Below are 288,358 nucleotides of genomic sequence, written 5' to 3'. Positions count from 1 at the left end.
GAAGCCCTGGCTGGCCATACATGGCTGCACCAAACACCGCAGCATTGCTCTAAACACCGCGGCAGCAAGGGAGAAGGGAAAGCAATGGTGGCAGAAGGTCTCCCGATACGAAGTGCCCGACCAATGCCGAGGTCAATATCCAAGCTGTCACTGCCTGCCCACCCAAGGTTGCAAGGGGGGGGAATTAAGTCACCCCTGAAAAGGGGTCAAAAAAAATTAAGGCCCGGCCTTATTTTGTGAGAAACACGGTATAATTCTTATATGTTCAGTAACTAAACTTATGAAGATAAATAAAATTCAGGTGATGAATTTTTGCCCTTGGAAATCAAAGAATTACATTTGGATGACTAGTTTTGCAAACTATGAGAGTGAATCACATCAAAAACAGCCCTTAGCTAAAGTGATTTGCTCCTATTCAAATTCGGAGCTTTCAAAGAGAATTAGATCAGCAACATCTGATAGTCAAATCTGCCTCCAGCATGTTCAGGTGTGCACATGTATTATTTCCTTCTTTCAGAGATGCTAAAATCTGTTTATATTGGTATATTTCCTCTCAAACATCTTTTGGCTAAATGAAAAAGTTTTAGGCAAAAGTCAAGAGGTTGTTCCAATCTATGCTGAGCTGCATGGTTTTAACTTTCTTCTGGCTAAAATTAACACATCCACATCTAGCAGTTGGCAATTAATAACACTTGCTTGAATTTCTAAGATCCTGCAGGACTTTTAGTTCAACTTTAACAAAACAAAGGGCACTATGATACATAATTAAGATGCTACTTGCCCTTCAGGTACTCAGCTACTGTTCTGTCTTTTAAATTCTCAGCTAAATTTTAGAGAGCCAAACAGAATTTGGAAGGCTGAAGTTAAAGGTCAAATCATGCAATAGCAAAATCACTGTTGTAGAGTGAGATTGTTCCAAAGCTATATCAAAAGTTAAGTGTATATAAGCTTGTAGAGCAAAAAAAGAAAAAAAAAGAACATAAAAATGTAGCTCACCATTCTGTGCACCAGTGACTTGGTGCTATGAGCTATGGCCACTTTTCACTAATCATCTTCCACTATTTCTACTTTTGTATGGATGTATTATTTTGGTGAATAATTAATTACAGATATGATGACTCATTAGTTAAAGACACTGAGCTTGCCAGCTGGATAGTTTACAGCCGGGTTTGAGACCTGAGTGCCATGCAACAGGATGAGCCCACATTCCTTGCCTCAGCTCCTGTCCACCTCTAGCAGAATGAAAGCATACAAATATGAATAGGTTATAGGTAACACTTTGATGGGAAGGTAACAGCATTCCATGTAAAGCCATGTTGGCCACGTGACCACGGAAAATGTCTTCAGACAATGCGGGCTCCTTTGGCCAAGAAATGAAGATGAGCACCATGCCCTAGAGCAAGGGTCTTCAAACGTGATAGCTTAAAGACTTGTGGACTTCAACTCCCAGAATTCCTCCTCCAGTCATGTTAGCTCAGGAATTCTGGGAGTTGAAGTCCACAAGTCTTAAACTTGCCAAGTTTGAAGATTCTTGCCTTAGAGTCAGACGTGACTGGTCAGGAAACCTTTACCTTTTTACAATGGAAGACTGCATGGTACAAAACACAATTATTTGCCTTGTGGTACAGTGGTGTTATTCAGCCGGTTCGCACTGGATCAGGAGAACCGGTAGCCATAATTTGGCATGGGTTGCCAAACTGGTAGCTGTTGAGGTAATTCCCCATTAGGAGAATGAGCGCACACAGGGAGACGTAGTGAGAGTAGTGAAGAATAACACACAACTAGCACACAGATACACTGTATAGTAAAATGTAGGTTTTTACTTCTAATAAATGTTTAAGCAAAGTCCAAACAAGCAGTCCAAGTCATTCACAGTTAAAGCAGTCAGTTTTCCAGTCCAGGGATAATCCAATAACAAAGTCCAGTATATCAAAAAACAGTTCTGTAACAGGCTTACATCAAATCCAAGAATAACAGTCAATAGAGAAAAATGGAGGAACGGCAACATTCTCCAGAAACATCAGAACAGGAACTAAACAACCTAGGTTTCTGGCTCCATTTTATGGCCGTTTGAGGAACCACACCCAATTACACTTTTAGCATTCCTTTAAAGAGACAGTATTAAAATGTCTATCCTAGTTTATATATTTTCCAACCCAACTAACTGTTAGGTGACTTCCATTCCTAACAGTAGCAACTTCTGGCTGGCCATGCCTCTGAAACAAGCACCAGTCTCAGCTCGCTCACTTGCCCCACCTATCTGATTATCGCTCACCCCGCCCAGTCACTCCTCACTCCACATTGGGTCCTTGTGGCTTAATCTGCCTTCCTACATGGTGCCTGGCCCAGTGCGCCAACTGAGCAGTTCTGATCTTCCTGCTCACAGGTAAGCCTGCAAGTCGCGCTAGCCCCCCCTCGTATCCCCAGAGCTTGACTTCCCCTCCCCCACCATCCCCCAAGCTTGCCAAGGACTCCCCCATTGTTTCCGGGCTCGCTTGGCTAGCTTCGTTGCTGGCATGGCCCCATCCCAGGCGGGAGCGCTGGATGCAGCCTAGCTAGTTGTTCCCCCCATCCCCAGGTTCACCTGGTGGGAACGAGAGGGCAGATGTCCTGGGCTGCACATGTTGTGCGCAATTTGCTGCAGTCACGCCTTTCTTCCTTTCACCCCCAGGAGAAGGAGGACATAGGCGACAGAGGCCAGAGCAGCAGTGCCGTTTGTTTTCTTTCTTCTCCCAGGGGACACAGCCCTTGGAGGGCATCTCTACTGCACTGGAGGTGCCCATATGCAGCAGCTCCGGTACTTACACCCACCCCACCCTCCCAGAATACCATCACTGCAGACGTTCACTTTCTTCCTTTTGTCTCCTGGGACCACCGCCACCCACATCCTCCTTCTCCTGGGGGAAAGGAAGAAAGGCAAGGCCGCAACATGATCCGGCCTCTGTTGCCTGCATCCTCCTTTTCCTGGGGATGAAAGGAAGAAAGGCACGGCTGCAGCATGCTCTGCCCTCCACCACCACCCACCGCAACCCTACTGCCTGCTTTCTGCTTTCTCGCACTGCCCGCTGCTCTGGAGCTCACCAGATCATTTTGTCCCAGTCAGGCCAGGTGTGTGTGTGTGTGTGTGTGTGTGTGTGTGTGTGAGAGAGAGAGAGAGAGAGAGAGAGAGAGAGAGAGGGGGGGAGAGAAACCCTTGGGGAGGGCGGGGAAGACTGGCCACTGAACTAAGTGCCGAGACATGATTTGTGTCTTTGTAGCAGTGCAAAGTGACCATCCTTGAGCAAATGGTGGTGTGTCCCCCCGCTTGCTTTTCTGGGCTTTCTCACACCACTTTTCCTCCTTTCCCCATCCTGCATCTTCAGCGCTGGTCCCAGAGGTGGAAAGAGCCAGGACACCAGGTAAGTCACCTAGAGACTATCCTTCCCATTCCCCCAGCACTGTTTCTATCTTGCCGCCAAGGGCCAGACCCGATGCAAAGCACACATAGCCTCGGCACCCTGAGTCCGGATTGTCTGGGGGAGTTTGCATGATCCTTGTGGCATCTGCTGTGATGGGCATGCATGAGGTTTTAGCTCCTTGGAGGTTACCGGCTTTCCCGGCTTCCTATGCCGGATCGGAATGCCATGTTTTCTGGGAGTCAGTGGGGCTGCAGACAATGGAAGGCTCTCCTCTCGATCGGGGAAGGGAACTGGGCTATGGGGTCCCACTGTGGCTGAAGGAGAAAGTGGCATCGGGCTTTTCGTGAAGGGAGGAAACATGAAACATTTTATCTCCCGGGAGAAGCTACCAGCAGCGGAGTGCTCTGACCAGGAAAGTGGGATTCTGGCTGCTTCCTGTAGCAGTACCTCCACCGCCCTCCTGACCAGGTGTGTGTGTGTGTGTGTGTGTGTGCGAGAGAGAGAGAGAGAGAGAGACAGAGACAGAAAGAGAGAGAGAGAGCGCACGCAAGAAAGAAAGAAGGGAGAGAAAGAAAGAGCAAAAAAGAAAGAGAGAAAAAGAGAGAAGAAAGAAAGAAAGAAAGAAAGAAAGAAAGAAAGAGAGAGAGAGAGAGAGAGAGAAGAGAGAAAGAAAGAAAGAAAGAAAGAAAGAAAGAAAGAAAGAAAGAAAGAAAGAAAGAAAGAAAGAAAGAAAGAAAGAAAGAAAGAAAGAAAGAAATAGGAAGGAAGGGGGGGGAGAGAGAGAGAAAACTTTGTGCTATTATTTTTAATTGACAAGGAATGGCTGGGAGGGGAGGGTCAAGGCGAGGCACCCCTTGACATGAGCGGCATTGAGTTGGCCACACCCACCCAGTCACATGACCACCAAGCATGCCCACCCAGTCACATGACCACCAAGTCACTCCCACCCCAGTAACATGACCACCAAGCCACACCCACCAAATAAGCCATGTCCGCAGAACCAGTAGTAAAAAAATTTGAATCCCACTAGTGCAATGGTACTTTGGAAGATATCTGTGAGACTTCCTTGCTTGGTTTGTACATTGTTTTATGTAATAAGATAGTTCTATAAAGATTAAAAAATATGCCAACATATTCTGATAATACTTTCAACATGATTATTTTATGTAAAAAATTTTTGCCTTAATCATAATTAGGTTGATTAGATAGGATTAAAAGAACTATGAGAAAAGCAAAACTGATTTTTAGCTAATTTGTTTTCTGAAAGGTCACACAATAGTTTTAACTTTGAATTAATTGAATGTTGATTGACTGACTTGAACTAACCATTCTACATAAATCTGATAATGGCAGGGATGGTAACACCATAAGCAAATGGGATGGGAGAATTCCATTTGAAAAGGTAACCCCCTGAGATACATGAAAACCAATATACCCAGGTATTAAGAATGTTTAATTGTATCCCGAAGCCTATAAAAGCAATGCCCACAGGACTTGCATTATGAGGCAGTGGCAGTTCATAATTGCCAGTAGGTGGGATGCTGCATTTTTATTAAGTAATTGAGTTACCTTCCTAAAGCAGCCTCATGAAAACTGTATTTCAGTAGTCTAATTTTAAGGTAACAAGGGCAGGATTTCTTGAATTTGAAGGAAAACTTTTAAATACTTTAAAGACGTCATCTAATTTCCTTCTCTTCCAAACTGAAATTATACTGGAATATTTTAAATATTGCTACAGTCAGAAATAGCATTTGGCACAATCCTGCAGCAATCACAATTTTCCTTCTCATTTTCAGAATATGATCTCTTATTATTTTAATATATGGTTCAGAAGTTAATCGCTGTAACTTTGTTTTGACAGAATAATATTGTTGGAAATGAATGGACGACAAGCAAAAGAAACCTCTCAATACCAAAAAAATTCCTTTTGATATCCACATTTTCAACAACTTTACAAATTACATCTAGGAATATGCTGACATTAAGGAGTTAATGTTTAACAGTAATCTTTATTTGATTTGTAAGGGACAGAAACCAGAACCTGGAAAGATCAAGATGACTGAGCACCAGCTTAGAAAGCAAGCAATCATGAGTTCAAGTTGTGTCTTGGCCATGAAACCCAGCTGGATGACCTTCGAGCAGTCACTTTCTCTCAGCCCAATTCACCTGACAGGGTTGTTGTGGGGAAGGAAGGAGGAGGAAGAACTTTTGGGTATAGTCACCATCTTATTTGTGAAAATAAGGGAATAGTAACAAAGTAAAGTATAGTAAAGTTGTCGATGATCACATTAGATGGCTTTAAAGGGGAACTGGACAAATTCTTTGAATGTATGGCTTTATAACTAATGTGGTTGGCTGTATATTTCCAAAATCAGAAACAGAAGATAGTGGTTGACAAACAACAGTGGTCAACTGAGGCTGACATTCTGCTTCTGGCCTGGTCTTAAACATCTCCTACTCATCTGGAATTTATATTAGATTAGATTTATATTAGCCCTTAGCAGGGCTAAGTTTTAAATTCTTATAGTAGTCTGTTTACCATAAGAACCAGAATGGTATAGGTTCTCCTGCTTGGGCAGGGGGTTGGATTAGATTACCTAAAGGTCCCTTCCAACTCTGATTATCTGTTATCTGTTATCTACTGACATACTCAAATCCAGTGCAAATTTCACTATTTGCTGGATACGTTGGATCCAGTTTTGTGGGGGCGGGGGTGGAATTCTGAATTTCTTTCTGCTAGTTCTTCTTCAGTTTGTTGAAACAAATTTTTTTTAAAAAAAAGAGGGCAAGGAACTTTGGTGGATTTGCTGCATTTAATTAAAAGCTAGCCAAGGGTAAGTATGAATGTTCTGCCTGTATTATATAAACATCAAGACCAGCAGTTTGCATCCTATTTGCTTTCTATTATTCCATGAAAAAGAGAAGCTATCATTAGTGAAGTTTGCAACATGATTCTTTTCAGAGAAGATGTGCCGACTTTAATAATCGCTCTGCTTCTTAAGCCACTTAAAATGGCTGCTAAAGTACTTATGCGGGTGTGTAAAAGTTTTCCGAGTCCTATGTGGGAATGGGACATTAAATTTATTTGGAAGGTTAACTGTTTCTGAAATAGAATATGTAAGGAAAAGTTTAGAGTCAAGGGAATTCTAAAGTCTAGGTTAAAGGAAATTGAAGCACTGATGAGAATTTCAGAAGAAATTAAATAACCACAGCTGTTTTTGCAGCCATACTGTCAGGATTATTATGTATGGTGAAATGAAATATTTTATATTTCCACTATATACCAGACAGAACACCTGTTTTTTTACTTGCTTTATAATGTTACATTGTTCTCCATTTGGCCTGGAATAACTGCAGATATAATATAGAATACAACTTATTATTTCCTAATTATGTTTAGTAAAACTTATTTTTTATGTTGAGACAAGTCTTATACCATGCCAGGTAACAAAAAGTCATAGCATGGTTATCTAGGACAATATCCATCCGGAGTAATAGTTATGTGTCATATGTTTTAGTAGCATATTTTGAATTATGATGGGAAACAAAAGGGAAGAAAAAGAAAGGAGAGGAATTATTGTAATAGGGATTTTTCCTTTATGGTCTAAAAAGATTCTCTTTGCTTTTTATGCTTTTCATGCCTTGCTGAAAAGAATTCTTTCTTGTTAGTCCAACTAATCAAGTTGTGATTTATTTTACCTCATGAATACCTTTCCCCCTCTCAACAAGTTCTCTTCAATGTGACCTTGACAGAATCTTCATGCTCGATCAGTCCACAAAATCTCTGTGAAAATTATCCACAACAATTGCCAATTAGGGATAGGTGCTGCAGTGGTTTTAATGTGGACTTCTGTACACCAACTTCTCAAATGAGGCTCCCCAAATGCATTTCTTTTTTTTGACCACAGAGAAGCTATTACATACTAACGCTCTCTGAATTGACTGAGTTGAAATGACCGTTGAAGTGAGGAGGTGGTGACATATTGGAAGACAATTCTCTTGTATGAGCTGGAATTTTAAAAAAAAACATACAAAGAAAAAGATTAAAAACTAAAACGTACAGAGAGATAAAAAGAGAAAGGAAAATACACACATACATACACATACACACACACCTCTAAACTTTCAACCAAAAATCTCTTCATCATATATGTTATCTTTTATCTAATTAGAAAATAATAAAATCTCATCATTCAGTATGATTAAATTAATCATTAAAAATCTATTAAAAGCTACCAGAAATACTTACTTATTTAACTTATAACTTATAATTTTCTTTCAAAATAAAACAAATCTCTTCTTCCCATATCATAAATATATACAGATCTTTAAACCCTATTCATTTAAACTTAATCAAGAAAAATTCTGATTAAATTCTGTTATCAGAAAAAATATACTGAAAGTTTTAACTTGATTCCTTTTAAAAATTAATTTCCTATCATTTTTTCTTTGTCACCTCATGGCACTATCTTCTGTTCACCATGTCTTCTGCAGATGAAATCCGTAGTATAACAGTTGTCAACCAGATTTAATTAAAATGCATTTTGAAGTTTGAGATTAAAAAAAAAAAGATACTGTCAGATTTGAATGTTTTTTGATTACACACAAATTATTTCTGTTTCTTTATCCATCATGTCCTCACATTGGTTTGTCCATTCATACAATACAGTGGTTTTCTGTTCATATACATTTATATATTCTCTAAAAGACTGATATTATTTTTTGCATAATAGTTCTTATATCTGGAATAGTTAGCCTAATTATATTTATATTGTAGAGAAACATGTAATAAGTAGTTTGACAACACCTTAAGTTACAATATGGCATTAATTTTCATACCACTGAATACTAGTATTTTATCATGTCATCTCATAAAAGGGAAAAGCAAAATCACTATGGCAGCATTAATATTCATTACATGAAAATGGTAGCAACTATAGATAAAATGCCTCAAGTACATAATGCAATTGTACTCTAAACTTACATTTATGCACAACTACATGAGAAAATAAATCTCAATTATTTGCTAAGTGGTTCCCATAAATGAACATATGCATAAATGCAACATGTTTGTCTCACTTAGATCAATAGGGTTTTTATACACCCATCCTGGTTCTGTATTGAATCAGGCCATTATCTTGATGTTATGACAAGGTATATAGTAGTCTTTTTCTGTACATTCAAGTCTTCTGACCACATATTGTTGCCTTATTCAATCATTTGAAGTACTATTGAAGTCTTAATACAAAACTCTGCCAAAAACTATAATTAGACTGTATTTAATCAGAAATACCATTGTATAATGTTCTATGTCAACTGGACTGGCTAAACAAAGGCATTATTTTAATTATAACCAAATAATATAGTAAATAGCTTTTGGTGGCACAAATAATAACAACATTAAAAGACTTCTTTATAACTTCTGTAAACTATAGTGGAAGTAGAAATAATATACTATGCTATCCATTTGGCGTAAGATTAAAACTGATTTCCCAGAGCCTTTGAGTAGAATTATTTCATTAATGCTAATGAGGCAGTTGTTTGGCATTATTTTCATTGAGGTACAGATTGCAGATTACAGCAATGAGGTAATAATAATATTTTGACAGATTAATATTAAACAATCTAGTGAGAAATACAATTTCACAGAAATGAATAAAAAAAGTTATTTGATTTGAAGTACTGAGGAGTCATACATCAGACTCAGATCAACCTTTAGTGAATTAAGTCCTTACGTGCCTTTGTGTCGGGCTTAGCCATTTTATGGACAAATGCCAATCATCTTGATTTGATGTCAGTGATGAATATTAATTTTTCCAAGGGCATTTTAAAGACTTTCTTGGTTCTAGCCATGCATCTTACTTGTTGCTTTTTCCTTCTACTGCCTTTACCAAGCATGGTAATTTTACTTGTTCACCATTCACCTGCATTACATATAAAAAAACATAAGGGTTTACTTGTAGATTATCACTATATATAAAGTGTGTATAGTATATAGGAAATATATATTATAAACACGTACAAACACAATATATATTATAATGAATGCTAGTATCAAAGCATAACTGAGTTGACTGTTTATAGGATTTTTTAAAAGGATTAAAAAACACTGTTAGAGATTCTCAAGTGATTCCAGAAATTCCATGGCTGTTGGGGAGGAAATTGTCATGGCAGAAAAGGAAAGACATAAATAATACCAAGTGACATAAAATAGATAATTAACAGCCCAGAATATAAAAAAAAAAAAATTCAAAATCATTTGGGAAAACGAACTACAAAATAACAAAGTTAAATGTAAGTACTGTATATCTAGCACCACTAAGAACACTGAAGCAAAAACACCAGATCTTACTAGAGGAATGGCTTTTCTATGGCCCAAATAAACCAGTTTAAAGTTTAAGACAAGACCTCATCTGCTCTTCCACAGGGAGGCTGGAAATTCTGCCTAAATTAGCTTGATGTTCCTCATCCATAACACCTTATTTGATAGTTCACTCTTGGCTAATTATAACCATTCTTAGCAGTTCCTGAATGGAAAAACCTTATCTCTATAATTTGTTTTCAAGAGAGGACATCCAAAAAGATACATTGCTATATGAAAGTATAACTGGGAGCAAAGTCCTCAGGCAGGAAGATATGTTCCGGCCCATAGATAACTATCTGGCCTTTATCTTCATCAAACCTAATTCAAAGAAGGTTAGAAGTGCAACGGGCCCTGAAATATCTCTCTAGGTAATTTGGATTGAACAAAGGAATTATTAAATCTATCATCTGCACCTCTATAACTGTCTGGTTTGGTTCTGCAACCCAACAGGACAGACACAGACTTCAGAGGATAATTAGTACTGCAGAAAAAAAAAATTGTACCAACCTGCCTTCCATCAAAGACCTGTATACTGCACCAGTCAAAAAGAGGGCTGTGAAAATATTTACAGACCCCTCACATCCCGAACATAAACTGTTTCAACTCCTTCCCTCAAAATGATGCTAGAGAGCACTGCACATCAAAACAACTAGACACAAGAACAGTTTTTTCCTGAAAGCCATCACTCTGCTAAACAAATAATTCCCTTAACACTGTTCAACTATTACAAAGTCTGCACTACTATTACTGTTTATTTTCTCATCATTCCTTATCACCCATCCCCTCCCACTTGTGACTGTATGACTGTAACTTTGTCGCTTGTATCCTTACGATCTATATTGACTGTTTCCTAGTATGATTTGATTGCTTATTGTACCCTATGACATGAGCTGAGCTAAAGATTTAGCTTGAAATAGTTTAAGGGAAGCTGAGAGGTAGTCCCCCCTACCTTGTCTTCCAAAATAGCAAGAAACCACTAAGTTCTTTTGACCAATTAAGATAATATAACTGACACATGCCCTACCTGAGGAATAAAGTAGATATTTAAAACAACACATCAATGAAAACCTTTTTGATATTCCAGGAATAGTTTTGGGCTTTCTAGCAAACACCATGATGTTAGCTTTATCATTATTTGCAAGGGTGTTCTCTGGAATGTTGAACTAGAAATTGCAATTATCTGATACAGCCACTCAAAATCCACCAGTGCAATATATCCAGAATTACTTAATACAAATTGTTAATGCTTCAAAAATTAAATAAAAAAGCAACTGTGAAAGTGGATAACACTGACAGGTGCTACACAATAACAAAGATTTACCAATTTGTTATTTCTCTTGTTGGTTGCAAATAATAAATTGCAGCCCACCCAATAAAAGTCTCCCAGAGTTGTCCTGTGGTAAGATGACGGCCAATGAAGTTAATAATTAAATTAATTATATAAAAGAATGAAATATTTCATTTCTATCTATAATTCACTTTATAAACTTGATCTGAACCACATCAAAAATATTTAGCATGTAAAGATATTAATACAGCAGAATCCCATCTATCTTGAAGTACATACAAAATATCTATTAATAAACATAAATTATCCTAAGCTTATCTATTTTTAATAAATCCAGACTGAGATAGATGAATTATGTATAACATCACTCTGCAACTGTCTATTCAACAAAGCAGTTAATAACTTAGTGTCTATATTAATTAATGAAACAGATTTATAACTTATACAGAATGTTAAATCTTTATCCTTTTTTGAAATCAATTTTATAGAAGCCTCATAAAAAGATAAAAACAGTTTACCAGGTTTAAACTATATATTATAGACTCCTAATAATATAGGGACCAACAAATCTACAAATCTACAAATTTATATGGTAATATAAAGTATGTCTTTGAGATGGAAATCCATACATATTGGTTAAATTTCAATAAATTTTTAAATACATGTACTTTTACATCAGAAAGTTGTCTAGGCTGGGAGCTTTCTCAGTTTTTATCAATTGAATTGTTTCTAGTATCTCTTGAAGCTTCAGAGATGGTGCCAAGATGGTTCCCCACACAGTGCTGAAATAGTAGTTGAATTTCAAATAAAATATTAGCAATTTGCTGCTGATTTATAAATAGTATAGATATAAGAATTATAAAAATAGATATACTATCAGTGAATCTCATCCTACTTTTTTTAAAGTTTCAGAGGTAATATCTCATTTCACTTGTTTTAAATGATTACCAGTTTTTCACCAGATTCCCAATATTTTAATTTCAAACTCTTTAAAGTAAATTCAATTTAGTGATCATAAAATTTACTAATCTTTAACTTTCCTGGCATAAATATATTTATTTGCATATGCCAGAAAATATTAATTAACCAAAATTCCATGTTTCTATCTGAAATTTCTTTTTTTTTTTTAAAAAAACAAGTTTTATTAAAAGTTTCAACAACAAACAAATCATTACATATTAAATCTTTCCGTCTTTCTACAATAATTTCCCCCAATATTCTCATAAAACACAAACAAACACAAACAAACATAAAAAAATCTTTTAGTAAAGTACCTTGGCCCCAGTTACCTCTCTTTGCATGGGCTAAAATAATAGCTCATATCACTCTTCACAATTCTATCTTATTTAATCCATCTTAATTAAATCATTAAATTTGTATCTTTTGCCCATTCATTATCCCTCTATCTCTTCTTATAATAAAAAGAATTTCTCCTGAAATCACTAATCAGAGTATGATGCCTTTCTATCCTCCCCTAAGTTAGTAAAATTAAAATTCAACATAACAAATACCCAATTTGGTTCTGCTTGGTACATTCTAATTTCTATTACATTAATGCAAAGGCATAAGCAATAGCAATAGCACTTAGACTTATATACTGCTTTATAGTGCTTTACAGCCCTCTCAAAGCAGTTTACAAAGTCAGCATATCGCCCCCAACAATTTGGGTCCTCATTTTACCCTACATGTACAAAATTTATATGGATTTTATAACATTTACAATAACCTGCAAATTAGTAGTTAATATAATTAAATATATGTGTGTGTGTGTTCAAATAAGCCCACTGAACATATTTGAAATGAAATGTTAATGTAATGGAAGCATGATGTGAAATCATGGTAGACTTAATTGTTTAATCTAAATAATTAAATAAAGATCAGGAAATCAATTGATTGATCAGAATGGAGCTGGAAGGGACCTTAGGAGTCTTCTAGTCCAACTCCCTGCTTAAAGCAAGAGACCCTGTACCATTTCTGACAAGTGTCTATCCAGTCTCTTCCGAAAAAACTCCAGTGATGAAACACCCACAACTTCTGAAGGCAAGCTGTTCCATTGGTTATTGTTCTCACTGTTGGGTAGTTTTCCTTAATGCCAGGTTGCTTCTGTCCTTGATTAGTTCCCATTCATTGTTTCTTGTTTTGTCTTCTGGTGCTTTGGAAAATAAGTTGAACTCTTTTTGTGGTAGTCCCTCAAATACTGGAATACTGCTATCATGTCACCCTTAGTCCTTCTTTTCTCGAGACTAACCATACCCAGTTCCTGCAACTGTTCTTCATATGTTTTACTTTCCAGGCCTATAATCATCCTAGCTCTCTTTTCTGCAATTTTTCCAAAGTCTCAATATGCTTTTTGTATTTTCTAATTTATTAAAATTAGAAAATAGGTTCTGCAGACATAAAAGTATACTCCTTTTTTCAATTCATTGGACAGAAAAGTGGTAGCAACTTGGGAAGATGAGGGAGAATGTTTGAAGCCAGAAAAAGGCCAACTAGTATCTATAGTATGTATGATGTCATCTCAAAATCATTGTACCATATCTTTCAAAAATCATAGAACACCATGAAACCACCAGATGACTGAAAAAGAGCTGATGTGATCTTTAAAAAAAGAAAAATCCCAAAGGTGCTTTTTTTAAGAGGCAACTGGACTTTCTTGTTTTTCTTCTCATCCAAGAAGCTTCTTCAGCAAAATGAAGCAAAAGAAGCAAAATGTCTTCAAAGAAAAACAAAAAAAATCCAGTTGTCTCTTGAAAAAGCACTTTGGGGACAACTATGACCGGATGACTGAAAATCTCCCATAGACATTTGTCTGAAATGGTTTAGGGTTTCTGCTTGAGCCAGGGGTATGGAGTAGAACAGGGGTGTCAAATTCACATCGACACGGCAGTGTCAGTTTTCCCCTTCACTAAACTGGGCATGGGCATGGCCAGCACATGACACATCCAGCCCATGGGCCGGGAGTTTGACAGCCCTGGGCTAAAATATCTCTAAGAAAGATGAAATGAAAGTGGGCTGCACTTTCATTGGCAAGGGGTTTGCTGGTTGTGAGCGTGCATGCGCCGCTTTGGGCAGCTTCAAACAGGCAGCTAATTGACTCAGGCAGCTCCGGTGAGTATAGCAGGGCGGCACAGAACTCACATGGACAGGCTGGAGGGGGGAAAGTTAGTTATTTAGGGAAAGCATAGCACAAGGGCGGGTGGGCAGGCCCAGTAAGAGATCACAGCTAGGGGTTTGCCTGAATCTCACCAACCACCCAGCAGCCCACCACTGTCTAAGATCCCTTCCAACTCTATATTCTGTTATTCTGTTCTGTTAAGATAATATTTGGAAGAGACTCGGGTAGGCCCACTGAGATATAAGAAAAAGATAAAGTGAAGCACAGTCAGTTCTGATTCTGATGTTACAGCTTATCTCCAAAACTGTAATAGTAGTCTTTCTCTGAAGTCTGTTCCTGATCTGGTCTGAAAGGTATTTTTTATTGGAAAATGATCCTATATAAATGATTCCAATCTAGAATAGATAATGTTCATTCATCTCTTTGAATGATTGGAAATTTTCCTTTAAATCAGTTCAATGTCTTCTTTCTTTCTCTCTCTTTCTCCCCTTCCTTCTTTCTCTCTTTCTTTTTCTTTTTCTCTCCCACATAAACACAAACCAAACCTACAAAGAAAATTTCTGAGTTGTTATTTGTAATCCACCTTTAATAGCAAACATATTTAATGGAGGTGCCAGTGTTTTCCATATCTTTATTAAGCTGCAAATCAAAAGCTGTGCAATAAGATTTTAAACATATATTGCATTAACTAAAAAAGTAAGCATGATTGTGTCTGACATTTTCTTATGGAGATGTAAAATTCAAAATTCTTAAGCCATCATTGTTGAGACACAGAGGAGTTTACATCAACATTGCCACCGGCAGAATCTCACATATAACTACATAAACCACACTGAGTTTATTTTAAAGAGTTTTTCCAATGGGATAACATCACAAGACGTAAACAACTACAGGAGGTTTTGTGAAGATCCCGGGGGGAAAGTTGTCATACAATGTTACTCGAATGTTCTCTATTATTAAATATGCAGTACAGAATAGTGCATATCTTCTAAAGTGACAGATTCTGAAAATAATCTTTCCAGTTTTCCTATTTTTAACAACACCTTCAAATTCTGAAAAACTTGCCATATTGTAAAAATATACAAAATATAGAAGGATAAGATTTTTTTTCATGTTGTTGAAAAGGACATAAATAAGATACTTACACTAATTTATTTTTTTCTGTTGCAAAGATAGGAAAGCAGTAGCCCTCCAGCTATTTTTTCACCACAAGTTACAGAAGTCCCAGTCAGAATAACAGAATAACAGAGTTGGAAGTTACCTTAGAAGCCTTCTACTCCAACCCCTTGCTCAATCAGGAAAGCCTGTACCATTTCAGGCAAATGGTTGTCCAATCTCTTCTTAAAAACTTCGGAAGGCAAGTCATTTCACTGATCAATTGTTCTAACTGACAGGAAATTTCTCCTTAGTTTGGGATTGCTTCTCTCCTTCATTAGTTTCCATTCATTGCTTCTTGTCCTGCCTTCAGGACAATAGGTTGATTGCCCTCTTCTTTATAGCAGCCCCTTAGATATTGAACATTGCTATCATGTCATTCCTAGTCAGCATGGTCAATCATGAGGAATACAATATTTAGAAAGCTACAAGTACCCTACTCTAGTAGAATAGAATAGAATAGAATAGAATAGAATAGAATAGAATAGAATAGAATAGAATAGAATAGAATAGAATAGAATAGAATAGAATAACTTTATCACTTTGAATGTATACTAATCGGTATACATTAAAATTAAATTTTGTTGCATATAGTTATCAAAAAGTCACCACCTCCAGTATACACTACATAAACATGACTAAATAAATAAATAAATACAAAATTATGCATATGCCCACATGTACATTATTAAGTATATTATGTATGCATAAATAAGAATCTTATGACATCATAGAAAAAGAGCATTTTCTATAGAAACTTTTTTAAAAATAAGGAGATTCATAGACGATACTCTATATTGTTTGTCTTATAATTTCTCATTTGAGTGGCCTGTTTTAACCGTTACAATTATCAGGATGCTATAATGACTTCTATGCTATTAATATATTGTATTTGAAAAGTACAGATATTCAGCATGCTTTGTATCTGAACAATAGATGAACAAAGATGTGTCAGTCAATCAGAGCTTTGATATTGTAGTAACTGTGATGGAAACAAAACACATTTAATTTGCAGTGATATTTACTGCTTGCCTGTTAGATTTTCCTGTTTACAAAAACCCTTGCCACAATTTGGTGTTACTACCCTAAAGTGGGGGTGCAGAACAGTTCATTCTACAAGTAGATCTGACTCTTCATCTGAAACACCATATGGGACAAATACCTTACATTTTCCAACTCAGTAAATCACAGTATTTGAGCAACTAGGGAGTTTTGTTGCATTTTCTAGCCATGTTTTTCTGTTGGATATACTATTAACTCTCTAATTTAATCAACCCCACCACCCATGCCTAACACATCAACAAATTTATAGGACCTACGAGTCCCTTTGCTTCATTTTTACAACTATAAAATGTCTTTACCTCTTCACTTCTATCTTGGGAGCTGTTGTAGTGAAACAGCGTCCACATTAAAATTGGTAAATTATTGCATCAGAAGCCATACTAAAATCAAATTTTAAAAGAAGAAGAAAATAAATCAGGAAGCTGTTCAATCTTTTAACAAATATAATAATGCAATTTGGTCTTGTGATAAAACATCTAAGGTAGGACATGGCTTTTGGAAAAGGACCTATTTCAGGTTCTCTCTTCCACTTCTCCCCATGACCCTGAGCTGAAATAACTTGCCATTCACACAGCCAAAGAAGAAGAGACTGAGGAAATCTGGTATTTTGTGCAAGTACATCCATCTCTTTAGTGACACTTGAAGCTGTTTCTGTAGATACCCAAATGCTCTATGCCTTACCTTGTGTCCTTTCATGCAATTATCTTTCATATAAACATGCAACTATAACTTTTATGAAAATTGTGTAGTCCTCCCCAGCTGAGCTGAGTGATCAAGCAGAGATTGAGATCTGAGAATTCCAAGGAAGATCAAAGGAAAGACAATGGAGCCTTGCCAAAGGCAGAGATTAATTTTTAATTTCAGGATCTCACTGGTTCAATGGTTGAAGAAGACCCTGCTGAATGAGGCAGTTATAAAATATACAAGAAAACCCATTGCTATACCTTGTTTTGTGAAAAACTATGGGAGAAGAATGGCCATTTTCCAAGGAAACAAATAATGGGGGGAAAAAGACATCTAGCATGTGGAAACATAACTTTAAACATAGATGTGGCTTTGGGAAGTAAACTGCAGCAGTCTTATCATAACGATAATGATCACCATGCTTCAGTACCAGTGTTGGGATTCAAAATTTTTTACTACTAGTTCTGTGGGCATGGCTTGATGGGCGTGGCAGGGGAAGGATACTGTAAAATCTCCAGTCAGAGGTGGTATTTGCCAGTTCTCTGAACTACTCAAAATTTCCGCTACTGGTTTTCCAGAACTGGTCAGAACCTGCTGAATGCCACCTCTGCTTAGTACTGACTTGATAACACATAATCAATCAATCAATCAGTTTATCATGGAATATTACATCAAATATTTTTAAACTCAAACTAAAGTTATGATATATTAGGCATAAATTGTTCTCGTGATGTAATGAGGTTGTCTAATTAAATAAAATGAAATGAAGTTAGTTTGGCAATGTTTATTTTTAAGAAATATATGCTTACTTATCATAATTACCACATTGTTTCCAACAAGATGAGCTGTGAATGTGAAGACATTTAATATGTTGTTACGAACTAAGTTAATGCGTTCATTAACAACCCTAATTGTTTTACTTCAACAGCAGGCTCGTAATCCTGCACTTCTGATTGGCCCGCGAATAGCGAGTCGTGATTGGTCGTTTCTGGCTGATCTGATTGGCTGACTGTGGGTCGACTCTTACTGGACATTTCTTAGAGCGGTAAACTCAAATCATTGGTTGTTTTGACAGCAGCCAGCTCTATAAAAGAGTTGCTGCTGCCCAAGTATTTTGCTCTGTTCTGAGGTCACTAATAAATAGTTGTAGTCACTGATCGATGCCTCGTCTCCGTTCCTTGCGCCCATGCTCAGGACATAACACTGGCGATGAGGATGGGATGCGGAGACGATAGAGCTGACTGAGCACGCATCGAACATTACAGAGCACGTGGCTGAGAGCGCAAGCAACAAACGGCAGGATGGCCAGCGGCGCCATACCACCCGCTCCATTTGACCCGGCAAACGAAGACTGGGACTCATATATAGACCGGTTCCAGATGTTCCTGGAGACCAACAATCTGAAAGATGCTACGCCTGGCAAGAAACGAGCGGTATTCCTGACCCATTGCGGGCCCGCCGTTTTTAAAATGGCTAAGGCGCTTGCAAAACCTGCGGAGGTGAAGACAATGGATTGGGATACCCTCGTGCCACTCCTCCGGGCCCATTATGCACCTGCGGTGCCAACACTTATCCGAAGACACGAATTTTACCAGAGGGACCAACGGAAAAACGAGAGCGTTGGAGACTTCATCGCGGACCTCCGGAACCTGGGAGGCCTCTGTGGTTTTGCAAACCTCGAGGAAGCCATGAGAGACCGAATAGTTCTGGGATTAGATGACCACACGGCGCAGAGCAAGATCATGGCAAAAGGAGACATCAGCCTCACAGATGTCATCGCCAACGCTACTGCAGCAGAAGCAACCAGGAAGTCAGCCGCTCGAATGCGCCAAGCGAACGCACCGCATCGCCAACTCGCCAGGGACAGTATGCCTTCCTCTGAGAGGCACACTACTACCGCCCATCCTCATCAGACAGCGAGGAGGAAGAGGTCAACCGACTCCGGTCCGAACGCGACCAATGAGACCAACGGAACCAAAGACCGCCGTGCCAATGCGCTGGTTGCGGGGCAAACCACCCACGATCAGACTGTAAATTCCTCGACGCACTCTGCCGTTCCTGTGGGAAGAGAGGCCACATCGCAAAGGTCTGCAGAAGTAAGCGAGGGTTCAGTCCAATCAGGAGGGAGAATAATCTCCGCCAAGCTACAGGCAATCCACCGGCAAATCGGGACCACCTGAACCACCAATGGGACAACCACTACTACAGAAATCGAGCACCTGCCACTTCAACTAGACGAGAAGAGGCACACCAAACCATCATTATCGGCCATGCTTCGTCCATTGATGCAAGGAAGATCCGAGTAAGGGTCGCTATTGAGAATCGACCTTGCATGATGGAAGTCGACTCGGGGTCATCCCTATCGATGGTTTCCTGGAAAACCCTCAAACAGCTGATCCCTGCCATCCGTCATCAGGACCTCAGCACTCAAAAAATCATACTAAAGGACTACCAAGGAAACAGAATTCCAGTTGTCGGCTCCAGCCACGTCCGAGTATCCTTCAAAGACCGCACCGCATCGCTACCTCTGACCGTCGTCGATCGTGACCGGCCCAGTTTGCTAGGGTTACAGTGGTTCGCCCCACTCGAATTGAACTAGCTGGCATCCACCAAACCGGAAGCAATGACTGGGAGGAGGCCCGCGTCCAGGAATTCCAGGACGTTTTCACAGAGAAGCTAGGCAAGTACAAGGGGACCCCTATATCATTTAATCTCAGCCCGATATAGCTCCCATTCGCCTTAAGCCTCGTCGGGTACCCTTTGCACTCAAGCCAAAGATTGACGAGCAACTGGACAAATTAATAGCCCAGGGTGTGTTGGAACCAATTGACCACGCCCGATGGGAGACCCCAATAGTAACACCCATAAAGCCAGATGGATCGTTAAGAATTTGTGGGGATTACCGGGCCACCCTAAATCACGCGCTTCAGCAGAGCGCTTACCCGGTACCTGTGGTTCAACACCTTCTTCACTCCCTGGGTGGTGGAAAAATATTTGCGAAATTGGACTTAGCTCAGGCATACCAACAGCTACCCGTAGATGCAAAGACTGCAGAAGCCCAGACTATAGTCACTCACAGGGGTGCCTTTATGCAATAGACTCCAATTCGGAGTAAGTGTGGCACCGGGCATCTTTCAAAGTCTGATGGAGAGACTATTAGAAGGCATAAAAGGGGTCATGCCCTATTTTGATGACGTCTTAATAGCTGCCCCTACTAGAGAAGTATTAGAAAAACGACTCAGAATGGTTCTCCAAAAATTTAAAGACGTTGGCCTGAAGGTAAAAAAAGACAAGTGTCAACTTTGTATGGAGAGGGTGGAGTTCCTTGGATACCTTCTTGACAGACAGGGAATCCACCCCACCGAAAAAAAACTAACTGCAATCAAAAACGCCCCAAGACCTAGAAATAAGACAGACCTCCAAGCCTTCCTGGGACTCATTAACTTTTATAACATCTTCTTGCCCCAGAAGGTAACTGTAGCTGAGCCCCTACACAGGCTACTCGACAAGAAGGCTTCCTGGGTCTGGGGACATCGGGAAGAACGAGCATTCCAACAAGTGAAAGACCTCTTAACCTCAGATGCTGTATTAATACAGTATAACGAGACTTTGCCTTTAACTGTCACCTGCGACGCCTCACCATTTGGAGTGGGAGCCATCTTGAGCCACGTCTTGCCAAACGGCAATGAGGCACCTATTGCGTTTTTCTCAAGGACCTTATCAAAGACTGAAAGAAACTATAGCCAACTCGATAAAGAGGCTCTCGCTATTGTGGCTGCCATTAAGCGTTTCCATGAGTATGTCTATGGAAGACCATTTATTATAATTACCGATCACAAACCATTGCTTGGCATTTTAGCGGGAGACAAACCAACTCCCCACATTTTATCGCCAAGAATGACACATTGGTCAAAGTTTCTAGCCGCATATGATTATCAACTGCGACACCGCCCGGGGAAAGCCATTCCCCACACTGACGCTTTGAGTCGTTCCCCGCTACCTGAAGCCATCAACGATCCAGCTCCAACCCTAACTACACTCCAAATTGAGACTCTTCCCTCACCACCACTGACTGCACGAGACATCGCCACAGAAACAAAACGAGATCCGGTATTGGCATGAGTCCTCAGCTGGGTAGAACGGGGTTGGCCTGACAACGAATTCAACGACACCTTTGCGCCTTTCAAACATCGGCAAACAGAACTATTCTCTCAAAAGAGCTGCATTTTGTGGGGAGACAGAGTCGTCATCCCAGAGAAGCTACAACATAAAGTTTTAAAACTATTGCACAATGGTCATCCAGGCATCGTGCGAATGAAGGCACTGGCAAGAAGCTATGCGTGGTTGCCGGGTATAGATAAGCAGATAGAAGCCTGGGTGGCCACATGTAGCAAGTGCCAGGAAATTGCGCTGCCCCACCAAAAGCAACTCCAACTGAGTGGGAAGCTCCTCGCGGTCCCTGGTCCCGCATCCACATCGATTTTGCAGGACCCACAAAAGGGCACACTTTTCTCATAACAGTGGATGCCTATTCCAATTAGCTCGAGGTCCACAAAATGAAGAGCACCACTACAGAAGCAGTCATTAAAAAATTGAATAAATTATTTGCTACACACGGATTGCCGGATGTTTTCGTCTCAGATAACGGCCCCCAGTTCACTGCCCTGGCATTTGAACAGTATCTAGCAGACAGGGGTATCTGCCACGCTTTAACATCGCCGGCTCACCCTGCGACCAACAGTAGGGCTGAGCGAATGGTTCAATTCGTGAAAAAGACCTTACACAAAATGAAACATGGGGACATTGACGACAAGATAACCAGAATGCTTCTCCTCCAGCACCCCACACAGCACCACAAACAGAACTCCGGCCGAACTCCTGATGGGCCGGAAACTTCGCTCACACCTTGATCGCCTACACCCTACCTACACGCCAGAAAAGCCTTTGGGATCCAGCAGCAAGTGTCATGCGTTCAAGGTAGGCAACTTAGTATTTGCGAAAAACTTCTCAGGCGACCCACTATGGGTCCCTGCTACCATAACTCAACTCAACGGGCCCAGATCCTACCGATTGCAAACCGAGGATGGAAAGTTATGGAAGCGCCACATAGACCAGCTTCGCTCCAGACTGGCACCTACGTCCATCTCATCCCCTGAATCTCAAACCGGGGGGGGAAGGGACACCGAGGAGGCCGAAGAAGAAATAGCAGATGACCTAACAATTGGAACTCAGCAGCCTACACAAAAAACCATGGGATACTCACCTCCAGAAGAAGAACCGAACCGGGTGATTGCCTCACCAAGTAGCAGCACCGCGTTGCAAGCGAATCCAAGGAACCCTGATGACAGCATTGGCAAGAGCCCCGAGCCACACAACAGAGCAGCGGGACTGTCTTCGCCATCCAGCCCAGCAAGCAGCCCACCGGAACCAGAGAAACCGGTGGAACAGCGCAGGTCAAACAGACAGGTGAAGCGACCTGCTTACTTGCGAGAATACGTCACCCCACCCCTAAGACGGAACCTAGGGGGGAGGGTGTTACGAACTAAGTTAATGCGTTCATTAACAACCCTAATAGTTTTACTTCAACAGCAGGCTCGTAATCCTGCACTTCTGATTGGCCCGTGAATAGCGAGTCGTGATTGGTCATTTCTGGCTGATCTGATTGGCTGACTGCAGGTCGACTCTGATTGGACGTTTCTTAGAGCGGTAAACTCAAATCATTGGTTGTAAAAGAGCTGCTGCTGCCCAAGTATTTTGCTCTGTTCTGAGGTCACTAATAAAGAGTTGTAGTCACTGATCGATGCCTTGTCTCCGTTCCTTGCACCTATGCTCAGGACATAACATATGTAGTGCTAGGTATGCCCCCAATTGTGTGGCAGTTTGATGTACCATTCAAAAGGGTACTGAGTAAAACTGTTTGGATTTATGTTATTTCCAGGCATCAGAACTATTGGTTAATGTCCCCGTGTTTTTCTAAGTGATGATTAATATGCACTACCTTGTCCAAAAATTAATAGTAGTTTTAAATACCTCCCTCTACTTACTGCGTAGAGATTGCCATGTGTTTTATTTTACACAGTATAGTACTTTACTGAAAAAATCATTTGTTTGAATAATCTTTCCATTTCATGCCAGAAAAATATATTAAACGTAAAAAAGAATAACAAGTTTCTTGAAGTTGTTGGTAACAGCTAGCAATTTATAAGATATATACTGGATCATAGCTTGCTTGGTCTTCATATTATGAACTGGCAAATACTTTTTCTACTCTTCTTCTCAAAGTCCAACCTTCATTTCCATAGAGTGACCATTTTATAGTTGCTATCAGTAGTTCGGTTGCCTTTACATTTAATTTTAGTCCCCTTTTTCACTGTGCTCCCTTCTTCTGTTAGCAGAGCTTATGGATTGTTTTCATTTTCATCTATGAGAGTAGTCATACACAGGTTACTGAGGGTTCTTTCTTTAATTTTAAAACCCCGTTCATATTTTTCTAATCCATCTCCCCTCTCCTGTCTTTATCTATCTATCTATATACATATACATGCATGCACACATACATACATCCACAATAAAAGCTGAATAAATAAATAAAGTGTATGTAGCTTGGTTTCACTTCTTTGCCAACTAAGAAATTGTTATTTCGGCATGTTCTGTTCTGTCCTGTATGGCTTTCAGATTTAAGTATAGGTTATAGGTCTATAAGGACAATAAAATGTTCTGAGATATCAATTTATCAGAATATATTCACCAGGTTGACATGATCAATGAAATTAAACCATTTCCTATAATTAATTAAAATATATATTTACCTTTTTTGTTTCTTTTTCCTCATTTCTCTCTTAGCTAACGTACATCAGTAATAATGCCTCTTGTTCCTCAGCCTTTTCTAAAGTCAGCTTGAACATCTCCCTTTCCATGTAAGGATTTGATCTGTGCTGGATGGTCTTAAGCATTATTTTGTCAATATCTGAAACTGATAATGTTGCACAATAGTTTGCACACTCATAAAAACTCCTTTCTTTGGTATTATTATGTATACTGCCCTTTTCCAATCCCTCCAATTAATAGTCAAATAGTCACTTTTTAGCAGTTCCAATCAAACAGAAAATTTTCAGGTGGGATGCACAAGGATCATGCTTGTATCCTCTACTGTACAATATTTTCATTAATTGTTATTGTTTTAACCATTTAGCCATGTCTGACTCTTGGCAACCTTATAGTGCTCTTCATGTTAATTTGTCAAGCTCAGTTTCTTTCAATTGTTGGATGTTCAATTTTGTATCAGATTTGATGTTATCAAGCCATTGTATACTTATTGTTCCACTAACCATTCCTAGCATCTTTGCCTTCTCCAATGAATTTTCACAAACCAGATGCAGTCTTATGATTTTAGTTTCTAGTGATTTGTCTGCTTTATACAATTTAACACCTTACTATTAGTTACTCTGGCTGTCCATAGTATACACAATAGTATATACAAACACAAGCATCAGAGTTCAAAGGCATCAATTCTTCTTCAATCAGCCATTCTTAGTATCCAACTTTCACACCCATTTTCATTAATTACTTGAAGATTAGAGATAAAAATTTTATTATATTTCCAAAACAAGACTTTCAATATGATGGTTAATATCTTAAATCATGTAGCACTGTTAGACAGGCGCACTGAAAGTAACAGATTGAAACGTTCATTCTTCAATTAGGAAAGAAAATTAAAATGCAGGGTATGAATACCAATTTGATAATAGTATTTATGAAAAAGATCTGTGAATAGTAATTTAGTAAAATTAAATACAACTAAAGAGTAGAATTTAGCAAACTAAATACAAGCAAGTAGTTTGATGTGGTTGCAAGAAAAAAAATCAGATGTATTTTAACATATATGTATAGAGCTATAATTTCCAAAATGGGAATAAATAATTTCACTTTATTCTACTTTGATTATACCCACCTGAAGTATTACATACTATAAGGCATTCAAAAAGAATTCAGAGAAATTGGATCAAGTTCAGAGAAATGAAGCTTTTATAATACCGCCACAATCTGCCCAGGCATCCACAAAGGGTGTCCTGCATAATTCTGGGCATACACCTGGTCATTTTCAGTGAACTCCCTTGCCTGGCTATTTGATCCTAGGGGCGTGACTGGGGCATAATATGGATGGAGTCTGTCTAAAGTAGTCCTCAGACTTCTACCCATGAGAAGTTCAGCCGGGGACCTATTAGTGGTGGCACAGGGAGTCGTGTGCTGGGTTAGAAGATACTTAGCAAGCCTAGAGTGCCAATCTATGGGCCCAAGCCTTTCCAGGACCTCCTTAGCAGATCTTATTGCTCTTTCAGCCAGGCCATTACTGGCAGGATGGAAAGGAGCTGTAAGTGCGTGCCTGATTCCCAGGTTAGGTAGGAAGACTTCAAACTCACAGGAAGTAAACTGGGGGCCGTTATCAGACACGATAGTGTCAGGGAGGCCATGGGTAGCGAATATCCTTGATAGAGCCTTAGTGACGGCTTCTGAAGTTGTGGTGGTCATTAAGGTCAGTTCTACCCATTTAGAAAAAGAATCAACCATCACCAGGAATGTATGCCCATGAAAGGGCCCAGCCAGATCAATATGCACCCGGGACCAAGGGGTCCCAGAATCTTCCCACCTGCCTGGAGTGGATGTGGGTGGAGCAGGTCTGGTAACTTGGCATGGCTGACAAGCATTCACCCACCTTGTAATCTGAGCATCCATGCCCAGCCACCATACATAACTGCGAGCTAGGACTTTCATTCTGACAATGCCGGGATGCCCTTCATGCAGGACCTTTAAAACTGAGGCTTGCAACTTGGAAGGGATAAGTACCCTAGTTCCCCAAAGTAAACAGCCTTGCAAAGAAGACAGTTCTTGCTGGCGAGTTTTGAAAGGCACGAATTCGGGGGCATAAGGAATTGCAGGCCACCCCCTTCCCACCCAGTCAAGGACTTGGGTGATTACTTTGTCCCTGGCAGAGTGGGCAGCGATATCAAGGGCGGTGATGGGAAGTTTGAGATTGTTGATCAGGAACACAGCATTAGTTGGTGCAGGATCCTCCACAGGAACAGGCAGGGGGCAGCGACTAAGAGCATCAGCGTGGCAGAGACTCTTGCCAGCTCGATGAACCAGCTTATAGGAATAGGCAGCCAGAAATAAAGTCCACCTGGTCATCCTTGGAGACAAAATCTGAGGAGTTTGTCTATCGCCTGACAGAAGGCCTAACAGAGGCTTGTGATCCATAACCAACTAAAAATAGCGTCCATATAGAAACTCATGGAATTTTTTGACAGAAGCAACTGCAGCCAAAGCCTCCTTGTCAATTTGGCTGTAGTTGAGCTCAGCTGGGGAAAAAGTTCTGGAGAAAAAGGCAATGGGTGCCTCAGAACCATTAGGCAGTCTATGACTTATGCCAAAAGATATTGGGGTTCCTGAATAACAGCCCAGCCAATAGACTAGCCAATAGATGCCTTTGTAGCCTTAAATCCCTGACTCCACAAACTAGTTGGTCTAATAACATGTCTTCCAGATAGTCTCTAAACCCACAATGCAAGGCAGCTGTTCATAGGGCAGCCATGTACCCACTAATAGTATCTCCCTCAGCCTGAATCCATCTCCTAAAAGCATGACGCCTGGCAATTTGGGATGGCTTAGGGGAATAGTGGTTGGAACAGTCAATTCCATGGAACAGTCTTAATTGAACGTGGAGCCAATAATGTAGCAGTGTCAAACACTGTGGCTCCGCAAAAACTTAAAAAGTAGGACTTTTTCTATGGTCGGAAATGTCAGCGAGGTCTATGGCATCTAGGAAACAGTCAAATCGGTTTCTGTAGGATTCCCATGTTTCTGCTGTCGGTCTGAAAGGCGGGAATGCAGGGTTCGAAGTCATCTCGACTCAGCGGTGCCGGATCTTCCAAGGAAAGTTGAAATTCGCGCTCGCGAATAGTGACAGCAAGCTCTTAAAGTGACATACAGCTCGGTAGTGACTTCGGCTCTTTTTTGTAGTGACTTCGCTTAGCAATTCTTCGCCCGGTTGCCTCTTATATGTATCCCGCCCTCATCGTCAGTGTTGTGGAGCGGCGGAATAACCTGAGGCGAACACAGAGAGAACTTCAGCTTTTACTTTATTGTAACAATAAAGGGTTGCCACAGCTGCCGCGCTAACAAGGCAGCCAGCTGGCGAACAACAGCTGATGCCGTTTGACAGCTCCCTTTTATAGCTGGCTGTCAAACGGCATCAGCCAATAGGAACAGTCCGTGTTCCCACTGGAAACACGGACAGGAGTGAAGACTTCAGCTCAGTCTTTTCCGAACGCCAGTTTCAAGTCTTATGCTACTGTACCTCCTACTACTATTTAAACTTTCAATGAATTAAGGAAGTGTTGCCTGTGTAAATTCCAAATATTCTTAATGGACTTAAATAATGTTTCAATGATTTTTGTTTACTTCCTGTATATTACCATCAGGGTAATCTTCCTTATTCTCTCTACATGGGAACTGGTAGGTGAAAGTGAAAAAAAAAAAAAAAAACCTACACAGATAGTTATGCACTTGGCATTTAAAAGATAAGAGGTCAACAAATCAGTGTCATCCCAACTCTTGTGTAAATATTTAAGCATCAAGACACAAGACTCAATCAAAATCAGCATGCCCAACCATCTTTTTTTTATTCATAAATATACTAAAGGACATAGCTTTATACCATAACAAAGCTATTAACAAAACATGTTTGCCACTTTGCATAAAATCTTATTGTCTGTTGCAGGCTTAAAGTTAAAAAAATTGCAGTAATAATAATATCCAAACTTACCTTAATGCCATTGTGAAATCACTTGAAGAAAGACAAAATACTTTGGGAATACTTCATAAACCTATGTTAGGCTTCCCCAAACTTACATCTTGTGTGGATCCTAACCTTTCCATCAGTGATGGGATTCAAAAATCTCAATAACCAAATATTTGCTCGGTTGCTGAGTGGGCGTGGCCATGATGGGTGTGGCCTACCGGAACTTCCTGGAGGACCGTTTTTCACCTTCCCCAAAGTGCAGAGGCCTACCTTGGGCCTCTGGGAGGGTGAAAATGGCATCCCTGGGCTCCAGAGGCCCTCCAGAAGTCGGAATCAGGCACATTTCTGGACTTCTGGGAGGGCCATTTTTCACCCTCCCAGAGCCTCTGCACGGACCTTGCACTTACCTGCATCCAAAACATGGAGACTCCTGGGAGGGGAGGGGTGGGGTGGGCGGTTCAACTACCAGTTCGGTGAACCAGATGTAAATTTAACATCCGGTTTGGCCGAACCAGCCCGAACAGGCTGAATCCCACTCCAGCTTTCTACACTCTTTGCTCATCAGTCTTAGAATTGACCAGACTTTCCCAACAGGAAAGTGCCCTACTAGGACAAGGCTGCTGTTCTGAACATCTCACTGTGGCTTAGATAGGTTGTTTCAAGAAGACCAGTTACAATCAGAATACTGAATTGTTATCCTTTTTGGAAATATTGCTCCAAAAAGATTGATACTGTACATTTATTATCCTATTAATTATGTGGTGCATTAGGAGCTGAGATAACTTAGTTTTTTTCTTTGTCCTTGTCAGACTATATTTTTAGATTGTTTTCTTTAACTTTAACTAGCTTCCTACAGGAAATTCTTCCACAATTCTTTTCCTTCCCTGCACTAATGACAAAAAATTCAGAGATGCATACTTTCTACTAAAACATGTAGCTTGTGTAATAAACTTTTACTTATCCCTTTCAACCTTAAACATCTGTCTTTAGATATCCTTAGTGAGTTTTATTGTATCCACATGTGTATGCCCTGCTAAATTCAAATTCTAGTAATGAACAATAAGATTTCAAGAGTTACTTTAAAATAAGATTGAATGAAGTGTGCCTATCCTTTGATCCAAAAATTCTGTCTGAGACCTAAAATTCTCTATAACATACCCTTCTATTTTGGAATGGTTGATCTACAACATCTGCAAAATATAAACAACAAAATAACCTAGACTGGGAAATATTTTTGATCTAAGAACATCCTGCTGTTAATTGCTCACATAAGAAGAATAAACTAGTAGTGCAGTAATTGAATTTTTATGGAAATAAACAGGTGGCAGATTTACTATAATTGTGGGAGATAGCAGGGGGCAAACGGCTGTGGCTATATTAACCTGTTTAATTGAATCATCTGCATTTCCAACATAAATAAATAAATAGGCATCATGACACTACATCGTGGTAGCTGTCTGCCAAATCAAAATAGTTACAATTATCCATGTATGCCAATGTGCCAAATAAGATAAAGCACTGTGCCAGTTTCCACCATGTTGATGTGTTTTTTAATTATACTGCAGCAATCTGAAGAAACAAAAGTTGAAGTCCAACAAAAGAGACACGAAACATGGTTTTACTTAGATATAGGAGGCAAATGGCAAGCCTCCGTGCAAATTCGAGGTTTTGCTAATGGAAAATCTCACTGAAACCGTGGAATGTATATTTTTGTATCATGCTACCCCCGAGTGGAGCAATGTAGTCAAGACACCTGCAATGAAAGTTTTGCAGTACAAAGTTTTCGATAATATAGTAACCAATCGGTTTTTATATTGTAGCTAATCACATACCTATTAGATTATAAGAATGTCTCTTATTAAATAAGTCATTTGTCACCTGATACTGCGACAAAAATAAAGGATGCTTTTTTGTGAGAATAATATGCAGTTAGATTATATTTCTACCGCCAATCATAGGTTTTCCCATATTAAATACATGGATAAAAAAGGTTAAAGGTCCACTTTGCCAAACCCAGTAAAAAGTATATTTTTGTGCATGAGAAAGCCAAGATGTGCTAACTATTCTTCATGACACTTTCTAAACAAATTGGAATCCTGATTAGGCAAATTTCTATCTCAAGTGAAAAAACCACCTTTGCTTGGAGATACTTTCATGGATCACAATCATTGAATAACAAGTCCTTAGCTTACATGTGTATTCATGGGTTCTTCAACAATATTGTTGCTACGCATCCAGACAAAGCTACCCAGTATTTTGTCCATTGTTTCATTTATTTATTCATCCATTTGGAGGTCTATAATACATAGAGAACCTCTGAAACTAAGACGATGAAGAAAAGTCAGCAACAGACTCTTCACCCTGACTTTATGTGCAGATAAAAAAAGAATATTTGGTTATTGGGGAAAGCAGGAGGTGTCTGAATGTTGTTTCATCAATAATGTTGGAGATAGTAGCAGAGGTAGTGTTGGAAGCATACACGGACAAACATTGGAAGCTGGGTAGATGAATAAAGCTGATGGAAGTGTAGAAAGTTAGCACCCACCCCTATCCTAGAAGAATGAAATGTTTTGGGAAATATTTAAAAAGGCAAAGCATTATATTTCCGCAAAGGGAGAAATGGAGAAACATGCTCTTGGAGACAAAAAGCAGTTCCCAAATCTTTCTTAATAGCCCTAGCAGACATTTAGGTGCCCATTAAGAAAAATTGGGCCAGCCTATTCTGAAATGAAACTGAAGAGACAGACAGGATAGTTTGAAACAAAGGCAGAATGGCAAGATGCAACATAAGACAAGGCTAATAAGCCACAATAGGAATTATTGCATCACTCTCAGAGAAGTCCAAACTTCAACCAAACTTAGCTCAGAGAAGCACCTAGGATTTGTACTATGCCTATAGAACCATCTGTGACCCCTACATAACTCCTACATGGCTTTATGGGAGTCAATAGAATACATGTTCTTGCACAGGAACAGGAAGCTCAAGTACAAAGCTCAAAGAAGGTATAAAAGCCATCCACTCTCAACTCTATTTTGTCAGCTGCACCAGAACCATGTGCTTGGTGGTTCTGTTCATCATTAAACCTTCTTTCCAATCAGCCTCTATGTTTCCAGTGTCCTTCTCCCAGCTTGGAACTGAACTAGATGGATATTATTATGAGCCTCGGTGGCGCAGTGGTTAGATTGCAGTACTGCAGGCTCCAGATTGACTCGGCCTTCTATCCTTCTGAGGTGGGTAAAATGAGGACCCAAAATTGTTGGTGACAATATGCTGACTCTGTAAACCACTTAGAGAGAGCTGTAAAGCACTATGAAGCAGCAAATAATTCAATTCAATTCAATTCAAGCCTTTATTGCCAGTGTTCAACATGTGTACAATGAGATTGGCTGAGCCTCTCTTAGTGCACCTCCCCAACCCAACGCAACTCACAGTGAAAGATTAAAAAAATCCCTAACCCAGTGAATCTTACTAACAAACACATAGTCCTATTTCACCAATGCAAGCATATTGCACATCGTGCCAGCCCTGCAAGTCAATCATACTATGTTGTTGTCAGATTATATAAGTCTAAATGCTATTGCTATTGCTATTTCTTCCCAGAGAAGTGAAATCTCAAAGACTATCACATGAGCCACTAACTCCATCATCCTTTACAAATCCCAATTTCCCTGATGGAACTAGTAAGTGCCATACCTGGCAACCACTGTCTCATGCCCACTATCAGATTATAAATTGCCTAAAGACAACTGATCAATATATTAAATGAATTAATTACATTAAAATACCCATAAACCCTGATGAAACCATAAAATAGATTCATATTCATAAATGAATTCTAGAACTGCCGGTTCTGTTGCCAGGCATATTTTAGCTTTTATTTATCAAGGCTGGAAAAGGAAAAGGTAGGGCTCTACAATCCCCAAAGCAGTTGCTGTCAACCAGCTATATATGGGCTGAGTTAAAAGAGATTTTTATCAGTCTTCTGATTTGTTACCTGCTTGGCACTTAATAGATAGTCAGGGAGGTCTGTTTTGGAGTGTAAATAAGTAAATAAGTTTTTTCAGACTACTTCTAATTAGGTTAAGCTGATCCTCTGAAGATTTCTGAAGTGCTGTTGTGCTGCCTGAATTACATTCATGCATATCCTTATTTGGGAACTGTTCTATTTGACCAAGACAATATATCATATTAATTATATATATAAATGGACAAATGATATTGTGAAACTATAACCAATAGTATCAGAACTGATTAATTTGAACATAGGTCACTGTGTAAGTCAAGAAATCTAAAAAATAAAGATATGCAAGAATGAAAATTTACAAAAATGCTTTTATCTGAGTCAGGGCCAAATCTATGGCACTTTAGGCAGTGGTAGGTTTCCATATTTTTTCCTAACGGTTCTGTGAGAGCGTGCTTCGCACAGCGCTCAAAAATCGCCCTCTGTGTCAGCGCTGGTGAGCGGAGCTGTTTTTTTAGCTCAGCTGAGGTGTGGCAATCTGCTTTGCCATGGGAATCAGCTGAGCTAAAAGACAAGGGAATATAGGAGAGAAAACGGGGGGTGGGGGAGCAAGCCAGAGGTGGTATTTGCCAGTTCTCCAAACTACTTTTTGAATGATAGGTAAAGTGGTGGATCAATAATTCAGTAAAGTGGTACATCAGAGGTATATATGAATAATAGCTAGGGTGTAAGTTAGTGTTCATACCTGGTCCTGGATAGAAACAATATTTATCACTTCTAAAAGATTCTTTTCATTGGATCTGGTTAGAAAGAGTGAGTTCTTTCATTCTTACTAGATCTTTTGGAGATATTCAGTACTATTGATTATATCATTCATCTAAAAGGACTAGGAACTGGAATTTCAGGAATCCACCCAAGAGAGACCATAGATAAGCAGGGTAGGCCTGACAAATTGGACTCATGATTTTGAGAAATTATGGACATGCTATGATCAAAAGTCAAAAAGCCATAACAGGCAATGCCCAGAAATACCCTAAGTATAATAAATGGTGCACTCACCCCCATATTAATAATAATAATAACAATAGAAAGCATAGTCACACAAAATAAAAGACATAGTTAACAGAAGCAGTGGAAAACTGCTTTATCTTGGAACAAAATTAGCAATATGAGCTAATAAAGCTCAGCTCTTTTTCCTGTGTTAAATAATCTACTATGAAGACTACTCAGCTTGTTTTCTTCTTAAATAGGATTACACCTTTTTTGGAAGCTTAAAAAGGAAAAGTTTAAAAAAGCATTACGGTATTCCTGAACAACACTTAAACAATCTTTGTAAGGATTTGATATAGTATTTGAAAAGTACTTTGTTCATTATGGCCAAAGGAAGTAGGTAATCCAGCACTCATATCATCATAATTTTCTTTAGTAAGTTATGGAATATTTATATAGCATACTTGGTGAAAAGGGAGGAAAGAACAATTTTTAAAACTAGAATGGCTAAAGACAGGTCTGAGTCAGCTTCACAATGAACTGGGGATAAGATAGAAGCTGAGGATAGATACCTGGGATAAGGTGGACACTGTGTTGTTATGGCATGTCCTTTGAAAAAGGACTGTTTTCAAGGAGTCTTCATAGGAGAGTTAGTGAGGTGTGGGATTGAGTTCCACAATATGGCACAAAATATCGACAATTATACAAAGGAAAATCAAAATTTTATTATCCTATATTATACTCAAGAATGAGGAATGAGTCAAACCGGATTACTGAATACTAGACCAGGGTAAAGCAATAGACACAATTTACATAGACTTCTGCAAAGCCTTTGATTCAGTGATGTACAACAAACTACTGCTGAAACTTAGTTCTTACAGCATCTCCAGACCCCTGCACAAGTGGATAGCCACATTCCTGTCAAACAGACAGCCAATGGTCAAAATAGGGAAGGCCCTATCAAATCCAGCATCAGTTAATAGTGATGTCCCCCAAGGCAGTGTCTTAGGATCCTACATCAATGACCTATGTGACAATATTAAAAGCAGCTGCATCCTTTTTGCTGATGACACAAAATTATTTAAAACCACTGTCAATGCTGGTGCCCTACAAAGAGACCTTGACTATGTGTCAGAATGGTCGTGCAATTGGCAACTCCAAATTTCAACTAACAAATGCTCTGTCCTACACATTGGCAAAAAAAAATCAGAACACCAAATTCACGTTAGGTGGAAATAGTCTCGTAGACGACCTTCACTCTGTCAAGGACCTAGGAGTACTCTTCTCAAACAATCTAAGTCCCAGAGCTCACTGTAACAGCATTGCCAAAAAGGCTTTAAGAGTTGTTAACCTTATATTGCGAAGCTTCTCCGGCAACATTGAATTGTTAACTAGGGCAAACAAAACCTTTGGCAGACCAATTCTCGAATACAGCTCCTCCCCTGGAACCCACACTGTATATAGGACATTAACATGATTGAGTGGGTTCCAATATATTTCTCCACTCCTCCACTCACAATAGAATTCCCTATGCCTCCAGGCTCGAAATTTTGGGCCTGGACAATCTAGAACTGTGACACCTGCTGTCCGATCTAAGCATAGTTCACAAAACTGTCTGCAAACAACTGATACAAACTTAAGGTAAACTGCTCCAAAGTCGATTGCAGAAAATACAACTTCAGCAATAGACTGGTCAATGCCTGGAACACCCTACCCAACTCTGTTACAGTCTCAACCTCTCACAGCTTCAACCTCAAACTTTCTACCATGGACCTCACCCATTCCTAAGAGGTACATAAAGGGGGTGTGCCTACCGTCCCTGTCTTAATGTTACCATTTATCTGTATTTACTGCCTAGTTCTTGTTTATGTTCATACTTATACTTGTTATCCTGTACATGTTTGACAAAAAATAAATAAAATAAAATATCAATGCCAGACTTCTTTTCGAACATCAATCCAGCTGTTAACTTGGGTTACGTCTGCATAGTCTTCATCATAATATAAGAGATTATCAATAAGACATCCCTATTAAACTTTATTCACAGAAGAGATATAAAAGTATATCTCTGTTGTAAATAATGCTTAAATTAGAAATGATATCCACCAGAAAAATAAAGGGACATTTATTTTACGGTTTGGTTTCTAAATCCAAGTTTCATAAAATGCAAGAAGCCAAATTTGAAAAATGAAAAAATAATTAAAAATATGAATTCTGGAGGAAATAATAGCATACATTTGATATAAATAAATAGTAGTAATGGCAATATTAATATGAATAGAACATAGTATTAGAAGCCTTGATGTGCTTAAGATTGATATCTATGATCTTAAGCACAAGACTCATAATGTTTAATTTTGTGCACCAAAAGTATTTAGAAAATATGTTGATAAACATGTTGATACTGTAAAAATAATAAGAGTATCACATTACTAATTGCTGGAGAACATGCAAAAGTATGCACCGTAGTAATTGTGTTGACTACAGTGAGAATATAGTAGTCATTAAATGAGCATGTGACTGAGAAATGAAAGAGATGCTGTTTTCATTGGTTGCTGCTATCTCATTCAAATAAAGTTCTCTCCTACCATGTCCTTGCCTGATACACACACACCCTTGTTTTCCTGCTCACAGGCTACAGAAATTGCTTAAACAAGCTGTCTCTTACTGAGCTGCTTTTGTTTGCAGTGCAAAGCTTTAAGTTAAGGGCTAACCGCTAGTTAACAAGCTTGGCTCTGTGACCTTAACTTGTTGATTACAAGTCTCCAGCCAGCTTGGGTTGCTGCTTGAAACTGTCAAGACCTTAAAACAGTTTCATACTTTTGTTGTCAATCTCATGAAATTTGATTATACATATGCACACTAATTGGAGTGTGTGTGTGTGTGTGTGTGTGTGTGTGTTTATTTTCTGTTTACTATCTTATTTGCTAATGGTCGCTGGTAGTTACTAAGCAAGGAATAGCTGTACTTCAGAACTGTTAAACTAGATCAAGTTTACAGTCCAAAATAATAAAATCAGTAGAGGGTTAAGGTGGAGGTTGTAGTGAGGATATGACATTTTTTAGGAAAGAACTTTTTATTTTATTTGTGGATTACTCACTCCCTTAAAGGTGGAGACAATCAATCTAAAAAAAATACACAGATTAGGATTCAGGTTGTTCTCTGCTTACTGCATGTTAGTTTGTGTGCAGCTCAACATGCAGTTAAACCCACCTGCCCTCCAATAAAACAGACCATGTGCGTAGATCTGAATGCTTTATTGGGAGAAGAGGATATGGTGAAACTGAGAAAAATAGAGATACGTACAGTGAGAATTAAATATAAAATAGACCAGAAGTCAGCAACCTGCAGCTCTGGAGCTGCATGTGGCTCTTTCATCTCTCTGCTATGGCTCCCTGTTGCTGGTTGGCTTCACATACGGCTTTTGGTTAGAGGTAGAGGAAAAAGGACGCAGCATTAGGAGGAAACTCTGTGGTGGTGGAAGAACCGGACTTCCAGTCAGCTCCAGAATTGAATGGGAGGCTTCTGGTTGGGACCTTTGTGGCTCTTTTAGTGTTTAAGGTTGCTGACCCCTGAGATAATACTGTTACTGCTGAAAATAACAATTAAAAAATACAAGCCGTTTGAACCTCACCTCTGTGTGTGGGATGTGGCTTTATCTTTGGATGACCATGTGCCACAGATTAAAATGACTGCTTCTTAGAGCTTCTGCCTTCTCCAAATACTAAAGGAAATGGAGTCTGGCTTTCCAGTGTGCAGTTGGTTTGAAAGTGCGGGCTGATAGGTAAATGGATGGAGTCAGCTTCAAACAAGAGTTCGGGCATATTTGTTTCTCCAGCCACTAAATGGGGCTAGAGAACAATAACAGTATATAAAGTTACAGTATATGTTGTGGCATGACATAGGTTATATGACACAGGTTATATTATACCTTGCTACTGGTGCTAAGAACAGAATACTTGGTACTTCAGCTTCCCATTCTTTCTTTGATAAAGATTCACATGCCAGATCACAAGCATATATATACAATATAGCATTGTTTTCTTAAGTTTTCGCGGGTATTATATGTATGGCCTTCGGCTTTGTTCGGTATTTTCCCACGTCATTGTAGTTGTTCTTTAAAGTTGTAGCAACGTTTCAGCAGAATCTCATCTTAATATAGTATTGCCCAATATTCTTAAAATAAACTGGTTAAGAATGTTATAAGGGAGATATTATGCTTATTATATATAATGGAAGTGTTCTAAATATTACTTCTATTTAAAAGTTATAATCTCTGTATTTTTGAGACAACTAGAAAATCTTTATCCATAGATTTTAAATCTTTACCCATAGTGTCAATGTTCATACAACATTCCAGTTTAGCTTTCAAAAGAAGGAAGAAACCAAAAAGAGTTCAAAATATCAATTGAACATTGGATACTCCATGAAGCATAAATTTTCAATAATTGTTACCTATCTACAACAACTTTCTGACCAGAAGAGAATACGCAAAGTCTCTTTTCAATTATTCTGGGAAAAGTAGTATTAATCTTTAAATGTGTTTTTCTAAGACTTAGAAGTTACAGCTGTACCAATGATGCCACCTTGTGGTTGACATTATCATAAAGTATTTAGCACAGGAAAATGTTTGTTTTATAAAGAAATAATATATGATAAAACATTTGGAGCAAAATTTTAGGTATTCTCTAAGAATGCAAAATAAAGGATTATTGAAGCTTTTTTCCTCATGCCTAGCTTCTGAAAATATTGGTCTACAGGGGATATGAAATATCAAAGCATGCTTATAATGAGTATATAATTTAAAAAAGTAAGACTTTAGTACCACTATTTCAAATGCAGCTCTAATTATTCCAAGTACAGTAATAAATAATTTATATTTTCATTCACATTCTGCCACAATATACAGTCAAAAATAAAAGTATAAACATAACTAATTTAATAATTATGTTAAAAATAATCCACATAAATATTTTTCCCTTTCTCTTTTTTCCTACTGAGACTTCAAGATTAAACATAATTCTTATAGATAATTTAAAAAGATTATTTGAGAAGGTGGGAGAAGAGATGAGTTCTACCTGCTCATTCTTAGTCTTTAAAACAAATTAGCTGAATACTGTGCTGCCCTATAGCTATAAGCAGTATTTTTCCCAATGAAAAATTATGCAGTTTATATTTTTAAACCTTAGCACAATAAAAAAAATACATGTTTGTGTATATCATACATCAGTCTTTAAACATTTCATCTATTCACTTGGAAATTACCATGATCAATTTGGATTATGATATCAATTTGTATCAAACCTAAATTCCAATTTTACTGTAATTCTTGTTTCAGTTATTTTTGATAATGAAGATAATGAAATGAAAGTATCATACCAGTTTATCATAATTCACCATAGCATCATTCTGCAAATGAATCTACTCTCAGAATTTCTTCCTACATTGATATGAGAAATGTAATCTAGGGAATGATTGGTAGGGATGAAATCTGAACTAGGTAATGCCATAATGCAGAGGTGTTCCTGATGTTATAGCAACCCACAGGTAACCAAATGCTATGTGTCCCATATGGATACCATTCTGTTGCTTGTTATGTTTTGTATTACTTTCCATTATGTTAGTTTTAACTTCTGATATTAAAAGATGACTAAGAAATTTGTGATATTTTTTTAAAACATGCCAAATTTAGGAAGATGACACTATTATCTCTATCTGTACAATGTGTTATCTCTAGCATATTTGAAATATGCAATCAGCATTATGCAACCATAATGCTAATCTAATCTCCCTTGGCTAGATGTTCTCTAAATGGCTGGAAGCTTGAGGATTAAGTAGCCTTGTTCATTTATTTTGAAGTTTTGTATGGCTGTCTACATTATATAAAATAACTCTGAGAAGCTACAACAAACAGATAGCAAAAGACAAAAATTTAAATCCACTTAGGTCACCAAGTGCTAGAACAGTCTCAGCATAAAATCAAAAATACTCATTTTCTGAGCGAAAAGCACATATTAACAGGAAGGTCAGGAAGATAGATATTCTCCACATCTTAGAAGGGAAGCTGTTCTACCAGATTGGTGCAACTATTGACACCAGAGGACACTGGCTTGCAGAACACAGAACTAGGCTTACCATATTCAGAATGTGCCCACAGAATCACTATCAATAGATGATAGCAAAGAAATATAGAGAGCTCAAATTTTGTTGTCATCTAATAATTGTCAGTATTTTTGAAGCCCACTAGGCAGTGGGTAGTGTTTGCAAAGGGTATCATAATGTGCCTTATTCAAAAATCATGGCTATTGCCCATTGAAAGTTCAATGGTTCTAGTCATGCTCTCAATAACACAAATAACACATTTATCTGGAGAACGATGACTCTGAAATTAATAGAAATATTCTTCTTCCTGAAAAGAGCAAGAGATTAAATAAGAATTGTAAACATGTAAACAGCAATATTTGGCTTCCCTACCTTTAAAGGTCCTACCAGTCTTGAATATTTCACTTTCCACAATAGATATGTGCTTCTAGGTCCATCTTGTGTGTATATAAATTTTTATGTACAAATACACATACACCTATCAGAAGTTACACTCAAAAAAGAGCAGATGACTATGAGAACAAACACTAAATTCATCATTACTGATTCAAATTAATTATTGGTAAAATAAAAGCTGATTTATCAAATCAATTGATTATGCACTTCATCAACAATTCTATTTTTCACACTGATAACCATGCAAAAACCAGAAAGAAATGCAGAAAGCTTCAATGATCAGAAGGAAGGTAGATAAGCTGAAAGAAAGGAATAGTTGGGAAAGAAAAAGAAAGGGAAGAATAGAACTTAATGGAGAATGATAAGATACATACAGGTAACTTAACAGAGAAAAAAGAAATTGATTGGGCCCATTACTCAAAACCATGACATGTAGACCAAAAGAAAATATGTCTCTTTCTACATCGGGTATTGTTCATGGTAACTCCATGCCTTAGTCAATTTTCAATTGGACTGTTGCAGTGTGCTCTACATGGGACTGCCCCTTAATAGCATTTGGAAGTTACAGCTGGTCCAGAATGCAGTAACAAGGCCAATAGTGGGTTTATCATGTTATACTCATGAAACACCATTGCTTCATGAGTTGCACTGGCTCCCAGTAGTCTTCTGAGTGCAATTCAAGGTGCTACTGGTCACATTTAACACTTGGTGTGGCATGGGATGGGACAATCTATCCCAACTCTGGAAGGATAATGTTCTGGGTTCCTTCAGTGAAATAGTACTATCTGATAGGAACTATGCCTTCTCTGCATGATATCCTCCAAAGGTGGTATTCAGCAGGTTCTGACCAGTTCTGGAAAACCGGTAGCAGAAATTTTGAGTAATTCGGAGAACCGTCAAATACCACCTCTGACTGGAAATTTTACAATATCCTTCCCTTGCCACGCCCACCAAGCCATGCCCACAGAACCAGTAGTAATAAAATTTGAATCCCACCACTGATACCCTCATTAAAGAACTACTTTTCCCAGTAATATGAATAGCCCCAATTCTGGTGGCCTTCATGAAACAGTGAAGACCTGGCTTTTCCCTGGATATGGACCAGGATGCTGATGGAGCTGAATCATATGGTTGATTTATAGTTGTGAGTTTTATCAGAACCTTAATGTTGCTTTTTGTTTAGTCACTGTTCTTGTCTATATCTGTTTACAACACACCATTTCCAAAGCATTTTATTCAATAAAAGTATTTGCTATTTTATTAAATGTATTATGGCCAATCACTCCAATAGACTCTGGATGGCTTACAATTTTTTAATATACCATTAAAATTGATAAATACATGAAACAAAATATGGTAGCTCTGACTAAAAGCAACCATAATGGTAAAAACATGACAGGAACTCCACAGACATCCTAACTCCAAGCCCGGGAACAGAGCCAGGACTTATGGGCTTTCCGGAACTGCAGGAGAGTTAGTTCTATCTGTATATTTGGAGGAATATTGTTCCAGAGGCTACAGGCACCAAAAGAAAAGGCAAATTCACTTAGTCCCATGAGATATCAAGTTTTAATTGAGGGGACCTACAGAACACCCACTTTGCCAGAACATTCCAGTCAGGCATAAATCTTTATAGTTCCATAAGCTTTCTCTCAAATAACCATCAGTCTCTATGTCACTGGTCTCTAAGTCATGAAACCAATAAAACCAACATTTACAATTAAAATACAACCAAGCCCAATGATTTGGGACATGCATACAGTAACAGAATACTGATCATTATCGACCTGACAGAAATATTTAATATACTTGATTGCCATGTGTTGCTAGTAGATTATAATTTTTGAGCATTCTTGGTGTGCAGGTTATAGGTTCAAGGTTTTCTGTGTTCCCATTATTTTGTAGGATGATATGGTGGATATGGTGGGAATTTCCTACTATAGTAATCAAAATTAGTTCTGGGGTCTATTTTATTTACCCTTTGTAATCTTTTTAGTGAAAAGCCAACAAGAATGAAAGTGAATATATGTGTCCCATGATAAAGTTCTAGGATCCAGTCTGGTTTGGTCACTGGAACCAGAGGTCTTGTCTTCCGAGCTTTTCAACCTATCTTCAGAGAACTTCTTTCTAGCTAATAATATGTAACAATATATGTATGTACCTAATTTATAGAAAACTAGTATTACATTAGAAAATCACCAGCATAAGGTGAAATAAGCAAGTCATACAACTACTAGTCAAATAACCCTTTTAAAATGTAATCAAACTTGCACAGATATAAAGAGAAGCTGAAAACGTATTCCAAAGTCGCAAGGTCAGATTCTGGAGATGACCCTAGTATAAAGAAAAGAAAGAAAACTTGAATATGTGGTGGGGGGAGAGAACAGAAATATCCTGAGAGGATTGTTACTAGTTAGGCTTTGAACACAAGCTCTAGTAATATAAACTGAGCTCCAATTTGAGTAAGAAACAAAGGAAGAAGCTGCAATATAATACAATATAAGAATATCATAGAAGGTATAAAACAGGCAAATGGATCAGTTATTGGACTATAGTAAGGAAGTGTAGGAAATACATGCCAGAAAATTATGCCTTAGAACCACCAAAGTAAAGATTGATAAAGCCTCAGAGCCTTCTATCAAAAATATTAAGTCCTACAAATTTTGGTAAAATGAAAAATAAAACAACGTTTATTGTAAAAGTAGCTAGTTTAAATCATTAGTCAAAACCCCAAGACTCAATTTGGAAATTGAAAAGAACAATTTGGAAATCTGGACAAAAATAGGATGAAAACAAAACAAAAAGGGGAAAGGCAATCTTCATTTTACCCTTATTCAGCTTCAGGTTATAAGGCATTTGTGATGAAATACTAATAATACTAACACAGTTGACTATGCATTGTCATCAAAGATCACAAGAAACCAATAGATATTAATATTAGCATAGCAGTGATATTAAAATCATAAATGAGGTCATTCATCAAAAAGATTACAAAAGGTAAATAAAATAGATCCCAGAACTAATTTTGATTACTATAGTAGGAAATTCCCACCATATCCACCATATCATCCTAAAAAATAATGGGAACAAAAAAAAACCTTGAACCTATTACCTGCACACCAAGAATGCTCAAAAATTATAATCTACTAGCAATATATGGCAATCAAGTATATCAAATATTTCAGTCAGGTTGAAAATGATCAGTATTCTGGTACTGTAGGAAGGATGTGAATAGGTCACTAGACATGAGCAATGAAGAGATAGAAGAACAGTCCATTATCTTATGTATAAACACTCAACCCAGATGGCAAGAAATCTGGTATGATACATTTTATATCATTCAAAGAGATTCCTTCTTAATGAGCTCATTATAAATGAAAGTTGGAAATTCTTCTTGCAGTTTCCAATGCTCTATAATGCTAGACAGATTAAGGAAGCAACAATTACACAGACTTAGTAACATATTTTTAATATTAATCCTGGCATAAATTCAGATTTTTTAAAAGAATGAAAGACACAACAGGTGGTTTGAAGATAGAATTATAATTATAATTATACAATTATTTGCAGGGCCTTCACCTTAGGAAACATTTTCAGTTATAAACATATTTTCTACTTCCTTTTAAGACTTTAAGAATTTTTTCCTCAAACTCATGCTAGAGCATTCAGTTTCATTCATCCAAAGCAGCTGTAAAGTCAAGCTTCAAAACTTCAAAATTTAGGCTACAAACACAAACAATTACCAGCAGCAACTTAAATAAAACTCTAAACTTAAAATAGTTTTCAACAAGTGGTTGAAAAAAGGTCGAGACTCAAATAATTTGAACGTGATGAATGAAAAAAATAAAGGACTATAACAATGTAGATTCATAGCCTTCGTCATTGCTATGCTATGAGGAAGGTTTCCTCATTACGGAAGTGATACTTTAGAAAAATCAGATTACCACTCTCAATGCTGCAACATGCTTACTTGATATGAATGGAATCCATTAAAGTACCCATTCTTCATCACTACTTAGATGATGATGGTGATTATTATAATTATGAAGGTCTCTTAGATTTATATTTTGCCTTTGGTCCAGGCAAGTCAGGTGGTACCTACTTTCATTTTATTGTAAGAACAGACCTGAGAAGTAGATTGGACTAAGAAAATGTCTTCAGGCCAAAAAGTTTCAATTAGTTTCTATGGAATAAGTGTTAGATTTCTAAGACCTAGTCCAACATATTAACCACTAGCTCAATACCCATGCTTCGCTACGAAACTATGTGGCCGGGCTTAGTTTTTGGGGAGGAAAATAAGGAAAAAAATTCTGCTTCTGCCTACCATCATCCATCGGTATTCATCTGACTAGCATCCTGCCAGTGTGTGAAAGTATTGAGGACTGTTTGGAAACTGAAACAGTATTTGCTGTATGAGCAAGAAGGAGACAGCAAGGATCCTGGGCATGGCTTAGCTCCACTGTTCTGTATTGAAGCTGCTTGGTGTTGTAAAACTAAAACAAAAACTGAAAGTCCTTTGCTTGTGTTTTGCATTTGGAACAGATTTCTTTTCAGGGGGAGGGAGTATAGAACTCCTTAGCATCAAAGTGTGTTAATAATAATATACAATATACAAATGCTCTGATGGTCATTTCGAAAAATCCTTTCTTATGGAGCACCTAGAAGACAAGAGAAACATACGTGCCAAATTTCAAGTTTGTAGGCTTTCCGATTCTGGAGATTTTGTGATGATGCGTGAGTGGTATTTCGCTTTTATATTTGTTCTGATCAAGGTTTATGGAGACACTAACAAACACACATTAGTCTCAAAATTCTTTTTTCTTTATTTCAACGGCTGTGAATTTTAGTCATTCACAGCCCATAATGAGTCTCAAATAGTTTTTAAATAGTCCCTTGGAAGTCTGCCAAAGTCCTTCAGGATAAATCTGATAAGTACGCACCTTTATCTTCCTTGAAATACTGCCAACAATTAAATGTCCAATTAGTTATACAAGGACAAAATGGAACACAAATTCAACACTAAGCTTCAGGTTTCAAACCAACCAGTACGAGCAAAGTTGTTTCCTGCAAAGATTCCTGTCCCTTTGCTCCTCTTTTATTTCTTATGGGAGGGGCAATCACCTCCAAATCTTACTCCCAAGTCACCACTGTCTTAACTGTTCTTGCCTTCTGGCAGCTCTGCACACATGCACACTGGGAACAGGGTCCCCTTGTTCCTCTGCCTCGCTGCTGTCAGATTCTGGAGACTCCACAGTCAGCACATAATTCCCAGATGGCCCTGGCCCCATCTCTGTATCAGACACAGGACCCTTGTCCAAGTCTTCCCCAGACTCCCGGACTGGCCCATGTTCCTCCCCACTGTCCGACTCTACTGCTGTCTCTGCAGGCTGCCGACGTACCACATCAACTCTACATTAAGCATATACTAATAACACATAAACATCTGAACTCTGTTTTTTACTGCACAATATACTAAATAAATACATTACAATAGAACAACTCAAACTAAAGTATCTGTCACAGGATTTAAATCTTTTGAAAAGTCTTCTATCTGAAACATACAGATCTGAAGGACACATTGTAGTAAGCATGCCATTGTAAAAGTAAACAAAGAGGTAAGCTGTGCATCTGAAACTATGATCTCTTACAGCAATGGCTGATAAAAAGGGATCGATTGAAACAGGTGTACCAGCCACATATCCCCATTACAGGAAGAAGTTATAGATTTAAGGCTTCTATCTCCATCAGCCCATTCACTGTGGGAAAAATACAATTTTCAGCCAAGGCAGCCTTCATGCTTCACTCCTCTTATTATTCCTTAAACAAATGTATTTTGTGGATCAAGGCAATATACCTCCATCACCGCTTTTAACTCTGACAGCTCGGCATGCAGTTTGCACAAAGACAAGTTTCACAAGAAATTTAGCAATTTTAACTATTTATTGGATAATATCTTGAACTGCAATAGCATGCCGCATGACCAATAAGCATCTTCTCTGCAATAGTCATTGAAAGAGAAATTCAATATGACAACAAAAGGTTCAGTTTTAAAATCAATATTAACTTTGACCTTATGTTTGTCTTTGCCCACTTACAATTTGTGGCAGTGAAATGAAAAATGGTCCCTATGCTGAATCAGCAAACTGTGCTGCTATTGTGGGCAGAAGACTGCTCTGGTTATTCTTGAAAAAAGAGCATGTCATCTTCATTAATGCAATCAAATTGCCTCATTGGTCATTTCTATAGCTTATTATTTATTATTTCTGTTTATAATGCTAGCACAAGTTAGAAGACTGTAATGAGGATGATCACTGTATGTTTGTATCATTTAGTAACAAATAAATTCTGTGCAATAATTAGTTAAATATATAAAATAATATAACTGTAAAGGAACAATATTTCTAAGTGTCATATACACTGTAAAATAAAGACTAATTTATCCATATAGATTCATTTTGAATAGATCCATGCAGTTTTCTTCATAACAGAATGAAAGTCTTCTTCTGGAATGTTAGAATTAAAAAGAATAAAATTCATATTACAAACTACATTGAGAACAGTATCCTGTCCTAAGTTGATATAAGCCTCCAAGTCATTAAGATTACTTTAGGTTCAGTAATAGTACCAGATCCAAAATAACCCAGTCTTTACTTCAGATCATTTTGGAGTACTGCAGCCCCTTTTAAAAAGCATGAATTTAATTAGCATTTAATTTGACAAATATATCATTTGCGTACATCATAACTTCTACTCAAGTAGCATTTTCATCTCCCAGGCTTACAGAACTAATTAAAGCCAACACATCAACAATACCATCTTTATTTGTAGATGACTTAACCAATAACAGATAATAGCAGATAACAGATAATCAGAGCTGGAAGGGACCTTGTAGGTCACCCTCCACCCAAGCAGGAGACCTACACCATTTCTGACAAATGGCAGTCCAATCTCTTCTTGAAAGTCTCAAGTGATGGTGCTCCCACAACTTCTGAGGGCAAGCTCTTCCATTGGTTGATTGTTCTCACTATCAGAAAGTTTCTCGGGACTTCCGGTTTGTCGGCTTCGGCAGCGGCAGGGATTCGCGATCCTGCGCGATCCCTGTTGCACTAGCCGTCTTGGTGCCTCCGATCCGGACGGGTTTGGAGGCTAAGGTTGCCCCGTAGAGGCAGCCGAAGATAGGAGGGATCTGGACAGGGGGTTGGGGTTTTCGCAGACCCCCTCCCCACCCAGCTTAACCCTCTTTTCTCAAGGCGGTGGAGCGGCGGTCAGCAATGGCCGCCACAAAGAAGCTGACAGCTGGACAAGATTGTGCTGGAAGAAGAAGGAGAAAGTTCTGAAGCGAAAGTTTTTTGGCTGAACTGGGACTATAAGATACAATTAATATCCTGAAAATCCTGATTTTTTGAAAGATACTTTGTTTCCAGAAGAGATTTACAAGCGGCGCAGTGAAAGTGTTTAAAGAGAAAGTTTACTCTCCTTCCACGTGGATTTAACAAATGGATATTGAAAATCCTGCTATTTTACAGAAGGTAAAAATTTAAAGCTTTCTGTTATAAGTGGGAAGGGAGAGGACAAAAGGAAAATTTTTATTAAGATTTTGTTGGAGGAGATGCCTGGAAGATTTTGAGATTGGAAGTTAATTGTAATAAGACTTTAAAATACAGATTGGGTTTTTTTTTTCCCTTGCCAATTGATATTACCCCAGGAAGAAAAAGTGTGAAGAACTTTGTGCTCTGTTTGGATTGTTTGATGACTTTGGGATTTTGGGGAATTGTTTCAAGCTTTGAATTATCTTGGTTGTTTTAAGAAGAAGAAGAGAAAAAAGAAGAAGAAAAGTTTTATAATGGCTTTATCTGTTGATGAACTGAGAGAGGAATATGGTAAAATAAAAAAAGAAGGTAAAGACGGTGTGAGAGAAATTTTTCACTTTTTAGAAATGGCGCTTGCCACTTATCAACAAACACAACAATTAATGGAGGAAGAAGAAGAAGAAGAAGAAGAAGAAGAAGAAGAAGAAGAAGAAGAAGAAGAAGAAGAAGAAGAAGAAGAAGAAGAAGAAGAAGAAGAAGAAGAAGAAGAAGAAGAAGCCATCTTTAATGAGTCTACAAAGTTGATTAAGAAAGGAAGGAAAAAGAGAGGAAGGAAAAAGGACATAAGACTTAAAAAAACATCCAAGAAAGAGAAAAATAAGATGCAAAATCAATACAATGTTAGAAAGCAAAACAATAGAGAAATACAACAGAGAGGGGAAGCTAAGGGGGGTAAAAAGACCAGATGGGATAAGATAGGAAGGAAGAAGGGGGGGGGGAAAGCCACAAAGGTATAAAACAAGATGTGAAAAAGAAATCTTTTTTTAGGGATACTGGGTAATGCATAACTTTGTTTCAAAATGTTTCTGCAAGGTACATAAGATAGTATTGTAGTATTTGTGTTAGAAATAGAAAATTAGAATTTTATAAGACTTAAGTAAAGATTAAAACATTAAAGGTTTAATAATGATAGATTTTAAGATTTAATAAAATATTAAAAGGAATGTTTAAAATATTTAGTTTAAGTATAGAGTTTAATTGACTATTGTGTGGATGTTTGTATGAACTTATTATTATGGTATTTGTTTTTGCAATAGATAATTGGAATGTTATGAGATTTAATGTTTAATTATATATTTAATTACTTTATGGATTTACTATTTTAGTAAGTAGAATGTACTAAGCAGAATTAGATAGGGAACTAGGTGTTACCTTAAATGTTAATTTAGGGGAGCGATGGAAAGGCATCATACTTCGATTAGTGATTTCAGGAGAAATCTTTTTTTTCTAATATGAATGAGATAAATGGATAATTGGAAAAGAATGGACAAAAGATACAAATATAATGATTTAAATTAAGATGAAATAAATAAAATAGAATTAAGAAGAGTGGAAAGCAGGGAGAAGTTATAATGAAGATATAGAAGGGTAAATAAGATAGGTAATGGCATATAAGTTGAACATGAATTTAATTGAAGTCCATACAAAGAGAGGTAATCCGGGGCCAAGCTACTTTTTAAAAAAGAAGTTTTATGTTTTTGTGTTTTGTGTGTGTATGTTTGATTGAGATTTAATAAAACCTTGGGAGAAAGCGAGAAGAATAATTGTAAACAAGGCAGAGGGAAATATGAATATGATGAGTATAAAATGGATAAATATAGAAGAAATGTAATTGAATAAGAGTAAAGAGAAATAATGAGAAATCTGCTAAAAAATATTTAAGTGGAAATGGGATATATTAGAAGTATATTGTATAAAACAGTGTTTTATCTGCCTTGTAAGAATTTGTAATGGAAAGAGGTTTAATGTCTTTAATGTCTAATGATGCTTTGTTTGTCTTTAAAAATTAATAAAATTTGTTTCAAAAAAAAAAAAAAGAAAGTTTCTCCTTGTTTCCAGGTTAAATCTCTCCTTGTTCAGTTTCCATCCATTATTCCTTATCTGGCCTACAGGCGCTTTAGAAAATAGCTTGACCCCTTCCTCCCTATGGCAGCCCCTCAAATATTGGAAGACTGCTATCATGTCTCCCCTGGTACCTTCTCTTTACTAGACTAGCCAAGCCCAATTCCTGCACCAATTGTATGTTTTAGCCTCCAGTCCTCTAATCATCCTGGTTGCTCTTCTCTGTACTTTTTCTAGAGTCTCGACATCTTTTTTATAATGTGGTAAACAAAACTGGATGCAGTACTCTAGGTGTGGTCTTACTGAGGCTTTATAGAGTGGTATTAGTACTTCCCTTGATCTTGATTGTATCCCTCTGTTCATACAATTTAGGATTGCAGTAGCTTTTTTGGCTGCTGCTGCACACTGCTGGCTCATATTTACTTGGTTGTCCACTAAGACTCCAAGATCCCTCTCACAGTTACTGCTATTGAGCCTGGTTTCACTCAGTCTACATGTGTACTTTTGGTTTTTGTTGCCTAAGTGTAGGACTTTACTTTTCTCTACATTGAATTTCATTTTGTTAGATATGGCCCAGTGTTCTAGTCTATCAAGATCCATCTGGATAACTTAAGAAGATAGGTCATTCTTCTTGGGTGTTAGCTATTCCTGCCAGCTTGGTATCATCTGCAAATTTGGTAAGTTCCCCTTCTATTCCCTCAGCTAAGTCATTAATGAAGATATTGAAGAGTACTGGGCCTAAGACAGAACATTGTGGCACCACACTGCTTTTTTTTTAATATTTTAAATTTTTATTGGTTTTTAAAACAAACATAAACAAACAAAACATAAAAACATCAAATCATCTTCCATATATGTACATACAGTGTGCCGGTTGGTTTACAAATTGTTTTGTGCTTCCATTTCATAGTCTTCAATTATAATTACGTTGTATATAATCTCGTATTTTCAATCAATATATTAAATACATTAATACCATTATTAATCAATTATTTGACTATACTTTTATTCATTCATGTTTCCCAAAATGATCATATTTTACTTAATTTGTTTTATAACAATTCGTATCATTGTCCCTGATCTATCCTAGAATCATTTTGTAGATATAATTAGAAAAGAATACATCTTTATATATTTATTATTTTCTAAAAGTCTACATATTTCATTACTATATTTTATTGTCTAACCATTGATAGGATAGATCCCAAATTTTATAAAATTGTTTATCATCTTGTTCTCTAATTTCAAATGTCAATCTACTCATTTCAGCACATTCCAATATTTTCTTAATGATTTCCTCCTGTGATGGTATTTTCTCATTTTTCCAGTTTTTAGCAAATACAATCCTAGCTGCTGTTAATACATTTACAATCGGGTATTTCAAGCCTTTACTATATATTTCAGGTAAAATTCCCAATAAAAATATTTCTGGTTTCAAATCTATATGCTTTTTTGTCATTTTTTCCAACCTCGTGTGGATTTTAGTCCAGTATTTTTTAGCATCCGCACAAGTCCACCACATATGGTAATGGCACCACACTGCTTACTTCCCTCCATGTAGACTTAGACCCATTAAGGACTATTCTTTTAGTACGGTTTGCCAGCCAGTTGCGAGTCCATGTAGTGGTGGTGCTATCTATTCCACTTTTTTCTTTTTTTTAGTAATCTAAGAAGTAGGTTGTGGTCTACTTTGTCCAATGCCTTGCTGAAATCTAAATATATTATGTCCACAGTATTTTGCTGGTCTCCTAATTTAGTCACTATGTTGAAGAATGAAATAAGATTGGTTTGGCATGATCTGTTCTTAACAAATCTGTGCTGACTGCTAGTTATTACTTTACTTGTTTCTAGATGTTGATTTCAGAATGCAGAGAACACTTTTTCTCTGACCTGTTGACCAATGAAAGAGTTCATTTTCATTCAAATACCATCTCATTCAAGCTATCAAAAAAAAGTTCTTCTACGTTCTACACAAAATACAATTCAATAAGCTGATCACAACTCTTCCATGTTGTTTATATGTATACATATTTATATGCATATATACTCTTGAAAAAATACTCGTCTTACTGCTTTTAAAAATGTAAAGAAAAGCACTGAAATCTCCAATTTTCTGTTGCACTTAAAGCTCTAGGGGTTCTTAAAATTAAAATGATAGCATATAATCAATTTTGCACCCATGCATATTTCCCAACAGCATCTCTGTTATGTGTTGCAATGAAATATGGATTTGCAAGGCGGTAAAGAACAAGATTCTGAGGGCACATGAGTAATAGCTAGTATAAGCCTAGAGGCAGGAATTCTCACCAATGGGAAAAAAAGATCAGTTCTAAGAACTGCAGAATTGCAAAGCTTTTAAAGCATAGCTTTAAAATCTGCTGAATCTCTTTGGTCCTTATCTAATCCATCACTATCTTATCTGATCGGGAAAAACTAGACAATGATTAGAGAGAGCAGCAATGAGATACAAAATTCTACATTACCATTTACTGATTATCCAGCTTTCAAGTGCCTGAACTGGGATCTTTAAAGAAGAGCAGCATGAGTGATGCTTGCATATGCAAGCGTGTGCATGTTTTGATACAGTGAAGTGATGAAGGGCAACATACTTTAGGTGACTGAGGAACTTCAGGGAGTTTTGCAAGATGCAGACCTGTGTTTAGCCCTCCTTTTTCTTTCTCTTGCCCATTTTTCACTTGCTTTGCCTTAGTACCTGTAGAACTCTACTATCACACCATTTTCTTTTTTTATATATGCAACTTATATATTATATAGAGTACATTCTGTTAAATTTTGTTTACTGAAAGGATTGCTTAGATACAAAGGACCTAAAAATCCCAAAATTCCTAACAACTGTTTCTGCCTCCATGAAGTAAATGTGAAATAGTTAAGACCAAGTTCAATATAGTCCTTAAGGCACCAGGTTAGAGACCAGGACGCCAGGTTTTCTAGGCTCACTTAAGGCACAAAACCAGCTGGGTGATCTTGAGCAGTCATTCTTTCTCAGTCTTGGGAAGAAGGCAATGGCAAATCTCATCTGAAATCTTGTGAAGAAAACTGCAAGGACTCTTTAGCAGTTGAACTAAAGTAGTATTGAGATTATTTAGCAGGAAAAGAAATCCTGGAAATTATTCTCAAGAATTTATGCCAGTAAATATGGATATATTGAAAACAAAAGGAGGACAGGAATAGATATTACCAGGTTTTCTGACCCTATCAGATGAACATGAATTCCTTTTGAAAACCTACTAATGTGACACTTGATTATTTACAGCAAAATCAGCTGCAGTAGAATTGCTGTAATCAATATCTACAATAACAGTCTCATAAATCAAAACGGCAGCAAATCAAGGCTATGTGTTGTTAATGAAGAGAATGACATTTCTACAATATAGAATGTTAATGTAAAATCCATAACAAACTTACTTCACAAGTCACTATTACAGGAATAGAATCTGTGGATATATTTAATATACAAGAAAAGTGGGAAAGGCAACTTATCTTTACACTAAAATATGTTACTGAAAACACTGCTAGCTGATTGTAGTTTTTGTTCAATATTTTGTTCTTCATTATCAAAATTAGTATTACGTATATTTAGAAAAAAAATTAGAACATATTTGCCATAATCTTCAGTGGCCAAAGCATAGCAATAAAATCCAACAGGGTATAAGATTCTAATCAGGAAGATTATCTTGTCTGCCATTCACCCCCTGATATGGATCACCAAATCCTATAGAAAGGGGTGGGATTCTTGGCCACTTTGCCAGACTTATAAACATAATACCAAATTCTCTTACTTGATTCCATCCAACCAGCTAAGTTGAAGTATAAGAAATTATCATGAAAGGAATGAAAGGAACTCTGCAAGATTTCATTTGGCTCAAACATTAATTCAGAATATTATTATCGAATTTATAAAAAATAAATATAAATAGGGTATCATTTTTTGTCTATAAGAAAGCTGTTATATGCTTGCTGAAATTTGTGAATTTTATTTCAGAATAATTATTTTTTCTTTGTCTTTCAAAATTATAGCTATTTTTCTATGTGGAACTTTTTGATTAAAAGTTAAAATACTAGTATTTTAAAAAATAAAAACAAAAAAAATGTTCTTTCTGTGTGTTTTTCCTTATATTCCTTCCTTAGTAGACATATGAAATTAGAATGATATGCAAGAAAATATTACATGCCAAAGAGCTTTCACATATGTTAGATATGGACACATAAAGAAATCATGTAGTCAAAAGTATAAAATAATCAAAAATAGCCATTTATTATGAAAAATGAATCAAAAACCTCTCACCAGGGACTTGCAGCACCTTTATAACATCAACTCCTAATTATTAAAGCAACATAAAACCAGTTCTCATTACTGTCATATCAGCATAATGATGATTGGATAATGCTAAACGTATAAATCACTGGTGAAGAAATAATTAAGGACACCTATATAAAATCAGAATACTGAGAATATTTTCAGAAGATGTTTCAAAAATAGGATCCTTCCATAAGAAGTATGATATGTGTATATGTACATATATATGTATACACATACATTCTAAAACGAATAACTTGGGCCAGTATAGATATATTTGTTTTAACTATGTACTTACCTACATCTTGTGAAGCAGTTCTCAGCTTAAAAAGATTGCACAAACATAAATATGTGCAGTTAAATAACTATGTTTACATATGCATGTTCTGTGAGAAAAAAAGGATATTAATACTGTATTATACACAAAGATACCTGGTGGTAAATCCCAGTGAAGCCAATGTGAATTACACTTAAGTAGGTATCCATAAAAATGCATAGAAAAATTATAAATTTTATTGCACATTATGAAAGAGATAAAACAAACTTATTAACATATGCAAAACTGACACACTGGGAAAAGACTGATCCATCATGTCTGTTGTTACTGAATTTTGCATATAGAAAATGATATAACCTTCCTTTTTCTGGATCAAAAACTGTTAGCAGTTCCTATCTAATATATACAGACTGAATATATATAGAAGTTTTGAGAGAGCAGTATTTGTCCATTAGGCAAACATAAATTAAAAATACAGGGGTTTACTTAATAAATACATTAAATAAAACAATTTAGTTCAAAATAAACATAATATTCTCACTTCTTCATCTTATCCAAAGTTTCATTTATTCTTTGTTCTTTTTCATTTTGCTTACTTTCAATCCTGACGAGGTATATTGATGAACTCTGAAGCTTGCAAACTTCTTTAAATCTTTTCTTAGTGTGCAGATCTAGTTTCACCCAAGAGTTTAAGAGTTCATGTTTTAATTTTTGCACCAAAAAGAATAACTGACTTCAGCAGTGCCATCTCAGAAGCAACAGAAGAATCTCAGAAACAAATTCATTGATATTAGAGCTTTCAGATGAAAGTTAGATGGTGCAATTCTCTAGCGGAATGCCATTATTCATTTCCTTTGGAGAATAGCTTTCAGCCTAGAATTAGCGTATGCAGTGTTATTCATTGTACATTTACCTCACCAGGGAACTATTTTCTCCTGTCTATATATTCTATTCTGCTAGAGATAGATGTTTTATAACTCATTGGAGAGTTCTATTTTATTTTTGAATGTTGGCAGTCCTGCTTCTAAAAATATCCATATAATCTAGGAAATCTTTAGAAAAAACTGGCAAGGATTCCTTTAGCAGTTGAACTTAGCAGAAACATTGAGACTATTTAATATGAAACCCTTCTAAAATTATTCAAGAATTGATCCCACAATTTGATATATTGAAATAAAAGATAGACAGGAACAGATATTACCAGGTTTTCCCATCTGTATCAGATGAACATGAATCTTTGAAAACCTACCAATGGGACACTCTGATTATTTACCTAACCAGCTGCAGAAATTGCTGTAATCAACTATCTACAATAATACTCCCATACAACCAAAAAACTGTGTAAATCAACCGTATGTGTTGTTAATGAAGAGAATGACATTTCTACAATATAGAATGTTAATGTAAAATCCATAATAACCCCATTTGCATGTCACCATTATATAACAGAATCTAGGATATATTGAATATACAAGAAAAGGGAAAATCATCTTTGTTGATATTAAAATATGTTAGTTGAAAGGACTAATAGTTGATTGTAGTTTTTTGTTCATTATTTTGTTCTTCATTATCAAAATTAGTATTACGATATTTAGAAAAAAATTCAGAAACATACCTGCCATAAGCTCAGTGAAGCCAAAACATAGCAATAAAAACCAACAGGCCACAGATTCTAATCAGGAAGATTATCTGTCTGCCATTCACCCCCCATATGGATCACCAACCTATAGAAAGGGTGGGACTGTGGCCACTCTATGGCAGACTTATAAACATACTAATAATTTTCATTGGTGATTCCATCCAACTAGCCAAGTTGAAGTATAAGAAATTATTTGAAAGGAATGAAAGGAACCGTGCCCCATTCTATTTGGCTCAAAACATTAATTCAGAATATTATTATCGAATTTATAAAAATAAATATAAATAGGGTATCATTTTTGTCTATAAGAGCTGTTATATGCTTTTGAAATTTGTGAATTTTATTTCAGAATACTTATTTTTCTTGTCTTTCAAAATTATAGCTATTTTCCATGTGAAACTTCCTTGATTGGGTGTTAAATAATTAGTATTTTAAAAACAACGGGGAACAAAATGTTCTTTTCTGTGTTTTTTCCTTTTATATTCCTTCCTTTAGTAGACATATGAAATTAGAATGATATGTAAGAAAATATTACATGCCAAAGGAGCTTTCACCATATGTTAGATATGACAGTGAAGAAATCAGTGTAGTCAAAAGTATAAAATAACTGCAAATATTTATTATGAAAATGAATCAAACTCCTCTCACCAGGGACCTCAACACCAGATAGAATATCAACCCTAATTATTAAAGCAACATACAAAACTAGTTCTCATTATTGGCATTAGCAACCCCCCGATGATTGGACAATGCTAAACGATAAATCACAGGGGAAGAAATAATTATGGACACCTATATAAAATTAGAATATTGAGAATATTTTCAGAAGATGCTTCAAAATAGGATCCTTCCATATATATGATATTTATATGTAATACATATGTATACACACACATCTAAAATCAATAATTTAGCTTGTATAGATATATTGTTTTAACCATGTACTACTCACATCTTTAAGCAGTTCTCAGCTTTCAAAGATTATACAAACATAAATATGGGCAGTTAAATAACTATATCATATGCATGTTCTAGAGAAAAAGATAATCCACCGTAATATACAAGATACCTCAGTGGTAAACCTAGTGAAGCCAATGTGATTACTTTTATGAGGGATCTATAAACTGTATAGAAAATTATAAATTTTATTGTACATTATGAAAGAGATAAATGAATCTTATTAATATATTTAAACTGACATACTGGGAAAAGATTGACCATCAGTCTGTTGTTATCGAATTTTGCACATAGAAAACGATATAACCTTCCTTTTTCTGGATCAAAACTGTTAGCAGTTCCTACCCAATATATCCAGACTGAATATATATAGAAGTTTTGAGAGAGCAGTATCATTCATTAGGCAAATGGGAATTAAAAATACAGGGTTTACTTAATAATAGTATTGAATAAAACAATTTAGTTTGAAGAAACATAACATTCTCACTCTTCATCTTATCCAAGTTCTATTTAGTTCTTTGTTCTTTTTCATTTTGCTTACTTTCAATCCTGATTTGCGTGTATATTGATGAACTCTGAAGTTTGCAAACTTCTTTAAATCTTTTCTTAGTGTAAGATCCGGCTTTGTTCAATCGTTGCTTCAAGTCCATGCTCAAATCTTTTTCAACCGTTATCAACCGACCTCCTCACTGTCATCTTCAGCGGCAAACACAATAAACTCAACAACAAAATCCATTGGGACAATAGTATTTGACGAAAGCGCGACGGGGCAACTCTGTGCTGAATGCTATTATTCATTTCCCCGGAGAATAGCTTTCAGCCTAGAATTACGTGAGTGCAGTGTTATTCATTGTACATTTACCTTACCTAGTAAACCGCCTCCTTGCTCCAAGGCCATCTCCATCTGCCAGCCCATGCATGCCTTCAAACCCACTGAGAGTTCTATTTTATTTTTGAATGTTGGCAGTCCTGCTTCTAAAATATCCATATAATCTAGAATGGAGACATTTTAATGCACCCTATCTAGCCCCCCCTAAATAACATTTCTCCTTTCCTGCAGAAATTGGTTTTATTGATTCTGAACTTCAGGGAGCTTAGTATTCATAAAGATGTCAAACAAATACCTTTGAGAAGACCAAAGACCTGTACTTAAGTACATAAATATATTTAGGGCAGGCAGCACAAAGTAATAATTCCTAATATCGTCCATTCTCCAAACATGCCCTTCATCTTCTTCTTTATAGTCTGGCAAAAGACAAAAACCCAAATAATCGGTCGCTTCGACGGCAATTTGAACATGGTCTCTTCAACAACTTCAACCATCCTGGAAAAAATAAAAGGAAGACAGCCAGGACGAGGAATGTTTGTTTCTTTATGAAAATAAAAAGCACCTGAACAATTTTATAAAAGGCAGTAGGCACAGAATTCTCATTCAGACAATCCTTTTAAGCATCGTTAGGGTTAGATCCCACATTAATCCTAAAGGGGACAATAGTGCAACTTCGCAGTTCCTTCATAGAAGTAGATCTATCTAGGGGATGGGTTACTGTAATATGAATATTTAGTTTTTATGAGCCATCCAGAATTATTTATAGGAGTTGGGTGGGTGCACCCTATTTAATGAACAAAATGAATAAATAAAGTCAATACAACGTGGTTTGTTATGTTTATGAAATATTCTTCCATTTGTTGGGGGATGCCTTAAATTCTTCAATGAAGCCATAGCTAAGATTTGTACTGTAATACTAATTGTCCCAGAAGAGAAATTTATACCACAAAATTTGGCACCTCAAACTAGATACATTTGCAGGGGGATAAATCAACAGCACTTTCACTTAGTTTAGTGTTTACAGTCTTGACTTTCACACCATGACTCCAGTCCATTCCTCAGCCACAGTAGTTTGTTATGTCACTGGATTACTTTATTTTCTTGATCTAAAGCAGCTCAAGCAGAGTACTGGGAGACATACAACAGGTGAGGGAAATGTTATTCATTCCACTTCAACTGCAGAATTAAATGTGGTAAATATAAATCTGTAAACAAATCTTTAATCTAATTTAATTATTCATCTACTTACAAAACAGTATATAGCGCCCACCTTAGCAAACCAATAATTACTAAAGCAGCATAAAACAATACAAAACAGTATAAAATCAATGTAACAATGCTACAAATAGAAAAAATCCTGCACTACAGCCACTTTCCCACGCCTCACTTCCAGAATTTGGTCCACCATTCTTTGACATAGACTGTATAGCAGGAGAGGGTCATTTTGATTATTCCCACCGGGATGATGGCACTCCTGGAACACCAAGTCGCCCACATCATCTTTCCAGCGGAAATACTTCCCCAACAAAATTATTTTATATCATAAACATACTTAATATTTTTAAGGCTGTATCTCTCACCTAGTGCATAAATCACTGGTGAAGAAATAATTAAGGACACCTATATAAAATCAGAATACTGAGAATATTTTCAGAAGATGTTTCAAAAATAGGATCCTTCCATAAGAAGTATGATATGTGTATATGTACATATATATGTATACACATACATTCTAAAACGAATAACTTGGGCCAGTATAGATAAGATATCCATATTTGTTTTAACTATGTACTTACCTACATCTTGTGAAGCAGTTCTCAGCTTAAAAAGATTGCACAAACATAAATATGTGCAGTTAAATAACTATGTTTACATATGCATGTTCTGTGAGAAAAAAAGGATATTAATACTGTATTATACACAAAGATACCTGGTGGTAAATCCCAGTGAAGCCAATGTGAATTACACTTAAGTAGGTATCCATAAAAATGCATAGAAAAATTATAAATTTTATTGCACATTATGAAAGAGATAAAACAAACTTATTAACATATGCAAAACTGACACACTGGGAAAAGACTGATCCATCATGTCTGTTGTTACTGAATTTTGCATATAGAAAATGATATAACCTTCCTTTTTCTGGATCAAAAACTGTTAGCAGTTCCTATCTAATATATACAGACTGAATATATATAGAAGTTTTGAGAGAGCAGTATTTGTCTATTAGGCAAACATAAATTAAAAATACAGGGGTTTACTTAATAAATACATTAAATAAAACAATTTAGTTCAAAATAAACATTCTTCATCTTATCCAAAGTTTCATTTATTCTTTGTTCTTTTTCATTTTGCTTACTTTCAATCCTGACGAGGTATATTGATGAACTCTGAAGCTTGCAAACTTCTTTAAATCTTTTCTTAGTGTGCAGATCTAGTTTCACCCAAGAGTTTAAGAGTTCATGTTTTAATTTTTGCACCAAAAAGAATAACTGACTTCAGCAGTGCCATCTCAGAAGCAACAGAAGAATCTCAGAAACAAATTCATTGATAATAGAGCTTTCAGATGAAAGTTAGATGGTGCAATTCTCTAGCGGAATGCCATTATTCATTTCCTTTGGAGAATAGCTTTCAGCCTAGAATTAGCGTATGCAGTGTTATTCATTGTACATTTACCTCACCAGGGAACTATTTTCTCCTGTCTATATATTCTATTCTGCTAGAGAAAGATGTTTTATAACTCATTGGAGAGTTCTATTTTATTTTTGAATGTTGGCAGTCCTGCTTCTAAAATATCCATATAATCTAGAAAAAGAGACATTTTAATGCAAAAGCATATTTCAGCTTCCCAAATAACATTTCTCCTTTCCCTGCAGAAATTGTTTTTATTGATTCTGAATCTCAGGGAGCTTAGTATTCATAAAAAGAGGCCAAACAGCTACTTGAGAAGACTAAAGACCTGTACTTAAGTACATAACATATTTAGGGCAGGCAGCACAAAGTAATAATTCCTAATACTGTCCATTCTCCAAATATGCCTCTTCTATCTTTTCTTTTATAGTCTGGTAAAAGACAAAATCCTCCAAACACTGTTTTGACAATGAATATGGTCTTCTTCAATAACTTCAACCATCCCTGGAAAAAATAAAAGGAAGATAGCCAGGATTATGAATGTTTGTTTCTTATGAAAATAAAAGCACCTGAACAATTTTATGTGTGCTGCAGTATACACAGAATTCTCATTCAGACAATCCTTTTATGCATTCAGGGTTAGACTCACATTGTCCCTAAAGGGGACAATGAAAAGCAAACTTCTGCAGTTCCCATCTCTTACAGAAGTAGATCTATCTAGATGGGTTACTGTAATATGAATATTTAGTTTTATGAGCCATCCAGAATCACCTTATGTGAGTTGGGTGGGCATATAAATTGTTTAATGAATAAAATGAATAAATAAAGTCAATACAACGTGGCTTGTTATGTGTATGAAATATTCTTCCATTTGTTGGATGTGCCCTAAATTCTTCAATGAAGCCATAGCCAAGATTTGTACTGTACTAATTGTCCCAGAAGAGAAATTTCCTATACCACAAAATTTATAATCAAACTAGATAAGATGTAGATAACAAATCAACAGCACTTTCACTTAGTTTAGTGTTTACAGTCTTGACTGCCACTGAAATGACTCAGTCCATTCTCAGCCACAGAAGTTTACAGGTTACTTGGATTACTTACTCTTTCTTGACCCAAAGTAGCTCACAGAGTACTTGTGAGACATAACAGGTGAGGGAAATGTTATCTATTCCACTTTCAATTGCAGAATTAAATGTGTGGTGCAAATATAAATCTGTAAACAAATCTTTTAATTTAATTTAATTATTCATTTACTTATAAAATGTATACAGCTGCCCACCTTAAAGCAACCAATAATTACTAAAACAGCATAAAACAATACAAAACAGTATAAAATCAACAACAATGCTACAAATAGAAAAAAAATCCTTGCACTACAGCCACTCTTCTTTAATGCCCTCACTTTCTCTTGTATCCTGGTCTCACTCATTCTTTGGATATATAGATTTGTATAGCAGGAGAAAGGTCATTTTGATTGTTCTGACTGGGATGATGGCAGTACTGAAATACTCAACTGCCCACATCATCTTTCCAGTGAGAAACATTTCCCCAACAAAATTATTTCTTTAGTGGCGAAACATATCAATATTTTTAAGGCTGCATCTCCTCTAACTTAGTTCTTAAGCAGTATGGCCAGGAGTGATAGGCAGGAAATCATCATTTGGGAACTGCAAATTATAACTTAGTCTCTTTCATAAAAACTTTCATATCAATTTTTATGATACACAAGTCAGTAAATGCTTTTATCAAGTCAATTTTCATGGCTTTTTAAATGCTTCATGATAATATATCCTGGACCAAAACAGATTTAATATTAAATTTGGTTTGTGTACAGAATGGAAATAAAAAATATAATAATTAATGCTCAGATATAGGTGAAAATAATGATGAATGCCAATCATTATTTTTCAGCCTAGCATACCTTGTTTATGAGTTCCAATGATAAAATGAGGTAGGGGATGAAGCAGAGCTCCTGGAAGGAAGACTGGATATAAATCTAAAAATAAATATCTGAACTGTCAACATTTCACAGATTAAGAAACAGTATTTAATAGTAAGCTTGTGCAGTTTCTTCAGCAAAATGAAGCACCCTTCTGGATCCACATCATAAAACTTCAAAGCAGCTGCATTGAGATTTTGGGTGCTTGCTCCGAGGCACTCCTGAGACTTGTGTGATAAGCAGAAGTTGCTTTCACTCTAGACAGCTATGGCAGAAATGTGTTCCCAATGCATACAGATATATGGATATACAAAAACCTAATCTTCAAAATAACCACACAAAACTTGAATGATAGATGTGAAGTTTTTTCCCTCTTCATATAGTGAATCCAGAGGGACAAAGCTTTTACATTCATAAAACTCTATGTAATAGGAATTAAATGTAGGATTATTTCATCATACACTTAAGTAAACCATGGTTCACTGAATTAATTCAATTGCCTGAATTCACACATCATTTTTAACCTTAAATTAGCCAATTGGGTTCACAAAACAAGGTAGCCAGTTGAATTTTCATCCTAGGATGTTGTGTAGAACCACTCATAGTCACATAGAAATCAAATTATCTTTCATATCAACTAAGTAAAGGAAAAGCACAAAAAAGTGTAGATTAAGCTAAAAATGCTTAAAGAAAATTAAATAGTTAACTGCTTACATATTGTTAATATGAAGAACATATTAACAATACAACCTACACACACAGAATTTCCAAAAGAAAAAAATCTTATGTAAAAAATACAAGCTACTTTGCATGTTTATAATTCTATATGGCCTTCCAGTAAACACTTCCAAAACTATGCATAGGTACTTATGTTAAAAGTATTTGAGTCTAAACTGACCATCTTTCTTCCCATACTTTTATCATTTTATTCTTTTAACCTCCATCTGACCTCTTCTGGTTGCTAATGGAAAATATCTCTGACTGAGTAATGAATGAGCCATAGATAGATATAAGATTTTCAGAACTCATCCATGAAGTGAATGAAACAAATAATCCTCACTGAATTCAATTTTCATTTGTTAGAAAGTGATGGCAAATTCCTGATTACCATTAGCCCATCACTTACTGAATTCAAGCTTCAAACAGTTACTTCAAATATTCTTAATGCATATAATATCAGGGACTTCCCTTAGCCATAATTTATTTATTTATGTATTTATTTGCTCATATGACTTTATCTCATGTAATGATTCTTGGCAGTTGAAGATCTGACAATCTGCACTGCAAGCTCTATTAAGTTTATACATAAACTTGCATATACATAACAAGTTTCTCTTGATAAACTTTCTTAATTCTTATAGCTCTTTCTACTCAGAGAAGTCAGGGATTTGGTCAATCACCTGAGACTGACAACTGCAGCAGATGCAAAAAAAATCAGATGACAAAGACCCTGATTCTGAATATCACCCAACCTGACATACTTCAAGAACTCCAAAGAGCTGAGCAGAAATTCTCTTTTCGGTTCCCTGAGACCAAAGATGTGGGTTGCTTTAATTAAACTACTCCTGTTTCAAGTCTTTAATAGAACTACTACTGTCAGCTGGACTGTTCACTGAAAACAACCACTATAACTTCCATGTCATGTGGTTCAGTTGACATCCTTTCTGGTGATTTTGGCTTGTCAATCTTGAACTAGCTAAGTAACTTTATTGGTAACAGCAGGGGTCACCAACCCCCAGTCTGTGTACCGGTGCCAGGTCACGGCATGCCAGAAACCATGCAAACAAGTGAAACCCCATCCGTGGGATGCAAAACCACTCCACCTCTGGTCCGTGGAAAAATGTCTCTCATGGAACCACCCCGAGTGCCCAAAATGTTGGGGACCACTGCTCTACTAACTGCCTTGCAAGTCAACATACTGTTGCCTGCATCTAACAGTTAGGAGGTATAGACAGTATACTAATAATATTAAGTGTGAATAATTAAAAATAACACACACACACACACACACACACAAATAGCCCTTTTGAAGAAATTTTCTATTATTTTAGTAAGTCATTCTCACAAAAGCTTTTTTTATCTTTTTTACTACATTTTAATCAACACATTTTTACAACCATGATAATCCCTTCTTTCAATTGCACATCCAATTTAATGGATAATCCCTGCAAAAGGACTGTTTGGTGTGTGTCTGTTGTTGTTTTTTAAATGAACCTATGTTTGTTTACCGTATATTGGACGGCCTTTTCTTTTGTGCTTAAGCATTCATTTATTTATTTCAGTATTGCTTTGAAGTATTTACTTTGAATATTTGAAGCTATAATTCCTCTTCTAGTCATTCCAGTAGAGAGCAAAATGCTGCTCCATCTTTTAAGTGCTTAATTCTGAAGAATCTTCTGAAGATTGCGAGCAATCAAACAGTAATATAATAAAACCTAATTGCATATTTATTGCACAGTTACGGGCTGAAAAATTGATCCCATCAGAATTAGGAAGAATGTTTCATCCATCTGTTGAATCACTGAATTAGGCTGTATTTTTGTTAAATTAGAAATTCCAGAAACAATTACTTGATATTTCATTACATTTTATATATTTACTTTACTCTAATTCTCATGCTTGGGTATGAGAGCTTTACCAAATTCTTATTTAACAGGTTTTTTTTTTAAAAAAAATGGGGTGAATGATTACTTGAGTAATGTGATTATCATGATAAGTTTCTAAAAGTGATGCAGGATACCTACATATTGCTTAAATGAACAATTTTCATTAGTAGAAAACAAACAATTGTAATCAATTGTGTTAATGAGTAGGGGATCATACCATCAATAAAAGTTTATATTTCTTTAAGAAGCTTCAGGATTCATTATCAAGTTTATAATTTTAAAAATGGGTATAGTGTTACAATACTGATGTGAAAATCTGATGGATTCTAACCTTTGTGCCATAGTTCCCTATCATGTGTTATACTAGATGTGTTATTTAGAAAAGTCATTATCTCTTGACTGTGGCACTTGATGGTTGCAGCCTGATTTCTTCTTAATTTTTCCCTCTCTTTGCTTTTTGTAGTATGTTACGTTATAAGGAAAACTAAAGGTCTTAGATATTTGGCATTGTGTATACTAATTAGTCCCAATAAATATATTGCTAGATTGTAGATTTTAAAATCAGATTCAATAACTTGTTCTAAGATTAAATCCTGAAGTGTTAAATCCTTAAAAATAATATATTCTAATAAAAATAAATTTCACACTATTGTAAAGTAAGCATAGTTTTCAAAATAGTTTGATTTTTATTATATGGTCAGAATCTTAAGATGGTATAGAAGCTACTTTTAATAAAATAATTATCACTTCTATTTGCATGTATTTGTTTTGATGCCATTGTTTACTATGCTTTCTGAAAAGAGGTATGAATATATTCCTATTTAATATCACATTTCATGTATCTAATTAAATGGATATAACCTGTGAAAGTGTATGTTATAATAAATGTGTTAGCCTTAAAATTCCACAAAACCCTAAAGGTATTTCCAGTGCCTGATGCCAAAACTACTATTCAAATAGCAGCTTTCAGATATTCCATCATTTTCTCCCTAATGTATTTTTCGGACAAGAAAAAAACATCAAAAAAGATTAAAAGTGGGTAATAAATAACTAAGAGTGATGGTTTCAAAATGGATTACACTCTGCTAAATATAGGGATGACCCCCTACAAACGATAACACAGCAAAGTGGTATCTCCACTTTTTTCCCCCGCTTTGCAGTATTTTCTAGCTTTTTTTTTTCCCCTTAACCATTTTCTTTAAAAAGTGTGGAAAGTCAAGCAAGCAACCACAAAGCTTTAGATCAGTATTGGCAGGGGTGGGATTCTCCCAGTTTGGACCGTTTCGGGTGAACCCCTAGCTGCAATTATCAGCTGGATACAAACCAGTTCAATCCGATGATTATGTGGGCCCGCCCGCCTGGCCCTGCACTGTACTTACCTGTATCTGCTCAGCTGATTCACATGACAGAGCAGATTGCCATGCTTCAGCTGTGTTACTTTCCTGAAGTAACAATGAAGGTGAGTAATTGCGATAGCTGTGCACTCGTGCACAGCATGCATTAGATGCGTACATGCATGTAGTGCATGATTAACAAACTGGTTGTTACACTGGAAGAATCCCACCCCTGAGTGTTGGCGAATCTTTTTGGCACTGAGTGCCAAAATGGCAATGTGCGTGTGGGGGGGGGAGTGCCAGAAACTGGAAGAGCATCTCCCTAGTGTGCGCACATGGAAGCACCAGAAACTGGAAGAGCGGCTTCCTGGTGCACAGGCGCACGCCAGGAAGCTGAGCTTCCAGTTTCTGGCTCACATGCACGCATGAAGATCAGCTGGCTGGCATGCATGTGCGCACCAGAAACGAGAAGCTCAGCCTCTCAGCACGCACATGTGCGCTGGGGAGCTGCTATTCTGCTTTCCGATGCTCCCACACATGGAAAAACTAGCTGGCTGGTGCCCATGCATGTGCTGGAACCTGGAAGAGCAATGGGCGATTGCTGGCCTGCCTGGAGAAATGGCTCTGCGTGCCACTTCCAGCATGCGTGCCATAGGTTCGCCATCACGGCTTTAGATGAAAGAAAAAGGAAAGCAGATATCCCAGTATATCATCAAGGTACCGGGTTGTGTGTCAGAAAGACTAATAGAGAAAATTCTGCTACAACCTTAGTAGTGAAGATGAGTGGATAAGGAACTTGGTTTATAGGATCATATAAATACAGTTGTCAATATCTTTCATCTGCACAAAGTTAAATTTTATTTGTAAGATAGATAAAGAAACAATATTAATTTTAGCTCCTATATATATAATGTGTACAATGTGTATGTGTAATATCAACATTTATTAACAGCCCAATAATTGTCTTTTCTATTCTTTTCTTTGACCCAAGTTAATTCTTCCTAAACAGCCACGTGACAGGGATAATGTAGCACATAATCTGCTAAAGTGTATGATCTTCCTTCATTCCATTTTAAGGGCTATGTAAATTTCATGATTTTTGTTTCTGCCCTAAGGCAATGTATTACTTCAGAACAGTTTCAACTGAAAAGGACAGAATCAAAAACTGCATGTTGAAATGCAAGTTACTTGAGAAATACACAGTTCTTTCAATAATGTCATTTGATTTTAAAATTATATAGTTGATCTCATTGAATTGTGCAAATATAAATATAAAATTGTAGTGATGCAGTATGTAATTAAATCATATGTATAAAATACACCGTTCTTTCAATCATTCCATTTAATTTTAAAATTACAAGTGAAACTTGAAAAATTAGAATATTGTACAAAAGTTCATTTATTTCAGTAATGCAACTTAAAAGGTGAAACTAATATATGAGATAGACTCATTACATGTAAAGCAAGATAGTTCAAGCTGTGATTTGTCATAATTGTGATGATTATGGCTTACAGCTCATGAAAACCCCAAATCCACAATCTCAGAAAATTAGAATATTACATGCAATCAATAAAACAAGGATTGTACATAGAACAATATTGGACCTCTGAAAAGCATAAGCATGCATATGTACTCAGTACTTGGTTTGGGCCCCTTTTGCAGCAATTACTGCCTCAATGCGGTGTGGCATGAAAGCTATCAGCCTGTGGCACTGCTGAGGTCTTATGGAAGACCAGGATGCTTCAATAGCGGCCTTCAGCTCTTCTGCATTGTTTGGTCTCATGTCTCTCATCTTTCTCTTGGCAATTCCCCAAAGATTCTCTATGGGGTTCAGGTCAGGTGAGTTTGCTGGCCAATCAAGCACAGTAATCCCATGGTCATTGAACCAGATTTTAGTGCTTTTGGCAGTGTGGGCAGGTGCCAAGTCCTGCTGGAAAATGAAGTCAGCATCCCCATAAAGCTCGTCTGCGGAAGGAAGCATGAAGTGCTCCAAAATCTCCTGATAGTCGGCTACGTTGACCCTGGACTTAATGAAGCACAGTGGACCAACACCAGCAGATGACATGGCTCTCCAAATCAACACAGACTGTGGAAACTTCACACTGGACTTCAAGCATCTTGCAGAGTGTGTCTCTCCATTCTTCCTCCAGACTCTGGGTCCTTGGTTTCCAAATGAGATGCAACAGTTGCTCTCATCAGAAAAGAGGACTTTGGACCACTGAGTAACAGACCAGTTCTGTTTTTCTTTAGCCCAGGTAAGACGCTTCTGACGTTGTTTGTTGTTCAGGAGCGTCTTGACAAGAGGAATACGACATTTGAAGCCCATGTCCAGGATCCGTCTGTGTGTGGTGGTTCTTGATGCACTGACTCCAGCCTCAGTCCACTCCTTGTGAAAGTCCCCAACACTTTTGAATGGCCTTTTCCTGACCATCTTCTCCAGGCTGTGGTCATCCCTGCTGCTGGTGCACCGTTTTCTTCCACACTTTTCCCTTCCACATAACTTTCTATTAATGTGCTTTGATACAGCACTTTGGGAATCCAACTTCTTTTGCAATTACCTTTTGAGGCTTTCCCTCCTTATGGAGAGTGTAAGTGATGGTTTTCTGCACAACTGTCAGGTCAGCAGTCTTTCCCATGATTGTGATTCCTACTGAACCAGACTGAGAGACCATTTTAAGGCTCAGGAACCCTTTGCAGGTGTTATGGCTTAATTAGCTGATTAGAGTGGGATACTTTGAGCCTAGAATATTGCACCTTTTCACAATATTCTAATTTTCTGAGATTGTGGATTTGGGGTTTTCATGAGCTATAAGCCATAATCATCTCAACTATGACAAATCACGGCTTGAACTATCTTGCTTTGCATGAAATGAGTCTATCTCATATATTAGTTTCACCATAAATTAGTTTCACCTGAAATAAATGAACTTTTGCATGATAATTTTTCGAGTTTCACCTGTATATAGTTGATACCATTGAGCTACACAGACCTACACAAACATAAAATTGTAATAATGAATATTTTATAATTTGTATATAACATAACAACACACAGAATGTATACAAAAGAGATAATTAACATTAATTTTAGCTTAATTTGTAATGTACCAAGTTGTACACGCTTTAAAGTTAAGGAAGAATTGCTTTTGATCATAGAAAAGCATATTATTTCTCTACTCTTCATTAGAGTAATTCCTTCTTTTTCATGCTTCTTTATCATCCTGGTATATTTTTAAGTGTCATATTAATTAATTTGATTAATTGAGACCTGAAAGTATCCACAACCTATCCATGCTATCTCAGAATCTTTAAAAAAAGAGTAGTAGCGACTGGCTACATGCATTTTCTAAATAATTTTCAAAGTACAGTATATGACAGCTAGTGTGGTTTAATATTTAAATTGCTAGACTAGAAGTAAGGAATAAGAAGAAATAGTTTTAATGTTCATTTATTCATGGAGACTGACTAGGTATTTTTGCACCAGTCACTCTTAACCCTAGGCAGGAAGTAAAAAAAAACAACAACCTTATATCTACCAAATCACATTGGTCCACAACCTTCAGTTGTGTCTTCGTCCTACAGTGTATTTATTCATGCTGAATATACTGTACATGCATATATATGTGGACACAGTCTTTATATTAGGGGTTTTAATTTTTCAGCAAACTTATTTTAAATCAATATATAAACTGATTAATAGTTTATCCATTCTGTATAGGGTCTGTATACTGTAAGAATTTTATAATTATCCTATAATTAAAATCCAATACATATTTTCTGTGGCAGAAAAGTTGGCAGGATTTAGATCTGTCATAGGTTCCTCTTAAACCCATTAATAATAGCCATTTATCCATTAACACTTGTAGCAGTCTAACGCTTATAATTATGTAACCCAAGAAGTGTTAGTTTTGCACCAATGCTTTATATAGACTTTTTGAAAAGAAGTGAATATATACCTGCAGATAATTAGTCAAAGAAGTTGTTGAGACTTGATCTTGGTAGGGACAGATAATTCCAGTGGTGATTTGACTCAATAATGAGTCTGCCTGTCTATCTGTGGGTTGTTTTGTGTGTGTGTGTGTGTGTGTGTGTGTTTGAGTGTGTGCATGCACGCGCATGTGCGTGTGTGCATGCACATGTGCACACTGTGTAGCACAAAGTACATAGAAGAGAATCATTAGTAGATAACCTCGTCAGTTCTTACCACCTTTATTCAGAAAACAATTTCTAGCAGATTGGAGTCTAAGGCCGAGTCTATTGTAGCTTCTTCTTGCCATAGGAGGATTATATCTCTATTTACTTAGTCCTAAATTAAGTACATGTGGCCTGTGACATAAAATGAGGAACAACAGATGAGAGAATACAACTAATTGGTTATTCCCCACCCACCTCAACACATTAGAAAAGGAAGCAATGTCATTGAATGTATTTCTCCTAACCAAGACTGATCAGGTGGAAAGAACCAAGAAGGGCATTGTAGGCATTGGATATACTGCACCTCACCTTACCATCCTTCCTTCTTAAGTCACATCTTTTGCATCATCACTCTTCATGTCAGAGCAGAGTAATCCATGCTGTATTGTGTTACAATAGTTAGAGATCTGAACCTTTTCTCTTTAGTCAGTGGTCGTCGCTATCCATTTATTTACCATACAACATTATTTATCTCCTGGGTTTCATTCAGCTATACATATCTTTGCAAACTACTGTCCTTCGGTACCTCATTAATATAGTTTTGTATTATTATAATGATTGTAAATTTTCATGTGGTGGAATTATTAATTAGAATAATAAGCCTCCTGTGTGCCTTTCTAAAAGTCACACTATTACTTTACAAATAATTCAATGTGCACAGAATATAAAAGTGCATAATTAATGAAGAAGGCAATCTCTCTTAGGACATAGAGCCTGTTTTGTGGCCACTAATCTTACAAAAAAATAATAATGCCTGAAGCCATTTTTCTTAATGCAGTGTTGCTAAATGCAAAACAAAAACAAAAAACCAGGAAGATATTGAACAGAATGCTGTTGACGTCAGTAAAGTTTCCTTGAATAACTTTCTGTTTCAAATATTAAAGCAAAGAAAGGAAAAGACAAAAGAGCCAGCCAAAATCATTGAGATGTGCAGCTTTAGAAAATTTTGAATAAATAATTTTTTTTGCCACAAAACGGAGTGAAAAGTGATCAGATTTACACATGACGTCAAGCATATTGCTTGCTTAATCATGATTTGTTCAATAGACAAAAGTGATGGTCTCACAAAAACACAAAGCTATAAGCTAATATAAACACTTATAGGCTATAAGGAGCCCTAGTGGCACAATGGTTAAAGTGCAATATTGCAGGCAAACTCTGCCCACAGTCTGGAGTTCAATCCTGAAGTTGACTCAGACTTCCACCCTTCCAATGTCAATAAAATAAGGACTCAGATTATTGAAAGCAAAACGCTAATGTTGTAAACCAGAGTACTGTAAAGCACTAGGGGCCAGTATATAAGCCTAAATACAATTGCTAATGTACCAACAATAGTAGATTTGCATTCTATTTTAAACCACACCAAACCAGGATGGCTTAGTGTATTGAAAGGACAGCATTGTTGTCTCTATGTCACATGAAAGATATTACCCTGTGCCACTGAAAACTTATTTTTAACTTTTTCTCCATTAAAGAGTTTGACTGTGGAACACAGTAGGTTAAGATTGCTTCAGATGTCCATAATTAAGATTTTGGGTTCTGGACACAATTCCAAGCTTTTTGTTTTTTGTTTTTTTGAATGCTAAAGAACTGACGCTTACTTCCAGCTATGGTGACCCAGTGACTTAATGATACTGGATCTGCTGGCCAGAAATGGTCTGCATTCCAGGAGTTTGAGCCCAGCTCTGTGAGACAAGGTGAACTCACACTACTCACTCTCATATTCCTCCCCACCCTGAAGTTCAAAAGCATGCAATATTGAAAGTAGATTGATGGATAGCACTTTGGTGCTATCCTAGCTTCATTCATGTGTGAAGAGAGTGGAAGCTGGTGCTAGACCTGGATGAACATGAGGCAACACATGAAGTGAGGCAAAACTGGCAGAGGAGCCTGAAAGAGCCAGCAAGCTGACCACCGCTAGTCATCTGGTGTAAGCTAGCTTTCCCCTGGCAGTGCACCAAAAATAGGCATGCAAGTGCTGAACAGGATGACCTAGCAGATTAGGCTGTCAAAACTGCATTGTATCTTGTATTTTCAAATTTCCTTGACATTGTTCGCCATGTGCTAAATAATAATAACTGACACACTGATATACAGTTAGGCTAAACAGCATTAGATATCAGCAATGAATGTATTCTGGAGGAAATAAACCCTTCCATTCTCCTACAGAAAAAAGGGAGATTGCCGATATTTGCTGTGGTTGATTTAAAACTGCCATCAACAATTCAAAATGTTTCTAGATACACAGTACTTAGGACTAGCAATAGCACTTAGACTTAAATACCACTTCACACTGCCCTCTCTAGGTGGTTTACAGAGTCAGCATATTGTTCCAACAATCTGGGTCCTCCTTTTACTGACCTCAGAAGGATGGAAGGCTGAGTCAACCTTGAGCCTGGTGAGATTCAAACTTCCAAATTGCAAGCAGCCGGCAGTCAGCAGAATTAGCCTGCGGTAGTCCATTCTAACCACTGTGCCACCATAATTCAGTTAAGATATTGTAGAATTCTTTTATTTCAAATATTTTTGTGGAAAAATAGTAGAAAAACAGAAAACACAAAAGGGAAAACACAAAAGCCATAAATTTTCTATAGTACCTAAGTAGAAGATAATGTCTTTTGTTATGTGTATTTTATTATGTGTAAGTATTGACAAAGAATGTTCCTCTGTCCATCAAATGGTATGTTCTTTGAGTGTCAGAACAATTCAGCAGTCTTAATCATAACTGAATAGGGGGAAATAGAGCTGTTTTTAATGCAGTACTGTCCCCAATGAACCATAAAGTGTTGCTTTAAAAAAACAAATAATGGAATAATTTTGTATTAATATAATTCTTTTATTGTTGTCTTACATCAGGTCCAGCATGGAAAATTCACATTTAATCCATTCTAATATTTCTAGCTATGGTGAACATTTTTAAAACAAATGTTCTTAGTAAATATCAGTATGAAAAATGTGATATCTTATACATTTAAAATATAGAAAATACCATATCAACTCCATTTGCAAAGCAGAAGATAAACACTATTTTACAACAGTTTTAAAACAGTTGCCTACAAAACTGTTGTTATAGTATCAGATAACTTTTGTTATGTATGTGTACACATACATCCATAACAATTCCATTTAAAGTTTTCATCAAGTATCAGGTTAAAACTGATGCCCCAATATAACTTTTGCAAGTTTTCCAGTAAAACTTTTTTTAAAACCATTTTGGCAAGAAAAAAAAATTGTTCATTCAATCTATGAAGAACTTGGATGTTTGTCTAACAGTGCAGATTCTTCTAGCTGAAGATCACAAATTTGGATTCTCTTCTGTTGGAACAACTTCTAAGATTATTTGCAATGTTGATGTCATCTTATCTGTGAAAGAACAATATATGAGAGTCTGTTCATGTTTACTCAGATGTAAGTTCAAATGCTTTTTTTTCTCCAGAACATTTGTAATAGGATTATATACAGAGAAAGAGATACTAGAGACATAGAATCAAACGAAGCAAATGACAATTTGATTCAAATCCAAAGTGAGTGTTGCACAAAATGTATATAAAATCAGTCTGGGGATTCTTTTTTTTTAGAATTTGAATCTTATTAAACTTTTTAAGAAGATAGCCTTTACAAAGTAATACAAAATAAAAATAAATTAAATAAATTAAAAAATAATCTGACAAATTCTCAACAGTACATTAGATGTATTGCAATTATAATTACATATTCCCATTACATTTATTTCATGTATAGTGTCTTTGGGACAGTTGCTTTCTCTCTTTCTAAATTACCACATAGGATTGTTTTAGGGGGGGAAATGTATTGTCCCTACATACTATTTGGCATTCCTTACAGGAAAAGTAAGGTGTAAATGTAAACAAATAAAAAAAAGCTATTATTGGAACTTTAGGGCAGAACTTCCTACTCTGCCTACTCTAACAGAAGCTGCCTTCTGTTTCCTAAAATGTGAAAAATCATTAAATCCCTAAAATGCAAAAAACCATTAAACATCCATGATGTTTCAATATATTTTGGTTCCATCACGTTCATTTGGCACCCTTGAAAAGTATTGGTTTTAAAATTGAAATAAATTGATTTATATTGCAATTTTTCATCTGTAAATGTCCCACTAAACTAGTTCATATGCTCTCTTCCTTACTTAAAAACATTTAGTTATTCCTGAAAACTATATTTAGAAAAATGCGGAAACCTTTTTGATCAAATTAAGTTAGCATCCAGAAGGAATTGATGACTATCCATATTTAAGTAACATATCTTAAGATCAAAACCACTGATGCCTTAAGAAGGAACAAAGGTCTATGGTACCTTTATATAGGATTATTGATATATATGAAAAATATACATATATTGTTGTCTCCTTAACAAAATAATTACTATTAGAGTGCCAAAGATGATGTCCATGAGATGGAAGCATAGCATTCTAATTACAAACTATTTAATATACCGAATTTAAACTGGGTTTTCAAAGTCTGTTTCATTTATGGTATTTATATTTTCTCCTGCCAGGAAACAATAATAGTCGCAGAGTTCAAAAAAATCACTGCATTCTGCAAGAGCAGAAATCTCAAAAATATTATGCTTTTTATTTAAATCTAATGGATCAACACTGGCATCCTGTGGCCATACTGATTTATGAAACTACAACTCAACAGCTTGCGAAATTGTAACTAACTGATGAAAGAATAAAATACAAAGTCTCTTTTGAGGCAGAAAGAAATAACTACAGAATCCTATAGACATAAGGTTAGATAAGTAATGATGATTTCCAACACACAAGTTTTGTTTTATATTTCTTATGTTTATATCAATTCTTTGAAGAAAACAATACTTGCAAAGGCATATACAGTAAATAGATAAATAAAGCTATGAAGATATTTTGACTATCATACAGTGATTTATTTATTGCAGGTATTGAAAATATTAAAAAGATGCAACTTTAGACATTATATATTTATATATAATAACTTTATGCATTGATATACTTTAGTAAGCATCTTTTAATTACTATTTTTGGATATATAGTAAATATTCTATTTCACATTCTTGAAAAGTAGCCTGTTAGCCTGTATACTTCACCCCCCCACACACACACACACATACATATGTGCAAAAACACCATTACACCGATTGTAGATTTCTCTTTCTGCAGAAGCAGCAACAACTGTGAGTGTTAAAGCATAGCTAATTAAAATTAACTGCAGTTACAATAAGGGATTTCTTTTTAGAAGAATCACAGGTACTGGGTGTGGCGTTTGGAAAAGACTGAGCTGAAGTCTTCACTCTGGTCCGTGTTTCCAGCGGGAACACGGACCGTTCCTATTGGCTGATGCCGTTTGACAGCTGGCTATAAAAGGGAGCTGTCAAATGGCATCAGCTGTTGTCCGCCAGCTGGCTGCCTTGTTAGCGCGGCAGCTGCGGCAACCCTTTATTGTTACAATAAAGTAAACACTGAAGTTCTCTCTGTGTTCGCCTCAGGTTATTCCGCCGCTCCACAACACTGGGGGTTTTGTTAAACTACAATACATAGGAAGGAATGATATTGATTATACATTCCTACCCATTATAACTCTGACATTGTCCCCCAGACCAAAATTAGCCTTGTGGTATAAAAGATTCCTACTAGTCTCAGCTGAAAATGTTTCCTAAAATGAATTGAAATGCTGGAGGCTGAGATTTTTCACATGAATTTCTATTCAAAAGATAGATCCCTTCAGCATCCTCTTCTGTGCAGAAGTGCAAATTAAAGGATCCCTGACAGAAAACTACCTGGTTTCTGCCTGAGCACAGGTAAAAGGAATGTACCTTTCTTGGAAACTGGCTGCATAGTACTGACACGCTGTTCCTAAAAAAATCTTTCTAATGTTCATGTTAAGTTCTGGGGGAAGAATGGAAGCTAGGCCAGAGTGATTTCTAACAGCTCTTTATTCAATACTGTCTGTGAGGCAACTGTAACTCCCTGGTTGACAGAGCTCCTTTTATAGGAATCTGATCAGCCAAACAATCAATCAGGAGAAAGTATTTTCCCTCTCCAAAAGAGGACCAGACTGAGAACTTCAACTGAAACTATGTATACTAGTATATACAAGATATAACAGTTCAACTAGGATCTGTGCTTATCAACTTTAACATAATGCCATATCCTGCACCAAAGAGGTCTTGAAGTAAGAGTAGGGAGTAAGTTTTGAACTAACCAAAATGTACCTGCTAAGTCTCAATTATGACAAAAGTGTCCTGTGCTGATTTCTGGGGTCAGTAAGATATATAAACCACAGAGATATATACTAAGAGTCTCCCACCCTGGTGGTATTATCATGAAACTAAGAGTCCAGAAAAATGAGTGTGTACTTATAGGTTATCTATATCTTTCTTTTCAGATTTTGGCAACCAAGGTCATTATTGTTTATAAAACTGGTGCACTGCATAAAATCACATTGGACCAGGGGTGGTATTCTACCAGTTCACACCTATTCGTTAGAACCGGTTGTTAACATTCTAAGCAGTTCGGAGAACTGATTGTTAGAAGAAATCCTGTAAGGAAGGCAGGAAGGAAACATTCTGGTGTTGCTTATAGAAACTGCCTCTCCATTAACCCTTATTACATTCTTGGCAGGACTAGACTTCCAAACTCAGGAATTTCTCTGGAGTTTTTTTCCCCTACTTTGCTGGTACTTTGCTTGTATGGAGTGACCATTCAAAGTTACAATGGCACTGAAAAAAGTGACTTATGACCATTTTTCACACTTACAACTGTTTTAGCATCCCCACAGTCGAAGGACAAGCTGACGTCACGAATGCCAGCAGCCAACATGACCACCAAGCCAGCCTAGCCAAACCCACAGAACTGGTGTAATATCCCACCCTTCATTGGACTCCCAATAGTGGGCTTTGAACTCCATGAGATCTGATACTAACTATAATGGCTATCTGCACCTGATGGATCCCAGTAAGGCTGAAGTCATTTGTAGATTGGTTCTGGTAGCCAATAATACATAAAACAACTGATATTAATTCAAAAATCAATTATATGATTAACAGGCAGAAAAGGCATTGTGACATCGATGAAATAAATGTGAGTAAATGTCTACTGGTTTCTTCTCTACAATTCATATAAAATTATTATAATCTCTAATATACTTGGAAAAAGACCTTATATTTGAGAAAGTACAGGAGAAAATATCCCATTGCATGCTTACAGAAACATATACCTACCAAATGTGTGTGTAATCAATGATCAATTATCAATGAATCTCTTTTCTCAACAAATTTTAGGAATTACCAGCCAGCATTCATACTTCATTTGATAGACACACATGAAGATAGTTTTATGGTCCTAGGACAGACAACTAGAGACCCTTTTTTTTAATATATATTTTTATTAAGTTTCTTATGTTATATCGTAAAACATGTTATCAACAACGTTCTTGGCATCTATACAGGTTTTTGGTTTAAATACTGTATAATACATTATATTACATTTGTCTACTACTAATAGCTTTAACTATAATTACTATTATTATATCTTTATATAATTGACAAAATTTTGTTTTAGTTTCTTAAGGGTTATTTCAATTAACATTTTGGTCTCACTTCTTAGTTCTGTTTATTAGCCATTTATACCATTTATTCCAAATTGAAAAGAATTCAGAGTCGTCTTTTTCTTTCAATTTCATTGTTAGCATATTCATCTCAGCACTTTCTGTTACTTTGTGTAACAGAAAGTTCTTTATTAGGGGTATTTGGTGTTTTCCATACCTGCACAAAGGCTCAACTCTCGTACCCGCCTTGGGATTTGTTTCAAGGTCATGATCTCTTTTTCTTTATACACCATCGGCTCGTCCTTTGTGATTCTATATACAATATCTCTTACACTTTTTCTGGTGAACCTGATGTGGACCTCTCTAGGCAGCTTGTTTCATCTGGCGTAGTTTGTGTGGATTCGGTAAACCTCATCCAATTCTTTCACTATTTCCTGTTGGTCCCTTTGCAATACCTCTGCTATTAAGTGGGACATTATAGCTCCCAGATCTTCATCTTTGGATTCCAATACATTTTGGAACCTCACATAGAATGTTGCATGTTCCATTTTGAGATAGATAATCAAATCTTCTAAATCTCTGTTCATCTCTATTACTTACCTATCCATCCCTTCCAGTCTCTTATCTGTTTGTTCAACTTTAGTTTCTATATTCTTTATTGTTTGTTCATTCTTCTCCAATGTCTGTTGGATCGTTCCCATATTCTCCTCTAGATTTTGAATCTTACCCTTCATTTCTCCCATTTCCGTCTTCATATCTGTATGGTTATTTACCATTGTCTCTTGCATTTTTAAGTATCGTTTCTTGGATAGCTGTTAATGTTGCTTGCATCGTCTGCATGTTGGCCATGTTGTTTGTTTTTTCCGTGTTCAGCATTCCTTCTATTGTTTTTTGGCCCGCTGGAGATGCAATAGACACTGATGAACCAGACATTGTTTTTTTCCCTTTCAAGGCCATTGTTATAGTACTGGTCATATTCCTAACTTTGTTGTAGATGTCTTCCCACTTTACCATTCACTATTTAATTTTCCTTTTATTATTAATTCTATTCAATAGTTTCCCTTAGAATATAAATATCTTTTCACCTTTCCAACTTATGATATTCTAAATTATTCAAATTTGATTAAGTCTTTTATAAGGTCTGAAATTAACTGAATCACCAAAATTAAAAAAGATAAAGAGGGGACAGAGCAAAAGAGATGACAGAAAAGATAGTATCAAAATGAGAAAGAAAAAAGAGAAAGGGTGTGATATAATAGCATAAGATATGCTTACTATAAATTGTTCTTATACAGCTATTTTATATTACTATATTATGGTATATCAACTATATTCTTTATCTTTAACTGTAAAGTTCAATTTCTTTTAAACAGTTCTATATTCCACTTCTTATATATATATAACCTTACTTATTTCATTAGTTGTTAATAATCAATCAATCAATAATCATCAAAATAGTATTTCACCAGTCTTCACAGTTTCATGTCATTTAAACTTTTAAATTCTTAATAAACTCAATTAAACCTTCATTAAAATGTTATTTCATTAATTATATTCTATAAAAAGAAGTCCAATAATGTTCAATCACTTTCCTTTCCCTGTCTGTTCTTGTTTTGTTTAGTCACAGTCTGTTACATCAGCTTCTCTTCTCTCTGTATAATCTCAAAATGTCACTTCCGTTCTTGGATTCAGTCCTGTCTCTTACTTTTTTCCACTGTTCTTCTTCTTTTGCAAGTCACAGACTGTCAGATTAAACTCCAAATTCCTAAATAATCAGTGTAAATCAACTCCAAATTTAGCAGAACAAGTCCAAAACACCAGTCAAACTTTAATCAACTAAATCGGCTTCAATCTCTGTCTTAAAAATTCCTTGCTTTCACCGCCGGATCACCATTTCCATTCGGATTTCCGTCCTTTATTTAAGACTCACAGTTCTGCCATCTCTCTCTGCCGTTTGTCTCCTCGACTTTCACTTTCCGTCTCCTTCACTCCAAATTCAATCCTTCAATTGATGCCAAAAACGCTATTCATGCTCTGGTATCTTCCTCACTGGGCTAAAGTGCCACAGCTTCAGTCTGCCATCGAGATGGCCGATCACTCACACATCGGAGCAAATGAGGTCTCCCTCGAAGCTCAATCACCGCCGCCGTCAAACTTCTCCTCGGACTTCCTCAAACCTTCGTCTTCCCCTCCAGGGTCTACGTGCCCCTCACCAGGGCCTCCAAATGTGCAGATTGGGTACGAGAGAGCAGAGCTTGCTCTTCTCTCCCCACTCCCCACAGCGCTGCAGCCAGAAGTCTAGAAACCCCTTTTTTTAATGGAAGGATGATTACAAAGGGGAATTCAATTGTGTACCAAATCATAAATTGTGTGATGACTTCTATTACTAAAACCTACTCTGTAATTAAACTAGTGCCATAATTTATCCAGTATATCAGATTTAAAATGATGACTTATGTAAAATGAGAATAGGAAAATAGGAAAAAATTAAATTATCTGCTGTAAAGTTATTCTTTTTATATAAAAATTAACATAAAAATAAGAGTTACCTTGGGGTAAGATAGGCAGCTTGTACATTTTATAAATAAATACATAAATAAAAATACCAAAAAAAACAGTTTTGCTCAAAATTCACTCACCTAAAAATCGCCTAAACCATGCTGGCTTCTTGTCCCATATAATAAAGAGGTAGTAGGCAGGGACTCCTGTCATTGTAATTGCAAAACCAATGCCAGTATTAACTGGATCAGCATAAAGTGACAGTGCAACCATGAAGAGACAGGTGAAGGAAAACAGAGCAGGAATAAACAGTGGTACCTGGAAAACATTCCAAAGAATTACTATTATAATCTAATAGTAGCTTGGTTATTAAATGTCAGTAGTGTTTAATATTTCATGGCAATTAAAATAGTGAAACTCTACAACTTCTCCACTCCTCTACTCGTTGTAGAATACCTTATGCCACCAGACTTGAAATTCTAGAACTAGAAAACCTTGAATTACGCCGTCTTCGGTCTGATTTAAGCATGGTATATAAAATCATACATTGCAATGTCCTACCTGTCAATGAATACTTCAGCTTCAACCATAACAACACAAGAGCACACAATAGATACAAACTCAAAGTTAACCGCACCAAACTTGATTGCAGGAAATACGACTTCAGCAATAGAGTGGTCAATGTCTGGAATACTCTACCCGACTCTGTAGTTTCTTCCCCAAACCCCAAAAACTTTAACCTTAGACTGTCTACTATTGACCTCACCCCTTTCCTAAGAGGTCTGTAGGGGGCGTGCATAAGCGCACCAACGTGCTTACCGTCCCTGTCCTATTGTTTCTCTTATTCTTCTTTTATTTTTCTTATATGTACCCATTTCATGTATTCACAACTATGTATACACTTATACTTATTATCTTGTAAACAATTGGCAAATCAAATAAATAAATAAATAAATAAACTTTGAAAAAAACGTTGATATTCAGGAAGACCAATGCAAATGAAGTGGCTATTAAAAAAAAGGAAACTAAATGTATTTTTATTTAACATGCATCCCAGTGGTGGCTTCATTAATAAGTTCTTCACCATTGTCAGTTTTCTGAGTGGAATAAAGTAGTTGATGTGGTTAAAAATTGGAAGGATATCTTTAAACTGGTAAATGATATGCCTATGTAAACAAATACTTTCCAAGCTATGCTGGCTATCAACCACTGAATATAATTCAAGGTACTGATAAGCATCTACAAAGCCTTCATGATCCATGATATAGGATATGGATATTTGCAAGACCTATTTTCAATTGTCTATTTAAGACCTATCTGAGTTGGCATGTACTGGATTTCATTGATTAAATCAATGCCATGTCATGTGACTCAAAGTATTCTTTGTAGTTACATCTGCCTTTTGAAACAGCATCTGGTTTGAAATTACATGCCTTTGACCCTGCTGTCTTTCAGGAGGGCTTTTCAGACCAAGGTCTTCACACAGGGACTGGGTTAGGCGATGTGTGGCACCACTAATTGCTGTGTATTAGTAACAGATTAGGTGTTGTATATTTTGGTTTTTTGTTCATGATGCAGTTCTCTTTTAATGTTGTTTTGAATGAGTGTAAGTCACTCATAGTCATTTATGGGTGAACAGCCTTAGAAATCGGTTAAATAAATAAAAAGCAAAAGGGAATTGCATTAATTCATGAAGACCGATTCTGTTGATGGCTATTAGTTTTGAGACTCTGTGCTATCTCTATATCTGAAGCCACAAGTTCAAAGGTATGGTAGAAACCACATGGAAGAGAGGTTGCATCTGTGTCTTGCTCACAAACATCAATCACAAAGGCATCTGCACTGTGAAAAACAAAATGCTTAGTCTCAACAGTAAGGCCGATCAGATGGTCTCACAAATCTGTACAGACTGTACCTTGAAAGGCTTGTATTATTTTTTTCCTATAACTCTTTTGCTTTGCTAGTCCACCATCATTTTAAATGATAATAGACAAGCAACAGACAATCAGAATGTAATATTTTAGAATTGTCTACTTGAATCAGTCTTACAATGAAACAAAATTTTCAGGGTATGGTCTATGATTTAAAACTCTTCACTATATATTGATTAACTTCCCAGCTCCCCCAAATCAATAAACAATCAGGCAAAAGACTGCCAAGTTAAATGGCATTTTAGAAATAAATAACAAATTCTGATAGCAAGATATATTTATAATAGCCATACTTCTTTATACTTCAGACTTCACAGAAATACAAAATATTTTAAAATTTTAAAAAAACCTGGAATATATTTTAAAATAAAGGAAAACCTACAATATGTAATTAAACACTTCAGCTTTCAAAAGTGATATAGTGTTTCTTACTGGCAAAACAAAAGAATTTTTTTTAATATTTTAGATTTTTTTTATCCTGTCTTTATTATTTTTATAAATAACTCAAGGCAGCAAACATCTCTAATACTTCTTCCTCTAAATAAACCTTATTTTCCTCACAAGAACCATCCTGAAAAGTGAGTTGGACTGACAGAGAGCGATTGGCCCAAAGTCACCCAGCAGGCTTTCATGCCTATAGCAGAAATCATACTCTCTTGGCTTCTGGTCAGGTGTTGTAACCACTAGACCATTAACAATAAAATCTCAATGAACTATTGAAAATAAAACTAAGGAGAAAATAATTCATGTAATATAATGTAAAACAATATAAAACTATTATCAAGATATTACTGTATCAAGTAATATTCAGCAAAATATGTTCTTTGACTGGAAGGACTAGAAGCTGTGTTCTTTAACCAACACTGAAATCATTTAAGGTCTAGCTGTGATACCTAATCCCTAAAAGAAGCTGAGAACAAATTCAGGCAATTTCCATATGACACAATCACTGAAGAACTGTTAATAGTTTTTAACAATTCCTCATGAGATCCTCAGTTTGATGTTGAAGGATGTGGTTACATCTGCCACCAAACCCATTTGACTCCCAAACTACTACCATATGTGTTGTACACTGTTGAAGATAAGAAAGTAGCCTGCTGTTGGACTGGTGACATAATATCATCTTGTTGGGGATTCTTCCTAAGAAAGGCTTCAGAAAATATTTTCAAAGAACAGATACATTCATATGAATGTATGAGCAACCAGAAAAGAGGATATTTTCATTAGATGATCTCTTTTTAAATACAGCTTGGTTTGAACAAAACGTGTTTATAGAAAACAAAACGTGTTTATAGAAAACAGTCATGTAACCATGGTTACCTTGAAAGGACGAGGCATATCAGGACGTTTATATCTGAGATAGATCATCCCAGCAACTGCCAATCCTATAAAAAGCCATCTTGCAAAACTGAGGAAATTTAAGAGGCCATAGAGATCACTGGCAAAGAGCATGACCATAGTGAGAGGATACTGAAAAATAATTAAAAAATAAAAAAATACTCATTGGTGCACAAGTTGTTGCTTATTACATTGTATTGGATACTCCATAAATCACATTGAATTTTCTCCCTTCCCCTTATTGAAAAAAAAATCAATTAATCCACACTTGTAGTTGTTCTATGAGTTCTAACATTTTCTCCAAAATATTTGCCACAGAAGAATATTGTACACTAGACAATTGGTATCCAAAATGACTGGATCTAGAGATGCCTTCCCCAAGAGAAGACCATTAGCAATCTCACTGAACTTGATCCAATCATCCCAAAGGCTAAGTGTGAATGCAACTCATACATGGTGAAGCTCATACTGTCTAGCACCCAATCCAAATCCTCAGAATTCATGAAATAAAATTGATGCCAGATAAGATTGCAAGATACTATCTTTGTCATGTTTCATATCTTGCCCATATGGAGTCCAAACTTCAGTAAATTTGACCAGTGGTATTAATGAAAAGTTGCCAAATTATTCAGTGGCCTGTAGATAGCTCATTTGGCACCTTCTAATAGGGGGTAAATCACACTAAAAGGATTGATAAAGCATAGGCTACTGATGTAAAAGACAGAAATGTTTACTGGCCTAATCATCCCATTTGGATGTGAGCATGTACCCTTGTCCATTTCTGATGTCTCTCCACTGACTGGCAATGAATAATTAGTTTTCTAATATTATACTATTTTTACAATGAGATGCCATTAAGTAAATATAAGAGCATTTCACCCTATTCTTTTCAGTCAATTCACTCTCTCTTTATATAATCATGAAAGAAGATGTTTGTGCTGCAACCTGATTAACTTAGACATATAAGTGTTTATTTAATTGATCAAAACTATTGTATTAGTGAAAGGTTAGGGCTATCCAGCTTGACAGGACTTTTGTATTGTTCATTGGATTTGATAGTTGCAACAGTGCGAAAGCAGTATGTATTCCTCCACTTTATCCAATTGCAACTTCTGTAATACATTTTCATTGTCATCAATAAAATTGTGGTCCTTTATCCAATGTGCCACCTCATTTCTGCATTGCAGATTGGTGATATGAAAAGGTATATACATATGTATATAAATTATCTAGAATAGCACCATGAAAGGAGGGATAATGCTGCTTATCTATCACTGGTGTTTACATTTTTCTTCAAAATATTGAGAATGCAACTTCAGATCTTCAAAACACCACATTAGCATATAGCCTGTCTTTAGAATTTCATTAGTCTGCTTCCTATCTAGGAAGAATCATTCCATTGAGAGTTTAACTAATCACTCTCATTCAACCTTCAAATAAAATACAGCAGTCTGATTTAAGTGCTAGCCTGTGAGAGTTAAGGGTAACTAGTGGAAAGTTCTTGAATATATCATCTCATTGTTTATTTTCCACCCCTCCAAACATAGTGGAACAGAAATAAATAACCACATTTCAAGTAGTGTTTAAGTTACATTTGAATGCTTCCGAGCAGGACCATGTTATACAGTGTTGATAAAGAGCCATTTGTTTATATGATTTACCAAAACAATGACAGCTGGAAGAGGAGTGTGCTTGCGAACATGAATCATGGAGAGAATTTCTGGAAGGTGACCCTCACGGGATGCAACGTAGAACATCCTGATGGGAAAATAAATTTGGACAGCTTTTAAAGATCCTCATTACCAAGATTAATTGAAGCAGTTCACCAGAGATGCAGAATACATTCAAAGTTATCCTCAATAGTCCTATTTGTTTCTATGCAATGCAAGCATCAGAAGCTGAATTAAAGAATTGAGAAAGCAAATTTAGAAGCTTATGAAAAAAAAACTTCTAAAACCTATTTTGAACCTTTGTCAGTGTTCAATAACAAGAATAGTTGCTTTAACTATTTATTTAACTATTTAAGTATTTTATTTACTAAAATAATTGCTTTATTTTACTTTTACAGATAATTTATACAAGTATCAGTGAAAGTGTACTAAGCATTGGGAGCAGTAATAAAACAAAATCTATTTAAAATGGGAATTGTGCAATATTTTACAGTTCTATTGCTTTCACTCATTTTACTATTAAACTGTGTTCAGTGTCAGCTAAACCTAAACGAAAAGTATAATATTCTCTCTGTATTTATGCAATTATTAGATTGTCAATGATACTTACATATGAAGAAATAAATATAATAAGTATGAATGTGTGTGCACAGATATACAGTATATCTCTATGTTTCATTCACTTTTATTTTACCTTTCATTAGCAAAAGAATAACTTACCTTGAAACTGCAAATATACCACCATTCATAGATCCAAAGCAAGAAAGTGCAACAAAAATAGGAACAGCTAAGGAAAAATTTCCCAGTAGACGTTCAGAAAAAGTCTAACAAAAAAAACCAGAAAACATTACATAAAACATACATACATACATACATACATACATACATACATACATACATACATACATACATTATCCTATAAATTAAGTTCTTCAAATGATTTATTTTCAATATAATATTAATCTTCTCTAATTTCCTATATCCATTTTTACCACAACTTACCACTGCCACTGCCTTGGAGCTTAGCATATCCTCAGGGCTGAGAGTTGTAAAATAGGCCACATTAGTTAAAACATAGCCAAGTGTGACAATAACCATTGATGAGCAAATGGCAAGTGGCACATTTCTGAAAAACAGAAAGAAATTGAGCATTATCCATCTGCACATAACATTAAATCAATTTGGTTAGGAAATTTTCATTGTGACTACTGGTTTTATACATAAGGTAAATCTTGTTACACAAAACCTGATTGCTTACAATGTTATACCTTCGGTCCAGGGATGAGATCCGACCAGTATAACTACCAGTTCTGTTGCTCTGTATCGTGCGCGCATGCAGTGAGTCACACAAGTTGCGCAAGTGCAATTTACGACCTGCTGAGCTGCCCAGACAGCTGAGTAGCACTGCGTGGGGGTGCGCAGCAGTTGGAAAAGCCCTTTTTTCCTGCTTTTTCAACCACAGCTGTGTCACGCAAAGCAGCTGCGGTTGAAAAAGCAGGAAATAAAGGTCAGGTAAGAGCCCAGGTGGGCAGGTGGGCCAAAACAGCAGCAGACATAGAACTGGTTCTATGTATGCTCTCTGTTTGCTGCTTTTCAGAGCAACTGGTTTTACAGAAGTGGACAGAACCAGTAGAATCCCACCCCTGCTTAGGTCAGAGTAACTTATCTCTATGTTATAAATAATTGCTAACTGTGTAAACTGCAAACAGTAAGCAAGTTCTGTTCCATCCCTGTTTACAAGTTGAACTATGCCTCTATTGCTTAACTAAAAAAAAAAAACTATCTTGGGCAAACATTGTAAGCAAGCTTTATTGGCCAAGCATTTACTATTCAAACAGCAATACTGAAAGTTGCATTTATTCTCATCACTTTCTAATTTACAGTTGCATAAAATTAGTTTGAGCCAGTGGGATACACTATATTCTGAGCCATTCTGGGAAATTATCATCAAATTGTAACTTAAATTATATATTGAGATGAAATGGACCACTGGGTTTTCTTAGGAAAAACAGTGATGGATGGAAATCTAGATAATCCAAGATAGATTGCCACCAGTATCTGAATATAAACTATTCAAACAAGGAATTACAATTTGACAAATTCTTTTGTGACCATCAGTATTTCACAGGTAAATATCATAAGACACTATTACCTTAAGAGACAAAAGAGAATGTAACTGGAAATATTTCCAAACAAATGAAATCCTAGCCTCTTATTTTCAAAATGAATAAATTAATTTCATATATGAAATTTCTGAAATAAGGCTAAATGATACATTTAAAGAGACACTTTCAGACATAACATGCCCCATTTCAATGGTTCAGAAGAGTGACAATGACATTTTAAAAACAGGGTGATATCAACCAACCATTAGATCTTTTCTTTAGTCTAGTCTTTCAATTCACCAAATTCTTAGTCATTGTTGTCTTGCTTCATAGTACATTTTGGGCTTTATATATCATATAGACCTGGTTGTAGAGAATCACCCTATCAAATCCTGTAATTAACACTTGATTATTACAATTCAGACCACAAGAGCTAGCCTTTAATAATGGCATAATTACACACATTAGAATTGTTAAATTACAATTTGATTGAAGAATAGAAAAAGGAAATTGTGTACCTCCTTATTGTCCTAACTGTGGTAATTTTTCCCTTCTTCATACAACTTGCTATAATAAAATTCTAGCTAAATCGAGCAGCAGATGAATAAGGATAAACAACTGAAGAGATTGATACTGTACATAGGATAGTTTTTGTACCTCACATAGAATAAGTAGATGGGGTGAGGTAATGAGAGTGGAAAGGCTGATAGATAGGATCGCTTAACCATAACCCAGTTTCCTGAGAGATTAGAACAATCATAACAAGATTATTCAATCATTTTCAGGTGTAGGCTTTTTGAGTGAGTAGTAAATAGTCACTTGCCTGGAAAATACTCTTTGGAGATCTCACAACAAATCCAATACAATGTCTTGAAATATTCCGCTTGAAGAAAGACAAGAGAAAAATGGCCATAAAGTATCTTTTTACTCCATTACTTAAAAATTAGCCCCCTCTTCAAAAGAGTCCAAATTCACAAAACACCTTTTTCCTGGATATTGGGTAAGCAGTAGCAAGAATAAAGAGAAAGAGATATGATGCCACTATCCAGTTTAGTACTTAATAACATTGCTATTTATCTATGGAGATTCTCAGTCATCCAGGTCATGATTGTCCTAAAGGTGCTTTTTTGAAGAGGCAATTGAACTTTCTGGTTTTTCTTTGAAAACGTTTTGCTTCTCATCCAAGAAGCTTCTTCAGCTCTCTTATTCAGTTAAAAAAGCTTCTTGGATGAGAAGTGAAACATTTTCAAAGACAAACCTGAAAGTCCAATTGCCTCTTGAAACAGCTTTTGGGGGATTGCTATTTATCATCACTCTCATCCAGTAATTTTACTAAGGTTTTGGAAATAAGTAGCACCATTTCCACTTTAAAAGGCTTAACACAACCCAGATATTAACAGGCATCAAGCTGATCACATATATCCTGATTCCAAAGTAACAATGCAGGTAAATGCCACACTGAATAGAGCCCAAAGACATTTGAGGGGAAATGGGACTTTAGCTTTCATAGGGAAATACATTTTCTGTCCATATGTTATCACTAAATTTGTACATCTTCAAGACACATGTCTACTGATCATTTTAGCTTCATCATCACAGGCCCTGTGCTGACTTGATAGTATTTAAAAGAATCCAAAAGGCATCTCTTGTATATAAATTAATGTACTCTTTTATAAAATCAAATGTGAATATATAAGCCAACCAATGAGAAAGCATTCTTAAGCCTGTATGTATCTGCTTAAATATGAAATGCTGTCATATTATGCTAAGCTGCATGTCCCTTTGAGGACAATAAAATAAAAATGTTTAAAAAAATAAATAGCTTCTCTACTTTGTCATATATACAGCCAACATATCATAAATGAAGTTTGGGCTGGACAAATGTGTCACTATCAAACAAGAAAAACAGTGAAAACTGTAGGAATCAAAATGCCCTTTGGAAATAACATTGAGAGTCTGGATGAAGAAGATCACTACAAATGCCTATGCATCCTTTAAGCTGACAACATCAACCATACAAAAGTCAAGAATAGGTTAGAAGTGAATGTATCATCAAGAGAGTAAAGAGGATCTAAAAGCTCAAACTCAGTGGAGGAAATATGATCAAGGCAATTAACACTTGGGCAATTCTCATCATAAGATACACTCTTAGAATAGAAAGCAGAACTAAAAGCGCTGGATAGGAAAACCAGAAAAATAATGACAATGAATCATACCCTTCATCTACGTAGTAATGTTGACAGACTCTATTTACCAAGGAAAATAGGTGAGCAAATGTTGCAAGTATATCAGATACTTCAAAAAGTAAAAAGGGCATTGCAAAAATGGATACTGAAGGCAATGCACTGAAGCTACCCTGTTTCTCCAACAATACGGCCTCCCCCAATAGGAAGTCCCAGCATGTTTTATAGGCATGAAATGAAATTAAGCCCCTCCCCCCCAAATTAAGGCCTATATTAAAACATGCAAAATGGGGGGGAATGGTGGGGGGGCTTGCCATTAGGAAGTACTTTTGTTGCACACCCGGATATGGTGCTGCCTGCGTTGACCCCGATACGAAGTGCCCCACCAACGCCGAGGTCAACATCCAAGCCATCGCTGCCCGCCCGCCCAAAGATGCAAGGGGGGGAGAATTAAGTCACTCCCGAAAAGACAGCCTAGCCATTTTTTCGGGGCTCAAAAAAACATAAGACCCGGCCTTATTATATGAGAAACACGGTAGTATACCAGGAAGGTTTACTGAGTACTGAAAAAACCAAACTGGTCTACATGAAAGACCATACAGAGAACAGAAAATAGACAAAGGGAGAACAGAAAGGGAAGACAACGTATTATTTGGCAAGTAAATTTAAAAAAAACAGACAAAGCAGAAAATACCAAGGTCCAGCAATGGCTAACAGCATTGTAGAAAGAGACAGATGTGCCAATTCTGGCTGCCCGAGAATAAATAAAAATTGAGAAGACAGTGACAAACAGCAAGTGCTGCCTCTGCAAAGATGCTAAAGAAACAGTGCAACATCTGGTTAGCTACTGCAAAAGGATTGCACAGACTGGCCACAAACAACAGCACAATTAAATGGCAACAATGCAAGAAATCCCATTTGCCTGCAAACAAGAATTGGTGAGACCATAAAATATAGAAAATAAATAAGATAAAGTGATCTGGGACTTTAGAATTCAAACTGACAGGTATCTGCCACATAACCCCTCAGATTTAACAATCTCTAAAAGAATACAAATGACCAGTTGTCTGCAAGGAGTATGAATCCTTCCCTTTCCCACCAACCAATCAGATCTGAGGAAGCTTTTTGGATGAAAAGCAAAATGTCTTCCAAGAAAAACAAGAAACTCCAGTTGCCTCTTCTAAAAGCACCTTTGGGGCCTGCAAATAGAAATAGAAAATCTGTGGCAATAGAAAGCAAAGGTTTTCTGTTGCAAACAACAGCAATAAGCATCTTGGGTGCAATCCTAAAACAACTGGAGCACCACTTCAACATCACTGGCATTGACAAAAACAACACCAGTCAATTGCAAAAGGTGGCTTTACTCTAAACAGCTAACAACCTGAGACAATACTTTTAATATCATCGAACATCCATATCTGCCAATTCCAGGTCCTTTGGATAAAAATGCCAACTCCAGTCTGAACATCTGGCTGACTATATGACTAATAATAATAATAATAATAATAATAATAATAATAATAATAATAATAATAATAATAATAATAATAATAATAATAATAATAAAAACTAGAGATACTATTCATTACCTTGCTGAAAGCTTGGTACCCTTCATGATCCTAGAAGCCTGCAGCAGAATAAGAGGGTTTTTTGTCATCACCCCAGTACAATTAGCCCCTTAGGGAACTGCAATCCATTAGCATGTAACACCAGTAAGTGTTACTTGTTAGTTGATGGCTTGCAGCGACAAGAGTTCACATAGAGAAAAAAAATGAAATATCTGGTTTAATGATCCCAGCAATAAGATAGCCTATCCATATCCATTTTTAACCGAAAAGTTAGATTTTCTGCTATCACTGTGCAACACATAAGCCCACAGTTCACTCCTTTTGCTACATTGCCATCTAACACTTTGAAACCCAAAAACACAATTTCTTTCTCTGAAGCAGTAAATTAGGCATTTTGCTATAAATTAGTTGGGCAAGTATAAATTTAATGTATTGATATGGCTATTGAAATTGAGAAATCCTTTTCTACTGAATGACTTTTAAATTAATTATTCATAAAGTCTTGTTTGAAAATGGAAAAAGTCCAAAATACATAGTAAGAAAGAGATCTGTATTTTCTTAATATTAAACATTGGACATCTTTTCTAAGCTTTAAAAAAAGAAGAAAACTGATGAGAAGAAAGGTGACAAGTAGAAAAATATATAGATTTGAAGAAGGATATATGACATTCTCGTTATAAAAGGCAGAAAGACTGAAAAGTTAGGATGATCAAACAGAAAGTCCAAGTCACGAAAAGATAATTGTTATTTAGTCCAATGATTTCAATGTGATTTGCAATTATTTTCTATTTAAATACACTGAGGTTTCCAAAAGCCTCTTTTCTGTAATGATTTCCTCATTTTCTCATTTTTCCCTTATTATTTACATGTACAGTATATGCCACAATTATGTTCGTATAAGCATTACATATTTGCTTTTCATATGAGAAATGTATTGATAAATCATCATGGCCTCATACAATAATTTTTCTTGAATAGTATTCCTATCATCAAGCTTTAATAATAATATATATAATAATAATATAAGGGCGTCCTCAAGTTACAACCTCAATTGAGCCCAAAATATCTGTTGTTAAGTGAAATATTTGTTGAGTTTAGCTCCATTTTACAACCTTGCTCGCCACAGTTGTTAAATGAATCACTGCAATTGTTAAATGACTAATAAGGTTGCTAAGTGAATCTGGTTTTCCCATTGACTTTGCTGATCAGAAGGTTGCCAAAGAGGATCACATGAGTCCGGGACATTGCAACCGTCATAAATATGAATCAGTTGCCAAGTGTCTGAATTTTGATCATGTGACCATTGCAATGGTCGTAAGTGGAGAAAATCAAGTCATAAGATCATAAGTCACTTTTTTCAGTGCTGTTGTAACTTTGAAAAGTCACTAAATGAACTGTTGTAAGTGGAGGACTACCCCGTATAGCACGGTTCCCTGATACCCATGCTAAATATCTGCCAGGGATTCCCTATAGCTCAACAAATGTTAGCAGTTAAGGACTGCACAATTTAGAAACTTATTTGGGTGGTGGGGTTTTCTTACAGAGATACACAAGAGCTGTTGCTTATGTGTAGGAGTTCCTATAAAGTATTAAAGACAGAATTAGCCTGGGTTTCTTGAGATTGGTTGCAAGTTGAATCCTTCTCCTAAATTTGTGATTCATATATGATGATTCAACTGTGACTTAGAAAGCCAAATATGAAACAAACACAAGCCAATGGTATTGTTTCAAAGCATTGCATGATAAAATCAGGGAGACAACCAATACATTAATAATAAATTTTCCAAGTCTGTTACATAGCATAAACATAATTGTTACATAATGTTACATAATTGTCATTAGGAAATAACACTTCAAGACTCACCAAGAATCACTTCTTACCAGTGTTTGCAAAATATCCTGAATGTTAAGATAATTGAAACATGGAAAAATATACAAACAATATGTACTATTTTGTACTGTCATCAATACTGTAAACAACAACTAACTGCAGAAACTTAAACTCAACAAGACAGTTAAGAGTTGGAGGAAAACAATAACTGTTCTTTTGCCTGCGAGGATAATCACAAGTTGTTGCAGATAATAACCCAATACTGATATTACAGCAATTTGAAACAGAGGCTACTGAACTTAAGAAATACTAATTATTATAAGAATTTTAATTGAAGAAATGACAGGGTATATATCATAAAACGAAAAGCATTATTTCCTTTTATAAAATCATATTATTTACTTGACAGTAATCAATAGTCAGTAGTCCTAACTACTGACATGGAAAATATCACTAAGATGAGCACTTAAAATTTTAATGCACAAGTGATTCTTCATGCATCTTAGTTCCAAATTATTAAAAATATAAGGTCCATCTACACTTTGTTAAGCTCTGTTTCATTGTTAAGTGCTTTTGATATCTTGACACATTCTAAGAAAGAAGCCAATGACAGACAAACAAAATAAAAAAAAACAAAGGGTATCCTTATTATCAGGCTTTTGAGTTAGATCCACATTGGGACACCAAGATAAGTGCTATTATAGTTTTTATTACAAGATTACAGTAACAAGTAATTTTGCCGGTTTGAATGTTCCTCCCTCTCCCTCTTACTGAAGAAAACTAGGAAGGTCAAGTCTGAGATGTTTTCTAACATTATATTTCTTACTTGGACTCAAATGAAAGTGTATTTAAATTAACTAGGAAGGGCCCAGTAATCCCATTCACCAAGGGAAAACAAAACAAAAAGTTTCCTGTTGCCTCCCAGTGAATTGTTCTGTTTATCTTTGCTGAAGAAAGGACCAGAGATCCCCCCTTCAACATCTTTGCATCTTTACTATCTCAAAAACTCAATCTACAAAACAAGAAAGAGAGTGTAAACCCTTGCTCACTGATTGTTTTCAAACAGCCCAGGAAAAGAGACTTCCTGCCAGTTTATAAAGGGTTATAAACCTATTCTCAGATATCAGCAACAGCTAAGCAAAACAAAGCAAAGCAATAACCCTTTACTTACCAACTCTCAATACTACTTCATACTACTTACTTTCATTATCTCAAAAAAATCAATTTCTTTAAAATAATTAATTTTTATAAAATGATCAATTGAATTATTGTTTTTTGCTTAGTATGATTGAATGTTTAGTGCATATAATGTAATTACTGAATATCTTATTAGTAAAATCAGTAATTTAGTGAATTTAACTGACCAGTGTGTTTAGTAATTACTGTAATAAATTAGGCTGTTTGTTGCTTAGCAAAATTTGATTGGTGATTTGAATAATCAATTGATTGATTGATTGATTTTTAGTAATAAGCAGCCTTACTTTTGATTTGTTCTCTAACATATCAATTAACATTTATTAATTACCAACATTCATTAAGTAACTGTCTACCTATCACATTAACTAGCTATTGTAATTGATTACTGTACTATTGCCATTGACCATGCCAGCCAAAAACTCCAAACCAAACCAAAAGAAAAATATCTCTAGCAATGACCTCCCAGACTCCTGCACATGTTTCAAATGTCTTGAAACCATCAATGAAAGCAAAATTTACATCAAATGCTGCCTATGCGATAATCTAGCCTACCCTGCCTGCTTAAATGCAAACAAAAACCTAGCTGATATGGTTAAAAATTCAGATACATTCTTTTTTCTATGTCCACCATGTTCTCCTAAGCTAAACAAACTGAGTACCGTACCTGACAGAGTTGAAAGCATAGAATCACTCATTCACTCAATAGAAGAACGCTTAGCAACATGTTTTGAAACAAATATACAAGCAAACCTAATTTATCTTGAGAAAAAAAATACAGCACAGATAAGTGAGTACCTATCAGCTCAAAATCAAATCCCACAATAACCACAACCACTACCTCAACTACAATCACAACTACAACCAAAAATAACCACCAAACCACAGCCACAAACAATTACTATCCCTTCAAATAATTCCACAAATATGTCCAAATGCCATCTTATTTGGTCTCGAAGACACCAACAAATCAGATGACATCACCAAAGTTTGTGATATCATAAGCAACTCTAATACAACAAACATCTCTCCTGAAGATATCATTGAAATAACCAGAGATGGCCATGGGTACAAATACAATGACGGCTCTGTGGCCCCAAGATTTTGTAGAGTTGTATGCAAAAATGAGTCCAACAAACGCATATTCATTCATACAATAAATGCCATTGCAAAAACTAATCCCAACTACAAAAAACTTCGCTCAAGACCAGACTTATCCATACTGCAAAGAATCCACTCCCGTGAACTCCATGCAGAACTCAAAAGCCATCTAGACAATGGAGAAAAGGACCTATACATTGACTACAGAGCTGATTGCATCAAAAGAAAGTCACACAACCCACAACTCCGCATCCAACCCCACCCCATCCAATCTAACATCACTCAAAACTAGGCATGCATGCCCCTAACTACCTCTATTCCAACCACAACTGGCCTTAAATGCAAGCTACTCAATGCAAGAAGCCTTGTAAATTAAATACCTGAATTTCTCCTCTTACTAAATACGGCTAAATTCGACATTATATTTGTCTGTGAAACATGGCTCAATGCATCTCCTCCTGACTCCATTACCATAGTAAGAGACTATCATGTTTACCGATCAGATCATGAAATCTGTAGAGAAAATGGTGTTGCTATCTTCTATAAAAAGTCCCTAGATCTAAAAAACATCCAAGTTACCCAGGAGCTTGCTATTCCTGAGACCATTGTCTGTGAACTGTCCTTAAATATCACATTTCAGTTCTTACTATGTTACAGAGCCCCTGATTATGACATCAAACATGCAAACAAGCTAAATATACTACTAACATGGGCAGCATCCTGCCCGCACACTTTTATCTTTCTTGGTGACTTCAATCTACTTCATATTAACTGGACCCTTAACGAATGTACAACTGAATCCACACATGCAACCTTCTACAATGCAGTAAGAAATCTGGGACTAGAACAACTAGTAACCAACAACACAAGACTTAACAACTGCCTCTATCTCATCTTCTGCAATAGTTTGAATTCAATTTATGGAATAAAAATTAAAGAACCCTTTTCCAACAGTGACCACAACATGATTGACTTTTGTCTCAACATACGTCCACACAAAAATCATCACGATGATGGAATCCCCAATTATAACTTCAAAAAAGGCAACTATGATCTTATAAACAACGATCTCTCATCCCTTGATTGGAAATTTCTGTTCTCTGGATGCAATACTGTAGAAGACCATTCCAACATATTTTTACTTGAAGTCAAAAGAGTCATCAAACTATATGTACCAATAACAACTCCCAAAACCAGAAAAAACAAATTACCCAAAACAATAAGGAAGCTTCAATCCAAAAAGAGATCACTTTGGTGGAAAAACAAATCTGGTCACTTTGCCAACTTCAAAAGCTGATACAAAAATTTATGCCACCAGATAAAAACTAAATGCACCAATTATCACATTAAACCAGAAGAAAAACTTCTATGCACCAATTCCACCCGCGCTTTCTACAATTTTATAAACAACAAACTAAAAGACTCAAGGTCCATCCCACCCCTGTAAGGACCTAATGGTAAAGACTGCAATGATGACACTATTAAAGCCAACCTCTTTAACACAATCTTTGGCTATGTATTTGTAAACAGCAATGGATCATGCCCAGTATTTCCTAGTCGAACCACAGACAACTACAATGATCTAATACATATCGATTTTATAGAAGACATTGTTGAAAAAGCACTGCGCAATCTAAAACCATCTCTATCTATTGGACCGGACGGAATATGTGCCTACTTCTTAAAAAAGCTACCCACTGCCATAGCCGAACCTGTAAACATAATCTTTGAAAAATCTTTCAGGACCAGCTCCTCGCCAAAACTATGGTCACAAGCCACAGTCATTCCCATCTTCAAAAAGGGAGACCCCAGCCTAGTTGAAAATTACAGACCAATCTTCTTATGCTGCATCACCTGTAAAGTCATGGAATCAATTATTAACATCATCCTCCACTTAGAAACAACCAACCTACTCTCTAATAAACAATTTGGTTTTAGGAAAAAAACTATCCTGTAATCTGCAACTCTTACACTGCAAAAACATATGGAGTACACAACTTGATCAGGGTAAAGCAATAAACACAATCTACATAGACTTTTGTAAAGCCTTTAATTCAGTGGTACAGACAAACTACTCCTAAAAACTAAAATCTTACGGTATCTCTGGACACCTGCATAACTGGGTAGAAGCATTCCTATCAAACAGACAACAAATGGTCAAAATTGGGAGCATCCTATCAAATTCTGTTCCTGTCAACAGTGGTGTCCCCCAAGGCAGTGTTCTAGGACCAACTCTTTTCATACTCTACATAAATGACCTCTGTGATCATATATCAAGAGCAACTGTGTTCTCTTCATTGGTGATGTAAAGCTATTCAACACCACAGACAATACTGCTACCCTTCAAAAAGAGCTTGACTATGTATCAGAATAGTCAAACAAATGGCAACTTCAAATCTCAACAAATAAATGCTCTGTCCTACATATTGGCAAAAAATATCAGAAAATAAAATACAGGATGAATCGTCAAGACTTTGTTGATGATCCAAACTCTGTCAAGGATCTTGGAATACTCATCTCAAATGACCTAAGTGCTAGAGCCCACTGCAACTACATAGCCAAAAAGGCATTAAGAGTTGTTAACCTAATCTTACGTAGCTTTTTCTCTGGTAATATTACACTAATAACTAGAGCATACAAAACATTTGCTAAACCAATACTCGAGTACAGCTCATCAGTCTGGAACCCACATTACATATCTGATATTAACACAGTTGAGAAAGTCCAGAAATATTTCACAAGAAGAGTTCTCCACTCCTTTACTCGTTGCAGAATACTTTACGCCACCAGACTCAAAATTCTAGAACTACACTGCTTTCGGTCCGATCTAAGTATAGTATATAAAATCATACATTGCAATGTCCTACCTGTCAATGAATACTTCAGATTCAACCATAACAACACTAGAGCAGATAATAGATACAAACTCAAGGTTAATCGTACCAAACTTGATTGCAGGAAATACGACTTCAGCAACAAAATGGTCAATGTCTGGAATACTCTACCTGACTCTCTGGTTTCTTCCCCAAACCCCAAAAACTTTAACCTTAGACTGTCTACTATTGACCTCACCCCTTTCCTAAGATGTCTGTAGGGGGTGTGCATCAGCGCACCAACATGCCTACCATCGCTGTCCTATTGTTTCTTTTATATATTTTTTATTTTTCTTATATGTATCCATGTATTTATAACTATGTTTTTACCTATACCTATTATCTTGTAACCAATTGACAAATAAAAATAAATATAAATAAATAAATAAAGTATAGTTACTGAAGAAGGTACTGTGTTAGTCTACAACCAGTTCTGGAGAATGGTAGCAGAAATTTTGAGTAGTTCAGAGAACCAGCAAATACCACCTCTGACTGAGATTTTACAGTATCCTTCCCCTGACACGCCCAACAAGCCAAGCCCACCAAGCCATGCCCACAGAACCAGTAGTAAAAAAATTGGAATCCCATTACTGCTTGGTTCCCACAAGAAAGTTCTGTGTTTTGTCTAGCAACACATTCCATCCTCTTTCCCCCTTCCCCCTCTGTGTGGCAACTGTGAGAAATAGAAAAATGACTTCTGTTAGGTTTGACTCGAAATTGACACAAACTTTATAAAGTACCAAAGTTTATCTTTTTTCTAGAATATACAAAGTATGTTGAATTAAATATGTTTAAACAAATAGGTGGAATTTCAGTAGATATAAGTCAATGTCTATACCTTCCATTAAGTATTTGGGGCACAATTAAAATTATCAAAATGAACATTTCCTCAAGATTAATGCCATAATATAAGAGGAAATCCAATGTAAATTCCAATTAGATGCTTTACACAGATAGGTAAGTTAATGAGAAAAATTTTATAGCTGGCTAAAGCCTCTAGAATAACTTTGGCCAAATTGAGGTTACTTTGCAATGATGATAACTGCAGTCTACAAATTTTCAGCTGTATCACTATATTTCTATTTTAACATTTTTATTAGATTCCTTATTATTATTCCTCCTTTTGGGCCTATTTGGAGAAGAAATGTGTTATATGTCTAAATCTTGACAAATGTGAGAGTCCAAGTGTACTAATAAGAATATTCATTTCCAGCTTTGAAAGTTACAAGGCACGTTTGGTTATTAATAGATAAGCAGTTATCTTTTAATGCCGTATCATCTGAGAAACAGATGCTGAAGGATAACACAAATGTAAAAATAATGAAGATGTTTCATTGAAATATTTGGATTACACAAGGCATCAACTTTCTAAATGAATTAATTTTTAATTAATTTTTGGGGGGATGGTATTTTGAATCTGACTTACTTGCATTATCAGCTTTGAATATATATAACTGAAACATGAAATATGGCCCAGACATAGGAACCAATCATTTTGGAAATGTTATTCTTGAGGTGGTTAACAGACTAAAATAAGATGCCCTCCTCCATGTGTGCATCTCACTGCCTTCCTTCCCATCTTTGTCAATTTTGAACCACTTTTAGTTTATTTATTTTCATATTTCACATCATTGTCTTAATCAATTGTAAGCTGCCTAGAATCTCCTAGATGGGTGAGATGAGAGGCATATAAATTTAATAAATAGATAAAAAACCTCCAGTGTGCCTTCAATTTAAAATTTTTTTATCAAATGTAATTCTTAAATAAAAAATCACCGTTTAATTTTATTAATAAAACATAAAATCACAGCATTAACTGTATATTGAATTATGGAATAAAGGATTGATATATCTAGTTTTGGAAATCAGTGCGTCCAGGTATTGTAGAATATGAAACAGACATGGAAGTAATTCATCCAATAATATTATTCTGAGTTTATCAAACCCTCTCAGATAGTATTTAAACATTGATAAAAATTAAATTCTTCTTCTTTATGAAGGCATATAAATTCTAATAATGTGGTGTTGTTCAATAATAGCCTTATTTGAGTTTCAAAAGACTACATAAATCAATAGAATTCTGGGAGGAAATATGATAGTTAAGAATCTTAATGCATGATATTGCTAAACATGGAATTTTTCATTTCATTAAGAACTTTGCTGCATACCTAGAATATGACAAACAGTATAAATGTATGTAACTAGAAATGAATTTATTTTAAGTAATGGATCTAGGCTATGAGTTTGTTTCTTTTTGAAAAGATGCTGCAATATGCAATATACAGCCTAAATTTAATGTTAAGATTCAAATAGTAACATGTTGTTATCTATATTTATTATCTTATTTATCTTTTTCTGTTAATTATGGTACCCCCCCCCTAATTTTTACTTTATATTAATCACAATTATATAGCAACTTTTTGCTTCATCATGTATAATCATTGTACAACTTTCAATTGCTGTTGAAGGTCTTTTTGGTTTGTTTAGGAAAAGTGAATATTGTAATAAATGTTAATGTTATTTTAAGAAGAGATTAACATAATTTAAATATGTTCTGGAATACTTTGTAATCAAAAGGATCAAACAGTTCCTCAATGTGGCTGTTCATTAAGTTAGATCTCATTACTTCCAGTTATTTGTTTGTATTATTTTGTAGCAGCTGCTGTATAAAGTATAAAGTCCCTGAATGATATGCAACCTCAAACATTTCACAGGATACAAATAGATGGGGAGTTGCCAATGTAACTGCCTTTATTGGCTTCTATAGCAAAAGCTAACATTCAACATTTGGGAAGATGTCGTCTTCCAAAGAAAGAAATGACAAAATTCAGTGTTTCCCTCCTCCAAATTCTCTATCCACAAATAGGATGAGAATTTGGAAAAACCAACCCACAGCTAAACAACTGAGAACCACACATATTGCTAATTATCACAGTATGTTCTTACTGCATGTTCTTGCCTTCAAATGCTAACAAAAAAGTAGTACTTTTTAACCATACAATGTTTTGATTCCCTAATTTAAAGTTTTATCTGATTACCCATTAAAATAATTAAAACAATCTCTCAAACCTAAATAAAACAAATCCAGAATAAACAATATCATTTAATTTTTCCAGCAATGGCCAGAAATTAACACCACTGATCAAATTTTATCAGCTGATAAATTTCTAGTGCTCTTGTCATACAATTACAGTACAATGACAAAAAGACAAATCATGTTATATACTCTTCATACTATACATAAATGACATATTACATATTGGCAAAAAAAAAACCAGAAAATAAAATACAAGCTGAATAGTCAAGATCTTGTTGATGATCCAAACTTTGTGAAGGACCTTGGAGTCCTCATCTCTAATGATCTAAGTGCTAGAGCCCACTGTAACTACATAGCCAAAAAGGCATTCAGAGTTGTTAACCTAAACCTGGGTAGCTTTTTGTCCGGTAATATCACACTATTAACTAGAGCATACAAAACATTTGCTAAACCAATACTCGAGTACAGTTCATCAGTCTGGAACCCACATTACGTATCTGATATTAACACAGTTGAGAAAGTCCAGAAGTATTTTACAAGAAGAGTCCTCCACTCCTCTACTCGTAGCAGAATACCTTATGCCACCAGACTTGAAATTTTAGACCTAGACAACCTAGAACTACGCCGCCTTCAGTTCGATCTAAGTATATTACATAAAATTATACATTGCAATGTCCTAGCTGTCAATGAATACTTCAGCTTCAACCAAAACAATACAAGAGCACACAATAGATACAAACTAAAGATAAACCACACCAAACTTGATTGCAGGAAATACAACTTCAGCAACAGAGTAGTCAATGTCTGGAATACTCTACCTGACTCTGTGGTTTCTTCCCCAAACCCCAAAAACTTTAACCTTAGACTGTCTACTATTGACCTCACCCCTTTCCTAAGAGGGCTGTAGGGAGCATGCATAAGCGCACCAACGTGCCTACTGTCCCTGTCCTATTGTTTCTTTTTGTTCTTATTCGTATCCATTTCATGTATTTATATTCATATATATAATATTCATGTTTATACTTATACCTGTTATCTAATAATTCTTTGACAAAATAAATAAATCAGTAAATAAAATAAATAAAATGTTTTCATTATTCTTTACTTTAACACAACAAAAAACTACTACCAGCAGAATTTCAACTTGCATTTCTATATTGTTCTCCAAGAAATTACATGAATTTTTTATAATCCTTTCAAAGATTCCAGGAATCATTTTCATAAGCACAACTAAGAAAAAGCCATTGTGTGTCTTTTGTTGTTGTTATAATTTAAATAGGATATCCAAATTATTAAAAAATATCTATCTTTATTGAACAAAATGTGAAAAGGAATTTTCACTTAAAGCTATGTATGACTCATAAGTTATATGAGAGGTCCTTGATGCTCTCTGAGCTTGGTTGTTTTTTTACATATGTTTTGTTACCCAAATTAGTACCATCATCAGTGTTAGCATCTATCCTTAGACCTAAGCAAACCAAAAGACCCAGCAACCCCAGAAGAAAAAACAGGAGTCATCTACAATGTACAATGTAAGAAGTGCAATAACCACTATGTAGGACAAACAGGCATAAGCCTGGCAGTCAGACAACCATGACAAAAATTATTTAATTTCACAACATATAGCCAGATTTAACCATAGTTTAAATAGGAAAAATGTGACAATCCTAGACCATAGACTACAAATATTCTTCTTTATTGAAATCAGTCTTTATCTGAAGCTTGTTTCAAAAACACCAGTGTGTTCCTATCTGGATGTTATATAATTGCTTCCAAATTATACTTTTACTAGGTTTGCCATTGTAATTTACTTGATTGATTGTTCAGTCAGTTAAATTTGCATTTGATTAAAATATCTCTGATTCAATTAAACTAGTTTTAATATGCACATAGATTGTTATAAGCATAATCTTAAAAGAGGCATTGCATTTTTGCACTTATATTGCAAGAATTGCAATCTGCAATTTTTAGATTATAGCTGTCACTTGATTATTCAATTAAATGATTAAATGTGTAATGTACTTTTTGAGGGATGTAAAGAATATTTCCCTCTTAAACTGCTATTGTACCACTGTAGTTAAGAATATATTTATGAAGTGAATATACATATAAGGAAAACTTTGTCAATGTCCACTAGTTTGCTTACAGAAAATCTTTTAGTCTGGAACCATTCAGATAATTATATATTATATTTAGCATTAAAAAGTGTCCTCCTTTCACCTTTTCCAGACCAAATTAAATGGAATATGAGTATATATTTATTTATTAGATTTATATTCCACCTTTTATTCAGAAACTATGCATGCTGCCACCTTCCACTTATTGTGCACTTTTTAAATTATTTTCTGATGGTCCTGACCTTTTTTGTGTATATTTGAAATGCTAATGAATAAAATAGAAAATCCTGCAGTTTTCATTTTAGAAATGTTAAGTAGTAAGTTATTATGCTTTGTATAACAACTTATGAAAAAGAATATTTCCCAACTTCTTTAGCATCTGTGATAGACGCTTATGATCTTCTCATACTATCATTCCATTCATTTCAAGAGGTACTTTCTTTTCACCAAACCTCATGCATGCTTTAAAATAGTATAAAGTAGGAAAATATAAATTAATTCCTTTTCCTTCTTTTGGAAGAAGACTGCATGATTCTTGGTTAAATTTTGCAAGATTATTTGAGTTCCTCGTTTAAAAAATGATTAACAAGATTGTTTTAGCTTTTGAGAATGACAGTCAAAAAAAGCAATATTGGTTTTTCTTCACTAAAAATGGAGCCAAAAGTAAAAATTTAACTCCACCTCTTCCATTTATTAAACAAGACTTAAGATTCATAATGACTGAAATCCAATGTTATCCATTTTTAATAATTAATTCTGCCTTCTAGAATTCAATCGTTTTTCTCTTGGTTCCATTCTGAAGTCTAACAACCCCCAAAAAACAAGAAGAGAAAAAAAATAAAAATAATGGCTGAGTCAGGATTATAAAATTATAGTTTCTTCCAAAACATTTCTACCAATTACTGATTCTATTGCCAAGGTTCCTGGAATTCTGTATTAGTAAAAAAAAAAAAAAAAAAAAACCTCTGCACATACAGATTTAGGCAGCATGTCCTAAGGGTGTATATTATCATTTGTCTAATATCAAAACCCTAAAGGCAAATCTTCTGGCTTCAGTTTTACAATATAAAATAAGTGTCATCAAAGCAAATATTTTGGTATCCGTTTCTAAAGTAATATATGCTCAACAAAACCAATTATAATGCTATGGCTGCATTACTAATTATATCATATCATAATTGAAAGCAAATTTCAATGTAAGATGACCCTCAAAATCAGGGGCATCAAACTCGTGACATCACGTTGTTATCACATGATGTATTGCAACTTTTCCCCCTTCACTAAAGTGGGGTAGGCATGGCCAGCATGTTACATATCTGGCCCGTGGTGTGCGAGTTGACATCTCTGCTCAAAATCTTTAAATATGGTGACACTTAACTTTATGATATGCAGTATAGATACATAGTCCAAGATTGGAGTAGCCTAAATTCATTTGAATTATAGTACTTTGCATCATGATAGCAAGGTAAGGGAACATTAAAATAGATGACATTTGAATAAAATGTTGTTATTTCAATATAACAATAGCATTTATGTGGTATTTTTTCCTAGTTATGAACTTACATTTACAAAATCAAGATTTTTACTTTGGTATCTGCATTATGGTAGAAAACTAAAATAAATTCATATTGAGGGGAAAATATGGAAACTTTCTAAGATTTGTTAAGAGGCATGAAAAATAATAATTATCACTTCTAGTTTTTATACAATAAATACTCCAATATTTAAGCAACCATATTCCAAGACCTAAAAATAAATAAACCTGAACTGGTAGAGTAAAAAAAATGGATGGAATATTAACATGATTTAAATTGTCATATGAATTTAGATGATTAAATTATAATGATCTCATTTATGAGCAAGGATTAACAATGTTCTGATTTTATTAGTGATGTTTTGAATAAATCAAAGCATGAAGTTTAATATCAGATTGCAAGCCTCTTATAATTAGAAGTAAATAGTGAATTTACAGTTAGTCTTGTGGGGATATACAGGGAAAATAGGGGAAAATATAAATTTCACAGCATAAGAAATTTTGGTATTATATAAAAAAATTATATACAGCAGCTAGAGGATAATCTCATGAAACAAGCTAGCTTGACAGTAATTTTTGAAACCCCTTAAGTTCTACCCCTTGTAGATAAAATTTTGATGTAAACAGTGGCTCATGCTCTTGTCATCTCCTAGTTGCACTATACTGCGTATGGGGCTACTCTTGAAGATGAGCTGGAAGCCACAGGTGTCATGGAATGTAATTGTCCACCTACTGATTGTACTGTGAATGTAGCAAATAACCACTGCTGTAAGTTGTAAGAATGGCACTTGCTGCCAATAGAATTCTGGAATCAGTGCAAGAGGCTGGTTTTTACCTTTAAAGTGTATTATATCTTGACTCTTTGCTACATTTGAGACAATCCATTCCAGGCAGAATCTACCCATCCATTATACGTTAAACAGCATGTAACTATGCTGATCCACATTCCCTGAAAAATAGGCCTGAAGGCTTAGGTCAGCGGTCCCCAAACTTGGCAATTTTAAGACTTGTGGACTTCAACTCCCAGAATTCTTAAAGATGCCAAGTTTGGAGACTTCTGGCTTAGGAGATGGCCTCTTTTGTAGCAAGCTTCTAAGTCTGGAACAGCTTATGTTCTCAAGTCAGAGTGGCCCTCACCCTAATTAATGTTCAGGAAGGCTCTGTGCTCTTTGCATAGAATCCTTGATGAAGAGAGTCCAGGTAGGTAGACAGCAGTATAATAGGTTTCTGAAATATTTTTCTCTATTTAATTGATTGTTACTGCATTTTTACCATCATGTATTGCCTTGAGTTCAAATTATAGTAAAAGTTCTTATTTCAACACAGTTTATTGTATAATCATTGTAATGGTGAGATCGTGGATTGTTGGAAAGTAATGTGATCCTTCATTTCAAAACTATGGAGCTTAAATGCCTCTGAATATATCAGTCTGAACAGAATAATTTTAGCATAGCAGAGACCTGTTCCAGATGACCAGGCTCTTTACTTTGACCTAGGATTAATTTACACTGTGTTGACTAGCTGCAGATCTGCTATGCCATCAAGATATTATCTACACATTTATAGGTTTACAGCTCGCAGAATTACCAGCCATCCTCTATTGTTCTTTTTGACTTACAACTAAGCATAGGGAAATGACAGCCAATCAATGTTTCCCTTGCTGTGCCCTCAAGCTGGTCAAATTTCATTAGGATCTTGCATGTCTACTTAAGTTTAACCATGAATTTTTAAAATTCCTTCTTTTCCCTTCCCTTCTATTCCTTTCCCTTCCCAACTCACAGGGCCTACATTTTAAATATATTTTAAATAGTCAAAGTTTTTCAAACACTGTTGTTCACAGTTTGAAGTGATGTTAAGAAGAGAGCGATTCTTAAAATAATTAATACATGCACTGAAACTCAGGCATCTTGGCAGCAAAAGCTTCCTTACTTTCCCCATCCCTGCACTTGTAACCCTGGCATGCCAGCAATTCTGCAATAATTCCAAGCCAGCATAATTGGGTTAATTCTTGCTGTGTGATGACAGGAGTACAGATAACCCCTTCAAGCCAGCAATATGTTGCCATTTGTGAAGCAACATTCTCTGGGCTTTAATTGGATTTTCACAATCACAGATGCAATAGCATTGGCACACAAAGATACTCTATAGTTGTTCATCTGGTTATGACACACTGTGTTCATCAGATGATTTGTACAGTCCATTACTGAGACTGCACCTTTTCTAGAAGTGCTTAGCAGGAACAAAATCCTGGAAAAAAAAGATAGGAGGTTACTTGAATAAAGCTACTTGTCTTGAATTGCCTGATGTCAGACCATGTGCTGAAGATATATAAACTTCTCTCACTCAGGATCTACTCTGCCCTGAACAGTTTCACAGAAAAGGAATTTCTTTTTAGCAGGTACAGTCTTCTTCCTGTCTGATAAGTTATGCTTGGCAAAATATCTATATATTAGAAAAAAAAATAGGAGGATCCTCTTTGTATTTCATTAGTACTAGTACAGGGGTGTCAAACTCACACCATCATGGCATCATCATGTGACGTATCACAACCTTTCCTCCCTTCACGAAACCAAGCATGGGCATGGCCAGCACATCACACATCTGGCCCATGGGCTGCAAGTTTGATAGCCTTGGTCTAGTAGTATCATTTCAGGTATTTTAAATTATTTTTAAAGCAATTCCAAAATGACCATCAGTAATAAATACATACTTTTGTAAGCCACCCATAATCACTGAAAGTAAGTGGTTAGCTATATAAATTTTCTAAATAATTAAATAAAATAAACCTAGGTTGTCACAGATAATACCTTTTGATAGTGAACCTACTTGAACATTTCGTATTTTTTAAATGAGGGTTTTTTTTTCAAATAAAATACAGGTGTCTGAGAAAATTCTGCTTTGCACTTATTTTGATCTAAGGAAGTCAAAATATACTTTATTTTTATATTTACTATTCTTTGCATATATTAATATTGTATAGTTATGAATAATTATTTTTTTCTAAATACATATTCTATATTATTATGCACAAAAATATTTGATCTACTACTAACGTAACAGCTAAAATAAATACATCCAAAGTGTAATTCAATATAAGGCTCAGTTCATACTGAGTTGACTTCCTGAGCCCTGCAGAATGATAATTGCAACCTTAGATAGGCTCTTTTCCACTTTTTTCATTGCTAACTATATCAAACAAAGTATTCATTAAAGATGCTTATGTCCTAGTTAAAATACTAGGACATAAGATGTAGGAATCTTATGTGACTTAGATAGATAGTTATTTCCCAAACAGGATATTTCCCCAATGGGGACACGTCAACATACATTTTCTAGTTACATAAACAAAATAAAATCACACAAGTGTCCACTGCTTTTTCATGTCAATGTCAATCCCTTATACAATTAATAATATGTCTGTCTGCCCTGGTTTATACCAGGGGTGTCAAACTCACATCATCATGGTGGCGTCACATGACATATCAGGACTTTTTCCCCCTTTGATAAACTAGATGTGGGCATGGCCTACCTGTAATGCATGCAGCCCGCAGGCCAGGAGTTTGACAGCCCTGGTTTACACTATCTGCCATTAACACCAATTAACACCGGTTGCAAGGCTTCGGCGGCGGCAGGAATCCGCTTCTCTGTGGGTCCCTGCTGCGCTCGCCGCTGAGGTACCCCCGATCCAACTGGATTTGGGGGTTGTCGCTACCCCGAAGGGGCAGTGGAAGACAGAGGAGATCCGGGCAGGGGTCTGGGGATATCGCACCCCCTTTCACCAGCCGGCTAGACTCCTTTTTCCTGAGGTGGTGGAGCGGCTGTCAGAAATGGCAGCCACAAAGGAATCTTCAACCGGATAAGACTGTGCAGGAGGAAGAACCAGAAGGAGAAGTTTTCTTGGCTGAACCAGGACATTAAGTTACTTTTAAAACACCCTGGAAATCTGAATTTTGGATTGATACATTTGTTTCCAAAAGGAGTTGCTACAGCGGTGAAAGTGCTGAAGGAAAGTTCACTCCCCTTCCTTACGGAGAAAGCAAATGAGCACAGAAAAACCTGTTTCCTTAAGGTAAAAATAAGCTCTTTGTTATAAGTGGGAAGGAGAGGACTAAAAAAAAAAATCTTTAAAAATTTGTTGGAGGAGATGCCTTGAAGATTATAAGACCAGCAACTAACTGTAATACGGCTTTAAAATATATTTGGGATTTTGCCCCAGGAAGAAAAATTGCAAAGAGAAGAAGAGGAAATAATTTCTGTCTGTTTGGATTGTTTGATAACTTTGACATTTGGAAATTACTTCAAGATTAAAAACATCTGGGTTGTTCTTAAAAATTTATAATGGCACCATCTGTGGATGAACTAAAAATGGAATATGAAAAATTAAAAGAAAGAGAACAAAATGGCAAGGATTCTTTGGGAGCTGTCTTCCACTTTTTAGAAATGGCGGTTTCTACGTACCAGCAAATACTTGAGGAAGAAGGAGAAGGAGAAGAAGAAGAAGAAAAGGAAGAAGCCATTTTTAATGGACAAAAAAGTTCAAATAAGAAAGAAAATAGGAAGAGAGGAAGGAAAAATGAGAATTTAAGATTCAATAAAACAACCAAGAAAAAGAAAAATAAGGTGAAAAAAAGGTACAATGTTAGAAAGCAATTGAAAAGAGAACTACAACAGAGAGGGGAAGTTAAAAAGGTGGAGGTTAGGAGGGGGGGGGGCAAAAAGACCAGACTGGAGAAGAAAGGGAGGGGAAAGGGGGAAAAAAGCCACAGTCTGAAACAAGATGCCAAAAAGAAGATTTTTTTTAGGGATAAAGGATAGTGTATAACTAAAGAAAGATTCTGCAAGAGTACATAAGATAGTATTGTAGTATTTGCATTTGAAATAGTTTAATGGAATATTATAAGATTTAACAAAATATTAAAATATTAAAATGTTTAATAATGATAGATCTTAATATTAAATAAAATATTAAAGAAAATGTGTAAAATGATTAATGCTTAGTTATAGTTTAATTCGTTATTGTCTTAATGTTATTATAAATTTACTATTTTATTTTCTTATTCTAAAATAATGTATTAATTAGAATTAGAACTAGAATGGAAATTATATACTTAACTATATTATAAGTTTATTATTCTTTTATTTTAAAATGCAACATGTAGAATGTACTAAGCAGAATCAGGATGGAAATTATGTATTATTTTAAGTGTTACTTTAGGTGAAAGATAGAAAGGCGTCACACTTTAAAAGTGATTACAGGGGAAATTCTTTGCTAAGGAGAAGAGATAAATAGATGATTAGAAAAGAACGGACAAAAGATACAAACATAATTATTTTGAAATAAGATGAAATAAATAAAATATAATTAAGAGAGTGAAAAGAAGGGAGAAGTTATATAGAAAATATAGAATGGCTAATAAGATATGAATGGTATATAAGGTGAGCATGAATTTGATTTAGGTCTGTAAAAAAAGATGTAACCCGGGGCTAAGCCACTTTTCAAAAGAAGTTTTATGTTTTATGTTTTGTGTTTTGGTTAGCTATGTTTGATTGTGAATTAATAAAACCTTGGAGGAATAAAACTAAAGGGAGAGAAATTTGGAAAAGACATGTATAAATGATAATTAAGGAGGTTTTATCTTTTTATGCTTTGTTTTATGTTTTGTATTTTGTGTGTTTATGTTTGATTGAGAATTAATAAAACCTTGATAGAAAGAAATATAATTGAATAAAAGTGAAGGGAGAAACAATGAGAAATTTGGAAAAGATATATATGTGCTTAAATGGAAATGTGATAATGTGGAACTATGCCTTAAAAAATAATGTTTTATTTGCCTTGTTAAAACTCATAAGTAATTTTTAGAAAGGAGGTTTTATACTTTTATGTTCTATGTTTTGTTTGTCTTCAAAAAATCAATAAAACTTGTTTTAAATTTTTTTTAAAAAAAAGCTCTAACTAGAACACCTGTAACAGGTTACAGTCATAATATTGCTTGATTATTTTATCAGATTACTATATCACAGTCCTAAATAACAGGTACCATTGTCAAGTTGTGAAAAATTCCCAAATCACATGAGGTTTATCCTTTTATAACTTAGTTATAATGGTTAAATTAACTTTAGAATCTCATTTGTAGTCTATGTTTCTGTCTTAAAAATCAGTAATCCTGAAAATCTGCAGCATGCACAGCCATAACTAGCCATGTCCAATATATAATGAACATTACAACATACCAAAATCCTAAACAGGTGCAATGATTGTCTCCAGAGCGGTTGCATAAAAGCATCGCAACTCTGAATTGCTGTGCTGTCTTACACAGTTTATACAAAACAATACTCTTAGCGGTAGACTCTATGAAACTTGTGGTTAACAAGGGTGCCTCAAGATATTTTGATACCTGCAGGGAAGAACAAGGCTATGTTTCCTTCTGGTACTGCATCTGAATTCTTCTTTGACAGCAATATGATATCAACTATAACAGTGATGTACTGTACAACTTTAATGTTGTGTCAGCTAAGGAAACTGTATACTGACATAAGGAGCACCCATAGGTTTCGTGGTTTTCAATTTGCCCTCTAGCACTTAGCAGCCAGTCTCAGATTTGTTTTCTGAAACAAACACCTCAATTTGTTTAAATAGTAAGGCTAGCACTAATGATTAGCTCCTGTTGCCCCAAAGCTATACAATTCTTGACATTTTTCCTGACATTTCCTGCTTCCTCTTATCTTTTGTTTCTCCAAAGAAAATAAAGATAATATCTATGGAATTTCTTTCCTGTTTATTGCCCCATCTTCTCCATATCCTAGATAGCTTTCTCTAGTTTTTGTATTCCCAACAGTTTTTCAATTGACAGAGTCATCCTTAGAACCACTAGCTTACACCTTTTATAGAACAATTTCTTGATTCAAATAAATCTGTCTGGATCATACTTATGCCTATCCCACAAATTATATATAGCTGATTATTAATTATATGAAGGAATAATGAGCTAAAAAATATACTATGCTTTTCTTTTACTAAAAAAATGCAATTAATCCTAACCAGATCTATGTTTGAGATAAGGCTGCCTATTCTAAACGTTATGTTAAATGATGCTGAAAAATATAGTTCTGAAAATAATACTGTAGTCAATTTTAAAATAATTATCTCAAATTTTAAGAGATTAAAACTCAGATGCTAGCCTGCAGATGGAATAATATCATAGATGATACTATTCTAAAGATAAAGCTTTCTAACTAATACTCAAGCAAATAATTAATGTAGATTATTATAATCTGCTTTGATTATTAAATGGGACAAGGAAAATTTCTGTAGTATAATATGGGTAGATGAAGAAACTAATGATGAAATTTCACAAAAATTTCCCTGATGTTTAGTCACACTTATATTGAACTGAAATTACAATATAATTATTTTACTGGAAATAAAAGACAGCTTAATCTGGTGACATGAAATACCAAACCTTTGAATTTCATGTCACCAGAATCATTGTGTTTAGTGTCATGTATATTAACTTTTCAATTAAATTTCCATTCTAACATGAAAATGATACTATGCCATCTTCTGCCTATAAGGGTACAGTGACTTATATTCGATTATAATACATAAACTAAGATGTTTAATATTGGCAAAATGTATTGTGATGAATGTCAAACTAAGAAATGAATGCAAAAAATAGGGTTGATGGTTGTGCTCTCTCTTTCTCTCAGAGTCATATGGAACTTGAACCATAATTTCAAAATTATACTTTATACAGAATAGAAGTGAAAGGAAAAAGTGAAAGTCATGCCTTTCAAAATGATGATAAGGTAAATAGGCACCTTTTACATTTATATGAACATGACAGCTTTAGAGAGCATTTCTAGGATTAAGATATGCCACTGTTGATTACATCAAGATTAAAAAAAAATCACAATAAAAGCCTATTATAGCTGCACCACTTATTTTGTACAGTGGCTTAATGCATTTTTTTAAAGTATGAAGCTGAATAATACAAAAAGAAAATCCAAGATAGTCAAAGTGTTTCTTAATGTGGGATGCTTTGTGTTAAGTAAATGTAAAAGGAATAAAGGAATAAAAGGAATAAAGGAATAAAAGGAATTTTATTCCTTGCTAAGGAATAAAATGACAAAAATATAGTTTTACGACAATTCATGGATAGCTGGACAGTGCTGAGCTTCAGGGTTTGTTATTATGATTTGGATAGTGCATTTCCTGATATGTCACCAGAAATTGTGGTTTGCATTTTCAAACTACCTCTAAAAATGCCAGCCAGAGTTACTGGCAAAATTCCGGGAAATCTCTTTTCTAGACAGAGTCATTACACCCTGAAGCTTAACACTGGCTCATCAGATACTGCCTTTGAAAGCCTATACCAATAATTCATGGATAGCATATGACACCAAGCAAGGAAATTGCCCTTTATTAAACTTGCCCTTTTAGTAAAACACTTATGTGTTTGAAAATAATACGTAATCCTGTTTCTTAAGTAGTAATTTTGCATGATCAAAGTTGAAAGACGTGTTTAAAATATGGGCTGAATGAGTTTTCCTTTGTTGGTTTCTTTTTCCTGCTCATTTTGTATGTTTGTATGTTAGTTTTGTTGTTGTTTTTCTGGATTTTATAATTTTAAAAAATAGGTTAATTATCTTTTAGGTTGAAGAAGTGTTTATTGCTTCAAGCAATTAGCTATGGTCTTGGATTATGACAAAGAAACAAAACTTTTCTTTTACATTTACTTAACACAAACCTCAAAAAAACTCATTAGCAAAAACAAATTATAGATCAGTTCATATCTCAGAATTATTATTCTGTGGGGGGCGGGGTTGTGTGTGCACAAATGTGTGTGTTAAGCATTGTCTTGACTAATCATGTATTAAAGTTATACATTTCTAAGCAGGATTTATTTACAATACAGTTAGTACTGTATATTTTGCCATCTGAAATATTTTCATCCTCACTACCATTAACCCATAGTCTCAATTTTTCAAAAACATTATTGGACTATTAAAAACATCATTTATTTCTCGTCATGATGTTGCCAAAAGCAAAACATTTTATCTTGTCATAAGCAAGGTTGACACTAGCATTACCTTCCAAAGAAGCTACAGTCACACAATTCATATTCCAAAACAAACAAATTAAAAAATAGCAATCATAAAAATGAACCAACTTTCTCAAGGCCAATTGTTATAATTTATACTGCAAAGTAAATGTTGTACATAAAACACTGAACACCCCAACACTTTCTATTTTGTAAGTAAACATATATATTAAAACTATTCAATACAAGTGAAGAAAGTTAGAACAAAAGTTTTTTGTCTTTATTGTATCCATGGGCTGCCATCCCATGACCTTGTTCCAAGTGATCCATGCCTTTTTGGGCATGGAAGACTTGTAGATTCATATACAAGGCTGCACAAAGTAATTTTCAGAGCATCTATTAAACAAAGGTGCTAAAATTCATTTCAAATTTCATGCCTCCTTGGTCTAGATCCTATTGAATTGCCTGGGACATTCTTGTCCTATTATCTGGGGGAATGGTTTGAACTTTTTGGTCCTGGGAAGTGGACATTATTGTGAGCTTGACCACTTGCTCTTTAGACCCATGCACCTGCTAGTTGGTTAAGGCTTGGGCTAAAGCTGCCTAAGGGGTGACCTATGGGTAAGTTCTAGCAATGTTAAATCCTTGATAAAGGGGGTTATCCCATTATATCTTTGGAAGGTATTGGTTCACCCATTCCTCAGGAAGCCATCACTGGATCCCACCATACTCCATCCTTGCAGCGGAAAGCACACGTCTGCAATTCCGTTTGCACAAGCAGTGGGCAGGCACACCTGACACTTGCACAAATGGAATGTGTGCACTTCCCGCTGCTCATGCAAGTGGTGATGCATGCACACTCACCTGACACTTTCACAGTCCAAAGGGCTCAAGGCCCAGTATGGGCTGTGGCCCAGAGATTGGGGATCCCTGATCTATACCCCTTTCTATCAAGATTCAAGTCTGGACTTGGTACAGAGAAGCATTAGCCACACTTTTGGATGCTCACTGGCAGAAGTAGGATAGGGGAAGTGTATTCATCCTGGCTTGCCATGACATCTTGACAGCTTTCAATACCACCAGCCATACCTTTCTGGATCAGCTTCAGATGCTGCAAAATGCAGCAGCACTGGAAGTTATATGAACTTCTACAATGACACACACTCCACTTCTGCTCCTGAGCTGCATTGGTTATCAGTTTGTTTCCATGTAAAATTTAAAAGGCTGGTTTTGGTTTTTAAAACCTCAGGGTTATTAAACTCAAGGGCCATTGGCTGGATCCAGCCCATGGGATGCTTAGATCTGGCCCATGGATGACCGGCCCATGGTGCCTCTCCCAGTGAAAAAGGCAGCTTGGGAGAGCCCTGTGCAACCTCCCTGGACTCCATTTTTGCTGGTAGAGGGCTCCAGGAGGCCGTCGTGGCCCAAAACAGAGCCTTAATGAGTGACATCCCGCTGACCATGCCCACTCTAGCCATGCCTCCCTCCCTGCTGACGTCAAACACAACCATGATGTGGCCCTCAATGAAATTGAGTTTGACACCCCTGCCTTACATGATATGAATTTTTTGAGGGATTACCTCTCCCCAAATAAATCTACCCATCCTATCAGGTCTAGCAGGAGAAACATGCTGCAGGCACCATCTGCTAAGGTATTTCATCTGGTGGGACCCAGGGGACAAGCCTAATTTCCCAATTTGTAATCTTTTGTAATCTTGTTTTTACTGATGTTACATAACTGATTGAACTGATTTTTATATTGTTTTAATTGATTTATTGTATGTCACCAAGTCACCTTATGTGAGATGTGCAGCCATATAGATTTGATAACTAATTGATTATTAGATTATCAATTAGGTATGTCCGGATTGCTCTTTAAGGCATCATGAGAGCTAGTGATTTAATTAGATGCATTAGAATATGGCATTCAAAGTTTTTGAAAGAGTTGGAATTTGCTATGTGTTAAGTTATATAAATTAATATATTGTCAATATTATTAAAAGATGTTAAGACTTCCAGGCATTAATTAATATAAATAGGAAGCAGACAGTATATTAATTAAATATGACAGTCATATTATTTAAACCTGTTTTTTTAAATGAAAAAGATTATGGGAGCTAGTCTGATATTTTGCTTTTCCAAAATGACTAATGACATAAAAACCCTGGCAACAAATCTGCAGCATCCCAGCTTTCAAGAACAGAATGAATAAATGAAGTGAGAAGTAGACTGCAGTAAGTCTAATAGACAAACTGACTAATCTAAGACCCCTCAAGGTTATAACAAAGCAATTCATTCTTTGGATTTCTACAGGCACTAGACATGATTTATCAACCCAAGAGCAGGCTTACAAATACTATACATCTCAATAATACATTACTTTCACAGTATAACTTTTTAAACAATGATAAATTGATAGAACGGCCTCAAAGTTATTTAACAACAGAAACAGATCATTTGTAAACTTCTGAAAGCTCCATTTCATATGTAAATAAAGAATTCTGCTCTATATTTCTTTAACAGAACTCCTAGCATAGCAATATCTATGTTTCTGTTCATTCTGACTTTTAAAGAATGTTGCCCTCAAGCATTATTGTTTCCTTTCTTTACATGTTTTTCATTCCGAGCTAAAAACTTTAGAAGCAGTTCCTGATACCGAATATCTAGATCAATTTGTTGGGATGTTATATTTATAGCCTAACATCACATTTTAATTGACCCAGATATTTTAAAAAATGCTTTAAAATATATAGAAGATGGATGTTTTACTGGGTTGGGATTTAATGTCCTAATTATAAAGCTTGATAGTTTATATACAGGTAATGCATCTACAACTGAGTCTAAAATTTCCATTGCTAGACAGATGAGATCACATGAGCTCAGGACATTGCAACTGTCATAAATGCATCATCTCATGACCATGGGGATGCTGCAATGGTCATAAGTTCGAAAAGCTGTCATAAGTCACTTTTTCAATGCTGTTGTAACTTCGAATGGTCAATAAGTCAAGAATGTACTTCATTCTTATTGGATTAAGGTTGTTGTTGTTATGTCTTTGACTGAACTCTTAGTAAGTGCCTAGAAAAGCCCATGCAGTTTTCAGAAGTGGTTTGCCAGTTTTTTCTTCTAAGTGTTAAGAGAAAATTACTGATCCAAAGTCACCCAGCTCTCTTCCTGGACCAGAACCCATACTCTCAAAGTCTCTGGCTGACACCTTTAACTGCTACATCAAACTGGTTATCAATTATTGTTGTACAATTTATTTAATTAAATTATTCTTATACCATCTTATTCTTTTCCATCATCTTGTTTTTATTAAATGGCTGCTTAATTATCCTTTACCACTTGAGTAACAAAATGAAATAGTGTTTGCTCCAAACCAAAGGAGGAAAAAAAGAGATGGGAGGCTTCAAAAGATGTTACGTACATAAATCTTTAAAGGGTTCAGCTTAGCTGAATGACTTAACTCTAATTCAATATATGTCTTCTGTTACAGAGATTTATTTCTTCAGGTGCAAATATTAGTCTTGGCCACATAATTATTTCCCAGCATGCAGTCATTGCAATATTAAACGTAATTACTATTGTTTGGGCATGACCCAGTGACAGAAATATGAATCGCCATTCTTCTGCATCATGAAGTGCACCTGGAAACATAATTGTGACTAATTTTGAAGCAAACATTTATTCTGGCAAAACATAGACAGACAAAATCTTTATGCACTTCTATGTTCCAGGCAGCATTTTTCATATATAGTTTGTTACAAAATATTACCAATTTTACATCTAGAACAATTACAGAACTGATGTTATTTATGGCTATAGTATTGATTCTAAGTGGAAAATCCTCTGTGAAAGAAATTCTGCAGCAATTTTGAACTTGAACATCTGCTCTGACAGAAGATTTAAATAAAAGGTCCACAGTAAAGCAAGCTAGACTACAATAATACAATAATCTAATCCCCTCAGACCAAAATATTCATTGGCTGCTTAGTTGGTTAGTGTATATATCTTTTCACAGTGAGGTTATACAGTTATTCAACATGATAAGCATGATCCCCAAAATTGTAAAGTCTACAAAAAGTTATTATTTTATCCTAGGGTACTTTTAGATTAACGCTTTTTTCCAAACACTTCAACCTTTCTTGACTCTGAAACAATGTCTACTTCTTGGATGCCAAAGCAGCTAACAGTTGAGTGTTTTACTGATCAGATGCCCTTCCTGACACCATACATTCACAGCAGATATTTGTTCTTTGTGCCTAGGAGAAAAATATCTCCTGCTACCTAAGATTGAACTCTCAACCTTCTGGGTGGAGGGTGAGATCTTCACCAATTGGCCCTCTATTAATACAGATGTTAATAATTGTAAAATATGCTAATGTTGTCAAGTTTCTTATTTTCTACATTTCATCTTTGTTTTAATTTGTTTCCAAACTATTTGCCAACTTGGGCTAAAAGGTCCATGCAAAAATGTGAATACATTTTTTTCACCTTTCTTCCAAGAAATGTGTAGCATGCACTTTTTATTTGATATGTAGATATAATTCATATAATTATACAATTGTGAAATTGTTGGGCAATGTAAGCATCATCCAGTCTAATTCTCTGCATTGTGTAAGAAAATCAGTTTAATCACTCACAATTATTATTTGGTTTCAAAGCCTCTAGAGATGGAACAACCATAAATTCTGTATCTATTCTACTGTTGTAAGATCTTACTGTCAAAGGATTTTTCTTTTTATTTAAATAAAATAAAATTATCTGCAAGTTATATCTATTAATTTTGATCTAACTTTCTGTGGCAAGAAAAAGCAGTTCCTAACCATTTTCCCTTTCTCTGTTCTTTTCTCTGAATCCTGTTCAGATTTTTGCAAGTACTTATTTTTCCAAACAAAAGGATTACAGCTAAAGATGGAGCTTCCCCAATTTCTATATAGAAGTTTACATCTGTATTGAGTCACCATGCACCTTTGACAGAATAAATAAAATCTGGAATTGATAGTGGATAATATGCAAATAGCCTGCTGTTTAGGCCTGAATAACCAAAGTTTGAAACATTCTTTGGAACCAATTCAAATGAACTTGAAAATTACATATCTGTGCAAAACAGATGGCAACAACATTCCCCAAGAAAATAAGCAAAATGCAATCTGCTATCATTTCTGTGTCTAATAAGACAAATTTGCCCATGTACAGACTTCCTCCATTTCAGTGTGCTAGTTTATATGGATCACACTTAAACATACTGGCCATATTTTCCATCTTTCTCCTTGATACAGGCTTTTTTCAATATCTTGCAAAATGAAGAGTTTTAGAACTTTCTATCATTTAGTTTTGAAAGCTATGCTGTGTATTATTTTGTAGTCTTTTGTAAATCTTAAGTTTTCCTGGCAAAAGTATCCTCTGCTCAGAAGTGGCATTCAGCAGGTTCTGACCAGTTCTGGAGAACCGCTAGCAGAAATTTTGAGTAGTTCGGACAACCAGCAAATACCACTTCTGACTGGAGATTTTACAGTATCCTTCCCCTGCCCCTCCCACCAAGCCATACCCACAGAACTGGTAGTAAAAAAAAATTGAATCCCACCACGGCCCCTGCTGCTCTTGGATCTTCATGCAACTATATAATACTTTAGCCTACATCACAAGACTTCAACTTTCTGGGATCAGGCACACAGTTAATATTTCTGACGGATGAGCCAATAATTAAAATTGGTATGTGGGTGGGATTATTATTATTTTCTATTTCTTTTCCAATTTTGAGGTAATGGAAAAGAATTTTGCTAGTTTTGAACCAAGCAAAATACACTTAGGGATCTTAAATATTCAAGTTGCCCTACTTCAAAGTTGTATGAAATCATTTTGCTAATTTTCAACCATAATACCAGTGAGTTTTGGATAGAACTTTAGAGTTCTATAGAGTTGCAAAAAGGAGGAAAGCCAGTCTATAGCTCTGGGATTGCAAGTTGCCAAATTTGAACTTATATCTGTTCCAGAAAACATAACAACATTACTACATTAGACTGGTAATAAGGTTCTATCACAATTCCAAAATCCTTAAATAGTTCCCCAATTAGATTTAAGCATCAGACAACCATGGTGGATGGAAGCATATAAATATTCACTATAACCCCAACTCTACCCCAAATTAAGAAATTATAGAATCATAAAAAGGGAGTCCTTATTGAAAAAATCTTATGTATCCAATGGATAATTTACAAACAATGCTAAAAGTCTGGCAAAACATTTTCATAGGACTCAGATTGTTAATATACTAAGTCTGCACATAAATGGTTTAATTGTATGAATGTTATCCACAGGGTCTTTCCTTATTTAAATTGGGTCTTAGTAGGATAAAATCACAAAACAACTTGGCTGACTTATATCCAAGATATAACATCTGTTACAAAATCTTCATTTAGAATGTTAACTCTCCCTTGGGGCCTAGCCACTGAAATGATTTCATATTACTGAAAGGAAGATTACAGATCTACTTGCTTATTACTCAGGACAAGTCAAATCAAAAATAGCAAAGTTTGAAGCAACAACATGTTTAGACTCTGCAAAACAAAACAATCTGACCATCATAAAAGATATTCTTAAACAAAACATAGGATTTGTATATTAACCTTTTCCCACTTTTTAACCAGCAATATAAATTTAAAAGTTTAACAATTTTGCAAAAAATTAAGAAGGGGTGGATACATGCCTTTCAGGATTTTCCACTTCTTCAGTTACAAAATTGAGGTAAAACCTATAAAAACAAAGTTGCTGTTAACGCCATCATTTTTATAACTATTTCTATACATTACTTGAATAGCTTGTCTTAATATGTGTTTGGAATAAATGTGGTGTAGGAGGAGAAGCCTAACCAGATTTATGGTATAGGACCAACTACAAAATTGGAAATAAGTAAACACTCCTTACTATCACTGATGATGTTACCTAGTTAGGGTAATGAAATGTCTGCAAGAGAACAAGCAAGCTCAGAGTGCACCAAGGACCCCTCTAATCTGCTATGTCACAAGAGTTCTATTGCATGCCACTTTGAAGTTTGTATAGATTATATTTCAAAGTAAGCTATATACGATTTCTTGCCTAAATCAAAAGAACTTAATTTATAAACAAAGAAAGGCATTTACTAGTGGCAGGATTCTCATAGCATTCTATAAACTCAAACTAAAGAAGCCACCTTATGGTCTAGTATAATTGAGACTCTAACATAGGAAAACTAATTCAAATGAAATCAGTATAATCTTATCTATTGTACTGAAACCCTGATACCACTTTTTTTTCTTGGTTCCTCCTATGGAATCAAAGAAATTAAACATTGTCATATATAATGACCATTTTCTTGGAACTTTTCTAGGGCACCCTGAAATTTCAGATAACTCTGGAATCTGTCTCTGAAACTTCCTGTTTCGGAGTTCACATATAAAAAGTTTCACTAGAACAGGATCTCTTTCCACCCCATGTTTAGCTTCAAAGAGGCACTAAAGGAAAACTGCAGGCAATGTCTCTATGGGTTAGAATTTATTTCGCAAGAAGGTTCTTAATCAAAAGCCATTCAGTAAATCAGCAGTATAACTTACCAACCAGAGTAAGCATACATTCCAGAATAAAAAGCTAGAGGCAATCCTTTGACACTGGCTCCATTCCCCAAAAATGCATCTTTAAAGTGTTCAGTTTCCCCTGAAGGAAGAAAAAAAAAACATACCAAGGTTGATTTCAATTTTATTAAGGTTAAAATATTACCAATATCAACAACCCAGAGATAAATCCATGTACAGTATTTTTTTCCAGTTAGGTTTTATCGACCAATCCTTTAGATAAATCCAAAATAGTTTTTTGTTCCTGCATGCCAGGTGTAACATAACTGACAACATCTTCCAGTATGAATGCATTCAGAACACAACCTGCATTTTTAGATTAATTTAAATTTCAGGGGGCGGAAACCTGAAACAATAGCTTACATTTTTAAATATTTTTTTATTTCCCCATGCTATTTTTGTAACATTTTGGAGAACTTATTGCAAAGTGTGGTCCAAGAATTGCAGCCCAATGTTTGTATCAACATCTTGAAAGGTTCTTTAACGATGCAGCAGTGCTGCTGAGAATAAACATTAACTTTTTTACTTCTGATAAACTTACCAGTTAGGAAGTTACTCTTAATTGTATCCCTTTAAGGCAGGGGTGTCCAACCTTGGCAACTTTAAGACTTGTGGACTTCAACTCCCAGAGTTCCTCAGCCAGCTTTGCTTTGCTGGCTGAGGAACTCTGGGAGTTGAAGTCCACAAGTCTTAAAGTTGCCAAGATTGGACACCCCTGCTTTAAGGTTTCCCAATTTTACAGTGAAGCCATACTTGAAAATACCATTTTTTAAAACTCAAGAACACAGACAGTGCATGAACCCATCACTGCCTGTTTAGATGTGTAGATGTGTATGCACATATAGACATAATGTACACATCATGCTATAATATTTTGGCACGTATTTCTTTGCTTTTCTGTGGTTTTTTTTAATGTGGAGCAAGTAAATGAGAAAATATGGTTTGAACTGTTAGTCATCACATGATTTCAGATCCTGCTTCATTAATCACCATAGTTTGGACAAATTACAAATCTTATCTAACAGAAATTGTGACTTAATCCATATTGTGCTTTATTCCCCTTCACACATACAGAAAGAGAAAAGGGAAGTCAGGAACCAAAATCTTGGTTACTACCTGATCATATAGCTGAATTAAATCATGACAAAAAAAGTTTTCATAATGAAGATACAGTGTTGGAATAATGGTAATAAAATATTATTTTGTACTAAATCCACACCATTAGAGTTTTTACATTATGACTTGCATCTGCTACAAGCATTACTGTCGCCAACAGCAGTCTAAAGGAATAGAACTCATTTATCTACTTAAAGAACTTTAAACATTCTACTTAAGAAACATTTTAAGAATGAATACCAATTAGTGGGAGTGGTGCTTTATACAAGAATGTTTCCAATAAAGAGAAAGGCTATAAAGTTGTACTATAAATACACTACACTGTTCTATATAAAACACATACTATAGAAGCTTGAATCTTCCACCATTACAAAAACCTCTGTTGCTAGTTGCTTGTTTTTGATTTTGCTGCAAGAAACAATCTTTTGGTCCAACATTTAAAAATGATAGATGGAGACTCAATATGATCTCATAGCCAGATGCTGCAATGTAAGTTTTACTTCCAGTTATTTACCTGACAGTATGGAACTTAAATTGAACAAGCAGAGACTAATTAAAAGATTTTTGCTAGCATAAGCACTCTTTGGTAGGGGCAAGAATGGGAAGGAGGGAGATGAAAGCACATAAAATAGCATTTACTTTTCAGTTCATACCTCTAATTAGCTGCATAACTCCAGGGACTATAATTATCAAAATTGCTACAAGTTTGCAAAAGGTTAGGAAAATCTGAAGGCGGGCACTCCAACTGACACTCATACTATTCAGGACCATTACAACTGCTGGAGAAAAAAAGAAAGAAAAGTTAAAAGGAAGTATATCTCATCCATCCAAAAGCATCATAAAAACTCTGTTAGGCAGAACTTCTCCCACCGTGTATCCTGGGCATTAGCAAAACAACTCACATTAAACCTTTAATGAGCAGCCTTCTCATAGCTTATTAAAAAAAATCTTTACAAAGTATCATCAACTAAAAATCTCCTAAATCTTCCAAAGTACCAATCATAGCCTTCTGTTAGCCTTCCAGTGAACATAATTAAGCTTGGTCCTCATTGTAGACCTAATTTTGAAAATAGATGCAGTGGTGGCATTCTACCGGCAGCAATGAACAGGGGAGACCAAACCAGTTTTCTCCGATGCTCTGTGTTAGACCCACCCGCCCACCCGGGCTCCCATCCTAACCTTTATGTCCTGCTTTTGAAGTGCAGCTGCTTTGCGCGGCACAGCAGTTGCCATGTGGCAGTTGCTGAAGCATCAGGGAGAGTGCAGGATTGCAGGAGGTGACTCAAAATGCCTCTGCGCCTGCACAAAGTGTGTATGCGCACACAAATGCACCCACCAAGCCATGGCCATTGAACAGGTGGTAAAAATATTTAAAACACACCATTGAATAGATGGATTGCTGTAACTCAAATTTTAAACCAGACTTAATTTTACTTATAAAGAAAAATATTTGTAGCTCAAATGAAGAAGAATCCTTGGTGCTCTCAGAGCTTTCTTATTTTCTCACAGACATTTCATTACCCAAACTAGGTAATGACTAGCACTGAAGATGTTACTTATTTGGGGTATTGAAACGTTTGCAAGAAAACAAGCAAGCTCAGAGAACACCAAGGACACCCCTTAATTTTACTTTCCTATTCAGATTCAGTTCCTATCTGGTTTAATTAAATTTTGGTGTGTGTGTGTGTGTGTGTGTGTGTGTGTGTATGTATGTATGTATGTATGTATGTATATGTATATGTATATAATATACATATGTATATGTATATAAATGTTCAGGTTTACTATATACAATAGTTCTTCAGTTGTGGACTTTACAAAATTATAAATTCATGCTACATCTCTGCACACTCCTAAACAATTGTCTGCAGTATTTTTATGAAGAAGTGAAAAATGGATAATGTAAAAACTCTAACTCTTTCAAGGAAAACCAGTTACTTGAATTATACTATTATAATAGTACAGTAGCATGCCTGACCTTTCTGTAAGCAATCACATGAAAAAGGGCTATCAGTGCTACAAAGTTTTATACCAATTTCATCAATTTCTCAAAAAACAAACAACAAAAATATTGAGTATACCAAGAATTCCTTATTAAGATTCCTCATAGACCGGTACTCAGTAAAAACAAATTAAACCAGTAATAAATGTAAATAGACAACATCCTAGTCCTTGGACATATAATCAAATATTGTTTATTCAAATATGCACTCATTTCATGCAGTAACTTTTTGTCTGCGTATGTGTTCACTTTTTAATTTCCATATCATGTTATGGAGTTCAAGGAGTGCTTAAAATACAATGAAAAGAATACAACTTTATTGACTATATTTATACAATGTTATTTTCTTAAATAACTTCAAGGTGTTACGATCTTATCAAATTTGCTGAAATCAATGAGGAAAAAGTGGCTCAAAATAATTTCTAAATCACCAAATGAAAAAATGATTGCAGTTTGTCTTTTATTATCATTGCAAAGATTTCAATATACACCAACAGAGGCTTAACAAGTAGTAAGTAAGGCTCACATTTGCCACTTGATTACTTTGTCTCCGTATCGGTTATTGGTGACAAGCAAAATGCTTTTCTGAGCTATGGATTCTTTCTGTCCTCTCCTCTATTCTTCTGTCTCAAACCACTTATTTCATTTTATTAAATAATCTAGTATCATTTATGAGTCTTGAAGAAGTGGAAAAACTCTCTGCATTGTTAGACCTGTCATTTCTGAATTGGGCCAGTGCTCCTTATGTTTGATTAAGGTCTCTCACAGGGTGAAAGAAAATAGATCCAAGCAATAAATTGACTCAAGCTTGAGTCCAGAATATTTCCCTTTTCAGTTCTTATTCCTGAAAGGTTGATTCTAATCAGTGGTGCAGAGAAAGGAGAACTCTACTATATCTGGACACCTCTCATCTGTCGAGTCCCTCTATGATCGTTTCTCCATCTATTCCTGTTTCATATTGCCATGAAGTTGCTGAAGGAGGTCATTGCTGGCAGGAGTTATTTCTTATCATTAGTAGGCTGATGATACCCAATTATGCATCTTGTCTTTTGGCCAAATAGGTAATGATGAAGAATAAACTTTCAAATGAATCCCTCCAAGGAAGAATGGCTTTAGATTTGTGGTTGGAATGATTCCAGGGAATTTCTATCTTTCACTCTGTGAACATGGCACTTCCCTACTCTAGAGTGGTTAACTATTTGGAAATTTCCATGATTCACAAGGCACTGCCTGAAGAAGAGAAGGTGTTAAGCAGTTGCAGAAAATGTGTGTACCTTTTAATGCATTGATATTAATTTTAATATACAATATGGATAATATATACATTCCTGTACAAAAAGTGGAATACACATCTAATAAATAAACTAAGTTCAGGTATATCATTTTTAGCAGCTTATACATTTTTGTTTGCACAAAATACAAATGGACAAATATTAGCATTCATAGTTTTCTGCAGTTTTTATCCTTCAGTTTCTATATTCAAGGTCCTGTAGGAACCAGAAAAGGCATGGAACTTTTCTTAATCCTACTAGTGTTCACTGGCCAGCATATAAAGAGAATTAAGTACTAAATTAAATAAATAAAACACATTTATTGTTTTCTTGCTGCATCGAATTCCTAATTCTCTTATTAGCTAGGCCCTCAAAGAATAAAAAATCAGGCAGAGACCAAAGGACACACATATGGATCCTATATAAATTATATCCCAAATAAACTGATCTGAGAGACACAACATATCTTGCATATTTTCCTTAAATTGTTATAATCAGAAATATTAGATGGTATACCTGGCGATTTTGTTGTTGTTATTGTCATTCAATATGTTGCAAAATTTATAAAATACATACAGGTTAATATTTTATAGCATCTCCCTTTGCATTTTTGCCGTGCAGCAGTTCTAAAGTGCATCATTAATCTCAGCTATGCTCACAAACCACACTGATATATGCCTACGGTTATTAAAGCTTCATGACTGCATCTCTTTCTGCAAGTGAAAATGCCACCTTTCCCCTAGTAAAATGGTCATTTGCAGGATCCTTATAAAAGAGAGTGCTAAATGCCTAATTAATTAATAGAGACAGTAAAGCTTTCCACAAAACAACCTAAATGTTTCACAATATTAAAGGCTCTAACTGCATTTCTCCTGTCCATGGAGATCATTTAATGGCAATCAAACCTCTGTTTCTTCTTATCTTAATCAGAGCAAGTCTCCAAATAACTCACATGGCAATCTTCTTAGAACAAAGAAGTAGAATTTGTAATGGAGTAGAGACCAGTAGCTTTTATGTCCATATCCCAAATGAATTAAGATGAAAGTTTACTAAGGTAGGACAGAACAAGACAAGACAACCTTTATCATTATTTTTTACTGTGAGCACACTGGCCCACATTAAAAATGAAATTGTTGTCTACTCTCATAGTATATTTCTACCCATACACATAGGTAATACACATATACACATGTGCGCGTGCGCACACACACACACACACACAGAGTTTGGTGGTTTGAATCCCTAGCACCACGTAATGGAGTGAGCTTCTGTTACTTGTCCCAGCTTCTGCCAACCTAGCAGTTTGAAAGCAAGTAGAACAATAGGGACCACTTTGGTGGGAAGGTTACAGCATTCTGTGCACCTTTGGCATTTAGTCATGCTGGCCATATGACCACGGACACGTGTTTGGACAGCGCTAGTTCTTCGGCTTTGAACTAGAGATGAGCACCGCCCCCTAGAGCCGGAAACGACTAGCATGTATGTGCAAGGGGAATCTTTACCATGTGTATGTGTGTGTTGTATGTGAGTCAGTGTGTGATGTATGATGTATGTATGTATGTATGTATGTATGTATGTATGTGTATATATATGTATGTATGTATGTATGTGTATATATATATGTATGTATGTATGTATGTGTGTGTGTATGTGTATATATATGTATGTATATATGTATGTATGTGTGTATGTGTATATATATGTATGTATGTATGTATGTATGTATGTATGTGTATATATATATGGCATTCGGCTTTGTTCGAGTATTTTCCCACGTCATTGTAGTTGTTCTTTTAAAGTTGTAGCAACGTTTCAGCAGAATCTCATCTGCCATCATCAGGCTTCTGTATAGTGTTCGTCTGTGAGTCAGACTTTTACAGTGGTTTCAGATTTAAATTTGGGGTAGCCTATTGCTGTGCCAGAATGGTTTTCTCTTCATCCTGATTGGTTGGGAGTCTTGGTCTGTGTTTATTGGTCTCAGAGTTTGCTGTGTTCTGCTTGATTGGTGTCTCTAATATCTTCTGTCTGTTTTTTGGCTCTTTTTGTATCTTGATTGGCTGGCAGCATTGTGTTACTTTATCATTTGGAAGCCTGCACTCACAAACAAAAAAATATCCACACCACAAGCCAGGCAAACACCTGGGCACAAACAGATCCCCCCTGATACCTCCAGCTCAAACACACCCGAACCAGGCACCCAGATGAAACCCAGCTTCCTAACTAATGATAGCCATCCATTTACCCGAAGCCAAGCTGCACTAAAGGCCTCCAATAAAGTAACACAATGCTGCCAGCCAATCAAGATACAAAAAGAGCCAAAAAACAGACAGAAGATATTAGAGACACCAATCAAGCAGAACACAGCAAACTCCGAGACCAATAAACACAGACCAAGACTCCCAACCAATCAGGATGAAGAAAAAACCATTCTGGCACAGCAATAGGCTGCCCCAAATTTAAATCTGAAACCACTGTAAAAGTCTGACTCACAGACGAACACTATACAGAAGCCTGATGATGGCAGATGAGATTCTGCTGAAACGTTGCTACAACTTTAAAAGAACTACAATGACGTGGGAAAATACCCGAACAAAGCCGAATGCCATACATGTAAGTACCTCGAAAACTTAAGAATATATATATATATATATATATATATATATATATATATATATATATATATATATATATATATATATATATATATATATATATATATCTATATATTCTGAGGTTTGGGTATTTGTATGTGGATCTTTGGTTATTCGGGTTTTCTCCCATGTAAAATTGGAAGTATCTTGGCAACGTTTCGATGAAATCTCATTCGTCATCTTCAGGCTTGTGTCTTCGGCTTTGTGCTTCTCAGAGTAATGTGAGCTTGCAGCTGCTTCTTCCTTTTAACTGCTAGTGGGGGTGTGACTTGATTGGGTGGGGGCTGGCTGTGTTCTGATTGGGTGGGGGTGTGTTCTGTTCAGGTGGGGGCTCGGTTGTGCTCAGGTTAGTCTTAGTTGTTGGGGGATTTGAGCTGGTGAGCTGTGATCCTGTTGTTTGGCTTCACGTTCGTGGTTGTGCCACATCTTCATGGTGGGCGTCCGTTCGCTTCATGTATGCGTCGGAAGTGGGTAGTGATGCAGCTGCGGTATGGCTTCTGGTCTGTGATCGTGTCTCATCATCTGTGTGGATGTGAGTCTGCTTTCTACGTGGAGGTGTGGTGGTAGCATCTTGTGTGGCCCTCATGGGTGTGGGTCTGGTGTCATTCTTCATGTTAGGTACTCATTTGTTAGTGAGGGCAGGTTTCCAAATGGCTGGTAGTATCATCTTGTTTATTCATGCTGTGTGGGCATTTTTCTATCTCTATGGCTTCTCTGATTATTCTGTTGTTGAAGTGTTCGGTTTTGGCGATAGTTCTGGTATTTTTAAAGTCAATCTCATGTCCTGTGGCTTTGAGGTGTTATACCAGGGAAGAGGTCGGTTCTTCTTTTTGAGTTCTTGTGTTCTTCAATGCGTGCACTTATTCTTCTGTTGGTTTGTCCGATGTATGTGGTGGGACAGGCAGTGCATGGGATTTCGTATACTCCTTGGTTTTCTAACTCGATTCTGTCTTTAGGGTTTCTTAGGATGGTGGATATTTTTCTGTTTGTGCAGAATGCTGTCTTAATGTTGTGTTTTTGGAGGATCTTGCTGATTTTGTCTGTAGTGCCTTTTATATATGGAAGAAGGGCTTTGCCATTCTCTTGTTCTCTGTCTTGGATTTTGGTTGGGGTTTCTTTTTGGATTAGGTGGGTAATCTTCCAGACTCACACCCACACAGATGATGAGACATGACCATGGACCAGAAGTCATACTGCAGCTGCATCACTACCTGCTTCAAACCCGTCCGACCCATAAATGAAGCGAACGGACACCCACCATGAAGATGTGGCACAACCACGAACGCAAAGCCAAACAACAGAATCACAGCTCACCAGCTCAAATCCCCCGACAACTAAGACTAACCTGAGCACAATCAAGCCCCCACTTGACCAGAACACATCCCCATCCAATCAGAACACAGCCAAGCCACCACCCAATCAAGTCACAACCCCACTAGCAGTTAAAAGGAAGAAGCAACTGCAAGCTCACATTACTCCGAGAAGCACAAAGCCGAAGACACAAGCCTGAAGATGACGAATGAGATTTCATCGAAACGTCGCCAGGATACTTCCAATTTTATGCGGGAGAAAACCCGAATAACCAAAGATCCATATATATATATATATATATATATATATATATATATATATATATATATATATATATATATATATATATATATATATGTGTTCGGCTTGTTGGTATTTTCCCACGTATTGTAGTTCTTTTAAAGTTGTATGTTTCAGCAGAATCTCATCTGCCATCATCAGGCTTCTGTATTGTGTCGAAAACTTAAGAAACAAATATATATATATGTATTAGTATGTATGTCACTGTTCATTTTAACGCTCCTTCATAATTTATAGGAAAATGTGAAGGCAATGTGATAAAGGAAAGATTATCAAATACAGAATAGATACACTATGGCTACAATGTATGTAGGCTGTATTCTGCTCCTCAAGAACTTTTATAGAACTCAAAGCTATCTTCTCAACTGCCATTTTTGGGGGATAGAAGCTAAGATTAAATTAAATTTAGTAGTTTCAAAACAAAATAGAATGAGTGACTGGAATTAGAACACTGGCCTTAAGGAAAAAGCAGATCAGTTAATGAGACCTAATGAGTGTTTCATTTGTGTTTTCTTTTTCAGGGTTACATTTCGGTAAAACAGGGGATAACATCCTAGCCAGAAATGTTTTTGTTTTCCCAGTTTGGTTTAGTCTATAATATGCTTCCTCTGTCTGATATCTATACCTGCCCTGTTCAGCTTTTTAAAACTATTGTGTCGTTTATCTTTCTGTGCTTCTTTTCATAACAGTATCATCAGCATTCAAAAGACTTGCTAAAAAGACTTCAACTGAAACAGCAATTTACCTGCATTCTAATTTGATCCCACAGTATCTTATATAATCCCCTGGTAACAATTTCTAGCAACTTCTATCTGATATTGCTTATGTTATAATTTCAGAAGAACTTTACCCTCCTGACATATATTTTTATGTTTATTCTGTAATGATTGTTATCATTGTTACCTACATTCCAGTTTATCTTAAATATTTTTCTATTAAATAAATCAGAATGAAAACTCTGTCTAAATAATGAAGATTTTGTTATAGAATCAAATATTTATAATAAAACGTTCTTCTATTACCATAGCATCAAACCTGTTGGAGGAACGTCTTCATTGTTTTGCTATCTTTATATAATTTAATTTCATTAACTTTAGTTTTTAACAGAATTAAATGAAAATAAATATATAAATAAAATATAGTTACTATTTTTTTGAACAAGTTTTTGTTTAATGGAAAAAAGACAGTATATATATTTTTCAAATGAATGTTCACTATTTTGGGGAAGCTATAATTCAAGGATAATAAAATGCAAGCTAAAGTAATTTCCATGGCTGATTAGAACAATCTTGCAAAGACGTCATAATTTTGATCCATTAATTTTTATAATACCTAGCCACAAATATTTTTGCATTTTAATAGCAAAATATCTATTGCCAACATCTATGGTCTCATCATTGGCACAGGACCTGGACACATTAATATTTCTGTTTTCTGTAATTTCAGTTATGGACAACTATCCAGTTCAATGGTTGCATGATGTTTACATGTAATTACTGTTTTCTTGTGGAAGACAGAGTAAAATATTCAATCATTAACATTTAATGACCTGCCAAAATGATGCACCTTATCTGTTTCCTAAGTGGAAATACAACTTCTGAAGGAATACATTCCATAGCCTGGAGCAAAGCAAGAAAAGTCTGTCTCCCAAATGCCCAATATATGAGCCTCTGAAAACAGAGATACCATAGTATTCAAAATGGCAGAGATGGTCTATCTGATAACCAAGGCCTAAATAATTGCAAGATTAAAAATTAAATTCCAATGCTTAACACCTAAAACATAACTTACATATTTTCAACTTTGCAACTTTCAATATTTTAAAATGTTGAGAATTTTATTACAGGTTCCAGCTGTTTCCTTGTAATTTCAGTTTGTTATATTTTGCATTTTTTAATTTGTAATGTGTTATCTGATTAGATATCTCACTGAAATGTTTAATTGAATGGGTACTGGTGTTTTACTTCTGAAAAACTGAACTTCAAAAGGAAAATTACTTTCCCATTTCTACTTAACTCAGAGTATACTTGGCTGTAGTTTATAACAGCCTTTTCCTTCTTTGAACATACACCCACACAGAATTACTCCAGTGGTAGGATTCAAATTTTTTTACTCCTGGTTGTGCAGGTGTGGCTTGGTGGGCATGGCAGGGGAAGGATACTGTAAAATCTCCAGTCAGAGGTGGTATTTGCTGGTTCTCTGAACTACTCAAAATTTCCGCTACTGGTTTTCCAGAATTGGTCAGAACCTGCTGAATGCCACCTCTGCTTAGTACTGACTGAATATCACCTTTACTCATATATTGCTTAATTTTAAAAATGTTCCAAATAATTTCCAATGACTTTTTCTGATACTATCATTATTTTTATAATTTTATTAAAAACTATATGTAGATATAAAACTAATGCAAACTATAATGAGGAAAGGTAAAAAGAAAAGGTAAATGTGAAAAGAAAAGAAAACTTTCATCTTTGTCCTAGAAAATATAAAATATACATTTTATAAAATATAAATTTTAACAATGTATCACCATATCTTTAAATACAACAATCTCTTCATTGCATATCTCATTTCATTCTTTACAAGCAAATTTTTAAAACCTCATTTTCCATCCTAATCAGCAAAAGTCCCTTAATGGTTACTAGAAATACTGTAAACTTGGTCTAATAAACCCACTTGAATTCCTTCCATATGTGTGTGTGTGTGTGTGTGTGTGTGTGTGTGTGTGTGTGTGTGTGTGTGTCATTTTCTAGTTTTAAAACAACACTGCCCCCAATACATCAACATTCAATACAATCTATAAAAATCTAATAGAAGTTACCACACATTCTATTCTATTAGAGTTCACATTTTAATTTGCTTATAATAAAATATAGTCATAGTAATTTCCACAAAATGAAATACTAAGTTGACTAGCACTGAATAAAGTTTTGATTCCAAGGTCATCTGAATTGTATTGAATTGAATTGTATTTAATTAATTTCGATACCCTAAATCAAACCAATTTTTCAACCTTATTCAAATTGTCAAGTTGGATAGATTCTCTGAAATGCACTTGATTTCCATATCCCACCATTAAATAAAGGATTGGTATGTTACTTATCATCTGCCTAATCCCTGTTCTATCAAAATTCAGTACTTACTGATTCCTACAGCTGTAATGAGTTTAACAGCTAGGTCAGGGATTTCACACTGTATAAAAAACGGTTCCAATATGTATTGTCCAAATGCCAGAGAGATTACTGCTGTGGCAGCAGGGCTGGAAGAAAAAGAAATTATTTTTCTAAGGAATGCCAAAACTACAAATCTTGTACCTATATTAAATATAAATATGCATATCATATCAAACAATATGGATATCAAATCTCCAGAATGCATTTATATCCACACTTGAACCTAAATAATAACTTGATAGCTCAACCATTACCACAAGTAAAATGGCAGCTTTAAAAACAAAAAAATTAAACCTTGTACAGCATTCCTTTAAAAAAAAATTGTGAAATATCAAAATAGGAAGTCAAGTTAGAACAAAAGTTAACTCACACTGATCTGATCCGATCTGTCATTGAGAATTATTACTAGTAGTAGTAGTTAGTAGATAAAGTTAGTAGATGTTAGTAGTTAGTAAATAAAGTTAATGTTTTTGATTTGACAATCTCTGAATCTTAATTAGTGGATATTCTGTTTGGATGTTTAGAAAATTAAGCTGAAACATTCTATTAAATTTTAGCCTTACTGTATATGAATAGTACTAATTGCTTTACAACAGAAGTTAGAAATATATTTTATGTATATTGTTCTTTTGGCAGAGGAGAAAATTATCCTGTGATAGTTATTGGTTTGAACAAGCATTTTTCTTCAAACATACTATCTGTAATTATTTAAAAATGATTTTCCATTATTTGTTTTAAGTCCCAGATTTGGGTCAGTGCTAGTTCATTCAATACTCCAGGAAATTTCCAGGAGAATCAAGAAATCAAAACACTCATGGTGACTTAGCATTTTTAAATGACTGTGGTCAAGTTAAAAACCAAATTCTTTGTTGCTTTCTGAATTACACTGGGTATATGTAGCAATAAGATGAATAGAAAAGCGGTACTAGAGTGAGGCCTGAAAGAGGAAGTAAGAAAGCATTTTAGTTTCACAGAAATGAAATCCTTTCAGAACGTAAATCTGTCACATGTACAGATTTGTAAATGAATCATTGAACTTTGCTGAACTGATTGAACTGATTAGCAATTTAGTTCCATTTGTATACTGTATTTTTTTAAAAAAAAAAATAGAACATAGTAAACAATGAATATTTTACAATTAAAAAGTCTTTGCAGGTAATTTTTTCAATAAGTTAGGAAAGATCCAGACAAACAACTCTTCTTCAAATCATCTTCTGCTTATACCTCAAAAATATAACATACCTTGGAACATTTTTGCCCTGAAAAGATGCCCAATTGGGGTCGCTTTATGCCGGGTCGCCTCCGCCCGAATAGAATTGGGGCCTGGGTGCCCAACTGAGGCACTTTTAGCGTGGAACGTCCCATGAAGCGAAGAGCAGCCAGCCTCCCCAGCCCCGACGGCGCCCGGCCGCTGAGCCGCCGGGTCAGGAGGACCGCGGGCCCGCGGCCAGCCCGCGCCTCGAAAGGAAAGGCAAAACCAGGAGCCGCTGCGCCTGCGCCGCCGGCTCTTCCTTTTGCCTCCTCCGAGGCAACGCGACGGAGCCGGGCGGCCAGCGCTCAGGCCCGGCGGATCCAACCCGGCGGCTCAGCTGGGAGAGGGCGCCAGCCCGGATCGTCCCCTGAAAGCCCAAAAAGGAAAAGGGAGGGCGGAAGAGGCGAGATAAACAAACTATTTTGAGGGATGTTGGGGGGGGGGTCGCCTTTGAAGGTAATACCTTTTCCCATTCCATAAACAAAACCATCTGCAATGTCAGATGAAACTTTATTACTTCACAATGGTAGTAAATTAGTGTCTCCACTACACCTAAAGCACCAGGAATGACAGATTGAATGCCAATACACAAAAGAAACCCCTATAAGTAATTTCCAAAGAAACAGAAGTCATTTTAAATTATCTGCAACTCAAAATGATATTTTCAGTATAATTCTTTCCAATAATAAAACCAATACTGATGCTTGATTTGTCCAGCTACAAGATCCCATCAACTGGGGTATGATAGTTCTCAACTATCATAATTAGGGCTGGCATTTCTGTTGAGTGAGTCATGTCTGATTATTTGCCATGGTTATTAAGTGAACCATTCTCATTGCCATTCTCAGTGAATCACATGATCGGTAAGTGAATTCAGCTTCCCCATTTACTTTGCTTGTCAGAAGCTGACTAGGAAGGTTGCAAATGGTATTACCTCACACAAGAATGCTGAAATTTCCAGGCACCCAAATTTTGATCATGTGACATGGAGATGGTGTGACAATCATAAGTGTGAGAACCAGTCATAAGTCCCTTTTTTCAGTCCTATTGTAATTTTGAATGCTTGTCAAATGACTGGTTCTCGGTTGAGGACTAGCTGTATTCAATCTCCAGAAGTCTATAGTTTTCCAATTTATTTTTATCAGAAAAATCAAAATATTAACATAAACTATATAAATATAAAAATCTCTGTAGAGGCATATGCTAAATAAATAAATAATCACAAATTACCTATGTAGCTTAATTTGGACCATACCCAAATGGACAGTACTTGAAATTAATCAAATCTAAAATGTTTAAGACAATCTTTCATATTTCTAATATTAGAAATGTTATTTTGTGTTACTAAGTAAGTCTTCTGAGGGTAAAGGTAACTTTCTGGATTGCTACCATTGAATATTGGCTAAACTTGAATTTAAACCTTTTGGGCTCAGGGCCTTTTGTATTGCCAGCTTCATATCAGTTTTCTTGGAGTTTCCTTTTGAAAACTAAACTCCAAGTGTATGGAACTGGTATTGGAACTCTGTTAGCTTTTGGTTTAGAGAGGAGCACAGCCAATAATTAGATAACAAATTAAGAACATGAACTGATCATTCATTGGATATGTTGCTGGTTCCAAATCATTAGTTTCTGAATAGAACTGACTGTTCTTGGAAGCCAGCATGTTACTTATTTATAAGTATATAATATAATAATAATATAATAATAATATAATAATAATATAATATAATATAATATAATATAATATAATATAATATAATATAATATAATATAATAATAATATAATATAATATAATATATAATATAATATAATATAATATAATATAATATAATATAATATAATATAATATAATATAATATAATATAATATAATTAATATAATATAGCCCCCATAAATAAATATAATATATGGCTTATATTTTGAGCCAAACGTCTTTTCGGGGTGACTTAATTCCCCCTTGCATCTTCATCTAGAGCGCCCACGGCAGCCTCGCCACCAGCCCTCCTAACAGGTGATCATGGCGAAGTGCAAGAGCTCCCTACTCCCACCAAACACCATTGCTGCAGACCCAAGACCTTGGCACCCGCCGCTGTTGCTTTCCCTTCTGCCCATTCCGCGCCACGCTTGAGCTGCCGCCCGTGTTTGGAGTGCCACTGCCATTTGAGTGCTGCACCATTTGAGCATCGTGTCACGTTTGGAGCTGCCACTTCCACGTTTGGAGCTGCAGCCGTGTTTGGAGTGGCGGCGGCACTCGAAATGGTGGTGCTCCAAACAGTGGCAGTGCTCCAAATGCAGAAGGGGCAGATCCAAACGCGGCGGCAGCTCCGAATGTGGACATGGAAACTCCAAACAGCAGCAGTGCTCCAAACAGCGGTGGTGTTCCAAACATGGAAGCGGCAGCTCCAAATGCAGCAGCAGCTCCAAATGCAGCAGCGGCAGCTCCAAACGGCAGCGGTGCTCCAAACAGCAGCGGTGCTCCAAATGTGGAAGTGGCAGCTCGAAACACGGCGGCAGCATGGGCAGAAGAGAAATCAACAGCGGAGGGCGCTGAAGGTCTTGGGTCTGTAGCAAAGGTGCTTGGCAGGAGTAGGGAGCTCTCCATGCTCTGCCATGATCACCCATTAGGAGCAGCTGGTGGCGAGGAATTGCTGCCCGCAGGGCTCCTAACGGCAAGTCCCCCCCCCTTCCACCCATTTCGCATGTTTTAAAATAGGCCTAAATTTGGGGGGAGGGGCTTAATTTCATTTTATGCCTAGAAAACATGCTGGGTCTTCCTATTGGGGAGATCATATTGTTGGAGAAACATGGTGTGTGTGTGTGTGTGTGTGTGTGTGTGTGTGTGTGTGTATATATATATATATAATATTATATTATATATATATATATATATTGTATATACAGTGTGTGTGTGTGTGTGTGTGTGTGTATGTGTATATATATATATATATATATATATATATATATATATATATATATATATATATATATATATACACACACACACATACATACATATACATATACACATAGATATAGATATAGATATAGATATATAGATATTTAGATATTATAGTATATAAAATTATAATAATTATAGCAGTGCCAGAATATAGATGGACTTTTACTTCATCTCTGCTTCGTCTTCAATCGTTCTTTTTGGAATATAATGTACATGAAAGTCCATATTGCATTGCACTGTTTTGGAATGGCAGACTGAATCTTTACACTCATCCTATCATTGTACATTTTATAATTGCAAATCTTTTATTGCCCCACTCACAATGTCATCAATATATAATCCTTTTTTCTTTCTGCATGGTACAAGAAAAGCTACATCATTTATATCTATGTCTACATCTCACCAAATTTTGTATAATAGCTTATAAGACCACAGAGGACAAATATGTTGCTGTCTCTTGATACAAAGCAGCTTTTCTAATTTCTTTTGTATACTATGTTTGTGAATTTAGGTTGGGAGTTTATTATATATGTGAATATCTATCATATATGTGTGTGTACAATCTACGGTCGTGTAACCTAATCATAATAAACTACATTTTCTATAGCTTATATCTGTTTATAAAAGTACATCAGATACTCATATAAAATCTTGGAAAGCAAGCATGCAAAGGAAAACTTAAGAAAGAAAAACCAATAGATTGTGACAACTGTCATCATATTTATAATTGTTCTTTAATTTTCAAAGTACATAAGGAGTAAAATGACAACAAACCAAAAGTTTACTTACCGTATGATAAGTAGTTCCACCCAAACTCTTACAAAGGCAGGAAGTGGGCCAAAAGCTTCCAGGATATATGTGTAATGCCCACCAGATTTCTTAATACTTGTGCCTAATTCTGCATAGCAGAGAGCACCTATAAAAATAGAGTTAATTTTAAACTACTGTTTTGGCAAGATTTATCAAAAAAATTCATAATCAGAGGACAGATGTTCATTTGTTATCAATAAGCAGATTTGTATTTCACTGGTATCTGAAATACTCATGTTATCAAATGACAATTATTTACATTTCTTTTTCCTCCAGAAAACTATCAATCATTAACACAGGTCATTAACACAGTCAGTTCAGGTGAGCATATAGGTAATTTTTTAAAAAATTAAACTAATTTTCTGCCAATGAGAAAAACCATAGTGATACAAATGAAAATCTGGAAAATAAGGATTAAAATAGGATCTTATCATGGATCATATTGGGAATCAATTTAGAATTATGATTGTAGCAGATTATACCATAGTGATAAAAATGCAAGTCAGAATGAAGTTGAGCCACTGTTTTTATTTTCTACAATATAAGGAAAGACATGAGATATACCACACGGGGTTTCAATTGAACTTCCTCTCCAAGAATTTCAGAGTTGGGAAGCCTTAAGATAGAATCCTCTTATCTTTCAAAGAACCCAGAATAGCTTGCTGTAGGCACCCTGATTTTTAAATTTGTTATGGTTGTTTCACAGTCACCCAAATATTTAGACTGGATTTCACATCATTGACCACTTATCAATATAAATGTTTAACTACAATTCTACTGGAAAACTCACAATATTGTATAGTGGTAACAAAAGGTATGCATTAGCTCTGACCATTGATCCTCAGTGTAAAAACTCCATTGTTACCCAAGACAAAAAGTTACATTGTTCATACAACCAATTATGCATGTTGTAAACTATTAAACTCTGCACATTTCAAACTCTACTTAAAAATTCTTAATAATTTAATTGTCCATTTCTTTGCAACAAAGGGTACAAAATATTTCCATAGAAGGAACAGTGTAAAAACATTTTTTGACAAATATTTATCATTTTACATTGTAATGGGTATCAATAACCAACAACCATTCTAAAATCATTGCAGAATTTTGATGGTTATTCAGGTGGACATATTTTAGTGTTGTAGCCTTCTCCCTCTTGTATTTTTCTATTCAAACATCATTCTATCATAGCTCACTTTGGGACAGTAACTTCTTCTCTCAAAAGTTTTGTTGTAGAAAAAAAGGGGAGGATCTTGCATGTGCACCATCTAGAGTTCATCCACAAAGGTAATAAAGAAGAGAAGAGAAGGGAAGGGAAGGGAAGGGAAGGGAAGGGAAGGGAAGGGAAGGGAAGGGAAGGGAAGAGAAGAGAAGAGAAGAGAAGAAGAGAAGAGAAGAGAAGAGAAGAGAAGAGAAGAGAAGAGAAGAGAAGAGAAGAGAAGAGAAGAGAATAAACAGAGTTGGAAAGGACCTTGGAGGTCTTCTAGTCCAACCCCCTGCCTAGGCAAGAAACCCTACACCACTTCAGACAAATGGTTGTCCAACATCTTTTTAAAAACTTCCAGTGTTGGAAGTTGATTAATTGTTCTAACTGTCAGGAAATTTCTCCTTAGTTCTAAATTGCTTCTCTCCTTGATTAGTTTCCACCCATTGCTTCTTGTCCTGCCCTCAGGTGCTTTGGAGAATAGCTTGACTCCCTCTTCTTTGTGGCAGCCCCTGAGATATTGGAACACTGCTATCATGTCTCCCCAGTCCTTCTTTTCATTAGACTAGACTTACCCAATTCCTGCAACCGTTCTTCCTATGTTTTAGCCTTCAGTCCCCTAGTTCTCTTTGTTGCTCTTCTCTGCACTCTTTCTAGAGTCTCAACATCTTTTTTACATCGTGGCGACCAAAACTGAATGCAGTATTCCAAGTGTGGTCTTTCCAAGGCATTATAAAGTGGTATTAACACTTCATGTGATCTTGATTCTACTCCTCTGTTAATACAGTCTAGAACTATGTTGGCTTTTTTGGCAGCTGCTGCACACTACTGGCTCATATTTAAATGGTTGTCCACTAGGACTCTGAGATCCCTCTCACAATTACTACTATTGAGCAAGGTACCACATATACTGTACCTATGCAATTGATTTTTCTTGCCTAGATGTAGAATCTTACCTTTTTCACCACTGAATTTCATTTTGTTAGATAGCACCCAATGTTCAAGTCTGTCAAGATCCTTCTGTATCTTAAGCCTATTTTCTGGAATATTGGCTATTCCTGACAGATTGGTGTCATCTGCAAATTTGATGAGTTCCCATCTATCCCCTTTTCCAAGTCACTGATGAAGATGTTGAAGATTACTGGGCCTAAAACAGAGCCTTGAGGTAGTCCACTGCATATTTCCCTCCATGTAGATGCAGTTCTATTGAGGACTACACGTTGAGTGCAGTTGGTCAGCCAGTTACAAATCCATCTAGTGGTGATGCTGTCTAACCCACATTTTTCTACTAGTAAATGAATTCTATATTTGCTTTAATTTAATCAAATCAGTACATCACTTGGCCTCATCTCTAAATCATTCTCAATAGAAATTACAAGACAAACCTAGAGAAATTTATCAATAATTCAAAATAACATTAGCCTGATTCCTAAGAACATTTCAATTCTCTAAAATAAGCATCTATAGAACTATCTTCATATTACTTTTCAGTAGACCTGATTGGATTAATACATTAATTTTGTTTAAGTTAATAAGTCTTAAACTCCATAAGGAACAAAAATGGAAAATGGAATAGTTTGGAGGCAGTGTTAATCATACTGAATAGTAGCAGGAAGGATTTACCGCTGAACTCATTCTCAGTGCCAACTCTGAAGCTGGCCTCACCAAAGCCATTTTGACCACTTCAATGTTGCCACACTGGAGCTGAGGGGTAGGAAGGGAGATAATCATATCTAAGAATTATGGAAATCTGAAATCCAAATATCCAGGAAGAACTAGATTGAAGGAAGCAACCATAAATTATTCTTGGTGTGTCAATTCTATATCCTACTTTTGACTCAGTTTGTATATGTAAATTAACTTGTTTGTCAAGGGTGGATTAAGCCTCACCTCTACTCTTTAATATGCAGAATGTATTGACAGAGAGTAACATTCATTCCACTTCTTGGCTGGATATTTGATACTAAATCTAGTTTATCTACTGTTCCTAATGCTAGAAAAAAGTAGTATGGACTATAATAATTACTCTAGTCATGTGGATTATCCCCCTTCTTAGCTGATTAAGGCAATCAATGAAATCATTGTTTGGGTAGTTTAAGAAGGAGACATAATTCTAATATCAGTGATATATTTGCTCCCAATATAATTATTAACATTTAGAAAAATCCCAAATCTTTAAGCAATGCCATTTTGTACATTGCAAAATTGTCAAGCAGATTATTAATGCTGCTTCTCAGAATTGCATTCATATGTGGAACTGCTGAGAAGAAATTTGCACTGTTCAACAATGAAAATGCATGCTACTAAAGTTTAAATTTAAAAACTCTAGAACTTTAAGTCACAGCAGTTACCAACCTTACAAGAGTGTTTGCACACGTTACAATACTGCTTCTGAGCATGTACTAGGGATTTTACTTTTACCAAATAATCTTCCCCATTAGTTAGGATTAGAAATAAGAAACTCCAATTCAGCATCTACAATTCCAGAAAAATGTTAGTCTAATGTTTTAAAACTAATTTAAGGCTATATGTTGGAGAGCAGCAAATAATTCAGCTAAAATTTACTTAATAATTATATTTATTCAACACTGAGCTAGGTATATTTTATTTCCTGCAGGTTCTCAAGACTGAGAAGATCCTTTCCAGCTGCAACATTCTGCAAGCCTGCTGAAAATTGTTTTTAGAGTGTGTACATAAACAACACAAATATAATAAGATCATATGATTTAGGAAATTCCTTTATTTGTCTATCTTAGGCAGCCCCATCTATTTTAAAAGCAAAAACTTAAATCCATTCAGTACAGAAGGCACATTAACCAAACTTTTGATCTTCAGGCTTTGTGTGGAAAGATAGGTGGAAGGAGAGCCACCCCAGGGATCAATTAAAAACTTTGAAAACTTACCAAAGAGTGAAAGAATACCACAGACAGTCCAGACAATCAAGGACATTCCCACCGTGCCAGTGTTCTGGAGAATTCCTTTTGGAGAGATGAAGATTCCTGCTCCAATTATAGTGCCAGTTATAATGGATACTCCTCTCAGCAAAGTTATTTTCTTCTTCAACACCACTTTGCCTCCTGGTTCTACCTTGATGTCATATGTGGAAGGCAACTTAGATTGTCCCTGAGGGTAGCTTCCTTTGGAACACGAGGAGATGGGAGACTTCCTAAACATGCTTTAGAGCAGCTCACACAATTTACAAAGATTAAAACAAAAACCTTCTCTGTTCTTTTTTTTCTTCTCTTAGTCTTTTTCTAGCTAATAGTTATTGCACACACTCCCTTACTGCCTCTAGCCTGCTTGTGCCAACAGGTTTAAAGCTCGTCAGGTGTGTTTTAACTTTTCAGCGGTAGCAAACTGCTGCTGAAAAACACCTGCTTTTTCCCTCAGCTACTTTGGTACTGTTCTGTCATTGGAAGCCAGCTCCACTTCAGTATGATATTGTGTTTAAGCTTTGTCATACCAAGTTAGCTTTACTGAATGATGATGCAAATTCCACAGGTTTGCATCAGCCATATGAGCTAGTTCCAGCATTACTCAGCACTTTTTCTCCCTTTGTTTTTAAGAGTAGCAGGATGTTGCACAACTAACTCAAACTCTTGCAGAAAATAACTACACATACAAACACACACTCTGCAGGGCTAATCAAATCTTAGTTAAAAGATTGTATTACTGGCATATTTCCAAATATTTAAATGAACTCCTAATGTGAACAAAGATCTGTTTCGAAGAACAAAATCCTGAAGCTAACAAGTGGGAAAAAGCAAATCAAATATAACGCATGACATCTTATTACTAGTGTAACTAGCTTTTCCTACATTATAAAAGATATTCTAAGTTTTTATATGGTTTATATAGATCATGATTTTTTTCCTTAAGATTTTTATACATTTATAGAAAACAAAATCCATGCCTACCTATTTTCTTCTTTGGGTTGCCTGTCAACTCCGACAATCCAGATGGTTTGATTGTTGCTATTTACTTGATTATTCAATGAAAACATTCTAATAAATTTATTGAAAGCTAAAGCCCCAATTTCCAAAGATATATATTACAGACCTCAACACAGGTCATTGTCATGTCATTGCCATCTTTTTAAAAATGAATTAAATTTGCTTTTGTTTCCTGCCTTTTATGTTTTTCATGCACCTCATACATTCTAAGTACATTAAAAGATGGCAAGATCATGCTGACTCTGAAATCTGTGACAGTAGTAGATATTATAAAAGAAGTGCTACAAGTTTTTCTACATGATCAGGAACTCTGTATAATTTGTTTGAGTGTCTGATCAAATGAAAAAAAACTATATAAATAATTCAATATTTCAGAGGTAGAATTCTATAGACTCTACAATAGTTATTATCAAACTATATAAATTCTCACCACCAACCATGCTAAGAGTTGCAACTCACTGACGTAAAAAAATGCCATAGATTTCATACCACTTAATTTTGAATGATGCAGTGCAGTCTTCTACATCAAAATGCCATTCTGCCATGTTTGGACTGTATCACTAAATTCCCAGGTAATGTAAGAAAAGTGTCAGGGTTCCAGTTAACATACCCAGCAGAATCAATACTCCAAGGCAGACATATTCCTCAAAGTATAGATTTATTAGACATGTCATATTGGCACATCTGGGGAAAACCCGACTCTGAAGGACCCAAGGTTTTCCCACCCAAATCAAACCCCAAAGTTATTTCCCCCAGCTCATACACCCATCACAAAGTCCAACCAGGTCACAGCCACCATTCTGGCTGGCTTTGGTCCACCCGTCTCCAACACCTAGTAGACTATTCTTGGCTCCCATGGAAAAGAATGTTGTTTTGGCTACACATTCCCAGCTATCTCTATCTTCCCTCTTATGTTCTCACAACTCCAACTGGCATTGCTGTGGCAGACCTGAAGATGCTCCCAAAATGGTTTCAGCTCAAAATGGCTTCAGGGCTGCAAATAAGCTCTGTTGAAAGAGTCTGGAAATTGTTTCAACACATCAGAAAGTAAGAAACTGAGAAAGACAGTTCAATATGATGCAATGACATGAATGCTTTACATTAGTACTGAAGTTTTCATTGGCATTATTAAGTAAGTTCTTTTCTTCCAGAGTGAGTCCTAGTGAGTCCTAGTGACTCTAGTTTTCTTTCCCATCCCACAAATTGCCAATTACCTATGTCTAGCCTAGAATAAAGAAAGCAGGGATAAGTTATGTAAATGAACCCTTCAACAGACATTGTATTGAAAACAATCATTCCCATAAAATATTCATCTAGAGCATTAAAGAATACATTGGGGTTCTCTGAGGGACAAAGGAATTAAAATTTATTTTACACAGTAACCCTAAATCAGACACCTGTGGAATGAAATTAGAGATTTTGCAGATATGGAGTACTTTGGGCTGGTGCTGCCCATGCTAAGCCTGTTTAAGAGCATTCCCTGCCTCTTCTTTATAAGTAATTAACTTGCCAGTCAGGATCAACCTGGGACATTATGTATTAATAATTAAAGAAAAGGCAAATACACTTCCTACTCAGTGTTGATAAAAGTTCTTTTTCAGTATTTCTGCTTTTATGAAACTATCTTAATACTAGGGGGAAAATGACAGGCTTGATATGATTATTATAAGACTATTAATTAAGCAAATTGTTGAATTAGTGTTAGTAATCAGCTATAAGGAAATGTTTTTCCTTTGATAGACTATACTACGGAGAGAGGGAAAAACTGAATGGAAAGAATGAACATTTTATATATCGGGATCTGTGATGGATAGAGTTAGTGGATAAGTGTTTTTGCATTAAAGGTTAAATTCACTTTTCTTTAATTTGTCAACCTGATGTGCCTGGGTTTGATGTTTATTCTGGGATTATATGATTATTGTTATTGGCAAAATACTACTTATATAACTGAAGTCAGATTTCATCACCTGTCTTCCATAACTGTTGCTAGCAGAAGTAGTTCTAGGATTTCTTTGCAGGAATCTTAATTCAGCTAGCTTATGTAAAAATCACTGTCTGAAAAACTATCATGATTATTGCCATGCTGTCTTACATATATGCTTCCATGAGAAATAAAATGACTCCAACTATAAAATTTGGCTAGATTCCATTCATTTGGGCAAGGTCAAATAAGAATTGGCAGAAGAGAAAAGTGACCAATCCCAAAGGAAATCCAACTTATAGAGTGGCTTGGTTTAAGAAAATTTGTAAGAGACTTTTTTTGTCCAAACAAGGAAATATCAAAAGGTATGAAAGAAAGTCAAAAACCTGTATTTCATACATGAGAAAAAGCAATGGAAAGTAAAGCTTTATCCAGAAGCAGTGTTGTGGGAAGAATGATATGCAAGTTGTTATACCAGTTATGATGTAACTTTGCACAGAAAGCATTAAACTATGACAGAAAAAGTACAAATCAACTATATATCAGGAATTTTCCAAATAATCCCTACTATCTATAGACCCAGTGGATTTCTTAAAAGGACTCAATTATATTTACTTTTTGCCTTTTTCTCTTTGTCAATTATTTTTTTCTTTAAGTCTGAAATTATTTTGTTTTACATTAAAAAAAGGTAAAGTTAAAGCAGCTCAGGAAAACCACCACAATTTAAATAAAGTCAATGAAAATTCAAACAGTTGTCTTAAAAACATAAAAGGGAAATAGAGTTTAATACACCTACTTAAAAATTAAACATAAAAACCCTTTAAATTCAATAATGTTACTTATAAAAATCCTTCTAGTAAGGCTCAATTCCTGATGAATGCAAAATATTAAACATTTTTTCAGATTCATACTTTTTAAAAATTATATATTTTCCTTATATTTTAGCTTAAAAAGATTTTTACTAAAATATGCAGGAGAATATTAATATTTCAATGCAAATTTATGAGAATATTCATCATTATCCAAAACTGGACAAAAACAATCTGATAACTGATAGTGAAAACAGACAGGATTTCTTGCAAAATAATTTTTCCTGAAATATAGCATCAGATATCTAATTGGCACATATGTGGCTGTCCAATTTTAACATGCTTGGATCAATAGATTTAATATTGGCCTTAATTAAAAAAAAAAACAACTATCTGAGAAACTATCTCATTAAAAGTTTATGTTTCCTAGATTAACAAGTGGGTAGAATAGTATGAATAAGAGACAGTAAATGAGTAGGCTTGGTCCAAAGCTCATAATTAATTGGCATGCCAATACAAGAATATAATTGTGATTCTTGTGATTTATAAGAATTTCTACAGCTTTTATATTATGCAAAGAAGCTCAAATTAAAACAAATTAAAATTCAAAGCAGCTGAACTGTAGGTTTTAGGTAGAAGTTTTTTTATTTTCAGGAGAGAATTAAAATTTAAGGAAAGTTGTTTTATAATATTTTTCATGGCCATATTGCTTAAACAATAGGCAAGTTTTCCCAACATAGTAAGTTGTAAATTTTAGCCAGAGGAGTGGCTGAACAATTCATGGCAAGCAAATAGGGCACTGCTGGTCTCCAAATCTTTAAATGTTGCTTTTGTTCCAAACAATTGGAAGGGAAAATAGCTGTTGTTGTTTTTAAATCATCTTGTCATTTTGAGAATCTCCTACTTTACTCTGACAATAAACTCGTGAGACAAGTTTCATTGAGAAATAGTAACTGAGTACTTGGTCAACCAGTGAATTAGCGTTATAGCCAAGTTGGTCTTTGAACTTGTTCTGCATTTTACAAATTTGTTTCTAACAGAAAATCTGTTTCTAATTTTCTTTTCACCATCAAATTCTTCTTTTGTTGTATTTATGAAAATATGCATAAATATTATTTGGAACTTGGTAGCACAATACCTCTCTGCCATTTTAGTGATACTTCTATTTAGAACAAGGGATATAAGTCTATTCAGATAATCAATATTTTTCTAATGGCATATTACATATGGAATCAGCATGGAAAGAAAACTTTCAGGTAACAAATATTATTTTATTTAGATCTGCATTTCAAACACGGAATCCAAAATGAAATTTAAATGTATGACATTTTATTCAATATGATTTCTTTCACATGATGGTATACATGACAAAATTTATTTATTTATTTGTTTTAAGTTTTACATAAAGGAGTATAAAAAAGAAAAGAAAAAGAGAAAGACAAGAAAACTACAAAAAAAATCAACAAGAAGCTTAATGAAAGTACAAAAGAAACCAAAATTTATTAAACATTATTAATTTTTTAAAAATAAAAAATATATTTTCCTGTTTAGAATGGGCACTGGGAATAAACATTTTTCATCCCTTTCTCTCCTGATTAAAGTGATTAAACTGATTAAACTTCTATAGCATTGGACTATATCCAAACATTCAGGAGCTGCTTTAATTTTAGCTGCATAAAGGCAGAGGAAGATTCTACTACTAATTTGTTAAAAAAAGATCCTAGAGTACAAATATTAAAGTAATCCAACAAGATCTGGCTGAACTTAAATGTAATTTAAAACAGATTCAAGAAAAAAAATGGCTCATTTTGAGAATCAGCTAAATGGTCCTGGGTCATTTCAAGCTAATAGTAATATTTTAAATAAACAAATTGCTTACTTAGAATAACAATTGTACAGGAAAATCTACATATGATGGGCATTGAAAACCTTCCAGGTCAATCAAAACTGGCTCAATTTATGGAGGACTTTTTCAAGAAAAAACTCCTTCGTTTTAGAACAGATTTTCCTGTCAAAATTGGACATGTGATTAAAATTCCTTTAATACAAAGAAAGACTAAACTAGTTCTAATATTATTGTGCAGTTCTTCATGTTATCACAAGAAGTAAGATTATATATATATATACTGTACATATACTGTACATATAGTGCCAGGAAAGCATGAAGTCTTACCAGATCAATACAACTTCAACATTTCATGTGTTTCCCGACTACTTCCGGTGTTAATCATCAAGACCAGTTTCACAAGTTCAATTGACCTTTGAATGAAGATCTTTATCTTACCTTTCAAATCTGTTGATGGACAAGCCTGATTACATTTCATTCTATGGAATCTGCTGCAGGAAAGTTTGAGCCGGCTTACAGCTCCTCTGCAAAAGCATTATTTTAAAAGCTTCTGTGCTTGCATTTTTTTTCTGAATTCTTTTTTATTTGTATTATGGTTAATTTAAAATAGAAAGACTGGGCATATTGCCATCTATTTTTAATACATAGCATCCCAAGCCATTGTTAACAGTATATCTGTACCCTTATTAAGACTGTTATCAAAAACTTATTTTAACTTTTTTTCACAATTTTCCATCACTGCTTCTTTCTGCAACTACACATCATTTAATCTTTATCTGAAAGATCTGGTTTTCCTTTTAACACTGAATTGATGTATGAATATATATAATAAAATAAAGAAATAAAAAAGAAATAAAAAAAGAGATTATAAAGAAGCAGCTTCCAGCTTTTGATAACTGTTAGAAGTATGTGAGTTAAAAAGAAAAAAAATGTTCATGTTTTGAATATTTTACAATTTGGCTACTGCTGTTCACAAAATAGAGATACTGCCGAATATATATATATATATATCGGCAGTATCTATTTTGTGAACAGCAGTAGCCAAATTGTAAAATATTCAAAACATGAACATTTTTTTTCTTTTTAACTCACATACTTCTAACAGTTATCAAAAGCTGGAAGCTGCTTCTTTATAATCTCTTTTTTTATTTCTTTTTTATTTCTTTATTTTTAGCTATGCAATATTGTTCCTTTTTTGCTTGTTTCTTTTCTCATTCTTTTCTAACATTATTCATCTTGTTTTATCTAATGTCATAAATAAAGCCATATTAATGCCTAGAGCTTATCAGGAACAGTATCAATTGTTCATTTTGCTATATAACTTCATTTCTGCCAGGTTAAAATTTCAGATAATGAATGCATTAAGTAAACTTATGTTTAAATATTCTATCTACTTCTCTCCTCCACTGTACTGCTGGTTTTCTATGTCTTACTGTAGCTTTATGCAGAGAATACTAAACTTTTTACTAAGGAAAACATACATAATGTAAATTATAAAATGTGCTAGTTTGTGTTTCCCTTTCTCCTATATGAATGTAACATAATTTTGGAAATTCAATTTTATCACTAAATGTTTTTAAACCATAATTTTAATTCAATTAATTATCCCAGTCAAGATAACAACAACAATAATAATTAGTAATAATAATAACAATAATAATAAAGTAAGGACTTGATAGTAGATAAAAATGCCAAAGCCAGTCTGAACATCTGGCTGATTATGCAATTGATGATGGTGGTGGTGGTGGTGGTGATGATGATGATGATGATGATAACTAGACTATTTAAATAGGACAGGACACCATTTTAATGGTTGTTAACATTACTATATGATACTCTTGTTAAACTAACTATATAACTCAGTTAAATGTGTCCCAAGGCCTAAACATCTAAACCATGGCTGTCAAACTCCAGCATGAGGGCCAGATGCATCATGTGCTGGCCCTGCCCATGACCGGTTTAGCGAAGGAGGAAAAAGACCCAATACATCAGGTGATGCCGCCGTGACAATGTGAGTTTGACACCTCTGATCTAAACAGAAAGTTCTATCATGTTTATGACCTTTTTGCAATAAAGACTGGAGTACAAACAAGTAAATGAAACTTAAAAAGATACTAACAAGAAATGGAGAGACAATGATGAAATGTGGCTGAAGTACTTCATTAAAATCTCTCACTTCAATCACACAATTATTACTACTTCGTCCAATAAGTTGCTGAGATAAATTATCAAACTCACTACATTCACATTATTGTTTTCCTTAACCTTCTTCTCATTAGGTCATTGATCTCCTCATTTGCCCATTCTTTTTCATATCCTGAAGTCAGCCCATGGGGTTTCAGAAAGCAGAAAGATTGACAAATACTGCATATAAGGACTACTGGAAGTATATCTGTGAAGATTTTATTATCTTTCTACTTCTAAACAACTCAAGGTTATTTAGATAGTGAAATGGGAAGTGTATCAATTTGATCAATCAATAAAAATATTGTAGTAAAGTGTAACAGAATATTGAAATGCTGACAAAGTTTCCATATGCTCCCACTTGTACTAAATGGATTAAAGTCAGGGTCATCTTCATTTTCATTCTCACCCCCTCTTCCTTCCTGGTCTAAACTGTCACTTACTTAACTGTTCTTGAATTGTTTTTCACGTAACTTTATCCTTCTCTACATTCAATTCATTTCTGAGGACAAAACAGAATTTTCTATTTTATACAATATTATCCTCTTTTAATAACCCCATAATCCCTTGTGGAGTGGAGTCTGGCAACTGAATGGAGTTGAGTATTTACTGGCTGGATGCCCTTCATGTTGACAATGCGGAAGTTTTTTGCAGCAGGTATATTTTCAGTGTGTCCAGAGAGAAAAATGTCTACCTCTACCTGTTGAGGTAATTCCCCATTAGGAGAATGAGTGCACACAGGGAGACGTAGTGAGAGTAGTGAAGAATAACACACACACAGCACAAAGCCACACTGTACTCAGTGTTAGTGCAATTATACAAAGAGCTCGTTCATTGTTCTCTTTAAAGTCAGCAAGCTTCTTGGCATCATCCTCATTTTCTGGATCCCAAGCATTTATACCCGGTGGATCTTGAACTGCATTCCATAACCCTTCTCTACGCAGAAGTAGACTGCACTTCATAGATCAGGAAACATAGTTTGTTCCATCCAACCGGGTTATCAGTGATAGACTTGTTGAAGTGTCTTGTGCCATCTTTACCAGGACAGTAACCCACAATTAAACAGTAAACAACTGTCTGTATACAGTACTGTGCATTCACACCAACTCTCAGTTATCTGAGCCTGGTATGGCCTGGACTCATAACCAGTGTTGAGGTAATTCCCCATTAGGAGAATGAGCGCACACAGGGAGACATAGTGAGAGTAGTGAAGAATAACACACACACAGCACACAGCCACACTGTATAGTAAAATGTAGGTTTTTACTTCCAGTAAAACGGTTTAGCAAAGTTCAAACACAGTCCAAGTCATTCACGGTTAAAGCAGTCAGTTTTCAGTCCAGGGGTAATCCAAATAACAAAGTCTAGTATCATAAACAGTTTAGTAACAGACTTACATCAAATCCAAGAATAACGATGATCAGTAACAGTCAATAAGGAAAAATGCAGGAAGACTCTCAGCAACAACAGAACAGAACAGGTTTCTGGCTCCATCTTATGGCCGTTTGAGGAACCACACCCAATTATAATTTTAGCATTCCCTTAAAGAGACAGTATTAAAATGTCTATCCCAGTTTGTTAGGAATGTAAGTCACCTAACAGTTATTTGTGTTGGAACTATATAAACTAGGATAGACATTTTAATACTATGTCTTTAAGAGAATGCTAAAACTATAATTGGGTGTGGTTCCACAAATGGCCATAAGATGGAGCCAGAAACCTGGGTTGTGTGTCTCAGAAGTGTGTGAGTCTCTATTCCTTCTGTTGGAGAGAGTTGCCATTCTTCCATTTTTCCCTATTGACTGTTATTCTTGGATTTGATTCTTGGATTGGACTAACACTGAGTGACCAGCAGCTAGTCTATATTCATGGAAAAGAGTCTACTGCTAGGTGTTGGGAGAATTTGAAGAGGATTTATGTTTGTGACAGTGTAGGTGCACACATACATCTTACACGTGAACTGTTTAGAGCACGTCTTCTGAAAGGTGGAGATATGTTAACTCTTTTGAATGTCATGAAAAGAACTTTTCAAGAGCTATATGAAAAAGAACTGATATTTTCAGAGCTGCATCAAGTTTACATCATTCTTTCAACATTGGATGAAAGTTATGATGATTACGTATCTTCACTGGAAAGAAACTGAGAAAGAAACAACCACAAGAAGAGGATTTGTGTTCAACTGCCTATACTGTTAGGAAATGTTTTTCTTGTGGGGCTAGGGGACATATAGCTAAATTCTGTAATAAAGTAAAACAACAGAACCCTGGTAATCACCAGAAGGCCAAGAAGAATGTTAGTTTAGCTATGTCTAGCAATTCAACTGTAAACCATCGGTTGTTGATAGTAGAGCATCGCAGTGCGTTACTAAAGATAGAGAGAGGTTTGTAAAGATGTCCATGAGTAAGCGACATGTATCATTGGCAAATGGATGGAAGATGAACGCTCTGGTGAAGTTACTGCATATTGCTCTTGTGTAAATGAGCATTTAACTATGTTATATGTACCTAAACTGAAATTTAATTTGTTATCATTAAGGGCTTTACTTAATCTTGGTTATGTAGTAACCTTTAGGGGAGATAACTATATAATAGAGAAAGAGGGTAAAAGTGTTATTGCTAATTTAGAGAATGATTTATATGTGATACATGATGACCAGTTGCAGATGGCTAACTCAGTTTATAACAATGTTAAGCCACATGATGAATATATACATTTACTGCATAGATGTCTGGGGCACATTAATTTCAAAATGCTCAAACAAACTGTTGAATTGTCAGAGGGAGTAAAATTGAAACCCTGTAGCAAGTATTTAAACTGTAATGCTTGTAGCCAAGAGAAAAGCAAGGTTATTCCAGCAAACAGACTTAATGAGTTTAAGACCAAAGAACCTTTAGAGGTTGTGTTTGCTGACATAATTGGTCCTAAGAAACCTAGTTTAGGAGGTTCCTGCTATATTTTGAGTATTATGGACCATTACTCATGGTACGGTTTCTGCTATCTCATGAAAAACAAAACAGAAACATTCCAACATTTCTTTAACTGGCTAAGATTTGCAGAGAGAAAAATGAGGAGTAAAATAATTACTTTAGTTACTGATAATGGGACTGAGTTTGTTAACAAAAGATTCCAAACTATGTTGAAATTGGCTGGTGTTGAGTATAGACCACAACATTGTAGAATGAAGAGGTCAAACATTACAAGCCATGGCTTGCACTATGTTATCTGATTCAGGTTTTCCTGAAACACTGTGGGGTGAAGCCATAATGTGTAGTAACCATGTTTTAAACAATGCAGTTAATACAACAACTGGAGAATTGCCAATCACTCGCTGGCATGGCAGAAAGCCAAATTTAAGTTATCTACACACATTTGGAGCATGGATGCATATTCCCTCACAAGTAAGACTGAAAGGGCAACATAGAACTAGGAAGTTGTTTTTTGTAGGTTACAAGTCCAACCATAGATCATTTAGATTTTGGGATCAAGGCACAGCTCATGTTTATTGTAGTGCTAGTGCAAAATTTCTTGAGCACATTGGGTGGGATAAACTGGAACAGGAATCCAGCAATGATATTATTGACACCTAAATAGTCCCTAAAGATTAAATAAGTAAACCATGAATAGCCATTAAAGAGGGAGAACAGGAACAAGAGGAAGTAGGAGAACAGGCACAGGAAGAAATAAAAGAACAGGAGCAGGTGGTACAGGAAAGTCCACCAGTTAATCCTGTAATACCTAGACATTCAACCCGAGTAACACAACCACCTGATAGATATCAGGCTAGTGTTGTATGCCAAGTGAATACAGTTCCTGGTAACTATAGTGAACTGAAACTGTATCCTGCTAAGGATCAGGCTGCTTGGCAGGAAGCAATGGATAAGGAACTGGAATCATTACAAAGGTTGGAAGTATATGAAAGCGTCAGGTTACCACCAGGTGAACATGCCATAGGGTATAAATGGATTTATAAACTAAAGACTAGTGTGCATGGGACTGTTACCCATAAAGCCAGGTTAGTAGCACAAGGGTTCAATCAGACAGCAAATGATTACAATGAGGTGTTTGCACCTAGTCTGAAGGCTACTACATTAAGGGCAGCATTAGTGTGGGCAGCTAAGGAGAAATACATTGTAAATCATTTGGATGTAGAGACAGCTTAGCTGCATGCACCATTGCAACACACTATTTATTTAAAGAAACCTTTAGGGATCAAAAATGATAATACAACTGATTGCTGGAGATTGAAAAAGAGTCTGAAGCAATCAGGATATGAGTGGATCCAGTGTATAGTTAAAGAATTAACTAAGATAGGTTTTGTAGCTGTTATGGCTGATCCATGTTTGTTCAAAAAAGGAAAGTAATGGTGTAGTGTCATTGTTGCTATTGTTTACTGATGACATAGCATTAATCACCAAAACTGAACAAGAAGCTACTAAAATAATCTCACTGTTAGAGAAGAAATTTAAGATAAAACAGTTAGGAGAAATAAAACAATATCTTGGCTTAAAGATAGATAGAACTAGGGGAGAATACAAGATCTCACAAGCAGATAAAATTAACCAATTACTAAAAAGTTTAGTAATTGTTAGGAATGTAAGACCTGTGGCTTCCATGTGTTGGACTAGTGAGGAAGTGTGTTCCAGCTTTTTGACTGCATTTTTGTGTTCATCCAGGCGGGTTCTTATTCTTCTATTGGTCTGTCCAATGTATGTGGCCGGGCATGATGCACAGGGGACTTCAGATATGACTTGGTTTTCCAGGTCAATTTTGTCTTTGGGGTTTCTGAGGATGGCTGCTATTTTTCTGTCTGTTTTGAAGGCAGTCTTGATGTGGTGTCTGTATAGTATCTTACTAATTTTGTCTGTAGTGCTCTTATGTAGGGCAGGACAGCTGTTCCATGGGTCTGTTCATCTTCTGGGTCTACCGGCGGTAGCAACTCCTGACTCAGGGGGCCTCCGAGGGGATAAGAGGGGGGGGAAGGGGGCGATTCCCAAAAAATCTTGTGCTGACCCGGCCCGTCTGTCAAATTTTAAAAGTCAATGCAGCCCCCGAGCCAAAAAGTTTGCCCACCCCTGACTTAGACCAATAGTCAGCTCCATAGGCTCACCTCTGCAAAACCTAGCCAAATTTCTCACCAAACAACTACAGCCCTATGCAGAATCCATCAACTCACATGTAAGAAACTCATTCCAGTTCATCGAGATCATAAAGAAACAAAACTTACAACCCAGCGACCTACTAGTGAGCTCGATGTCATATCCCTCTTCACCCAAGTGCCAATAAAAGAAGCCTTGACAGCCATCCAAAACAAATACAACCCCCCGCCCCAGCACATCCTAGATCTGACCAACCACTGTCTATCCAATACATACTTCACCTACAACGGACAAAAATACAAACAAATAGAAGGAGCACCCATGGGATCACCCTCTCACCTGTCATCGCAAACCTCTACATGGAACACTTTGAAACACAAGCTCTAGAAAAATATGATCACAAACCCAAACTCTGGCTCAGATACGTAGATGACACCTTCATAATCTGGCCACACGGGAAAGAAAAACTGAACAACTTCCTCACACACCTACACCTCAACAGCCTACACCCCAAAATACAATTCACCATGGAAACAGAAGCTAACAATCAACTTCCCTTCCTAGATGTCTTGGTATACAAAAACCCAATGGCTCCCTAGGACACACCATCTACCAGAAGACAACACATACAAACCGCTATCTACATGCACTCTCACACCACCACCCAGCACAGATCAATTCCGTAGCTGAGACACTCATCTCCAGAACAAAATGCTTAGCTGATGAACAACACCTAAAACCGAACTAAACACTCTCACCAACGTACTAACAGCCAATGGATTCCAAAGAAAGAAGATTACCCACCTAATCCAAAAAGAAACCCCAACCAAAATCCAAGACAGAGAACAAGAGAACGGCAAAGCCCTCCTCCCATATATAAAAGGCACTACAGACAAAATCAGCAAGATCCTCCAAAAACACAACATTAAAACAGCATTCTGCACAAACAGAAAAATATCCACCATCCTAAGAAACCCTAAAGACAAAATCGAGTTAGAAAACCAAGGAGTATACGAAATCCCTTGCACCGCCTGCCCCACCACATACATTGGACAAACTAACAGGAGAATAAGTGCACGCGTTGAAGAACATAAGAACTCAATCAAAAAGAAGAACCGACCTCTTCCTGGTCCAACACCTCAAAGCCACAGGACATGAGATTGACTTTAAAAATACCAGAACTATCGCCAAAACCGAACACTTCAACAACAGAATAATCAGAGAAGCCATAGAGATAGAAAAACGCCCACACAGCATGAATAAAAGAGATGACACCTCCCGCTTACCAGCCATTTGGAAACCCGCCCTCATGAACAGACGAATACCTAACATGATGAATGACACCAGACCCACACCCACGAGGGCCACACAAGATGCCACCACCACACTTCCACGTAAAAAGCAGACTCACACCCACACAGAAGATGAGACATGACCACAGACCAGAAGCCGCACTGCAGCTGCATCACTACCCACTTCAAACCCCTGAGCCATACATGAAGCGAACTGACCCCCACCATGAAGATGCAGCACGACCACGAACTCGAAGCCAAACAGCAAGATCACAGCTCACCACCTCAAATCCCCAGTAACTAAGACCAACCTGAGCACAACCAAGCCCCCACCTGAACAGAACACACCTCCAGCCAATCAAAACATGGCCAACGCCCCAACCAATCAGAACACAGCCAAACCCCAACCAATGAGAACACACCCCACCCAATCAGAACACAGCCAAGCCCCCACCCAATCAAGTCACACCCCCACTAGCAGTTAAAAGGAAGAAGCAGCTGCAAGCTCACATCACTCTGAGAAGCACAGAGCTGAAGACAGAAGCCTGAAGATGATGAATGAGACTTCATCGAAACGCTGCCTAGATACTTCCAATCTTACGCGGGAGAAAACCCGAATAACCAAAGATACACACACACACACACACACACACACACACACACACACACACACACACACACACACACACATATATATATATATATATATATATATATATATATATATATATATATATATATATATATATATGTTTTCTTAAGTTTTCAGGGTACTTACATGTATGGTGTTCGGCTTGGTTCGGTATTTTCCCACGCCATTGTAGTTCTTTTAAAGTTGTAGCAACGTTTCAGCAGAATCTCATCTGCCATCATCAGGCCTCTGTATTGTGTCCGTCTGTGGGTCAGACTTTTACAGTGGTTTCAGATTTAAATTTGGGGCAGCCTATTGCTGTGCCAGAATGGTTTTTCTTCATCCTGATTGGTTGGGAGTCTTGGTCTGTGTTTATTGGTCTCGAGTTTGCTGTGTTCTGCTTGATGGGTGTCTCTGATATCTTCTGTCTGTTTTTGGCTCTTTTGTATCTTGATTGGCTGGCAGCATTGTGTTACTTTAATGGAGGCCTTTAGTGCAGCTTGGCTTCGGGTAAATGGACGTCTATCATTAGTTAGGAAGCTGGGTTTCATCTGAGTGCCTGGTTGGGGTGTGTTTGAGCTGGAGGTATCAGGGGGGATCTGTTTGTGCCCAGGTGTTTGCCTGGCTTGTGGTGTGGATATTTTTTTGTTTGTGAGTGCAGGCTTCCAAATGATTGACAGCCTGGTGGAATCATCTCTTCTGTTCATGCTTTCTGGTCTTTTTTCAATCTCTATGGCTTCTTTTTACAAACAGGAAAAATTATTGAAAAAATTAAAGAAATTAGAACATGACAAGAAAACCCCCAACAACTCACAACAACACCTGAAACAATTAGTGCACAACGTTTCCAACAGAGAACTCACCAAAACAGAAACAGATGTTCTAACCAAAGGATTCAATTATGCTATAGCACCCCAAAAAATCCCCACAGAATCCATCATATGTGCAGTAGAATCCAGCCTAACTAAATTAAATACAGATGAAGCTGATAAAATAAGACACCAAGTTACCAATATCCTATGCACAAGCAAGCCACCCAAAAGCAACTTACAGAAAATGAAATTAAAGCACTACAAACCCTGAAAAGAGATAGCAGCATAATCATCCTCCCAGCAGACAAAGGAAATGCCACTGTAGTAATGGACAGAAAAGACTACGAAACAAAATTGACAGACCTACTCCAAGACTCCACATACAAACCCATAAACACAGACCCAACCACATATCTGGAAAAATTAACCAAGAAGAAAATTATAACCAGCCACATAAGCAAAGAGATCCAACACACGATTATACCCAGAGAGAAATCTTCCAGATGCCCCAAACTATACGGCCTCCCAAAAATACACAAAGAAGGCATACCTCTCAGACCCATAGTCAGCTCCAGAGGAGCACCACTACAAAACCTAGCCAAATACCTAGCAAAGCAGCTACAGCCCCATGCTGAAACAGCAGCTTCACATGTACAAAACTCATACCACTTCTTGGAAATGATCAAAGATCTACACGTGGAGCAAGAAGATCTGCTTGTAAGTTTTGACGTGGTTTCCTATTCACTCAAGTCCCGATAAAAGAGACCCTTGAAATCATCAAAAATAAATACCAACCAGCCAAACACCTCATGGAACTAACAGAACACTGCTTAACCAACACATATTTCATATACAAAGGACAAAGATACAAACAAATAGAAGGAGCCCCCATGGGATCACCACTGTCACCTGTCATTGCTAACCTGTTCATGGAAGAATTCGAATCCAGAGCCCTGGCCAATGCCATCCTCAAACCCAAACTATGGTTAAGATACATCGATGACACATTCGTGATTTGGCCCCATGGACAAGAAAACCTAAACAATTTCCTAACACACCTAAACAGCGCACACCCCAAAATCAAGTTCACCATGGAAACAGAAACAAACAAACAACTACCATTCCTAGATGTACTAATCTACAAAAAAACAGATGGCACACTAGGACACACCATATACCAGAAGAAAACACACTCCTTCGTTCTTTTAATGTTTTAATTTCTCTATATAGTTTATAATTAAATGCACGTCTTCTGTCATTTCCATAACTTATCCAAATATCAAATATTACCTTTTCTTTAACCAATCATACCAAATGTTCCATATTTCATAATAGTCACTATCTTGTTTTTTTTTTAACAATTTGGTTAGGCTATCCATCTCAGCACATTCATATATTTTTTTAATTACCATATCCTCTGAAGGAATGAAAGACAGTTTCCAGTTTTGTGCGTAGGTTATTCTGGCCGCAGTTATGATGTGCAAAATTAAATATTGATATTTTTTCTCCATGTTTAAATCTATCATACTTAGCAGAAAGGTTTCGGGTTCAAGTTTTAAAGAAGAACTTAAAGAAACTTAAAGAAAACTTATATAAAATGGTTTATCACTGGCACCTACCTCCTGCGAGACTGGCTAAGATGTTCCCCAACCTACCACCCAACTGTTGGAAATGTAACTATGCACAAGGAACATATTTTCACATGTGGTGGACTTGCCCATGTGCTCAGAAGTTTTGGAGAAATATTAGAAATTGGATTTTAAATATAACAAAACAAAATTTAAAACTTGAATCATAACTTTCATCCAATGAGGAAAGAATGATGTAAACTTGATGCAGCTCTGAAAATATCAGTTCTTTTTCATGTAGTTCTTGAAAAGTTCTTTTCATGACATTCAAAAGAGTTAAGATATCTCCACCTTTCAGAAGACGTGCTCTAAACAGTTCACATGTAAGATGTATGTGTGCACCTACACTGTCACGAACATAAATTCTCTTCAAATTCTCCCAACACCTAGCAGCAGACTCTTTTCCACGAATATGGACTAGCTGCTGGTCACTCAGTGTTAGTCCAATTATACAAAGAGCTCGTTCATTGTTCTGTTTAAAGTCAGGTAGCTTCTTAGCATCGTCCTCATTTTCTGGATCCCAAGCATTTACACCCGGTGGATCTTGAACTGCATTCCATAACCCTTCTCTACACAGAAGTAAACTCCACTTCATAGACCAGGAAACATAGTTTGTTCCATCCAACTGGGTTATCAGTGATAGACTTGCTGAAGTGTCTTGTGCCATCTTTACCAGGACAGTAACCCACAATTTAAACAGTAAACAGCTGTCTGTATACACTACTGTGCATTCACACCAACTCTCAGTTATCTGAGCCTGGTATAGCCTGGGCCCATCACCAGTGTTGAGGTAATTCCCCGTTTGTAATTCCTCCTGATTGTGAGGTGAGAGTTACATCTCTAGGCCACCACACCACTCTATTTTATATAATATGGCTTCTGTTATTTTATTAACTATAGAAAAATTATCATTCTATTTATTACTACCTTTATATCCTGTTTCTCCAACAATATGGCCTCCCCCAATAGGAAGTCCCAGCATGTTTTTTAGGCATGAAATGAAATTAAGCCCCTCCCCCCAAATTAAGCCCTATATTAAAACATGCAAAATGGGGGGGAATGGTGGGGGGGCTTGCCGTTAGGAAGTACTTTTGTTGCATACCCGGATATGGTGCTGCCTGCGTCGACCCCAATATGAAGTGCCCCACCAACGCCGAGGTCAACATCCAAGCCATCGCTGCCCACCCACCCGAAGATGCAAGGGAGGGGAATTAAGTCACCCCCGAAAAGACGGCCTAGCCATTTTTTCGGGGCTCAAAAAAAAAAAGACCCGGCCTTATTATATGAGAAACACAGTAGTACTATGTGATGGGATAAACTATTTCATTTTCTTTAAGGGGGTGAAGAAGTTATCTTTAACCTAACATATGAAAACCAAAACTATGGAAGTCCCAAAGGTGCTTCTTTCAAAAGGCAATTGGATAACCCTGACCTGGATGATTGAGAATGTCCATAGACAAAACTATGGAAGAACAAATATAGGAATTCTAATGGAAAGTGTCATCCAAATATCTGGAATGATATTTGAAATGAACCCAAATCAATATGCCTTTAAGGTTGTGGATTCAAAATGAAATTCATTTCTTCTCTTTCTACTTATCATCTGATTTTCTTGGATTTAAGAAGGCTTCTATAAAGGAAAGTAGCCACTTATTTTGAAGTTTGATAGCAATCACAGGGTTTAGTGTAATCACCAACAAAACAGCAAAGTTCAACTGCAAAGCCAGCAAAATGGGCTCCTGAAATAAATTGCTATATTCTGGAAGCATCAGGGTGTATTGATTAAGCTCCAGAGTTCTTTCACTTCAGTGGGATGGAATTGAAAAACAAAAAACAATTCTTAACTGAAGAATTCAAAGTTTTCCCAATATAGCGCAAAGTTACTCCTTTATCAAGAAGTATATCTTTCTGACCATAAAAGCACACTTTTCTGATAACTACAGAAGAAAGCAGATATGAAATTTGGTCAATTTTTATTTTTCACAATTGAAAGGTAGCAGGCCAGTCACTAACCTTTGCTCTCTTTCATAAAGCTACAGATTATCTGATACTTGCAAAAATTATTAGTGCTTAAAACATTCAATCTACAATAAGCTTGAGACTGTCACTAATTTGATGACCTTACAGTTGCAACAGTTGTAACCTAATTTTCAAACATTATCTGCTTCTTACACATGTTCTGCTTTTTGTAGCATTTTGCTTTGTGAAGAAGTATTTAGAGATGGCAAAACAGGCATACTTTTTGATATTAATAATTTTGTCTAACTATGGATTTTGATATTATTTATCTCATTGCCCACTTAATTGTTTCTTTCCTTGCTCTATTTAGCTATATTTTTATTCACCTTGCAATATTAAGCAAGGTTTTTTGTTACTAAAGTCTACAATGTAAGGAATAGTAAAATTATTAATAATAAACCTAATTTTCCTAAAAAGATATTTTCACAACTAAATAGTAATGTAATATTTACTTAAACTAATAACATTTAGTCATGAGTCTCTCTAGCATAAAGGATCATGTAATTTTACTCTACTGTTTGCTTTCAACTCTACACAATCTTGTTAGCCTAGCTATTCAAATTTAATTAAAGGACAAAAGCTTGACAAATCCCCTTGACAAATTCCCATTCACTGAGTCATATGTTTCTAAAATTAATGAGTAATCCAGATGGAATTCCAATTTCCAAAGAAATTAAAGCCTTTGCGAGAAAATGCATTTGTCAGCTTATGACGGAAATGCAAGATCAGCAAATCAATAATACTGAACTTTTCAAACAAGTCAGTGACAAATAAATAACAACATTGACAGACACATTTATATGTCAGGACAATTCAAAACAGGCTACATGGTAGCATTGAATTTTTTTAAATACTTACAGTTAATGAACAGAAAAATAAACCAATGACTTAGTATTATGTGATTTTGGAAATGTCAGTTCCTTAAAATGAGATATAATGTAATCCAATATAGGCACAATTAATTACACAAAGATAAATAGCAATTCCAATAAGGACCAAAGCCTTCAAAATATTACAGCATTAATCATTAAGTGGTGAATGTAAGAATAGGACTGACCAATTACACCCAGAAAATATTTGGATGGTATCTAGGCAATAGGTATTGCATAAGTTATCTTTTCCTAATGTAGTACTTCTATTATGACTTTGGCTTTCCAGATAACATGGCTGGGAATTCTGAACATTCAATCCAACTTGTGTGTAAAACATTAATTTGTAATAATCTCCAACATTTACTACAGATGTCTTTAGCTGTTTAAGTCTGTATTGATAAATAAAGTAGGTTTTTCCTGTGGAAATGTAATGGTTAAATTACATATAACTAATTGAAAATAATAAAGTAGAAAGTCAAGCAGCTATGACATTTCTACATGTTGTTAGAGCCTATCAAGCTCATTCATGACAGTAATTTCTGTTATATAGCAAAAAATCAAACAGTATTAGATTTTGGAATTTAAGTAAGAAATTCTGGTATAATAGTAATGAAGTAGTCATTGAAATATCTATGGTAATTTTATGGGCTTATTAAAACACGTTCATGTAAAAGAATTCAAGAAGAATTATATGCCATTCTCAGTTTCTTCTCTCTGTTTTCTAGGAATTAAGAATTGGATAAAGAAAGGGAAATAGAAATAAATTCAAGTACATGTCTGACTGTTATTTTAGGATTAAGGAAGTTATGGTATGTTGCCCAGAATTACTTTCAGTTAAATGAAATTTGATAGATAGGTAGATGAATTAAAAATAATAGAATAAAAATAAAGAGAAGGACAAAAACAAGAAATTGTTACTCGGTGGAAATAAAATATTGTATTGTTACCTTCTTTTTCCTTTCAATTTACTTAAATGCAAAAGACCATAAGGTCCTTGTCACCAAGGAATAGTGTGGAAATTTGCAAAAAGCCCCTGAATCTTTACCCTGAATGGATAAAATATATTATCAATAAATACCTACAGAAAATATTAATCAATCAATACATACAAAAAATATTGAAAGGGTTATGTATTTGCACCCTTGTAATTTTATTGTGACAAAGAGCCAACATTTAATTGAAACAAGCCTAACTTCATAGCTACATTATTTATATACTGTAAGTTCCATTCAAGCTTAGCAATGTATCATAAGAAGTCAGCATTCATAATTTGGGGAAATATGTGAATGTTAGATGGACACAACTTTTTTGAATATGGATACATATCTATACATTTAGATTTACTCTTTTCTTACTTAAAAAAATTAAATTTAATATTGTAGAGAAGTACTCTGATATAAATCCTACTGATTTAAGTGAAATATACACTCATTTGACAGAATGATTTCTATATATTTATTTTTAACATGTTTTGTACTTTAGTGTTGAAAATACATGAAAACATTTTTCCTGATCCCATGTTTCTTGTGACTTAGTAGAAACATCTTTTACGATGGCTACATCAACTTTTTCAACACTGTTGCTTTATTTAAGAAAAGTAAGTTTTTTCTGCTTCCTAAGCAATTGTATCTATTCTCATCATCCCTCTTCTAGAGCTACTTAAATCCGAGCTTCAATATTCCAGATACAGAAAATATTTTTGCTGCTATCCACATAGGTATTCCTGTATGGTACCTATTTCCCCTATTAATTTTTCTTAATTCAAGAGCCTTTATTTATAGAAACCATTTAGTCCCTTTTATGAATGTTAATGTTATTGGGTTCCTTCCTTTAATATATATATATATTATGTGTAAGTTACCTATGCACGTAATAATGTTGTGCTGCATTTTTAAAATTTTATGATTAGGTCTTGGCTAGTAAATAAACAAATAAATAAAAACACAAATCTTTACATTTAAAATGGCAGTATTAATATTAATTGATACATAATATATGCCTCTGAATAAAAGAATTGAATTAAAAAGAATTGAATAATTTTTTTAAAGACATATGAGTATCAGGATTAAGAAACTATTGGTTGACTAACAACATCAGAATCACATCAAAGCAAACTGTAAAAAAAAGTAAACAGATTTAAAAATGGACAGTTAATGACACTTAAAAAACTACTTGTGTACTTGTGTCTCAATACTTTTCTCATACTCACATTCAAAGCTAGTGAGTGAAAAAAATTCAAAAGTTTGCCTTGGAGATCTGATAATAGAAATGTATTTAAGACATATTGACATAATAATAAAGACAATCTATCATCAATTTTCTATTTCTTGTCTTGTTTGGCCTTCTGACCTGTTTGTTCACAATTTTTAAAGGCGTCTCCCCATATTCCTTCTGGGCTCCAAAACTGTTTAACAAGAAAGAAGTAAGGAGTTCCTTTGCTTAGCAAGATGCACACAAGCATACTTCTTCACAGCCAGATGGAGAGTCAAAAGGCCATTGTAAATTATCGATTATTTTTTAGCAAAATCTTTCTAGCACAGTTCAAATGCCAGGATAGATTCTGCCAGGTCTAATTAATTGATGTTGCAACTTCTTTCTTTAAGAGATATTATAAGTAATTGCTTATAATTACTATTTTAAAAGCAAAAAAAAAAAAAAAAAGACCAGTTGGCCAGGTCTTAGAAAAATGTATTTTTCCAGTTAAAAACTAATGTTTAAAACCTCTCTTAAACAGCATTATCTTCAAAGTGAGAAATAATCAGAATTTTGATTTGAGTCTTGCATCTTCTACCATATCTGAACAGTATCTACACTTTCAAGCCAAAATAATTGTTGCATACAGTATATTGCATACATAAAGTACTGGAATGTATTTAAAGTTAACATATATGCAACCAAATGTTTTAGTATTTTTAATTATAATACATTTTTTGAATTGTAAGGTGCCCAATGTCATTGAATGAGATGAGCAGCTATAGAAATGGAATAAAGATAGAAAGATTAGATAGATAGATAGATAGATAGATAGATAGATAGATAGATAGATAGATAGATAGATAGATAGATAGATAGATAGATGAAAAACTGTTGCAGTAGAGCTGCACAAAAAGAAATGATGGCACAAATTGCCAGAAGTTGCCAAAAGAAGTCTACAATTGAACAAAGTCAGAAACAGAGAAAATTGGATGGTCAGAGATACAAAAGGAAGTGGAGGTGGACATGTAAGATAGTCATAAGAAGCTTATTTTTTAAGCTTCTTGAGCCAATAAGGAAATCAGAATTGGAGTCTGGGACACTGCAGTAAAGCAAGAAATATGAGTTGAAGTTAGAAAAGATATAAAAAAGTATGGAGCTTTGACTACACATTCACACAGAAACAGGAACACATGTATGCAGACACATGGGAGGAAGAGAAGGAACAGACCAAAACAAGTTTAGCCTTCAGAACAATTGTAATGAAAAACAGGAACAGGGAAAAGCTTTGACCATAAATGCAGCCTTGGGAAATAAAAGAGGCAAAGTAGAAGATAAAGGGAAAAGACATCCATTTCTTCATTCATTTAACAAGGGGAAATCTTGGCTTTTCGCCTTGCATCACTTTGTTGAACTGAGATTTCACTCCCTGTAGCTAACAAAGGCAGAGGCCCAGCTGGGGAAATGAAAGGTTTAGAAGGTTGACTGATGTGCTGGGCCAACATGTGGAGAAAAAGATGTTGGCCAATTTTAACAGGTAGAAAATCCTCCAGTAGATCATTGAGGAACATTAGGCTTAGAGAACTGAGAAGAAAGAAACCTAATGGAGAATTAATCCAAAAGAAAGAATCATACAGCCAGAAAACTGCCTACATGAGTTTTTAGCAGAGGCAGTTGTGACAATGAAATTTATTGTCAAAGAAGGGAGGCAAATCAATTTGTTTAAATATGTGTTTTGTTTTGTTTTGTTTTACAGAATAACAGATTTGAAAGAGACCTTTGGAGGTCTTCTACTTCCCACCCTTTGCTCAGGCAGGAAATCCTGAAACACTTCAGACAAAGGTTGTCCAATCTCGTCTTAAAAACTTGCAGTGTTGGATCACCCACAACTTCTGGAGGCAAGTTGTTCCACTGATTAATTGTTCTAACTCTCAGGAAATATCCTTAGTTTTAGGTTGGTTCTCTCCTTGATTAGGTTCCACCCATTCTCCTTGTCCTGCCTTCTAGTGCTTTGGAGAATAGGTTTATCCCCTCTTCTTTGTGGCAGCCACTTAGATATTGAAACACTGCTATCATGTCACCCCTTGTCCTTCTTTTCATTAAACTAAACATATTCAATTCCTGCAACTCTTCTTCATATGTTTTAGCCTCCAGTCCTACATTCTTTCTATGATCTCAACATCTTTTTTATATTGTGGTGACTAAGACTAGATGCAATATTCCAAGTAAGCTCTTACTAAGGTATTATGAAGTAATACTAACCCTTGATTCTATCCCTCTGTTAAAGCAGCCTAGGATTGTGTTGGCTTTTTGGCAGCTTTTTTTGTTTCGTTTTGTCTTTGTCTCAGTGTTTGGATCCTGGTGACTGCCTGGATTTCAGAAGTGGTTTGCTGTGGATTTCTTCCTATTGTTCAACATCAAATTCTTGTATCTCCAAAATCATATTAACATATATATTTATTTTGAATCAAACTAAGGCTATAGCCAAACAAAATCAGATCATTAGAATGAAAGAACTTTACATTCTTATACTCTCAATCTAAAAAATCTGATATGCATCCCTTTTTATGAGAAGTCCATAAAATACAAAATCATATTTTCTATAAAAGCATTGTGTAAAATTTACTTTAGTATAGTACTAGTATACAGTAGTATGGTATAATATTAGTGTATAGTATAGTATATTAGTAGTATTAGTAGTATACAGTACCATGTTTCTCAGAAAATAAGGCTGGGCCTTTTTTTTTTTTTTTTGACCCTCCAAAAAATGGCTAGGTCATCTTTTCGAGGGGTGACTTAATTTTTCCCCCACGCACACCCTCAGCTAGATCACCCCACGCGCAGACTTACCTCACACCAGGCCACTTCTATCAGCCATTAGGAGCACCCCGTGGACAGCCTCAGCTAGATTGCCCCATGTGCCACCTCACCTTGCCAATGGGCTGCTTCTATCAGCCATTAGGAGTGCCCTGTGGCAGCCACACCTCACCAGTGGGCTGCTTCTATCAGCCGTTAGGAGTGGCCCACTGGTGAGGCACCTGGTGGATAGGTGGTGGAGTGAGGCTGCCCGCCGATGCTACAGGCTGTGCATGGGGCAATCTAGCTGAGGCTGCCACAGGGCACTCCTAACAGCCAATAGAAATAGCCCTCTGGCAAGGCGTGGCTGCCCGTGGGCACTCCTAATGGTGGATAGAAGTGGCCCGCTGGCAAAGTGAGACTGCCCACAGGATGCTTAGCCGAGGCTGTGCATGGGGCAATCTAGCTGGGGCTGCCACAGGGCACTCCTAACAGCCAATAGAAATAGCCCTCTGGCGAGGCGTGGCTGCCCGTGGGCACTCCTAATGGTGGATAGAAGTGGCCCGCTGGCAAAGTGAGGCTGCCCACGGGATGCTTAGCCGAGGCTGCGCATGGGGCGATCTAGCTGCGCATGGGGCGCTCCAATAGAAGTGGCCCAGTAGCCAGATATGGCTGCCCACAGGGCTCTCCAGCCAAGGCTGCCTGTGGGGCAATTTAGCTGAGACTGCCCATGGGGCACTCCTAACGGCCGATAAAAGCGGCCTGGTGGCAAGGTGTGGCTGCGCATGGGATGAGTTCTGCACATTTTCCCCTCCTCCACCCTCCACCCTCCTATGTCTCTTCACCTCATGTTGTTCAAGCGATGTGAGAAATGGCGGGGAACGGATGCACTTAAATAGTCCCAAATTTGGGGGGCAGGGCTTAATTTAACTGCATGCATACAAATAAGTGCTGGGCCTTCTTATTGGGGGGGCGTATTGTTGGAGAAACACGGTAGTATAGTATAATATTTGTATTAGTGTATAGTATAGTATAGTATAGTATAGTATAGTATAGTATAGTATAGTATAGTATAGTATAGTATAGTATAGTATAGTATAGTATAGTATAGTATAGTATACAGTAATATAGTATAGCTGGACCATAAAATTTGCCAAAATTTCAGAGGTATTATAGATTTACTTTCCAAATGGGTCTAAAAAGGAGATAATCAACCAATCATCTACATAGTTTAATAAGTAAACACTAATTGAAAGATAAACCTTTTTAACCACTTTCCCATTATGTCTTCCCACATTTATTTTAATGCTATTTAAATTCAAGCACCTGCAATCTGAGGATCATATCAATAGATTAGCTCTATTTTCAGTAGCTTCAGCCTTTGCCCAGCACTAGTAACACTTTACACAGAAAATCAATTCTTCATATTTGTTCTTTAAAAGGACGTATGGTAAGTCCCTAATTTTGGCCTGGCACCACAGCACCATCTAAAGGATCTGATAATTTGATTCAATATTGCTTTGCCACAAAAGGGAGAATCCAGATTTTGTTTTCCAGGAGAATCAGTGAAAATCAGACTATGCATATAGTTATGCCACTGAGGATTATTAGGAAGGCAAGTTTAATGCCTAAATAATTTCCTATTTCCAATTTGAAACAAAAGTGTGCTGGAAAGGTCAAATAGGACAGGGACTGATCTTGCTCATCAGTGAAACAGAGAAATGCACCCAGCCAAAAAGAATGAATGGAAGATTTTTCAAAGTGTTTCCAATTAATACCAAATGTAAGTATACGATCTTCAAAATACTTCTACCAATTTAAAGCCCTTAGTATTAGCAAATGGATGCTATGTAAAACTTCTCCCTAGCATTTCTTAGTATTAAATTAACGCTTCCCAGGGGGAATGAACACCACTGTATAAGGTTAATTTAAATTTTCATGCCTTTATATAAACCACTGCATGTCAGCCATTTAAAGAGCCCTGGGAATCTGATGGAAAGAGATGAAGTCCTATTGTAGGTTTAAAAGAAGAGGCCAATTTGAAGCAAAGACAATACTAAGCAGTAATTTTTCCCAAGGGAGATATAACATAAGCAGCATTGTTCACACACTTTAATAATGATTTTTAAAAGGGCTCTCTTATTCAAATTCTACTAGCATAATTTGCTTGTTTCCAAAAACTAGTGTGGTTTATAAGAAAATCCCCATGGATCTATGAACCCATAAAAAAGGAGAAAAAATATGGGCAATAAAAGTCTATATAAGCAAAATTAAGTGGGAACAAGCAGCAGTTATAAACTACACAAGTAATTTGTCATGATCCTTCTTTGGTATATACTATACATTGTGATTGGGGGCACAAATATATCACATGTATAAATTGAATTTTTGCACCAGGACAGCCAGGGTCTTTCTTCTAATTCTCACTAGATGCAGCCCAAATTGGAATTCTGGCAGATCCCATTATAGCAATGAGAAGTGGCCTCTCTAAGAAGACAAGTCCGTGGCTAAGTAATAACTCTTATAACCCTCATTACCATATGATGGAAAACCAAGGTTCATGGATATGCGTGACACAGGATGAATGTGTGTTTGTGCAAATTTTAAAAAAAAAGTTTTAAAAGGGATGCTGAAGAATATTTAATTCCAGTGTTTAATTTACTAGGTGTGGCATACACTGACAGTGAAAGGGAGCAGGTTTACTCAATGAAGAGCTGTCTTATCAGGGAGATGGGTGGCATACAAATTTAATTAGTAAAAATAAGCTTTCAGTTGACAATCAAATATTTAGATATTTCAGAATGATAAAACAGTGACTTAAAATATTGGTGCATAGGTAAGAAAGATCTATAATTTAGGACTAATTTTCTATTTGAGAAGAAAATCCCTACCTGAGCAGAAGCAAAATGGAAATGCAGAAATTAAAAATACAACTGTCTGGAATCTGGACAGTATTATCAAGAACTGATAATAAAACACTCAGGAGAACCTCACACAATTAAATTACACACCATATTCAGATATGGAAGGAGTGGGACTCTGACCAGAGGTGCCAGGTGGAGATCAGTGGCAGGCAGCATGAAAATGGGACAACTGCTTTTATTGCTTATATCAAAAGCAGCTCCTTCCATTCCCACTTATTTGATCCATCCTGGAATTGGTGAATAATATGCTGGGGCTTTTCCTTTCCTGAGACATTTTTTAAGAACCTTTAATAGGAGAGCTACCAAATTGTCTCATACTTCAGTTTCCCAAAAATAAAAATTGTAGTTTTTTGGTTATGGGTAGATATTTTTTTAGTAGATCCCTTTTAGTTGAATTCTTGTGCTATACTGGTTTTGGTTGTGGCTTTTAAATATATATATATATATTAATGACCCATTATCTCAGGATAAGTACTATTGGAAATCTGAATTCACCTCTCCTTTTTCTAAGAATCTTTTAACTCCAAATGCACACAATCATATGAATTGTTCCATTGTTCATTATCTATATATAATTTAAGAATTTGCAAGTGTATCAGTGCAAAGAGAATACCACTGTTCTCCACATCAGTTCCATCAGGATACATCATGTCACAATACAAACAAGAAAAGGTACATAATTATTCCATATTCCACCTGCAATTCTATTGGCATTTATTGAAAAATGAACCAGTGACAGTTATCTCTCAGAGAAATTCAGAGAAATCCAGTGTGACCCTGCAATCAATCACTTTTTTTCCCTTGAACAGACAGTTCCTAAAGCAAATGCTGGCATGCCATCTTTTTGACTAAGAAACACTTTGCTTTCTTCAGGCATCCTTTTTCTACTGACATCTGATCTCAGGTCCCTATTGAAGTATATTTCATAGCACTAAAACATTCCATTGTGCTTGAATATGGAATGCAGATGTAACATAGACAACTGATGCCAGCAGCAATTTCATCAAAGCTAAATAATTATACCTAGCTATCTAAATTCAATGCATGTTCTGCAAAGCCATGAACTAAGTCGTAGTATGCAAAAATGTATTCAAAATCTATAACTAGTGTACCCTTTTCAGCTAATTATATCAATAGTTTTCAGCTAATTATATCACTAGACACTTTTAGACACTTTTCAGCTAATTATATCAATAGAGTTTAAAAGTATCTAATTTCATGTTTGTTTTATGGTCACAAAATTAACAAAATAACTTAAAAATAAAAAGTTCCAACATATCAAAACAGTAAACAGCAAAGAAAAAATATTTTTAACCTTTCCAAACAAACCTTTCGGTTTAAGAAATCATATCAATTTTAGTAAAAAAATAATAGAAGTCCAGATAAAACCTAACCTCTAATAAAACCATAATAAATTATAAAAGAAGTAAAGTAAAACACATCTTTTTCCATTTTAATTTATTTTAAAAATTCTTTATTGCTTTGAATTTTTCCTTGAAGGACAATTGGTTGAATTAGAGCAAATATCTTAGCTAAGATAACAATTATATGCAAGTTATATGTTATTCTGGCACAATTTCTGAATTCAGATTGTATTGAAGCTTGAAAAAGTAGTGAGAACTAAAGTTTATTATTTAATCTGGCAAATTCCCTGGTGTTAATATCAGAGTAATTTGATTTCTTTGTGTTATAACATTTTCAACTATAGTTCTGGATTTATCAGTAATTGAAATTCTTCAATAATGTGTTTTAGGGGTGAGATTCAACAAACAACATACATACATCTATTGTGTCAAATTATTAAAATAAAGAACAAGACCAGCTATCTGTACAATATATTTAAGTCAGGGGTGGGATTCTACCAGTTCGCACCTATTCGCTAGAACCAGTTGTTAACATTCTAAGCAGTTTGGAGAACCAGTTGTTAGAAGAAATTACTGGCCTAATCCTGTAAGGAAACATTCTGGTGTTGCTTATAGAAACTGCCTCTCTGTTAACCCTTATTACATTCTTGGCAGGACTAGACTTCCTGTCTCAGGAACTTCTCTGGAGTATTTTTCCCCTCCTTTGCTGGTACTTTGCTTGTGTGGAGTGACCATTCAAAGTTACAATGGCACTGAAAAAAATGACTTATGATCATTTTTCACACTTACGACTATTGCAACATCCCCACAGTCATGAGGGGCCAGGCGAGGAGATGCGTGCCTCGATGTGAGTGATATTGAGTTGGCTATGCCCAGCCAATAACATGACCACCAAGCCACATCCACCTGGTCACATGACCACCAAGTCACATCCACCAACTAAGCCACGCCCACAGAATCGGTTGTTGAAAATTTGAATCCCACCCCTGTCAGCAACCATATCTTTGATGGGGCATGCTGGAGTTTAACTATGGCAAAAATGTTTGTAAGAAAATGGAAAACATTGTGTTAAAACTGGAACTGATGACAAATATTTTAGGCTGCCACAATTATTTTCTTGGGATAAAATAGAAAACATAATTTAAAAAAACACTGGCAATTTTCATATCACAGCTCTTAGTTCCTTATAGTATTCATCTTGTTCATTTGGGACTGGACCCTTCAGATTTAACCTCAACAAGATCCATGGCAGAACTATTTTGATACTTTTATTATCAAGTATTAATTATTAAGTAAATTTAAATATCAGTAAGACTCTAATCTTAATGTTGAAGGGTTTTATTATTTGTTATCAATGTTAATTAATTTTGCTTTCAACTTTGCTGGATGAGACTTCTTAGAAATCTAAGTAAATCAAGGAGGAGATCATGTTAAGGTTTTCAAACTAATTTTAGAAAGCAAGCAATGTCTGGGAAGGCTTTTCACATAAGCTTACTACTCCAGGCAACATGAAAATGCATGTAACCATGTGACTGGAGAATGAATGACCAAACACAGAGTCAGGGCATAATTTTAACCAACAAACCTTAAAAGAATGTGCTATAAATGCCTGTTGGTGCTTTGCTTCCAGAAATGTAAGGATTTGGATTTCAATATAATTGTCCCCACATGCTTTATTGACCTACTTTACAGCTTTCCTTAAACAAGCCTTGGGAGATTGGTGATCTCTTTTGTATGCTTTAACATTAATTCAGCTTGGCAAGCCCAGAATAAGAAAGAAAGTATGAAAGTCACACCATGGACATATTTTTAAAACTACATATTTGTTTTAGGGTAGGAAAACTGAAAGCTTCACTACAGTAATAAAAACAAACTTGAAAGGAAAGATGTTTTTTATTTGGCTACTCTGTAAAGTTTGGAAAATGTTGGTTTTATATATAAGTGTTTCTAAAAACCTGGTAAACAAACTGTTTTGGCAATAGAATTTGGTGTGTCCACTTTTACATTTTTAATATAGTCATCTAGAAATCCATGTTTATATTTACAAACCAACTGGAACCTTGAAATATGAGTAGCAAATAAATGAATATCTACTTGCCAAATCCCATATGCAAGCATCCTATTAGCCATAATTGTAATTAACCCATAATTTAGAAAGGGCTAGATAATGCACATCCCCGAAATGTAGATTTACCAAAGAGCTTAATCAGAATTTTCCAGAATTAGCAGAGAACTGACTATTGGGCCGAAGCAAATGTTATGTACTGGGTATAGAAAAATTCATGACAACATAATAAGCCATTTCTATTTTCTATGTAACGTGCAAAAAATAATCTAGAACAGCCAGTTATTTTTAATTGTTTCCCGTTATATGAAACATATAGTTCCAGTATAAAAATATTCCTTCAAGCTAGACAGTTATAACATTCTCTTGTTCAAATTGAACTCATGCCAGCTGATCAATTTTAATTGCTGTTTTTCATGTACTCAAACACTTTTTTTCTTTTTTGTGACTTAAAGGGCATTTTTCAAAATTTTTTACTACTGGTTCTGTGGGCATGGCTTGGTGACAATGGCATGGCTTGGTGGGTGTGGCTTGGTGGGCATGGCAGGGGAAGGATACTGCAAAATCTCCATTCCCATCCCACTCCTGGAGGAAGGTTACCACTGGTTCCCCAAACTCCTCAGAATTTCCTCTACCAGTTTTACAGAACTGGTCAGAACCTATGGAATACCACCTCTGAAATTTTTATTAGGAATATCAATATCTGCTTCCTTGGTTTCTTGCAAGCCCCTGCTTCTGTCTTTAGTGACAATACCTAGGCACCTTGATTTCGGTTGGTCTCTTTTTCAATTACCTTCAGTTTCTGCAGAAAATATAAATCTCATGCAGTGATGTTTGCATTCATATTATGTGACCCAAATATTTAAAGTTTAGCTTCATTATTACTGTTTTCAGTGAACAGTCTGGTTTTACTTCATCTAATATTGAATTGTTTATTATTTTGTGATCCAAGATATTATCAACAATTTTCTTCATTCTATAATATAAAATGTATATGATTGTAGATATCCAGTTTGGTGTAATGATTAAGATGCTGCTCTAGAAACCAGGAGTTGCTTGATTTTAGTCTTTTGATTTTGATTTTGATTTTTGATTTTGGACATGTTACTCTCTCTCTCAATCCGAATCACCTCACAGGATCACAGTTGTGAACAAAATAGAAGGAAAAAAGAGCATTACAAATGTTCTCTGTCATGAATTACTTATAAAGCAGTAAAGGCAATAAAAAATAAATAAAAATATACAATAGCAATAGCATTTAGAGTTATATACCACTCCATGGCACTTTACATTACTTTCTGAGCAGTTCACAGTGTCAGCACATTACCTCCAACAATCTGGGTCCTCATTTTACCAATCTCAAATGAAAGACTGAGTCAACCTTGAGCCAATCAGGATCGAACTCCTGGCTGTGGGCAGAGTTTGTCTGCAATACTGCATTTTAAACACTTTGCCACCACAGCTCCTACAAAATTAAAGCATCACAATACAAATACATGCAGGGACAACCACCGCCTTAAAATAAAATTCCACTCTTACACTCTTCCTTGCCTTTCTTAGTGAAAAATGATAATAAACTATATATTTTAATAAATGTTCAGTGGGAAAAAGAGGTACTCCAGGAAAAGAAAATAGCTATTAAAAATAATATTTCTGACAGTATTGAATAATATGCTATGTGCGCTTTCAATATGCTATGAAGAGATCATAGCCACTGTGTTTCTTCAGCATTGTTAGTAAAGAAAGATACAGAAGTGATTAAAATGCATAGTAAGCAATGACTCCTTTCAAGGGTGTTCTTTTTTCTACAAAATATTCAGTGAGTTGTTGGTGTTAATCTGCAGTCCATCTCACCAGAGAAATACTTAATTGTACTTCAAATGTGGAGCAGAAAAACTCACTTGGAAGTCACTTTCATAGTAAGCAACAGAAGATTAATAGAGGGCAACAACGGTCACTTATTTCTGCCTTCTAGAAATGATGCTTGCTTCTCCTAGCAACATGGCAGTTGGGCAGTGCGGATAAGCACTAAATGTAGATCTATATTTAGATTTCTTTCTCCATGAAAAATTTGGATGGAGAACGAGCAATTTGACAGGTCTTAAAGGTTCATTAGTTATTCCCCAATCACAGTGTACTGCAGTGGTGGAATTCAAAATTTTTTACTTCTGTGGGCGTGCCTTGGTGGGCATGGTCTGGTATGGCTTGGTAGGCGTGGCTTGGTGAGCATAACAGGGGGAGGATACTGTAAAATCTCCATTGCCTCCCCAGGCCTGGGGGAAGCTTACTGCAAAAAATCCCATTCCCTCCCCACTCCACTAACCTGCTCTCCAGTTCCGTTCTTCTGTGCAGGGCAACAAAAGAAGACCCAGCCGATCAGCTGGGACTTGGGAGGCAGAGAATAGATGGGGATGGAGTCAGTCAGAGGTGGTATTCTCTGAACTACTCAAAATTTCCATTACCGGTTCTGCAGAACTGGCCAGAAACTGTTGAAAACCACCTCTGGTGTACTGCCTATAATTAATATAATGTACCTATTCTGCTCTCAATGTTACCAGCATTTCCCAATTGTTTCTTTTTACAGTCAAAATTTAAAGCTGCTTATTTCCAAAACCATATGCCACTCTGTAATTTGTCAGACTTCTTAACAATGGAGAAATCTAAGATATCAGCTATTTCATGGTCATTTTACACTAAAAAATAGAGTAAATATTATTATTATTTTAGATTTATTAATCACACAACTCCAATGGAGTTGAGGGGCTATATTTTTACCCAAGTTCTGTAAGGATACATGTGCATCCCTGTAAATGAGAAAGCCTAGGTAGCTTATAAGTGTTATGCCTAAGAAGGTAATCACACATCCAGTAAAAAATGACTTTTATAATATTGTGACCTGGTTAATACATGGAAACAGCTATGATCCAAATTTAAAATATGCTCAAAATTATTCTGGAAATAAGGGCTTTAGGATTCTAGCTCCATTTGTAACACTGATTCATTTGTACTTCCTTTTATCCATAATGAAACATAATATTCAACATTTATGACTTTGGGGAAAGGGGAACTGATAGCACAACTTCTTGAAGATGGGATATTTTCAGATCCTGACATGTGGAAATGTGTGAATATAGTGTCACATTTGGTTGAAGGATTACTTGAAGGATTACATAAGTATCTATCTCATTTTTTCCAGCTAAGAAAAACTCATGAAACATTTCAGAGTAGACTCAGGGGAAGCATTGAGAAAAACAAGTCAATCAGAATTCTCAGGTTATTATTCTGATGCTGTTTCCAAGCAAATCTCAAAAAAAAAAAAATCCTTAACAGTAATCGGGCTTTTAAAAAAAAACATTAATGACAAAATGCTATCTATGAAGCACATACATAGCAGTTATCAAATCAGAACTGTTTCTTGAAGAAAATAAAAATTAATATGGTTCTCTTTTATTTATAAGTATCTCTTAAGCACACATGCCTACACACATTTTATAAATGCTCCCTGTACTACTGGATTTTCCTTATTTGAAATTCTAGTTTAAGACAAAGTTCCAACTCTGCTCAATAACTCAGGAACCTGCCTCTAGGCATCATTATATCAACTTTATGCATTCCATACTTTGCCAAGTGACAGTAGCTATAAATTATCAGGAGGAGGAAATAATCAACAACATTTTTAAGGTTCACTGAAACAGATTATAAGTTTATCCATTGACATTTTCCTTCTGGAGAACCAGAGCAAGAGGTCAAAATCATGACTGACTAACAAGGCAAAGCTCAGGGAATAAAGGGTAACATCATGTCAGTGCTAACATCAGCTGTTAATAATGCAACAGGAAAAAAATATAGTCAGGTACAATATATGAATAGAAACTAGGCCAGGAAAAATGAAGTTGAACAAGGGTTATTTACAGAGTAACTAAAGACATATATTTTCATGTTATAAAAGACATAGAAAATTGATTAAAATATCAGTGTAGTGTTTCACGGTGTTATATGTAAATATTTAATGGAAATATTTTTTTAAATCATGGATGCCAAGGATTAAATGGAATCCAGCACAAATCCGAAAGCTCAAAAGACAAAAGCTTTGGTCCCGGTGACCGACCCAGATTGGATCTTGCTGCATTAATTGGAAGGATTCTAAACCCATTGCTAGAAGCATAGTTATTTTCTTTATATAGAGTCATGCTAGACTCTCATGAAGCCTGATCTGTGAGCAGGGATCAAAGTTCTAGCCATGGTCTCCTTCTAGTATTTTCTATGGAGGTTCACTTATTTTTTTAGATTGTAATCCCCTAAGTAAAGAAGGGCTTTGTGCTTACCTTATTATCTGTATACTACTAAAATTCTTATTGTGCTTATTTGCTTTTCTGTTTGTATTCTCAATGCGTTATATCACAATATTTTTTTAACTGAGGTACCTAAAATCCAGTAACTTAAAGAATGAATTTTTAAAAATCCAGAAACCATTACTCCTCTAGAATTGAAATTTCTATGATGTTCAGGCCAGTTTTATTTGCAAACTTGGGCCTGTTGCAATATCCCTCTGGTGACGTGGTCCTCACTTTCATCATTCCCTGCCAGCTTTCCATAAGTAAAGTCATGGGGAATCCAGCTAGAAGTTGAAAGTTTTATTGCCTCCTATGGTTTTTCTGTTTATCTGTTTGAATAAATATTAACTTTGTTATTAAAGTTTGTCATTACTATTATTTTTCTATTTATGATATATATTCTTCTTAGATTATCGCTGGACCATCCAAAATTAGGGCAAAATAAATGTGGAGAGTCTAAAATTTATGTTCATCAAATCAGACTGCACTACCTTTCTGTCTCAAAGAATGATCCAACAAGTTGACTATTCTAAACAAAATATAAGATCACTAATTTATATTACACTCAAAGAAAGCTAATGGGAAGATGACACTAGAAAAATAATTTGAAAAAGTTATAACAAATTTGACAGGAAGAGATTCATGGCAACTTGATGAGGTGCAGACACAGCAAGAAGAGGCAAGTTCTAGTCCAAAGTGAAAAGATTCAGTTAGATTTACTTGCAGCACAAGGAAATACACTGCCTATACAAAAGAATAAAAGTTAGAATGGCTAAAGAACAGACTGATATGGATGGATAGAATTTCATAACCTCTTTCTGTGATTGTTAAGAAATCATGGAGCTTTAGGTTGTGTGCTATTCAATACCTTGGAAGTTAGAAAATATGGCTATTGTATTTTTAATAGATTAAAGATAAGGGATAAAAACACTTTAATGACAGCATCAAGATTTAGGACATCTTCAACAAGATGAAACAATAGTCAGAATTCATTTTATCAGAGAGAAATACAAAACCCAAATTTTGAACAGACAAAATGCAAGTGCATGTATGTAGAATTAAGGGGATTTAAAGATTTAACTAAACCAACTCTAAATCAATTTTTTGTACTGCCCTGTATGTTCATATAATGTTTATATCATATGCAAATAAGTTTGTTTAACTTGTTATCCCATCAACTCTCAAAATATTTTGGTTTATGAGATGGTGAATTATGGCTATTTATCATGTCATCTATGCCAGTTTCTTTTTGTATTAGAATTCAGAAGTCCTCTAAGAGGATGTCCACTCCATATAAAACAATTAGAACCACAAATAATTATATGTTGGTTTACAGCATTATGCTTTATTTTTTGGTCACAAAAACTGTTTCTGCTATTTGATGGAAGGATAGTATATCTTTTATTTAAAATTAGGTCTGTTTATTATTGTATGTGTGCATGTATGTACGTGTATATATAAATTCATAGAATAATACAAATACCCAATCTCAGTTAATACATCATGAGTGAACAATTAATGTAGAAGTTACACAACAAAATTTGTAGGAAATTAATTTCATAAAACTGAATCTGTGTTCCAACTGTAAAAAATATATACTGAAACAACATTTTGTGAATCTATCAAAAATCCAAGACAGCAGTATTATCTAAATGTATTTCATGAATTATCGTTGGGCATAAATAGCAATCTTAGAATTTTATTCTATTTATATCATCGAATTCACGTTTACAGACACTTGGCAAGATGTAAGATATTCTTTCACATTTATAGATCGCATTAATGCAACAAAATGCTTCTACTGCATGACACACAAATCAGAATCAGAATAAAAAAGAATTATCATTTTCACTATTGAACTAAGTTTAGCAACTGTTCACCAAAAACATTGAAATATTGCAGATGCCAAACTTTATTCTTCACAGCTTGGTTATTTTGTTAAGGGTATTCACCATTGTTAGGCAATATGATGAATATTTTAAAATTCTGCAAGTCTGCAAATCAAATATTTTTGCCAACTTCAACTGCAAACATGCATTTAAGTAGAAAAGTGCTAATAAATGCCCTGTATCCTTTCTGCTGTCCATGTTGCCTTTCATTCTAGTAGATGCCCATCTCTCCACCAAAAACACTGTTTTGGGAACATGACAGGACACCAAGGAGCCACCTCTTGTTTGCTTTGCAAACAGACATCTGTGTAAACTAATTTGAGTCATTGTTCCAGGGAAGGAAATGCAAGGAGTGGGGAGGAGGGAGAATAATAAGAGAGAAAACTGGTTCTCCTGGAAAGATTTCATACAGCTCCACAGGAAGGGAAGGCCAGGTCATAAATAGCTTTGGTTCTCATTCAAATGCTGCTGACTATTAGCATCAGTCTTCCATCTGGACTACACTGAAATGAAATCTGCACCAGTCTTTGCTAAATTTGTAAGTGTACAGGAGTGACTGAAGGCAATCTGACAATATAAGTGATAGCTTTGGAGTTAGAGAACACTGCTACATGCTCTATCAGTCGGAAACTGGAATCATTCAAGTGAAAATTAACTTCCTCTCATCTGGCCTGTAGGAAAAAGAAAAGACTGGCTAAGAAATGATTGTGCTATTAATCAAATCTTCTTCAAATGGGATATAACTTATGGGGATAGTTCAATCGAACTGTTCATTAGAAGTAGAGATTATTCACTCTTTGTTACGTGATATAGTTAAATCTGTAAGACAGAAAAGTGCCAGACAAGAAGGATGCAAAAGAGAACAGAGTTTGCTGATGCTTTTCTCAGCCCTGGAAGCATCAAAAGATTGCTTAGCATTTACGTAGTAATTGTGTGTATTCTCCATTGGTGGCAAGAAACAGGCCTCGAGCAAGTTTTGTATCAAGCAACTGACAGATTGTCTCTGCAAGAGAAACAAATAACGGCCTTATCAAGAATATCCAGGCATTGAACAGATTCAATCTGTCCTGTACTTCTTTACAAACATTACTTCCACCTACATTCCTGTTCATTGACTGTACAGAGAAAGGAATAAAAAATGAACAAAAGAAGCCCAATAGAGTCTTTCCTCCCAAGAATCAGATTTCCAAAATTGATTGAATTTAGGCAAAAACAAATATATAGTAAAACAACACATGCTACAGGAAGACAAGTGGTGGCGCCATTTCAAAGATTAGTTACTGTGATTCAAACTTCTGTAGATAAAAATCCATTAGAATAAGAATTCATGAAGTGTTATCCCTCTCACATAACCATGATTGACATACACACAGATACGAACTAGGACTGGGTCCAGTAAAAAGATAACCCCCTCTGATAGTTCAAATGTCAGGCATTACAGGATGCCATTAGATGTACTTCCAAACTCAGCTGGGAAAACATTTAAGCATATTTCTGATAATTAAAAACAAAACAATTGTTTTGATAATTTTCAAAATCTTCCTTGATGCTATTAAAGAGATCACCTTAACATTTTTCTCTAAGTGTCATCTTTAATGATCACCTAAACCAAGAAGATAAGGTCATGCCTAAGCAAAGAGTAGAAGTATCCATTGCTTGTCAGTTAAATAATGATGGTGGTTGCAGCAGTGAAATCCAACTCTTCCCCATTTTATACATGCTTTCCTTTTCTTTGCAATAATTTTATTGAAAATTATATTATGTAGATAAAAATATTGTTTATTAATTTTGTTATTATTAAATTAAGTGATATATTATTCAAAAACCTCAAATAATTTTTTACAAATCTCATAGTTAAAATTTCTCTTTTAAAAGGGCTGAAGAAAATTTAACCAGTGAATTAAATAAAGCTTGCCATTCTGATGGTTTCCAGTCTTTAAGAAGCTGTTTTAAAAAGTATTGTATCCAAACTGTTTAAAAGTTCAAGTCTACAAAGGTTCCATTAACAGTTATAAGGTCAATGGCATCTTGTGATTCCCAACTAATTGCAATTCAGCTGCAAAAAGTAATCTTGAAATGTCTCCATTTTATACAGAGATGTTGGTGATCTGGATCTCACATGCAGATACTAAAGTAGTCCCAATATGTAGAAATGTCAATTTGCTTCCAGTGAATTGTAGTGCTCATTGCAAGTCTGTTCCCATTTTGTACATTCATCAACATTACATATATACACAAAAAGCAGGTCTTCCATCACAGTGCTATGGTTGATAACTTGACTTTCTTTAATCTCTCTCCCTCTATCTCCCATGAGTATGGCTAGCAAGGCTAAGATTTGCTATTGTATGTTCCCAGAAATAATTTTAACTTGAAAATATTCTGATTTTATTTGTTGAACAGTAATTCCACCAAAAACATATAAATATATGAAACTTAAGGTATTAAAAATCATTTTATCAATACTTCCTTGAATAAAACAAATGTCATTATTAATGCTTCTCCAATGAAAGGTTATGAAATGTTTATCAATAATTAAAAATCAGATTTATATACACACAGAGGATGCCAAGTTGTTTCTACAAAGCTTCTTTATTGGTTTCAGGAAGGATTCAATGTAGATTTATTTTAATCCTTATGTAAAGATAACATTATATCAGAGCTTCAGCAGGAATAACAAAGCTAGCACAAGAAAGAGGATTTCCTTGATAGTTGTGTTAAGATGATAACCCTCAGCTCTTGAGTTAGCAGAAAGAAAATCAGTGTAAATTGTTTGCTCCAATAGCCCAAACTTTTTTTCTGACAGCAAGATAGTGCTGTCCTTATGGGTGTACTGCAAGACCAGTTAAGAAAATAATTGATAGATTGTTTTGTCCTCCATTGAGTGACATCTGCTGGCATAAAAAGCTTCTACCAACGAGTCTGCTTAAGGTATGGGGGAGGAGAGGGGGTGTTGGATTGCACAAATATAAGTAGGTGCTTAGGACAGAGGATTTAATTCCCTTTCAAATGACAGCTCAAAGGCACAAAGGGGTATTTTTGAATGTAAGCTAATGCTATTTTGAAAGAGTGTTAGACCCATGCTCACAAGTAGCCTAACAGGTTCCAGTCACAAAAAATAAGGTATTCATTCATTTGTTTGATAATAACCTGTATATATTGCCTTTTACACAGTAGCTCATCATAATTTAGATACCCTCCCTTCTCCTTTTCTTTCTCCATAACAAACAAAGTATGTTTTGCTGAGGGATAGTAACTGAGCCAAAGTGAATTTCTGTGATTGTAGATGGGTTAAAACCTGGGTCTCCATTGTGAACAACACTTAGAGAGATCTTATGCCCATTTCATTCAAGACCTGCCTATGTGTCTGCAATTCACCCAGTCTAATAAGCAAGCATGAAAGAGAGGCAAAGAGTAAAAAACAAAGGAGAAATCAAATAAGTGTTGCAAGGAAATGTTAGTACTGGCAGTGAAAGTTATGATTGACAAGACCCAGAAATAAACTGCCAGATCTCCACCACTTCTCACCAAAGTAAAAAAAAAAAAAAACAATCACAAGTACAGCCATTATTTCTATAACAGAAATCCATTCATTGGTCACGGAGCCAATTACACATATCTGGCAAAACATAGCAATATATACATATATAGAGAGAGAGGTTTTTCTAGGTTTTTCCAGGGATGTGTAATTGGCACCGAGACCGATGAATGCACTCAAATTTTCTTAATCAAGTGTTCAGCAAAAAAAAACCTTGGAAAGAGAAAAGCATACTTTAAAATTTTATAGGAGGTAAATGACTTATATTCATTATTTTCTTCCAATTTCTAAGTCTGTTTTATTTCCTCATATTTTTTCATCACCAGAAAATATAAGTCATTAACAATCTGGTTGTTGTCATTTTCTTGATTTTTTAAAATTAAACTTCCTATACACCTCTAGGTGTATAAGATCAATGCATGGCAGGGTGCCAGACTGGGGCAGCTGGTGGGATCACATTATATCATATTATTTATTTATTTATTTATTTATTTATTTATTTTGTTTGGTTTGTCAATTGCTTACAAGATAATAGGTATAAGTAAAAACATAGTTATGAATACATGGATACATATAAGAAAAATAAAAGAAACAATAGGACAGGGATGGTAGGCACATTGGAGCATTTATGTACACCCCCTACAGACCTCTTAGGAAAGAAGTGAGGTCAATAGTAGAAAGTGTAAGGTTAAAATTTTGGGGGTTTGGGAAAGAAACCACAGAGCCAGGTAGAGTATTCCAGACATTGACCACTCTGTTGCTGAAGTCGTATTTCCTGCAATCAAGTTTAGTGCGATTAACCTTGAGTTTGTATCTATTGTTTGCTCTTGTATTGTTATGGTTGAAGCTGAAGTATTCATTGACAGGTAGGACATTGCAATGTATGATTTTATGTACTATACTTAGATCGGATCGAAGGTGGCGTAGTTCTAGATTTTCTAGGTCTAGAATTTCAAGTCTGGTGGCTTAAGGCAGTGATCCCCAACCTTTTTTATGCCGCGGCCCGGTACCGGCATTAGCTGGCGCTGCCATCTTTTTGATGAAAAGTGCTTCCGGTGACCTCACCGGAAGCACTTTTCATCAAAAAAATGGCAGCGCGCTTCGGTGAGCTTTTCCGGGTAGAAATGGCTTTCTACCCGGAAAAGCTCACCGGAAGCACTTTTTCATCAAAAAAAAAAGATGGCGGCGCCCAGCAACCAGCGGCCCGGTAGGACTTGTTCTGCGGACCGGTACTGGTCCGCGGACCGGTGGTTGGGGACCCCTGGCTTAAGGTATTCTGCAATGAGTAGAGGAGTGGAGAACTCTTCTTGTGAAATATTTCTGGACTTTCTCAACTGTGTTAATATCAGATACGTAATGTGGGTTCCAGACTGATGAGCTGTATTCGAGTATTGGTCTAGCAAATGTTTGTATGCTCTTGTTAGTAGTGTGATATTACCAGAGAAAAAGCTACATAAGATTAGGTTAAAACTCTTAATGCCTTTTTGACTATGTAGTTACAGTGGGCTTAGCACTTAGGTCATTAGAGATGAGTACTCCAAGATCCTTGACAGAGTTTGGATCAGCAACAAGGTCTTGACTATTCAGCCTGTATTTTATTTTCTGATTTTCTTTTGCCAATATGTAGGACAGAGCATTTTTTTGTTGAGATTTGAAGTTGCCATTTGTTTGACCATTCTGATACATAGTCGAGGTCTTTCTTGAAAGGTAGCAGTATTGTCTGTGGTGTTGAATAGCTTTACATCATCAGCGAAGAGAATGCAGTTGCTCTTGATATGATCACAGAGGTCATTTATGTAGAGTATGAAAAGAGATGGTCCTAGAACACTGCCTTCGGGGACACCACTGTTGACAGGTACAGAATTTGATAGGACGCTCCCAATTTTGACATTTCTATGCAGTTGTCCAGAGATACCATAAGATTTTAGTTTTAGGAGTAGTTTGTCGTGTACCACTGAATCAAAGGCTTTACAGAAGTCTATGTAGATTGCATCTATTGCTTTGCCCTGATCGAGTTGTGCAGTCCATATGTTTTTGCAGTGTAAGAGTTGTAGATTACAGGATAGTTTTTTTCTGAAACCAAATTGTTTAATAGAGAGTAGTTTGTTTGTCTCTAAGTGGAGGATAATGGATTGGTTAATAATTGATTCCATGACTTTACAGGTGATGCAGCATAAAGAGATTGGTCTGTAATTTTCAACTAGGCTGGGGTCTCCCTTTTTGAAGATGGGGATAACTGTGGCTTGAGACCATAGTTTTGGCAAGGAGCTGGTCCTGAACAATTTTTCAAAGATTATGCTTAAAGGTTCGGCTATGGCAGTGGATAGCATTTTTAAGAAGTAGGCACATATTCCATCCAGTCCGATAGATAGAGATGGCTTTAGATTGCATAGTGCCTTTTCAACATTGTCTACTGTAAAATTGATATGTATTAGATCACTGTAGTTGTCTGTGGTTCGACTAGGAAATACTGGGTATGATCCATTGCTGTTTACAAATACTGAGTCAAAGAATGTGTTAAAGAGGTTGGCTTTAATAGTGTCATCGTTGCAGTCTTTACCATTAGGTCCTTTCAGGAGTGGGATAGACCTTGAGTCTCTTAGTTTGTGGTTTACAAAATTGTAGAAAGTGCGGATGGAATTAGTGCATAGAAGGTTTTCCTCTTCTTTAATGTGATAATTGGTGCATTCAGTCTTTATCTGGTGGCATCAATTTTTGTATTGGCTTTTGAAGTTGGCAATGTGACCAGATTTGTTTTTCTACTAAAGTGATCTCTTTTTGGATTGAAGCTTCCTTATTGTTGTGGGTAATCTGTTTTTCCTGGTTTTGGGCTTTGTTATTGGTACATATAGTTTGATGGCTCTTTTGATTTCTAGTAAGAATATGTTGTAATGGTCTTCAACAGTATTGCATCCAGTGAATAGAAATTGCCAATCAAGGGATGAGAGATCGTTGTCTATAAGATCATAGTTATCTTTTTTGAAGTTATAATTGGAGATCACATTGTGGTGTTGATTTTTGTGTGGACATATGTTGAGACAAAAGTCAATCATGCTGTGGTCACTGTTGGAAAAGGGTTCTTTAATTTGTATTCCGTAAATTGAATTCAAACTATTTCAGAAGATGAGATCAAGGCAGTTGTTAAGTCTAGTATTGTTGGTTACTAGTTGTTCCAGTCCCAGGTTTGTTACAGCATTGTAGAAGGTTGCATGTATGGGTTCAGTCTCACATTCGTTTAAGGTCCAGTTAATGTGAGGTAGATTGAAGTCACCAAGAAAGATAAAAGTGTGTGGGCAGGATGTTGCCCATGTTAGTAGTGAATTTAGCTTGTTTACATATTCGATGTCATAATCAGGGGCTCTGTAACATAGTAGGAATCGAAATGTGATATTTAAGGACAGTTCACAGATGATGGTCTCAGGAAGAGCAAGCTCTTGGTAACTTGGATGTGTTTTAGTTATAAGGACTTTTTATAGAATTTTATATTTTACTTTTTATATATCAAATCATCTCATACAGTGAATGAAATAAAAATTAAATAAAAATTACTGCAGTAAATATAACTTCTCACTCATTTTGTATATAAGCTCAACATAAATTATCAAACTAGAACAATATGCAAAAATCCAAATCATCCTGAACTAATTTAATGACACAATGCCTTATTTTTCAGTTAATGTTTTCTTACTTTTCTTTGTGTTGTAATCCATCTGCTAGTATGAGACAGAAGTATTTTTCTCAGATGCTGAAACATGATGGTTCAGTTACTTACCATTTTGTTTAATGGATAAGGTATTATTTAGGGATTTGTTGCAAAAATGATACTGAATTCTTCATTCTAGAATTTTGCTTAGCAACGTTGCAATCACAATTGCAGTGCAAATCACTTTATCCATACCAATTTCCCCAGCTTTTGGGGCACATTGAACTAGAGTCTAGGCCAGGAGTATCAAACTCAAGGCCTGCAGGCTGGATCCAATATGTGGGGAACTTAAATCTAGCCCGCAGTTTAATCTATCTGAAGGCCACTTGGCTGAGATAAATTGGCCATACTATACATTTATTTCATCAGAATTACGATAATATTATAGTATCTTTTTAGAAAATACCATTTTGACTTTACTTGTGCTATTGGGTTATCCTTTCCTTAAAATGGAATGGGACTCTATTATATTCTAACAATGTTTTTGTACTTCAAGGACAAATTTGTCCTTGAAGCAAAAGGATTTGTTTACAATAAATTTTATTTAAAAATTATTGTAAAGTTTAATAAAAGTAAAAATAAGGAGTAAACTACACCTTAACCCATTTCTGCCTTTCCCAAATATCTATTCCATAAATAAGGGATAGCAATAGCACTTAGACTTATATACTGTTTCATAGTGCTTTACAGCACTCTCTAAGTGGTATACAGAGTCAGCATATTGCGCCCAACATCTGGGTTCTCATTTTACAGACTTCAGAAAAATGAAATCTTAATCAATCTTGAGTCAGTGAGGATCAAACTCCTGGCTGGGGGCAGAGTTAGCCTGCAGCCTAAATTCTAATCACTGCGCCATAAGTGTCCTGTGTTCTATTTGTCCTATGTCAACCATTTCTCAGTAGGTTTTCATTGTCTTAACACAACTGGTTTAAAACAAGATAAGCAAGAGCAAGAATAGAAAGAACTGGGGCAAAATCACAAAATATAAAGACCCATATTATAGCGTATCATTTTAGCATCATCCTGGCTTGTTATTGGCTGCCTCTAAATGTATCCCTTTCCCCTTGCCTTCAAAAGCTCAAAACAGGACATCTGGTTTGCTTCAGGGTTGTGTGGGAAACTAAACATGGATCTTCTTGATTCTATTTCATCACTAAAGGAATTTTTCCTTTCATAATATTAAAAACAAGAATCAGTAATTGTGGAAAGAATTATCCAGACAGATAGGAATCCTCAGCAGGCAACCTTCCCATAAGCTGCAACTAAGCTAATTTACTATGTATGTGTTTCTTACAAAACAAATTGCTTCAATGCCAAGTGTGTATTTTTCATCCTCACAGCTGCACAAACTACACAGCATTTTCATCCTGTTCCAATGGTGTTGCTCACTTCCCATTCATCACAGCAAGCTGATCCATTTCTTCCCTATCTATTGTAACTTTTGGAAGTGCTTTATAGAGTCTCAAGCTGAGTTACATGCATCCCAGTGTTTTTCTTTGGAAAAATCAAATTCATTTCCCTCCTGGCACCAGAGTGAACTGCTTTGCCTCAGATAAATATTTGACAACATAAAAGTGTTAGCACAATACCAGATTGTAATGGGACTTCTGACTTGCAATAGGACCCAAACAAACAAGTTTGCAAGATTTGCACATACACTGGGGAGGACGGAATTATTCTTTACTTGATACATTTATAGGTAGGTAGATATATTAATCTACATGTATTTGAAGTTTAAATGAGCTCATCTGATTCCCACAACCTGCAGGGCTTCATTCCACATTGCCCTCTGATTAACAGTAGCTCTCTTAAGTAGAGACCAAGCACTCAGGACTATTTTATATGATGACAGCATGTTCATTAGTGCATGTAATAGCAGATGAAACATCAGAGAAAGAAGTAAATTTTAAATACATTAGGATGAGGCAGTGGGAGAAGGAAAGACAGAGCAAGACAGGAGTTTATGCAGGTGAAAATTCATGTGGGACAGGTTATCAATAATTTATAAATTAATATGTGCAATGAATTAAAAACCCATTGTGATTGTTCAGACATTTTGAAATAGCTGGAACCCAAGATACAAGTAAGCTCAGCTATTTCAAGTTCAACTGGGCTGGCATAGTGGGGTGTGTAATGAAATGTCCTGGGAGATTAAAATGTTCTGCTATTACTTTCTTCTTGTTATGATTTTTGATGTCAAATTTGTATCTGTTAATTGTTTGTCCTGCATAGAATCTAGATGATGGGCATATATGGGCATACTGTATATATGGGCATAAATGATGGCATATATTACATTAAAGAAAAAGAATATGAAAGCCCTACTAGGTTGTGTGTGCAGTTGTTGAGGTTCATGATAGTGCTGCTGATGCAAATATGGGATTAAGTGGACAGGTTGTTACAATACGGATCTGATACCTAGTATCTGAAAATATGCATTATCATTGTCTAGTAAGAGTTGTAGCTTATTAATAAATGTGCTTGAGTTGCTTATCCTGTTCTATTTTTGTAGTACAAAGTCCCTTTCTATTTCCTTAACATGATCAACTTTATTCATAGTAATTGCCCTCCCTTTTCAAATTGTTTGTTTAGGGTATCATTTTTATTCTTAATGCACTGGATGGCATCTCATTCTGCACTAAGATTATTGCATAACGACATCTTTTATTAATAATTGTAGTTGAGCTTGTTGGTGAAAACATTCATTTTACAATTATGCTCATCTGAAAGTGTCCATGCCGTGATAATCTTCATAAAGTACTAAAAGCAAAGATCTCTCATCAGTCTATATATTTCACATATTACAGTAACAATTATGCTATACAATCTCCAAGAATTTCCTAAAACCTCTAATCAACATTCTCTATAATAAGCAAAACAATCATACATTATCTAATCTTATGGTGCATGCATATGGTTTCCGTCATTTTCTTATATATCAACAATAATAGGAAAAGTAATAAAACTTCCAATTTTAATCCTAATCAAAATCCATCATCCTGAAAATTGACACAAAAAAACCATATCTTTTAAAAATGTAAAGAAATGTCACTCTTATACATGCTTATTTGGTTGAGAATTTCTCTACATTTTTTAAAAGATATGTTTTTTTTAAAAAAAAAAAGTGATGTCAGATTGGCATTTTTCCAACATGTAAAATTTCTGGATATAACTTTCCCTAATAGACTTTTTGCAAAATAAATTTGGTTGACTTATACTTTTATACATATTTTTCCAGTATCCTTTCATGTAAAATATAGCTCTCTGATTTAGGATTTTTAAAATATAATTTTTACCGATGCAATTTTTAAAAGTATCTCCCGTAATATTCATTATTTAAAAATACAATATATTTATCCTATTTCAAATGCAGCTTTCATATATAGCTAGTTTTGTGGAATTTTCACCATAGTAAGAAAATCTCCATTTGGTACTATTTTTTATGTAGTAACAGAGTCAATCTTGGTGGCTCTTATATATTCATTCATATTGAGGTCCACATTAGATTGTTTGCTTTTTGATCAATTTATTATTTTTACATTCCTAGCATGAGCAGTCCTGCCTGCCCATTCATGAGATGGACCATGTACACAAATTAGACAGTTGCAGTGGGAATATTTATATGAATTGTATCATGTATGCATTTTAGCTCATTATATACATGGTTGTGGTCACAGACATAGTCCTATTCTTCCATACTATGAACATTGTTGTTGACTAGTTTACTGTCTTAAATAGGCCTAAAACCTAACCATTCACCAGATTAATTTTCTTTCTCATCTATGTGATATAAAACTGTGGGTACTACTTTTTGTTTAAGAGAGAAAGAATACTGCTGTGCAATTCAGCATTTCTAGCAAGGAGAGATAACAAGATAGGACAGGAAAGCTTGCCAAGTGGAAAAGACCCCAGTTTTGAAGGAGGCAGCTGTAGGTGAAAAGGTCAAACAGCTATATTGTTGAGGTCAATAAAAATGTCATAAAGATGCTAACTGTAATGTATGTGAACTCAGCATGCTTAACATAGAATAATTGCTTTCATACAGATGGGACACAATAATTTTAAATGATACAGACCCAGTACTGCTTGCCATTAGAGCTATTGGTGAAAGTAAACTTAACATTTTTTTCTAAGTCAAAGTGGATTTTTACCTTTTTAATAGACATGAAGATACATTCTAACTGATTGTAACAGATGCTTTAAATCCATGGTCAGCTTTAAGCAGATATTTATTGGAAAAAATATCTAAATGTAGAATTGCCACAACACAATTTATCCAATGTGGGAATACTTGGCAATATTGATTTGCATGATTTTGACTACACTTATGTGAGCAGAATGGTTTCTGGAAGGATTTTTTGCTAGGACCATAGTCAATCTTACCAATTTTCTCAACTTTTGTCAACAAACTATTTATCTTTTTCAACACCCATGTGATGTTCCAATAAAAGTTCATTTGGAATTTGAGCCTGCTTCTCTTTTGATTAACTGGTGCAAAGGATGCCATTGACAAGAAACTGGGGAACTGAATATAAGCTAACAAATGGAGAATTGATTGAGAGAAGCTGGATATACTCTTCAATAAAAGAATCAAACCAGAACTGGGGATATACAATAGTCTGTTCTGAATTAAGATTCATTAGTCTTTAAAAATAGCTTTATATTTGTGATATACTTCTGAGTTTTCCATTGCTATTGGAAGGTCAGGGTCTAAGATGGCCTCAACTAGTTCTATTTCTTTCTTTAAAAAAGTACTTCCTCATATCCGATTTTGATCAACTGCAGTGTATATTAATATAACAATTACAGCTAGTGGAAAATGTAACTTTCAGGTTGCTTTCTGATATGTGTTTTGCTTTATGATATGTGTTTTGTTGACCATATTACAATATCTGTGCATCAGTTGGATTGGCAGAGTATAGTTCAAGATGTTGCTTCTTACCTATATAATTCTAGTTGAATTATGATTAGGATAGACCACTTCCTCCTCTACAAAGCTGCCTGTACTGTAAGATCTATTTCAGAGACTGTACTGTATGTTCCATGACCAATAGGCCAAGAGAGTACAAATACAGAACATAATTTTTTCTATATTTGGGACAATCTGAAAGCTGTTTCTAGTTACAATACATAAGAAATGTTGATGTAAATGGCAGATAGATTTAAGGTAATATGTGTAAGTCAGATTCAACAACAACTTTGATTTTCCATTATTTCTGGAGAATAAGTCTGTGGACAAATGAATGTGCTTCTAATAAGAGTTAATCTATCTCTATTTCCATTGACTAAGAACCATATTCACTATTCATACACTGACTAGAGAGCTGCTTACTATCAGAGCTGCTTGGGTAATGGAGCATTAAAAAGTTGTTGGAGAAAAACCCTTGTGCCATATGACCTGTCTAGGACTCCCTAAAGAAGCAGGTTGCTATCAGATGAAGTAATGGATACCAATACTTTCCAAATTTCATTCACATCAACTTTTGTATGTGAAAAATGAGAAAATGCAATTACATTTTTATTTTATTCAGGAAAAATCTAGCAGTTTTCACTAAAGGTACAGGTAAAGTTTCTTCTGTCCAGTTTTTCTGCAATTCTAGGCAGTGATGCTCATTTCCATTTCTTACCCAGAGGAGCCAGCTTTGTCCAAAGACATTTTCTTGGTCATGTGGCCAGCATGAATATACAACAAGGTGCAATTAATTATAACAGCTGACATGAATAACTGAAAACAGTTTTAGCAAACTGACCCATTAATAAGGAAGAAAATAAAGACATTGGCATGGCTTAAAATGTTTCTCACAGATCTTCTTTAATATCATGAATCATTGTAGTTTAAAAAAAATGAAGCACACTAACAAGACATTATCTCAAACTGAACATGACCTCTTGTTACAATATGACCCAAATTTATGGGTAGTATCTGATGTATGAACTTGCTTAGAATATTGAAACAGCAAAGGTGAACTAAGTGCACTGTTTGGGAGATGGAGGTAAAAATTTTCTACCACAAGGGACTTATGAAAAATCATGAAAGCATGAAACTGCACCAGTGGACTTGTTTAAGAACAGCAGTGTAGCTCAAAGAAAGCAACTTTCAAAAGTTTCTGCTGAGTATAGGCAAAAATTGGCAAGCTCTGCATGTCAGGTAGGTGGTAGAATCGCTACATCAGTGAGAAAGACCAGTACTAGAAGTTGCAGCAAACCTTCTTGAAAAAACCTGGGAAAATGAGATACTGTTGTCACTGGATTTTGCCTAGAACAAAGTAGGCAGCAGACAAACTAGACAATAAAACCTGAACTGATACAAGTCAGAAAACACTATTTTAAACTTGAAGCAAGAAAACAGGGACAGAATTCACATTTGCAAATGGCTGGAGGTGAGTACAAGATGACATCTATTCCTGACCTTCAAAACCATTGGTGGTCCATACTCCATTCAGGCAACCTGGAAGTATGAATATATTTTTGTCTCTTGCACCTTATACAGCCATTATTTCTCAAGGAGAGATAAACAGAGATGGGCCATTTAAAATGCAATTTGAATATATGTTTTTTTTTTTTTTTAATGCAATTGAATATATGCATTTTTCCACCCTTACTTTATCTCTAAACTGCTGATCAACAACCCTATTCAAGTAGACTCAGATACTCTTTGGCATGATGAGATGGATATATCCAGGGGTGGGATTCAAATTGTTTAACAACCGGTTCTGTGGGAATGGCTTAGGTGGTGGGCATGGCTTGGTTATCATGTTATTGGCTGGGTGTGACCAACTCAATATCACTCACATTGAGGCACGCATCTCCTCGCCTGGCCTCTCAAGACTGTGGGGATGCTGCAACAGTTGTAAGTGTGAAAAATGGTCATGTCACTTTTTTCAGTGCCATTATAACTTTGAATGGTCACTCCACACAAGCAAAGAACCAACAAAGAAGGGGGAAAAACTCCAGAGACGTTCCTGAGACAGGAAGTCTAGTCCTGCCAAGAATGTAATAAGGGTTAACGGAGAGGCGGTTTCTGTAAGCAACACCAGAATGTTTCCTTCCTGCCTTCCTTACAGGATTAGGCCAGTAATTTCTTCTAACAACTGGTTCTCCGAACTGCTTAGAATGTTAACAACCGGTTCTAGTGAATAGGTGCGAACTGGTAGAATCCCATCCCTGAATATATCCCTGCAGGGCCATTGTGAGGATTAAGTTACGTATCTGCCAGGTATAATCACTCAGATTTATTCCAATTCTTATGGAGTTTTTAGAGGAAGGTGGTTTAGAAGGTGAATTTACTAAAGCTTCAAAGATACCTAGGGAAAGTGATTTAGCTGGATCCCTTCTGAGCAGGTTTTAGACCAAGATATGGAGCTAGGATAGTACTGATCACACTTATGGATGATCTCTGGCAGGAACAGGATGGGAGTTATGCATATTGTAAGGCATCCAGAAAGTATCCATGATATCAATCACTCCGAGACATTTTCTCTCCAATTTCAAAGCTGACACATATCTCCTTGCTTCCCTTCCTCTTTCAATAGGTTTGATATCATCAATCTGGACTAATTTAGAGGTTAGGAATGAGGACCACAGTACTGCAGAGGTTCATATCCTTCTTCTATGGTCAGTTCCAATCACCATATAGCCAAAAAACGCTGTGTATTTCCTCAGGACTACTAGGCTGGTGTTGATAAGATGTGAGAGATCTAATCCAAGACCCTTTCTTTGTGGGATCTTCAAGGCTCAGTTCTATCCCAATTCCTGCTTAATATCTTACATGAAGCTTCTAGTAAGTTCGTCTGTTGGCATGGGATATGCCAATAATAGTACTTATCCATAATCTCTGCAATGGGTCAATCAAGTGAACTATTGACGTTCTTTCTCAGAAGCTGTGGGAGTCTGTATGAAGAAGAATATGTTTCAGAACAATCTAGACAGACTGAGAAGTTTTGACTTTTAGCTTTAACCTTCGGTTTCCATCCTTCTTGATGGAGTTGCACTGCCCCAGACATAATGGTCTGCAATTTGAGGTCTTATTTATTAAGTTCGATCCTGTCCTATGGAACATCATATTCCATGAGATTCATTTAGCCCTGACCCTTCTGGCATTTCATTAATTCTTGAAATCCTGGAGGTTCCATCAGATAGAGGATTTATTTCTTCAGTGAGCTTGTCAATATTGTTTTTTAGTATGCCTTGGTTTATTGACTTATTTTTTTTATTTGGAAGGGTTTTGTTTTCCTGTTTTGCTTGTGTTCATTTTTACCATAATTTCCACCATCTACCTGATGAGATGAGCACAAATCTATATAAAGAAATAAACAAAATTCTTGATCAGGTTAAAATTCTAACCTGATCAAGAAACATTTTATAAGAGAAACATACAATAGAAACAATTATAAGAGAAACATTCATGAAGATGGGCATCTGTTTTAAGACTGGAGGTATCGACTTAAGCACACATTACTAGCATTCCAAAACTTAATTCTGATTAGACAATTTTCATTCAGATTGCTTATTTTAGTCTATGGAGAGCAGAATTCTTTGGGGCAAATCAAAGGTGTCACTGAATGCTAAGTGAAGTCTGAATACTGCAAATAAATAAATTAGGTGTGTCAAAGAATCTTCAGAAGGCATCAACAAAAGAAGGCAACAACAACAAAAAACTCAAATAAACAAGACCTTGGAGAGCTCCAGAAAACTAGTACTTGCTAAAATATTCTGTTTAGAACAGTAAAACAAATTGTCTCACCGATACTCTAAAGTCATCTGAAATCAACATAAGTAGATGTGGCCTGTAAAGTATTTCCCTGTGGGAGCCAATTGGTTGTTGATGGTGTTAATGGTTGTTGATGCATTATTTTCCACTCTCAGATTTTTGGAAGACTCAGAATATAGAGTTTTAGATGGAATTCATTCTCTTACTCAGATTCAACTGTACTTTGTAATATTGTTTTGTCATTTACTGTTGAGAAACATAAGACAAAGGTTGGCTTGAGCAGTCAGTTCTAACAGTGCTGCACTTTAGATCTTGGCACATTTATGATCATAATCCAGGATCAAAGTGTAGTGTTGTACAGGGACATATGCAGAGAAAAAGGTGCATCTTTCCTCTCAACTTTGTGTTATTAGGATTTCTTATGTCCAGAAATGAAGGCCTGGCCATTTGATATAGAGGCCATTTGATATATAGGGAATGCCTCTGGGGAAAGAAGAAAGCAGGTTCTTTGGCTTGAAAAGATTTTGGCTGAAAAAAAGCACACCAACAAGTCAAGCCACAGTGAAGGTACTGCCATCCAGATGGAATAAGCAAAAACACAGACACATTAACCTTCTGGACACAGCAAAACAAAGACACCATTTGCTAATACCTTTAGGACAACCAGTGACAAGGCAAAATGGTAGAGAAGCAGGCAGACAGCAGATAGTAAGCCTGAACGATGTTTGACAAAGGAACGATTCTTCCTCCAGCATGCCATAAGCCATAGCATTAACAGCACAGCAGAAAGAGAAAAGCTGAAATACAAGGCTCACAGCAGTCAAGATGAATCAGGCAATGGCATCCAGGGAGCCAAAAAAAAATACCAAACAAGTTTCATTGTCAGGACCTGGACTGTGCCATCCCCACTTGTAATGCTTGCATCTGTTGCCATTCAAATCAAGTATACTAAACACAGATTTTAATATTAAGCTATTAAATGCATGGTTACATTATTGAAATTAAAAAAAAAAATCTAAAGTACATAGAATTCTATTAAATTGAAAAAAATTGATCTGTGCTCCCTGGGAGGTTTTTCAAGTGGCAGCAAAATAGATTTTTCCTGATAATAAAGGTCCAATATCAAAGGAGCGAGGGAAAATAGACATTGTCTCTCACAAAACCCTGCAGTCCTTCTCCTTAAAACATTGCATAAGGGGAGAGAATCACTAAATAGTCTCTGGCTGTGGAGAAAAGGCATTTTGGTCCAATAACTTGTAGGCAGCTAAGGATTCCAGCCAGAATGGTCTTTGGCAACAGCGCTTGAATGCTTTGAAAGCTGAAGTCCAGTATTTCTGAAAGGCACCAGATTGAGAAGGACTGTTCCAAATTATCAGCAAAACCATTTTCCAAAGACTGTGTATAATATCTAACACTGGCATTTAATTCTAGGATATGAAAAGGTTATTTCTAATGTTCGGTGCTATGAAATAACCTTTCCAATATGAGAGAGTACTTTACAATTTAAAAAAAAAAAATCCAGAAAAAGGAGAGTCAGCCAAAAAAAAAAAAAGATCAAATATGGAGAAGTCAGCAAGTCTGCATAGGATAGGTTACAAAAGGTTTAACATGTTTTTGAGGCTGAGCAATTTGTTCTCTCCAGGATATTTCTCAGTAGAAGTCCAGTTCATATTACAAGTGACAGAACACCTACAGAGCAAGTAATAAGTACACCTAAAATCAATCAGAACTGATTATCTTATTGTGTTTTCTATTTTCAAAAGAGGACAACATTTTATTGTATTAGGTATGCGGTTGCTATAAAGTTTTATAGAACATGCTGATCTCATATACTGTACAATCACATCACATTATCATTATTTTCTCCATCCTCCTTATTGTTTTGCTATGAAGAGTCCTCTGCCTCTTAGACTTGTAGCAAGATCGACTATTGGAGTTCATTGATCGTTAACCAAAGTCTGCATTATATGAGAGAGACTCTGCAACAATGAGGCAGCCCACGTTGACCAAACACACACACACACACACACAAACACACACACACACTTGCTTAATGACAATAATAAGCTGAGACAGAAAATTAAGAATTAATTAAAGTTATAAAATCTGACAGAATCCTTTCTTTAAGTTCTTAGTGAAATAGAGATACAGAGATTACATTATGTTCTTCCCCCAAGTATGACAAAGATGAGGAACATAAATTCCAACTTCTGTTTTGATCAGGGGTAAGATATTTATTTTTACAGAGTAGATCCTATTTGGGTTTTTCAGTTATGCCAATAAGGTGCCTGTACTTATTGTAACCAATTTCTTCCTTATTAGAAATCATCAGATCTACATAGCTGATCTTATTTTGAAATGGACTCCCACAGGATGTGGAGGATGAGCTAGCCAGAGTTTATGTGAGCTTTCAAGTCTTAAATTTTATTCTATTTATCCTATTTGGGAGCATAAACTCTAAAGCAATTACTTATGTTACTTTATCTTGGACTGCTCTGAGAGATGGTAGTAAAAAAAGTAAAAAAAAAAACCATTGTAAATTATTTTAAATCTCTAGAAAGCAACCTAGTTATAGTACCGTATTGATGTATCTGAAGGTTCTAACAAAATGAGTAGGGTTTAATACTCCATTTGAAAATTACAACTGGATATAAAGAAATTGAAAAATTGTGAAATTTGCTATCTAAACTAGGCTGTGTTGTGTGAATAGTATGAAGAAATAATTTGCAATTTCCAACTATGCTTTTAAAATAATAATACTGTAGCTCCCTCTTTGTAGAGCTTCTATAAGTACTTACTGAAAGCTGTTTACAAACTGAACTGATAAAGTAAGGGCTCAGATACTAAAACAATAGAATTTTTGAATTCTGAATGGCTTTAGTCCCAGGAATTGCCCTGGTCATTTTGCATACTTATCAACTAAGGGATATTTATGAAATTTCTCCAGACACTATTTTCTAACAGTTTTTGGTAATGACAATAGTGTTAATATTGAAAATGCCCAGTAGGATAAGTTCTTTCATAATCCCTTCCTTCATATTTAATTGAACTCTGAGAAGGCAGGAAGGCTGAAGACCACTTGGGAGATCAATGAAAAACAGGCTATTCACACACAAGTCTTGAACACCTTGTAACTACTTGTACAAACTTTTCAATGTTCCTATAACAATGTGCTTGGAATGTTTCTCCAAAAGAAAATCTGAAGCAAATTTTCTTCCATCAAATTGACTAACAATTGCAGGAAAATTTCCATGTTGGGAATTAACATAATGCTGTCTCTGCATGCATTAAAAGATCTCTGTGCAATAAAGTGAAAACAGGAACATATTCCTTATAGCTGGCAATTCTGTCACCAATGATAGGCACTCCAATGGTCCTGCTCTATATAAAATCTAGGAATTAAACACAAATGTCTGGAGGTCATTGCTCATAAATAATTGGGAAGGTTTCTAATTTGATTTTCTAGTAGCAATTACCTTTTATTATGGAAGTGTCCTTAAAGATTTTGAATGTACATTTGCAAAATGCTATTTGTATGGGGGACACTTCCATCAAGACCCCTGGGTAAAATTTATGTGCTTTAAAAAAGCTATGTTCATGCAATTAACATCACATCCAGTTTGATCCTCCCTTCCTCCTTGGTCATAGGGCCCTGTAGTATTACTCTTCCATGCCAGGCAGCTGTAGTTCTGTATCTGTACTGCTTACAAATGGGAGAAACATGACTAAGTGAAGGTGCATACTCAAACTGAGTAACCTGATGTTCTTTGGGTATTACTGATGACCTGGCAGCTGTAATACAACATTTCTGGAAGGCCATGTGGTACTTGCTCTAATGCATTATGGAGAATCTTAACGTTGCCAGTATCCTTGTGAAACTAAATGTTCTAAAGCAGGGATGTCAAACTCACATCATCATGGCAGCATCACGTGACATATCATGACCTTTTCCCCCTTTGCTAAACCAGGCATGGGCATGGCCAGCGCATGATACATCTGGCCCATGGGCTGTGAGTTTGACAGCCCTGTTCTAAAGGAAAGCATTACTACATCAACAAACATTTGGACAAAAGGGAGAAAGTGGCTTCCTCTATATTCCACACAAGACAGTGGACTGCTCTCAAGAGAAAACTTCTAATTCTAATTCTTCCTTCCTCCCTCCCTCCCTCCCTTCCTTCCTTCCTTCCTTCCTTCCTTCCTTCCTTCCTTCCTTCCTTCCTTCCTTCCTTCCTTTCCTATCAGATATGAAATAGAAGCTTATTTCTCTTTATTTCTGTAGTTATATTGGAAATTGTAGATACAGTGTATACATTTCCTATTTTTTCCAGTTCAAATATGATGCATCTGGTTATTCCCCTAACACAATATCTGGGCAGCAATAATATTCTTGGCCATTCACATTGGTTTCCAAAAATTTCTACCTAGAGGCATACAAGTTTATCGCACAAAAATCCACCCATATACAGAAAGTTTTACTCCTAAAATATGTACAGTTCCTAAACTGAAGCCAAGCAGCTCAAAGATGAATGACGAAAATGGCTAGAGTCCAGTCAGCTTAATCATTTATGGCCACTTTATGTTTAGCTTACTTCTGGTTTGGAGGGATTTGGATGTAGTGTAACTACAGTAATTTCCCCCAGCCTCACTTTTTTCTATCCACTCTTTTAGCTCTTCTGCTGGCATAGCTTGATTAGCAGGGCAGTTCTGCTGGCATGGCTCTATGCAAGTATTTATCTGCAAAAACAGGAATTTCTGCCAAAAGAGAGTTTTTTCTTATTCTTTCTCCCACCAGCCAAGGCACTTTTGAGTTAGAACTGTACTATTAGTGTAAATTTTGGATTAAGAATTAAAAGTACATTTTCCATTAGGTTTTTGCATATACTACTTCCAAAACCTTACTGCTCTGGCAATTTTATGTACCTCAACCCTCTAATCACTCGCACAGATGCTTTCTCGCTTGTTAAAGCTTTTTTTTAACTTACCACATAGAACTATCCTTGGCTTTATTCATATTGTGAAACTTTTGGCACTGATCATTAGTCACTGATTGCACTCATTACCAGCTGTTTTCTGCCTATTGGGCCTGTTTTTATAAACTTCAAAGACACTTTTGAATTTAAAACATCTGTTTTAAAAATGTTAAACAATTTTCTTTGCCTTGATTCACACTATGGGTCATGAGATGTGGCTTCAAGGCAAGTTGAACTTTCTATATTTTACGGTGGGTTATGGACTAAAGACAGTTTGGAGTGTTCTCATTTGAGAATTTTAGCATAATATTAAAATAAATTTCACCAGATGCTAGTGACAATTTGAGAAGAATTAAACGCTATTCACAGTTGTAACCACCTGCAGAAGATGACAATATAAAGATAAGCCTCTACTTTTTCTCTATCTTGACCCTATCCCAAATTGTACAAAGATTTCATCTTCTTCCTACTTTCTTTGCCCTCTCATTCCTTATTTTCTGTTCCCTTTCTCAAACAGTTCCATGCCTCAAATTGCTTTTTCACTTTATTTTTCACCACCTTAGCAGTATCTTTTAAATAGTTTTACCTAAAATATCTTTTCCTCATCAACTAATTGCTCAATTTGTTCATGAAGCAGGGATCACATTATTGCTTGTCAATTAAAGCAAAAAAAAAAAAAACCAACCCACCCCTCCTACAAAGTCTAATTATCACAAAATGTAGTGTTGGCTACTAGCTTGTTTGATTTCTCAAACAGTTGGATCAATGCATGAAAATCCTTGGGAGTGAGCCTTGATATCAGTGTGGCTGCTTCTAAAGACCTTCTTCTGGAAGACTAGTAGGCTTTCTTGTGCCACTGTGAGAACAAACTGTTGGACTAGATTGGGCAGAGATTCAGGGCATCAGAACACGGCTTATGTGGTGATCAATTAACTAGCAAGAAAAATGAAAAATGAATTTTAGGGGCCACTTTTTATAGCTAAGGACTGCGTACAGTCCATGGTTTTCTATCTATCTTTTCTACTGTAAAACCTCTCGTCTAGTCGATTCTTTCTTCATAATCTCTCATCTATTGTTTGAATTATTGCAACATGTTCTACATGGGCTACCGTTGAAGAGTATTCAGAAGCTAAAATTGCAAGAATGTGGCAACATGGACAGGTTTGGATACCCCTACAGTAACCCTGATGTAACGTTAGGGTTACCCTAGCCCCTAGGGCCTCCAAAACTGTCCACATTGTAACATTAGGGTTATGGGAGAGCATCACTTGCTGATAATCTGCTTCTGGATCCAATTCAAGGTGTTGGTTATCATCTTAATGCCTTCTATGGCATTAATACAGGGTATTAGTCTTCACTTAATGGGATCAGTCCACCCCATTTGTTCTAGCTGAAGAGACCTACTGAGGATCCAACATGCCAAGGAATTTTGGCTGAAGTCTGGAGAAGAGCCTCTGTCATTGCACTTTGGGACATCTTGCCATAGAAATGAGATCTGCCCCGCCTTCTGATCTTCAGGAAAAACCTTAAAACCTAGCTATGCCAGCTGCATGGGTATTTGGTGGAGCAGTTCAATCTCTGATCTAACTGCCATTGTAACACATGGCACCAGCAGTTACAAGTTAAAGAAGGGATTCAAACTTCCACTGTTCTCCCTTCTCATGAAGCAAGTCATGCAACAAATTTCCACAAACATAGTTAGATTGTACATCTTTAAATTTGTAGATTCCTTTTTCTTTTGTCTTCTTATAAATTTGTGAATTTGTTTAAATTTAAATATACGAACTGCAAAGAGTGAAGTCCCCAAACACGTTTTCTCCGATTGGTACATATTCAACCAGGGAGGTTTATAAGGGATACATTTGTGTTGATTTGAACGCTACTGAGGCTCTCCTTACAGTCCAAGGCCCTAAACTCAAGTCTGGACCATGCAGAAAGCTATACTGGTATTGTTTTCAGTATGTGAAGATTAACTAAAGAAAATAGAACAGTTTGAGTCTCTCACACTTAACATATATTAAAAGAAATTTGTTGTCTCTGAGATATCTAACAAAGTTAGCAGGAAGAAGGTAACTATTTTATTCCAGGAAGTTACATTTAGTATTTCAATAAAATAATAACCTACATTACATTTTCTTCATAAAATTTGGTTCTCTTGTCTACATTCCAAGCCCCACACAAGAAAATGACAAGCATCTTTGTTAATATGAATTAAAATTGGGCTCAGCATAAATTCTAGAGTATGATAAAAAAAAATATTTAAGCACTATTGTAGATTCTCTTTGAGGTAAATTAATTTATTTCCACACTAGGAATATTTGAGTGATTAAAAATTGGAAAAATAATTGAAGAAGTTATGATGCTTCATTTTAATGTTGGAAAAGTAACTCTTCATTATTGGGGAGAGGATGAATACCCTACAAAAGTGGCTGCAGCCACTTACTATTAGTAGCAAAATATAGGCGGTCTTCAACCACAATTGAGCCCAAAATTTATGTTGCTAAGTGAGATATTTGTTAAATGAGTTTTACCCCATTTTGGTGACCTTTCATGCCACACTAGTTAAGTAAATTATTGCAGTTGTTAAGTTAATAACATGGTTGTTAAGTGAATCTGACTTCCCCATAGACTTTGCTTGTCAAAAGGTCACAAAAAATGATCACATGACCCTGGGACACTGTAACAGACATGAGTCAATTTGCCAAGTGTTGGAATTTTGATCATGTGACCATGGGGGTGCTGCAATAGCCACAAGTGTGAAAAATGGTCATGTCACTTTTTTCAGAGCCGTTATAACTACGAATGGTCACTAAACAAACTGTTGTAAGTCAAGGACTACCTGTAGTAAAAATATATGGTTCATAGATATTGGAAATAAAAGCATATTGCAAATTGCATGATATCTTCTTATTTAATTTTAATTTTTTAAAAAATTATTCTGATGGAAAAAGGAGTTTAACTGGTACTGAAATTTCCACAGACACATCAAACATGAGAACATTATATTAGGAAAATAGTTTGCATTAGATCAGTGAGTTTTTAATGATAAACATACTGTAAGTGGAAAGAATGTTAAATTACATATAGTGTAACAGATAATCAGAGTTGGAAGGGACCTTATAGGTCATCTAGTCCAACCCTCTCTGTCCAAGCGGGAGACCCTACACCATTTCTGACAAATGGTGATCCAATCTCTTCTTGAAAGTCTCAAGTGATGGCGCTCCCACAACTTCTGAGGGCAAGCTGTTCCATTGATTGATTTTTCTCACTGTCAGAAAGTTTCTCCTTATTTCCAGGTTAAATTTCTCCTTGGTCAGTTTCCATCCATTATTCCTTGTCTGGCCTACAGGCGCTTTAGAAAATAGCTTGACGCCTTCCTCTCTGTGTCAGCCCCTCAAATATTGGAACATTGTTATCATGTCTCCCCTGGTCCTTCTCTTTACTAGACTAGCCAAGCCCAGTTCCTGCAACAGTTCATTGTTATGTTTTAGCCTCCAGTCCCCTAACCATCCTGGTTGCTCTTCTCTGTACTTTTTCTAGAGTCTCAACATCTTTTTTATAGTGTGGTGACCAAAACTGGATGCAGTACTCTAGGTGTGGTCTAGGTACTAAGGCTTTATAGAATTGTATTAGTGCCTCCCTTGATCTTGATTGTATCCCTCTGTTAATGCAATTTAGGGTTGCATTAGCTTTTTTGGCTGCTGCTGCACACTGCTGGCTCATATTTAGCTGGTTGTCCACTAAGACGCTAAGATCCCTCTCACAGTTACTGCTATTGAGCCTGGTTTCACCCAGTCTATATGTGTACTTTTGGTTCTTCTTTCCTCTTGATTTTACTTTTCTCTACATTGAACTTCAGTGTAGATTCTTTTTATGTATGAGGAGAAAGCATCCATAATTTTGAAAAGGGATGAGCAACTATGTGGGATGGCCAATTGTGATTTTAGTGATACTATGACATTTCTAGAAGGGCAGGAATTTTATTAGGTCCTAAACAAATCTATCAGCAGCATGTTTGGCTTTCTGAAACCTTTGTCTTCACCTCCTAGAACACCCATATGACAAAAACATAGGAAAAGGGCATATTCAGAAAATAAAGTATTTTATTACATTCTTAAGCAATGTACAGAAAGGGAAAATAGGTTGACAGTACTTTTTTTTCCTTCCATCAACATGTAGAAACCAGGTGTAGATTGTAGATAGCAGCAAATGAAAATTCTCTGCAGAATCCTGGTTTTCCAGTATTTTCAAGCACTCCATGTTCTTCACTTGAGTCATCTATCCAGGGGGAGAACAAAAGGGTTGAGCGGGGAAAATTACCCATATATTTTAAAATCACTGATGTTAAGTTTGCTTTATAGTTTTTTTCATCAAGATATAAAATTCACAGGTAGAGAAAATATACCTAAAATGATCAATTCATAGTTTTACTACCCGAGATTAAACTGCTGTATCAAGGAAGACACTCTATAATCAGATTTTGTTAGATTTCTTTTCAGCAGTGCTAAGCCTTGTCAGCAAAAAGAAAAACAGTTGAGAAAATGCTAACATAAACCATTTTGTAGTCAATTTGGATACTCTTATTTGATTTAGCTTTTGTTAGGTCCAGACCTTGCACTTCTTGTAAGATATGGGCCAAGCAAGAGGAAGACAACCTTGAAAGTGTAATTTTAAGAGTTTTAAAAGAAAGTCTTTTCTAAAAAATATCACTTAAAATGTGTAGTAGAATGTGAACAAACAAATTACATTTTGAATCTATTCAAAGTATTTAAGTATAATCTCCAATAGAAGAGAATATATGCAGCTAAAGTTTAACCTGTGGAGTCCTTGCTGCTCTCTGAGCTTAGTTGTTTGTTGCAGACATTTCATTATTCAACTAGGTAACATCATCTATGTAAGTGTGGGCTTGTTCCCTTTTTATATGCAATAATTTGCCCTGTCAATTTTGGTGGTAACGTGATTTTCTTCTTGGTAGTTCCTTGATTAGGATATTATTTTCTGCTTTATTGTTTGCCTGGTAAATAAATTGGAAAGCTGCTCTCCCTAGACCAGGGGTCTCCATCCTTGGCAACTTTATGACTTGTAGACTTCAACTCTCAGAATTCTGTGATTTGAAGTCCACAAGTCATAAAATTGCCAAAGTTGGAGACCCCTGCCCTAAAACCAAGCTAAATTGAAACATGATAGGGAATTCCTAGAAGCTTGACATTCAGACAAATCGGCCATCAATAGACACATAATAATAACCCATATTTATACACCATTTAAAAGGTATAATAAAAAGGTAAGAAGGAAAAAAAAAAGACCAGATAACATCTTCTCTAGCAGCCAAATCCAGATAATCAGGGATTAACACCAAGAGTCTGAGCTATTTCCTAAAGGAAGGGCAAATGATGAAGGCAACATTACATCATTTTAATTCAAATTCTGTTCCTTTTGTTTGTGTGCTGTGATATCAGATGTACATGTAAGAGGGATAGTGTTGTGAATCAATAAAAGTGAATAACCTAAATGCAAATTAGGGGTTGAAAACCTGCACACTTGATTGGTCCTTATACAACAACTTGGGATTGGGCCAGAACCAGTCCCTGATTGGCCATTTTTGGGACTGTCCTTATTGGTCAGTAGTTTAAACCTGTTGCACATTTTCATTGGTTAATAAGGCAGCAGCTAACCCTATAAAAGGGTTACTGCTGCCCATAGCATTGCTCTGTTATGTCTATCGCTTTATTAAAGAGTTGAAGTCACTGGTCAGATGTCTGGTCTCCCTTATTCTCCATACTTAACAGATAGAACTTCTGTCAAGCTGTTGTGATGCTGTTTTCATTATTTTGATGAAATCATTGGATTTTTCAGATTCCTCTCGTCATATTGGTCTATGAAGAAATGTAATATATCCAAAGATGGACTACTATCAAGTAAGATAACAGTAAAATGTGAAAAATGAATAGGTCATGATTTTAAAAGATATCTGAACAACAACAACCCACTTTAAACCCCTTTCCAATTAGTGACATGCTACATGAAATGTCATAAAATGTTGTTTTGAAAAGTTCATTAATGGCCTTTTTAGCCATTCTTGCAGAATGGCTAAAACAAGACTACTATCCTTGGTCATATCTGGCTGTTCTTTGATATTTCACACGTTTATCATACTGTCCATTTTCACAGATCGAAATCTACAGAACAGCAAACATCTGACTTGACAGTTTCAAATTGTCTCTTGTAAACATGCAGTAAAGGAACATCTATAATCAGATTTTATTTTTCTCCAAAGTAGTGAAAGATTCTGAAGTATAAATAATGCATAGCTCTTCAAGCTCTGAGAATAAATGTTTTTTTCTTCTGCTTCAGTTTCCTCCAAGATACAACAATTTAGAAAAGAGAGTTAGGAAGAAAATATTCTCAGCTTCCACAGATATAAACAAATTTAGCATCTCAAGCCCCTCCGGAACATTTCTTAAATTCAGCTGACAGAAACTCAAAACCATTCCCCAATGGCAGGTGCTACACTATCTCTTTCAAAGATGTAATTGCAGAAAGATTCACACACAAAAAAGAGAAAAAGTGTTAAATTTATTCTGAGCAGGCCAAATTAACACAAGGAAAAAAACCATAAACATTTCTAACAGAAACTTAATTGAACTTGATCTAATCACTGGGTGTATAAAGAACAACTATTTATGTTTCTCTTCTTTTTGCAGAAGTTGGATTACAGTCCCAAAGAAGAAAATTGGAATTTATGACCTTTATAACAGCAGTCTTTTAGAAGAAGTGAATCCTTTGCAAAGAAAAATATACTAAAAATTTGGTCACAATTTATGACAAATACCTTTGTTATCATTGGTAACATAGATAGGCTGTTGTTTATGTTAACACTATACTCTTAAATTGGTATATGTAGTATATAGCATATTGGGCTGTACGTATTTTTCACTTTGTTAATGAAAGCAACAACAACAACAAAAATATACATTGGAATGTATTGCCCAATCAATAAAACATTATTCCTTAAACTATAACTGGACTCATACATATTGCAATACTCCACTGTAATGTAAACTGGAAATGCCAAAAGCAAAATCTTGAAAAACCTCACCATATACAACTTAGGAACTGAAGTGTTTACCAAAATAATGGATGTGTAGTGATAGGCAACCTATTGCTACCAAACGGCACGTAGCCCTAAGTCTAAATCCTCCCTGCAAAATCCAGAAAAGGGAAACCAAAAATACATCTCACCACCTCTTACATTGCTCCCAAAAATATGTGTGCCCCTCAGCTGCCAACACTGGACAACAGCTCTAAATCCTAAATAAATTCTAAAAGATAAAAATGGAAATTTGAAATGTTTCTTCATTGGATAAAGCCAAAATTAGCAATGAAGTGCAAATCACAGCGTAATTTCTTCATAATAATGTGCTATAGCCTTTAAAAACAAACTGCATGCCAAAAAATGCATTAGTTCCTTATCTTCTAGGAAACAAACTTACCAACAGAAGATGTAACTTGTTTCTGAAGATAAAATTTCTTTTTATATTTATAATTATTTGTACTGTTAATTAAAAATGATGATAAAAATTACTAAGTTTCTTTGACCTTGCTTTACTGGGTGCATTCAACATTTGCTTCAATAACTCTTAGTCATAACAAAAATTTAAAAAAAATAAAATCTCTAACATTTCTAAAAGTAAAATAAAATGAATTTCATATACATCCATTCAAAATCACATGAAGGAAACATCATAGCTGTATTATTCGAATAAAATATGAAACTTAAAGGAAAAACATTATTAAGTTAACCAGAACTATAGTTGAAATCCAAAATATGGAATGAAATAAATACTATATACATAAGCTTACAGAATGTTTATGTGAATGTGTAATTTGAACAATTTTCTGTATGTGTATTATTTTTATCCTTTTGTTGTGATTTTTCTTATCATGTAAATAAGCTGTTGGTTGGAATCAGGTGAAGGAAGGAAGGAAGGAAAGGCTGTCAATAATATTTGGGAAAATAATTGTGTTCGGGGGAGGGGGGATTCCAGAGAAGTATAGAAGTTTTTTGGTTTTGTTTGGAATGAATTAAGCTATATCCCTTGAAAGAGTATACCAGAAATTATAGCATTTTTCAGGTGCCCTTCTAGGTTGAAAAGGAGATTCTAACTTGGGAAAAGAAATCTAATAAAGATCACATCTAAATCCTGTATTAGCAATGACCATTTGAAGGGCACCTCCACATGGCACAAGTTTTTTCTCTCCCCACTTCCCATAGCTAAAGCCACCTGACTTCAAGTAGAAATAATATTTTCCCTTCTCTCTCAAAAAATGCCTTCCTGAATGCACAATTTGTGCTGCTTTTGAATTTGCTCATCTCTTAACAGTTGCTTTCAGCCACACCCAGTGTTCTCTCTCCTTTGTGATCATTGTTGACTTTCTTCCATAGGTCTTTTAGTTTATCCTACTGGATTTTCACAACAGTAGAAGAGGAACATTAACACCAACTTCACTTACAGAAAGTGGTAGAACAGACTTCTGTAGGTGCTTTCTCTATCAGTGTTGGTGCTATTATTATTATTATTATTATTATTATTATTATTATTATTATTATTATTATTATTATTATTATTATTATTATTATTATTATTATTATTGATACACTGCCAAAAAAAGAGTCTATCAGGACTTCTCTAAGCACATCCAGGGGTCTTGTTTGCCTTCCTATCTAGTGATACCAAAATTGGCAGAGGGAACCAATGCTTTCTCTAGCAATTTCCAGATCCATACAATTCTCAATGCTTACAAATGTCTTGGTCAATCAGTGCCAGGAACATCACACCAAGATTCCTAGGGGGAAAAAAGGCTCTCTAAAGTGAATTGTTAAGTTCTGACAGATGACAAAAACTACCTCTCTAGCGGTTAGAACATGCCTCTTCCTCAAGCCTTAGTTCACATTAGGGAGAACAGTTGGCAAATATTTTCTTTGCTTACTGACAAATCTACCAGTCACTGCATCTCACCTTGTCCTGCAATAAACTGTTAAGGAAAGTATGTTTGCTGGCCTCATTGAAGCAGAGTAAAAATTGGCAAGGTACACAGAGCAAATTTAGGCAGGCATACTTGAATGGACTATAGGCTGCAACAAACCACATTAAATTGGCTGTCTAGATTTGCCATTAAATATACCCTCTCAGCTACAGCAAAACATCTACAATTGTTTCTTTCTGACTTTATGAAAAGAAAAAGGGAATACCAGAACTGGAACATAGAAAGATCAGGGGATGCATTAGGATCACGTTATCAACTAGTCCCTTGCTCTGGAATCAAATGCCCAAGGGCAAATTTATGCTGCCACTATATCAGACGCAAAGTAGGCCTACATATCTACAACAGGCCTACATATCATGCAAAACTACAAAAAACCACTGAACACCCAAAAGTCTACTATATAATGCCATCCAGTGGATTTTGCAACCCAGCTACAGAAAGGAAATTGCTGCCAGTTCTTCCAGAATGCATTGGAAGGGAGGAGAGTATTTCTGGCAGCATGTACCCAAGGGCTGAATTGGCTTTGACTTTATCAAGACTTTTGATGATATTAAAAACATTTCTTTAAGCATATAAAACTTGTTCTTTTAAATATCAACTAACAATAACTGTTACACAACAATGTTGTTCCATCCTAACAGAGACATGATAGTGGTCTTCTAATATTTGAGGGGCTGCCACAGGGAGGAAGGGGTCAAGCTATTTTCTAAAGTGCGTGTAGGCCAGACAAGGAATAATGGATGGAAACTGAACAAGGAGAAATTCAACCTGGAAACAAGGAGAAACTTTCTGACAGTGAGAACAATCAACCAATGGAACAGCTTGCTCTCGGAAGTTGTGGGAGCACCATCACTTGAGACTTTCAAGAAGAGATTGGACTGCCATTTGTCAGAAATGGTGTAGGATCTCCCGCTTGGGTGGGGGGTTGGACTAGATGACCTACAAGGTCCCTTCCAACTCTGATTATCTGTTAACAAGCTTTTCATCTTAATAGCAATAGTAATAGCACTTAGACTTATATACCTCTTCACAGTGCTTTACAGCACTCTCTAAGCAGCTTACAAGGTCAGCATATTGCCCCCAATAATCTGGATCCTTATTTTACTGACCTTTGAAGGATAGAAGGCTGAGTCAACTTTGAGCCAATCAGGATCGAACTTCTGGCAGTGGCCAGAGTTGGCATGCAATACTATGCTAACCACTCCGCTACAATGGCTCCTAATACATAGGAAGGCATTCTACCTTAACAGCTGAAGTAACAATTAAGTTGCGTTTATCTTAAAATTCAAAAAGTCTTTCTTTAAACGTACCTAGCTTATTTTCTCATCTTTATTCTCCACCAAAATTTTATGGTTTAAGAGAAGTATGCAACTTTACTAAGCTAATTTTATTCCCAAAGCAAATCAAGGTACTCATCAGCTGTATGATATATTTTGGAGAGAAATAGAGGTCTTTGTCCTTTCTTCAATTCTTGATCTCTTTCTCTTGCCCTCTTGATCCTTTATTTAAATTGTCAGTTTTATGCTTTCAATATGTCTCAGTTTCACTTCTCTAAGAATGTATATTCATTTTTATTCATGTACTCAACTTCAGCAAATCTATGCCTTTTGTCATAGCCAGATTTTGTCACACACACACACACACACACACACACACACACACACACGTATTGCACATAAGAGTATACTTTGTTCTAAATTCACTGTTTACAGATTTAAAAAGAAGCTGTTCCTAAACCATGTGTCTTTTATTATTTTTAATTTTATAAAAGCTTTAACAGGATTATTTTAAAGATTCTGATTTTATAATTTTTAGATTTAATTTTTAAAGAAATTGATATTTCTATTATCTATCACTTCAAGGAACATCAATTAAAAAGAAATTGATGTATCTGTCATAATTTCCACTTACAAAATGTAAGGAAAGAGACTCTGAAGCAATTTTTAAACCTAAACAAAACAAAAAGAATTATATATCAAGGGGACAGAAATGTCATTGGCCCAGGAAGCACAAATACTACAAAATGAATAAAAATTATTTGCTATCGATTTGACAAAGAGCTTTAACAATTATGTATTATGTTGGATATTGCAGTCTATTAAATATGTTATGCCTACTTTCAGAATGAATAAATTGATTGTCATCTTTTTCAGAGGCACATTATTTTCCAAAGATAATACAAGAAATCAGTTTGTTATAGATATGTAATTCTTTGCTATCTGTTCTTGTCTCATTTTTCTTATAAAGCAATGTTGCATGAGTATTTTGCTAGTCAGGCATCTGACCTTTAATAAGGGAAATAATGATTAAGAGGAAGTTATTAGTTGCCACAAAATCCTGAAATTTACATGGATAAAGACAAAGGGGAAGTTTTTGATCATTTTTTTAGAAATATAGAGGCTAAATCTAATGTCAGATATTATTTGATCAAATGATAAAATGGTATTCTGGAGATAATTTAAATCAAAATTGATTTAAATTTAAAGCCAGATATATACAAATGACTTTCTTGATTCAACAAATCTCCAATAAATTGCCACTTAATTTCACTATTATTTTATTCAAACCAGATTATAATTTTCATTCTCTAATTTCTCTTGCATCACTTTGATTCTTTGTATTTACCCAAATTCTGCATCAGCACCCAAATCCTGCTCAGCTCATTGATTTATAATTTCAATCAAAAGTGGTGTCCTATTTAGATAGCAGAACAGTCTAATCTAAAAATATGCCAGTTAGTAAACTTCCTAGCCTTGGGAACATCCCACTGATCCAATTTAGGCAAGATGAAATGCTAATGCAAGCAATTTATGTAAGTGAATAAAGTAGTAGTGGAGAATTGAACTCACAGCCACAGAGAAGTATAGAGTCTATTCTGTAAAAGACAACCTCATGTTTGATCACCTGCTTATATGAAAATTCAGAAATGATCAAATCAAATACGTTCTAATGTAATTCATAATTAAACTATTAATGTGCATTATAAGCAAGAGGTCCAATCCACAGAATTAAATGAATATAGATAATAACAGTTACACTTAGAAGTACAGATCTTTAAGTCATATAATGTGCAGTCATAATCAGGAAAAAGAAGTACAGCCAGTTTATCAGTTTATCAGCCATTCCATTTTAATTTACTAATCATTTTCTTAGTTTGATAACCACTGACAGAAATTTAGCTTCTGCAAGAAGCACATTGCAATTTCTATCAAGAGCTGTTGGATCTGCCTAGCATCCATTTCAGTCTCAACATGCTTTCACATGGAAATTATAAACAGAAGAACATGTTTCAGTGACATAGTTCTTATTATTACAAAGACATGGTCTTGGTGCAAATGGAATCTCTTCAAATATGCCTTTAATCATGTGTGAAAGAAGAATTTTTGATATAGCTTTGATAAAAGCAATCAAGTATTTAACCTAGTATTAGTTGAAGCAAACAAGGAGCCAACTGCAAGGAACAATTATAATTGATGTCTTAATTCCATAGTGAGCAAGACAACTTAGCCTTATCCATAGGAGCTTGCCCAGAGAATTGCATAATCTCTATCTACTTAGAAGCAATGCAGGTATATGGACACTTTGGAATAAATAATCCAGTTCAGACATTTTTTTTAATAATCTAGAGAAACTATTGCTTAAATGTCTGAACAATAACTATTGGTATTTTAAAGCCCTAGATTTTACAGGACAGCTTTACTGTTGGCTTACCATATTTTGATTTCAGGAGACATTGTCCAAACTTAAACAGAGCAATAGCAAAAAAATTAAGCTTCTATTTTTTTAAAAAAAGAACACTTAAAATTTTGCCTGTAAACAGTCTGCATATTTGAAAATTGACTTAATCCAGATTTTGACCCTATACAAAAGTTCCCAGTGGAAAACTTTGTTTAACTACTAAGAGTGTGTGTGTGTGTGTGTGTGTGTGTGTGTGTGTGTGTGTGTAAAGAAACCACACAGGATGGCTTCAGCATTTTGCAATACAAGATTTGCAAGAGAAGAGACTTAACAAAGGGACCATGATCATGAAAATAGAATAAATCTATTCAATTCTATTTTTTTTTATTTATCTATAAATAAATAAAATTTCTTACCTGTTCTACAGGCTAATTATAAACATCCTATCTTAATTTTATAATATTTTTCTCAATTTATTTTCTTAGGTTTACTTGGAAAACATCTCTTGCAATAATCTGTGTAGCACTGAAAAGTTCAGCTTGAGTTTTGGGGGGAAGAAAGAGCAGATTAAAGATGACTCCATGGAAAGTGACCTGATGATTACAACAAAATGAACTTGAGACTGTCCATACATGCTCCAGACAGATACTTCTCACAAGGAGACTGCAAGACAGCAGTCTCCAACAAGTTAGAGTCCTGAAAGATGAGGGAATAGCCATCTTACTCAAATGCAGTTGGTGGTTTTGAAAGATCACTAAATTTGCAAAATGTCTTATCTAATCACTTTTGGAAATTACTTTAGCTGTTTTTCAGCTATTAGGAGCTGTACCATTGACAAGTGCTATAGAAGCGGATGAGTTTTCTTCAATCCTTAGTGAAAATACTGTTAACTACAAATTTATGAATTTGAAAATATTTTTAGAATAAATAGCAAAAGGGTGAATAAAACTTTGAGTTTAGAAAGTTACAAATGGACTAAGGGTCCAAATAAATTTAAAGTAAGGTTTTGGAATTAATTAAGGATTAATTATTTGTATTAAAGAATCCTTCCTATGGGAAAATGCTGTTGCCTTGAAAATTAAAAAAAAAAGTAACACAAGAGTTTAAAATTTCATTGGAGAGAACTAGAGAAAACTATATATTATAATTAAAAGAAAAGTACATTTAAGTTTCACTTACTAATGCAGAATGAAGCAAAATATTGAAGGGATTTTTTTAACAATAGACCTGGAAGTTTATTTTAATAGTATCTACCTCTATTGATGCTGTGTTTAAAAGACATTATGAAAGACGAATGAATTTTACCTGACAAAATTGAGACTGATTTGAAAGTGGGTTTAAAAATGACAGGCTAGAACAGTGGTTCCCAAACTTTTTCAGTCCACCGCCCCCTTGGTGCTACAAACTCATCCTCGGTGCCCCCCACTCAGGGTTGGGATTCAAATTTCTGTGGGTGTGGCCTAATTTTAGGGTGTGGTTTGCTGGTCATGTGACTGGGTGGGCATGGCCAGGTGATTGGCAAACCAAATACAAGTGGTCCTCACTTAATGGCCAGTTGTTTAGCAAGTGTTCTAATTTATGACTGGCCTCCCCAGAGCTACTCGACCTGTTTTTGGAGTTTTGACAGCCATGCACACACATACACACACTCTCCCTTCCAACCCTGCTGGAGCAGGTCATTGGACTAGAATCGGCAAAGCATCTCTGATTAGTTTCTAGTAGTGAATAGAATCTAATCAGAGATGCTTGCCGATTCTTGTTCATAATTATTTGTATTTCTTTATTTTATATTGCTGAATTGCAAGAAGGGACATGTGTGTCCCTTCTTGTGCACAACCCAGAAGCTTTTGTGATTCTTTGCAACAAAAATTACTGACCTCTGGCTTTGCTCTACTTTTCAAATGTGCTGCCACTGCCGCGTTCTAGGTGCCAGCCCCGCAGGTCCACCCCATTGAGCCCGCAGCACCGAAGGGACCTGCCCAAGCAAGTCCAAGTGTAGCAGTGCGCCAAGTCAATGGGGTGAGCCTAAGAGAGGGAAAGAGAGAGAAAGCAAAGAAAAAGAGAAAGAGAGAAGGAAGAAAAGAAAGAGCAAAGGGAAAGAAAAAAAAAGGGACAGACAAAGAAAGGGGGAGATGGAAGGGACAGAAAGAAAAAGAAATAAAGAAGGAGGGAGGGAAAGAGGGAGGAGAAAGATAATGAGATATCTATTCTAGTCCAATCACCTGCTCCAGCAGGGTTAGAAGTGTGTGTGTGTGTGTGTGTGTGTGTGTGTGTGTTCTCCTTGTAATTTACCAGTACATTTTGGTTTTGCCTTCTTCAGAATTGGCACTATAATACATTGGGGGAAAGTAATTTTTTAGGGTGGAGATCTGGTCCAATGGATCCTGTTTAAAGCCTCAACAAAATGTGAGAGCTTCCTGATAGTCTTGACCATGTTTCATCCACAAAACCTTTCATAGAAGTCAAAGGTGTTTCAATGTGGAAAAGGGCCTCAGTCTAAACTAGGCCTCATTTCAATCTGATGCATCATATCTCTCTCTCTCTCTCTCTCTCTCTCTCTCTCTCTCTCTCTCTCTCTCTCTCTCCCCCCACCCCACCCCCAGACTGGCTTTGCTCTACTTTCCCGATGTGCCTGTGGGGCCAGTGCTTCAAACATGGAAGGATGGATGGATGAATAGATAGAGATACAGGTAGGTAGTAGGTAGGTAGATATATTGGTAGATAAATAGGTAGGTAGGTAGGTAGGTAGGCAGGCAGGCAAGCAGGCAAGCAAGCAGGAAGACAGACAGACAGACCTTTTGGACAGATGTATGGATAGATAGGTAGGTAGGTAGGTAGGTAGGTAGGTAGATCTATATTGGTAGGTAGGTAGGTAGGTAGACAGAAAGACAGGCAGGCTGGCAGGTAGGTAGGCAGGTAGACAGACAGACAGACCTTTTGGATGGATGGATGGATGGATGGATGGATGGATGGATGGATGGATGGATGGATGGATGGATGGATGGATGGATGGATGGATGGATGGATGGACAGAATGTGACAGCGGCAGCACTTTGGGAAAGCGGTGGTAGCAGCTTTTCCCAACGTACTGTCGCATTCGAGGCACCAGCTCCAGTGCAGTACAACAGTCAATAGGCCTGCAGGGCCACCGCCTCAAACGCCCCCCTGCCACCTCTTAGTGCCCCTCTGCTGGCCCCCTTGGGGATGCTAAGAGGTGGCAGGGGGGCATTCAAGGTGCCAGCTGTTGTACTGCTCCAGAGCCAGCGCCTCGAATGTGGCAGCTGTGGCACGTTACATGCTGCCGCAGTCGCATTCGATGCGCCACCCCCACGCCACCTCTTAGCATCCCCAAGGGGGGCGGCAGAGGGGCGCTAAGAGGCGGCAGGGGGGTGTTCAAGGTGCCGGCTCTGGAGCGGTGCAACAGTTAATGGGTGAGCCTGCAGGGCTGGCACCTCGAACACCCCCCTGCCACCTCTTACTGCCCCCTGCCAGCTCCCTTGTCTCTTAGCACCCCCCTAAGGCATTCCACCGCCCCTCAGGGGGCAGTACCACCCACTTTGGGAACCACTGGGCTAGAAGAATGTCATGCAAAAACATGTTACACTGGATATATAAAAGAAATTCGCTGTAATTGTATGTTAAAATGATCTTGAGGGATGAGGGGAAGAGATACTGCCTAGGAAATGATCAGACAAGGAAGAAAGGATCCCACAATTGAGTTAAAGAAAGAAACTCAGGAAATACCTCATCTATCAGATCAGTCAGTTAAGTTATGGCAGGAGATTTGTACTTTCTGCCTTGCAAGATTCTGTTAATGTATACATTATACAATATATTGTAAATACTTTGCAATAAAGTACAATTAGCTCAAGCTGATGTTCTCTGTCTGGTTTACTTAAGAGGGCTGACCCAACTGATATCTCATAACTAAAAGGAATATATAACTAACAAACCAAGAGATAATTTTCCAATATTGGATTTACAAAAGATGCTTGTTAAGAATTTTAAGAATTTTGTGAAAAGGGACAAAGAAAAAAAGTTATTTGAAAAGTTTATAGATCAAAGTTGTTAGAAGTAAAAGAATATAAAATGAAAAATTAAGTTGAACAAAGTTATTTGAAAAGCTTATAGAGCAAAACATCTGGAAGTAAAAGAATATAAAGTGGATGTATTTGATAAAGATGTAAATAAATATGTGGTTATTTCTGGGAATTCTAAATGGACTTTTGCTGATCAGGAATGAATGAAAAGATTAGAAAGATCTGTTTTATAGGTATAGGATGAAGAGAAATTTGTTATTATTTATACTCATTGTGACAAAGAGTGGAAGACATTTCTTTATAAATATTTCTTTTTCTTTGCTTTATTTTTACTTTTCTTTTAATTTTTCTGTATATATATTTCTGAACTTTCTATTTTTTCTCTTTATTCTTGTGTACTATGTATTAGTTTTTTCTGTGTAGCTGGCATCAGGGGGTGAAATGGGCCAACTTTCCTCCGCCAATTCACCATGGCAACTCACCATAGTCAACTTACCATAGCCAATTTGCCATGGCCAACTCACCATGGCCCACACACTGCAGACCAGTTCAACATGAACAACTACTCCATCAGATTACTCATTGTGGGACAACTCTATTTAATTATTAAAAATAATTTAAAATTTATTTTAATATTTGTCATTCACATTTCATTTTGTCACTCCTTTGGCATCCTTTCTTTAATTATTCCATTCTACTATTTCTTTGATATTAGTGTAACTCTTGTTCCATGAGGAGTAGTCCCATGGTGAGTTGGCCACAGCAAGTTGTAGCAAGCTGGTTGTGTTGTCATAGATCTGCAGAGGTCAACATCAATGTTGTCAGTGTGCAGGGTGGTATCAGTGGCAGGACAGATGGCATGGGTACTAGGATGGTAGCAGCCCTCCATAGCAATCTTAGTTTCTCATGTGGGCCATTGGGAAAACTAATTACCCACCTGTGCTATAATGCTTAATAAAATTATTATTAAAAAACAATGACTTTCTCTGATGAAAAATTATTTGCTTGGCTTCAAGTTATATTCTTACGTGAATTATTTCTTTAAAGTTAATATTTAAATAAATCCTGTTTAATTACAACAAAGACAATGATATTAAACAAATCTATATGATGATGATGATAACAGTAAAACAGTGAAGAATTTGTTTTATTGATTAAAACTTAGTGGAAATAGAAATAGATTGAAGAGGGTTTTGAAATGAATTAATTAGGAGAAGACAAATATATTTTGTTCCTACATGCTAGGTATCGTGACTAATATAGAATTTTAAATTTCCAACTGGCTAAAATCTTTGTTGTAATCCAATTTACAGCAGTCAGTGAATTAATGCACTATTTCCATTTTACAGAAGGATAAATAATAGATCGGCCATTTCAATTTTAATAACATCGATGATAAGAGAAAGTTACATGCCCAAAAGCCATTCTACAGGTTTATGACACAGTTGGGAATAATTAGCTGTTCAGTTTTATGCACTATTCTTAAAACATGTCAAATCCTGCCTGGATATTGACTCAGAGCTGCACTATTGAGATATCATTTCGTCTCCATTTTATTCCTGTTTGTTACCTTGGAGGCCAGTGAACACACATTCCAGCGTGATTCATTGCCAGATATAAAGCTTCTTTTTTATTGTAGCTAATAAACCAAATAGAGAGCATTCATTTATTTCATAAAATGCAGCTGTTTCTCTACTTCTAGTTGTCCTCAATCAGTTGCATTCTGATTGGATCATTGTATCTTTTCCTCATGAGTGAAAAAAATATCCCTGTTGGGAACAGAAGAATTTTACCTTAAAAGCTGCAGAGGATGAAGAGGGTTAGCCTATAATCTCCAACTCTTTCTCTGGTCACACCTTTAGCTTGATAAGATTATTCTTGTGTTTTTTTAAAAAAAAAAAGAGCAAAAGAAGAAAATACAGAATGTCTAAACTGGGCCCCAAGTTGAACATTTAATGTTCTGATTTACTAATTCATTTTTGTGTCCTTCCTGATGGCTAAAAATTGCTATGAAGCTTCAATACCCCATTTTTACTTTCAGTAATATTCCAGGGAGTAAATCAAATTAGCAGTAAATGAAAATTGAACACTTCTGTAGACTTTAAACATGTTCTTCTACTTTTTACTAGTCCTCTTACAGTCATATAGCTGAATTCAAACTCTGCTCTGCATAGTTGCTCTCAACTTAGGTCATCCATGAAAAAGGTTATCCAGCCTTTGTTCCAACATATCCAAAGAGGAATTCACTATCTTCCTTGGTGACAGATTTCACTGTCAACTAGAATATGCCCAATGAAACTTAGAACTTATTTTGGGATGATAGCTGAATTTGATATAATTGAGGGTATCCATCCTTGCAGCTGTTTAAGAATGCTGTCATATCACTCTATATTTACAACTAAACATACCACGTTTCTTCTATTCTACTAATAGTACTTACTTTCTAATCCCCCACTCACCCTTGTTAACCTTCTTTGTAAAAATTGCATTTTGCATGGATCCTTCAAATTTGTTGCTCCAAACTGAATGCTGTGAGTAGAATAGAGTGGAATATAATTTCCTGTAATTTGGAAGTAGTGCCAACATTGTGTGGCCTTTTCTTATAACCATGTCACATTATCTCAGCACCCTCTATATAAGTCTGTTCTGCCAACTACATTGCCGTCCATTAAATTCTCATACTTAGTAATGATGACTGGTGATTATATGCTTTAAAATGGGGGGATATAAATAGCAGTAATGTAGTCTAAGTCAATGAATTTGTCTACTTTGCTAGAATATTCACTAAGTAAGGGTAAATGGATGAAGAAATATTTAAAATTTGGGAAAGCCAATAGAATGGGTAATACCCTGTAATATTTCCAACAGAAGAGAATGTATGTAGTTCAGAGAGCACCAAGGACTCCATAAATTAATGTTTGTTTAAAAAGTTTAAATATGTGTGTATAATAAGCAGGCTTCTGCTCAGTTTGTTATATGGAAATGAAAATTGTATAAATCAGGAAAACATAAAAGTAAATTGAATGCAGTAGAAACTGGCTATTAAGATTCATGTATAAAAAACAAAAATATACAGGTTAAAAATACATGAGTGTTGAATTTTATGAGAATTTTCTTTTCTTTTTATTATTTCATGCTTTTACTTATTTGCTTACTATTTCTACTCCTATTCCTATAGAAAAGATAGCCATGTGCAGTATCTATCTATCTCAGTGGTAGAAATACTAATGAGATACTAAAGAGTGATATTATATAAAAATATTTCACTTTGACTGGCTTGGTTGAACATCAATAAGAAGTAAACATATTGACTCAAGAATGGAGTTAAAGCTGCCTTTATAAATATCCTGCAAGACAACTAATGTTTCTCAATGGATTTTGAGGAATGCACAGTTTAAAAGAAATGCTATATTGCCAAGAGGCTCAAAGAAAACTGCCATCACAGTACAGTGAGTTGAATAATAGGATTTCAGTTTATCTTTCCCATCCTCAAAATTCACAAAAGACTCAGCGGCCCATATTGAATGAAGTTTGATCAGATTCACTGAAATGCTAAAAATCTCTAGGTAGAATGTTGCAGGTAAATAAATCGTAGAAGTTTGAGGGCAATATTTCAACACAAAAGAATAGCAAAGAAAAATATTTCCCAGCTATAATCTTACTAATAATTTAAAATACATTTCCTTTGAACCATATAAGACAATTGCAATGGTGGATTTCCTATTTTTTTCCCTTCCACATCTTCCCTGCTGCACCTGCCCATCTGTCTGTTCCAAAAAGCAATTATCAGCCTTTGATAGGGGTGAATCTTCTTATATGAACATTTTTATATGAATATAAAAACATATACCCATATAAAGTGTATACACACACTTTAAAGCATCAAAATTCATATGCATGCAGGAACAATAAGCTACTTTTAAAAAACCATTTCTTACTGCCAAATTTCAAATTTCTTTTTCAAATTTCTTTTACGGTAGTATATCACTTCGTAATCTTTCGAGTCACCCAAGGTAGAAACATTTCACTCCAAGCTCCTAAATAGCCCAAAATAATCTATGGGCCTTCAAAATCGGGGAAGGAAATAGAACACTTTTACTCAGATGACTGAAAACTATGAAACAATACACCACTGGATTTCTACAGAAGCTAAAGAAAAGTGGTAACATAACAAGTACGTGTTCTGCTGGATTTTAAAACAGCAGCATTCTTTTTACAATGCAAGAGAATAAGCATTATGAAACTTCACCAATTATGATAACAGTACATCTAAAATATATTAAAAAGTCTGCTAAGCATTTATGATTTGAAGAAGGATTGTCTCTCAGGAAAGTAGCCAGTGGACTGTTGGGATTAGGCTCAACAAACTAACAAACTAGTATCTTGTCCAAATAGGCAGGTGACATAACATGGAAATACCAGTGTGTGTTTCAACCTGGAGTTGGAAAGCTTTATATGTCATTTATTTCCTTATGTTCAGTTAATGGAAAGATTTAAGCTTAATGAGAAAAGGTATGAATTTGAAAATGGTAAGTCTGAATTTGATGTTGAGCTGTATACAAATGACGGTCATATTATTGCTAAATGGAACCAAGGGGTGAACAAGTTAAAAACTTATGATAAAATAAGCAAAAAGAATAGATATAATACACAGACCAATGGGTGAATACACAGGAGAAAGGCTTGAAAGGTACATTGAATTATAATCTTAAAAATAATTAAAGCATTAAGGAACAGGAAGAGTATATGAGTGAAGGGAGCAGTTCCTGAAATGCTTTTTTTACCTATATTACTCTTGAACAATCCATATTAGGAAGTACACTAAGTAAAAAGATCCATAAAGTAGAAAGTGTTGGAAATGTGACCTCAATGGCACTGATATCAGCAATTCACAGTCTAGCATCGCAAAATGTAGTATAGATAGAGAATTAATGATGTGTTCCTTCTTTGTCTATCACTTTCCCTGCCTTTTTCTTCAGGTTGCTAATCTCAGGCCTCTTCCTACTGTGTTGTCCCTGGCACACAACCCAGCACTTGTTTTCGTACTTTCATCTTGGTAGACACCAGGGTCTGCAGGAGGGCAGACTGACAAGGGAAACATTATGGCATTGTGTTGTAAGCCCACTTCTTTTGTACCTTGCAGCAAAAACAACAACATTGGTTTTGACATTCTAAGAAAAGCATGAGACCTATAGAAACATTTTGCAATGTTTTGCCTATCTCTGTAATATATTGTTTTTAACAAATCTTCAATCTACAACAGTTAGAGAACATAATTCACAAGTCACTGTTGAGGTCAGATTTCTGCTCTGAAATATGCTCAAACACATGCACAAACACTTCCACCTTCAACAAAAAAAGATCAATGAAAATATTCTTTCAGTGCAATCTCTCAGTATGCTCCAATTAACAGTATTTCAAGAGTGAAAGGGCAAACAGTATTCTTCTGATTAGCTGAGATTATCTATGCAAGCTATGCAGAAAAAATATCTTCTCTTGAACTCACACTTATTGTTGCTATGTTTCTGCATGATCCTTGACCTGGTAGATTCATTCAAGGAAGAAATTATGGAATGGGATGAAGCAGCAGCAGCTCTGAATAATAACAGCTGTGAACATCTATAAACATTGCTTTTTTATATACAAATTTAAAGAGATGAACAAAGTATTTCTTAGGAAAGAAATGTTCACTTCTGATCAATGGTCTATGGAGATCCCAGTCATCCAGGTCATGGTTGTCCCAAAGGTGCTTTTTCAGGAAGCAACTGGACTTTCTGGTTTTTCTTTGAAGACGTTTCGCTTCTTATCTAAGAAGTTTTTTCAGCTCTGACTGGATGGTGGGGAATGTTCTGGGAATTCTGACTGATGGGTTCTGCTGCTTGTTTAAGAAGATTCAATGTTAAAGATTCAGTTTGACAGGTTTTAAATGGTGTAAGGTTTGTTTATGGAAATATGTATAGATTTCATCATTAACATTCAGACCGATTCCGGTTAATCAGTTTTCCAGAACTCATAGCTTATACAGTATGTGATTTCTTTCAGAAACAAATCTTAACTCTTTTTCTCTGATACCAACTTTATCACAACCTGACTTTCTACATTTCATATAGATCTCACTTATCCTCTGTCCTTGATTACTCAGGGGAAAAAGATTACATATTCATCGATCATGTGTTATACCTATTGAAACATTTGGCTGAATGCTCTAAATTAATAGTTGTCCTTTGACAGTTTTTAAAATATACTGGAAGACCACAAGAGAAGTTCTTTTCCCCAGTGGAAGAAAAGATGGTTTGGCTGAGCAGATTCAAAAAAGAAAATGAGCAGTGCTGAATGTAGCAGTCATAAATCCAGCATATTCCTTTCTCTTTACTCTCTTTTCATGAACTAGGAGAGGAAATGGTGTGAAAGGGTACAAAATAAAATAGGGGAAGAGTTGGATGAGAATAATTTCTGATAGTTCTATAACTTTGTTGCTTGTATCCTTATGATTTATATTGACTGTTTCCTAGTATGATTTGATTGCTTATTGTACCCTGTGACTATCATTAAGTGTTGTACCTTATGATTCTTGACTCTTGACAAATGTATCTTTTCTTTTATGTATACTGAAAGTATTTGCACCAAGACAAATTCCTTGTGTGTCCAACCACACTTGGCCAATAAAGAATTCTGTTCTATTCTAGACTCAAGAGGAAAACTAACACCAGGTAAAAGTTAGAATCCTGTTGTCAATAGTTCCATTATATATAATTTTTTAAAATCCATAAAAGTATCTGTCATCTTTGTTTCTCTGTGTCAGCTACCTTCTTGCAAGCCAATAAACACCTCCATTTCTATAAGAACCCACTCACACTGTGACCTATCATTTATAATAGGCATAGACATATTGTAGCATATTGCAATATTATATATCCGGAATGAGCTGGATCAGAAGACTAGCTGAAGAAGAAGCCCTGTTTAGAAAGGTTTGTATCCAAAAGACATTCATTACTAGAAGATATTACTATAAATCTGATGTATTATTTCCTGTATTATGTTTGGCTGTAGAATGTCAGGCTGCTTTTCTGATAGTGATTTTAACTCTGCACTGGTTTTACCCTGCTGGGTGAAGAAATCATAACTATGTTTATACTTATACCTATTATCTCGTAAGCAACTGACAAATCAAATAAATAAAATAAATAAATAAATAAAGATCAGATTAGTTGACTTCAGTATCTCTTCCAGGATGGCTTGAGTTCCATGCTGAAGGAAGATACTGGTATATAATGCCTCAAACAGTGTTGTCACATAGTTTGACTAGGGAATTCAGTTTTCTTAAGAATGTATATTCTTCCTCTAAGACAGGGGTGTCAAACTCATGTTGTCACAGCATTGTCATGTGACATATTGTGACTTTTTCCCCTTTGTTAAACTGGGCTTGGGCATGGCCCACAGGTCGCAAGTTTGACAGCCCTGCTCTAAAGTATGCCATCATCCACTATCAATGCCCCTTCAGATTTTATGCAGGACAAATGGGACAAACTTTACATAAAATAAATTAATGGACATAAATTTGACATTCAGGGCACAAAACATGGTGAAAGTATTATCAAAGCATTTCAACATTCTATGGCAGACTTCAAAGTGACTGATTCAAAAAATGGAACTTTAAAGCTATCATCAATGAACAGCTGTGAACTTACATACATCAAAGGTTTCAGGTTACCTCAGTACATATCTATGGGTTTAAATATATTGAAATTGTTAATTGATAAGACAATCTGTTTTACATGTAAGTTGTATCTGCATAACCCTGCCTTTCCTGTTTCAACTCAGTTTAAAATACAACAGTTCAACCACTCCTGTATCTGTTGATGTGAGGTGCAGCTAAATACAGTCTTTCTCTATTTGACCCAGGTTTATCCTCAACACAGCCTGTAAACTCAATGAATAACCTTTCAGTAGATACTCTGTCAACCAGTGCTGGCTCACAGGGTTGTTAAGATGAAGAAAAACAGGAAGATGAAGTCTGTATATGTTGCATTGAGTTCCTGAACAAATTGCAACATATAAATACAGCTATCTATAAAAATTGTTCTTCTTCATCTTTCTTGACAGCAAAGGCTACTTAAATTTCAAGAATTAGGAACTGACTTATATAACATCATGGTATGATAGACCAGGGGTCTTAAAATTCTTCTTCCAGAGAAGATTTTTTGGCTCCTATCTTGGCCTAGCAACTCATGAATTACTGCTACTACTATCTTTTTTCCAGAGAGATAATATCATCCTGAATCTCTGCCACTGTGCTAATTTCTAGAAAAATATTTCCCAGACTATTTCAGGGATACTACCATGACAAGGTTCCCAAGTGGTAAGGAAGCAGGCTATTCTCTCAGGTCATGGGCAGGAAGGAAGGATCACACAAACTATGTATACTACCAAGTACACAAGGGGGAAAAATGGAAGGAAAGAAATGATGTAGCACCATCTCTGAGCCAGTGTACTAGGTGCACTAGGCACATGAAAATCAAGATCAACCTCACTCCCCCATTGAGAGATCAAGCAATTTCATGGGGTATGAATAGAATTAAATTTTATTTTTAAAAAGAAAAAAGGGAGACTATATTTCCAGTCACATGTAAACAGGACAATATAAAAATACAGAGCTGCTAAATTACAGACTTCATCATTTAAAAAATATCCAATAAGAACAAACTACAAAGGGAAATACAAAGTTCTAGCAGACCACATAATAATACTCATCTTCTAGATAGAGACACTAAGATAAATAGATTCCAGCTGCACACCAAATTTACTGAGCATGTTAAAAAAACAAATAGCAGAGACAATAAACTTTAAAGAGAAATACGAATAGTCAAAACCGAAGTGGTAGTTAATTTTGTCTTCTTCATCTAGAAAGCAATCAAGGATCAAATTCTCTCTTAAACTTCACTGTTATCCCAGAAATTCCTTTTGCTTGGAAATTTTACTTTAAACAAAGGTACTTTAACAAAGCTTTCTCATTCTGTCCGCCAACCGTGGCATAAACCTTTCTGCTTCTTTTCTTCCAGAATTTTGAGAAACAAAATCACTTCCAGCTGTAAAAGGACAGGTTTGGCAAATCTCTTTTTGCTATGTGCTAAGATAATCATCTCTTCTTCAAGAAGATGTTGATTTGAATATCTGAGTTGGCACCTTGACTCTGGCATGCAGAACTGGCAGACAAGCTCTAAGGGTCCAGTTTTCTAGTTTGCCCATTCATTAGAAGCAATATTAGAATCAATCATATTTAAGCTAGATTCTGACCCTTCTCGGCAAAATATACTTCTTGGCTGAAGCCTCATTTACCTCATTTACTCTGTTGTGATAATATTTGGCACTAAAAGTGATTATTGGAGGAAGTGGGAGAGCTTTAGTTTATTGGATAAATGACAAAAGGAATTGCCAGAAGCACTTATATAAAGATGTCCTCCAGCTGTACAGAGAGGCTCCATTCCAGCTTAGCGAAAAGCACTAGAGAGGTCAAACAAGGCTCTTCCAAAATGTATGTGAGATTTGGCAAGCATCCTCCATGAGCTGTCCTAATGTATCCCATTCTCTAAGTATGGCCAAAAAAAACCAGGCACTGTTTTACAGGCAAGAGCCATAGAAATGGAATAGTGCATGGGTGGGTGGGTAGATTGATAGGTAAATGATAGATAGATAGATGGATGGATGGATAGATAGATAGATAGATAGATAGATAGATAGATAGATAGATAGATAGATAGAAAGATAGAAAGATAGATAGATGGATGATAGGTAGATGGATAGATGGTAGGTAGGTAGGTAGATAGATAGATAGATAGATAGATAGATAGATAGATAGATAGATAGATAGATAGATAGATAGACAGACAGACAGACAGACAGACAGACACAGACACACAAACACACAGACACGCAGACAGATGCATTAGCTACACAGCAAGAGAAAGAGAATATAAAATCTTCTGATGTTAAAGTGTGAAAAAGATACTCTTTCTTGAGGTATTCAATAATCAATCATTCTAATATTCAAATTGTCATGTCTGCTGCTGCTGATCACTTTAGTGAGGTCCTTTGTTGCGAGTTATTTTTGTCAATATCTCGTCCTCTTTAATATATAAATATATGGCCTTAGTTCAAAATATTTTTGGTGCTAAATTCCCATAAATTTTTGATATATTATTTGATTTTCATTGATGGTCTCAAATATTTAATACATTATTAATTATAGTTTCATTTTTGGACTTCAAGAACATATAAACTTGTTTAATAATTTAGAGGGTTATGGTCCCAGCAGAATTGAGACTCTGGGAGGCCACAGTTTCTAGTACTTTTTAGTTCCTGTTTTTGATTGGCTCTATTTAGGAAATCTGGTTTCTGATCCGAGTACAAGTTGCTAGGTGTTGACCTTGACCATTTTTTTCTGCAAAAAAAGAGTTTCTGCCTTTGACAGAACAGAAAAGGAGAGACAGTGAAAAATGTTTTAAGTGAGCCCCAAAGTTTCCTACTTAACTTTGTACTTAAAAATTAACTACAGTATATTCTGCCAGTCAAGAAACAAATGATGCACTTCTGATACAAACCTTATGAATAGAATTTGCATCTGCTTGTCTGAACACCTGGTGATACCAACACTGCATATATAGAAAGCAGACGAGAATTCAGGCTCTTTCCCAGTTTTAATGATTTATAATAAAATAGTTCCTACAATAGACATTTCTAACACTATTTCTAATTAGGAATGGACAGAGGCAACACTACAGCTTGTCTCAATCTCATCACTGTATGTAAGCAATCTGAAGTGTCATTAAGATTTATTTTTATCGTATAAAGTTATTTTTAAAGTATCCAAGTTGAATGTCATAACTCCTTTATTTGAGGTAAAATTGTTTGCTTGTAAAATTTGAATCTGAATATTTGATTCACTGATATAGATGAATGAATTCTTTATTGGCCAAATGTGGTTAGACACACAAGGAATTTGTCTTGGTGCATATGCTCTCAGTGTACATAAAAGGAAAAGATACGTTCATCAAGAATCATAAGGTACAATACTTTATAACAGTCCTAGGGGTATATGGCAAATAGAATATAGTCATAGGGTACAATAAGCAATCAAATCATACTAGGAAATAGTCAGTAAAAATCGTAAGGATACAAGCAACAAAGTTACAGTCATGCAGTCATAAGTGAGAGGAGATGGGTGAAAGGAAGGATGGGAAGATTAATAGTAATAGTAATGCAGACTTAGTAAATAGTTGGACAGTATTGAGGAATTATTTGTTTAGAAGAGTAACGGTGTTCAGGAAAAAAACTGTTTTTGTGTCTAGTTGTTCAGGTGTGCAGTGCCCTATAGCATCGTTTTGAGGGCAGAAATTGAAACAATTTATGTCCAGGATATGAGGGGTTTGTATATATTTTCACAGCCCTCTTTTTGACTCATGCAGTATACAGGTCCTCGATTGAAGGCAGGTTGGTAGTAATTGCTTTTTCAGCAGTCCTAATTATCCTCTGAAGTCTGTGTCTGTCTTGTTGGATTGCAGAACCAAACCAGACAGTTATAGGGGTGGTGATGACAAACTCAATAATTCCTCTGTAGAACTGTATCAGCAGCTCCTTGGGCAGTTTGAGCTTTCTGAGTTGGCACAGAAAGAACATTCCTTGATGTCCTTTTTTGATGATGTTTTTTATGTTAGGTATCTGTCGTGTCCGGCGCAGGAAGGAAGCTCGGAGTCAGTGACAAGTTCAGCTCTTTATTGTGCTCCAGCTACAGCTTAAAGTGGAAGGGAAAACTGTGGCTATTTATTCCCCAGCCGTGGCGGCTGTGACCAATGGCATCGCTTGAATCTCCCGCTCTTGGCTTGTCCAATCGCGGGAGGTTCTTAACGGGCCAATCAGTGCGGCTCGCTCGCCAATCCGGTCGCCGTGTGCTTTAGCCAATCACGGCGCGGGGTTTACGAGTATGTTAATTACTGTACAGAACACCCCTCCTCTTGGTTCGTTCCTACGTAACGTAGTCCCGTAAGTAGGCGGGGCTTCGTACCTGTCTACTGGACCTGCGCAGGTCAGTTGTTCTTTGGCTTTCGACCTGTTCAGTCGGCGTTTTTTGTCTCTTGGCCTCTTCTATGGAATCGCCTGGAAGGTGTTTCCTGGCCTGTCGTTGCAGCTCCCTCCCGGTCTACCCGGGTTGGTCGAGCTGCGACTTTCGCCGCTCCCGCCTGGTCTTTCCGGGCTGGTTGAGCTGGCCTGGCTGCTTCTCCCTGGTGAGGCTTCGAGTTGGCTGTTACCTGGTGAGTATTGCTGGTTATGTTCTATTCTTTCTTGGCCCCCTGTATCTTCCCTCCCCCCTTGGTTTGTGTTAATGGGGTTGCCTGTGCTTGCTTGCGTGTCGGTTGTGTTTCTTGCCCTTGATCTTAACTGATCGATGTGGCGTTTCCATGATTGTCCGTCCGTTGTTTGCAGTCTGTATGAGTGGGGGCCTGTTAGTTGGGTTATGGTTGCCGGTACCCATAGTGGGTCTCCGTAAGGTTTTTGCATAGACTGCATTGCCTGGTGCAAATGCCCGGTGTTTGCTTGATGAGTCTGGGGTTTTTCCGGGTTGTATGTGGGGTGCAGTCTGTCAAGTGGGGACCTTAGTTTCCTCCCATCAGTAATTCTGCTGGGCTTTTGTTTGTTGTTGTATTAGGGTTATATGTTGTATTAGGAGCATTTTATTTATTTTTCTTGTATGACCCCGTGTTCGATTTTTTGGATGGTTTTTTTAAATTGAACCATCCGTTCCGCCTACCATTGGCCGCCGGATGTGTCGTCGCTGTCAGTGCGTGTCGTATGCCCTGTTCTGCTAGGAATTTTTCGAATTCCAGCGAGATGAATTGGGGCCCGTTGTCTGACACGATGACATCCGGGAGACTGTGGGTCGCGAACAGTTTGTTGAGTACCCTGGTGACAGCTTCTGTTGTGGTGGTTTTCATGTTGCTTACCTCCAGCCAATTGGAGTAAGCATCCACCGTGATGAGGAATGTGTTTCCTCTTGTGGGGCCAGCGAAATCTATATGTATTCTGGACCATGGCCCCCTGGGGGTCTCCCATTCTAGTATTGGCGCGGCAGGGGTTTGGTCTGGTTTCTTGGCAGCGTGAGCACCTGGCCACCCAAGCTTCAATTTCTTGTCCATGCCTGGCCACCAAGCGTAGCTTCTGGCCAAGGCTTTTGTTCAGTCGATGCCCGGTGCCCTTCGTGCAAAAGTTTTAATACTTTCCCTTGTAGTTTTTCTGGTATGACCACCCTGTCCCCCATAACAAACAACCTTTTGCAATGACAGTTCTGTTTGGCGGTTTCGGAATATCCTGAACGATTCGTCGTTGTCTTTTTCCGCCACCCTTTTTCTACCCAATGCAATATCCGCGCCAGACGTTTGTCTTTATTTGTCTCTCGGGCAATGTCTGACGCGTTATGGGTAGGTCGGGCAATGCCTCTATGCTGAGGGTGGTCGTCGTGGGGGCGGGTCGCGTTGAGGTCGGGTAATGGCGAGTGGCTCAGTGCGTCTGCATGTGTGATTGTCTTACTGGGGCGGTGTGTGAGCCGGTAGTCGAGGCGGCGAGGAACTCGGACCACCTCGTCATTCTGGGGGATAGGATGTTCGGGTGGCCTTGTTCCCGCCAGGATTCCTAGCAACGGCTTGTGGTCCGTGATAATGGTGAATCGGCGGCCGTAAAGGTACTGTGGAATTTCTTTACTGCTGCAACGATGGCAAGGGCTTCCTTGTCCAGTTGGCTGTAGTTTCTTTCTGGCTTGCTAAGTGTCCTTGAAAAGAAGGCAATGGGTGCTTCTTTTCTGTCTGGCAGGGTATGGCTGAGGGCGGCGCCGACGCCTGGTGGTGAGGCGTCGCATGTGACGGCGAGGGGTAGAGTCTCGTTGTATTGTATGAGGACGGCATCCGAGGTTAGCAGGTCCTTGGTTTTCCTGAATGCGGCATCCTCACGTGTCCCCCAGGTCCATTTTGCCGTCTTGTCCAGGAGCCTATGCAAAGGCTCCGCTGCGGTCGCCTTTTGGGGCAAGAATACATTGTAAAAATTGAGCAGTCCCAAAATGCCTGCAACTCTGTTTTGTTCTTGGGGATGGGAGCTTCCTTGATGGCTTTTACTTTGTTTCCGGTCGGGTGGATGCCATGTCGGTCTAGGAGGTACCCCAGGAACTCGACTTGCTCTGTGTAAAGCTGGCATTTCTCTCTTTTCACTTTTAGACTGGCCCTTTGAATTTCTCAAGTACCTCCCTTAGGCGACCCTCTAGTTCTTCCCGGTTGGCTGCTGACACTAGTACGCTGTCAAGTAAGGGACCACCCTTTTATCCCCTGCAGTAGTCTCTCCATGAGGCTTTGAAAAATCCCGGGCCACGCTGACTCCAAACTGGAGTCGGTTACACGAAACGCCCCGTGGGTGACTATAGTTTGTGCCTCGGCGGTTTCTTCGTCGACCGGCAGTTGCTGATAGGCTTGCGCCAGGTCGAGCTTCGCAAAACTTTGCCCCCCAGTGAGTGAAGTAGGTACTGCACTACTGGGACGGGTAGGCGCTTGTTGCAAGGCACAATTGAGGGTGGCCTTATAGTCCCCGCAGATCCTTACTGACCCATCTGGCTTAACTGGGGTGACTATTGGGGTCTCCCACCGGGCGTGGTCAATTGGCTGCAAAACCCCTGTTTGACGAGCTTGTCAAGCTGCTCGTCCTATTTTTTTCCGTAGTGCAAAAGGCACCCGCCTCGGTTTTAGGTGTTTGGGTCTAGGCTGAAAGAGATAGGGGCCCTCGTACTTGCCTAGGGTGCCATTGAATACTTCTTGGAAGTCCTTAGCCAGCTGCTGCTCCCAGTCGGCTTCCTCAATGTGGTTTATTCCAGTGACCTCGATGCCCAGTGGTGCGAACCATTGGAGTCCTAGGAGGCTGGGTCGGTTCCAGTCCACGACTGTCAGGGGAAGTTTTGCGGTGCGGCCCTTGAAGGTCACCTCGAACTGTCGGTCCCGATGACGGGATTCGGTTCCCTTGGTAGTCCTTGACTACCAATTTTTGGCTCTCCAGTCCTGCCTTTGGATGTTTGGCACCAGCCGCTTGATTTCTTTCCAGGCGATCATGGAGAGGTAGGACCCGGAGTCCACCTCCATCCGGCAGGGCTCGCCGATGTTCACTTCCACGTAGACCTTGCGGGCATCGTTGGTCTCGACGTGGCCAATGGTGACCGTCTGATGGGTTTCCTCCCTCTGGCGGTCTTCCCTGTTTGTCGCCCCGGTTGTCTCGGTTCCAGCGATTGTCAGCTTGGCGCTCTCTGTGCCTGGGGTGTGTCATCTGCCTCCGGTTGCTCGGTTCTCGGCGCCGGGCTGTAAGTTTTCTGAGCCGGCAGACTCGGGCGATGTGGCCCTTCTTACTGCAATGCCGGCAGGTCGCGGCTGATGAAATGGCATTCTGCTCGGAAATGGTTGCCCCCGCACCCTGCGCACTGGGTCCCCGACTTACGACCCCGCTTGATCTCGTCGGTCTCGTCCCGTCTGGAGCCGATGGATGTCTTCTTCTTCTTCCGGGGTGTCCGAGGCAGAGTCCAGGTCGCCGTGGTGTGTGGTGGTCTCTCGGCGGTTTGCCTCGGGGTTGTCGGCGCGGTCCCGTTCTCTGCCTTCCGCAATCGGGCCGCTGATTTCTTGGTGGCTTCGGCTGTGGAAGCTTCCGCCATGGCGGTGGCGAGATCGATGTCGCCCTTCGCCATTAGGCGGTTTCTTCAGTGCCTGGTCCCGGAGACCTAGGACCACGCGGTCACGGAGGACGCCATCTAATTCCTGGAACTCGCACAGGCCCCCGAGGTCCCGCAGATCGGCTATGAAATCGCTGGCGCCTCGTCCTGCCACTGGTTCCGCCTGTAGAATTCGTCCCGCTGGATGAGGATTGGTACGGTGGGAGCGTAGTGGTTTTGGAGTAATGGCGCAAGGTCGGCCCAGTCCATCGCCTTTACATCTGCGGGTTTTGCGAGGGCTTTTGCCATCTTGAACACTGCGGGCCCGCAGAGTGTGTCAGGAAAACGGCCTTTTCTTCTGTCCGTCGCGTCCTTCAAGTTGCTACTCTCGAGGAACATCAGGAATCGGTCTGTGTACGATTCCCAGTCCTCGTAGCCGGGTTGAATGGCGCGGGCGGTGTGATGCCGCCATCTAGTCGGTCTTTGTCTTCCTCCGGACACGTGCTTGGTGGTTCTTCCTGATCCCACCTTCGCCGCCAGTGTCGGTCCGCGCAGGAAGGAAGCTCGGAGTCAGTGACAAGTTCAGCTCTTTATTGTGCTCCAGCTACAGCTTAAAGTGGAAGGGAAAACTGCGGTTATTTATTCCCCAGCCGTGGCGGCTGTGACCAATGGCATCGCTTGAATCTCCGCTCTTGGCTTGTCCAATCGCGGAGGTTCTAACGGGCCAATCAGTGCAGCTCGCTCGGCCAATCCGGTGCCGTGCGCTTTAGCCAATCACGGCGCTGGGTTTACGAGTATGTTAATTACTGTACAGAACAGTATCCATTTTAGGTCTTGTGATATGATAGAACCTAGAAATTTGAAGGTCTCTATTGTTGATACTGTGTTGTCTGGTATTGTAAGAGGTGGTAATATGGGAGGGTTTCTCCTAAAGTCTACCACCATTTCTACGGTTTTGAGTGTGTTCAGTTCCAGATTGTTCCGGTCACACCACACAGCAAGTTGCTCAACCTCCCATCTGTATGCGGATTCATCGTTGTCTTGAATGAGACCAATCACTTGTTGTATCATCTGAAAACTTCAGTAGTTTAATAGATGGATCATTTGAGATGCAGTCATTGGTATATAGGGAGAAGAAAAGTGGAGAGAGGACACAGCCTTGAGGGGGCCCTGTGCTAATTGTATCAAATGTGATTCTGCCAAGCTTGACCTACTGTGTTCTGTCTGTTAGGAAGCTTATGATCCACTTAAGTATGTTCAGGTACCACTATCTGATTTAATTTAGTTAGAAGAACATCTGGAATGTGTTGTGGTTTACCGGAAGCCTGTACAGATGGCAGCAGAATCGGACCATGGGGAAGAAAGGGGATCAGTCTGGGAGTCTGGAGAGGACTCAGATGAGGGTCCTGCATCCAATGCAGAGGTGGGGCTAGGACCATCTGGGAGTGGGGTGCTGCCTCCGGAGCCTTCAGAGTCTGGCAGCAGCAAGGCAGAGGACCCAGGGGAGCCTGTTCCCAGTGCACATGTGCACAGAGCTGCTAGAAGGCGAGAGCAGCTGAAACAAAAGGGGCGACTCAGGAGTAAGGCTGGGAGGTAATTGCCCCTCTCATAAGGTATAAAGAACAGGCAGAGATGATGAAACCTTTGCAGGAAGCAAAGTTGTTCATTCAGTTCAGATTCATTCTCAAAGCTCTTTGTATTTCGGTTGGTTTTTGTTCTAGCTTATTTGACACTTCTGTTATTGGCAGCACTTCACAGGAAAGAAAAGTGGGTGCTTATCTCGAGGAACTGTTTGAGATTCATTACCAGCTGGGAATGAAAATAATTCCCAGCTTTGCAATAAAACAAGACTTGTTTTTAAAATAAGTGTGTGTGTAATTACAGTCTCGGAAGTCTTGGTCAGAACAGAATGATGGTATTGAATGCTGAACTAAAGTCTACAAAGAGGACTCTTGTGTAGGTCTTTGGAGATTCAAAATGTTGTAAGATGTAGTGCAGAACCATATTAACAGCATCATCTGTCAGTCTATTTACTCGGTATACAAATTGCAGGGGGTCTAACAGCAGATCCATGATGGTTTTCAGGTGGGACAGCACTAGCCTTTCAAAGGTATTCATAACTACAAATGTTAGAGCAACTGGTCTGTAGCCATTCAGTTCTTTGATGGAGGCTTCTTCGGCACTGGGGTGATAGTAGAACATTTGAAGCAAGAAAGAACATAGCACATCTCTAGTGATTTATTGAAGATTCGGGTGAAGATGGGGGGCAATTGGTCAGCACAGTCTTTTAAGCAAGAAGGAGTCTGGGCCTGGTGCTTTTCCTGGCTTTTGTCTGAGAAATAGATCTTGCATTTCTTTTTCTGTGATCACCAGAGATTGTGAACCCAATAGGTTGGGGTCAGTTGTGGGAGGTTTGGCTGTTGTTGGTGTGTCTGAGATGAGGTCAGTTCAGTGGTGGGATTCAAATTGTTTTCTCAGCTGATTGTCGGAGGATGTTTTTTCCTCCTCTCAGCTGATCACTGGCTTTTTTTTAGTACCAGTTCAGCCTAACCAGTCCAAACTAGTAGCATACCACCATTGGGTCAGTTGTAGGAGACTTGGCTGTTGTTGATGTGTCTGAGATGGGGGTTGTGGAGATAGGTGGCTGTAGTTTCTTTTCAAACCTGCAGTAAAACACATTCACATCATAGATGGAGACAGGAGTGTCCCTGAACTACAATTCCCGGCAGTCTTGGCCAGTGTTAGATTGGATTGCAGTTTAACTGCATCTAAAAGCCCAGAGCTTTTACTTTCCTATCTTGTCTGCCACAATTATGCACAAATTACACCCCCATTATGCACAAATAACCATGCTCCCTGGAATAGTGTCTGTATCTGTTTTGGGTCTAGTATCATTTTTACCATCATTCTCAGTTTAAACTAAATTTCCAAACATCTTTAGGTCTTTGCTTGCCAGATTATGCATATATGCAAACACAATTGCATATAGAAATCCAGAATCAGGACTTAAATCAGTGTGGGCCTTCATGAGACATCTATATGGTGGTTTTGGATACCTAATTATTATAGCTAATCTTCAGTTTTTTCTATAAAAGAGAATCAGTTGTAATACACTTTAAGGAATTGCTCTAAAGGGAAATACATTATTTTTGACATAATAAAGTTTGATACTAGTGATGTTGTACAAAAAAGGTGAACTCCTTGAAAAGAAGCATAGTACAAATTGACTAACAATACTTATAAGCCTGAAAAACATTCAATGTAAGATGTTTCAAAGGTACAGAACAAAAATATTAAACATGAAAGTATTTACATGTCTGGATTCTCCTTGAAAACTACCACTGAGTTTGTCATGAAATAAGTCTTGGAGGACTACCACAAAGTTTGGCATAAAATGAGACCAAGTTGTGTACTTTTTCACAGCCTTGCCCTATTTCTCTAGCACGTCTTGACAGTCAGTAAGACTGCACTTGCTGCAACTGTTAAAAATAAATTAGGAGCACAAGTCATGTTTATTTTAGTGGTTTAAACATATTATGGAGATCAGCCCAGCTGTTTGATTTCTACAAAAAGACAGAAAGAAATTAAAAACAAACAGCAGGAAATCTTGACTGAAAACCTGAATCTGTAACAGCACTTCCCTATAAGGAAGGTTACTTTATGCACCTCTATAACATGTCCTGGACTATTCTATTATTTAATGATAAAACCAATGTATCATATCTTAAGCTTGCTCCATGTAGCAAAGCTTTTCTTTCATTCTCTTTATCCTGATCAATGATTTCCCTTTGAAGGAACAGAAGAGGAGAGAAAAACTGGAGTCATTTTCCTACATTTCAGCAACATATGAATAAACGAACAAATTGAATCATGGTGCAATGCTGCCCTCTGGTGTTAAAAGCATGTGAAACCTATTTTGTTCTCCATCATTGCTAGTAACGGCCATTTCAGAACAGGATTTTTAGTTTTGTAAACAAACTGGTTTTCTCTTTTCCAGGGAATAATGAGTGTTTGGTGGCTTCAGTTTGTAGTCTACAATATTTTTTTCAAAGATCAGGACTTAGAAAATTTGAAAGAATTCTATTTTAAACTGAAAATTGTATGAGATGACTAGGCGGAGCCAGAAGGTGGGGTCAAATGCATCATCAGTTTGGAGTTGCTAAATTCCCAAGAGACCTAAGTCCAGCCCCCCATGAATTCTGTTGACTCTTATTTAGAGCCAATTTGTCTTGACAGATTATTGTGTATTGGTAGCATGTAATAAACCTGAAGTGCTTTGAACCAAACTCCTGCTCCAGATGCTATTATTATTGCACCTGAAAAAAATAACACATTCCTGCTTGACATTTAAAAAAAATCCACTTCCACTTGAAAGGTATTCTTGAAATACATAGTAGCATTAATTAATTTGACTGTGGGTTGTCTTTAATCCTGACCCAGCAAGCAGAGCGTTGACATATTACCCCAGAAATTAATGATATACAATATCAGGTCTTGTTTTTAAGCATGAATAAACCAATCTAAGGTGCAACTGAAAATGGAAGTTCTTGGCTGTTAATAAAAGAAGCAAATGATACCCAAAAATCAGAAAGAATCTGGTAATAGTGTTTTAGTCTAATAAATTATATTAAAAAGCATAAGCTTTCATGCCCATAACTACCTTCATCAGCTGTAACATTATCAAATGATATTAGATTTAAATTAGGATAAAGTGAGGTGGGAAAAGGGAGAAGACAGGTGATATATAGATGTGGATTACATATGAAATAGATAAGAAATGGTTTAACAATCAACAAATATAATCAGTAAAAATTCATTGTGCTTGTTGAAAATTTCGGAGGTAGCCTGAAACCTTTTCATCAATTCAGCAGTCTATCAATTATGCTTTTAAAGGGTTCCGTGCTATCCATGCAATGGCCACTTGTAGAGATCTGTAATGGAGTATCCTGGAAAGTTGAAATATTCTGATAATACTTTGTTCTTCATCTGAGTTCTGATGACAAACTTATGCCCATTAATTCTTTTGCCAAAAATTGCCAAAGTTTAGACTTCAAAAATAGAATCCATATGTTGGCAGATGTCATGTTGGAAGAAAAACATGTGAAGGTACGACTAATATTTTTGAGGTGGTATAAGAATGCTGTGTGTGTAAATATAGGGATAAAATAGAAAAATATGTTTGTTTTTATGTCTAGTTCCCATTAGCTTTCAATGTCCTGTTGTTGTCTGAAATCTGCTTTAGGTTGGAGTTTTCTGCATGCAAGTATGGGCCTGCCACTCAGGGACTGAGAAAGTGCAGTGTTGTTGTTCTGTATAAACTGTATTCTTAATAATGTGCTTGAATGACAACTAATGGTATTTTAGTGATCTGTTTTTATTGCCTATCTTAACTCTTCTCTGGAATAAATTTGATTCTATTGAATTATCTACTGATCTTGTTTGGTAGTAAGTTCGGTCTCTTGAAAACCTGGTTTATTGAATTAATATCTTTGTCAAATGGGTCAGAACCATGCAGTTATAGCAAAGAGTGTACAGTATCTATAAATGACAGATTTAGTGCCATGTTTTGGAAGTATGTAAACATATATGGCAATTTATAGGTCTCCCGAATAAGATCAAGTTTATCAAGATTAGAAACTGTGGTGGTGCAGTGGTTAGAATTCAGTATTGCAGGCTGACTCTGCCCTCTGTCTGAAGTTTGATCCTGACCAGCTCAAGGTTGACTCAGCCTTCCATCCTTCCAAGGTCGGTAAAATGAGGACTCAGATTATTGGGGGCAATATCCTGACTGTATAAACTGCTTAGAGAATTGCTGTAAAGCACTGTGAAGCTTTATATAAGTTTAAGTGCTATTATTATTATGCATCCATTACGTGGCTTTACCTTGAAATCAAACAAACTTATTATGTAAATAGGTTGAAGATAAAGTTGATGGTCAAAAGCAAATTGTTGAAGTAATGATGAAATCTGATGAAATATTTGTTTCTATGTGTCAATGAAAATCTCATATCAAGGAATGGCTTCAGGGGATAACAGTTCAAAAAGCAATGTTCTAGTTCAGCCATGAAGATTTTTATATACTGTAGAACAGGAGTGTCAAACTCAAGGCCCGGGGGCCAGATCAGGCCCAGAGGGGTGCTTAGATCTGGCCTGTGAGGCTGTCCTGGAAACAGTGAGGGACCGGCCTGCCATGCCTCTGCCAGCAAAAATGGAGCTCCTGAAGGCTGTTGCGGCCAAAAACAGGGCCCGGTGGGCACATGCAGCCCACCCAAGCTCCACCACAGGTGCCCCTGACACTAGTGATGTCAAGCTGGCCACTCCCACCCAGGTCCCCAAGGTCAAACGCTACCCTAATGCAGGCCTCAATGAAATTGAGTTTGACACCTCTGCTGAAGAGACTTGCATGAGCCCATGATTTCCTCACTGATTTATAAGTTTAGGTTACTGCCAAAGGTGAGTACAGAGTTAAGCAGTCTGTTGGCAAAGGGTGCTCAATGATATTCCTGATGGCCTGAAATCCAGATTTGTGGAGGATATCGCTATATAGATCTAAATTGATCAGTTTTTTTATTTCTTTTTTTCAAGCACAGAGGAACTATAGTCTTTCTGAATTGCATCATTTCATCCAATTTAAGCATAGTGACTTAAAGGCCAAATATAACCCTTAGAGACTCACAAGTCATTTAGAAAGCCCATTCCCTTACATAAATTCTTCATGCTACTTTATCCCATCCTTTTCCTTTCCAGAACTCCTTCATCTTCTGCCTCCAGGAATGAGTCCTATTTCATAAGCCTTAGAAGAAAGCTGCTCCACATCTAGCATTTCCACTTATTTCTAGGAAAGTGGTTTTCTGACATTCTATAGAGTCATTGTCTATTTATGTATACTGGACCAGGCAACATTTCTGCAACCTTCTAAGTTACCAAAGACATAATACACATATCTGGTTAAATATATGAACTGTAGAACCGCTCAGGCCATTGTGTCATGGATTTATATCTTGCCACAAAGGCTGACTTTTTTTAAAAAAATACCAAAAATGTGACCTGGGCATAAATCAATGTTATCCATGCATATCTGAGTGCCAGGTTCTTGGTGCACAACTCTCTTCAACATGATACATGAATTTGAGAGCGCTGAAAAATTGAATTCTTTTTATAAAGCCAATTCATACAAAAATAGGAACATTAATGATTCATTCCAGTAGAATGTCAATTTTTTTGCTTGAGTAATGCAGCTGTTAAACTATATAACAATTTTTTCACTAGTTCTCTTCATAAACCTTCCATGCCTTTTCTATTAGTTATATGACCTTTAACAAAAATATGGAATAGTTAAAATTTGCCTTTAGCAGATCCACAAATCATCCAACACAAATGTACTTAGTAAATCATGGTTAACATATAGGAAGTAGTCATTTCTCCCATTTTTCATCCTGAAGCTTATTGACATTTACAGATGAAAGAGAAAAATTCCCGAAAGGCGGTAGAGATAGTAGTAGTATTGGTGGCATTATTATTATGGTTGATCACACAGTCAGCTGGATTTGGCATTTTTGTCCACTTATTGAGACCTTCCCCAAGAAGCTGAGATAAGATAGATGTTGTTGTTAGATAGTGTTAAAGGAGTCTTTGCAGAATGTAAGCTCTTCCAAGTATAACTGCTTTTTGCAATTGACTGGTAGTGATTTTTTTTTCAATGTTGATGCTATCCAAGTGGTGCTCCAGATATTTTGCGATTGTATCCAAGGCTCCTATTATTACCTTTGCTTTCTTTTGCCACAGTCATGTCGTTTGCATGTCATGTCTGAGCCATAGTGGCACAGTGGCTAGAATGAAGTATTTGCAGGCTAATTCTGTCCATTGCCAGGAGTTCAATCCTGACCGCCTCAAGGATGTCTCATCCTTCAGAGATTGGTAAAATGAGGATCCAGATTGTTGGGGCAATATGCAGATTCTGTAAAACATATAGAGTGCTTAAAGCACTAGGAAACAGTATGTAAGTGCTACTGCTATTGCTAGAGCTAGGTGCTATGTCTCTATATTTTGTAATTTTCTCTACTTCTTTCTCTTCTAAACATAATCAGTCTATGTGATATTGCAGCAGCTAACTGAGTGGTCCCCTTTTTTCAGCTTACTTGCAGAGTGGCATGGATGCCTATTGTGGTCTTCTCAATTCTGGCTTAGTATGTATTTGTTTTTAAGGCTTGGTCTAGTGCAGCCAGAAGTAGCCCCTCTGTGTCTTTCTTCAACTATCTTGCTATGTTATTGCCAGTCTTGTTATGTAATTTTCCTGCTAGTTTTGGCAATTCTAGTAATACTTTTCTTGCCATGTCTAGTCCGTAGTTGGTCTTTGTTACAGGCCAGTTTCGATTCTTTAATATTCATTAAGCCTTCATGGTATACTAGCATCTTCTTCCCTTTCCTACAGATATTCTTCCAACACTATTTTTTCGTCTTCAGTATTTTGATATGGTTGCACTTTTCCACATCCACTTATGCTGCTTGGTAAATAGAGTTTGTCAATATTGATGCATAAATAAAGGGCATGATTCATTGTCATTATTTTTCTTCCTATCCAGATCTTATACTTTGGTTTGAGTCCAGTCCACTGTTCCAGCTGTATGTGTAATGACTGGAATTAACCAGATCTTAATTGCCTTGATGGTATTTCTGCTACTGAGTTTGGATTTTAAGTTCTTCCCTCTTCTAATGTATTCATTATTAAGCTTCTTGACTTCAGCATACTTGTTTCCCAGGCTTTGCAATGAACTTTTTTATCTAGGTGTTATTTCTCTAAGTCATTTTGATTCCTTCAGTTTTCACTATTTTTCCCCTGTTATTGGTAAGGTTCATGTTAGATCGCGGGAATGAGACTCAGGACACCAACGTAGTAACCAGTTGTCTTTACTTCATTATAGGATTGAGCGCCGAAGAAACTGCGGCAGCCCTTTTACAGTCGGGCTGCTCACGGCTGTGGCCAGTGACAGCTCTTCAAATTTCCTGCCGCCACAGACCAACCAATTGCAGGTGAGTATGTTAATACATAACACTCCTCCCCACCTGGTCCAGTCCAACCAATCTGAGCCTCGCCTACCGTACATAAACACGTAGGTAGGCAGGGCTTTTGTGGGTCTGACTGGACCTGTGCAACTCAGTTGCGGTTTGGCCTCTGGATCATTCAAACGGATCTGTTGTTCCTTCCGTCCTTCTTCTTGGAACCTCCTGGAAGGTTGAGTCAGCCATGCTGCTCCCACCAGGAATTTCCTGGCCAGTTGAGTTGGCTTGGCCGCTCCCGCCAGGGCCTGCTTCCCCGCTATCCTTCTGGACCTGTTCCTGTCTCCCCAATCTGCCTTCTTCCCTGGTCCCAGGTACGTTCTTGCATTTTCTGACCGGGGCTAATGTTAGTAGTGGTTGTTGTATGTCTGTAGTTGTCAGGATTTGTTCTGTTGTTCTTCTTGCTCATGGAGGGTCTCCCCCTCCCTCTCTCCTTGTGTTTTGTCTGTTTGAGGGGTCTCCCCCCTCCCCTATGGTTATGTTTGAGGGGTCTCCCACTCTTCCCTGTGTTTGTTTTGTTTGTTTGAGGGGTCTCCCCCCTCCCCTATGGTTATGTTTGAAGGTTTCCCCCCTCTTCTGTGGTTCGGTTTGAGTCGCCCTTCGTAACTCTAGATCTGAGCTGGTCTATGTGTCTCTTCCAGCTCCTCCTGTCCATGGTGTCTACCCTGTATGAACAGGGTCCTGTTATTTGGGTCACCTTCGCCGGTATCCACAATGGTTTCCCCGTAAGGCTTTTGCATATACTGGGTCCCCTGTTTGAAATGTGCAGCAATTACTGGAGGAGTCTGCTGGTTTTTCTGGGCTATATGTGGAATGCAGTCTGTCTAGGTGTGATCTTAGTTTCCTCCCAATTAGTAACTCTGCTGGACTTTTATTTGTTGTGGCACTGGGAGTAATGTGCTGTATGCTTAGTAGTTTATCTATCTTTTCTTGTGTGTCCCCGGGCCCTAGCTTTTGTAATGTTTCCTTAGTGTAATGTACCATGCGTTCCACCTGCCCATTCATCAATAGGTGTCCCGGTGCTGTCAGTGCATGCCTTATCCCATGTTGTGCTAGAAATCCCTCAAATGTTGTTGCTGTGAATTGTGGCCCGTTGTTGGATACAATTACATCCGGCAATCCATGTGTTGCAAAAAGTTTCCTGATCTGTCTAATGACAGCTTCTGTCGTGATGGAGTGCATTATGTTTACCTCTAGCCATTTGGAGTAAGTGTCTACAACTATTACAAATGTGTATCCTTTGGTTGGGCCCGCAAAATCAATGTGTAATCTTGAGCATGGTCCCCTTGGTGTTTCCCATTCATGTTTTGGTGCTTTGGGGGGGTGTTGGCTTAGGTTCCTGGCAGCATTTGCACATTGCCACCCAGTCCCGTATCTCCTTATCCATTCCTGGCCACCATACATAACTCCTTTCCAGGGATTTCATTTTTACAATACCCAGGTGTCTCTCATGTAGCATTTCTAGTATGCTTTTCCTTAAAACGTCCGGTATGACCACCCAATCCCACCATAGTACGCACCCCTTCAACATTCTCTGCCCATCCTTTTCCTACCCAATTTAAAATTTGTGCCAGGGTTTTATCTCTAGTCATTTTTCTAGTGATGTCTGTTGCTGTTATGGGTAGGTCTAATGTCTCTATTTGAAGGGTCAATGTGGTTGGTGCTGGGTCATCTTCTATGTCAGATAGAGGGCAACGGCTAAGTGCGTCAGCATGATTTATGTCCTTTCCGGGGCCAGTATGTTAAATTGTAGTTGTAGGCAGCCAAGAATTCCGACCACCGCGTCGTTTGGGGTGACAGTATGTTAGGTGTAGCTTTGTTTCCTGCAATGATGCCCAGGAGTGGCTTGTCATCTGTGACTAGTGTGAAAGTTCTCTCATAGATATATTCGTGGAAATGCTTTATTCCGGTGACAGTGGCCAATGCCTCTTTGTCTAGTTGGCTGTAGTTCTGCTCCGGCTTTGAGAGGGTTTTTGAATAGAATGCTATGGGTGCTTCTTTCCCATCTGGTAATACGTGGCTGAGGGTAGTGCCAACGCTGAAAGGTGATGTGTTACAGGTTATTGGGAGTGTTTCATTGTATTGTATTAGTACGCGGTCTGATGTGATCAAGTTTTTTATTTCCTGGAATGCCATTTCTTCCCATCGCCCCCAGGCCCAGGTTGCTTTCTTGTCAAGCAACCTGTGTAGTGGTTCCGCAATTGTTGCTTTCTGTGGTAGGAATATTTTATAAAAGTTAATGAGTCTTAAGAAAGCTTGTAGATCAGTTTTATTCACGGGTCTGGGGGCTTCCTTGATTGCTCTGACTTTATTTTCTGTGGATTCCTTCGCTGTCTATAAGGTATCCCAGGAATTCAACTTTGCTGGTGGCTGATTGGCACTTCTCCTTTTTTACTTTTAGTCCCACCTCCTTGAATTTACTTCGGACTTCCTTTAGGTGGTCCTGCAATTGTTCTTGGTCCTTGGTTAATATGAGGACATCGTCAAAGTATGGCACCACCCCTTTTATCCCCTGCAATAGGCATTCCATTAAGCTCTGGAACACCCCTGGGGCAATGCTGACACCAAACTGTAATCTGTTGCATTTGAATGCACCCCTGTGCATTACGATTGTCTGGGCTTCTGCTGTTTTGGGGTCGATGGGTAATTGTTGGTAGGCCTGTGCAAGGTCTAGTTTCACGAAGATTTCCTCCCCGCAAGGGAATGTAATAGATGCTGTACCACTGGGACAGGGTATGCGCTTTGTTGGAGCGCATGGTTAAGGGTTGCTTTGTAGTCTCCGCAGATGTGCATGGACCCATCTGGTTTAATTGGTGTAACAATTGGGGTTTCCCACTTTGCATGGTCAATTGGCTCTAGAACCCCTTGTGCGATGAATTTATCCAATTGCTCATCAATCTTTGGTTTGAGTGCGAAAGGAACCCGCCTTGCCTTTAACCTTATAGGGGCTATGGTTAGGTTTAGATTAAAGGAAATTGGGGACCCCCGGTACTTGCCCAGTTCTCCGCTGAACATGTCTCAGAATTCTTCCATCAGGTCCTCTTCCCACTCTGTCTCGGTGATACTGTTTATTCCTGTGACCTCGATTCCCAAAGGTGCAAACCATTCGAGTCCCAGTAGGCTTGGCCAATTCCGGTCGACTGTGGTTAGTGGGAGGACTCTGGTGTATTTTTTGAATGTTACCTTGAATTTTCCGGTGCCCACTACGGGTATTTTGTTTCCCTGGTAGTCTTTCAGCGTCAGTGTTTGTCTTTCGAGTTCTTCCTGGTTTATGTTTGGTATCAGTCTTTTTATAGTGTCCCATGATACCATTGACAAATAGGAGCCGGAATCCACTTCCATCCGACAGGGCTGGCCCTCTATGGTTACCTGGACATAGACTTTCCTGGCATTTGTCGTGTTGGAGTGTCCGATGGTCACCATCTGATGTGTTTCATCTCTTCCATTGCTTGCCTCTTTTCCTCACCTGTTTCAGTTGTCTTGGTTCCCACGGCTCCCTGTTTGTTTCTCCCTCTCTCTGGGGGGAGGGTGTTCCATCTTTGTCTAGGGCCGTGGTTTTTTCTTGCTCAGCATGCCCTAGCAATATGTCCCCGCCACTCACAATGCTTGCAGATTGCATCTAGGAAATGGCACTCGGAACCTGGGTGGTTCCCCTCGCAGCCGGTGCAATGAAATTCCTTCCTTTTTACATTCCGGTCCCTTCTGCCCTGTTCCGAATGGAGTTGATTTACCCCTTCACCTTCCTCATCATCTTCTGATGTGGACTCGATGTCCTCGTGGTGGGTTGTGGTGGTGTTTTTTGGGGTTTCCGGTGGCGCTTTATTCATTTTCCGCATGGTGGCCACCGATTTCTGCATTGCTTCTGCTGCAGTAGCCTCTTCTATTGCTTCCTTGATGTTATTTTGGGTTTTGTTAATAGTCGACCTTGTAGTATAAGATCTCTCAGTCCCAGGACCACTCGGTCTCTCATGGCTTCTTCCATGTTTAGTAATTTGCACGCTCCGGCGATGTCCCTCAGAGTTGCAATGAAATCACCAATGCTCTCGTCCTCTTTTTGGTCATGCCAATAAAATTCATGTCGTTCTATGAGGCAGGAAACGGTTGGTGTGTAGTGAGCCCTCAGTATTCTTTCCAGGTCCGGCCAGGCCATCATTTTCATGTCGGTGGGTGCCGCTAACGCTTTGGCCATCTTGAATATGGCGGGACCACAATGTGTGAGGAAGACGGCTCTCTTCTTGTGTTCAGATATGTTATTGAGGTCGCTCCCTTCGAGGAACATGAGGAATCAGTCGCTATACAATTCCCAGTCTTCGGTTGCTGGATCGAATGGTGCGGGTGGCGTGTTGTTTCCGGCCATTTTGTCTCAATGAGTTGCCAGTGTTTGACGATCGCCACGTGCTCGCTGGTTCCCTTTGTCTCAGTATCCCACCCTCACCGCCACTGTTAGATCACGGGAATGAGACTCAGGACACCAGCATAGTAACCAGTTGTCTTTACTTTATTCTAGTACTGAGTGCCAAAGAAACCGCTGCAGCCCTTTTACAGTCAGGCTGCTCACAGCTGGGGCCAGTGATGGCTCTTCAAATTTCCCGCCACCACAGACCAACCAATTGCAGGTGAGTATGTTAACACATAACAGTTCAGATTTGTTCAATATTGATGACAGAGAAACCAGTGCAATAACAAACAGTAGTGGTGATTGTGAATTTCCTATAAAGATTCCTCTCTTGGTGTTAACCTCTTGAGTCTATCACCATTGACCAGCAACTATGTCTTCCATTGTGCCACTGATCTTTGCACAAAGCTTTTGATGTTTCAACTGACTCCTGTTCTAGGCACTTGATAACCCAATCTTGTGAATTTAATACCTTCCTGTAATCAAATGAAGCTACATTCAAATTGATCTTCTTTCTCTTACAGCAGGGGTCTTCAAACTTGACACTTTAAGACTTGTGGATTTCAACTCCCAGAATTCCTCCTCCAGTCATGTTAACTCAGGAATTCTGGAAGTTGAAGTTCACAAGCCTTAAACTTGCCAAGTTTGAAGACTCTTGTCTTACAATTTTCCAAAATCATCTGATCATTAAGAGTTATTTTTTTGTCCTCTACTGTTTGAAGGGGAAAGCTTGTTTTCAACTGGTTGTTTTCAGCTACCACAGCAATTAGCAATTAGCAATTAGCAATTTGAAAGTTGTTGGTAAGCAGGTACCTGTGATTACCTCGTGCTACTCCTTTTGTTGGATCTTTCATTATCAGATAGGTTTTTGCAGATATTAATCAATCTTCAAATTCATCTCCTTCCAATATATTGTTAAATTGATTGGTCTAATGAGTAGGTTTAGATCAACCAGGTATTTCAACCAGAAAACACACAGATCTTTTATCCTGGTGCTGATTTCTTGATTTTCCTTGCTTATTTGGTTGAATAGAAGATTTTATAGTGCTTTTCCTCAGGAAATACCATTTTTTTGTTTTAAGCCTACAACATGCCTGAAGTGAGAATACAATGGAGAAAAAGCAAATATTTAAAAAATGCTAACCCTTGGCAATCTGAGCTTTCCAACTGGCCCTCAGATAAATTTATTTCTACTTTTGTAGTGTGCAACAGTTCCATTTATTCCCACAGGAAATATGGAATAAGCCTGAAGTCAACTGATAAAAGCTTTTGAAAGAAACTGCTGATGCATGGCATGAGAGCCTACTATTAAAATCAAAGATCATTGGCAATGTTCAAGGACTTGAGTATATCTAAAGTTGTTGTCTGGATCTGATACATCACTTAAAATCTAAATTTAATTTAAACTTAAACTTTTAAGATCAGACCTGTTTTTTCATATACTTGTCTCTAGGAGAATAGTATAGAGAGAAAAATTTCACCTCAACAAATATCTCACATGCTTCCAAAATTACACTGTTAACTCCTCTTAGTTTGCCTGTGGCATTCAGCAACAAGAGGCAGAGGTGGAGAAATACACAGCAGAAGAGCAGAAAGACAGGTGGTGTGCTGTATTCCATATTTTAGAGAAAATGAAGGATGCTGCTATTTTCACCCAAAGCCATATGTTTCTTCTAAAATTTTCTTCTAAGAGAAAATTTTACGCTATGAATTAATTGGTATGGGACTTGTCTTGAAAGCTGTAATTCTAGCATATTTAAATGTTGTTTATACAAGTATTCCCAGTATGAAGAGGGAGCAACCAAATTCTTTAGAGATTCCCCACTCAAAGAAACTATTTCAAATGATGCAGGAACATTGAGTTCAACAGCAAAAGCTTTTATTTCAACCAAACATCATAAACCTTTTCTTTATTTTCATAAAGCTATTTAGAACAATAGATATATTCCTGTCAGTGATGTAGTGATGAGATTTAGAGTTCAATCACACAGTCTCTGATTGGTCTATGGCAAGTAGAATACTGGCTCAAAAAGTCCAGTGAAGAAAATTTTCTTCTGGAGGTCCCTAAAACTAACCAATCAGAATCCATAAATACAAAAAACCAATCAGCAAACTGCCTCTGTATAACATTCATCAATCAAAGGGAAGTTTGCCAGGTTCAAATGCAAAAGTCTAATCAACCCAGTTCAGTTTCCTGTGAGCTGCTGAGAACTATACCATTCTACCCCCGACCATTGCCAACCATAGCTATTGTGGCAAAGACCACAGGCATTCAGCCTGAGAGGTCATAACTATTTCATTGATGCCAGCATGAAAGCCTTCACCAGTACATCATTCCTAGCAATGTTTCTTGAAATTGTCACAGACATAAGAACAACCAAGTTTTTTTTAAAAAAAAAATTTTTTTATTAATACTAGAAACATTATTGCATGTCAGTGTCCCCCATCAAGTTCATCTTGCTAATGGTTTAATGTGTAGTGCAGAATTAAGTAAATATTTGTTTTAGTTATTAAAGGGTCATACTTGGATCATTTTTGTTTAGTCCTATCTTTGGTGAGACACCTGTGTAGAGTAGGATGTTCTTACTCATCTTCAATATAATTAACCCTGAGAAACAGATATTCCTTAATGTTGACATGGTCTCATAAACATCTGGTATAAAGAAAGGCTCCTTATCTCAACCTTGAAACTTGATAGTTTCACTCTTAACAGGGGTAAAGACATTCCCAGATAGGATGGACTTGCCCTCTTTGACTTTGATAAAGTTCAATGATATAATTGAAAAGCAAATGTTTTTAATTACTGTTCAAAGATTATAACCTATAAATTAGCTAGAAGCCCCCATGGAATGTAACTTCAATGAAAGCCTTACTAGGAAGATGCTGTACTCTTTGATGGCTTTAAGGGGATCTGTCCATCACCAACTTTCTAAGATTTCCTAACTGGCAAAGGGGTTTTTCTTTACCTTCTTCACTATTTTGTTTTGTTTTCTGTATTTCCACATATGCTTTAGTAGCTATACTATTGTTATGTTATTTTCCAGTACCACTTTGCAATAAGACCTTAAGTACTCATGCTGGGAGTTAGAGCATGGTGATTCACAAAATTAGAACACTGGGCTGACAATTGCAGGCCCACATTCAACACCTGTTGTTGCTGTGGGGTGGAGTGACCTCTCATCACACACTCTAGCTCCTGCCAACCTAGCAGTTCAAAAGCGGGTGTCTGTGAATAGATTAATGAGTACCACTCTGGTGGGCAACTTCCCAGGGACATGATGTCATCCTTTTGCCACAGAAGCACTTTGATGCTTCTGTCACAGAAAAAAAAACCTTAGTTGGGTCATTACTTCTAAACCCAGAATAACCTGAAACCCAACATTCTGGGGACAGAACAATACAGGCATAGAAATATAGACAAAGGAACAAAGATTTTGGTCACTGGCCATAAAGTGCAATATATAGGTATAAGTGAAATATGCAGTATTCTATTAATACTCTTATTACAAACTAAAACTGGATATTATAGTAAAATAATAAACTATAGTATAATAACTATAAAATTAATTATAAGTGAATTTGAATTTAAGTATTTAGTTTATAGAGTAGTAAATTAACAATATAGAAAAAAAACTTTTTGGGTGACAAGAAAAGTTCTTGTGAGTTCTAACTTATATCCTCTAACGTTTAAGTAAATCTCAACCCATAATCTTAGATACCAGCAGAACAGACTTCATGTATGCTGTTGGCAAATTGTCTCCTTAAGACATAGAAAATGTAATAAGTACAACTGAATTAGAGCAAGGAAACAATTGTGCACATGTTAGACAATTTATAGGCCACACAATCAAGGACTCTATCTTGAAATCAAATATTATTGAAGTGACAAAACTACCAAATTGTGGTATCAATTAATAAATAAATTAAAGTGAATGTTTCACCTGTCTTTCCCATTCTGAAAGAGATAAAACCTCAAGGTTATTTGCAAAGTAAACATTACATACAGAAGGTGGGCTGCCTTTGGGAAGTTTTTTCCCTTTTATTTTCATTATACCCTAAATAACATTTGACACCTACCAAAACTGTCCCCAGCACAACAGCATAAATCAAGCTGCAGAAATATATCAAGGACAAATCATTTTTGATTACTCTGGGCCACCATTAAAGATAGTTCCCAATCAAATTAATAGGTACAGATCTCTTAAAGGTAGAGAGAAAAGTCTGTCTTTAATAGAAAGTAACAAAGGCAAGCAGATATTACAGGCATACATCAGCATTAAAGTGACATAATGGGCATCTTATTTCTTCTACTGAAGTATCTTTTAAGTATAGCTATATAACTCTTAGGAATAAGTAAGACTTAGAAAGTTGGCTCTATTTGTGAAAATTAAATTTTGTTTTTGTTATTTTTTTTCAAGTGGGCTAAGCTCAGCACCATTTAACTGAATGTGGCTGATCCTGAGACACTAAATAAAATTAATTCTGGCTAGTCCTTGCCTGTCAGACAGCCCAAGGCTATAGGCTAGATGTGAAATCAGGAAAAAAATTCAGAAGAAAACAGTGGCAAGTTCTGTCTTGTTGCCCAGACAACTAGTTGCATTTTCCCAAAATCTTTACCCTATAACAGTAGAGAAAGGAATATCCTATAGAAGGAGCAATGCAACAAGTGATAAAACATAAAACCATGTCATAATGCAAACTTGAACATTTTGTGAGACATCATAAGGCAAGCACAAAATGGCAGAGTTTGCATTGTGATACCAGAATGTATATTTTATTCTTTTGTTCCCATTAAGGTTAGATTCAAATGCATAACAGTCCCCTACATATGCATGGCCATCCTTCACAGGCTATGTATGCATATATCCCATAACTACCCTATATATATTTCAAGTAGTAAACATATGAGACTTTCAATATAAAATATGATAAAGGAAAATTAATTCTAAAATAAAAGCCATTTTGCAACTACTTCACAAGAAAAGGAATTCATATAATCCAGATAAAATAGATTTGGATCTTTAACTCAAAGGAAAGTATCATTCGCCATATAGAGAACAACATAGCAACCTACACAAAACTACATTATATTGATTTTTCTTATTAGATAATGATTAACTAATAAGATATATATAACATTAATCTGACTTGCTTGGAATCCTAACTAAAAGACAACCAATAAAAACTTTACAGAAAGCTCTAAAAAATAGACAAGTACCTGTTCTACTATCTAAACTAAACTTAACCTGCAGACGCAAATAATCTTGAGAATGGAATGTCCACCTATTACACTGATAATAAGGCAAAGAGGAAAACATTAAAATTATCCAAAATTATCCAGAGAGTTTTGATGTGACTATTACCATAAGCTAGAAAAATATATTGCAGATAGATTGTAGATATAAGCAGGCAGCCTCTTATTATAATGTCTTTTATTTGTTATTCTTTGACTTATTTCTGCTTTTGCCTTTAAGAGTCCATGAGAGTCACAAATTTTGAGGGGTTCTAAATCTGATAAGTTTTCCGACCAAAGTTCTCGTGCAATTTAAATAATAATTATCATGATGAATCAATGGAAACAATGGAAATAAAAAATTACTAATGGAAAATAAATGGTTGATGTATGCTTAGCCATTTGAGTTCCACCTTAATGCAGAGTAATATATTTTACATTTTTAAGAAATCAGCCTTAAATTTTTGTTTACACTCTTCACTCAGTCTTGAAAAAGAAATATCTATCTGCAGAAGTTCAATCATAGCTTTCTCATAAACATTTTGTGATTAAAATGTCACATTTCTTTTTTAAATTGAAGTACCTAAAGATGATATACACAAAGCCTTTATGCATTCACTGTCATATATTAGAAGTTGCTTTATAGGATAGCTATAAGAATAGAAAAAATGGTGTCTGGTGTACCGTATGAATAAAAGCATTACTGGAAGAGAACTATTAAATGTTTAGTCTCCACTTGAGATTCCAACAAAAATAAGAAATCCTCCTCAGTAAAAAAGAGAAGAAACACAGCCCCTACATACATAATTAAATGGTTTTTAGGTTAGGGTTCTTTGTAAACTGGAATTTATGGAACTTTCAATTCTTTCTATAAAATATGCCTTTGTTTCAGAGAATCCAAAGACAAGTTGTCAGTCCTTTCAAGCTCTTTTGCTTCTATTTTCTGTCAGCCTTTGCAAACACTTTTCCCTCTCTTAGAATATGGTAAACTTGAAAATCCTTTCTGAAAAAAATTAATACGTTATTTTACTGGTATTTTTAGAGTTGTAAAATAGTATTTTGTATTAAGTAATATTTATATATATATACGATCAATATATATATATTCATCATTTTAGCCATTCTATCGACTGCAGGATGAAGGCCTGTTCCAATATATAGAAATCATAAATAAAAAATTTTCAAGCATAACTTAATTGAAAAGTTTTGGTGTACATTCAATATTAAAGAGACCATGAAAATGGCAACTCATGAAATTTTGGGGAAGGCAGTTTCAAAGCCTATCATTATCAAAAAAAAAAAAGGCCATCTACTACTAAACTTTAGAATTAGTCCTTTGAAGATTTAAATCAGCAATTCAAATAGGGCATGAAACTAAATTGGGAAAAAGAATGTAGCAGCAAAGGCAATATAGAAGGAGGAGGAAGAGGGAGAGGTAGGAAGGGAAGAAAAGGAGGAAGTTGTTCAAAATTTTCAGCCTCAGTTATATTGTGAATCTGTTCTAAACCAACTGAGTCTTTGAAAAAAATCTTTAAAGCCAGACTCATTACAATAATTTGCAATGCTGTTGTTATATACATATTTCTTAAGGTTATGTAAAACTTATTTTATTTGCTCCTCCCATTAAAAAAGTCAGTGCATAGCAATAATTTCTTCACATTTCCAGGAATATGCTATAGATCACTCCCCATGCTATTAGTATAAGGCCTGCCCCAAAATGTATTTTTGCTTATTTAAAGAAATATGCAATAGGCCACAATCTGTTACACTGTCCATTAATTCACAAACCGTATATAACCCTTGCAGATATAATAGACTTTCTGTTTTTAAAATGGGTAATGATGCATGGAATGGATGTCTGCATCTTGAGATGATATCCTGGCTAGCAATCTTTTAAAAAATATCCAGCACAAAACAAATGAAGCAACAACTCTTTATTTAGAATTGTTCATTTCTTATTTCTTCATTTAAAAAAAATGTTCTGATTTTTTTAAAGCTAAAGCAAAGGAACAGTTACAGGTTTGTTGAGCTCATTTGATTTTATTTACTAGGAAGTCTATAAAACCTTAATAGTTTCTTTAATTTGTTTATTATACAAGATCCTCTGCATTTTCCTTATTGTCCAATCTCTTACATTTAACTCTACATCAGAATGTTTGCAGTGTTTCTTTTATTGTATAATCATGAGGCCTCATTCTCAGGGAAGAAAGGGCAGGAAACTACAATATTTTTTCCATCTTCCATTGATCATCTTAATAGACTTATTCCATCTTTTTGCTTACAAGAAAAAAAACTATTCAGATGAAATAGAGGGACTAGGTGCACAATTGCTTTTGATTCAATTGGTAGAAGTCTATCTGGAATCACCCTTGCTATAAATTATTCTTCAAATGGAGAAAAATTAGCTGAAGAGCAAATGTTGATGTTAATTTGTATAAAATAAAGCTAATGCAAATAGTCTACAGAAGAAGACACTGATTTATTAGGTATTGTGGGAAAGTCATGTCTCTCCTCGCCAGAATAAAATATTTTACAAAATATTAAAAGAGGCAAAATAGAAAAATTTCCCTAAATCTCCTTAACAAAGGCAAAAATAAGTCCCAGTCTTTATGCTATAGGAAACAGCCTCAAGAAGAAGTTTGAAGAACCTAGGCTTTATAAATGGCCATTTTTATTTTTATTTTAAACAAAGTTTTTATTTTTTACAACAAACATACAAACAAAACATAAAACCCTCTTTCAATTATATACATACAGTGTGTCAGTTGGTTACAATCTTTTGCGCTATCCTTTTTTTTTTTACCATTACTCACAAGTTATGTAAATTCTCACCTTATCAATCTAGCTTGTGCTTATGTAATATCAATTATTAAACATTCATTTGACCAAACTATTTTTCCATCATTTCATATGAGATATTCTAATTTTCATTATGATTTAATCTTATACATTCATCCAATGGTTATATATTTTGTATTGTATTCTATATCAATCTATTAACTTTTATTGTAAGGCTTACTAATCTATTTCTTTACCATGTCTTTTATCTAATCATTGATAAAATAAATCCCATATCATATAAAATTGTTTATCCTCTTGTTCTTTAATTTCAAATGTCAATTTACTCATTTCGGCACAGTCCATGATTTTCTTAATAATTTCCTCCTGCATAGGTATTTTTTTCATTTTTCCAATTCTTAGCAAATACAATTCTAGCCGCTGTTAAAACATTTACAATCAAATATTTCAATTCTTTACAATATATTTCCGGTACAATTCCCAATAAAAATATCTCAGGTTTAAAGTCTATGTGTTATTTTGTCATTTTTTCCAACCATGTGTGGATTATAGTCCAATATCTTTTTGCATCCGAGCATGTCCACCACGTATGGTAATATGAACCAGGTATCTGATGACATTTCCAACATTTATCCGATTTATTCTTGAACATCCTCACAATTCTCGTGGGGGGTAAGTGCCACCTGTAAAACATCTTATACAAATTTTTTTATATGCAGTTGACATTGTCATTTTATAATTTTGAAACCACAATTTTTGCCATTTATCTAAGTCAATCCCATATCCAAAAATTTTCCCCCACGCAATCATTGTTTCTTTTACTTTTTCTTCCTCTAATTAAAACTCTAGCAAATGTCCATAAAGTTTTTTTATTACTTTTTCATCAGTACCTGTCAAAATTTTATCTAAATCAGTCAATTTATCATAGATATTTTCTGTTTTAACATCTTTATCAAATCTAGATTGTATTTGCAAATATGAAAACCAATTCATTTTTACACCTTGTTCTTCCAAAACTTGCATAGATTTAAGTTCACCCTTTTCATTCAATATCTCACCATATCTAACTGTTTGTTCCTTTTTATATATTATTGGATAGGAAAAAGCTTCAATAGTAGATAACCACAGCGGAATTTTTAAATAATATTGCTTTTTTATCTTCTCCCAGTTTGGAAACAATGCTTCTTGAATATAATTTCTTCTAAAATACCCCTGCGTTTTAGTTCCCTTATACCAGAGGAAGGCATGCCACCCTAACAGCAAGTCATGTCCTTCTAAATTCAAAAGTTTAGTATTCCTTAGTGTTATCCACTCCTTTACCCACATCAGACTCGCCGCTTGGTAGTATAATTCCCAATTGGGCAAAGCAAATCCTCCTCTTATTCTTGCATCTTGTAGCAATTTAAGTTTTATTCTCGCTTTCTTCCCCTGCCAAATGTATTTTAGCACTATTTTGTTTAAATCTTCAAAAAATTCTTTCCCTAATCTGATTGGAATTGTCTGGAATAAGATTCTAGGCAATACATTCATCTTAATTGTAGATATTCTCCCAATCAGTGATAATTGTAAATTTTCCCACTTTATCAAGTCTGTCGCAATCTGTTGTTTAATTTTAAGATAATTATCCTCCTTAAGTGTGCTACATCTTGGTGTTATGTTTATCCCTAAATACTTAACCTTATTTGTGACCTGGATCCCCAAAACTTCCTCCAATTCTTTCTTTCATCTTATTAACATGTTCTTTGCTAAAATCTTTGTTTTATCTTTATTTATTTTCAAACCTGCTACTTTCCCATACTCTTCTATCTTTTCTATCAGTTTAGGTGCTGACTCCAATGGATCCTCTAATATAAATAGCAGGTCATCTGCAAAAGCTTGTAATTTATATTCTTCTTTTTTTAATTTTCATTCCTTTTATTTATTTTTCTTCTCTGATGTTCCTATTCAGCACTTCCAGTGTTAACACAAACAACAGAGGCGACAGTGGGCAGCCTTGTCTAGTCCCTTTTCTTATATATATAAAGTCTGTTAACTCTCCATTTATCATAACCTTTGCAGTTTGTTTATGATATATTGTTTCTATTGCTTGAGTAATTTTTTTACCAAAGCCCATTTGGTCCAATTGTAACAGCATAAAACGCCAATTCACATTATCAAAGGCTTTTTGTGCATCTAAAAACATCAGAGCCATTTGTTTTTCGGGATGTGCCTCATAGTATTCCAGTGTATCTAAAATTATTCTCATATTATCTTTAATCTGTCTCTTCGACAGAAATCCATTTTGATCAGGGTGAATAAAATTGTTTAAGTATCTTTTCAGTCTTTCTGCCAGAATTGAAGCAAAAATTTTATAGTCTGAATTTAATAGTGATATTGGTCTGTAGTTTTTAACTTGCTGTGGGTCTGTGTCCTCCTTCGGTACAAGTGTGATATATGCTTCTGACCATGTTTTGGGTATTCTCTTCTTTGTCATAACTTCATTCATAACTTCTAATAAGTGAAGATTCAGTGTTTCCTGGAATGTCTTATAAAATTCCACTGGAAAACCGTCCGGACCTGGTGCTTTCCCAATGTTTTGCTTTTTGAAAGCTTCTGTTAATTCCATCATTGTTATGTTACTTTCTAACATTATTTCAATATCTTTGGGTATCTGAGGTAAATTTGCTTCCTGTAAGTATTGTTGAATTCTTTCTTCCTGAACATTCTCTTCATGGTACAGTTTTCCATAATAATCTTGAATAATTTTTTTCTTCCCCGCATTTCCATAGCATACATGTCCTTGTTCATTTATCAATTGATTTATCCTTATTGAGTCTCTTTCCTTTCTCAATTTACATGCTAACCATCTGCCTGGTTTGTTTGCATCTTCAAAATAGTTCTGCTTAGCATTTTTAATTTTTTGTGCTAGTTCTTTTTCCATTAGCCCCATTTTATGTTTAGTTATGTCCATTTTAATTTTAATGTCCTTTTTTGTGGAAATTTCTGCAGTTCTTTTTCCAACTTCTTGTAGTCATCTTCCAATATTTTAAAAGTTTTTTCTGTTTTATATTTCTTTTCCTTGTATAATCCATTATCAAGCCTCTTGTATAAGCCTTCATCGTGTCCCAGAGGTTCTATAATGATGTATCCTCTTTTGTGTTTTCTTTAAAGAAAAAAGCCAATTCTCTCTCAACTTTTCTGTTTAAAGTCTTTTTCCTTTAATATCGTATTATTTAAAGTCCATCTAGATCTCCTTTTTTGTCCTTTCTATACAAGTGTCATTGGATTGTGATCTGCCCAGGTACTTGCTTCTTATTTCAATGTCTTGTATATTAAAAAGCAATTCTGTTGACATCCATATAATATCTATTCTAGACCATGATGCATGTCTATTTGAATAAAAGGCATATTGCTTATTTTCCACATTTCTCTCTCTCCATGCATCTTTTAAGTTTATCTCATCTACCATTCGAAAGAAGGATTTTGGCAATGTCTTTCTAGCTTTCTTTGCTGTTTTTTGTGTTTTATAGTCCAATTTGTCATTTATTATTCCATTAAAATCTCCAATCAGACAGATATTAGCATAGTCAAGTTCAATTATTTTCTTATGTAATTTCCTGTAAAAGTCTTCTTGGTTATCATTTGGAGCATAAATTGCTATTAAAAGTATCTTTAGATTATTGTCCATTATCTCCACCATCAAAATCCTTCCGTCATCATCTGTATATATTTGTTCCTCAGGGATTGTATCTCTAATGTATAACATCACTCCTCTCTTTTTACACTGTGTCAACTCTGTAAATAATTTCCCTAATTTTTGTTGTTTCAATATATAATCATGTTGTTTTTTTAATATGTACTTCTTGTAGACAGATTATATCAATTTTTAATTTCTCTAACATGAAATATTTTTCTTCTTTTAGTAGCTGAATTAAGTCCATTTATATTAATTGTAATCAGTTTTCTCTCATCCATTTTAGACTTTATAAGATGGATTTGTTGCTCTAGTGGATCTTGGTTCTCGTTGCTCTCTGGGTACACCACCTACATCTCCTTCTTCTTTTTCAATTACTGCTATACATGCCTCTTGAAATTCAATTAACGACTCTTCTTTTCTTGTATCTTCCTTCCTTCCTCTGAAATATCCCAGATAGAATAACTCAGCTTTTTCAACTGTATCAATTTTTAATCCATTCACAAAGCCAGGACACGCTATTCATAAACAAAGGGTAGCCAGCAGCTCCAAATAAGTAGCACAATTGACAAGGGACCAAAACTGACAAGATTAGCTCAGATGAACAAAACACCTCATTTTCCCCTTTTGCTGACAGAGCCAATCATGTCCCCTACATGACTCCATAGGAATCTGCCAACATGACCCCTACATGACCCCATAGGAATCTAAAATATTAAAGGACATATTCTTGAACAAAAACAGGCATCTCAATTACAAAGCCCCCAAAATTGTACAAAAGCCGCTGAACCCCAATTTGTCAGCCACTCCAAACATGGTGTTGTCACTGTTCTGGCTACCAAATACATGGAGAGCTCCTTTCCAACTGCGGTCAGACTCTAATTCATTTCTCCTGCATCTTTCTTCCAGCTTGGAATAAGAGCCAGACCAGTTTTAACTTTCAACCGTATACTAACTATCTAGAATTATGTGTTGCTTCCAGGGGTGGGATTCAGCCGGTTTCGGCTGGTTTGGCTGAACCAGATGATAAATTTACATCTGGTTCACCAATCCAGTAGTTGACCTGGCCGGCTGGTCCCACCCACCCCACCCCGCCCCTCCCAGGAGTCTCCATGCGGCCCGTTTTGGATGCAGGTAAGTGCAGGGTCCGCACAGAGCCTCTGGGAGGGTGAAAAACAGCCCTCCTGGAAGTTCTGGAAGTCTGGAAATGGGCCTGTTTCCACCTTCTGGAGGCCTTTCGGAGCCCGGGGAGGTTGTTTTTGCCCTCCCAGAGGCCCAAGGGAAGCCTCCGGTATCTGGGGAAGGCAAAAAAATGGCCGTCCCAGAAGTTCCGGTAGGCCATGCCTACCATAGCCACGCCCACCCAGCAACCGGGCAGAGAAATGGTTGTTGGGGTTTTTGAATCCCACCCCTGGTTGCTTCTAAATGCTCTTAATGTTGTGATAGAAAATTAAGATGCTTGAATGAATTAACAATTGCTAACTTAAATATAGCGGTAGGAAAATAGCCATAGAAACACCAAGGCAGAATTTAGGATCAGTATGTCAGGAGAATGTTCTATAAAACCTACAAGTGCAGGAATGGTAGATCACAGCAATAAAAATGAAGAGAAATAGGTTATGATCTTCTACAGTCCTCAAAACCCTGAAAGAAAAGAGTCCTATATAGAAGAGATGGAGAGCTACACCCATCTGTGTTAAAGAACCAGCCACTTTTCTCACCTAATATAAGGGTGCTCATGTGCAATGAAGAAAAACAACTTCAGGGGGGAAAAAAACCTTTTAACTCATATGCTTTATGAGTTCAAACTGCATAATAAATGTTAAGCGTACAGTAAATGTCCTGGGAATTGTTATTCTCTATTGCTGTTAAACTCCTAAACTGGAAATTGTATTCTTCATAAAATAAAGTGCCATCAGGAACTAAATCATACTGAGGTAGAAAGGTAGAAAGAGTACATGTAAAGGGTATAATTTTGAACATGTTTTAGAGCAGAAGATTCCTATTGCAGTTTCAAAAATTCTGTACTGATTCTTGCATTACAACTCCTTACTAATAATGTATTTATTTATACACTGCTTGTTTTCAAAAGAGTTCATGTTAACAAAATAAGTTGGTGAGGCTAGGGCTTATACACTTTTATATAACTGAAGATTTATGTCAAGCATCCAGAAAGAATCCATGATATCAATCACTCTGAGACGTTATCTCTCCAATTGATTTATTAGGAACAGATCTGGCATGTTCAAAAGCAATTTCCCAAGTGAAAGCTTTTTCGGGTGTTACACAGAGTCCACCTTCTCTCCTCCCTTCTCTCCTCCCACTTCTACACTTCATAAATCACGAGAACCAATTAACTGCAACTGAAAATTCTTAATACGACACACAGAATAACCTTGAACTTTTCAACTCCTCTAACTTCCAAAAAAAAAAAAAATGTGGCAGCTGAATTTCAAAGCTGACAAGTTATTTAAATCTGAATTCCAGTTTAACCTAGTGATATTTTCCTTAATCTGGGTATCCCCAGGGGTTTTCATTTGTACTTCAGTTATCTTTGGCCATGGATAGAGTTAATTTAGCTCATGGGAGCTATAACTAAAAACATCTGGAAATTAGCAGCCTGGGAACGCTGTTTTAGACCCTTTCTAAACCTAACAACTGCGAGCATAATTTTTAAATAAAAATATTTCTAAGGTAAGATTTGTCAGTATAAAAGAATAACCTTTTTTCCAATCAAAATAGAAAACATTTATTGGTATTAATGCTAATATCTTTCTTTTGTTCCCCCAGGAAGTATTGTTGCACTGTGTTTATGGATTTACGTGGCAAGCTATAAATACATATTGTGGAAGCCATTAAAACAACTGCAAAATAGTCAGAAGAAGCTGGTCTTTTTATTAAGGTGGTTTATTAAACCACTTGTTAAGATGGTTTTCAGCCTTATTTTACATAAGACAATAAATTGGACAAATCACAAAACTGGCCATTCAATCATAAAATAGAAACCCACATAATCTTGGGTGGGTTCCAAAACCCACATAATCTTAGATTTACCCCAATACTGAAAGTGGGAATTTAGGTTCAGGTTTTATTAGAGTTTTTTCAAGATATCTTAGGCTAAGTTTAGGGGAAATGTAAGAAATGTATGATAGATTTCATCCAGTTGACAGCCAAAACAAATTGTATCTTCAGTGTGAAATAACCAAAAATAAAGCATATTGATTTTTCATAGAAATGCCATATGGAGGTTTATATAAAGACAATGGAAATTGTATGAGCTTGTATAATACCTTGACATAGCCTACCTTGTGAAAAACAGGAATCAGAAAATATCAATACGATTTTATTGAATAAAATAATTGTGCCAAGAAAGAGAAAGAGAGATGTATTCCATGCCATTGTTTTTGCAATATCCAGCTATATTTTCTGTGCTGCATGGGATATTAAAAGTTTGGAACCTAAGGGGAAATCACTTCATTAGGATATATAAATTACACTACAGTTCACTAAACAGTAACAGTTTTGCTATCTTTTTTAAGTGGTCCTGAAGGGTATTGCATTTCTGCCACTCTAATGTTGCATGAAGCAAAGTAAATGCAACCACCTAGAAGCAGTGGGTCAACTTCATCTGGGAGACTAAGACATTGCCTCAATTTCTACAGGCATAGCAAAAATCCTATAAAGATGTGCTCAAGAATAAAAATCTCCCCTGAGACATTTTTATTTATTTTTTCTTTTAGTAATTTACGCTTGTAAATTGTGATATCCATTTTTTATTCAATAACCTTAAAAAGAGTAATTTTGTGGGTAAATTATTATACAGTCATCAACACAAAAGCTAATGAGAGAACAATCCAGAAGACTGGATAAAGGCTCAGCTTTTATAAAGTTTGAACTGTTTGAAATGATTGCCTCAGCCCAGTTTAGGCCAGTTTCAGATATTCATGACAAACTTGCATTGTATACATTAAGGAAAACTGAGATGGTAGATAAAGTGCACAAATTATAGATAAATTTGTTAATATTTTCCAGCAGAAATTCATCTGACTGTTATCTAAAATGTTGCATGGATAACATAAGGAGATCCTTCAGGTGAGCTTAGTGTTGCATGTATAAAAGTCTTTCTCTCCCCTATTATTTTCACAGTTAACTATGAGATAGGTTAATGACTGACTGGAAATAAAATTCTAGATCTAGTGGCTGAAAATATGCCGATTACTACCTTAACTTCGACTTGAATTTTAGCTGGAAGAATAACAGTTTAATAACATTCTTAAAATCTCCCTTTCCTTTACTAAAATTCTGCTTCAAGTTCTTCAAGTCTCTGCATCTCATCAACTTTTGCCCTTCACTTGTGTCATATTTCCTCTTTTCAACCCTAGTCCCATGATGGCAGTCATCCAGAGTATATCTGCAATTTTGCTAGCAACAATGTTTATATCTGTATTTGCCTGGATTAAGTGGTCCTGAATTAAATTCATTATCAACTTTTTAACATTATTGTATGCTATTTATAAAGCTCTAAAGTTGTCCTTATACTTTTGTCCCTGGCTTAACCAGTCATACTTTCTACAAAATTTTCCTTTTCTTATTTTTTTTCCCTGTCTGGTTTTTAAAATCCAATTCTGGAGTTTGGTTAACATCATTCCCAGAAAAATAGGAGAAAAAGTTGACACGAGGCCGATACAGATGAATTGTTATGAAATAGATTAATGAAATTAATTACAGTGTAAAATTCCATTCATATCTGAATTGATACCTGATTGGACCAAGTATCCATTGGATTGGATTGCAAAATGTGTTTTGCAGGTTTGGTCCAACTTTAGTGGTTCATCATTGTGTTGGTCACATTTTAAGTCATATTAATGCAGAAATATTGAAAATTCAAAAAGCTTTCACAAATATTTAAGCACTGATGAACAACTGAAGTATTCACAGTTGGCCTCTTCATTAGAAAGGTTTAATGCTGGGAAGCATTACTAGCAAAAAACCTTCCTTTGCTTTTCAATAAATACTGTTTGTTGTTTGGGATCTGAATAGTGAAACAGAATTTTCTATGTGGGATTCCCTCTAGATCTATGCATAATGGAGTCTGAAGCTTACATGATGAGGGTTTGGAGACATCTATGGCTCTGAGGTTTAGATTGCCTGTCAAATCTAGGATCTCATTTTTATCCCGACACAAGCTGTATAAAAATGAATACTGAACTGTCTGAGGAGCCTTAAATAGTATCAGTGGAGCCAATCAACTTTTCAAGTTGATTCAAAAGTGCAGCCAGTCTTGAATTGTAGTAATAAAATACTGCAGAAGCCATTCTTTGGGACCATTATTGTGCAAGGACAGTATTCAAGGCAACGCATATACAATAAAGTGACAGTTGATTAAATGTCACTGAGCACTTTAAGCCTATAAGAAGAACTCTTTTATATATTAAAAAGATCTAGACAGTTGCATCCATTTACCATCCTCTTCCACAAAAGTGTTCCATGTATAATACACTACTTACAAATGAATTATTAGAACATCTAGGAAAACATAGTTTGGGGGTCTAAAAAATCTCATCTTAGGTTAATGAAATCATGGTTGCTGAATATACTTACAATTTAGCTAGAGGAATCTATATGTCTTGGATTCTAACTAGTTGAAAAAGTTTCCTACTGCATGAATTATTTCTCTTAAGGCTTGGGTGTGTCACTTGGCCAAACCACTCGTCCTAAGATGTTTAAGTCATTTACAAGGTTATTTCCCTTTTGTTCTCTTTGATCAGAAATTGGTGTCTAGGGCTTCATCAAAAAACACTGAAATTCTCATTCCCCGACCCCTAGCAGACTTGCAATGTTAACGTTGGTGGCAAAATGGAAATAAACAAATGGCATAAATTGTTACTTAGCAATTAATGTTGAATCCCAATGTTCTTTTTTTCTCTTCATGAAATGAGAGCAAGAAACTAATAAGAGAATGATCTACAAAATTATAAATGAGGAAAACACTGTACAGGTTCACCGTCATATCAATTTGGCAACTGTACATGTTCCTTCCAAAAAAAATTACTAAAATTAACCAGGTAACACTTGCTTTCATTTACATTTGCATTAAACCATATATTATTCATAAGATTGGAGATAATGTGTTTATATTGAAAGATCCAAACATATTTTGGACACTCTAAAGTGCTTAGTTCTATCAAAATTTCTGGGATGGCTTCTATGTCAGCAGTAATTATCTTTTTGTTTCTTTTTGGTTCATCTCAAGCTCTATCATCCCGTAAATATATGTAGTGCTCTTGCAGTTTTTTAATATATTAAATTCCAGATTTTTTAGAAGCTCTGCTGAAAAAAGAAAAATAGAAGTGTTTACTGGTGTTAAGGTTGGCTTGTTATCACAAAACATTGGAAAACTAACATGCATCTTTCATTAGATTAGTAGAATTTAGAATGCGAAAGATGTGTGTTTGTGTTTTATTTTCATAGTTATAATGTTCACTGAAGATGGCATTTAATTTCGTTCTGCGTGGTGCAATGACAATAAAGTAAACTAACTAAATTTGAAATCCTTTTTTAACACCAAAAGAACTTTGACTATTATAGAATTAAAGATTCAAATCTAATCTCTATTTATTAGCCTTATAAAAAATTATATTGACTGTTTCCTAGTATGATTTGACTGATTATTGTACCCTATGACTACTATTAAGTGTGGTACCTAATGATTCTTGACTCTTGACGAATATATCTTTTCTTTTATATACACTGAAAGCATTTGCACCAAGACAAATTCCTTGTGTGTCCAATCACCCTTGGCCAATAAAGAATTCTATTCTATTCTATTCTATTCTATTCTATTCTATTCTATTCTATTCTATTCTATTCCATTCCATTCTATTCTATTCTATTCTATTCTTACCTTACTTTCTTCCAATTTTGTTCTTGGTAGAAATAGCAAAGTCTGTTATTTACATTTTTGCATTTTTTTAATAAAGTGTATTTTAAAACATGATAAATAGCTGACAATAGTAAAAGAACCTGCCAGAGATCTTCATCCTCCCCCCGTCCCTGGTCTCTCTTTCTCTCTCCCTTTACTGCTTTTTCCTATTTGCTTTCCCTTTTAACTTAATACATCAAGGTTCAGTTTTGTTTTGTTTTTGTTTTTTTTAGAAATCCATGTTGTTCTTGGACAAGACTAAGGAGAAAATTTATCTGGCTCATTTTCCTTTCAATTTCTCTGTTTAACTGAAAGACAACTATAGGCCCCTTGCACTTGAATGTGAGATTGATACAAAGTTTACATTTTAGTGGGGAAAAATCTTCAGCAAATCCCTGAATCAAAGGGAATTCTTCCTGTTCTATTAATATAACCACCATTATTTATTTGTCTTTAGTATATTACTCCCTAGGTCCCTGAAGGCAGGGTCAACTTGCTCTCATACCAAAAATGTAGCCATTCTATAAAAGTAAAGTACTTCTGAAGGCTCTGTTCTCATGAGAAAATGCTGTTTCCTTATATTTATCTCTAATTAATCCATTTTCTATCTCTTTGCTAAAACTGAAGAATTAAAAAGGCTATAGCTGCAGCCCTTATCACATTAATTGCAATAACTTGGCTGAAATCTTTTTTTAAAAAATGGTGAGAGGGGACTTTTAGTGCTGCAATTCTGCCAGTTCTTATTATTTATCTTTAAATTTGTATGTGTCGCTAACAAAACATGTATGCAAAGCAGCACCAAAATACGTTAAACAATATAACAAAGTATACTTAAAAGAAATCATTTTAATAATGCAGAAATAGAAGAGCAAACAAAAGAACAAAAATAAAAACAAACATCTAGTGAAATATATATAGTATATATAGTAGTAGTTATATATATATATAATACATACATATATACATACATACATACATACATGTATACATGTATACATATATACATATATATATATACATACATATATATATATATATATATATATATATATATATATATATATATATATATATATATATATATATATATATATATATATATATATTTCACTGTAACTACATAGCCAAAAAGGCATTAAGAGTTGTGAATCTAATCCTCGTAGTTTCTTCTCTGGTAATATCACACTACTAACTAGAGCAGGGGTCCCCAACCACCGGTCCGCGGACCGATACCGGTCCGCGGAACAAGTCCTACCAGGCCGCTGGCTTGCTGGGCGCCGCCATCTTTTTGAGAAAGCTCACCGGAAGCACGTTTTCATCAAAAAAGATGGCGGCCACGCTTCGTGAGCTTTTCCGGGTGAAAGCTCACGGAAGCACGTTTTCATCAAAAAAGATGGTGGCGCCAGCGCTTCTGGTGAGCTTTTCCGGGTAGAAAGCCATTTCTACCGGAAAAGCTCACAGCTGCACCGCCATCTTTTTGATGAAAAGTGCTTCCGGTGAGTCACCGGAAGCACTTTTTCATCAAAAAAAGATGGCGGCGCCCAGCTGATGCCGGTACCGGGCCGCGGTGTAAAAAAGGTTGGGGATCACTGAACTAGAGCATACAAAACATTTGCTAGACCTTTGCTTGAATACAGCTCATCAGTCTGGAACCCATATCATGTATCTGATATTAACACAATTGAAAAAGTCCAGAAATATTTCACAAGAAGAGTTCTCCACTCCTCTACTCATTGCAGAATATCTTATGCCACCAGACTTGAAACTAGAACTACGCCGCCTCCAGTCCGATCTAAATATAGTATATAAAATCATACATTGCAATGTCCTACCTGCAAATGAATACTTCAGCTTCAATCATAACAATACAAGAGCACACAATAGATACAAACTCAAGGTTAACCACACCAAACTTGACTGCAGAAAATACGACTTCAGCAACAGAGTGGTCAATGTTTGGAATACTCTACCTACTCTGTGGTTTCTTCTCCAAACCCCAAAAACTTTAACCTTAGACTATCTACTATTGACCTCACTCCCTTCCTAAGAGGCCTGTAGGGGACATGCATAAGCGTGTCCTATTGTTTCTTTTTATTTTTCTTATAAGTATCTATCTCATGTATTCAAAACTATGTTTATTCTTATACCTGTATCTTGTAAGCGATTGACAAATCAAATAAATACTAAAAATACTCATCTCACAGCTATTTGTTATGCTACGTTATGCCCATATAAGTATCTTGCCTTTTTCTCTCTCTCTTTTTGCAAAAAAACCCTCATTTGTTTTTGTTTAAGGCATTTCATCTTTTTCTTAAAATCCAGAACATTTAATACAATATTTAAATATAATCAGTATACAATTGAGAACTGTGAAAGGAAATGATAACATTTCTTAATGCAAATCCATTCTCTATATGCATGCAATGATCTGAAACAATATGTTTCTTGGATTCTTAAAGTCATTTAAGTACAAGAGCATTATTCATGGTACAAGTTCTATTATTCTTTCATCATCAGGGTTATTATGCACAACTATTTAACTACATCTGGGGAGGCACATATTTCCCAGCCTGGCCATTCCTTTTGATACCTTCTCTTTCCACTGAATCTCTGCTGCCACTGTCAATTGCCCACTTGGGTAATGAAGCTAAGATTGTTTTCTCCCAGCATGTAAAGTATTGGCCCTACAATTTCTTGAAACACAAAAGAGTCTGGGATGACTTACAGACCTCCAAAATTGCTACTAAATTATACTTCTTTAATGTGATAGAAAGGAAATATAATAGTTCACTTCACATTATATTACAACCTGAAGTAATTTAAATACAAATCAATTTAAATCAAAATTAATTAGATTTATCCACATGGGTGCTTTCATATATATTGGGACTTCAGTTTCTAATTGTAGTAATCCACAAAAACTGGATTAATAGTTAAGAGTAGAGTTGTCACTTGGAATTGTATCAATCCATCAAAACTGGTATGGCAGGATGAGCTTGTGAATATTTTTATCAAACCATGAGCAATGATCTCATCTTTAATGCTGATATAATGATTTATGTGAGATTTTCATTCTGCAAACTATTGATACTCGGGATAAATAAACTGATACTAGTAATAAATGGAATAATTATTGGCTGTAGCAGAAATGTTATGTTGTACATATAAATTCTAGCAACTAGCATCCTTTTTATTATTATTATGGAAGATATATACAGTATATAATCAATCTTACTCTGAATCATTTAAATGGGCACTTTTCTCCCAAGTCCAATTTCTAAAAAGCTATAAAATAATTGTGCAAACTTGAATAATATCACATGGGTTCTGAATTGTATCAGAAGTCTGGAGATGAGACAAGTCATCTGGCAGTATTTATGGTGAAAAATGCCACCAGCAATTGAGGTAGCATTGACAAAGTAACTTTTAGTGGCATAAACTAATGATCACTGGGTTATTAGTTATAGGAATGCAAAATAGCCCTGAATTAAGGAAAGTTCTGGATTATGCACTCCAAGGAATTATATAGAAAGCAATGTAAATCATATTATGACTGTTAAAGACAGAACATAAGATCTGATAATATAAGTAGTCCTCGTTCAGCCACCACAATTTAGGCCAGCAACTACATTGCTAAACAAAACAGTTACTACATAAGAAATCACACAATCATGACTATGCTTAATAGCCTGAAACCGACAACAGTTTTCATACTTTCTCTTTTGTTTGCCATCTAACCATTCCTCCATCCTTTAAAATGCTTGCCTCACTACTAGGAAATTATTAAGAAGTATAATTAACAAGAAGTGAATTAATGTTTCTATTTACATGCATTGGGCAGAAAGAGATTACAAGAGAGTAAGCAGGTACAGAATGGGAAATACACATCAAAAGCAATGCACTGGCACTGGCAGCTACTTGCAGGCTATGCAAACAGCCTGATGTATTTTTTCCAATCTCTCTGCTCCATGAGCAGGAAAAAAAAACCCAAAGAAAATCAATAAGTCAGGACAGGGCATACTGACTTTAATGGCAATCACCATGATTGAGAGATAGCATTGTCATGATTTCAAATTTAGTTGCCTAATGAGGCAGTCAGTAACCTGTATTCTATGGGATGACATTATATGTGGTCTGACCCAATGTCTCTAAATTCCACATTCCTACAATGGCTCTAAACTCACCATCTTCTATTTCTAAAATAAACAGGCTCCTTTGTTGTACCCATTAAATGTCTCCTTTCACACTATGAAAAGGGCAGTAATATGATTTTTGTTAGCTATCTCTTTTCCTCTTCACCAAAAAGATGATTTTCCTTTCAGAATCATCTGTTTATTTTAACTTCATCTGTTCTGCCTAATATACATTTCAGAACTTATAAAAATGATAGAGTGCTATTTGTGCCCCAGGTGATATTGCAAGGTTGTTGAGATATGTGACGCTGATAACTGCCAATGATAATCTATGAAAAGCAGGTATAATAAACTTGAAATAATAATAACATCTAAATAACATCAATAACTGAGCTTAAAGAAATGCAGTTAGTCAATGACTGACTGTTAATCAGTTACTGGATTCATGGTTATGTCATCCAGATTCATGTTCAAATACTTCTCATTATTCAAATAAATAACATGAAAATAAACAAACTGATCCCATTTCCTCGTGTTTATATAACATGTCCATATTACTGAAATTGACATATAGAATCACTCCATTTGGAATCTTTGGCCCACTATTATATCTCCTTTAAGCTTATTACTGTACTGTATATTGGAGAATGTCTGAGCTGGGACTCTCCTTTAGAGACCGAAGATACCACCCGAGAACCTGTAAATGAAACCAAATTCTTTGGGTTGATTGTAGCATTCACTGACTTGTTACTGCTTTTCCCTGAATTGGAGTGGGCAGAATCCTGATCATTTATCAGGTTCAGGTTTCAATCTAGATGTCCCTGGGTGCCTGAATTTCTTGTTGCTTATCAACTTTTGTTCTACACTGAAAAAGCAAAGACTATATGTCTCAATCCACTTGAATCAAAAGAAAATTGAATCAATACAAAGATGTTGGAGATTAGCCCTGGGCTTCCATTTTATGTAACATTTGGATTATCTGTACGTAGTGCAAAAACAGAAGAAGTTATGTCTGATGCCATTCTATGCTACTAGAGGACATTTTGTCATGTTACTCTGTTATTATTTTTAAGAAATGTTATTTTAGATAAAAGATAGGCACCACTTTGACTAACGTAATAATGTTCAATTACTCATTTTCTTCATTTGCTTTAGCTATTTACATTTTCAACAACTGCCTGAAAATGTAGAAAAGAGTTTTCTATCACCTGCATACATTACATCCTATGACATTATCTACTTCGCTGCTATGTCTGTCTGGTTGAATCAGACCTATTAATTCTCCTCGCCCTGTTAATTTACAACAGTAAATCAAATATGATAGGATTACAGTTTGTACTTTGAGAATAAATTTTGGAAAATGATAGCAAGAAATCTGATATGGAGCTGCCCTTTTGCACATAACTGAAAGAGAAATTATACTGCTACAATAATTTTTCTTACATAAATTGTAATCTTCTCTAGAATTTCCATGATAAGTTTAACATTTATTTAACCCTGGCTCCTATTTCCATTTTTCTTCCATATAGTTCATCGAATGTTTACAGAGCATTTCACAAAATGTTGGTGCATGTAAGAGAAAGGCAGGCAGAACATGATGAAAAAAGAAAGCTATATTGTATCAGCCATCTGCATTGTGTTTGACTGTAACTGTCAGACTTTGCTGGGGATTCTGGGAGTTTTAATCCAATGCATCCCAGTGGGTATCAAGAGGGGAATCCTGAAGATAACGTGAAAAGCATTTGACTGTTTCCATGATAAATGCAGAATTAACATCACAGCCAACACATTATAATGGTCCAGTTCTATAAGATTAGTATGAACTAAGTTTAATTTGTTATAAATGCTATGACACAATTTTTATTCTATCTCACTTTGGCAACCATTTCATTGGATATAAAAACTGTACCATGGGCAAAGTAAGGTAACATTTTATATCTCATTGGTCTTAAGAAATATCCAAGACTGTCTCAGTCAGTACAGATGCTCTTTTTGAAGTATTTTTAATTTCTGTTGCTGTGCAGCTTCACATTCAAGGCAGATAACTTGTACAAAATTATCTTCTGTGTATTGTGTTATATTTGGTGTTTATTAGCCATCTTGGAACGGTCAACATTTAGGAAATATTATTTATTATTTGATAACAATTACGTATAACTTTTGCTCTTGAAGCTAAAGGTTACATTACATAATCTTCCCTCTTCCCATTATTTTCCCACAATATCCTATGATGTATGTTGGACTGGGCTCAGCTAGAATAACTGGATCAAAGGCAGTTTACATGACTAAGAATATACTGCTTTCCCTAGTTCTAGTCTAGTATAACAGATAATCAGGTCATTTTGATCAGACTGAGTTAATTATGTGGACATAAGACTGAATTCTCTTTAAAGAATGGATAAATAAACATTTACTGAAACAATTGAACATGAGATTTCATTCTTCCCAGCTTAGCTTTTTCAATAAACCCTTGTCAATGTTCTTTCCTCTAAAAACAAGCTGCTATAACAAAACATGTTTATGAATGGAATAGCTTATCTAAATATAGCATCTTGTTCTCAAGAGAGTTGTCGATTACCATATCAGTGGATAATAAGACAAAAGCAGTCTCCTTCATGACCTGTATTTGCTCTGAGCTAAGAAATTGCTCAGGTGCCATCATAGTGGTGAACAATATCTATCACTGTCAATCATTCTGGGACCTTTTGAACTTTCCCACTCAGTTATCTTCAGTCTAAACTGATGGTTCTTTTCCGTATGGAGTACAGGAATTTTGATTCTCAAGTTTCTAGTATAAGATTTCCATTTTTTTAATAAGAAAGGATTAAAGCAGTGGAAACACAGTTTTCTCCATCAGTCTTTACTAGTGTCGTTGTAAAACACATATAGCAAACATCTAGCTTGTGTTTTCTTTTTCAATAAATATTGGGAAGGTAGTTCCCATAATAAGGCTTATCTGAACAAATAAGCATTCAATTCACAAATGAAAGAAAAACCATTAGAAAGTTTCTGTGTTTTTGTTTCCTCTTCTGGACTATGGGGACTATTAGTCCATTATTGTTAACTGTAGACTCAATAGTAACTGTGAAAGCATGTTGCTCCAGCATTAGCCTTGTGGGCATGGGAGGGAGAACCATTGAGAAAATCAGATAACATAGCCACTAGCCTCCGAGGGCATTCATTGCCAAATACTAAGAATCACGTAACTCACCAGAAACTCCACTAAGACTCCAAGATCCCTCTCACAGTCACTGCTATTAAGCCTGGTTTCACCCAGTCTTTTATTTAAGTATTAAATGCAAGAAATAATAAACAACTTTTTGGTATATATATATTTTTAGGTAATTAGGGCAAAGAAGCAATGTTGAGTTGGCCACACCCACCCAGTCACATGACTACCTAGCCACACCCAGCCAGCCACATGACCCTTTTTAGCCCCTTGCTAAAAAATTTGAAGCCCACTCCTGCCCTTAGCAGATTGCAAGTGAAAGCTTATTTTGTTCTTTCAACATTGGCATCCAGTCCTGAGAACTGAGGCAAAGCTTCCTATCTGGAAATAACAGTGGAAGATTCACAGTCTGTGAGGGCCTCCTTCTATAGAAACTTCAGCTATGAATGCTGCTTAGGACAGTGTCCGCTAGAAAGGATCAAGGTCACAGACCATATCATTTTTTATGGTGTTGGAAGAAATATCCTTCTGGGTTCAGTTCCAAGTGGGGAAAAAGACATTGGAAACATGGAAGCGCTTGGAAAAATGGTTTATTGATGAACAGGACCACATGCCTTGGAGATTCTGGGCGAAAAGGGAGGAGATGCTTACAGTCCCTGGGTTTTATGCCCAGAGGAAGAGTATCCTGATTGGTTGTCAGACTCCCATGGGGCCATGTAGGAGTAGCTTGGTTGAATCTTGCTGGGTGATATAATCTTCGCAGGTGCCATATGGTGAGATGGATAGAGGGCTAATCCTATCATGTCCTGAAGGCCATGTCTTAATCCCATCACCCTGGAACTGGGTGGGGGGAAGGGAGCTGCAAGGAGCTGCTTTGTCTTTAAAAACATGTTTCTCCTTTTCTCATCCAGGGAAATATAATATTCTGCCTTTTTAATATTTCCTAGAATATTTCATTCTTCTAGGAGAGGGGTGGATTTTAACTTCCAACAATGGTATGGATTGGGATGTTCTCCTATCTGTTGTCTTTTTCCCACTTCCTTTCATAGACATCATTACTTCTTTCTAAATGATTTAATGTATGTATAGCAGAGGCTGGCAAGCTTCTCAGTTTCAGTCATCAGACATTTGTCCTCCAAAATAGATCCAAACCTTGCAAGGTTGCCAAACTGTGCATTATTTCTATGATCTCACTCTGTAATTTATCATGGTACCATGGGAATATATACGAGAATACCAACTTTTCACAGAAATATTTGATCTCATGAAAATTAACCCTGATTATCTTGTTACCCATAAATATCTTACTATTGATTTCTGGTGTAAAAAGAAAATGTTTGAGTAAAACATCATTGCAACTATAATTTCACCACCTTATGTATGACATGATAGTATTTTCTAATAAAATTGTTACAGAAAAAAAATCTCCATGTTCATAAACTTTGTTTTCCACAGTAGCCAAAAATATAGAGAAGTATCCCTCAGATCTTCTCAAACAATACAGATTTAAATATATTCTCTGCATAACCCATAGTCACAACTGACTATTTTTAATAGTGACTGAACTGGTCATTATAACCTTTGCTACTTCATGGCTTCTCAAAGTATTATCCTGTAAACAGAATGGAAGTAGGTGGTGGGTTTCTACAGAGGAAAATCACCATAGCATGCCAATGAAAGTGTGCATCCAGATCAATTCTGCACTTGAGATTATTTTCCAAGCCTGTGCATAAAAGCAGAAGCAATCTGCTCACATCAATACGCCTACCTGACATGCAGGTTGTTAAGAATTTTGCCGTGTGGCATGCCATCTGGCATCAGACACCAGGGAACTGGCAATTCAGGAGAGGCACAGTACACAGACTTATTTGTCAAGTTTTCGAATGTAACCATCCCTTCTCCTATTCCCTTTTAGTTGCTCTGCTTCAGTTGCACAGATGTGCAGGAAGAAAAGAAAAAAGAACCAAAAGGGAGAATAAAGAAAAAAGTTAGAACTTCTCATTGAGATCCCCTAGAGAGGCATTGAAACCTCCTATCTAATCAAGACAAAAATTTCATAAAACAATTAAAATATGCCTTCAGTGGGGAGGGGAGGAAAATGTTGCAACAATAGGTGGTCTAAACAAACCCAAGATTGGCGTTCTGCTTGTTTATTTGTTGTTGTTGTTTTGTTTTTAATTCATTTTAGGAACAAACCTCTGGATACTCCTGTAGGGTAGAAAATGCCATCAAAGCCTAACAGGCAGAAAACAGAGCAGCCTTTCATATTTAAATTGCATTCAGCACCAGAAAGGTGGGGAAATGGTTTGCCTAAACTGTAACTTGTTGTCTGTCTGCATGAGAACACAAATTATCATTTTGTGCATTTGCTCATTCATTGCAGTCAGATTAGAAATCTGTATTTACCATATTGTATTCTTAGCATACAAAAGGACCCCATTCCTAAATACTACAGGGGAAAACAACATTTTGAAAGTCAGCACTGGGAAAATAGGAAAGCAGATTTGTTTAGGTATTGAGAGAAAGAGTTAAGGTCACAATCTGATATGCCTTGATTATACTACTGATGGGACATTCATTTTAATGTCAACTGTTCTAAACAGCCTGTTGAAGGACTGTGACTCATTTTGCTTTACTGTCTCCCTTTTCTTTTCTCCCTTTCATTAGCTAACTAGCATAGAAAACTATAATCTATAGCAGTGGTCACCAACCGGTGGGCTGCAAGAAAATTTTGGTGGTCCTCAGAGAAATGTCCCTCCCAAAGCACACACACCCCCAAAGCAATTAATCCAGGCTGCATGGGAACACAAGGCTGTGCCACCCATATGGCCTGTGAGAACACAAGGCTGTGCTGCCCACATGGCCTGCCCCCCCCCCACTGGCCCCCACCCTTTGGCCAAGCTCAAACCTTACCTTGTGTAGAGCCACAACCTTACCTTGTGTAGAGCTGGAACTGAAAGGTAAGATAACAGTGGGGGAGAAAAATCTGCCCTGGGGTGGCTTGCTGATGTTGGTGGGAAAGTTGCTCCCATATTCCAAAGCTGCAGTAGTCACAGGACTGGCCTGTGCACCAGCCTGCCCTAGATGAGCTGCTCCGGGATGACCAAAGGGCCAGTCTTGTGACTACTGCAGTTCTGGAATATGGGACCAGTCTGTGGTGGGGTTGGAAATCTCTGCTGTACGGGGTGGCACATGTAATGTGCAAAATTGTGGGTGGTGCAATGCGTAAAAAGCAGTGCAGCCCTCGCTGGCCAGGATGAGTTAATGGTGCTGTTGTGTCAAGAGGGGGGCAGCACAGGTGGGCCGAAGCAGCAATGGAGATGGCTGGAAGGTGTGGGAGCACCGCGCTACTTGCATTTGCACAGCATCAGCATTCTGCCTTCGCTCGAGGAGCCAGCCAAAGTTTCCCACGCCACAAGCGCTTCAGCGCTTTGACTCCCAGGGACAGGAGTTCAGCCAAGCTACTGCAAAATCATTTTTCTCTCGAGGAGCGCTCGTGGAGAGAAGCAGCTGGAGTCACTTTCGTCTCTCAAGAGCCCAGGCGAAGTTTTCTGCGCTGCTTCAGAGGAGATTTCCAAACCCACCATGGGCCAGTCCCATATTCCAGAGCTGCAATAGTCACAAGATTGACCCTTTGGTCATCCGGAGTAGCTCATCCATGGCAGGCCAGTGCACAGGTCAGTCCTGTAACTACTGCAGCTCTGGAATATGGGACTGACTTTACCACCAATGTCAGTAAGCCACCATCAGTCAAAATTCATATTAGTGGTCTGCGAGATTTAAAATTATGAGTTTGGTGGTCCCTGAGGTGCAAAAGGCTGGCAACCCCTGGTCTGTAGAGCTATAAGAACCTTGGTGGTGCAGCGGTTAGAGTGCAGTACTGCAAGCTACTTCTGCTGCAGCTAGCTACCTGCAATTTGGCAGATTGAATCTCACCAGGCTCAAGGTTGACTCAGCCTTCCATCCTTCCAAGGACCCAGATTGTTGGGGGCTTAGAGAGGGCTGTAAAGCACTGTGCAGTGGTATATAAGTCTTAAGTGCTATTGCTATAGTCCGGAAATCCTCCATGATAACAACCAGAAAAGTCCATCAACAAACAGATTCACCATTGTCCCACCATTAGCAAAAAATAAACCCCAAACCCTTGAGGAGTTCTCCTTTTTCCTTAATTTTAAAGGAAAGTTTTAAGCAACACCACTAATGCAGCTAGATGATGTTAGCGTTGATGGCGAATGACTTTGTATTTTAATGATTTTATTGCATTAATATCAGTTTCTCGAGTTTTAAGGATATCTCTGCTAATTTGCTTTTCTGCCATGATTGATGCCTACATATGCACATGTCTATGTATTGTCCTATACCTTGGATCAGAGGTCGGCAACCCCAAGTCCATGGATCGGCACCGGTCCATGGCATTCCAGAAATCGGTCTGTGCAAACAAGCGAAGCCCCATCCGCAGAATGTAGGCAGCATGCAAAACCACGGCCCCTCCAGTCCAAAAAACTCTCTCCATGGAACCGGTCTGGTGCCCGAAAGATTGAGGGTGGCTGCTTTAGATTTATATCTGAACTGAAAAGAAAGCTTTTGAATGTTTAAATAACTGAACTGAATTGCTATTCAAATCAGTTAGACCAGCTCAGCTTGCAACATTTTCTTTTTAGCATGGATATTACTGCAGGCCTGTAATTAAGCAGTCCAAAGAGTTGTTAACTGAAGGACAAGTTATTCATTGCAGTTGCACTTTTTTTCATTAAGTTAACTACTTAACAGGCTTTGCATGTCCTCTAGTCAGTCCGTGTCGAAAAGATTGAGGGGAGTGTACAGTGCAGGGCAGTCCATCTTCTGCTTTGCATTTATTACCTCATTGTGCTGCAGCACAGCTGACCCTTAGCGCATAGAACAATGGCTCACACGTCATTCGAGAAAGAAGGTAGAGAAAGATTATTTCTTTAATGCTGTGTTACAGGCTTGACTTTCAACTGCTACTACATTTTGATGAGAGCTGGTGCTGACTGTATTCTACACACACCCTCGCTTCATTAGGCTGCAGATGTAGGTGGAAGCATTTTTGCTTCATAAAAATCAGAAATACAACTATCATATCTGTGACCGTGGACAGCTGCTGATCACAGAATTTTGCAAACCCTGTGCCAAAAGCAAAAAGCATTAACCACCAGCCCGCCAGTTCTTGTGCAATTTCAGGCAAATAAGATCAACTTAAGAGACCACAATACTGTGAAAAATGTTATTTTAGTAAGCAGTTCAATTCAAGTGGCAAGGAAAACAGGAGTAGCTTCATTTAGACCAACAGTCCTACTTGTTAGTTTTACTGAAATGTACCATTTCCTGGTCCCAAAACTTAAGCAGGCCTTCCAAACTCCAATATTTTTCTGCATCAGACATTCAGAAAAAGAACAAATATGAGATAACAGTAAGAAGAAGAAAGATGTATTCAATCTGTATTTTTCAGTTGCAGTTAAAATACAGTAAAGCAGTTAACAATAAAAGATTGAACAAATTAGAAGTTAATAGAAAATCATCAATAAAAATATATAAATAAATAATCAACCAAATTAAAACCTATGCAATGGCAGCTCAGCTCAGTGCTAAAAATCTATCTGAACAAAATAACTTTTTCTGACAGCAGAAAGATAACAGAGATGGAATCAGCCAGACTTTATATTGCAGAGTTGCATAGATTGGGAGGTATCAATTTTAAAAGCACTGGGAGAACAGGAAGGCAAGCAAATTCGCTGTCATGTTTCTGTCCAATATACCTCCAGTAGATCTTAACAATCATAAAACCGTGTTCATATGGAAATATACGGCCTTTCAAAGAATCAAAAGACAATTCATTAAGTATTGCTAAGTCTTGATCAGCAATTTAAATTGTACCCAGAAATGGAATGAACTCTGCAAAGAAGCACCTTCAAAGGTTGTAGTATTTTTATTATCTAAACTCTCTTGTGTCTTCTATATCAATGCTGTCTTGAAAGTTTTCTTGGGTGAAAAGTTCTGATAGAATTTGGAGATTCTTAGGTGTATTTTGACCTAGTTATATGCTACAACTACAGTATATTTTATGGCGTTTCAATCATATTTACTTAATTTTATTTATTTCTTGTCAAGTATTTATTACACCTGATTTTATGCCTCTTCAATCAATTTTGAGGCTAAGTGGTTCACAATAACCATCGTAGTACAATCAGTAATATAAAAATTATATCATAATCATGCAATCACCACATCAGGTTGATTCAAATCATTACTATTCATCATAAAAATAGAATGCCAAAACTTTGCACATCCCACATCCCATTATATTACATATGCCTCCATCCCCAAATGCTCTGTTAAAGAGACAAGTGTTCAAGAGCTTTCTAAATGACAAAGATGAGAATGTTGATGTTATATGTTGTCAAAGGACTTGCCACAGAAAGGGAACCCTGAAGAGAATTCTTGTCTCACAAATTTTGTGAGGCTTGGCCATTCTTGCAAGCCTTTTCTTCAGGCACACCTTGAATAGATAGAGTCTACTTAATATGAGTGGTGTTGCAGGTAATCAACCCTCAGGTTATAACTGACACTGTACTTAGAAACAAACCAACAACCAAGTGAACTTAGAAACAACCAACAACCAATATATTTCCCATAATATTGAAGAGTTGTATCACAATGCCAAGTTGTTCTTGTTAATATGTACTTTCCAATGGTCCAAGGATAATTCCATAAAGACAACATTATAGCGATCCATTCATGAAGCTATGAGAGCATGAATGACTGCTCCTGAAATATCCATAACTGGTACAATACGCAAAGCTGGCCAAGATTCCTTCTAACTACAGTTCCATCCAGAGCTGAAGTCCAAGAGCATCTCCAAGTTATGTGCCAGTTAGGATATCACCACCTATTAACTTGGTATTGCTCCAGAATCAGTCAGCTTCCAAACCTACAGCAATTTTCTCTTGCTCAGATTGAGTCCGTCTGTTTCTCCCCTCCAAATTCTTATACCTTCAGTGGGATATATTCCCTTTCTTCCAGAGCACCCTAGAATTGATGTTGTATCAACATACCCTAAAAAGGGAAAGTTAGTAACTCTGTATAATTGTCCATTTTAGCTCGGAGTTGGCATCCTCTCTTCTAAGAACTACAGTATTCCTGATAGCTAGATTCATCTCTCTGCACTCTTTCTTGCAGCATATATAAGCCAAGTGAAGCAAGGATCATGTGATGACCCAGGGTGGGATACAAAATAAACACAGTCATTAAAAACAGGTGAAGCCCCTTTTATTCCTTCACTTTGCTTCCAAGCTCCAAATATCCTTGACTGAAGACAAAAAATTCCCACACAAACAGTTACAAGAAAGAGGGGAAAAACAACACAAACCAGGCAAGATAAAGGCTGGAGGACATTCACAGATAACAGAACACACACTGGGAAGGACGGAACCATAAACTAGAGATATTTCCACTCTTTGTTTCCAGCACTCGCCCGTAGGCATGTCCGTCCTCTTATTCAGTTGTCACAGCTGCAGCCCATGAAGAGGATCAAGGCCCTGTCCTCCCGAGTAGACCACGTCTCTCCCTTATCCTCTCCTCCCTGCCCTAGAATGTAGAGGGGATGGGCCTGGGTCCTCCTCTGACTGCCCAGCCGGCCTCTGCCCTTCCCCAGCCTCCTCCACAACCTCTGGAGCCACACTTGCACTCCCTGTTGGCTGTTCTTCCTCTCCCTCAGAGCCAGTCTCCACCAGGAGCATGGCAGATCAAGTACACAGATGGTAGAATTTATTGCAGCAAGAGTTCTGTCACTTCCTCACAATCAACTGATTCAAACTTTTGCCAAATAACATTATGAAATGCCTCCATCAGTGTCTCTTTAGTTTATATACAGCTGGTTTCTAACTCTGAATAGATGTGAGTGATTTTATTTATGAAGTATTTTACTAACAGCTTCCAGAAGCCTAGTAGCAATTCTTCTGGACCATTGCTCCCTGAAAGTGTCCGAATTGCTATGAAATGAGCAACTTGATGGCATTCTGCAGATGCAATAAGGGCAGATAAGAAATTCTATTTTACTTATCCTACAGAGTAGGTAGGATAACCTACTTTGTAACATCTAACTTTGGGTGTTATTTATGTCCAGTTGGAATTATCCCCTTATCTTCCACCAATATTACTCCAGGCATGTCCTCTGATACTTCATCTCCCAACAATCCTCAGAGACAATCATGAAGCCACAATTGAAGTTTTGGGAGAAGCCATTTGGGAACAATCCACTCAAGAGCTTCATCACCTCAACATTCCAAGGATTAACTAGGATCCCAATAAAACCATCTCCAATAGTTACAAAGTATAGAGCAGATTGAAAGTATAATTCCTCTGTGCATTGGACCCACAATGATCTGAGGCAAGCCCATGGTCATCATGGCAGCCATGGATTTTTGAATTCCTTCACCACCACCTCTTCTCATACACATCCCAGGTTAACAAATTGAAATAACCTATTATCATTTATATGAACTGTCAAATGAAAAATGAAATTAAGCAGCTGCAGCAAGGATACAACTGGAGAGTTGGCAAGGTAGAACAATTGAAACAACCCAAGCTTGTCCTTATGGCATACTTGGCTATTTTCAGGACAAAGTTGTGAGGAGATCCCCTGATAGAAAACTGACTTTACTATCCTGAAGTCAAGCTGATACAATATTAGAATCTCAGGCACATCTCAGTTAGATCCCTGTCTCCTATATTCGTCTATTTGGATTTCATATTATATGTCAAACCTATCTTCTTCCCCAGATTCAGATAAAATGATGCTGGCTTATAGATCAAAGCCAGGGGTGGGATTCAAAGTTTCAACAACTGGTTCTGTGGCTTAGATGTTGGGCGTGGCTTGGTGGTCATGTGACTGGATGGATGTGGCTTGGTTATCATGTTATTGGCTGGGTGTGGCCAACTCAACATCACTCACATCGAGGCACGCATCTCCTCCCCTGGCCTCTCATGACTGTGGGGATGCTGCAACAGTCGTAAGTGTGAAAAATGGTCATAAGTCTCTTTTTTCAGTGCCACTGTAACTTTGAATGGTCACTCCACACAAGCAAAGTAGCAGCAAAGGAGGAGAAAAAAACTCCAGAGACGTTCCTGAGACAGGAAGTCTAGTCCTGCCAAGAATGTAATAAGGGTTAATGGAAAGGCAGTTTCTGTAAGCAACACCAGAATGTTTCCTTCCTACCTTCCTTACAGGATTAGGCCAGTAATTTGTTCTAACAATCAGTTCTCTGAACTACTTAGAATGTTAACAACCGGTTCTAGCAAATAGGTCCAAACTGGTAGAATCCCACCCCTGATCAAAGTCAATTTAACCTAATGCTTGTGTTTTGTTTTAAGCAGTACAAATGGTGTAATGAAATGGTGACATTAAATTATGCCCTTTCCCTGCATACCACAACTTTGTTTCTCTGACTTTTTTTTACATTTTTTGGGAGCTCACCAAAACCATATTTGTCTAATGTCCCTCTGAACTTTGGGATGCTTTTTACATGCAAGGGATATGTTGTTATTAGAAGATAGAAAAGAAAAAATATCCAAGCATTAAAATGTTTTCTCCTTAGCTGTGTTGTGAAAATATGATTACACTGAATGGAATGCCATTTCTTTTTAACACAACTGCTTCAGTTATTTGAGAAAGTACTTGAACATTGGACTGGCTGCAGAATTCAAAATGACCTGTAAATAGGCACAAAAAGATGTAGAAATACCTAGCTCTTTGCTACTGTCTAGTAGTTACTTTGGGGGGCAATGGCTTTGCAGTTAAAGTTGCTGAACTTGTCAGCTGCAATGCTGACAGCTGGAGAGCTGGAGAGCTGACAGCCTGGGTTTGAGACCTGAGCTCTGCACAATGGGGTGAGCTCCCGTGTGTTTGCCCCAATTCCTGCCCACCTAGCAGTTCAAAAGCATGCAAATGCAAGTAGATTAATAGGTATCAATTCTGTGGGAAGGGATCAGCATTCCATATGCCTTTAGCATATAGCCATGTTGGCCACATGACCACAGACATTGTCTTTAGATAACACTGGCTCCCTCCATGGAAATTAGTATTGTGCCCTAGAATCGGACATGACTGACAGGGAAACTTTTGCCTTTTAATAGTTACTTAGAATTTTGCCACCAAGTTCTAGTAGTCCTAATAACATCAACAGCTGGACAAATAGTCTATATGTTCTGTTCAAGTATCTATAAATATGAATCAGTTATCCACTATAATGGAAAACTTTCACTATAAAGATAAGTGAATAAAGAAATCATTCTGTCACAGATTTTTAAAAATTAATTTTAATTTAATCACATTTAATTTCTAGCATTCAAAAAGCACCATATATCAAATAGCTCTCTAAAGGAAAACAATATGACAACCACTCTGACCTTTTTCTCCTAAAATAATTTATTTTGACATAGCTCCAACAATATCATCATTTTCAAATCAAATTCAATGTGATTACTGTAGGGGGCCAAATCTGGGCTTCAAAATTCAGATAACCAAGAGAATCAACGTTAAAAGATTCAGAAATTCTTTTCTGCTACTTTTAAGTCACTTGGATTTCTTTTAGCCCAAATTTGATAGTTACATGTCTGGAAAACTATTCAGAACAGGTCTATCAAAAAAACAAAGACATGAAACAATACCTCTTCTCCATTTATTGCCTATCCATACAATTTCTTTTTTTTGACCTTAATTTTCTTTGGTTGTCAAACTCCTTGGTACCAATAAACCTATATGAGAGCCCATCTTCTTATTTTTGTGTTAATGCACAAGCAGAATCGTGTTCAAATGGGGAAAAAATCCAACAGAATCTTCAATGAGATGCCTCTTGGTTTTCAAAATGAACAGTCCTGTCATTATTCATTATTGGAAAGTTGCATTACAATCAAGTGGAGTTTCTCAGAACTCTCAATTCATTATTAGATTGGATTACTAGTTTGGGGGCTCACTGGAGAGTCAACCATGAGAAGCAATCCTCTGAATATTTTATAGCTGTAGAATGCTATTACAATTGAGAAATAAAGTTAAATGCTATTATGGAAACTTTACCTTCCTGACTCTTGCAAGCTAAACTGCCATGTAAGATTTCAAATGACACTATTCACATTATATGATGGGAAGTCATAAGCGACCTTGAGTGTGCAATAATTCTTCCATGCACAGTTAGTTACATGAAACTAAACAGAGCTCTTCCACTGCCAAAGCACTTACTTCTTAATACCCAGCTGAGTGCAACCAAATATAGCCCAAGCACAGTTGTCTGACCAGACGCCAATGCCTGACAGTGATTAACTTTATCATTGTTTATTCGTTTGTTTCACCAAAAGAAAATAAAAGTCTTTTTGTTAGAAAGAGTGTTCTTAGTTCTATAGTCAATCCTTAAGAAAGTATCTCAAAATGACTAAGATCATTTCAAAATGACTAAGATCATTTCATAAATAAACCCTGTCTTAACAAGGTGACGTTTGTATAGGTACTCCTGGATGATATAAATTCTATTTCTAATCCAATCCAGTAGCAGGCCTGATTTTTTTTAGCATAAAAAATGTGACCAATCCATGACTTATGCCAAGTAAAAAACATTGTCATTTAAGAATGTGAAAAAAAATGATTATATCTTGAATATTTTTCTGTTTCTAGACAACAATTTTTATAGGATAAGTTTGGTTTTCACATGATTTTAGCTATTTTTTTACTTTTTTGTAACTTTAATTAAGGTTGTCTCAAGTGTCAATCTCATGAATGGTAAGATTGTTTTAACTGCATATTACTATTTTTTACTATATCTGATCAGCTAATTGAATAGGGACCTTATAGTGGCAAATCCTGACTGTATCATTTGTCTTGATTGCTTCGGTGTCCTTGTTTATAACTGCACCCGCCAGCAGCTGGTCCAAAGAGAATTATTTATTTACCAATATGATTGCAAGAGCCTCTAAAGAAGGTTCTATGTCCTTCAGTATCAATGTTGGCATTTCTTTTCAATGTTCTCTCTAGATCTCCCTATCATTTATTCTTTTAGTGGTTTCATTTGTCTCTAACTTGCTTTGGTGCTCATTTTTCTCACTTTAGCTCATAATTTTTCACAAACAACTCTCACTTGACAGAGTTCCATTGCACCGTATGAAACTCTAGAAAGTAATTTTATGCTACTTAGTACTGCAGTCACATGGACAAAAAGAAAAGAAAACTATAAACAAAACTTTGGGTCCACAGATGTCTAAACTTAAGATCTCTTCAAGCCTAAAACCAGCAGCTGTGCTTTGTTTGGATATATAATAATTGATTCATTTCTTCATCTAAATTTCAAGCAATATCATTTATACCGGAGGTATCAAACTCGATTTCATTGAGGGCCACATCAGGGTTGTCTTTGACCTGGGGGGGGCATGGCCAGGGTGTATGTGGCCAGCTTGACATCATTCATGTCAGGAGTACCTGTGGTGGCCTGAGTGCTCTGAAAATGGGCTCCTGAGCTCCATTTTTGGCTGTGACAACCTCCTACAGCCCTCTGCCCGTGAAAACGGAGCTTGGGTGGGCTACACGTGCCCCCCCAGGCCTCATTTTCAGCTGCAATGGCCTCCTGCAGCCCTCTGCCAGCAACAACAGAGCTGCATTTTTGCTGGCAAACAGCTGCAGGAGGCTGTATGTGGCCCTCCCCACCTCCATTTTTGCTGGCAGGGGCACAGCGGACCAAAGGATCTTCTCTGGTAGAAGGCCTCATATCACTTTCTGTTGATAAGAATGAATAGGAAGAATATGCTCCAGAGAAGTAAAATAAAGAGTTCTCGGGAAATCAGCAGTAACACCAAATACTTTGGTCATTTCTAGCCAGAACCTAAGAAGAAACAGTGTTTGTCAAAAAAAATAATAGAATTTTCAAGCTATGTAGCAGGCTTAAAGTAACAAACTCTAGGTTGGCTTGCATGAAATGCTAGAAATATTACCAAGGATGGATGTGTGAATAGCTATTGTGTCTATTTTCCCTTTAATGGAGCAGCATGACAGGCTATTGGAAATTTTCCCCACAGACTTTTAAACAATATCTTGGAAAGTTCACCAGTTAAATTCATATTGTGTCTCAAAACATACAGCAGTTTCACATCTCTTCGATTTATGTAACACTTTTCAAAAAATGGACAATTTATGTTAATTGTAAATCACATAACTTTTATTCCTTCTAATATATTTCCTGAAGTATGATTTTTAATATGTAGATTAACATTCAGTGGTATACTTTCAGTTCAGATACTTTTTTTAAGGATGTTTTAATCGAGAGATGAACAGTAGTGACTTTGATATTACTATTCACTCAATAGCAAAGACCATCTGTAGAAAAATAGGTAAATGTACAGTTAATGGAATGTGTGATAGATTGACTATTATTATAGCACTAAAAATGTGCCAGACCTCTAGGGATGCTAATTTGCAGTTTCCATCACTCCAAGCACTAATAGATTAATTTTTTACAGAGAAAATACATATATAACTGCTCCACAATTTAAAGTAAGTTCCCTCCAGAGACTATTTTAAATATTTTAAGAATTTCTTCCTTGCTCAGCATCTTGACAAAAGTGCTTCACTGTTTCTACAATGTACAAATGGATTATCAAGTCTGGGATTGCATTTTTAAACAGCTTATGCCAACACAACCCAACATCTTTTTCAGTTCAGTGGTACAATAGCTAGAAATCATTTCAAATAATTAGTCTATGCAGCATTCTCAGTAAGTCCCTTCATGTTTGAGGTATCAGGGAAATAATATTTTCTCCTGAAGGGCAGAAACAGTTAACATATGATAAAAGAATATAGTGCTGTAATGTTATCAGATAAAGACTAAACAGAAGTATCCTTGTGAGAAAAATGGAAAGTACTAGAAGGTTCAAGGTGTTTATTATCACCTATATATCACTTCATGGCAATAGGCCTTAACTATTTGTGAAATGCCTATTTTCAATTGTGCCGGTTTGTCCCATGAGATCTAATAGTGTGCATGCTTCAAGTTCCCTCTATGAAAAAAAAAAGTCATCCAAGAGCCATGTATCTTCTGTGTTGTGATGCTTATACTTTGGCATAGCATTCCACCTCAGATTCAGATGGTCCCACCACTGCTGGCTTTCACACCAGGCATTAGGCCAAGATATAGATTGAACCTCTTTGCTAAATCAGTTTGGATATAAAATGTTTTCTGCTTTTTCCTTAGTTTTTGTTGTTTTATGTTGTGTTGTATGGTTTTTATGTTTGTCTTTTATGTATGTGTGTGTTTTAATCCTGTTAGCTGTCCAGAGCTATGATGTACGATTTTGGGATGGAGGGCTGAATTAATTACATAAATAAAATAATTGAGGAAAATGTAGGGCATACACATCAGATGGAGATTCAGCTTGGAAACATTACTTCTTAGAAGGCCTTGGGTGTAGTCTTATTTATTTATTTTATTTATTTGATTTGCCAATTGTTTACAAGATAGTAAGTATAAGTGTATACATAGTTGTGGATACATGAAATGGGTACATATAAGAAAAATAAAAGAATAAGAGAAACAATAGGACAGGGACGGTAGGCACGTTGGTGCGCTTATGCACGCCCCTTACAGACCTCTTAGGAAAGGGGTGAGGTCAATAGTAGACAGTCTAAGGTTAAAGTTTTTGGAGTTTGGGGAAGAGACTACAGAGTCGGGTAGAGTATTCCAGACATTGACCACTCTATTGCTGAAGTCGTATTTCCTGCAATCAAGTTTGGTGCGGTTTACTTTGAGTTTGTATCTATTGTGTGCTCTTGTGTTGTTATGGTTGAAGCTGAAGTATTCATTGACGGGTAGGACATTGCAATGTATGATTTTATATACCATGCTTAAGTCAGACCGAAGACGGCGTAATTCAAGGTTTTCTAGTTCAAGAATTTCAAGTCTGGTGGTATAAGGTATTCTATAACGAGTAGAAGAGTGGAGAACTCTTCTTGTGAAATATTTCTGGACTTTCTCAATTGTGCTAATATCAGATATGTAATGAGGGTTCCAGACTGATGAACTGTATTCGAGTATTGGTCTAGCAAATGTTTTGTATGCTCTGGTTAGTAGTGTGATATTACCAGAGAAAAAGCTACGTAGGATTAGGTTAACAACTCTTAATGCCTTTTTGGCTATGTAGTTGCAGTGGGCTCTAGCACTTAGATCATTAGAGGTGAGTATTCCAAGGTCCTTTACAGAGCTTGAGTCATCAACAAGTTCTTGACTATTCAGCTTGTATTTTATTTTCTGATTTTTTTGCCAATATGTAAGACAGAGCATTTATTTGTTGAGATTTGAAGTTGCCATTTGTTTGACCATTCAGATACATAGTCAAGATCTTTTTGTAGGGTAGCAGTATTGTCTGTGGTATTGAACAGCTTTACATCATCAGCGAAGAGGACGCAATTGCTCTTAATATGATCACAGAGGTCGTTTATGTAGAGTATGAAGAGAGTTGGTCCTAGAACACTGCCCTGAGGGACACCACTATTGACAGGTACTGGATTTGATAGGACGCTCCCGATTTTGACCATTTGTTGTCTGTTTGATAGGAATGCTTCTATCCAGTTATTCAGTTGTCCAGAGATACCATAGGATTTTATTTTTAGGAGTAGTTTGTCGTGTACCACTGAATCAAAGGCTTTACAGAAGTCTATGTAGATTGCGTCTATTGCTTTGCCCTGGTCGAGTTGTGTCGTCCATATGTTTTTGCAGTGTAAGAGTTGCAGATTACAGGATAGTTTTTTCTGAAACCAAATTGTTTATTGGAGAGTAGGTTGTTTGTCTCTAAGTGGAGGATGATGGATTGGTTAATAATTGATTCCATGACTTTACAGGTGACGCAGCATAAGGAGATTGGCCTGTAATTTTCAACTAGGCTTGGGTCTCCCTTTTTGAAGATGGGGATGACTGTGGCTTGTGACCATAGGTTAGGCAAGGAGCTGGTCCTGAAAGATTTTTCAAAGATTATGCTTAGAGGTTTGGCTATGGCAGTGGATAGCTTTCTTAAGAAGTAGGCACATATTCCATCCGGTCCAATAGATAGAGATGGTTTTAGGTTGCGTAGTGCTTTTTCAACATTGTCTTCTGTGAAATCGATATGTATTAGATAATTGTTGTTATCTGTGGTACGGCTAGGAAATACTGGGCATGATCCATTGCTGTTTACAAATACTGAGCCGAAGAATGTGT

At 36.3% G+C, this 288,358-nt stretch overlaps 1 protein-coding gene across 4 annotated transcripts; it reads right to left on the bottom strand.

Moving 5' to 3' along the window:
• Positions 1–59,555: 59,555 nt before the first annotated feature.
• SLC7A11 (solute carrier family 7 member 11) lies at positions 59,556–181,539 on the bottom strand. Of its 4 annotated transcripts, none has more exons than XM_087963129.1 (13): positions 181,243–181,539; positions 141,603–141,677; positions 137,475–137,601; positions 132,444–132,559; positions 122,419–122,544; positions 120,632–120,731; positions 119,749–119,793; positions 85,458–85,581; positions 85,176–85,279; positions 84,447–84,543; positions 82,768–82,917; positions 79,657–79,834; positions 59,556–59,900 (listed from the first exon to the last, which is right to left on the bottom strand). In XM_087963129.1, the coding sequence occupies exons 2-13, from the start codon at positions 141,646–141,648 to the stop codon at positions 59,821–59,823; spliced, it is 1,293 nt and encodes a 430-aa protein (XP_087819255.1). In that variant the 5' UTR covers positions 141,649–141,677; positions 181,243–181,539; the 3' UTR covers positions 59,556–59,820. The 4 variants fall into 4 exon arrangements, with proteins under 4 accessions (XP_087819255.1, XP_087819252.1, XP_087819254.1 ...); XM_087963128.1 differs by lacking the exons at positions 59,556–59,900; positions 181,243–181,539 and adding exons at positions 72,289–72,836; positions 147,667–147,782; XM_087963126.1 differs by lacking the exon at positions 181,243–181,539 and having other exon boundaries at positions 141,603–142,162.
• Between the last annotated feature and the right edge of the window lie 106,819 nt (positions 181,540–288,358).

The sequence above is a fragment of the Notechis scutatus genome, chromosome 4, assembly GCF_049901735.1.
Source record: "Notechis scutatus isolate UNSWTSFEM ecotype Mainland chromosome 4, rNotScu1.2, whole genome shotgun sequence".
NCBI lineage: Eukaryota > Metazoa > Chordata > Lepidosauria > Squamata > Elapidae > Notechis > Notechis scutatus.
This window is presented reverse-complemented; position numbering and strand designations above follow the sequence as displayed.

Excerpts from the sequence above, each read along its gene's own strand:
- SLC7A11 (XM_087963126.1), bottom strand. The coding sequence starts at position 141,873 with ATGTTTAGGAAGTCTCCCATCTCCTCGTGTTCCAAAGGAAGCTACCCT. Across the intron at positions 122,545-132,443 it reads CATTACAGCTGTAGGAATCA|CAGTTGTAATGGTCCTGAAT; the intron begins GTAAGTACTGAA and ends TTTTTTCTCCAG. Across the intron at positions 84,544-85,175 it reads GGTATATTTGCAGTTTCAAG|GATGTTCTACGTTGCATCCC; the intron begins GTAAGTTATTCT and ends TTTTCCCATCAG.